Source organism: Scyliorhinus torazame, chromosome 10 (assembly GCF_047496885.1).
Source record: "Scyliorhinus torazame isolate Kashiwa2021f chromosome 10, sScyTor2.1, whole genome shotgun sequence".
NCBI classification, from domain to species: Eukaryota; Metazoa; Chordata; class Chondrichthyes; order Carcharhiniformes; family Scyliorhinidae; genus Scyliorhinus; species Scyliorhinus torazame.
Genome location: NC_092716.1, coordinates 157,785,701 through 158,029,493, shown reverse-complemented (window position 1 = coordinate 158,029,493; position 243,793 = coordinate 157,785,701). Strand labels below are relative to the sequence as shown.

The 243,793-nt window shown below is 50.3% G+C and overlaps 1 protein-coding gene and 1 long non-coding RNA gene across 2 annotated transcripts; both read right to left on the bottom strand.

Moving 5' to 3' along the window:
• Positions 1–672: 672 nt before the first annotated feature.
• mdka (midkine a) lies at positions 673–142,890 on the bottom strand. Its single transcript, XM_072518867.1, has 5 exons — positions 142,733–142,890; positions 31,579–31,667; positions 27,947–28,114; positions 25,283–25,441; positions 673–909 (listed from the first exon to the last, which is right to left on the bottom strand). The coding sequence occupies exons 2-5, from the start codon at positions 31,664–31,666 to the stop codon at positions 884–886; spliced, it is 441 nt and encodes a 146-aa protein (XP_072374968.1). The 5' UTR covers position 31,667; positions 142,733–142,890; the 3' UTR covers positions 673–883.
• On the bottom strand, positions 10,300–11,487 carry LOC140384888 (uncharacterized). The gene is made up of 2 exons (XR_011933197.1): positions 10,889–11,487; positions 10,300–10,803 (listed from the first exon to the last, which is right to left on the bottom strand). It is a non-coding gene; the product is annotated as an uncharacterized lncRNA (long non-coding RNA).
• Positions 142,891–243,793: the final 100,903 nt, after the last annotated feature.

Sequence of the window (243,793 nt, the reverse complement as noted above, 5' to 3'; positions counted from 1 at the left end):
GCTACCAACTGGGTATAGCTGAAACCTAATAAAGCTTTTAAAACAATTACAATATGTCCAACTCCTTTCAGTTTGTGTCCTTTTAAGCTCATTTACCAGTGCTCAACCTCTCCCTGAGCATTAGGGGCAAGGAATGGTCTGCAATCACCTCAGAAAGCACACATGTAGAAGTTTATAAAAAGATTTTATTGAAAAAACCTCTAGCCCAAGATCTCTTCAGTGAATGGCAAACATTTAGGACAGGAAATGCATTATTTTTCATGAACTACATTGTGCCTTCCAAATCTCCAACTCATGGCTTTGAAACATAATGACTATTCAAGAGTTTAGTTATGCTACATTTGTTACATCATTTCAGAGTTACAATGCAATCCCCCTGTCACGACCACAGCATCGTCAATAAACCAAAACGGCTGATTCTCTTCTGACCAGCCGCTTAAAGATGTAGCTCAAATCTAAAAAAAGTTACCTGTTCTTGTAAAAAGAATGTCGGGCGCATTCAGCGCAGGTAGGCTGGGAAACATTAAAGGTCTAGAATTCTGCAAAGGCAGCGACGTAAGCATTTTGAAAGTGATTAAAAGGGACGAGTGATACATGACAATAACACCACTACAAGCCCGGAGATTTGTAAGGCATTCTACATGGAAATTATATAGTTGCAGAAATGTACTGTACACATGCCAAAGTCTCAGGTTTATAAGCAATAAGAGACTAAAAAAAAGCAACCATTTAAAAAGGCAGTTCTTTTACATTAAATTCTACAGATTAGAAGATTACAACAAAGCTTGGTAAAAGGTATTTTGGTGAGGGGTGGCTGTCTCGATTGTGCTGCAGCTCAGATCAACAAGAAGGTGGGTTATACTGTCAAGTTTCTCGGAACTTCTCACATGCCCTTCTTTCCCTTCTTACCTGTTCAAAAAGAAAGAGAAGAGCAAGATTGGTACATACATGTTCACAACAAGTCAACATTTATTTTTTCTCATGTAACTCCTGTTTTCTGGAGCACAGGACAACCCCACCCAGACTGTCAACTTAACCAGCGCCAAACATTCTTCTGCCAAATTCTTCCATCCGCTCTGCCTGAGACTAAGAATCTCAGCTTCATGTACACTACACTGAAATCCATTTGTCACAGTTTTTCCCATTCAGGAGGGCTTGTGGCACATTGGGGGGGGTGGGTTATCCCTGCCTCTGAGCCAGAATCTCTGGGTTCGAGTCCCATCCAGGACTTGATGATCAAGGAAGGTACGGTCATCACACGATCAAGCAGGTGGAGTGTCAACCTTCAAAGTGGTGCAACACGCTAATGGCTGGCAGTAAGAGCGGGAGAGACCTCTGGTCAGCCACACTTGATGTGGAGTGGCACCCCTCAAGCTATAAGCCCCTGGCGACAGAGTACTGACCTGTTCCAGTAATTACTAGATATGGAAACAGACAAAGGTCTGCCTTAGTGAATCACTAAGTGTGGGAAGAGAATTAGAATGGAATGGAATATCCCATTTACTGAATCCATTAACTATCTTTGGAATGTTTTGCTTCCATACAGGTGAGTACTCAACATCTTGGCAAGCAGTCAAGATGACTTTATTCCATGCTTGTCCACTGTAACATCGGCCACCACATCAAACCAGTGGCTGCTGGGAAATAAGAGCTATCAGTTGACCACCTGGCTCATGACTTCAGTGCCTGACGCTGCCGCACGTGACAATACACATCTCACAAGAGCCATTCTGCCACACAAAAAGCCATCAAACAGATTGCTGGGATGCTGAAGCAGCAGTTCCACTGTATGGACCAGCTCCCAAGGAGTCCTGCAGTGCTTGCCGGAGTGTTGGCCCACATTTGTCAGTTTTTCTGCAGCCTGTACAATCTCTCCAAGATGAGAGAACTACTCTTGCCAACAGGTGTAGAGGAAGCAGCAGAACAAGAGGAAGTTTGATGCCACCTATGCAGCCATTTCTGGCCAGGCTTTTGCACGATTCATTCGTCCGACTGTGGCACCAGTGAGCACAATCCCAATTCCCCATTCACCAACAATTACCTTCCCACTGTGGCTCACCAACACAGCATCCTTTTGGTCACAATGGCAAAATAAAAATCATTACAAAACATACAATCAGTCCAAATCAACATTATCAATCATGCCAAACCAAATCACCCGTGTGTGTTTGTTTAGTGCCTGCCTTCTTGTGCCTTTCCCTATCCTCATGCTCCTATACAAACTAATCCAGTGGCTGCAGCGTGGTTGGTGGTAGTGTAACTGACCCCAGAATGACAATTCGTCCCCTGGATTTTAAGGGTTGAATTGCGAGGAGAGGTGAACTGGGGTTATATTCCCCGGAATTCGAGCATTTAATAATAATAATAATAATAATCGCTTATTGTCACAAATAGGCTTTAATGAAGTTACTGTGAAAAGCCCCTACTTGCCACATTCCAGCACCAGTTCGGGGGGGCCTGTGCGGGAATTGAACATGCGCTGCTGGCCTTGCTCTGCATCATAAGCCACTGTTTAGCCAAGAGATCATTTGATCTAGGTTTTTTAAAATATTAAGGAGAACGTAGAGCTGACGGAGAGAAACTATTTTCACTGGCTGAGGAATCTAGGGCTTGGTGTCAAAATGTAAAAACTAGTTATCCATTGATGCAATATCAAAAGTTAATTTTAAGACTGAGATTGATAGATTTTTGTTAATGAAATTAGGTCACAGATCAGCCATGATCATTGAGTGGAGGAACAGGGTCCAGTGTTTAAATGTTCCTAATGTTCTGTACGATGTGCACATTGGTGGTCACACACCAACAGCATGTTCTTGAAATGTAACACTATGCGGTTGTGATTCATCTTTCCATATAGATGCAGCCCCTGCAAATCTATGTGAATGCACTTGATGACTCCCTGTGCCATGGGGAAACCTTTTATTCCAGTGAAGCCATATGCGCACACCACCTGCTCCATTCCCCTGTCCAGTCACCTCTCTTATACAGCATTGGATGACAAACTGGAAGGTGTTAGATATACTCTCCTAATACAAATCCTTGAAGGTTCCAGCAGAGGTTTATGGCTACAGCTGCCTTCAAATGACATGCTGACGTTGCTTTGTAGCTGCAGGGCCGCTTGTAAGAGGTGGCAGGTATTAGTCAGCACCCCCTAAGTGACCCAAAGATATCACACATGCTGTACTCCTGTCAGGGTGAAGTAAGAGATTTGCTCCCTTAAAACCTCTTTTCACACATGGGGAAGGGGGTCAACGCCCTTGCTTTCACGTCCCTAATCGCACGGCGGAGAATCCTGCTCGGCTGGCGATCGGCAGCATCACCCAAAGCTGCAGACTGGCTCGCTGACCTTTCAGAATGTCTCCACCTGGAGAAGTACGCCACCTGAGGGTCGGACGGTCAGAGGAAGGCTTCCTGGATACTTGGGGGCAGTTTGTCGGCCTGTTCCAGAACCTGTTCGAGGCCAGCAACGCGGAGTAAGCCAGGGGGAAAAAAAAGATGAAGAACCAAAGGATTGCGCAACCCGGGGGGGGATATCATAGACCGATCCAGAGGGCAGCAAAATGTATGTACAGTTAGTCAAATGAAGGACAAAACTGTAAAATAAAGCAAATTAGCACGGGCAAGAAAAATGTAATGTATATAAGTAACAACTGTTTATAAATATGAGCAAAGCCTATTAAAAGATTTTCCCAAAAAACTTCTTCTCCTTGGTGATGCCTTCAAATACTGCTGGTGGGATGGGCTTGGCGGGGGAGGGGCCATGGTGGCACTCAATGAGTGTTCAGTTTAAGAGGGAATGTTAGCTGGAGCATTGAGATCCAAATTACACCACTGGGATCAAATGATTGTTACATGCTGGCTGATATAGAAGCAAAATTGTAGCAGGAGGAGGCCATGTCATGATCTACCTTGCATGCCTTGACGCGCATCACTTCAATTCTTATTTTCTAGGTAATAGGCAACCTCTTCCAAAATGGAATGCCTCACATTTCCCAATGCTGAAACTCATTTGTCAATCATATGCCCATTCTGCAAGTTTGTTCAGATCTTCTTCTAACTTGTTGCAGTCCTTCTCAGTATTGACTATACCACCACCCCTATCCCGCACCCCCGACCAATTTAGTGTCATCTGCAAATATAGCACTTGTGATTCCAAAGTAAAAATCTTGAATGTAAATTGTGAAGAGCAGTGGTCCCAACACTGCTCTTCATGGAACTCCATTCACCACTGTGCCACGCTGAATAACTACACTTTACCCCCACTCTATGTTCTGTCTTAAAGGCAGATAGCAATCAGTTTTGCTACTTGATCCGTGACTCCACATTCTCTGACATTTATCATTAGCCTATTCTGTGCATTCACCAGTCTATTATGTTTAGTCCTATGTCTATTCTGTATGTGCATCCACCTTCAAACTGCACTTCCTTCACCAGCTCGCAAAGATTTCTGAAGTCGAGTGAATCCGGTACACATTTGGTAATTTTTTGCCATTTTCCATATTCTTTTTCATCCAGGTGTCAGGATTCCTTACCATTTAATAGAACTAATCATGAAGACACAGCCCTGAACTTTATCTCGTCAGCTCAACAAGACAGAGAGCACGATTCAGCAGACATGAAACTCAGTCCACTTTCGGGTGCGTCTGGCGGGGCGTTTCTCACCGGCTGCTGCATTAAGATACTGTCATAATATGCACCCATGCACATCATGAGGTAAAAACAGGCAGTGACAGACACCCAGGTGAGCCAATCAACACACAGAACAGAACACGACCAATCACCAGACAGAACACCAGAGGGGGGCTTCCAACTATAAAACACACAAGGCATCAGCACTCTGCCTCTTTCCACTGGTGACAACTGTAGTGACAGTCAGGGTGTACAAATCATTCAACACCTTCTACACGTGGATCAGAGCTAGCCTGGTCTAGATAGTTAATGTTAGTTTACTTAGAGGAGTAGAGAGTCAACCCACAGGCAACTGTGCGCTTCGTTACTGAAGTTCAATAAATCTTATTGAACCAGCGCCTACGTTTGGTGTATGCTTGATAATTTCACTGCATCGTGTTGCAGTCCGTGTTACCCCAGGGTGAATAACACGACAGATACATCCCGCTATTCACTGGCATTTTGTTGTTTTTTTGGTTCTTGGGGAGGAGTTGATTTCCTGTACTGGGGAGCTGAGCTTTCCAACAGGACCGGCATCCTGCAGATTGGGGTCCCATTTGATTGGCTGCCACGATCTCTGCACTATATCCTTTCAGGCCCCCCCTCGGCTTTCTGCACCCACCCTTCCAACCTGCACGTGGGCCCTGGAACCCCCCTCACTCCTCCTTTAATGGGCAAGGCCCTCCTCCAGGACCTGACACCGGCAGTGCCAACCGGGCACCCATGCACCTTTGCACTATTTGCATGGCACGCTGGCAATGGTACTGCCAGGGCAGCACTTGCAGGATGCCCAGGTGGCACCTCAGGGTGCTTGGGTGGCACTGCCAGGGTGTCCGGATGCCAGGAGGAATGCCAGGGAGTGCCCTGCCTTGTGCCCGACCACCGGGGACTGCTAGTGGGCTGCGAGACCCCCCTGTGGTGCCTCGTCACGCCTGGTCCACTTTTGTGGAAATCAGTGATAAATTGCATCTGGTTGCGGTCTCACAGGCGCGGCCGTTGACCCCTTGATTACTGATCTATCTGTTCTTATCAACCAAAATTAGCTACCACATTAGAACCATACAAGGGAAAGAAGGATAGGCAAGGAATCCCTATGGTTCCCTTTTGCTATGAGGAAGTACCTATTCAAACATGTCGCCTGCCACCTCCACTGCAGACAATGCGCAAAGCGGTCAATGGATTTCATCCATCCAGATGGAATCCATCAGTAAGTCTATGTTTTTGCTGCATTTATGTGACAGAATCCAGGACAAAGCAGCCTGCTTGATTGGGATCCCATCCACCACCTTCAACATTCGGTCCCTCCACCATTGACGCACAATGACAGCAGTGTGTACCATCTATAAGATGCACCCCAGCAACTCACCAAGGCTCCTTTTTTTCTGGAATCTTTTTATGCTCCACATTTTCAACATTTTCATCAAATAAACAACAAAAGAAAAACAAATGAAATGAAATGAAAATCGCTTATTGTCACAAGTAGGCTTCAATGAAGTTACTGTGAAAAGCCCCTAGTCGCCACATTCCAGCACCTGTTCGGGAGGCTGGTACGGGAATTGAACTGTGCTGCTGGCCTGCTTTAAAAGCCAGCTCTTTAGGCCTGTGCTAAACCAGCCCTTGAAAAGCAAACACGATAATAATGCCCCAGCAACAACACCCCCCTCAATATACTATCCAATACGTCCATTCGTGCATCCCTTCAGGCAATCAGTAAGCAGTGCAAGAACACAACAATAACCTCCCCCGCCCCCAATGTTCGATGGCAACCAGTTCCTGAAAGTGCATAATAAACAGTCCCCAAGAATTGTAGAACCCCTCCTTCATTCCCCCTCAGCTCAAATCTCACCTTCTCAAGAGTCCGAAATTCAAGTAGGTCCTCCAGCCATGCCGAGGCAGAGGGTGGACAACCTGACCTCCACCTCAATAGGACCTGCCTCCGCACTCGCCTGCAGTTCAGGCTGGTTCGACACCCTGAAAATGGCCTCTAAGGGACGTGGTTCCAAATCCGCACGTTGTTCCCCCAAGATGACACTAAAGACCTCTCTCCAATACCTCTCCAGCTTCGGACAGAACCAAAGCATTTGTACATGGGGCCCCTCCCATACTGCTCACATACATCCTCTACTCCCTCGAAGAGCCGGTTCATCCTCGCCCTCATGATGTGTGCCCTACACACGGCCTTCAGCTGTATCAGCCCAAACCTCACGCATGAGGTTGAGGCGTTTACCCTTTGTAGCACCTCACACCCCAACTCTTCTTCTCACTTGGCTTAATCTCCTTCCATAGACAACCCGTCCTCCTCCAGAATTTTCCCATAGATCGCCAACATCGCCCCCTTCTCCATTTCCCCTGCCGTCAAAATCACTTCCAACACCGAGGGAGTTGTGCTATCGGGAAGCTCTGAACATCCTTCCTCGCAATATCTCGGAGCTGCAGATACCTAAACCCTTCCCCTTGCCTCAGTCCATACTTCTCTCCCAACTCTTCCAAACTCGCAAAACGTCCCCTCAGGAACAGGTCTTTTAATACCCTGATCCCCCTCTCCTCACATCTCCGAAACCTCCCATCCAGCCTCCCCAGCTCGAGCCTATGATTTCCCCTGATCAGCATCTCCCCTGACCCAGCTCCCAGCTTAAAATGCTCCCTCAATTGCCTCCAAATCTTCTGTTTTGCCACCACCACCGGACCCCCGGAGTACATGCTCGGGGCCATCAGAAGTGTCACCGTTACCAGCGCCCTCAACCCTGACCCCTGACACAGGCCCGCTTCATCCTAACCCACCGGTACTCCCGACTCTTCGACCAAAGTCTTCACCTTTTCTGCATTCACCACCCCCCTCGTCATCCATTTTGGTAGGAAGAACAGCAAAATGGACTATTATTTAAATGGTAAAAAATTGTGGCATGCTGCTGTGCAGAGGGACCTCGGTGTACTTGAGCATGAATCGCAAAAAGTTGGTTTGCAGGTGCAGCAAGTAATTAAGAAGGCAAATGGAATTTTATCCTTCATTGCTAGAGGGATGGAGTTTAAAAGCAGTGAGATTACGTTGCAGCTATGTAGGGTGCTGGTGAGGCCATACCTGGAGTACTATATGCAGTTTTGGTCTCCTTACATGAGAAAGGATGTAATTGCACTGGAGGATGTGCAGAGGAGATTCACTAGGTTGATTCCGGAGTTGAGAGGGTTAGCTTAGGAGGAGAAACTAAGTAGACTGGGACTTTACTCATTGGAATTTAGAAGAATAGGGGAGATCTTATAGAAACATATAAAATTATGAAGGGAATAGATAGGATAGATGCAGAGAGGTTGTTTCCACTGGCGGGTGAACTAAAACTAGGGGACATAGCCTCAAAATAAGGGAGAGCAGATTCAGGACTGAGTTGAGGAGGAACCTCTTCACCCAAATGGTCGTGAATCTGTGGAATTCCCTGCCCAGTGAAGCAGTTGAGGCGACCTTGTTAAATGCTTTTTAAGGCAATGGTAGATCAGGTTTTGAACAGGAAAGGAATAAAAGGTTATGGTGAGCGGGCGGGTAAGTGGAGCTGAATCCACATAAAGATCAGGCACCATCTTATTGAATGGCGGAGCAGGCTCGAGGGGTCAGATGGCCTACTCCTGCTCCTAGTTCTTATATTAATATCCCCTCCCACAGTCTCGAAATCCTTGAAGCGATGGCCAAAAGCTCTATTGCTAACGCAAATAACAGGGGGGGCATAGCTCACCCCTAGTCTGGTTACCCCGGTGCAGAGCAAAATTCCCCAAGCCCATATTATTTGTGTGGACACTCGCCATCGGATCCCTATATAGTAACCATACCCATTCCGTAAACCTTGGCCCAATCCTGAATCGCTCCAGGACCACCATTAAGTACTCCCATTCTACCCGATCGAATGCCTTTTCCGCATCTAGCGCCACCACCACCTCTGTCTCCTTTCCCTCGGCCGGTGTCATGATTACATTTACTAATCTCCTGATATTTGAAAATAGCTGCTTTCCTTTGACAAATCCTGTCTGGTCTTCCACTATCACCTTCGGGAGGTACCCCTCTAATCTAGCCGTTGGTATCTTGGTCATTCAGTAACGATATGGGCCTATATGAACGATACTCCGTTGGATTCTTGTGGTCGTACCCCCCCTTCCCTATCGTCTCCTCAAACACCCCAACCACCAGCACGCCAATTTGTCTTTGAACTTCTAATAATACTACACTGGGAACCCATCTGGCCCTGCCACTTTCCCCAATTGCATCTTCCCAATTGCCTCCTTTACCACTTGTCCCCCCGCACCCCCCCCCCTCCCCTCCAATCTGGCCCTATCTTCCTCCTCCAGCCTCAGACACTTTAATCAGTCCAAGAACTCCTGCATCGCCTGATCCTTCCCCGGTGGTTCCGACCTATATAGCTTTTCATAGAACTTCTCAAACACATTATTAATCTGCTCCGGAGCCACCACCAATTTCCCCGTCCTATCTCGCACCTGTACTACCTCCCTCGCCGCCGCCTCCCTCCGAAGTTGGCCCGCCAGCTCCGCCCGGCCTTTTCCCCATATTCATAAATCACTCCCCTCGCCCGCCTCAGTTGGCGTACCGCCTTCCCCGTAGACAACCGGTTGAAACCAATCTGGAACTCCCGCCTTCCATCAAAAAAATCCTGATCTGCATCCCCCGCATACCTCCTGTCCACCTCCCACATCTTCTCCATCAGCCTTTGACGCTCCTCCCTCTCCACTTTATCCACCTTGGCCATAAATTATATCACCTCCTCCCTCACCGCCTTCAGGGCCTCCCATACCACCGCCTGTGATACTTTCCCTGTACAGTTAAACTCACGTATTCCTCAATCACTCTCCCGATCTTCTCACAGAAGCTTCAGTCCCCCAGCAACCCCACATCCATTCTCCACCCCGGCCCCAGAGCTCCAGGACCATGTCCATCCAGTGCAGTGCATGCTCTGAGATCGCTATCGCCGAACACTCTGATCCCCTAATCCCAGCCCACAACGCCTTCCCTACCACAAAAAAGTCTATCCTCCAATATACTTTCTGAACCGAGGAGAAGAACGAATATTCCCGCTCCCTCGGGTACAAGATCCTCCACAGGTCCACCCCTCCCATCTCCGTCATGAGCCCAGTCAGCGCCTTCGCAATCCCCCTCCCCACCGACTGGGCAAGCGAGAGCGGCTGCGACCTGTCCATCCTTGGTTCTTGCACCATATTCCAATCCACTCCCACTATTAGCTCGTGTGAATCCAAGTCCGGAATAGCCCCAAGTACCTTCCTCACAAATTCTGCATCATCCCAGTTAGGGTCATACACACTTGCTGGCGCCACCAAACACCCCTCCAACGCCCCTGTTACTATTACATACCTACCCCCCCTGGTCCGTCACCACCTTCTCCATCTGGAACCTCACCCACCAAAATGACTACAGCCCTACTTTCGAACCCTGAATGAAATACTTGGCTCACCCAGCCCTTCCTGAGCCTCACCTGGTCCTTCCCCTTCAGGTGGGTCTCTTGCAACATGGCAACATCGGCCTCAGACCCTCCACCCCTTCGGGCAGACCCACGATTCTTACGTTCTGCCACCTAGATCTGTTTTCCAGGAACAAGTGATAGCAACAAAGGCAGGAGCTGATTGGCAAGGAGCTGTTGAGTTTTATTTTGTCCAGATCAGGTATGAGTCTTAAATTTAAAGTTTATTTCTGTTAAGTTTAGTTAGTCTAAAAAATAGAGGTATGGCACAGCATCTCAGTCTTGTTGTATGTGCCTCCTGTGCCATGTGCGAGCTCTAGACCACTTCTTGTATCGTGAACAATCAAATGCGCAGGAAGTGTCATCAGCTGGAGGAGTTTGAGATCTGGGTTCAGGGTTTGAGTAGTGGCTGGCATCACAGAGGCAGATCCACAAGTTATGTGAACATTCCATTTTGAGTAGTCACACCGCAAACAGTGCAGACCGATAGAGAATGGGTGACTGCCTAACAGATAAGGAGGACCAGGTAGGTAGTGTGGTAGTCCCTTGAATGCATCTTGTCTTCCAACAAATATTCATGTTTGCATTCCAATGAGGACAATTATTCATCTGGGCAGTGCAGGCAGAGCTCAGTCCATTGCATCACATGTGGTACATCTATATGCTAAGGGGTGGAGGGAAAGAGAGAGGTCAGAAAAGCAATAATGATAAAGGATTCAGTCAGGTGTTTCTCTGGCTCAAGACCTGACCTGTCCTGTATCCTCCCTGGTGCCTGGGTCGAGGATGTCACAGAGGAGATGCAGAGCACTTTGGGCAGAGGGTAAACAGCCACATTGGTGCCAATAGCACAAGTAGGAAGAGAGATGAGGTCTGGAAAGGAGATTTTCAGGAGCTAAGAAATGTAAAAGTAGGACCTCAAAGGTAGCAATTGCTGGGTTATTCCTGGTGCCACACAACAATGAGTGCAGAAACAGGCAAATAATGCAGGTGTCATAAAGGGCAGGAATGACAGCACAATAGACCAGTTTACAGAGTTTTCATATGGGATAGGGAGAGGGAGTGAAAAGGTTCTGCACTCTTAATATTGGCTGCCGCTTTCTGGCAGGCCTGTCAATCCAACAAACACTTCAGCCACGCCTGACACCACTGGCCTGTGCTGCCTCTGGTTATAGAATCCCTACAGTGTAGGAAAAGGTCATTTGGCTCATCAAATTTGCATCAACCCCCCCCCAAAAGAGTACTCCACCTAGGCATAGACAGGGTGGATAGTCAGAGGCATTTTCCCAGGGTAGAGGGGTCAATTACGAGGGGGCATAGGTTTAAGGTGCGAGGGGCAAGGTTTAGAGGAGATGTACGAGGCAAGTTTTTTACACAGAGGGTAGTGGGTGCCTGGAACTTGCTGCGAGGAGATGGTGGAAGCAGGGACGATAGTGACATTTAAGGGGCATCTTGACAAATACATGAATAGGATGGGAATAGAGGGATACGGACCCAGGAAGTGGAGAAGATTTTAGTTTAGACAGGCAGCATGGTCGGCACAGGCTTGGAGGGCCGAAGGGCCTGTTCCTGTCTGTACTTTTCTTTGTTCTTTGTTCTTTGTCCACTCCCCTGTCCCATCCCCGCAACGCTGCACATTGATCATGGCCAATCCACCTAACCTGTACATCTTTGGACACTAAGGGGCAATTTAGCATGGCTAATCCACCTAACCTGCACACACACATCTTTGGATGCACCACCTTTTCCTGCAAGAGAGAGGGAAATGTTCCTCAATGTGTTTGGGTGATGTGACTGTCATGGCTGTAAGGGGCTGGTTTAGCACAGGGCTAAATTGCTGGCTTTGAAAGCAGACCAAGGCAGGCCAGCAGCACGGTTCAATTCCTGTACCAGCCTCCCCGAACAGGCGCCGGAATGTGGCGACTTGGGGCTTTTCACAGTAACTTCATTTGAAGCCTACTTGTGACAATAAGTGATTTTTATTTCATTTTCATGGCTGAATAGCTGGCAAGCTGTGTGATGTGGGAGAAACTTATAGCAGTGTTAAGCGCTTGAGGGTAGGGTGAAGCTATGACTATTGGGTACAAGTCATATTGATAGAGATTTCTTTTTTTAAATGTTTTTATTAAGTTTTTAACATTTTATACAAAATTCCAAACACACAAACAAATACCTTTAAAAAGCAACAGGAAAAACAAAACAGAAAACAGCCAGAAACCAACCATCCCAGCCATTCATGTCCCCCTCTTACGCAAAGAGCTAACAGTGACCAATCCTCTAAAATGCAAATTAACAGCCGCCACCTCTGATAGAACTCTTCAATCACCCCTCACGGTATACTTGACCTTCTCGGGGTGCACATACTCCTTCAAATCCCCCAGCCACGCGAACCACTCAGTGGAGCTGCCAACTTCCAACTCAACAGGATCCGCCTCCATGCTACCAACGAGACGAAGGCCAAAACATTTGCCTCTGCACCCATCTGCAGCTCCGGCACATCTGAAACCCCCAAAATAGCCACCAGGGGGCAGGATTCTAGCTCAATATTTAGGATCGCTGGGATGGTATCAAATAAGGACTTCCAGAAACTCACCAGGTTAGACCAGGACTAGAACATGTATGTGTGTGGTGTGCGGGCCCCCTTGAACAGCGCTCACAGCTATCTTCCATCCCCTCAAAAAAAGGCTCGCCCTCGCTAAGAAACACTACCTTTAACTGAATAAGGCTTTGTATTGCACACAAAGATGTGATGTGAGGATGCCAGCGTTGAACTGGAGTGGGCACAGTAAGAAGTCTTACAACACCAGGTTAATGTCCAACAGGTTTGTTTTGAATCACTAGCTTTCGGAGCGCAGCTCCTGGTGACTTTAACCTGGTGTTGTAAGACTTTTTACTGTACACAGTGATGTAGAATTCACCCTCTGCAGGGCCTCACTCCACACCCGCTCCTCTAGTATTGGCCCAACTCCTCCACCCATTTCGACTTCACCTCTTCCACCACACTCACCTCTTCCCCCGCTGTTCACGCATACATGCCAAACATACTGCCCAGGAGACACTGAAATAAAAATAGAAATCTCGGCAAGATGTTCATCTTAACCGATTGGACCCAGACCACCAATGACAGTGGGAAATGATCCACTTTGCAAGTCCACCATAACTCTACCCAGCAGGCTAGTGTAGTTCAAACTCCGAAACTGCCCCCAATCCCCGCCACCTGGGCCTCTAGGTGACAAAACATAGTTCCCACAAACCGAAATGGCAACCCCCCCAATCCAGCTTCCCATCCTGATGCACCTCCCACAAAATGTTCACTCTTCGCTATGTTCAACTTGTAATCGGAGAAGGCAACAAAGTGATGCAAAATACCCATAATATTCCTTGTGGATGTCCCCTGGTCCCTCACGTACAGCAGCAAATTGTCAGTGTATAACACCTGGTGCTCCAGCCCACCTCTAAACATCCCACTTCAAGCATTAGAGGCCCTCAACGCAATGGTCAACGGCTCGATTGCCAACGCAAACACCAAGGGAGACATCGGACACCCCTGCCCCGGAGCCCAATACAGCCCAAAGGGCTTGGAGCTCATGGTGTTGGTACAAACACTAGTAAATAAAGCTGCATACAGCAACCACACCCACAGTATAAACTCAGGACTAAACCATACTTCTTCAACAGCACAAAAAGGTACCGCCACTCCACCCTGCCAAACGTCTTCTCCGTGTCCAACAAAACAATTATGTCTGGTGCCGGCCCGACCGCAGTGGCAAGCAGCACATTCAGCAACTGACACACATGTGACAACAACCCGTGCCCCATCACAAACCCTGTCTGACCCTCCCCGACGACCTCCTGGAGGAAAGGCTCCAACCTTAACACCAACACCTTGGCCAATAAATTGGCATCCATGTTTAACAGGGAGAATAGACATTTGGTAGGGTCCTTGTCCTTCTTCAGGAGCAGTGTCCCTGGGGTGGCCTACGCAAAGGAGTCCATGAACATGCCCAACAACACTGGACTCAACTGATCCGAAAACTTCTTATAAAATTCCGCCGGGAATCCATCCAGCACTTTCCCTGCCTGCATTTGCTTCAATGTTGCCTGAACCTACTCCAGGAACAATGGCACATTCAGCACCTTCCACAGCTTCTCCCCACATTGGGAAACACCAGATCTCAAGAAACTCTGCCATGCCTCGTTCATCCTCCGGCAGCTCCGACCAATACAATTTCTCGTAGGCCATAGACACTTCATTCATCTTCTCCGGGGCGGAGACCATCCTACCCTCCAAATCCTTAACCTGAACAATCTCCCTCCTGTTGTCTCAGTTGGTGCGCCAAAAGACGACTGGCCTTCTCCCCATACTCATACCCTGCCCTGTTCGCCCGCCTCAATTACAGCACCACCCTATCTGTGGATAGCAAGTCAAACTGCATTTTCAGTTCTTTCCTGTACGCCAAAAGCTCCAGGGTCAGGTCCCTCACATACTTATAACTCACTCGAGAAGTAAATCTACTAGTCTCTGTTGATCCTCCCTCACCTCCGTGTCCACATGTGCCTTAAACACAATAACCTCTCCCCTGATCACCATCTTCAACGCCTCCCACAAAATCGAGAGTGAAACCTCCCCGTTATCATTATGTTCCACATACTTCCATATGGCCCTCTAGATCCTTACACAAAACCTCAAGTCTGCGAACAACCCAACATCCAACCAACACCCTTAGGGAGCTCTCGGCCAACCTCCATCACCATGTGCACCCAATGTGGGCCATCGTTGAAAATAATCACCGCCGAGTGCTCAGTCTTCCTATCCCCAACCAGAAGAGCCCAACTCATCATAAAATAATCAATCCTCGAATACACCTTGTGTACCAGAGAGGAAAACGGGAGTTCCTTCCCTCTTGGGATGCACAAACCGCCAGGGATCTGCCCCTGCTGTCTCCTCCATAAATACCTTCGCCATCCCAGCCAGGACAATGATCTCAGCCTAGAGCGATCCACCTTCGGGTCCAACACACAGCTCAAATCTCTCCTCAAAATCAATTGGTGCTTGTTCAAGTCCAACACCATAGTCGACAATCATTTCATAAACACTACATCTTCCCAATTCGGGGCATACACATTCACTAAAACCAACTGCTTCCCCTCTAATGACCCTACCATTATCACATATCTTCCACCCAGATCCGCGATAACCCTCTCTGCCCGAAATTGAACCCCTTTATTAATTAAAATCACCACCATCAAAGCCAGAGTGAAACACCTGGCTCACCCAGGCCTTCCAAAGCCTAGTCTGATCCGGTTCCTGCATGTGAGTCTCTTGTGGAAAAAAACACATCAGCTCCCAGGCTCTTCAAATGAGCAAAAACCCTCACCCTCTTTACCAGTCCCCTCAGGCCACGCACGTTTCAGGTGACTAACCTTGTCGGGGGCCTCCCACCTCGAGTCCACCATGACGTGTCATACCTTCGCCAACAATTTCTAGGGCCCAGGTCCACCTAAAATGGCCACCTTCCCCACCCAACGGGTGAGACAAAAAAAAAAACCCTGGTCACTGCTAGCTCCCCTTATTGTACAGCACCGCCTTCGCCTTCTTAAAGCCGCCCACCGCTTTGCTAGTTTGGTATCAACGTCCTGGTAGATTCGCACCATGTGCTCTTCCCAATCGATGTTCCGCCTCTGATTGGCCCATTCCAGGACCTGCTCCTTTTCTGGTAACTGTGAAATCGGATGATCATCACCCGCACTGGCGCAGTCAGCCGCTGCTTCTACTGCAAGGCCAGATGCGCTCTGTTCACTTCCGGTGCAGCAAATTTTTCATCACTGCCCATCAACCGAGAGAACATTTCTGAGAAATACTCGGCTCGCCTCAGGCTCTCCACTCCCTCTGGCAAGCCCACCACTCTGAGGTTCATGTGCCTGGACCTGTTCTCCAGATCTTCAGGTCCTTATTCCTGTCTGACATCAGCAGCATCTCATCTTCCAACGAGTCAAGTTGATCCTCATGCCTCGACAAGGCCTCTTCCATGACCCTCAGCATCTCCCCTTGCTCCTTCACAGCTTTGGCAGTCTTTCTCAGCTTCCACAGCTAACAACTCCTACTGCCTTTGCAAAGTTTGCTTGGCAGACCTCCTGGCCCTCTGTGCGTGGATGGTATCTCTCTTCCTCTCCTCCCGCACTAAGGCCTCCAATGGAACTCACTCTCTGCCATGTTGTGCCATTATTGAGCTCTTCCCACCCCAAAATCTCTTTTAGAATGACTTGCAACTTCTGCACCAGTCACAATGCACCAGCCACATTCCTCTTCAATGGGTGCAGACCGGCTTTAACTCATGCTCACCTTCATGATTTTCACCTCCTGTTCAGGCAGGCACAACAGTGTGCATAGCACTGGCTGTACACTGCAATTATTTAAACTACCAGGCAGGACAAAATTTGAAACATAGGGTCGGAGAATCGGCGGGGGCTGGCGTGAATCCCGCCCCCGCAGGTTGCCGAATTCTCCAGCACCGGATGTTCGGCGGGGGTGGGAATCGCGCCGCGCCGGTTGGAGGGCCCCCCCCCCCCCCGGCGATTCTCCGGCCGCGATGGGCCGAAGTCCCGCTGCTGGAATGCCTGTCCCGCCGGCGAGAATCAAACCACCTCTCTTACCGGCGGGACAAGGCGGTGCGGGCGGGCTCCGAGGTCCTGGGGGGGGCGCAGGGCGATCTGGCCCTGGGGGGTGCCTCCACGGTGGCCTGGCCCGCGATCGGGGCCGACCGATCCGCGGGCGGGCCTGTGCCGTGGGGGCACTCTTTCCCTTCCGCCTTCGCCATGGTCTCCGCTGCGCATGCGCGGGGATGCCGTGAGTGGCCGCTGACGCTCCCGCGCATGCGCCACCTGGCAAAGTCAGTTTCGCGCCAGCTGGCGGGGCACCAAACGCCTTTCTCGCCAGCTGGCAAATCAGTCTGGCTCGGGCCTAGCCCCTCAAGGCGAGGGCTCGGCCGCTCAAGATGCGGAGACTTCCGCACCTTTGGGGCGGCGCGATGCCGGACTGATTCGCGCCGGCGGACATCGTGCCAATATCGGAGAATCCCGCCCATGATCTCCATATCTGCTGTTTTCAACCACTGTATGATTTTGTGATCAAAATCTTTGTCCCTCTCTTCAAATCTTATTATATTTTCACCCACCCTACCTTTGTAACCTCCGTGTTCTTTGTATCTCCATGGTTACTGCCGCTGACCTGGGCCTTCTCCCACCTCCCTTACTCAACCATTGGTGGCAGGTATCTTCAGCTACCCCAGCCCTTGGGCGCGATTCTCCCAAAAGGGAACAATGGGCGTCATTCTCCGACCCCCCGCCGTGTCGGAGAATGGCCGTTGGCCGCCGTGAATCCCGCCCCCACCCCCGCCGAAGTCTCCGGTACCGGAGATTGGGCGGGGGCGGGAATTGGTCTGCGCCGGTTGGCGGGACCCCCCGCTCAATTCTCCGGCCCGGAAGGGCCGAAGTCCCGCCCCGAAATTGCCTGTCCCGCCGGCGTAAATCAAAGCTGGTATTTACCGGCGGGACCAAGCGGTGTGGGCGGGCTCCGGGGTCCTGGGGGGGGGGCGCGGGGCGATCTGACCCTGGGGGGTGCCCCCACGGTGGCCTGGCCCGCGATCGGGGCCCACCGATCCGCGGGCGGGCCTGTGCCGTGGGGGCACTCTTTCCCTTCCGCCTCCGCCATGGCCTCCACCATGGCGGAGGCGGAAGAGACTCTCCCCACTGCGCATACGCGGGAAACTGTCGGCGGCCGCTGACGCTCCCTCGCATGCGCCGCATTTCCGCGCCAGCTGGCGGGGCAACAAACGCCATTTCCGCCAGCTGGCGGGGCAACAAACGCCATTTCCGCCAGCTGGCGGGGCAACAAACGCCATTTCCGCCAGCACGGAAAATGCCAACTTACTGTCTCGGTCTAATATTCAGATTTGCGCAAAAGTGATCCCACCCACAATGGGCGGGATTCACATTGCAATGTCTCGTGAGTTGTGGGTAGATCCCGGGAGCGAGGTGTCCCGGTTTTTACTGGCCACACTGTGTTGTGGTGAGGTGCTTTTCCGGTGCACCCGTGGCCGTTGGTTCGCGCCCCTTCTCTCACGTTCACTCCCTGATCCTCATTAACATTTTGCTCAAGCTTTCAAACACACTGGCTAATTTCTCTCTCTGACTGTGACTTGCCATTCATTCCCCCTAATTTTGATTTTTTAAAAAAATATATGTTTTTATTAAGAATTTTTCAATAACAATATTTTCTACCTTACAAACAAACCCCCCACCCCCCCGTAACAAAAAAAAGAAAAATGAACTCGCGTGGCAAGACATGAACATGGCAAGTCAATAAGCGACAAAACTTTGTACAGTGGATTCTTCCCGTACATGTCAGTTTCCGGATCCTTCTTGCTCAAATGCCCCCCAGAAAAAAAAACCTTCCCCCCCCTCCCTCCCCTCCCCCCCTCAACCGCTGTCCCCCCTCCCCCTCCCCCCCTCAACCGCTGTCCCCCCCCCCCACGAACAATGTCCCCCCCCTCCCCCCCTGGGTTGCTGTTGCTGCTGTCCGACCTTCATCTAACGCTCCGCGAGATGGTCTAGGAACGGTTGCCACCGCCTGTAGAACCCCTGCACAGACCTTCTCAAGGCAAACTTTATCCTTTCCAACTTGATAAACCCTGCCACATCGTTTATCCAGGCCTCCACGCTGGGGGGCTTCGCCTCCTTCCACATGAGCAAGATCCTTCGCCGGGCTACTAGGGACGCAAAGGCCAGAATACCGGCCTCTTTCGCCTCCTGCACTCCCGGCTTGTCCACTACTCCAAATAGTGCTAGCCCCCAGCTTGGCTTGACCCAGCTTGGCTTGACCCGGGCTTTCACCACCTTAGATACTGTTCCCGCCACTCCCCTCCAGAACACCTCCAGTGCCGGGCGTGACCAAAACATATGGACATGGTTCGCCGGGCGTCCTGAACACCTCCCACATCTGTCCTCCACCCCAAAGAACCTGCTCAGCCTCGCCCCCGTCATATGCGCTCTATGAACCACCTTAAATTGTATCAGGCTAAGCCTGGCACACGAGGAAGAGGAATTAACCCTATTTAGGGCATCAGCCCATAGCCCCTCCTCAATCTCCTCCCCCAACTCCTCCTCCCATTTACCCTTCAGCTCCTCTACCAAAGCCTCCCCCTCTTCTTTCATCTCCTGGTATATCGCCGACACCTTGCCCTCCCCGACCCATACGCCCGTAATCACCCTATCTTGAAACCCCTGTGCCAGGAGTAGTGGAAATTCCCTCACCTGCCGCCTCACAAACGCCCTCACTTGCATGTACCTGAACGCGTTTCCCGGGGGTAGCCCAAACTTCTCCTCCAGCGCCCCTAAGCTCGCAAACGTCCTGTCAGTGAACAGGTCCCCCATTCGCCTAATCCCTACCCGATGCCAGCTCTGAAATCCCCAGTCCATCCTTCCTGGGACAAACCGATGGTTGTCTCTGATCGGGGACCACACCGAGGCTCCCGTCGCACCCCTGTGTCGTCTCCACTGCCCCCAGATCTTTAGGGTTACCGCCAGCACCGGGCTCATGGTGTACCTTGTCGGCGAGAGTGGCAGCGGTGCCGTCACCAGCGCCCCCAGGCTTGTTCCTTTGCAGGACGCCATCTCCAACCTCTTCCACTCCGCCCCCTCTCCCTCCATCACCCACTTACGGATCATTGCCACGTTGGCTGCCCAATAGTAACCATCCAAATTCGGCAACACCAACCCTCCTCTATCTCTGCTATGCTCCAAGAACCCCCTCCTTACCCTCGGGGTCTTGCTTGCCCACACAAATCCCGTAATGCTCCTGCTTACCCTCTTAAAAAAGGCCTTAGTGATCACAATTGGGAGGCATTGGAATACAAAAAGAAATCTCGGGAGGACCACCATTTTAACTGATTGTACCCTACCCGCCAGCGAGTGTGGCAACATGTCCCACCTTTTAAAATCCTCCTCCATCTGTTCCACCAACCGCGACAAATTAAGTTTGTGCAGTGCCTCCCAGCTCCTAGCTACCTGAATCCCCAAGTATCGAAAGCTCCTTTCCGCCCTCCTCAACGGCAGGTCGTCTATCCCTCTTCCCTGATCCCCCAGATGGATCACAAAGAGCTCACTCTTTCCCATGTTGAGCTTACAGCCCGAAAAGTCTCCAAACTCCCGTAGGATCTGCATTACCTCAACCATCCCCTCCACTGGATCCGTCACATACAGCAACAGGTCGTCTGCATACAGCGACACTCGATGTTCCTCGCCCCCTCGAACCACCCCCTTCCATTTCCCCGACTCCCTTAATGCCATGGCCGAAGGTTCAATTGCTAATGCGAACAGCAGAGGGGACAGGGGGCACCCCTGCCTCGTCCCTCGATACAGCCGGAAATACTCCAACCTCCGCCGGTTCGTGACCACACTCACCACCGGGGCTTTATATAGGAGCTTAACCCAACTGATAAACCCTCCCCCGAACCCAAACCTCCTCAACACTTCCCAGAGATACTCCCACTCTACCCGATCGAAGGCCTTCTCCACGTTCATGGCTGTCACTATCTCCGCTTCTCCCTCCACCGATGGCATCATTATCACATTTAGGAGCCTTCGCACATTAGTATTTAACTGCCTACCCTTTACGAATCCCGTCTGGTCCTCATGAATCACCCCCGGGACACAGTCCTCAATCCTCATGGCCAACATTTTTGCCAGCAACTTAGCGTCTACATTAAGGAGCGAGATCGGTCTATACGACCCACATTGCAGTGGGTCCTTATCCCGCTTCAAGATCAAAGAGATCATCGCCTCCGACATTGTCGGGGGCAGGGTCCCCCCCTCCCTTGATTCATTGAAGGTCCTTACCAGCAACGGGGCTAACAGGTCTACATATTTCCTGTAGAACTCCACCGGGAACCCATCCGGCCCTGGGGCCTTCCCTGCCTGCATGCTCCCCAGTCCTTTAACCAGCTCCTCAACCCCAATTGGCGCCCCCAAACCAGCCACCTCCTGTACCTCTACCCTTGGGAACCTCAACTGATCCAAGAATCGCCGCATCCCCTCTTTTCCCCCTGGGGGCTGGGACCTATACAGTTCCTCATAAAAGGCCTTAAAAGCCTCATTCACTTTCCCTGCCCTCCGCACCGTAGTTCCCCTGCCATCTTGGACTCCACCTATTTCCCTCGCTGCCATCCTCTTACGGAGCTGGTGTGCCAGCATCCGGCTCGCCTTCTCCCCATATTTGTATATCGCCCCCTGTGCCTTCCTCCACTGTGCCTCTGCCTTCCCTGTAGTCAACAGGTCGAATTCCGTCTGGAGACTTCGCCTCTCCCTGAGTAGTCCCTCATCCGGAGCCTCTGCATAACTCCTGTCCACCCTTAAAATCTCCCCCACTAACCTCTCCCTTTCCCTGCCCTCTCGCTTCACCCTGTGAGCCCTGATGGAGATAAACTCTCCCCTGACCACCGCCTTCAGCGCCTCCCATACTACTCCCACCTGCACCTCCCCGTTGTCGTTAGCCTCCAGATACCTTTCAATACACCCCCGCACACTTCCTCGTCTGCCAGCAGTCCCACATCCAACTTCCACAACGGGCGTTGGTCCCTCTCCTCCCCCAACTCCAGCTGCACCCAGTGCGGCGCATGGTCTGAAATGGCTATGGCCGAATACTTTGTTCCCTCCACTTTCGGGATCAATGCCCTACCCAGAACAAAAAAATCTATCCGGGAGTAGGCCTTATGAACGTGGGAGAAAAAAGAAAATTCTCTGGCCAAAGGCCTGGCAAATCTCCACGGATCTACTCCCCCCATCTGATCCATAAACCCCCTAAGAACCTTGGCCGCAGCCGGCCTCTTCCCCATCCTAGATCTGGAACGATCTAATGCTGGGTCCAGTACCGTGTTAAAATCCCCACCCATTATCAAACTCCCTACCTCCAGGACCGGAATACGCCCCAACATCCGTTTCATGAATCCAGCATCGTCCTAATTTGGGGCATATACATTCACCAGTATCACCTCCGTCCCCTGCAACCTACCACTCACCATCACGTATCGGCCTCCATTGTCCGCTACTATGTTCTTGGACACAAACGACACCCCCTTTCCCACCAGTATTGCCACCCCTCTATTCTTCGCATCCAGCCCCGAATGGAACACCTGTCCTACCCATCCCTTCCTTAACCTGACCTGATCTTCCACCTTCAGATGTGTCTCCTGAAGCATGGCCACGTCTGCTTCAGTCCCTTTAGGTGCGCGAACACTCGGGCCCTCTTAACCGGCACATTTAGGTCTCTCACATTCCACGTGATCAGCTGGATTGGGGGGTTACCTACCCCTCCCCCCCCCCCCCCCACCCCCAACCCCACCCCACCCCCACCCCCCACCGACTAGCCATCTCCTATCTTAGGCCAGTCCCGTGCTCGCGCCTCCCGCACCCTCCAGTCCCCCAGGCGGGGGACCCCCGCCCCGACCACCTCTTCCATTTTCAATTCCCCCTTGGACAGTGCAGCAGCAACCCTAAACTCCCCCACGCCAGCCCCCCTCCCTCCCCCCTCCCCCGCTAGATCCACATCTAGCTCTTTTGCTCCCCCCATATTACTTCCGTGAGTCAGCTGACTTCTGCTGACCCCGGCTTCCCCCGCCTTCCCGTTGATCTCCCCCGTGTGGGAGTCTCTCCTCCTCCTTACCTTCCTCCACCACCCCCCTCCCTTTTGGCGCGGGAAAAAGCCTGCGCCTTCCTGAACCAGCCCCGCCCACTATGGCGCAGCTCCTATTGCGGCCATTATCGCAGTTCCCTCATCCCCGAGTCTCACCTCCCTCCAGCACCGACGCCCACATTCCCCATCATCATCATCTTGTCTACAGAAAAGAAAAAAGGAAATTTTAGGAATTTTAACCAGGACTCTACCCACATCCCCATCCATCATCCCACCCATGCAATATTCTTTACCCATATTTACAACCCCCTGTACAACCACATCTCCTCAGTTCGAGTCCAGTTTTTCCACCTGAATAAAGGTCCAAGCCTCTTCTGGCGTTTCAAAATAATGGTGTCGGTCCTGATAAGTGACCCACAGTCTCGCAGGCTGCAGCATGCCGAACCCGACTCTTTTTTTATGCAGCACCGCCTTGGCCCGGTTGAAGCCAGCTCTCCTCCTTGCCACCTCCGCGCTCCAATCCTGGTATACTCGGATCACCACGTTCTCCCAGCTACTGCTCCGCACCTTCTTGACCCATCTCAGCACACTTTCTTTGTCCGCGAAGCGGTGTGACCTTGCCACTATCGCCCTTGGCGGCTCATCTGCCTTGGGTCTTCTCGCCAGGACCCGATGAGCTCCTTCCAGCTCCAGGGGGGTCGGAGAGGCCTCCGCACCCATCAGCGAATGGAGCATCGTACTCATGTACGCCCCGGCATCAGCTCCCTCCACTCCTTCGGGAAGACCCAGAATCCGGAGGTTGTTCCTTCTCGACCTGTTCTCCAGGACCTCAACTCTCTCGGCCCACCTCCTGTGCACCGCCTCGTGTGCCTCCGTTTTTACCGCCAGGCCCAGGATCTCGTCCTCATTGGTATTCACTTTCTCATTCACCACACGAAGCTCCACCGCTTGTGTCTTCTGAGTCTCCTTCAGCCCATCGATCGCCAACAGCATCGGCGCCAGCACCTCCTTTTTCAGCTCCTCCACACATCGCTTGACGAACTCCTGCTGGTCTGGCCCCCACGCTGCTCGCTCTCCGCCCTCCGCCATCTTGTTTTTTTCCCCTCGTTTTGGTCTCTGCTCCAGGGCCTCTTTCCTCGTCGCTCCACCGCTGATCTCTGCCATATATTGTGAGGGGGGACCTCACTGCACCTTCCCACATGGGATTAAATCAAAACAGCTCCGTTGGGGCTCCTCTGGAGAGCCCGAAAGTCCGTAGTTGCGGGAGCTGCCGAAACGCGCGGCTTAGCTCCGCATCGCCACAACCGGAAGTCCCTAATTTTGATTTATGAAGCATCTTGGGACGTGTTATTTTTGAATAATGAAAAAGCACTAGAACATGTGAGGTATTATTCCATAGCAATCAGGTGGAAAACCCGAGCCTATTTTCCTCAGCTGAGGAACATTGATGTCCAATGTGGGACTCATTCTACCCCTTCTGAGATCAGTGAATAAACTGCAGATCAGGGGCCGTCTTCCGACCCTACGGATGGTTCGGTTCTTGACTGGTTACATTTGAGACAATGGAAATCCATGCAGTTCGTACAGACTGTTGGGTGAAACTAAAGAATCATTCCTGAAATTTACACAGGCCATCACCATCCTCATCATGAATTCACGTGAAAGAGTGTCCTATTCAATCTTCTCTCCTGGCTGAGTATGTCACATTCCTTACTGAATTTAAAAGTGGGAGTAACCATCATCAAAAGTACAAGAGAGTAGGTAGATACAATTTAGAAACCACTCAAGGTAGACCAACCACTGATACACACAAGAATAGCCATTATTCTTTCAAAATTACTTGGGTGGGATTCTCCGTGTCGCCATCCGGCCAATGGGGTTTCCCATTGTGGGCAGCCCCATGCCGTCGGGAAAACTCCGGGCTGCCAGTGAAACGGAGAATCCCGACAGCGGAGAATACAAACATGGTGCTCACCAGCTGGTTTAGAAACAGAAGCCCTAGTAATCATTCGATTAGCACGGATTGTGAAGTTGCACTTTCTAAGCTGCAGTCCCCCAAAAGCTTGCAGAGACTCACTTCAGGCAGCACGGTGGCAGAGTGGTTAGCACTGCTGCCACACAGCTCTAGCAACCCAGGTTCAATTCCGGCCTTGGGTGACTGCCTGTGTGGAGTTTGCACTTTCTCCCGTGTCTGCGTGGGTTTCCTCCGGTTTCCGCCCACAGTCCAAAGATGTGCAGGCTAGGTAGATTGGCTATGCTATATTTCCCGATAGTGTCCAAAAGGTTAGGTTGGGTTATTGGGTTGTGAGGATAGAGTGGGGGCGTGGGCTTAGGCGGGGGTTCTCTTTCCAGGGGCTGATGCAGACTCGATGGGCCGGGTGGCCTCCTTCTGCATTGTGGTGATTCTATGAAAAGGTAATGGCCATTTAACTCCTCCCTCTGAAGGACAAGTACTGACCTTTTGATTTTGACTTGGATTTATCGCAGGGCTTTGTCACCTTCACCGACTGCTCGCACTCCGCGTTGAAGAGGGCCTTCTTTAGGGTTCCATTGCGAGTCTTTAGGCCAGTCTCGGTGTCGCATTCACCCCAGTTTCCAAACTTGTACTTGCAGTCACCTGTGAAGATATGTTCAAGTCAGAAACCCAAAACAGTGATGTCTACATTCCCTAGCATGTGAGGGTCAGTAGCTTGAGTTAGGTAGTTCTCCAAAGTGGCTAGTCGCTGAAAGCCACCTGTGTCTAATGGGCCGAATTCAGTCTTTGGCCATCAACGATTTACCTATTTTGTTTTTCACTTTTCATGTCTCCTGTCTGACATCACCTGCTCTTCAGCATTTCCCAGACTGAAAGTGTGTGAGTGCATATAGAGAAGAAACAAAAAGGGTGAGATTTCCCAGCCCTGAAGCCAGCGGGCATCATGGAGGGTGGGAAAGAACTGTTGACTTTGAATGGCTCTCCAAATGTTCCTGTCCCACCCACAATAATGCTCTGGTGTCTGAGCTGGAAAATCCTGCCCAAAGACTTGCATTTATATAGTGCTATGCATGATCACTGGACACCTCAAAGTTCTTTACAGCCAGTCAATTCCGTTACAAGTGTTTCCTGCATGACTGTTGTAATGCAGGAAACTATGCAGCCAATTTGTGAACAGCAATCTCCCACAAACAGCAATGTGATAAAGTCTGGCAACAATCGGGTTAATGTGGGACTGAGTACAGAGCCACTGACACAGTGAATTAAATGGTCCACACTGAAGAGTCAGTCTAGTGTTGGACAGGCCTGTGTATACCAGCAGGCATGGAGACAGCTTGTGGCTTGTACCTTTTACTGTGTATTTGCAAATCATTCTAAGAGTTAATAAAGACTTACAGTCAACCTGCATATGACTACAAAGACTTCTTCAGACCTGCCGAACTGTATCCCACACCCTACAACAATAATGACCGGATAATCTGTTTGTGATGTTGATTGATAGATAGATGCCAAGACCCTGGGCTGAAATTCCCTACTTTTCTTCAAAATAATGCTGCAGAATCATTCACATCCACCAGAGCAGGCAGATAGACCCTTGGTTTAACATCTTGTCCAAAAACCAGCACCACCAAAATTGCAGCAGAATCTCAGTACTGCACTGCACTGGCATGTTAGCCTTCATTTTTCTGTCCATGTTCTGGAGTGGGATTTGAACCATGGAGCCTTGTGACTCAGAGGTGAGAGTGCCACCAATGAAATGAGCAGGAGTAAAAGAAAGGAAGACACAGCATCTGTGAGGAAAAGAGGGTGCGATTCTCCGAAATGGAGACAAAGTCCCGACGCCTGAGTGAAAACCGGAGTGTTTCACTCCGGCGTCGGAGCCCGCTCCCAGCCCCCTATTCTCCCGCTCCCGGGGGGCTAGGAGCGGCGTCGCGTATTTTACACACGCTGGGCCTTGGCGCCGCTTTTTACGCGGCGCCGCGTCTATGATGCGGCCAGCGTCGCGCAAATTATGTCACCCATGCATGCGCGGGTTGGCCGGTGCCAACCCGTGCATGCGTGGTTGCCGTCCTCCCCGAGGCCGCCCCGCAAGAGGTCCTCCTTTAGAGAGGCCGGCTCGCCAATCGGTGGGCACTGATCGCGGGCCAGACCCCATCGGAGGCCCCCCATACTGCAGGAACCCCCCCCCCCACAGGCCGCCCCCCCCAGCGTTCCCACGCAGTTCCCGCCGGCAACGACCAGGTGTGGACGGCACCGGCGGGAACCTGTCGTGTTGGGGCGGCCGCTCGGCCCATCCGGGCCGGAGACTCGCCGCTCGCCTTTTGCAAACGGTGAGCGGCGATTCTCCGAGCGGCCAGGCGTGATTCTCGCGGCGCTGGTTTTGGGGGGGGGGGGGGGAGAATCGCGTGTGGGTGTCAGGGTGGCATGGCGGGACTACTTGCGCGGCGCCCCGGCGATTCTCCCACCCGGCGTGGGGGGGGGGGGGGGGGAGAATTCTGCCCAGAATGTGTGAAAAATAAATGGGGTGAAGATGAGGAAGCCAAAGAGAATGAATGACTTAAATCGTTTACTGATGACTATATAGGAGTGAATGTATGAGTAACCTGCATGAATAGGATGCAGAAATAATAAAAGCAATTCTTTGCAGACAAGAAAAAAATAGTGCAATGATAGCCTAAAATTACCCCCTTACAGTAACTGCCATACATTGAACATTGAGCTCAAAGTTGTTCTGTTCCAGCAGTGAGCAATTTAAAACAGCCAATAAAAGATTTTGCACGGGAAATAATTTACAATAGAGGTCTATGACTCAGTAATGGAAACCAGATTGTTAAATGTATCCATGAACAGATGGCTTTAGTGATAAAGGAGCCAGGGGCAACTGGTCCAATAATAAAGTGCACCACACAGTAATTGATGCACCTCTGTACCTCAGCAGTAATCATCAGGTTATCAGGGTGCCTGGGAGTTCCTGTGGCTCTTATACACCCCACTGTAGCCTGTTAAAAATTGCCATCGGCTATGGCCTGAGGTAGATGTCCATTATGGGAATTATGTTTTTTTCACTGTGTGAAAGCAGGAAGATAGAGTAAAGGGTCAGAATAAGCTGATACTATTTAAAAACAGCTCTAAAAACAAAATGTTCACCTCCAAATTGCTTCTTCCAGTTACAAGGCACCTTGCACTTCACAATCTTGGTCTCCTCCTTCTCCGTGCAGGTTCCCTCACGGAGTCCATTGCCACAGTCACCAGAGGCTGGCTCACATGTTCCCCACTGCCATTCTTTGCAGGCTGAGCTAGACTTCTTCCCTTTCTCTGCAAGAGAAGATGATACTGTAGGAGGATGTGCACTTTAGATGTTGGTTGAGGAAAAAGGTGGCAAAAATTAAGTGGAAGGGAAAGTGTTCATAGCCCATTCTTTAGGATTGGCTCAAGTTTACAAGCGGTTGGACTCTGTGTAACTTTCTTCTGTAGTTTGAGTACCATCCATACAGGTACAGAGGAAGACCAACCATCACACACTCGGTCATCCATCTGGCAAATCCACCGCCATAATACCCAACTGCATCATAACACCTGCAGAGTTTCATCACCCTACCTGGAAGTGAGTTTGATGTGCTGCAGCTTGATTTCAGAATCTGTTTCTGGAGAATGTCAGATTTTATTCAACTAAAAGCACTCCACAAACTCCTGAAGCCTTCTTGATGCCACTGCTGCTTTTTAGATTAAAAAGACCCCACTATCATTGCCACACTGATTCAGAAGCCTCTTTTATTTTTCTGGTTCTCTTTTGACCAACCCAATAATCACTTTTGTCCATTTCAACTGCATCTCACACCCATACCTGGCAGGGTAAGTGGGAAGGCAAAGCTTCAAATGGTTAACCATGGATCCATCGTCAAACTAACTCTTAATTTAACAAAGATGCAAAACAAAATAATTCAAGAAATTAGGGGTGGGTGTGAGATACAGTTGAGCTGAACAAAATTGATAATTAGAATGTCCATTAGTTGAATTCTTTGAAGAAATGACAGAGTTAGAGCATGATGGGAGCATTGCAGGTATTGGCCGAAATTCTCCGATCTGAAGCTCACCCGCCACTGCTGCCAGCGACAACAGAGAATTCGGCACTCAGCCAAAACTCCATTCACTGCAGTGGGACTGGAGAATCCCGTCGGAGTGAACAGATGGAGAAATCCGGCCATTTTCCAGAACGCCTTGATTAAGTGACACAGAGGCTATTAATAAATGCAAGATAGTTCTTTTTAACATGTATGAGATTGGACTCTAAGGTGAAACCAATCTCAAGTTTGTCGATGATATAAGGATTATGGAGGTGATTTTTGATTTTACGACATGGTTTTAATGAGTCAACAGCACATTTCTCCTGATTTTGATTTCTGTTAAAGTCGGCCTGCGCATGACTTCATAGAATTATGGGGGTTGCAACCCATTGGCACTCGAGTAAGAGTAATTTGAGGCCTATTCCATCTTCATGCAGACCGAGTTCAGTCTCTGAGGTAGTCACTGAAGTAACAGGAGACAGTCCACAGTTATCATTTGTCAACTGCCATGGAAACGCTTTCTTCGTTGCAGGCCTCAAACAGAGCAGGTAGCAGCTTTATTGACCTGCAGGTCAGTTAAGAATTGGCTGGGAAGACACAGATCGCAGCTAGTGACTCTGCCTCCATGGAAGAACACATTGCCACATAGCAATAAGGTTTTGAACAGACTCTCTTTCACATCCTGTGGGCCAGGACTTTCAGAGACTGATAGCTACCTTTACTGCCATCCTACATGTGACTCCAGATCCACAGCAATAACTCTTAAATGTCCTCTGAAATGTCCCAGCAATTAGGGGTGGGTAATAAATGCTGGCCCAGCCAGCAACACAAATTAATTGAAAAAAAAAGAGCCGATCATTTCTCAGCAACATGTGTGAGGCATCTGGCGTCCACCTCAGAGCACCATGCAAATGGCATCAGGTTGCCAAAATGGTGAGTAGGAGAAGTGCGGTGGCGCCGTAGTTAGCACCCTCAGCAAGAAGTAGTTTCTCCTCATCTCAGTTCTAAATCCACCGCCTCTCAACCTATACCTGTGACCTCTCATTCTAGATTCCTCCACAAGGGAGATCATTGGGTCTACGTTTACTTTATGAATCCCATTTGGTGTTTTATACACCTCGATTAGATCCCCTCTCATCCTTCTAAACTCCAGCGAGAATAAGCCCAAACTGTTTTATCTCTCCTCTTCCGTCAACCCGTTCATCCCCGGAATCCATCTGCCTCACGGCGCCGAGGTCCCAGGTTCAAACCCGGCTCTGGGTCACTGGCCGTGTGGAGTTTTGCACATTCTCCCTGTGTTTGCGTGGGTTTTGTCCCCACAACCCAAAGATGTGCAGGGTAGATGGATTGCTATAATTGCCCCTTAATTGGAAAGAAAAATGAATTGGGTCCTCTAAATTAAAAAAAAAAGATGGTAAGTAGTTCCAGCAAAGTACCATGCTATTGGCCGCTAATCCGACGGACAAGCTGCCATTTACTTTTGTTCCACATGAGCAACCAGCCACCTAGCCTATTACCTAAATGGAAAGCAGATTCAAGATGCGCCTGGGCAGTGGGATCTGGGTGTCTTTGTTCAGGAATCGCAGAAAGTCAGTCTGCAGGTACAGCATGTAATTAAAAAGGCAAATGGAATGTTAGCATTTATTGTAAAAGGACTGGAGAGTAAAAGTAAAGAAGTGTTGTTACAATTTTATAGGGTGTTGGTGAGACCACATCTGGAGTATTGTGTCCAGTTTTGATCTTCTTATTTGAGGAAAGGTGTCGTGGCATTGGAGGCAATTCAGAGGAGGTTCACCAGATTGATTCCGGGGATGAAAGGGTTGACGTATGAGGAGAAATAAAACAGTTTGGGCTTATACTCGCTGGAGTTTAGAAGGATGAGAGGGGATCTAATTGTGGTGTATAAAATACCAAATGGGATTGATGAAGTAAACGTAGACCAAATGTTCTCCCTTGTTGGGCAATCTAGAAAGAGAGGTCACAGGTATAGGTTGAGAGACGGTAGATTTAGAACTGAGATGAGGAGAAACTACTTCTCGCAGAGGGTGGTGAATTTGTGGATCTCACTGCCCCATAGTACGGTGGAATCAGAGTCATTAAATGGTTTCAAGAAGGAGGTTGCTATATTCCTGATTTAAAAAAAACAGGTTAAGGGGATATGGGCAACAGGTGGAGAGGTGTATTTGAGACCAGGAAGAGATCAGCCATGATCTGATTGAATGGCGGGGCAGGCTCGAAGATCTGAATTGCCCACTTCTGCTTCTAATTCCTATGTTCCTAGCCGTCTGATTACACTTAGGAAAAACACTGGATTAGAGAAAGAAGGGCATATTTAGACATTGAGTGGAATTTCAGGGGTAAGATCCAAACCTGACACCCCCCCCCCCCCCCCCCCCCCCCCCCCAGTCAGGGGTCGAGTTAAAATGACACCCTTGTTCAGTTTTAGGTAATAAAAGCATGGATTATGATTTTAGCTGCAACAGATGGGGGTAGAGTCAGACAATACAAAACAAAATGTGAGAGAGCAGTTTTGGCACCCTGTGAGGAATGAAACACCGCTCAAGGTTAAACAGAAACACATCAAGGATCCACACTTCCAGGTCGAACCAAAATGTTTCTTCATGTCAACATTGGAGCCCAAACTCAGAAAATACACAGCACACTGAACTACGACAAAATAAAAATCGTCTGATTCAGTTGTAATGTCCCACTCACCTTTTTTGTTCCTGCCAGCTTCAGAGGACCCTGTCATCAGGACAATAAGCAGCACGAGTACCAGCGAGAAAAGGACACGCAGCTGCATTCTGGGAAGGAAAGAAATGATACAGCGTCATTGATTCACTAGGCCAAGGATATCAGTCACTCGCATCGATCTGGTGTGGGTCACAAGGGACATTTTGATTGCATTAGGGACACAATCAAGAGTCAGTGTTTGCCTTTCTCCAAACAGTGAAAACCTGCTGCCACTTTGTAAAGTCTATGGATAACGAGGGGAGGTGATGGTATAGTGGTAATATCACTGGACAAGTAATCCAGGGGCCCAAACCTCACGGGTTCAATTCCCACCCCGGCAGCTGGTGGAAATTAAATTAACTGAATAAATCTGGAATTGAAAATCTCGCCTCAGTAATGGTGACCATGAAACCATTGTCATAAAAGCACATGTAGCTCACAAATGACCTTTCTGGGAAGGAAGACTTTACCTGCCCTGACCTACATGCAACTATAGACATTGAATAATATGGCTGCCTCTGATGTGGCCCAGCAAACCACTCATGTATATCAAACTGTTGTGAAGACTAAAAGGAATGAAACTGGATGGACCTCCCATTATTGACCCAGCTGCTGGATACAACAATGGCACACCCAACCCTGTCAACCCTGCAAAGTCCTCCCTTCTGGACTTGGTTTATGCCAAAATTGGTTGAGCTGTTCAACAGACTATCAAGCTTGACTTAGTCGGTACTCAACAAAGACAATATTGCAGACACTACCATTACCATCCCCAGGTATGTCCTATCTACCAGCAGGACAGACCCACCAGAGGTTGACAGCACAGTGTTTTACAGCTGGGAGGGAATTGCTTTGGGAGTCCATAACATTGACTCTGGATCCCATGAAGTCTCATGGTGAAGGTCAAACATGGGCAAGGAAACCTCCTGCTGAACACCATGTACTGTCCCCCTCAGCTGATGAACCAGTACTCGTCCATGTTTAACACTAATTGGAAGAAGCACTGAGGGTGGCAAGGGCACAGAATGCACTCTGGGTGGGGTACTTCAATGTTCATCACCAGGTGTGGCTCGGTCGCACTATCACAGACTGAATTGGTCGTGCCTTGAAAGACCATGGGGGGATTCCTTGATTGCCGACGGCGAAATCGCGTTCGACGATCAGCCGGAGAATCCTTGTTTACGCCCAAATTGGGGGCGGTGCCGTTTTTGTGATGCTCCTCCCCCTCAAAAACGGTGTACTCAAGGAGTATGCGGCACGCTGTATGGGCCCTGAGGCCCTCCCCCGATGCTCCGCCCCAATGGACCGAGTCTCCGACGGCATTGCTCGCATGTGCTCACATCATTCAGGGACCTCGTGTGGCGGCTGTAGACTGAATCCAGCACTGCTACAGTTGGGCGGGGGGAGCCGTTCCACTGGCGGGGGCGGCCTCGGCGGTGGTTGGGTCGTCCGAGCGTGTCGAGGCTGTTTACAGGGGAGCAGTTTTTGGCAGACCGGGTCCGCGAGCGGACGGCGCCATCTTGCACGGCGCGGCCACCGCAGGTCACTGCCATGTACACGCACAGCTACAGACCCGGCCATTCTGCAGCCGTATCCGCAGGCAAAGCCGGGGGCTTTAAGCTGCGCAGCTGCTTGCCCCCCACCGGGCGGAGGCTCGGCGCCGTCTTTCCAATCGTAAGACCAGATGGATCCTACAGACATAGCCGCAGGATCGGAGAATCCAGCCCCATAGCAGCTAGTCTGGGCTGAGGCAGGTGGTGAGGAAACCAACAAGAGGGAAAAAGCGACTTGTCCTCGACCTAACCAATCTTTTTGTCACAGGTGCATCTGTCCATGGCAAAGTAAAATTCTCCACTGGTTGGAGTCATACGTAGCACAAAGATGGTTGTGGTTGTTGAGGTCAGTCATCTTAGCTCCCAGACATCACTGCAGAAGTTCCTCAGGGCAGTGTCCTAGGCCCAACCATCTTCAGCCGCTTCATCAATGACCTTCCCTCTATCATAAGATCAGAAGTGGGGGTGTTTGCTGTTGACTGCACAATGTTCAGCACCATTCGTGACTCCTTAGATATTGAAGCAGTCCATGTCCAAATGCAGCAAGTCCTGGACAATATCCAGGCTTTGGGGGATAAGTGGCAAGTTACATTTGTGCCACACAAGTGCGAGGCAATGGTCATCTCCAACAATAGAGAATCTAACCATCTCCCCTTGACATTTAACGGCCCATTACCATCGCTAAATCCCGCACTAGCATCATCCTGGGGGTAAATATTGACCTGAAACTGAACTGGACTAGCCATATAAATACTGTGGCTACAAGAACAGATCAGAGACTGGGAATTCTGCGGGGAGAAACTCATTGCCTGCCTCCTCAGAGCCTGTCTGCCATCTACTCGGCACAAGTCAGGAGTGCAATGGAATACTCTCCACTTGCCTGGATGAGTGCAGCTCCAACAAAACTCAAGAAATCAACAACACCATCCAGGACAAAACACTAGATTGGCACCCCATCCTCCTCCACCTTAAATATTCACTTCCTTTACCACTGGTTCACAGTGGATAGTATGTACTATCTGCAGATGCACTGCAGCAAAATCATTGCAGGAACTCCCATACCAACAGTACTGCTGCTGAACCTACATTGACTGAAGCCGTTCAAGTAGGCAGCTCACCACCACCTTTTCATGGGCAATTTTGGAGAGTAATAAATGCTGGCCTAGCCAGCGATGCCCACATCTCGTAAACAAATAAACAAAAAATAATGGGTACTGGGGTAAAATACCAAAGAAACCCCATGACCATTGAACAACTCAGTAGTAAGAAATTAATGTCTTCTTCACAACTCATGTAGACACGGGGAGAACGTGCAAATTCCTCACAGACAGTCACCCAAGGCTGGAATTGAACCCAGGTCCCTGGCGCTGTGAGGCAGCAGTGCTAACCACTGTGCCACTGTGTCGCCCCAATTGTTCAGCAATGGCTTCTCGAGAAGCATTGTCCTTCTGATACTTTGCAGCGAAGCCACATTGTAAAAAGGAAACATCCAAAAGATTCCGGCCTCATTTGCCAGATGGCGATGGTAGTCAGTTGGTACCGTGCTGTTAATACAGGCTGCATGTCAGCAATGCCATTTCCACAGTCAGCGGGCACCCAGTCAGAGCAGCAAAGAGGAGGGAGCCCAAGATCTACTCTAGCACAGAGAGCCTGAGAAATGGCTTTGGATGCAGGAGGAGTCTGCACACTTCTGCTTCAAAATTGATTTAAGTTGCCTGATTTGTGATTTTACGATCAGCAGCATGTCATTTCTAGTGGCTTAAAACAGGCTCTTTTTCTCGACATGTCTCCACCAACACTATGGATGAGGTTTTCCAAAGTCATGCACCTGATTTTTTCAGTCATACATCAATATCACATATTGCTGGAGCCAGTTCAATATCAGAAACTCCTTGATGAGAAGTGTTTCATTCAAAGAAAATAAGCCTATTTTTAAACCAACTGGAGATTTGCAGAGAACCTTTGCATTTGTTGCAAAGACCTGTTGCAAGACTAACTGTACTTATTTTTAATGTTTAACTGACAAAAGCTCAGCTCGTCCTGGTTTAAATGGTCAGCAAATTCTGTAAGAGGCTAAGAAAAGCTTATTAGATTGCAGAAGCAGTTTATGCTGAGCAACAGCCTTACTTTCACACCACAAGCAGTCAAAATTTACAATGGGCTCTCACTGGTGGTCATTACAATGCCACCCAGGAAGGAGGGTCCACAACAGAACTTGCCAACTTTTGAGCTCGTAAAGAATTCTTCTGTCAGCCCAGATCAAATGAACAGCAAGTCTCTGGAATTTGTGCAGAGGGATCTATTCCACTGATCCAAAGTGGGCATTGTGCTAAATGGCAGGTGATAAATTCAGCTACGCGATACACAAGTGAGGTCTCTCTCACTCGCTCCACAACATTGAATGCATAGTTGCCAGTAAATGACACAGGAGTATTGAGGTCGCCAATAAACTACTGACAATTGCCGCCTGTAACGCTTCACACAATGACTGCACTGACTGTTCCGAAACACCTGGAAGTGGGTAAACAACGGCTCAGACATTGGGAATGGATCTTTTCAAAATCAGCCCATCTGCATCTTTGTCAGTAACGCTGACACAAATTGTTTTTGCGGACATGAAGGGCATTTAAATCAGCAGTATCTGCCGATAAGCTTTATGAAGTATGAGTGAACTGCCAAGCACTCCCCTCAACATGTCAATGGGGAACAAGTCCCTGTTGTTCACAAGGGTTCCAGATGCAGGACCAGTTTGGCAGCAGCCAGCCCTTGATTACTGCTCTTAAAAAAGGAGACTATTTAACACATTATACGACAGCTTGCATCAATCCTTTCTCCTGGTGCGATGATTCAATGATTTATTGCTTGCCAACCAAAACTCCCACAGGCAATAGGCAGGTTTTTTTTGTGTTAAAAATGCACCCTTCACGCAAATTAATGAAGAAGGGAATGCTGACAAGCTGCCTTACTCAAATAACCAGAGAAGAAACCAAGAAATAGAAACCAGAAAGGTGTGCAAATAACTCTCCCTTAAAAATGCAGGATCTTTTCTCCACTGGAAACTAGGCCGCTTATGGCTTTTTGCACCAACGCTGATGGAACAGCAATAAAGTTGGCATGGTGTGTAATTTGGAATGGTGTTATGCTGTCCTCGTCTTTCTAGTTGGTGGAGGTCGGAGGTATTGAGAGATGCTGCTAAAGTGGCCTTGATGACTTGTTGCATCTTGTAGATAGGGAACACTATAGACACAATCTGCTGATGGTGGAGTGAGTGCATGTTTAAACTTCAAGATGATGATGACTGCGATCATATGGTTGTATAGGATGTGGACAACATTCTGCGAATGCGGTTGTAACATAGAACCATAGAATTCCTAAAGTGCAGGAGGAGGCCATTCGGCCCTTCAAGTCTGCACCGACCCTCTGAAAGAGCTCCCTGATTAGGCCACTGCACCCCCCTATCCCCATAAAACCACCTAACCTGCACATCTTTAGACACTAAGGGGCAAATTAGTATCGGCAAAACACCTAACCTGCATAACTTTGGACTGTGGGAGGAAACCGGATCACCCGGAGGAAACCCACGCAGACACGGTGAGAATGTGCAAACTCCACACAGTAACCCAATTGAACTCAGGTCCCTGGAGCTATGAGGCAGCAGTGCTAACCACCATGCCACACAGTTTGGAGAAATCAAAATGAAAGGTTGTCAACTTCAAACATTAAATCTGTTTCTTTCTGCAAAGATGCTGCCAGACCTGCTGAGTATTTGCAGCATTTCTGGTTTATATTTCAGATTTGCAGCATTGCCAATGTTTTGTAGGAGAAATCATTGGTCAGGCCCTTGCAATTTACATTCTGTCAAATAGATTTTTCCTATTCCTCAAGCTTCTGCACACACGTTTTCTAAGGGCTGAGGTATGAGAGTAGATAGAGGACAGGAAGCTGTTGGAAATGTTCAAGTGGACAAAAGATTTTAGGTGATGGAAGACTTTGGCAGCACGGTAGCATTGTGGATAGCACAATTGCTTCACAGCTCCAGGGTCCCAGGTTCGATTCCGGCTTGGGTCACTGTCTGTGCAGAGTCTGCACATCCTCCCCGTGTGTGCGTGGGTTTCCTCCGGGTGCTCCGGTTTCCTCCCACAGTCCAAAGATGTGCGGGTTAGGTGGATTGGCCATGATAAATTGCCCTTAGTGTCCAAAATTGCCCTTAGTGTTGGGTGGGGTTGCTGGGTTATGGGGATAGGGTGGAGGTGTTGACCTTGGGTAGGATGCTCTTTCCAAGAGCTGGTGCAGACTCGATGGGCCGAATGGCCTCCTTCTGCACTGTAAATTCTATGATAATCTATGATTTGGCAGGAGATGGAGCAAAGAATCACGGAGAAATGTCAGTCATGCAGTGAAGAAAACCAAATGGTTTCTGACACAAAGAAATTCTGTTGAATTGTTGTTAGCTTTAATATACAGCTTTACTGAAGTAACTGTGAATTCGTTGGAGGTTATATCCAAGGGTTTCCATATATATCTCAAGGACAAAACAGGGTACCAAAATGTTTAGTCAATGAGAAAATAGAAACACATGCCAGGCCCAGAATTCTGAGGTTGTTCAAATAGACTCCCACTGTAGGCCAGGCAGGAATCTGCTGGAACAGACATAAGCTCAAACAATACCTCCTGTATGATCAGTGATACCAGGTGGGGGGGAACCTAAATCACTCAAAACTATGAGCCTAGGGATCTTGGCAGAGTTAGCAGCAGCTTCTGCACACTGGCACTCTATCCCAAGAGGCAGCCCCTTCAATCTTTTAGGGCCAGCTTGTTACACCTGATACGCTGCCATCAAAAAGAAGCAAATACATTCCCACCCAGTCAACTCAGTTTTGTAGCTCCTGAAATTAGTCTTTCAAAAAGGTTGTGAACCAACCCAGTCAAGGCTTTTCTAATGGTATCATAAAGTACTGAGTAACAAGGCCCACCTTCATAGGTCATGCTCAGTAAAGCAGCTCAGAAACATTTTCAATTGGGCACAAGTAGAACAGAGGCAAACAATACCCTTGACTGAGCCAGTTCCAAACACATTGCATTAATCTTGTGGCCAGCAAAACGACAGGAGAACCTATTCCTTGTCCTGGTCAGTATTTATTCCACAGACACTCTGCAGATGCACGGGAACACCACCGTCGTGTTGGGTGCCCTGATACACAAATGAGGCAACACGGCTGCAGATGGTACAACTTGATTTTATTATGTTAACTAACAGATGCAACTAACTATAGACTTGGGTACGTTCGCTACCAGCTAACCTATGGACCTCGCCCTATCACTAATGTTGGTGAGGCACTCAGCACATGGTCTGTGTCTGAGTGTCACGCTGCAAGCTCTGTGTCCCGAGCTGTCTCCTACCAGAATGAGCGGGAACTCTCGTGTTCCCCCTTTTATATTGCGTGTGCTCTTACTAGTGATTGGCTGCGATGTTGTGTGTGTGCTGGTTGGTCCAAATGCCTGTCCATCAGTGTGTGTGATTGCACCATGATATGCTGATCTGGATATCATGACATTCCCCCTTTTCACAAGAAACATGTGCCTGCATGATAATAAATAAGATTGTGTACTGGGTGCAACTAAATATGTGTGTGTGAGATTAACTACAAAATGTACAGGAGGCGAACTATATACATAGGAGGATGTCAGGTACAACATAAGAACAAAAGTGTACCAAGAACGGAACAAATGCAAACTCTCAAACACAGAACGATAATAGAAACATGGTCAACAGTTTCAGTAAGTCCAATGGAACAAAAGAAACCAAAACAGGCTCATAAGTTCAGTCTCTCAGGTGGGCGACGAATTCGGGTTGACCGCCTCAAGGGTGGGTCAGGAGCCACCGGCTGAGCAATGGGCCTATCGACGGGCGAGAGAGGAAAATGCATCGTGGCAGGAAGCTCAACAAAGTCGACATCAGGGGCAACAGGAGGGCATGGCACCGGTGCAGAGTATCGTAGCGAGCGCGGAGTCAAACGAAGGGCCCGCCGATTGCGGCGGCGAATAGAGCCATCAGGCATGCGAACAACGAATGATCGGGGAGCTACCTGGCAGAGAACCTCAGCCGTTGCTGACCAGCCACCGTCTGGAAGGTGTATGCGGACATTGTCGCCAGGCTCCAAGGCAGCAAGATCAGTCGCCCGAGCATCATGTGCCACCTTCTGCTGAACGCGCTGTTGCTGCATCTTCCGCAAGACCGGGGCATGATCGAGGTCAGGAACATGAATGGACGGAACAGTTGTCCTGATGGTGCGACCCATCAACAGCTGAGCCGGCGACAGGCCCGTGGACAGTGGGGCCGAGCGATAAGCCAGCAAAGCTAGACAGAAGTCAGACCCGGCATCAGCAGCCTTGCAGAGAAGCCTCTTAACAATATGGACGCCCTTCTCCGCCTTGCCATTCGATTGAGGATACAACGGACTGGACGTCACATGCGTGAAGTTGTAGGCAGCGGCAAAGGAAGACCATTCTTGACTCGCAAAGCAAGGTCCGTTGTCAGACATGACGGTGAACGGAATGCCATGGCGAGCGAAGGTCTCCTTGCATGCCCGGAGGACAGCAGATGATGGAATACAATGTTGACAAATGTGAGGTTATCCATTTTGGTAAGAATAACGGCAAAAGGGATTATTATTTAAATGATAAAAAATTAAAACATGCTGCTGTGCAGAGAGATCTGGGTGTGCTAGTGCATGAGTCGCAGAAAGTTGGTTTTCAGGTGCAACAGGTGATTAAGAAGGCAAATGGAATTTTGTCCTTCATTGCTAGAGGGATGGAGTTTAAGACTAGGGAGGTTCTGCTACAATTGTATAAGGTGTTAGTGAGGCCACACCTGGAGTATTGTGTTCAGTTTTGGTCTCCTTACTTGAGAAAGGACGTACTGGCACTGGAAGGTGTGCAGAGGAGATTCACTAGGTTAATCCCAGAGCTGAAGGGGTTGGATTACGAGGAGAGGTTGAGTAGACTGGGACTGTACTCGTTGGAATTTAGAAGGATGAGGGGGGATCTTATAGAAACATATAAGATTATGAAGGGAATAGATAGGATAGATGCGGGCAGGTTGTTTCCACTGGCGGGTGAAAGCAGAACTAGGGGGCATAGCCTCAAAATAAGGGGAAGTAGATTTAGGACTGAGTTTAAGAGGAACTTCTCCACCCAAAGGGTTGTGAATTTATGGAATTCCTTGCCCAGTGAAGCAGTAGAGGCTCCTTCATTAAATGCTTTTAAGATAAAGGTCGATAGCTTTTTGAAGAATAAAGGGATTAAGGGTTATGGTGTTCGGGCCGGAAAGTGGAGCTGAGTCCACAAAAGATCAGCCATGATCTCATTGAATGGCGGAGCAGGCTCGAGGGGCCAGATGGCCTACTCCTGCTCCTAGTTCTTATGTTCTTATGTTCTTATGATGAAGTGTCGTGCAGGCATATGACCTCCGGGTAACTTGAGAAATAGTCAATGATAATAACGTAGTCCCTGCCGAGCGCGTGAAAGAGGTCGACACCGACCTTCGACCAGGGGGAAGTGACCAACTCGTGGGGCTGAAGGGTCTCACGGGGTTGCGCCGGCTGAAACCTCTGGCAGGTGGGGCAGTTGAGCACCATGTTTGCGATGTCGTCGCTGATACCCGGCCAGTACACAGTCTCTCGGGCCCTCCGCCTGCACTTCTCGACTCCGAGATGGCCTTCGTGCATTGTTCGAGGACAAGGTGGTGCATACTGTGTGGGATCACAATCCGATCCAATTTTAAGAGGATGCCATCAACGATGGCCAGGTCATCCCGGACATTGTAAAATTGTGGGCACTGCCCCTTTAGCCACCCTTCTGTCATGAGGCACATCACACGTTGTAGCAGGGGGTCAGCCGCAGTCTCACGTCGAATGTGGGCCATACGTGCATCAGTGGCCGGCAGATTGGCCGATGTGAAGGCTACCTGTGCCTCAACCTGGCACACGAACCCCTCGGGGTCGGACGTTGTGTTGACCCCCCTAGACTGAGCATCTGCGATGATAAGCTCCTTCCCCGGGGTGTAGACAAGCTGAAAGTCGTACCTGCGGAGCTTGAGCAGAATGCGCTGGAGGTGAGGGGTCATGTCGTTTAGATCCTTCTGAATAATGCCGACCAGGGGGCGATGGTCGGTCTCTACAGTGAACTGCGGAAGACCATAGACATAGTCATGAAACTTGTCAATGCCCACCAACAATCCGAGGCATTTCTTCTCGATCTGCGCATAGCGCTGTTCTGTGGGGGTCATGGCCCGCGAGGCATAGGCGACCGGAGCCCATGATGAGGTGTCGTCCCGTTGCAGGAGGACCGCACCAATACCCGATTGGCTGGCATCCGTGGAGATCTTTTGTTCTCCCGTGTGGTGTCGAATAACGCCAATACCGGGGCGGTGATGAGCTTGACCTTGAGCTCCTCCCATTCATTCTGGTGTGCAGGCAGCCACTGGAACTCCGTGGTCTTCTTGACCAGGTGGCGAAGAGCAGTCGTGTGTGAGGCAAGGTTGGGAATGAACTTCCCCAGGAAGTTGACCATCCCGAGAAAAAGTAGCACTGCCTTCTTGTCTGACGGCCGCTGCATGGCCGTGATGACTGCCACCTTGTCGGCATCCAGCCGGACACCCGACCGAAAGATGTGGTCCCCCAAAAACTTCAGTTCAGTCTGGCCAAAAGAGCATTTAGCTCGGTTAAGGCGCAGGCCCTGATCTCGGATACGTGCAAAGACACGCTGGAGACGACTGATGTGCTCCTGTGGTGTTGTTGACCAGATGATAATATCTTCTACGTAGACGCGTACCCCTTCGATGCCCTCCATCATCTGTTCCATGATGCGATGGAACACTTCGGAAGCAGAAATGATGCCGAATGGCATTCTGTTATAGCAGAACCTGCCAAATGTAGTGTTGAAAGTGCAGAAGCCCTTTGAGGCATCAAGCTTGGTAAATATTTTTGCCCGAGCCATTTCTCTCGTGATCTCTTCCCGCTTAGGTATAGGGTAGTGCTCCCTCATGATGTTGGAATTCAAGTCTTTCGGGTCAATGCAGATCCGGAGCTCGCCGGATGGCTTCTTCACACACACCATGGAGCTGACCCATGGCGTTGGTTCCGTGACCCGGGAAAGCACTTCTTGGTCCTGCAACTGTTGCTTGAGGCGGTCCTTGAGGGGTGCTGGGACCCTACGAGGGGCGTGAATGAATGGCATCCGGTTTGAGCCGTATTTTGTACGTGTAGGGCAGCATGCCCATGCCCTCGAAAACCTCCTGGTTGTGCGCAAGGTGTGAGTGGAGCTGCGCCCTAAAGTCTACATCTGGAAAGTCAGATGTGCCGTCAGGAGACAAAGTGTGGACTCGCCGAACGAGGTGGAGAATCTTGCACGCCTGTGCGCCTAACAGAGAGTCCTTCGAGGATCCTACGATCTCAAATGACAGCTTGGCCGTGCGCGAGTTGTGGGTGACTTCCAGCTGGCAGGACCCCGTGGCCGGGATGACGTTCCCATTGTAATCCACCAATTGACAGTGGGAAGGTAGAATGGGTGGTTTGACCTTTAATGCCTGGAAAGCTGACCATGCGGAGGCACCAGTGTCCAGGCGAAATGTGACTTGGGATCGGTTGACCGTCAGGGTGGCGCACCACTCATCGTCCGGATCAATGGTGTGGACTGGCAGCTGCAGGTGGTGCCTACTTGGGGACAGCCTGTTCTTATGGATGACCGCAACGCGGAAAGGCTCGCTGTCGTCGGTGTCGCCGGTCTGCAAGGTGTCTGGAGGTGAGCCAGTGAATGTGGGCTGAATGGCCCGCACGGTCCTGCGAGACTGGCGGAATTGTTGCGAGTTGGCAGGTTGAGGTGCTCGACAACAGGCAGCATAGTGGCCCAACCTGCCACAGCGTAGGCACTGTCGGGTTCTAACAGGACATTGACGCTTTAAATGTGCAGATCCACAGTTGCTGCACGTCGTGACGCCATGATGTTCATAACGTTCGTTGCGCCACCGCGCATGCGCGGTGCGGTCCTGCGTAGAGCACGCCTGCGCATCTTGTTCCTCTGCCTCAGCGTCCCCTCTTTTGGTGCGTACAAGCGCGGGAGGCCTTGGAAAGCACGAAAAATGGCCGCCCTCGTCCGGGCCGCGAGCCAGGAGGTACTCGATCGACTGGACCTGCTCCGCCTCGGGGGCCCAGTGCCGCGCCGTTTAGGCCGCCTGCATATGGCAGTACCGGCTGGTCGCGTTTTCATGGAGGACGCAGGTCTCGATTGCAGTCGCCAGGGTGCGTTGTTTCACTTTAAGGAGCTGCTGGCGTAGGGTGTCTGACTCAACCCCAAAAACTATCTGATCCCTTATCATGGAGTCGGAGGTGGCCCCGTAGCCGCAGGATTGCGCAAGCATGCGGAGGTGTGTTAGGTATGATTGAAAAGGTTCGTCCTTACCCTGCAGGTGCTGCTGAAATAGGTACCGTTCAAAGCTCTCATTTACTTCCACGCTGAAGTGTTCATCGAACTTGAGCAGCACCGTTTTGTATTTTTATTTGTCCTCACCTTCCGTGAATGCCAGGGAGTTAAAGACGTGGATGGAGTGTTGCCCTGCCATGGAGAGGAGAAGGGCTATCTTCCTGGTGTCCAATGCATTCTCCCTGTCTGTGGCCTCGAGGAATAGCTGGAAGCGCTGTTTGAAAAACTTCCAGTTTACACCTAGATTACCAGCGATTCGGAGCGACTGCGGCGGGCTGATGCTTTCCATGGATCAGGATGGCGGATGGCTGAAATGGTGCAGGTAGGTCTCACAGTCGCTGGTCTGCGTCCACTCGTGGTATCATGTCGTGTTGGATGTCCTGATACACAAATGAGCCAACACGGCTGCAGATGGTACAACTTGATTTTATTATGTTAACTAACAGATGCAACTAACTATAGACTTGGGTACGTTCGCTACCAGCTAACCTATGGACCTAGCCCTATCACTAATATTGGTGAGGCACTCAGCACATGGTCTATGTCTGAGTGTCACGCTGCAAGCTCGGGGCCCCCGAGGCAGAGCGTGTCCTGTCGATCGAGTACCTCCCGGCCTGCGGCCCCGACGAGGGCGGCCATTTTGCGTGCTTTCCAAGGCCTCTCGCGCTTGTACGTGCCAAAAGAGGGGACGCTGAGGCAGAGGAACGCTAACCTATGGACCGAGCTGTCTCCTACCAGAATGAGCGGAAACTCTCGTGTTCCCCCTTTTATAGTGCTTGTGCTCTTACTAGTGATTGGCTGCGATGTTGTGTGTGTGCTGGTTGGTCCAACTACCTGGCCATCAGTGTGTGTGTGATTGCACCATGATATGCTGATCTGGATATCATGACAACCACCAGTTGCAAATTCTCCTCCAAGTCACTCACTATCCTGACTTGGAAATGTATCGCCGTTGCTTCACTGTCACAGGATCAAAATGCTGGAACTCCCTCCCTAACAGCACGGTGAGTGGACCCACACCACATGGACTGCAGCGGTTCAAGAAGGCAGCTCACCACCACCTTCTTGAGGGCAATTAGGGATGGGTGATAAATGCTGGTCTAGCCAGCGGCGCACGCCACCTATGAACCAATAAATGAATAAATATTCATCCCTCAGCATCACCTAACCAGATATGATCGTTATCACATGACCATTTGTAAGATCTTGCTGGGCACAACTTGGCTGCTGCATTTCCTACAATACAATGTATATACGTCTGAAGTATTTCACAGGTTGCAGGTCATTTTGTTTTCTTTCTTTCTTATCCATCACCCTCCCCCTTCACCTTATCCCAGTCAGTGGTTAATAATGAATCATTGCTAAGGACATTAAGAAGGTTTACAACAGCATGCTGGTCAGTACACACAACTAAGTGAGCCAGCATCAAGGGTATTTCTACAAACAGATCCATGACCATACTCCAAGGTATACATCAGTCTTTCAAGCAGTAAACCATCATTAATCCATCTGCCCTCTGATTATTTACACAGCATACAGTCCAGATTACAATCAGATCCAAATTCCTTGGTTACTCCTCCTCCATTCCTCTTTCTCTCTCCCCCCACCAAGCCACTTTGACAAATTCTACAAGTTTGCTTTCTTAAAACAAGCCTTGTAGAGAAATGCTCAACAGCTGTGACCCCTGAACTTTATCCCCTGGCTTTTTCCACATGTTGGGCATCATGGCAGTTCGCACTCATTAAGGCTGAAAATAAAAGGCAATAGAGGATTTGAAATGCCTGAATCACAGGGCAGGAAGGCAATATCCATCACTGCCTGTGGCAATCAGGCTACCCCCCCCCTTGCCCCCTCCACCTTCCTCAACCACTACTGCCTCCAGTGTCAACTGTTATCATTTAACAAATACTGTTCACTGTCCATTACTGGTGCATATCCTTAACGCTTAGGATTGGAATGTAATGCTGAGTACAAAAGGGTGATGATGAAAGACATTTAGTAAGGCCAGCTGCCTTACCACACACTGATCCTGTTCTCTATATAGCAACTGGACATTAACCTTGAAGTGCTGACTGTAAAGGTTATATCAGCCCCAGATGCACGACTATGAAATTAATTTGAGATTCATACAGCAACTTCCCTCTTTTAGTAAACTGTGCTTAATATGAAACATAAAATTATTTTAAAAGTGAAATATAGACGATTAGTAACTTGCACTGTATTCTGGAAAGATTGGCTTCCCCAGTGCCATGAAGCCTACTGTTTGGAGCCTAAACAGGACCATAAATTTCCTTTGAAAACAACACAGAATGGCTTGAAGAGATATGCAGAGTCCTGACAGCAAGCTGCCCATCACTCAGCTAGTGATAAGGAAAGTATTGGCAAGTCAAAGAGAGGAACTTAAGCTCCATTTTAACTAATTTTAAAGCTCTCTGCCCCGGTGCTGTTTGGCAATGCCAGGTTGCTAGTGCCAACTTGGGGCTGTTTAGCACAGGGCTAAATCGCTGGCTTTGCAAGCAGACCAAGGCAGGCCAGCAGCATGGTTCGATTCCCGTAACAGCCTCCCCGAACAGGCGCCGGAATGTGGTGACTAGGGGCTTTTCACAGTAACTTCATTTGAAGCCTACTTGTGACAATAAGCGATTTTCATTTCATTTTCACAAGAAAAAGCAAACATTGAAATACTCACCGGCGTTTTCAGTGATTACTTTAGGTGTTAAAGATTCTCTGAGATGGCCGGAATTGGATTTTAAATTGCAACACTGGTTAGTTGGCATTTTAACACAAATCGACACCTTGGTAAAGGAATTGAAGCCAGCGCTGGCCTTGGAGGCCTCGGTCAAGGCTATTCAGTGCTGGTCTCCACAAACGGGGACCAGATGAAACAACACTCATGGGGGGGTCTCCCAGGGGATTGGAGGCTCCTAGATGCATGCCTGCTGGGTAGTGCTGTACCCTAGAACTGCTGGTGCCAACTGTACATCCTGGCACTGCCTCTGGCACTGACCTGGCACTGCCCCGGTGCTGTTTGGCAATGCCAGGTTGCTAGTGCCAACCTCTGCTGGGGGCAGTGCTGGGGCAGAACACTGGGGATCCCCATGGGGTTGGGTTGTACTTTTTTTTTGGGGGGGGGGGGAGGAGACCTTGATGCTGATGGTCATATGGGGTGAGCCCCTAAAGCTTCTTGTGGGGCAACCCCTGTATCTGTGGGGGCTGCTGGGGAAAAAAAGGAATTGAAGCCAGCTCTAGGAACGGTTGACTGGAAACTTGATGAACAGCCGAGTCTTAAAATGGCTGCTAGCACTCAGTACGAAGGCCGTATGGCATTCTGGCGACTAGTGCCTGTCCTAACTCCCTCTCATAACAACGAGTAAACATGGCATTGATATCAATATTTCAAATGTTACTTCAAGGGTTACTCGCTATTTCATGTTCACTTGCAGCCGGAGCTGTGAAGAGGATCTCTGAAACACATCAGGAGACTCTCCGGGACACTTTGTCAAGAATTTGGGGCGAAATTCTCCCCCAACGGCGCGATGTCCGCCGACTGGCATCAAAGATGGCGCCAATCAGACGGGCATCACGCCGGCCCAACGGTGCGGAATGCTCCGCATCTTTGGCGGCCTAGCCCCAACATTGAGGGGTTAGGCAGACGCCGGAGGGATTTCCGCCCCGCCAGCTGGCGGAAATGGCGTTTGTTTCCCTGCCAGCTGGCGCGGAAATGCGGCGCATGCGTGGGAGCGTCAGCGGCCGCTGACAGTTTCCCGGCGCATGCACGGGAGCGTCAGCGGTCGCTGAACGTTTCCCGCGCATGCGCAGTGGGGAGAGTCTCTTCCGCCTCCGCCATGGTGGAGGCCGTAGCGGAGGCGGAAGGGAAAGAGTGCCCCCACGGCACAGGCCCGCCGGCGGATCGGTGGGCCCCGATCGCGGGCCAGGCCACCGTGGGGGCACCCCCCGGGGTCAGATCGCCCCGCGCCCCCCCCCAGGACCCCGGAGCCCGCCCACGCCGCCTGGTCCCGCTGGTAAATACCAGGTTTGATTTACGCCGGCGGGACAGGCAATTTCTGGGCGGGACTTCGGCCCATCTGGGCCGGAGAATTGAACGGGGGGTCCCGCCAACCGGCGCGGCCCGATTCCCGCCCCCGCCCAATCTCCAGTACCGGAGACTTTGGCGGGGGCGGGATTCACGGCGGCCAACGGCCATTCTCCGACCCGGCGGGGGGTCGGAGAATGACGCCCCAGGACGTGTTTCAGCTAATTGGGAACAAAGTCTCAGAGCGAGCACGTTTAGCTGCGTGTTTCAGCAACTTGTGTTGTATAAGGGGCCTCAGCGGGGAATGTGCAGCCAATGCCACACATAGCCCCGTGTACACTGGGGAGCTGATCTCGCTAGAGCTCCCCAGTTTAGTGAGAGATCGGGACGCCATTTAAAAATGCGAGCTGCCTCGCTCTAATATGCAAATCTGCCAAAAAGTGATCCCGCGTTGGATCGCGCGGGGTGTTGCGAGTCGGGAGCGGGGTCTCCCGGCTTTTATCAGCCACGCCGCGCTACGGCGAGCTGCTTTTCAGGCACAGCTTGGCCATTGGATCGTGCCGTTTACCAACGCTTGAACAACATTTATTCTGAAAACTCCTGAGAGCTCCACCCTAAAAAGAGTAACCACCTGACTGGATAGTTTATAGGAGTCACCAGAAGAAAGGGAGTGATTGGTCATTGGCACCTTGCTAGGTGGACCCTGTGGTCTGGACAAGGAATGGGAGGTGAACATAAAGCCAGGTCAGCAGCAGCTGATGCAGGTAGAGAAGGCCAGGAGGGGATGGCCTTCCCTCAAAGAACAAAGAACAAAGAAATGTACAGCACAGGAACAGGCCCTTCGGCCCTCCAAGCCCGTGCCGACCATGCTGCCCGACTAAACTGCAACCTTCTACACTTCCTGGGTCCGTATCCCTCTATTCCCATCATATTCATGTATTTGTCAAGATGCCCCTTAAATGTCACTATCGTCCCTGCTTCCACCACCTCCTCCGGTAGCGTGTTCCAGGCACCCACTACCCTCTGTGTAAAAAACTTGCCTCGTACATCTACTCTAAACCTTGCCCCTCTCACCTTAAACCTATGCCCCCTAGTAATTGACCCCTCTACCCTGGGGAAAAGCCTCTGACTATCCACTCTGTCTATGCCCCTCATAATTTTGTAGACCTCTATCAGGTCACCCCTCAACCTCCGTCATTCCAGTGAGAACAAACCGAGTTTATTCAACCGCTCCTCATAGCTAATGCCCTCCATACCAGGCAACATTCTGGTAAATCTCTTCTGCACCCTCTTTAAAGCCTCCACATCCTTCTGGTAGTGTGGCGACCAGAATTGAACACTATACTCCAAGTGTGGCCTAACTAAGGTGCTATACAGCTGCAACATGACTTGCCAATTCTTATACTCAATGCCCCGGCCAATGAAGGCAAGCATGCCGTATGCCTTCTTGACTACCTTCTCCACCTGTGTCACCCCTTTCAGTGACCTGTCGACCTGTACTCCTAGATCTCTCTGACTTTCAATACTCTTGAGGGTTCTACCATTCACTGTATATTCCCTACCTGCATTAGACCTTCCAAAATGCATTACCTCGTCTTGGTACAGGGCAAGCCTCCTCCACCAGCATCTCCAGTGCCCCATCGGAGAACCTATGTGGCCCCTCCCTGGGTTTCTGAGCCAGCTAGTAACATGTTGCTGTGTGTAGGCCAGCACACGCCACACCTTCAGTGGAAGTACTGCCCCACAAAAAAGGAGCCTAATCAGCAATGTGTGTTGAACTTGCAGGTTTATGCGATAGCACCTCCAGGCAAATTCAAATGAAGGTAATCAGCAATTATTACCATAATTATGTACTAAATTCAGACTTATAAGCATTGCACACATTTAGCATCTGTTTTCACCTCTGGGCCAAAAAAAAGTCTCCTTCGTTTCGACCAAACCCTTTCTCCCACGGTAAGAATCAAAAATAAATACAAATACGATCTTTCTCTTAATGCTCAATGCCACAGATGAAATGGTGCATTTGGAAAACATGTTCAGTGGCTGATCAGGCTGCAGGTCATCTTCAAGATTGAGTAAACAACAACGTACAGTGTGACCGGGTGTCACAGCTGGATTAGAGTTCCGACACATCTACATCTGAGACCCTCAGATGTTTCACAGAGCAGGGAGGGAAAGTGCTCACCACCTTCAGCAGCTGCCTGAGGCTGGAAGACAGTGACCAGAAAACAGCTGGGACAGATGCTTTCAAGGAACAAGGCACAAACGTAAAATGAGAGGCCTACTGTCTTTTTTAATTCTTGGCCCACCAAACATGGGAGCAATTTTAACACCTTCTTTATTATCTTTGAATATAAGGCTCAAGTGTGTTTCTTGCAAGAGAATTAACAGCTCACAAATAAGTTCAGCACACTGTTGGTTTTTAATTTGCTTGGTTAGTGCAGACTGACATATACTGTCGTATACTGGTTCAGAATGTTAGAACAGGGTAATGCAGCCAGCCCCTGGAGTCTGTTCCTCCATTCAATTAAAAAAGGCTGACCTTCCCCAATAACATTGCCGCAGATGCTGAAACGAAACCAGGAAGTGCTGGAAATACTCAGCAGGCCTGGCAGTATCTGTGGAGCAAGAGGGCGCGATCTAACAAAAACGTTTCTAAGTGTCATTTGTGGTAGGCTTTGTTGGCAGTTTCCCCCGACTCTGTTGGCGAGTTCCCCACCGCTGTCTAAACACACTTTTTGTCACTTTCTTGGGCCCTGCAGAGTTTCTCACCGGACTAACCCATACAGAGAATTATTTTCAGCACTGGGGAGCTGAACTCGCTGGCCAGGCCAGCTCCTCAGAGATCGGGCCACCATTTTGAAAGGGTGCCCTGATCTCTAGGTGGGCTTGAGGGTCTCCCACATCCCTCACCTCCCCCCCCCACCCCCTGGGGCAATGTCGCACCCCCCCACACACATGGGCACTACACCACACACACCCCCAAGTGATGACACCCTGCTATGGGGTCGCTGATGGGCCCCCCTGTTCAGGCCTTCCCATCCCTTTTCAAGCCCCCACCCTTCCAGGACTCCCACCCTTCATTCCCCCCAACCTTCTGGAAGCCCCTTCATATTCACCCTGTATCCCCCCACGCTTCATAACCTCCTTCCACCCTCCTTTCATGGGCATGGCACCCCTCAGGCCTTGACCATCCTACCCTGGCACTGCCACCCTGGTACCCTGGCAGTGCTTTTGCTGGCCTTGCAGTGCCACCGAGGCAACTTGGCAGTGCCAGGGTGGCCGTGCCAAGGTGCCAGCCAGGCAGTACCAAGGTGCCCGCATTCAAGGGAGAGAACCAGGGGGCCACCCTGCCCTGTCCCTGACCACCCAGAGGCCTCTGATGGCCGAGAACCCCCGAGTTCCACCTGGTCCACATTACGACATCCGGCTACGGTCTCCCTGGGGAGGCTGGTAGATGCTGGGAGTCTGATAGATCCCAGGTCAGCATGCCTCAGTGAGATACCTCTCCCTGCGTCTACCAGCCACATCGCATTCCTGTTCATTGGGGTAGATTGCACCCATAGTTAACGTTTCAAGTTTGATATGACCCTTCACTGTATCAAACTCAAAACTCACCAGAGAAGCTGCCCGACCTGCTGAGTGTTTCCAACAATTTATCAATCTCAGTTTATTTTCCCCAGCCGCAACAACTTTTTGGGAGTGAAAGTTACAGACTTCCACTAGCCTTTGTTTGAAGATGTATTCGATTTTGCTTTTGATTGTTCATGAGATGTGGGCATCATTGGCTAGGCCAGCATTTATTGCCCATTGCTAATTGCCTTGGAGAACATGATGGTGAGCTGCCTTCTTGAACTGCTGCAGTCCCTGTGGTGTAGGAAAACCCACTGTGCTATTTGGAAGTGAGGTCCCGGTCTTTGACCCAGTGAACGTGAAGGAACATAGTTCCAAATCAGGATGGTGAGAGGCTTGGAGGGAAATTTGCAGCTGGTGGTGTTCCCATGCTGACCTTGTCCTTCTGGGTGGTAGAGGTCATGGCTTTGGAAGATGCTATCAAAGGAGCATTGGTGAGTTCATGGGTTCTATTTTTCCAGAAAAATACTTTGTCAGCTACCTTTCAGCCAATGGGGATTAAAATGGGAGATATGCAAAATAGGCACTTGCTATTAATGTTTCACACAATTACACCATGTCAAGATTGATCAAACTATTGATTTTGTTTTATTCATTTGTGAGGCCAGCATTTATCACCATTCCTAATTTCCCTGGAGAAGGTGTTGGTGAGCTGTCTTCTTGAATAGCGCACAAGGAGGGCATTTCAGAGGGTAGTTGAGAGCCAACCACATTGTTGTGTGTCACGAGTCACATGTAGGTCAGGCCAGACAAGGACAACAAATTTCCTTCCGTAAAGGGCAGCTGGGGTTTTTATACCAATCCAGTGGTTACAGAATCACCATTACCGAGACTAGCTTCTCATTCCAGATCAGTTTAGTTGACTGAATTTAAATTTCCCAGATGCCATGGTGAGATTTAAGCTCACGTCACCAGATCATTTGCCTGGCTTATGATTCCAGTGACATTACTACTGGCCCACTACACCAACAATGCAAGCAGATCTGCAACTCAGTCAGAATATAAGAGCTTTGTTCCACAAGAAGATTTGAATTAGGGGTCTCTCAAAGGGCAATGGACATTTCAATTGTAAACTTGTTTGCTTTTCGATCACAAGTAAAAGCATCAGATATCCCAAGATTGCTATTGACTTTTAACAATTTATATCCGAAACGCTCAATATTTGAATTGACTGATCGTTGAGAAAATTTGGTTCCACATTCAAGAAAGTCCACCTCAAGAATCAAAAAGCATTGACATATAAATGTGGAGCAACACAGTTACACCAAATGTATTTATATAGCACTTTTAACATAATAAACATCCCTCTTTTAAAAATGTTTTCCAATTAAGGGGCAATTTAACGTGGCCAATCCACCTACTCTGCACATCTTCGGGTTGTGAGGGTGAGACCCACGCAGACACGGGGAGATTGTGCAAACTCCACACGGACAGTGTAGTAAAGCATCCATAAGCACTTCACAGGAGGGTTATAAAACCCCGAGTCATAAAGGGAGATAATTAGGCGAGATGACCAAATCTTGGTCAAAGTTTCAAAGGAGGAATGAGAGATTTCAGGAAGGAACTCCAGTACTTTGAGCCTCGGCAGCAAAAGGCCCAGCCACCATTGGCGGAGTGATTAAATCAGGGATGTTCAGGAAGTCAGATTTAGAGGAGCGCCGATCTCATAGAGGGTTTTCAGGCCGGAGGAGATTACAGAGATAGTTCCAGGTAAGGTTCTTGTAAATAAGGATGAGAATTTAAAAACCAACACTTTGCTTAACTAGGAGACAATACCAACCCACCCGCATTTCAATCAAACTTTAAAGCCTGAATTGTTTGCCTGAAATCTGGAAGCGTCACGACCATACAGACAGCAGCGAACAATCAAACATTCAGGAGCTGGGCTTCAGCACTGGGGATTTCCTCGCGACCAAAGGGAGAGTGTGTGGATCAGGGGAGGGCACCTGAGCATGATCTCGCTAATGTTCCCGGCAGGGGTCTGGGGTCTAGGGGCTCCTGCTGTGGCCGGGGTGAGTGTGCAGAGTGAGGTTTTCCAGCAAAACTGGTTCGGTGGATTGTGCTCTGAGAGAAGAAAGGATACGTAATGGTGGGGAAGACTTGGACAGATTTGAAGGTCCCGGGTGGAAGCCCCAACTGATTATCAGTCTCTCTCCTTCTCCAATTCCTTACAGATGTAGCAATACGGCTGATTATGTCGGTCTCACAGAGGCTGCACTTGCGGTGCTGGCAGCAGCCCAGGTCAGATGCCGGAGAAGGCAACACCATCGATGCAGGCTGGAGGTAGCACCCTATGTGCAGGGGGCCACCCCACACCCTGAAAATCCGACTGGGTGGGAACCCAGAGGGGGACACAGAGATGACCCACGGTGTAAAGGTGTCGCTGGTCTTTCAAGGAGATGGCGGACAATATGTGTTGCAGGAGACTCCGTCTCAACAAAGAGACAGTGCGGCACTTGTGCCACGCCCTTGGCAACCCGTGAAGGAGTACATCCGCACCTGGTGGCCCGTAAGGTCGCTGCAGTCCTGAATTTCTATGTAACCAGATCATTCCAGGGCTCGAGCGGAGACTTCTGCGGCTACAGCCGACAAGTACATCTGTGAGGTCACGGAGAACAGATTTCATCAACCTTGAACTGGACCAGGCCCACCAAGATGCCCAGGCTGCAGGATTCTCCGCCATCATCAGAATTCCCCAGGTCCAGGGGGTAATTGATGGCAGGCATGTCACCTTGCACACAACGGGGCATCAGGGCATGGCCTTTATTAACAGGAAGGGGTTCCACTCCCTGAATGTTCGACTCGTGTGTGATCACCACCTCCGGATCATGTGTGTGTGCACGATTCCCAGGGAGTGTGCATGGCAGCTACATCCTAGGAGGTCCCCGCCGTCTTCGAGGACCATCCCAGGATGACGGTTTGGCTCTTAGGGAATAAGGGTACCCACTGAGGTCCTGACTGACGACACCAGTGCAGAGGCTGGAGACCAAGGCAGAAGCCTGATATATTGAGGCCCATGTTGACACCCCTACGGTCATTGAGGGTTCACCACACTGCTCAAAATGGGGTTCCGATGCCTGGATCGCTCTGGTGGTACACCACCCAAAGGGTCTCATGCTTTGTGGTGGTCTGCTGTGCCCTCCACAATCTGGCACAGCAGTGGAATGACATGTTGGAGGAGGAGGGACATGTGGCCTCGTCTGAGGAGAAGGCAGACCAGGAGGGGATGGAGGACGAGCCGGAGGATGGAGGACAGGCGTGGCAAGATTCTGGTATGACTGGAGGACCAGGCAGGCCCTCATTCTGGCCAGATTCTCATAGGAAGGGACTTTGTCCATCAGCTCAACCCCTCCCAACCCCCAATCCTTCCTTCCCCCACTCCCCTAATCCCTTCCAATCTCCAATCCCTCCACTCCATCCCACAACCTCTCCTTCACCTCAATCCCTCCTCTCTCCATATTTCCCTCCTTCCTCCCTCCTCATTCCCCCGCCCTCCCACACCCTCTTTTCCTGGCTACCCTATTCCACCCTCTGTGTAACATCACCCAGGGTGATGGGCCTGTGTCCGTACTGTGTCCGTACTGTCAGCGGGGTAAGATACGAGTCAGGAGAGTGATGATAACTCTTTGTGACGAAAGCTCTGGTGCTCCACAGTTTATGCCAAAGTCTGACTCCTGTCTTTCTGGTGACAGCACGCTCACACCCATCCTCTGAACAGGGCCTGCATTCGAGGCATTTGATCTTTGACCTCTGTGCCCGATGGGTGGGAGGAGCGGAGGGCAACAAGGGGTCGGGTGCAGGTTGGCCTGGTGTGAAGATTAACGTGACAGAGGCTTCACATGTATCAGGTGTAACATGTTTTAATTGTGAACATTTGGCATTTCAATTTCTCCTTGCTACAGATAGTGTCTCTCCACACCACCCCCCCCCCCCCCCCCCCCAACCAGCTGAGGCGCCTTGCTAGTGGTCTCCTCGGAACTCTCCTCTGAGGTGTTCTGCTGGGTGATGGGAATGACTCCGGATGGCCCAGCCCTATCAGATAGAGATCCTGCGAGTGAATGTCCACATGGTCAGTGAGAGGGAAGGATCATTCTGTCTGGCATGAACAACTCACTTCAGACAGATCATCTGGGTGGAGGGATAGTGGATCCTCACCTCTGCCATGCCGGCCAATCTCGCTGTTGGTGACTGCTCCCCCCAGAATCATCCTCGTGATCCCATAGAATCTCTATAGTGCAGTACAGAATCTCGGCTTATTGAGTCTTCACCACCCTCTGAAAGAACACCCTACCTAGACCCATTCCCCCACCCTACCCGCATGACCCTACCTAACCTGTACATCCCTGGACACTAATGGGCAATTTTTTTTTAATCATGGCTAATCCACCTAACCTGCACATCTTTGGACTGTGGGAGGAAACCAGAGAACCCGGAGGAAACCCACGCACACACGGGGAGAACGTGCAGACTCCACACAATCAGTCACCCGAGGCTAGAATTGAACCCGGGTCCCTGGTGCTGTGAGGCAGCAGTGCTAATCACTGTGCCATCGTGCCGCCCCAGGGTCTGTTCCTCATAGGGGGTGACACGGACTTGAATCTCTGGTATTCCGACCCCCATCTTGGCCCTTTCCAGCTTATTATGGGCTATCTTCTGCTGCATGAACAAAGAGAGGACATTGTGACCCGCACACTTGATAGGTCAGTGGGGGTCGATAGCAAATGGCATGTGTGGGCACCGCACCTGGACACTAAGGGGTTGTGCTGGTGGCTGTCAACCATACCAGGCTTCTTGATGCCGTTGATGTAAAACATGACAATGTTTCCCCAAGGGGGTCAGAGGACCAGCAGCAGGGTCAGCAATGCTGCCCGGGAGGCTGTGGCAGTGGCTGTCAGTGTGGGCAGCATAACCACGAGGACCACCATACAATGTCAGAAGAAGACCAACAATGTCCACTGAGCGTCAAGGATAAGTTACCACCTCTCTCCTGGTATCAGTTCTGCCAGCCACCCCTCAAATTCCCAAACTTCCCAATCACTGGCTGACACCTCGTGCCCTCCCCACATCGGGAAACCTGGTACGGTTGGCACCCCGAAAGTGAGGAGCAGGTCTGTGCACTGCTATGTTTACGTGTTGGCTGGGAGTGAGTGGTGAGGGAATGCTTAAAAGCAGCTCCCCTTGTTAGCGGCGAGATGCTGAAGTGCAAGTCGGGCGAATCAGACAGCGAGACAGCCAGAAATGGAGAGAAGCTCGGGAGCTCATTTCCGGCAACTAAGTGCCGTTAAATACGTGTCGCGTTCTCACAAATGCGGCTGTTGTGAAACACTCCGCCGTGACTTATGTGACTTTCTTCGGCTGGAAAAGATCAAATACGAGTTAAGGGGTTCAGCAGGGGGTTTCGAGGTAAGATGTGGGCTGTTCGTGACCGTGTCGCAGGTTTGAGGAGGTGTTTGTCGCGGGGGTGGGCTGGTGGGGGGGTGGTGGAAAAGGGGAAAAATTTGTACAAACTGTATAGTTCTAAGTTGGGAAGTTTGTTTCCTGAATTGTTTATATGTTCTAACTTTTCATATACGTTTGGAATAAAATACATTTTTTAAAAAAGTGAAACACTCCGCCAATCGTGCCCAAAATAGCACTTAGAAATGTTTCCGTTAAATCGCGCCCAATGTTATGGAGGTGGAAATAAGGGGTCTTGGTGATGGCACGAATATAGCGTTGACAGCTCACCTCGGGTCAAATGTGACACCAAGGCTCTGTCTCAGACGATTGCCAGGAAGAGAATTGTAGGCAGTGGCTAGAGTTTGTCATGACGACAAAAGACAAAGGATGGAATTCTCCGCTGTCGGGATTCTCCGTTGCGCCGGCTGCCCGGGCCCGGACTTCCATGTGGCGTGCGGCTGCCCACAATGGGAAACCCAGCTGGCAAGATGGAGAATCCTGGGGGCGATTCGGAGAATCCCGCCCAAAGGCTTCGGCCTTCCCAATACATAATTGGAAAATCAGTGCTTGACATTTAATAAGCAGTCTGACATTTTATTGATACTGACATCTTGTGTTCCTAAATCCACAAGAGGCTACAATCAAAAGGGTACCCAAATGCTATGATTTCTTCTTTTTCTCACAGTAGGCTAAACATATTGGGGCTGGATTTTCCAGGCCTTACTGCCAGTGGGACCTTCTGGCAGTGGGACGGGTGAGTCACGTAAAACGCCCTCGACAGGCAGGACAAGAAGATCCAGTTGGCAGCCAATGGCGATCCACGGGGGAGGGGGAGGCGGATCCTGCCCGTTGTTGACCTTTACTCCATTTTCTTAACTTTAAAATGTTACTGTACATATATGTATGAAAAAGTCTTCCACCCAAAAGCATAATGTTTATAAGATGGCGGCCACATTTTGCTTAACATCATTTTGCATAACCTCGCATTTTCTAGGAACCGACCAATGTTATGCATTAAGAATCAGGGGCGAGATTCTCCGACCCCCCGCCGGGTCGGAGAATCGCCGGGGGCTGGCGTGAATCCCGCCCCCGCCGGTTGCCGAATTCTCCAGCACCGGAGATTCGGCGGGGGCGGGAATCGTGCCGCGCCGGTTGGCGGGCCCCCCCCCCGGCAATTCTCCGGCCGGGATGGGCCGAAGTCCCGCTGCTAGAATGCCTGTCCCACTGGCGTGGATGAAACCACCTCTCTTACCGGCGGGACAAGCCGGCGCGGGCGGGTTCCGGGAGGGTCCTGGGGGGGCGCAGAGCGATCTGGCCCCGAGGGGTGCCTCCACGGTGGCCTGGCCTGCGATCGGGGCCCACCGATCCGCAGGCGGGCCTGTGCCGTGGGGGCACTCTTTTCCTTCTGCCTTCGCCACGGTCTCCACCATGGCGGAGGTGGAAGAGACCCCCTCCACAGCGCATGCGCGGGAATGCCGTCAGCGGCCGCTAACGCTCCCGCGCATGCGCCGCCCGGAGATGTAATTTCCGCGCCAGCTGGCGGGGCAACAAAGGCCTTTTCCGCCAGCTGGCCGGGCGGAAATCAGTCCGGCTCGGGCCTAGCCCCTCAAGGTGAGTGCTCGGCCCCCCAAGATGCGGAAGATTCTGCACCTTTGGGGCGGCGCGATGCCCGACTGATTAGCGCCGTTTTTGGCGCCGGTCGGCGGACATCGCGCCGATACTGGAGAATTTCGCCCATGATCTATACAGGAAGGCACAGAACTAGGACTAACGATTACATATGAGCAGTCACTCCAAGTCCATTACTGGTACTGACCTATACGGAAACATTGCACACTTTGGGAAGTCAAGGATCTGGAGGACGCAACATTGGTATCAGTGCGAAGACCTGTGGAATGCCAGTTCCAAAAAAAACCCACTGGAAAATAGACACAGGCTCCTGCACTCGTAACTGGACTCTTGGTACAAATCCTTTGATACAGCTCTGGATTGCTAACTTGTGATAAAATGTGTTCAAAGTCAAAACAATTAAACCAGCTGATAAAATGTTGATGGCATGAATATGGGTAAAAAGGAAAACAAAAACAAAAATAAAATCATTGTGTGGTTTTACAGGTCAAACTCGCTGGTCACTGAAAGGCCAGTGATAATGGTTGGTTCTGTCACTCAGTCTTTTTCTCTCAGTCTGTACAATTTGGACACATCCCCATGTCTGGATTACAGTCAACCCACTGGTGCATCAAAGCAGCCCTGTCACATTTCATTATCCAATAAAATAACTCAAATTCACAAAGTGCGACAATGTAACTGGCAAGCCAATGCAAATATTCCATACCAAGGCCTCAGGCCTTCAGGAAAACAGATTGCAACAAATGTTGTGCTGTCAACTGTTAGGGTGGCAAAAATGCCAGAGGTATAATTTAGTAAGCTTAGAATATGAGCAATGCTTTCAACTCTCCAACTAAGTCGGCTCAATACCAATAACAGTCCTGAACGGCCTCATGCTCTATGTCTCTGAGCAGTTTGATGCCAGCTACCAAATTCGATGTTTGCAAAAAGCACATGTCTTAAACCGTGCTTCCCAATTGGGGACATATGACTACATCCTGGCAAAAGAGTCTTTACGCTGGCTCTAAATCCAAAATGGCAATCTGTGATCAAAACTAGTTCCCCTCCCTCACCCATTTTCCTCATGATTACAAGTTGTTTGAGCCCATCTCTAATCACCCTTTCCCCTAATACAGGCAGATAACCTGTTCAAATTTAACAGGTAGAGGAGTCTGGTGGGCAAATCTCTGCACATTTGCATCAGCCCTCACTGTGTGGTACAACCATCTCACTAAAAGCAATCCAAATGGCACTCTGAAAGTTGAAAATCAAACTTTGCAAGGAAACCTCAAATGGACTTGCTCAAATGCTACTTCAACAGCCTTGCACGCAACCTTTTTAAGTGCAATAACCCTCACGGATATCACATGGTCAGGCATCACGTGGCTAAACCTCTAGGATATCCTCCAACCAGTTAGCAACACCTCAAGTATCTTAGGGTCACTGAAAGAGATTTGAAGTTTGTAACTTCAATAGTGTGAGGCAATACATCAGGGGTAAGAATGGAAGAGAAAGCAGAATTCAAAACAAAACGCTCCAGGGCAGAACTGAGTGATTTTCATGCAACAACATCAGGAGATGTGTTTTCTTGAGAAGATCCTGTTTGGGATAGGGGGAGGGAGTGTTGCCACCAATATGAAAGCAAAGAGGAAAAAGAAAGCCGTGGACAGGGATGGCATTATCAGTATGTCCGCTGGATAGCACGGTTATTACATTGGCTTCATTTTCTAACCACAACAGGACCACTTTCCCAGAGCACAGTAGCCACAAATGAATATTTCAAATCATGGAGCATGGTGCAGCTGATTCCTATCTCAAATAGAATTGCGAATAATCCTTCAACCAAGAAAAAGCTTGTACCAGTTAACCATGTGAAAATCAGATATTGGAAAATTGCTAGTGGGATTCACTTTTACTCATTAGCACCCTCTTCCCTTCCTACACACACTGGGGCTGAATGTTTTACTTTCAAAATGCAGAACAGGCTGGAGTGGGTTGGCCACCCATTCTAGACACTGCATGGTTTTGGTTTCCATTGACTTCAGGGAAACAAAAATAGGAGGAGAATAAATGTTGGCGGTTGTGTGTTTACAGTTCATTTGGAGTTTGGGTTGCTGTGGCAACCTGCATTTCTACTTGCTTGTTGTAGCCTGGAGCTATGGATAGTGATGGTAGATCATTCTTTCCATTACATGGCTGACCAGGAATCTCTCCCACACTTACTGCCTGCCATTGGTGTGTTGGAAAGATTTGCAAGCTGATTCTCTCAACCTGATTGGTTGCATTATGAACACACCTTCCTCAGCCATCTGGTCCTAGAGGTTTTGGCTCTGGGATAGGGGCTGCGCTACAGTGCAGACCTCCAGGACAAGGTATGAATCATTCGTAGGACTTGGTCATTGCTGGCAAGACCAGCATTATTGTCCACCCCCCAATCGCCCATATGAAGCTGGTGGTGAACTACCTTTTCGAATTGTTGACGTCCATGTGGTAAAGATACTTTTGTGGTGCCATCAAGTAGAGAATTCCTGAATTTTGACCCAAAGAAGGAACAGCATAATAGTTTCAAGTCAGTGTGGTGTGCGACTTTCAGAGGAACTTAAATGGCAACGTTCATTTCTGTTGGCTGCACTTGTTCTTCTCTGTGGTAGAGGTTGTTGGTCTGGGAGGTGCTGCTAAAGAAATCACAGCGAGTCTTTTCAGTGCATCTTGCAGACTCTGGGGTCATGTTGCACCAATGATAGAGTGACTGAATTTTTAAGGTGGATGGGATACTGATCAAGTGGTCTGCTTTGTCCTTAATGGTGTTGAGCTTCTTTAGTGTTGTTGGAGCTGCACTCATCCAGCAAAGTGGAAAGTATTCCATCACACTCCAGCCTTGTGTTTTACAGCTAATGGGTTGGCTTTTGGGAGTCAGGATGTGAGTCCAACACCACAGAATTCCCAGCCTCTGGCTGCCTCTTGTAGCCACAATATTTATCTGGCTGTTTAGTTTCTGGTCAACAGTAATGTTTATGGAGGGCGAGTCAGTGATGGTAATGCCACTGAACATCAGGAGGAGATGATTAGATTCTCCCTTGTCAGAGATGGTCATTGCTTGACACTTGCGTTGTCACTACCAGCCCAAGTCTGAATGTTTTCTAGTTCTTGCTCGGTGTGGGTAAGGACTGCTTGAGTATCTGAGTCATCGCAAATGGTGCTGAACATTGTGCAATCATCCATCAGCAAACAACCCCACTTCTGATCTTGTGATAGAGGGAAGGTAATTGATAAAGCAGCTGATAATGGTTGGTTAGGACACTACCCTGAAGAACTCATGTGGTGATGTCCTGGAGCTGAGTGATTGACCGCTAATAACCACAGCCATCGACCTTTGTGCTAAGTATGACTCCAGTTGAAAGTTTCCCACTTGAATGCACGGACTGCAATTTTACTTGGCCTCCTTTTTGCCACGCATGGCTAAATAGTGCAATTATTGCTCGGTATAAAAATGAAAATTCACCCCATTGACTCATATTGAACCGCAGGCTCTCGGAGATCTCAAATATATGCTCATTCTTCATAGCAGTCTGGATTCTATGCATAAGTCGGCTGTAGAGGTAGTGGGGATGTGGGTAGCAGGGGAGGGGAAAAGCAGAGAAAACAAATCACCATCTTAATTTTATTCATATCTAATTGTATGTGCATACACACACACAGCCACATATAATCAATCTGGATATTGTGCTTCACCATAGCCAAGTAACTCCACACCAAGCATGGAATTCCTTAGTTCTAGGTGTATGTTGAGCATTTTAATTGGATAAAAATCTTCCAACCAGGATGGCAAATGCGAGGCTTGATGATTTTTAAAAAAAATATTCTTTCATAGGATGTGGACGCTGCTGGACATTTGTTGCCTGCCCTTAATTACCCTTGAATTGAGTGGCTTGCTAGGCCATTTCAAAGAGCAGTCAACCACATTGCTGAGGGTCTGGAGTCACATGTAGGCCAGGCCAGATAGAGAAGGCAGATTTCCTTCCCGAAAGGGGCATTAGTAAACAAGATGGATTTTTACAACAATCAACAATGGATTCATCACCCATTAGTGAGATACAAACTTCTCAATTCCAGTTCATTTATTTAATTTAAATTTGGGGGGTTTGAACCCTTGTCCCCAAAACAAGGCCAGGCCTCTGGATTACTAGTCCTGAGATATTACCATTACACCCCAGTCTCAAGAGAAACACTCGACAGACAAGGAAGACCTAATTATAGCCTTCCTATAATTCTTCCAATTCATCACTGGACTTAATGTCCTCACCCCTGTCATGGGTTAAACTGCTACAAAGACCCCAACTGGATTAACTCCCAATCTGTCATAGAAGTTATGATAACCAAAACATTTCAAAGAGATATACATTTCTATAAGAATTTGACATAAGGGCTGGCATCGGGGGTGCGGGGGTTGAATAGTTTTCGGCAGACCAATTTGATCAAGAGCTTCAGAGGGGTCTGAAAGTATGCCCTTCAATTTCCATTATCCATGAGCTCCCATCATGGGATCATTTAAAGAAAACAAAGAAAGAACAAAGAAAAATTACAGCACAGGAACAGGCCCTTCGGCCCTCCAAGCCTGTGCCGATCCAGATCCTCTATCTAAAACTGTCGCCTATTTTCTAAGGATCTGTATCCCTCTGCTCCCTGCCCATTCATGTATCTGTCTAGATACATCTTAAATGACGCTATCGTGCCCGCCTCTACCACCTCCGCCGACAACGCGTTCCAGGCACCCACCACCCTCTGCATAAAGAACTTTCCACGCATATCTCCCTTAAACTTTTCCCTTCTCACCTTGAACTCGTGACCCCTAGTAATTGAGTCCCCCACTCTGGGAAAAAGCTTCTTGCTATCCACCCTATCTATACCGCTCATGATCTTGTAGACCTCAATGAGGTCCCCACTCAACCTCCGTCTTTCTAATGCAAATAATCCTAATCTACTCAACCTCTCTTCATAGCTAGCGCCCTCCATACCAGGCAACATCCTGGTGAACGTCCTCTGCACCTTCTCCAAAAGCATCCACATCTTTTTGGTAATGTGGCGACCAGAACTGTACGCAGTATTTCAAATGTGGCTGAACAAAAGTCTTATATAACTGTAACATGACCTGCCAACTCTTGTACTCAATACCCCGTCCGATGAAGGAAAGCATGCTGTATGCCTTCTTGACCACTCTATCGACCTGCGCAGCCACCTTCAGGGTACAATGGACCTGAACACCCAGATCTCTCTACATCAATTTTCCCCAGGGCTTTTTCATTTACCGTAGAGTTCGCTCTTGAATTGGATCTTCCAAAATGCCTCGCATTTGCCCGGATTGAACTCCATCTGCCATTTCTCTGCCCAACTCTCCAATCTATCTATATTCTGCTGTATGACAGTCCCCTTCACTATCTGCTACTCCACCAATCTTAGTGTCACCTGCAAACTTGCTAATCAGTCCACCTGTACCTTCCTCCAGATCATTTATGTATATCACAAACAACAGTGGTCCCAGCACAGATCCCTGTGGAACACCACTGGTCACAGTTCTCTATTTTCAGAAACTCCCTTCCACTACTACTCTCTGTCTCCTGTTGCCCAGCCAGTTCTTTATCCATCTAGCTAGTACACCCTGGACCCCATGAGGCTATAAAACCCTGGAAGTGGTTCAGCGGTGCTCATTAAAAGTATGTTGAGATGAGCTCACCGATAATGCTTTTACATTCTTGGAATTTGTGTGCTTTCTACTCAATCGCTCCTCGTTTGGACATTACTTTCATATCAGTTGCTGAGTAACTGACCTTGCCACTTGTAATCAGCTCTGCTGAACCTGTTGTCCAGCACTGGATACAGAGCTATTCATTCCAAACACTCTTCCAACATTTTTGCAAATGCTTAACTCCTCCATTTTCCATACACCACATACACACGTTAAATCATTTTATTTTCAGAAGCAAAAGGGGCAACTAAACTTAAAAACCGCCTTCTGATCACTTAATTGTGGGACAAAACAGGGAATTGCACCTTTCCATCACCCATCAGGTTTACAGGGACATCCCACTTGTCCTTCATTGAATCATATCGAAAAGCAAATGAACGCTCGGGAAGGGAAGGGTGTTGGGATGGAAATCAGGACCCGGAACAGCAGAGAATCGTTAGCTTTAACAGTGTTGGGAGGACTGCTGGACGTCCCGGAGGAGAGAGAGAGGAATATCATCAGCATGAAGAATAAGTGGGAATAAAAACATTTCTGTGAAAGGGTGAGGAGCTGGGTGAATCTGGAACTGAACTGTTGAGTTAATTTCTGGGAAGCAATGCTTTCTTAATCAGGTGTAAATTCAAATGTCACTTCCCCTATTCTTGTGAAGCATCAAAATACAAATTAACCAGAATGCATATTTTTTAATACAAATATTCAGAGCCTGCTAATGGGAAATATCCACTTGAGCCCCACCCTGGAAATATGACTGTCAATTTTGCCCATAGCATCAACCTCCAGCTACTTTGTTATGTTTTAATAAAAATGCAGGTGTGTTGGTTGCACCCACAGTTTAAACCAAACTGAGTTGATGATGATCGCGATCTAACGGCCTTGTCGTGCCTGACTTGGGACGCGACGAGGCCGTTAAATCTCGCGAGAGGCCGATTAACAGCGTTGTTATGTCTCGCAAGATCTAACGAGATCTTGCAGGGCGTCGGAATGGGCGGGCTCCAGATTTGCATATTCAAGTGTGCAGTCAGGCTCACGTGAATGTACCCAGGGTGCAGGACCTAACACCCGCGCCTCGGAGACCCCAAGTGAGCGCTGTTTAGCACTGGTCTCCACCAATGTGGACCAGGTCATCGGGGGCCCGTGTGATCGGTCTCTGGGCAGGGTAGTACCCTGGCACCACTGATGCCATCTGGGCACCCTGGCACTGCTGTCTGAGAACCCCAGCAGTGCCATCTGTGTGCTACCATGGCATTGCCACAGTGCCCAGGTGGCATTATCAGGATGTCAAGGGCAGTGCCAGGTTGGCATCTTACCCGTGCCGGGGATCAGGCCCGGAGGGTGCCCTTATGAGGTGGGGTGCGGGATCTTGAGTACCTCTAATTGATAAGTTGGGATATTGGAGGGGTCCGGAGGCTGTGGTGGATGGTTGAGATTGGAGTGCCATTTGATCTCTTCCTGCACTGGCAAGCGGAGGTTGTTAGTGCAGGAAATTGGGCTAAGTGTGGCCTTGGCGGGGCATTCCTCGCCAGGCCCCTGAAATGATGCGGTGTCCCATTTTAAAAAAGGATAGTAAAGGAATTGCCATTTGGATGATCCACCCTGCCCATCTTCGACTCTCTCGAAATGGAAAAGACCAATTCTTCAATGCACCAAAAGAGGCAGACTCTTTCCCACAGAGGCATACCCGAACAGGCGCTGGAGTGTGGCAACTGCGGGATTTTTACAGTAACTTCGTTGCAGTGTTAATGTAAGCCTACTTGTGTCACTAATAAAGATTATTATTCTTATTATATTATTCATAGTCAGGTCGTTAAACACGCCCAATGTTTTCTGTCCCATGTCATGAGCTTACTTCAGTGGTCAGATTTATTTTTTAAAAAGGAGTTGGGACAATTTTTTAAGCTCTTGTGACAAAGGGAGATGAGGGCCTAATGGTAGGATCACTGGACTAGTGATCCAGAGGACCAGGATAAGACCCTGGGGGCATGGGCTCAAATCTCACTATGGCATCCGGAGGAATTTGAATCGAATTAATAGAATCAGGAATTAAAAACTAGCATCAGGGATGGTGACCGTGAAATTATTGTTAATTGTTGTTAAAAAAAAATCCATCTGGTTCACCTTGAGGGAAGAAAGTAATGAGGCTGACTCTTAACTGCCCTCTGAAATGATGTGGCAAGTCTCTCAGATCAAGGACAGTTAGGGATGGGCAATAAATGCTGGCCTTGTCTGCGATGAAAGAATAAAGAAAAACCCAGTTTTCTGGGCCAGCCTGAATGGAGCACAAATTCACAACAGCATTTAGGATTAACAAAAAGAGACAGGCCTGATCAGTGTTCAAGGATTTCTGCTGGGAAAAAAAAATGTCAAAGCTTGGAGCTCAGTTTACCGAACCGTGCCCTGAAAGAGAATCAGTGTGAGAGTGGGGGGTAGAATATATAATTACAAGAGGGTTTAAGTAGAGGTCAATCCAAAGAGCAGGACCGACAATTGTATATGGCCTTGAAATGAAGACTGAAAGGGAAATTTGGGGGAGGTTAGGGACTTAACAACATATGGCTGACATAGTAGTCAAATCAAGTTGAATTTTGTGATACCCAAATTTTGTGATACGGCTGTGACGGAATATGAAAATGAAAGCGTTGGAGGAGTACAAATCAAGTGTCCACCCAACATTTGATCTGTCTGAACTATTTTAACCATGCACCAATGCACTTGCAGCGATGAGGTCCTCAATCATTTCACCCAGTCAAGTAAATCTTCAGCGTTCAATGGAGTTACCCACTGTACACAATTGGCAAAACCCCAGTTGGCCAGACCCTCCCACTACACAAATCTTAACACTCCTATTTAAAATGAAGGACATGTCACGGTTTGAAACAATGTTCATGGGCAGTCAACTTTCTGTACATCAGCTCTGAACTAGCATTCTTCCTTCTGCTATCACCGCCTCCCACCCCCAACACCATAACATCTATGAGTGCAAGTTGATGAGACAGCCCGTTGTGCTTACAGATTCCAGCACTGCAGGCTTAAAGCAGCTCAGTCAGAACCGGGTACCAGTAGCATGTTCAGTAAGCCTCTCCATGAGGCCTCAGGTTATACATTTTTTTCAAAAAGAGGGATGTTGCTTTTATATTTACAGTTCACAGTGATGAACCGATGCGGTGCTTTGGCAAACAGCAATTCCTGAGCCTAGTCGCATGTAAAATGTGTCAACCAGCTTTAAATGACACAAAATGAAAAGTTGTTTTCGAGGAGATAAGCCCTCATGAATGCTACCTTTTGGCTATGTTCCTTCAAGGACTGTTTTTTTAAATCCACACTGACTTGTTTCCAGTAATGGTTTTAGTGTTTTCATTTACCAAGAACAGTCTTTACTCCTTAAACAAATGTGTTTGAATGGGAATAGAGTGCAGTATTAAACATGCCTCGAAGAGCATATCCTTGTTTGCTAAGCCTGGAAGAGATCCTGCTCACTAATTAAGGCACAGACCACTAATACAGTGCGATTCTCAGATGCCATTCTGGCCTTCCTTGAAAAGAGAGATGTCCTCAGCATTAAATCTTACGGAGATGCATGAAAACCTACAAATCTAACCTAATTTTCATTTGTCAGAGAAAATGCAGAGGGTACAGAATTCAGCAATGTTTCTGCTAAAGTCTGCTTCTAAAGAAGGATGTTTGATTTGAGATTAAGTGCCAACCTTAATTTATGCTCATTGTGAGCACAACTGAATACCAGAGGCACTTTGCCACAAAAGATAATGACATTAGTCCATATTCACTTCATGTTTGATCTGCTCTGCCTTATTTCCCGGTGGTTTACATTGGGGGTGATTGTGGAAACAGTAAGAAAGCCTTTTGTAGTTCATCGGCTCTGGATTTCTGTTCACATTGAGCAGGTCCGTTATGGACATTAATTTATTGAACCCAAAACAGTGGCGCACCTCAGACCCAGGGCGTCATTCTCCGACCCCCCGCCGGGTCGTAGAATGGCCGTTGGCCGCCGTGAATCCCGCCCCCGCCCCCGCCGAAGTCTCCGCTCCCGGAGATTGGGCGGGGGCGGGAATCCGGCCGCGCCGGTTGGCGGGACCCCCCGCTGGATTCTCCGGCCCGGATGGGCCGAAGTCCCGCCCAGGAATTGCCTGTCCTGCCGGCGTAAATCAAACCTGGGCGGGCTCCGGGGTCCTGGGGGGGGGCGCGGGGCGATCTGACCCCGGGGGGTGCCCCCACGGTGGCCTGGCCCGCGATCGGGGCCCACCGATCCGCGGGCGGGCCTGTGCCGTGGGGGCACTCTTTCCCTTCCGCCTCCGCCACGGCCTCCACCATGGCGGAGGCGGAAGAGACTCTCCCCACTGCGCATGCGCGGGAAACTGACAGCGGCCGCTGACGCTCCCGCGCATGCGCCGCATTTCCGCGCCAGCTGGCGGGGCAACAAACGCCATTTCCGCCAGCTGGCGGGGCGGAAATCCCTCCGGCGTCGGCCTAGCCCCTCAATGTTGGGGCTAGGCCGCCAAAGATGCGGTGACTTCCGCACCTTTTTTGCCGGCGCGATGCCCGTCTGATTGGCGCGGCTTTGGCGCCAGTCGGCGGGCATCCCGCCGTTGGGGGAGAATTTCGCCCCCAGTTCCCAATCCATTAATAAACTAGGACTGACAAAGGAAGCGTTTCTTCGTGAGTCGACTTGGTTTGTTGCTCCTTCTCACGGTCTGTGTGCTTTCCCATCTTTCCCAGCTCTCTGGTCTTCAAATATCACTACTTCTAGCCAGCTTCATGGTCCCAAATTAACCAATGATCGAGTCTGAATGTTCAGGTGAACAGGATGGCATACGTCAATAGAATTTATAATCGAGTCCAGTTGTATGTACACACACAATCTTACCGGAGATGTTTACAGCGTAGAGAGAGATAACATAGAACATACAGTGCAGAAGGAGGCCATTCGGCCCATCGAATCTGCACCGACCCACATTAAGCCCTCACTTCCACCCTGTCCCCGCAACCCACTAACCCCTCCCAACCTTTTTTTGGACACTAAGGGCAATTTAGCATGGTCAATCCACCTAACTTGCATGTCTTTGGACTGTGGGAGGAACCTGGCGCTGTGAAGCCGCAGTGCTATCCACTTGAGCTACCATGCGGCTGATCATATCTGATGCTCTGTTTTTCCCCATAATGTGGCGGCAATTTTCCCTGAAAAGAATCTGCAACTAATTCTGCGTTAAAACCTTTCGTTCACTGAGAAAGAGATTTTTCCCATCCTCTCCATTCAGTTTTAAATGAATGACCGCCTTCAACAAACCACAAGTAGTAATCTTTTTCGAACCACCTTATCAAAACCCTTTATCACATCTTTGAGCCTTCCCTTCGAGTGAAAATAATTAACACTCCTCTGTGCTTTTCTTCCATATGAACATGCTCAAGCTGACGGATAGCCTGTCCCATCCAATTGGAATGCTTTGTAAGCCAGAATGCATAACCCTCCTTCCAAACCAGACACATAATCGCCTCAGAGAGATAAACAATGAAAAATAAATACAGAAACAAGTTTAGTCAACTGAGTTTGTTTGATGTGCATCCAACCCCAGTAGAGATATTTTCCTCAGGCACAGATTACAGTGGTGTTGGCCATTACAAGCCAATACTAGTCCCAAGTAATGGGGGAACCATGTTGGAAAGTGAGTCCTAAAGGCTTCAACCATCCTCAAACATGAACTAAAGAGTTGAAGTCTTACCCAATGCCTAACTGCAACATTAGCTGTTATCCTGATATTCTTGAAAGATTAAAGGTTTTGAGTGCAAAATTTTACCGATTAGAGACAAGCTGGCAGTATTCCCAAGTGCTCCTCTCTCTCCACCCTCCAGAAAATAAAAGTAGGAATGTTTCCACTTGCGAATTTTAAAATGAGGGATTAGAATTATCTTCACTGGGCCAGACCCAGCACTCTAAACCACTTCCTGTGTAATCAGATCAACTGGATAGGGAAGTACTGCAAATAATCAAGCCACATTACTGATCGCAGTGGCCTTTCATACGGATGAACTGTATTCCCACTGAGAAAATCTAGTTTTAATCTCTTTTAGCAGTGATTTGATAGCTGAATTTAAAGGAACATACATTTGTCTGTGGGTCTGCACATCACCATATGAACTTTAGTGAACACTCTGGGATGAGAGTAAAAGAACAATGACTTGAGAAATAGTAAGTGCTTTAAAAAGATTTTTCCAGGAATGGCCTTGCAAAATTCACCAAAAGCTAACTTTTTTAACCAAGTAATTTGCAACCTGGGGGCATTTTAATTTCCGCTTGTGTACACTTTCACTGTGAATCAACCATTGGGCAGAGCAGATGTCCATGAAAACAATCACTACCGAGTGGCTGTATTCTGCAAAACTCAATCGAGGCCTTACCAGGAGTTTCCTTGTTTAGCTCCATAAAGAAAATGAGGGGGAGTGAAGTGGTGGATGAGAGGGGGAGGAGATGGAAGAAAATGGAGGAACACAAAGGAGCCAGATTTTGCTATGCAAGCCAGGAAGATTAATCGTTAACTGACATGCCAACAGCCTTACTGCAGATGAAGAAAGGGAACTTTCAGATCCACTCACAAGTGAGTCACACAGAAGCATTCTTCACCCTTAACCTTTGAGGTGAATGGTGGGGCGGAAGGGGCTTGGGGAGGGTGGGGGAGGGTGGAGAAAAGAAGGGTTGGTTATGACATATGATACTGCAACTTCCAGCACAAATACATTAAAATTAAAAATGTTTGTAACTGCTCTTCATATTCTTCATATTGGAAGAAGCTCCAATATGAAGAGGCTCCTATTGTTGACAGTGATTACTTCTTCCAGATGTGGGGACAGTCAAATACAGTTTGGACTTGACTTCAAAAGTCCACTGCTTCCTTTCTGCTCCCATTGACAGACAGACAGTTTCGAAGCAGGTACAATAGCAGAGTGGTTCGCCTAATCCAGAATCCATGAAGCCCAATGTTACCATGTTACGATTCTCTCGTCTCGGTGTAAATCTCAGCGGGAGGCGGCCCGACGTTGCGATCTTCTGGTCCCACTGCCGTCAATGGGATTTCCCATTGAATGCACCCCGAGCCACTGGGAAACCCACGGCGGGGGTGCGCCATCAGCAGGACAGGAAGATCCCACCGACGTGAACAGCCGGAAGATCTCGCCCATTATATTTACACTGGATCAAGACACAAAATACCAAATCTTTATTTTTCCTCACCAGAAACTATTGTCTATAAGCATTACGGGTATGGTGATGCAATAGTTATGTTGCTGGACGAGTAATCTAGAGGCCCAATCTAGTGATCCAGAGAACGAGAGTTCACAAATGCAAATAAGAATTTGAATTCAATTTTGCTTCAATCTAGAAATAGAAAACTGTCCATCTGTAAAATATTGTCCAGAAAACGGTTGGACTGTCATAAACTGCTTTGCTAATACCATCGAGGGTAGTACAACAACTGTTCTTCTCTGGTTTGGTCTGTATATGACTGCAGTCTAATGCCAATGTGATTTAATCATGTCATCCTGCTGAAGTGTCCTAGTAAGCCATTCAGTTGAATCAAACTGTTAACTCAGGGCAACTAAAGGTGGGCAATCAATGAGCAACATTCTGACAAATAACATAAAAGACATATTTGGACAAAGCGGGTGCGATTCTTCGGAATGATTTCTAAGTGGGAAAGCGAGCAGGAACTGCCACGACCTTCCCGGAGCTTGGACCGGCAATGCCATTCATCGTGAAAGCTGGGACCGTGCTCGCCAGCACCCTCCCCCCCCCCCCCCTCCCGCTAACGAGCAGCTCTAAAACAGCACTTGTACAGCTAACCCCACCCAGTTCGCAGCCATGGCACCAAGACTGCAGGTCCCAAAAGTTGGAGATGTGGACCTGGGGAGGTTCCTAGATGCGATGGAGAATAGGAGGGATCTGCTGTTCCCCCGAGAGTCCAGGAGGGTGAGCTACAGGGCAGCCAGCGCTACCTGGGACGAAGTAGGGGCGGCTGGGAGCTCGGGAAGTGTGAGCAGGAGGACTGGCCGCCAGTGTCACAAGAAGGTCAATGACCTACGCCGGGCAGCATGGATGAGCGTATACCACCCCCCATCCCGCCCCCCACCCAGGCATCTTTCCGTCCCCATGCTAGCATCCTCCTCTAACGCTCCATGCAGCCCCCAACCCTCCCGTCACCCCCCTCACCCTTCAACCCCCCAATCCCTTCTTCACCCCCCCCTCCCCCCCACCACTGTGAACCACGCATACAGCTAACGATGCGCAGGAAACATTCTCCCACAATCAGCGGTAGAGGGCACACACTGGTGGAGGGGTACCGGGCATATGAATTCTCACCACCTTCAAGGAACAGCCCCTGGAGGTGCCTGTGGTGGCCGAGGACAGAGCCGTCACCACTGGGCCCCACCCGCAGGACCTGTCAAATGTGACTTGTTATTGGTATACAGTCTGACCCATCTCTCTCACTGACCACATGTCCATTCTCCTGTACGTCTTCCAGCCAATGGTGCTGGCCCATCCGGGGTGGCCCCCTCCCCTGCCTTCATGAGACCACTTTGGAGGAGAACTCGGAGGATCCCATGATCAACCCGGCGCAGCTGTCATCCCCACCCTCCCCCAGCGCAAATACATGCACCTCAGTGGAAAACGTTAGTGGTCAGGCTTCTGTGGCACAATCTGGTGAGCACCACATAGTTTCTGATGCACATCAGGCGCAGGCAGTAACGCCCAGGCGAGACAGCAGTCGGAGGGCTGCTGCATCCCAGGGCCTAGCTGGGTCCCAGCCAGATGCCGAGCCTCTAGAACAGGTTTACCCAGGGCTGATGGAGACGTTAGAAAGCGGCTGTGATGTTCAGAGGGAGATGTCACCGTCACTCCAGCAGGTCTATAGCCGCATGGAGAAGTCCCTGAGGTTACAGGTGCAGAGGATTTTGCCGGCAATGCGTGCAACCAAGGCCGACACTGTTAGGGTGGCGACCGCAGCGGAGAGCCTGTTGACGTCAGCAACATAAGTGAAGGTGTCCAAGGTGTAGCGCAGTTGACGACGGCCATGGCTGAGGGTCTCGACAGAATGTCCATCTTGCTGGGGGACAGGACCCAGTACCAGGCTGACGTTGATGAGGTTCTGTGGGAAATGCCCTGCTCTCAGATGGGAATGGCCGAGGTGCTGCAGAGCATGTCTCAGTCGCAGGATTGCATTGCCGCGGCTCTACAGAGCATGGCCCAGTCACTCAGGAGCATCGCCGAGGGCATCACCGTGGTGCAGACATTGGGGAGCCACCAGGAGCCAGATTATGCAGGGGCAGCCGGCACTGAAATCAGCTGCCCCTTCATCCGGAGGTGAACCCCGGGCGGGACCGTGCGGGAGGAGAGGGAGCTGGGTGCCAACCCAAATCCGTCCCATGGAGTGGGGATGGTGGCCATCAGCTCTCCCGAGTTCTGCCCTTCTGATGAGGCCACGTCTTGAAGTCGGCACACGGGACAGAGCGGCATAGCTGTGCATGCGCCATTTACAAGTGCACCTGGGCCCTCCAGCTACAGAGCTCTCAGAGGATGCCCGCCAGGGGCATCATAGGTCACCTCAGATGTGCATCCTGGGGACACACCTAGATGTAGCGGTAGACCACGTAAGGCTAAGAATGTTGAAGACCACTGAGGGTACCGGGGAGGGGGGCTAGAATGTGGGGGTGTTGGTGGGGAGAGTGGGGCGGCACCATTGGGAGAGTGAGGAATTGTTGGATACTTGTGACACATTAAAAACCCTTGACCACAAACAGTATGACGCCTCAGTCACCTTCTTCCGCAATGCGGGCCGACCCACGAATGCCCATCTCTCCAGGCATCTCTCGCTCCCCGGGCACACCGCATGTAGGTGAGGGGTGTGAGCGAACACTCAGCAGACAGGCAGGGGTCAGACTGGCATAGATTGAAGAGCACTGGCGCCCAGCTCTCTGCGGGTTATCATCAGCCCCCCTGCCCTCGACAGTGACCTGCTGACGGTGCCAACACAGTCCCAGCACCCTGGAGTGATGTGTCACATACCCTGGGAGGGTGGGAAATGGGGGTGGGGTGTGGGTAATGTAGCGATGATGGACTAGGCCACGTCCTAAGTGAAACGGGCGAGTATGAGGGCCTCCCTGGCCCTCCAGGCTTGCTGGACCCTCGCCGCTACCGCCTATCCTGCAGCCTCCGGCTGGTCTTCCAGTTTATCGCCGGGCTCATCCTCCAGCCCCTGCTGGTCTGGCATCTCCTCATCATCCTCATTCTCCTCCTCAAAGGAGGCCACATATTCCTCATCCACATCCTCAACTTCACGCACGTCGCCGCACTGCTGTGCCAGGTTGTGGATGACACAGAAGACTACCACAAAGCAGGCAACCCTCCGGGGGCTGTACTGCAGGACCCACAGGAGCGGTCAAGGCACCGGAACCACATTTTGAGATATCCAATGCACCCCTCAATGACAGCCCGGGTGGCCACTTGGGCCTCGTTATTTCAGATCTCCGCTTCGGTCTACAGCCTCCGTACTGGCGTCATCAGCCAGGTACTCAGTGGGTACCTCTTATCCTCCAGGAGCCATCTGGCCATCCTGAAGTGCTCCTCGTAGAGGCAGAGGATGTCCGACTGCCCCAGGACTGTCGTGGACACTCCCTGGGAAGCGAGCACACCCGTGCATGATCTTCATCTGGTGGTCACACCAGAGCTGGATGTTCAGGGAGTGGAAACCCTTCCTGTTAACGTAGGTCACTCCCAGATGGCCCATTGAGCGGAAAGCGACATGCATGCAGTCTAGTAGCCCCTGGACCAGTGGCATCCTGGCGATGGCAGAGAATCCTGCTGCCTGGGCATCGTGTTGTGCTTGATCCATGCCAAAGTTGAAATAGTTTTCCGCCCAAACAAACAGGGCATGCATAACGTGCCGCACCGGTGGGCTGTGGCCTACAAGATGTCACACAGGTCCCCGCATGAGCCTGGGAATGATCTCGAGGCATAACACCTCAGAGCTGCGGTGACCTTGTTGGCCACCGGGAGCGGGTACCCTCCTCCTCATGGTGCCAAGTCCGTGAGGACACGACACAGGTGCCGCACCGTCTTCCTGTTGAGGTGGAGCCTCCTGCGTCACGTGTTGTCCGTCATCTGTTCAAATGACCAGCGATACCTGAGCCTTCGCAGGCCTCCCCCTCTGGCGCCCTCCCTGGCCTGATGGGCGGTCGGGTCTCAGTGTGTGGGCCTTGAACATCTGCTGATACTGCTCCTGCCGCCGTCTCCGGTGTCTGGCCTACCAGCAGCACCACTAGGGCCTGTTCAGCGAGGTCCAAAATACCATCCATACTGTTCAATATCTGTAAGGGATTGAGAGAGGGTGTTAGACTGACAAACAGTGGTGGCTCCCACCCCGGGTCCCTCCATTCATCCATTGATTTTCCTCCCTACCTCCTCCATGCCCGGAACGTCCTGCCCACACACTTCCGGCTCTGTGGGCCCACTTCAACAAATCCTGCACCCCAGACACCCACACGTAATGTCACCTGGACCAGACGCTGGTCTCCTTTCCATTGCACTCACCCACCCTCTAGCCATAGACATGTCCCCCGGAGCTGTGTCCCATCCCCTGAGTGTTCTGATGTTGGCTTCTGCGTTGCCTCCCGCAGTGTTCAGGCGGTGCCCAGGCATCATAGTCTGTTTGGGCTGCCAGTCAATGACTCCAACATGCTACTTGACCGGCCCACCCATGGGAATCAACTTGGGTTTTGTGAAGTGCTCATTTAACCACGATTGCCAAAATCCTATTATCAATAGCCTTTGGCTGCATGGCAGAGGCCTTGGCAGTTGGTGGGAGCTATGGGTGATCTGTGGGGCTGATGGAGACGGGAGGGTTTCCCCCCAGGTACATACGATCCAGGGATGGTATGGTGCAGCCATGTGCAGTCGCCCTCCCCAGTGCCTTCCCCTCCCCACCTTCCCATCATGGCCCACCCTTGCAGAGGATGCCCTCCCACCGCCGAGCACTGGGGCAGCAAACTCAGCTTCCCAGGCTCTTTGCCTGTGAGAAAAGATGGCTCCTCACCTTCTCGGCTCCTTGCAGAAGCCTTTCTGCCAGGTTCACATTTTAGACCTCCAGTACTAATCGGCACCAGCGTGACCACAAGCTGGGGAGATTGTTGGAGATGGGGGTCGCTCCCGTCAATTGTATGGAAATATAAGTGGTGATAATTGGTTTCTCGTCATGCTATGGTGAGATCCCGATTTCGCCTACAGGAGCGGGCCGGTTGCATCGCAAACTGCCGCGTGTCTCGTTTTTAGCCTCTCCCGCTATTCACCAGCCTTGTTTCACTCAAGCGAGAGCGTAACAAGGCCGGAGAATCGTGCCCACAGTTTTGATTTTACTACACCCTATCCTATTACTTTTAGATGTACAGCCTGTGGAAGTAAAAAGACACCAAAATACCTATCAAAACAAGAATTTAGTGAATACCAAGAGGATTGGGAAAACCATTAGACAACTGGACTGCAACTGATTGTGCAGATCTGGTCCAGGTGTAAGGAGGCATTTAAAATAATGCATTGGTAAGTTGCCATTTTCCTTTACACACTTTGCTCCCTTTATTCACTGGGTCAGAAGACTCGGTTACATGATCTCAGCATGAGAGAGAAAATCACAGAGAACAGCACAGTATGAATACTCCTGTGATTAATACCATCAACCACTCCCCGCACCCCCCACATACTCCAATACACTACTCTTTCCAGGAAGAAATGAGCTGTGTGCACTGATCTGAGATTTGGACGCCCTGCTCTCAATAAGAGCTACTCTTCATTCAAATAAATCCGCTCATTACAATTGAAGCCTTTCACCGTTTTTTGGTGAGGGGCCGGATTAGCACAATATTGTCCACATTTCTTGAAAAGGATGCAGCCAACCATTTGGATGGGGCTCGTTCTTTAAGGACGGGGGCCTTTGAAGTTTGACTTGGGCTGTCTTCTTTTTAAATGAAAATCTGGGGAGATTAGTTCTACGTCACTATTTTGGATTCACCTTTGGACATAAAGAATCCCACAAACTGAATACTGCACCGTACGATACCACTGCTTAGCAATAGTTTGCAAAAATACACAGGCAAATGTATTTTAAAATAATTTTAATAAAAATCATAAAGGACAAGCACGAACATATATCACAAAGTTGATAAATGTTCCATTCTTTGAAATAAAGCTCCTTTTGAATTATTTTGTGAGTTATAATCTGACAAGATTGTAATTTGAAATGAGACAAACAAAGTCATTGTAATTGGGCAATCACATCGCCATTCTGGTAAATCAGTCGATTAATCAACCTCTTAAAATGGAGCCTCGGGCAAAATGCAACTAAGTAAGGAAGTCATCTGATCACCATATTGAGGAGACCATTTGAAGTTAAGAGTATTTATGAGTTTTGATTAAAACTTCAATTAGTGAAGCACTCATGTTTCAAATGTTAATTTTTAAGGATTAGCTCAAAAAGCTTAGCAAATCTGCAAAGATATGAAGAAGCTACCTGCTCAGAGGTACAAAGCCACAGCACAGTTCGGCAGAGACCAGCGAGCAGGGAATTGGTCTGTGCCAATAGTGCAAACTGGGATCTCAGTAAATTAGCAATCCCTCTTACAACACACACCCACTTTCTCTTCCATCATCTCAATGGAACAGAAAATTGGTGCATAGATACTTAACTGCATAGTTACACAGTTAGTTTAGAAAAGCTTTCAATTTTCCATAATTCTACATCTCCCACCACTGTTGTGTGCACCCCCCCCCCCCCCCCCCCCCACAGCAAACAATTCAACCCATTATTCCTCATGGAATCGCAAAAAGCAGCATTGCTTTGTCTTTAATATACCCCCAGCTCAGGCCCTTTTAATTTCTCAACTGCAGGTCTCAGGGGCTGTAAAGAATAGATATTTCAAACTTTCTATCTTTCTCTTAGATACAATGTGACAGCGCCAAGATGGAAAAGCTGCTTTTAACCATAGGGCCCCTGCCAGCACAGTCAACTTCTGAGCGTCTGGAAATCAGCACCAGGGAAACCTTGAGACAAATGAAAACCATTTCACGCTCAAAGGACTTCTCTAATCTAGAGACTGTCAGGAGTATATTCAAGCACACAGTCAATTATATTACAATAGTCACTTTTAATTAACTTCAGAATCAACAGCACAAAATGACAGTCAACCCTTTCAGATCTACTCAAAGTCCGATTTCAGAGTTAATCGTACTACACCAGCCTTGAGCAACAGCGTAAGATTTTATGAGAAGGCCAGTGTTATTTCAATCTCTTTTTAAATTCTCCATGCGATGGCAAATTTAAGAGGTCGAAATTAAATCACAGCACGAGACAGTAACTACACCTCAGGGGCATATTTCAAGTTAATGACTCAGAAAAAAGCACCCAAACACGGTCAGATAACAGGTGTAAAAGCAAGCCTTCACCATTAAGTACCATCGTAAGGGGCACTTTACGCCTCTCTGCAGAATCTTATCCAGAGGGCAATACACAATGACAATCATCAATTTCAAAAGATCAAACATACTGCCAGAGGCTGACCTGGACCGTGTCAAAGTGCAAACTCGATGGGACATGCAAGGAGACTGGGCAAAAGCAGAGCCAACCAAGGAACTCACCATTATAGCACAAACCTCAACATATTAGGCTCACAGTCATATTGTTATGAAAAGAGGGCATCATGCACAAAGGATTCCCGGGCGGCATGTCCCAACGTCCTGTCACAAGTGCAGTGGATATCTGTGTCATATCCCTGGCTTTCAGCTGAGGTTACAATGGAAAAGCAGGAAAATGTCTGAAGAAATTCCAGGTGTCCATTATTATTGCTTGAAGTACAATAGAAATATGTCTGCTGATAAGGGAGAAAAGCATGAGCCCTCTTCATCCTCAACTGAGCACAAAAAAAATGACTGAATTATCAAGAGCGGGGTGGGGGGGGGGGGGGTGGAGTGGCACAGTGGTTAGCACTGCTGCCTCACAGCACCAGGGACCCAGGTTCAGTACCAACCTTGGGAGACTGTGAAGTTTCCACATTCATTCAGTGTCTGTGTGGGTTCCTCCGGGTGCTCCGGTTTCCTCCCGCAGTCCAAAGATGTCCAGATTAGGTGGATTGGCTATGCTAAATTTCCCCTAGGTGGGGTTACGGGGATTAGGTGCTCATTCAGAGGATCGGTGGATACATGATGGGCCGAATGGCCTCCTTCTACATTGTAGGAATCCTATTCTATGATTATTGCTTAATTTGCCTTCAGTGTGGGACCACACAGGGACAAGCGAGATGTTCAGTGTTAGCAACTCTCGTTGGATGTAATACTGGAGATTGCACTTCATGACCTCTGCATCCAATCGTCCCACTCTGTCAAACATTCTTTCGTTTCTCATGTTCTATATATTCATAGCGAATAAATTAAAATGCTAAACATTTTAAAACAAACCACACAATTTATAATTATTTTTTTTAATTTAGAGTACCCAATTCATTTTTTCCAATTAAAGGGCATTTAGCGTGGCCAATCCAACTTCCCTGCACATCTTTGTGTTGTGGGAGCGAAACCCACGCAAACATGGGGAGAATGTGCAAACTCCACACGGACAGTGACCCAGAGCCGGGATCGAACCTGGGACCTCAGCACCGTGAGACACTTGTGCTAACCACTACGCCACCATGCTGCCCTCACACAATTTATTTTAATGCGCCAATGATTATTTTCCCCATTCTCTCCTAGGTTGCTTGCACCAGTGTCTGGGAGATGCATCTTCAATTCCATGGGGCTCCAAAGGTGTCTTGAAGAGTTGGAGACTCTAGGATTAGAGTGCATTGGGATTGTGCTGATTCCAACTCTCCTGGATTGTCAACTCGCCTGTTGGCTCCCTTAGCCTAGACATTCATGCACTTAATTCAAGCATGCAGAAGCCAGACCAGTAGCAATGCTACACCCCATAAAGCAAGGCCTCAGTAGTCATGCACAGGAAGGGTCAATGAGATTTCAGACCTAAACAGTCATTGTAAGTTGCAGTCTGCACTACATCGGCAACAAGCACAATTTTAATAAAGCGAGTTTACATTTTGCGTAATTCGCGGTTTCATTTCCAGGTACTGGTTAATCATTCACTGAACAAATCAAGCAAAATAAAACAGACCATACATTAAGTAAAGTGCATGGATTTCAAAAGCGTCCTTCTGTCTCCCGAGGGAAACATTTAGCAGTGAATTGGCGAAAGTGATTTACTGAGCATCAAAAGCCAGAGAACAGGGAATAATGAATAATTGGATCCAGCCAAGAGAAAAAAAGCATACATCTAGTCACAGAACCTGCAGTTCCTCTCACTTGGGGTCATTAAATCTGCATAGGTCAATGTGGCAGCTCATGTCCAAACATCCATCCACAAAATTATAATCAGTCAGCTGGGGCTCTCAGGCCAATGTGCTCTTCAATGCTTATGCTAAATGTTATTTTGAGCTGTTTTGATGGCAAGATTCCCAGCTGAAGAAAAACATGACTCGCTCTACATCAACATCAATGCTCAGGTTCCCTCAATGTATGGGAAAAGTTCATTGGAGGTCAGTACCTGATGCAGCTCTGTAACCTCCCAGCCATGCTAGTGAGGTGCATTATTCCGCCGCCAATTTTTCAGAAAGAACTTTTAACGAGGAGATTCAGCACACAAATTATTACGGTAAACTAATGACTTCAGGTTTGCAGAAGTAACAGAGTGCAAAAGGTAGCCTGTGGTTATCTGCTTAATATCTACATAAAGACGAATAATTGAACAATAAATAAGGAAGTTAAAAGGTAGATTTGAATTCTAATATACAGTGATGTGGCAAAGTATGTTATGTGCATCATAAATATAGTACAATGAAACTGTACTGGTTTGTAAAGTTTAGAAGTTCCTTCCCTCTTCAATTAGAAATAGAACTGTACAATAAGAAAGAAGGCAAAAGATGTGCCGGTTTGGTGGATTGGCCATGCTAAATTGCCCCTTAGTGTCCAAAGATGGGATTAAGTGGGGTTACAGGAAATGGGTGGGCGAGTGGGCCTAGGTAGGGTGCTCTTTCAGAGGGTTGGTGCAGACTCGATGGGCCGAATGGCCTTCTTCTACACTGTAGGGATTCTATGGTTAACAGTTCCATGGACAGTATTGAATGCCTTCCCATGTGACAGTTTTGGTGGCAGAAGCCATTTAATAGAGGTTGGAACCTTGTCAACTTCCTGCCTCTGCCCCGTGGGCAGCACGGTAGCATTGTGGATAGTATAATTGCTTCACAGCTCCAGGGTTCCAGGTTCGATTCCGGCTTGGGTCACTGTCTGTGCGGAGTCTGCACATCCTCCCCGTGTGTGCGTGGGTTTCCTCCGGGTGCTCCGGTTTCCTCCCACAGTCCAAAGATGTGAAGGTTAGGTGGATTGGCCATGATAAATTGCCCTTAGTGTCCAAAATTGCCCTTAGTGTTGGGTAGGGTTACTGGGTTATGGGGATAGGGTGGAGGTGTTGACCTTGGGTAGGGTACTCTTTCCAAGAGCCGGTGCAGACTCGATGGGCCAAATGGCCTCCTTCTGCACTGTAAATTCTATGATTCTATTAAGTCTGTGTCAGGAACCTGTTGAGGGTAATTAACACCCACTTAAAGGACTCACCATGCACAAAGCCTATGTTTTCTTGTGGGCTACATGGGTGGTCCCTCGTTTTCACGCACTCCGTGACTGTAAAAGGAACCCAGCATTGAAAAGGGGGTTTCCACTGAGAGCCATACCCCTCATTGCCAACCCCTTCCCCACACCTCCTACCTCATGACTATCTTCCCACTGTCACTTATGCCTGGATCCCTCCTCGATCCTAGGCCTCAGGTGGGTGTCAGGCCCGCAGCAGCCTCCGCTTCCCTGGTAGCATTGCTGAGTACGGAAAAACAGCTGGCCTCTGATTGGCTGGCAGTACCTGGTGGGTGCCACCCCAGGGTCCTTGAACTATTTTGGGGTGTGTCGGGTGACGGGCAAGGGCAAGGGAGTGAAGGGTATGCAACATCAGCCCATACAGGAAACCCCTCTGTGCATTGCGAAAGGGCACAGAGGGCATTTCCTCGAGGCAGCTGGGGTTGTGGAGCTCCAGCTCCTGAGGGGGGATTTGGGGCTTGGAGCCAGCGTGAAATATCCGTCTGAGCAAGGGTCTGCGCTGATTGGAGTCCACCGCACACCTGCGCATTCTCAACACCATTTGTGCCGTTGGGTCCGAGTACGACCGTTTTGAGCTCATGGATGGCACTGGCCGAAAGGTAGACACCCACCACCGCATGACATGCCAATTTTCGGGGTGTCACCCAGCCCACTCCTTCTCCCATCCCTTATCCTGGTCACCCGCAGCCTTCCTCTTCGCGAGCCACTCAAAATGGTACTGGTAGAGGTGAGGACTTTCGAGCAGTGACAGCCACTACTCCTGACAGGAGAGAGCTGTGGCGCCAGGCACCATTTTTCAGACTTTGAGCAGGTCCTGGTAAGAGAGGGGCAGCAGCTGCAAGCAGTAACAAAGACCCCTCAGGGCCAGGATCCTTGATCCCGGGGAAGGTCAGCACTGCCCAGTTAAAAGCCTGGCGGAAACTTAATGCTGTGGACTTTCCCTCAAAGCTGGGTACAGTGGCCTCTCGCCTGCTCACCAGGCAGTGGGCAAGACCCCTATTAACTCCATTAAATTCAAAACTAACCCCACTCCCCACACTCTCCCTATGTCCTGCATATTCTCACGGCACTGAGGACCCGGCTTCAATCCCGACCCCGGGTCACTGTCCGTGTGGAGCTTACACATTCTCCCCATGTCTGGGTTGGAAAGATGTGCAGGGTAGGTAGATTGGCCACATCAAATGGGCTCCTTAATTAGTAAAAGAATTGGGTACTTTAAATTTAAAAAAATAGTCCTGCATATTCCTCAGTTTCCAATGTTTATCTAATCTTTCCTTTGCTTCAACTACACCCTACGCAATTACATTGCAACTATCTGTTTTGTTGAGAAATTTCTCCTAACCTCGCTCCCCACTCTTAGTGATAATGTTACGTTGATAAGCTCCTCAAACCTCTGAAAACTCATTATCAAAACACCTCATAATTTTTTTAACTATCAACTCCCTTTGTAGCCTTCACTGCACCAATGAACATAGTCCCAGTGTCTTGAGATTCTTCTCATAATTCAGGAGTTTTCAGAGAGGCTGATATCATAGAACATACAGTGCAGAAGGAGACCATTCGGCCCATCGAGTTTGCACCGGCCCACTTAAGCCCTCACTTCCCCCCTATCCCCGTAACCCAATAATCCCTCCTAATCTTTTTGGACTCTAAGGGCAATTTATCATGGCCAATCCACCTAATCTGCACGTCTTTGGACTGTGAGAGGAAACCGGAGGAAACCCACGCAGACACGGCGAAAACGTGCAGACTCCACACAGACAGTGACCCAGCGGGGAATGAAAAATGAAAATCGCTTATCGTCACAAGTAGGCTTCAAATGAACTTACTGTGAAAAGCCCCTAGTCACCACATTCTGGCACCGGTTCGGGAGGCTGGTACGGGAATTGAACCGTGCTGCTGGCCTGCCTTGGTCTGCTTTAAAAGCCAGCGAATTAGCCCAGTGCGCTAAACCAGCCCCTGGCAAATCGAATCGAATCTGGGACCCTGGTGTTCTCCATTCAGCGGATGCTAGACATTTGGAACTCTCTTCCAAAACAGGCAATTGATGTAGGATCAATGCACATTTTCAACTGAGCTTGATATATTTATGTTGTCTCAAAGTATTAAGGGAAATGGGGCAAAAGGGGTATGTGAATTGAGGTTGGCGATCAGCCATAATCTTAGTAATTTTCGGAACAGGCGTGAGGGCTAAATGGCCTACTCATGTTCCTACGAACATGAGGCCATCAGATTGTTGTACAAACCTAGCTGATTCACTAATGACCTTTACGGAAGGAAAACTCCAACCTCCATCCTATCTTTTTTTTTTTAAACATTTTTTTTATTCTCCTTCATTTTCACATTTTCTCCCACATTTACATCCATCAACAATAACCAATAATCAGCAAGATATGTCAGTCCCCATAATAACAACGCTCCCATCTACCCACCAACCCCCAAACCTCAACCCGCATGTTTACATAAACAAATGACAAAAAGGAATCAGGGATTACCCGTAGTCACCCTTAATCTTACACAGCTCCCCCCCCCCCCCAGGTCTCCAGCTCCTCCCGTCCACTGCCTCTTGTAAAACTCCCCCCCCCACCCTCGGTTCCTTCCCCCCCAACTTTCCACCCCGGCTAGACCACTCGGACCCGGTTCTGCCAGGCTCCGATGGCCGCAGCCCCTCCCCCCACCTCACTCCCGTTCACTGGCCGGCACAAACCGGCCAGCATGGAGGCCCCCGCCCGGGTCCCTTTCCCACTTGCCCGGCCCCAGGAAAGCCCAAAGATCCCCTTTTAGCACACAAACCCTGCATATCCACCTACACCCCAAAGAACTCTCATTTCGAGTGAAAGTCCCGTCCCTTCCCTTGTCCAAATATATACCACCTTGGCTCCTTTAATCTCTACACCCACGCGCAGTGATACAAAAAAGAAGAAAATACAGTCATGAGGTTACATCGGCACATGGCCATTCCTCAATTTGTCAGTTCTGCCACAGTCCTTTTGCTTTCGCAAGGTCCTCCGCTGCTTCCGCCGTTCCAAAATAAAAGTCCCTGAGCTTGTAAGTCACCCTCAGCTTCGCTGGATATACAATGCCGCACCGCACCTTGCTAATGTACAGTGCCCTCTTCACCCGGTTGAAGGCAGCCCGCCTCCTTGCCAGCTCCACCGTAAAGTCCTGGTATACACGTATACCAGCTCCAGCCCACTGCACCACCCGCTTCTGCTTGGCCCAGCTCAGGACCTTCTCCTTCACCCTGTACCTACGGAAGCACAGAGCCACTGCCCTTGGCGGCTCACTCGCCTTTGGTACAGGCCTCCACGACCGATGAGCCCGATCCAGTTCATATCGGGAGGAGTCCTCCCCCTCCCCCAATAGTTTTGCCAGCATCGAGCAAAATACTCAAGTCGGCTTCGGTCCTTCAACTCCTTCGGGCAGCCCCACAATCCTCAAGTTCTGTCGCCTGGATCTATTTTCCAGGTCTTCCATTTTTCCTCGCTGATCCTTGTTAGTATCCATCACCTTCCGCATCTCTTTCTCCATCGAGGCAAGTTGATCACCGTGCTGCAATAACGTCTCCTTCACTTCCTTCAGCGCCTCCCCTTGCTCTCGCACCTCCGCCACTGCACTGGCCACCTCCGTCCTCACCGGGGAAACAGCCTCCTCCACCAGCACACTAAAAACCTCCCTCATCTCCTTCCTCGCCGTCTCCATGCATTTCGCAATCTGCGCCAACTGCTTTTCAAATTCCGCAGCCATCACCTTGGTTATTTCTTCAGCCGCAAGCAGTGCGGCCTTCCCTAGTGCTCCAGCCTCCATTTTTCCTGGTGACCCCGCGGTGACCTTTCCACTCCCCGATGGACCTCCAGCTGGGTTTTTTTCGGCCGTTTTTTTGCTCACCCTCGACATTTTGCTTTGGGTTTTTTTCCCTCCTGTGTCTTCACAGTGTCTCCTCTGTGCCTTCTCCCTGCTTCTGCCGCCTCCGTGGACCCTGGGACCCGGCTTAAAGCCCCAAAAATGCCGTTCCCGAGCGGGAGCTCTCCATTGTGCGGCCGCCTCCCGCCCGCCGTCACCGGAAGTCCACCTTCATCCTATCTGACCTACGGGCAGCACCTTGCAAACCCATGACCGCTACCATCTAGAAGGACACAGGCAACAGTTATTTGGGAACACCACCATCACCTGGAGGTTCCGATCCAAACCACTCGCCATCCTGACTTGGAAATATATTACTATTCCTTCACTGTCGCTGGGTCAAAATACTGGAACTCCGTCCCTAACAGCACTGTGGGTGAACCTACACCCCATGGCCTGCAGGGGTTCAAAAAGGCAGCTTTCAACCACCTTCTCAAGGGCAATTAGGGATGAGCAATAAATACTGGCCTAGCCAACAACACCCACAGCCCATGAACAAATATTTTTTAAAGTGACTCCAGTTAGGAGCTTCTGGTGGTTGACTCTTCTTCCCACTGAAATGATCTGGCAAACCAATCAGTTTGAAGATGGGCAATAAATCCAAGCCTTGCCAGCGACTTTAAATGATTATTTTTTTTCAATATGCATGCTGGTTACTTTCTTCGCCCCAAAGACAGAAAGTAGTTTTGCCAAAACTATTTGACTTATTTGTAAGCTGAAATGTCAGACAATCCTCTCACAAACCAATTAAGATTATGGTTTGTAATCATCACCATTATCTGCAGATGTGACCAATAGAAGGACAGTTCATACAAGTGTTGTTATCTAAAGGGCTTACTCAAATTACAGTGCAAACTTTGGTACACTCATGTTATCCAATTTTCTCTCCCATTTAGTTGTACACCTTCGCCACTGTCCCACTAAACTGTTGACAGGACAATAGCATAGATCAGGAGACGTAAAACAATGGCCTGAATTTTCACAACCAATTGTAAAAATGACGGAAGAGGCCAAACGCTGGAGGTTCTGCCCCTGAACACGGTACCCACCATTTTCGCAGAGGGAAGGAATGGGAGCCAGTCAAGTTTGCACATGCATGTTTTGTGGAGGTTGTTACCCATATAAATCAGCAGCTGCCTCGAATTGAGTATGATTTTCATAAATCTATGAAACCTGAAACATGGAGATTAGATCTCGTGGGAGCAAGTTAAAATTTGCAGAGTTGTTTGAATAGGTAGGGTAACCTTGAAGAGAGTTGTAAGTACTCCTTTGGAAATTGCTCAGCAGTTGTATTAATTGCTGCAGAATTGACAAAAGTTATTTTGCAAGCATCTGGTTTTAAACCAAGGGAGTAACCCAAGTGAGCGTGGGGCTGCTGGATTTGACTAGGGCAATTATTTTTTCCTCCTACAGACTCATACACTCAGGTGGTAGGAAGAACACTGTGTGAGAGAAGAACACATTGCACTTTGTGCAAAGAAAGAGAAAAGATGAGCAAGGCATCGTCACACATAGGCGCCATAGAAGCAAGACAATGTGGCGAGCTGAACTCCAAAAGGAGGGCACCAGGTCAGAAGGTAGAGGCAGCGCCATGCGCACCAAGGAGAACAACCAGGTATTACCCTGTGGGACAGGTGTACAGACCTTAGAGGTCATACCTCAATTAGGACAAGAGAACCGGTGCTGAAGGCAGTTGAGGTTAAGCTGTGAAGTGGTCACTGACATAAGTCGAATGGTGCAGTAACATTTCAAACCACACCCCATTGTCACCCATTGCCCTGTCAGTGGCTGTAGAGGTAACCTTGATTCTCAATTTTTCCATCTCAGGCTCTTCCCAGGGCTCAGCAAGAGGCCGGACTGCAATTTCCCAGTCAGCAGCATATAGCAGCATTAAGGCTGTAACTAATGCCCTGTTAGCTCTGCAAGACGTGCCAGATCATCAACATGGATACCACTATTACACGCGAGAACACCACCCACCAGGTACGCGGTACATACTCGTGCGACTCGGCCAACGTTGTCTACCTCATACGCTGCAGGAAAGGATGTCCCAAAGCATGGTACATTGGAGAGACCATGCAGACGCTGCGACAAAGAATGAATGGACATCGCGCAACAATCACCAGGCAGGAATGTTCCCTTCCAGTCGGGGAACACTTCAACAGCCAAGGGCATTCAGCCTCTGATCTCCGGGTAAGCGTTCTCCAAGGCGGCCTTCAGGACGCGCGACAACGCAGAATCGCCGAGCAGAAGCTTATAGCCAAGTTCCGCACACATGAGTGCGGCCTCAACCGGGACCTGGGATTCATGTTGCATTACATTCATCCCCCACCATCTGGCCTGCGAAATCCTACCAACTGTCCTGGCTTGACACAATTCACACCTCTTTAACCTAGGGTTACCCCATCTCTGGATCTGTAAAGATTTAATCATCTGCTAATGGTCGCATTCCAAGCATTGTTTGGCATCTGTCTTTCTGGAACATACCTCTTCATTGACCTGAGGAAGGAGCAGTGCTCCGAAAGCTAGTGACATCGAAACAAACCTGGTGGACTTTAACCTGGTGTTGTAAGACTTCTTACTGTGCTCACCCCAGTCCAACGCCGGCATCTCCACATCACTGTTAGCACCTGTAAAGGATTTTCCCTGGTGTTTTAGACACAGGGCAGGATTCTCCGACCCCCCCCGCCGGGTCGGGGAATCGCCGGGGGGCGGCGTGAATCCCGCCCCGCCGCACTGACGCTGGCTGCCGAATTCTCCGGCGCCAGTTTTCGGGCGGGGATCGCGCCGCGCCAGTTGGGGGCCGTTGGCAGCGGCCCCCCCGGCAATTCTCCGAGCCCCGATGGGCCGAGCGGCCACCCATTTTCGGCCAGACCCGTCGACGTGAAATAGACATGGTCCATCCCGGCGGGACCTGGCTTGGAGGGCGGCTTGCGGAGTCCTCAGGGATCCGGCCCCGGGGGCCCCCACGATGGCCTGGCCCGCGATCGGGCCCCACCGACCTGCGGGCCGGCCTGTGCCGTGGGGGCATTCTTACCCTCCGCGCCGGCCTCTGTAAGGCTCCGCCATGGCTGGCGCGAAGAAACCCCCTGCACATGCGCAGGAAACCCGGCGGCGGTTCTGCGCATGCGCCAGGACATGCTGGCAGTCCTCCGCATGCGCCAACTTGCGCCTGCCCGCAGCAGCCCTTTGGCACCAGTTGGCGCGGCGCCAACCCCTCCAGCGCCGGCCTAGCCCCCGGAAGTGCAGAGGATTTCGCAACTTCCGGGCGGCCCGACGTCGGAGTGGTTTGCGCCATTCTTGGCACCGGTACGGGCCGCCCCGCTAATTGCGGGAGAATCCCGCCCAGAAAGCCACAACCTTTGCTCAAGTAGCAGGCTTCCCTCAGGTGTATGGTATTTTTGGTTGCATCCACATCACCATAAAGGCTCCACATCAGCAATTCGACACCTTCATCAACCTAAAGTTCTTCCACTCATGTAGAGTTGTGTAACTGACGTTTTGAGTAATGTCGGAGAACATTAGATTGGCGAATGTGTTGTATTCCTGTATGTCATCTGGAATTGGTTTAGTCATTTTGACAATGATCAAAGAACAAAGAACAAAGAAATGTACAGCACAGGAACAGGCCCTTCGGCCGTCCAAGCCCGTGCCGACCATCATGCTGCCCGACTAAACTACAATCTTCTACACTTCCTGGGTCCGTATCCCTCTATTCCCATCCTATTCATGTATTTGTCAAGATGCCCCTTAAATGTCATTATCGTCCCTGCTTCCACCACCTCCTCCGGTAGCGAGTTCCAGGCATCCACTACCATCTGCGTAAAAAACCTGCCTCGTACATCTACTCTAAACCTTGCCCCTCCCACCTTAAACCTATGCCCCCTAGTAATTGACCCCTCTACCCTGGGGAAAAGCCTCTGACTATCCACTCTGTCTATGCCCCTCATAACTTTGTATACCTCTATCAGGTCTCCCCTCAACCTCCGTCGTTCCAGTGAGAGCAAACCGAGTTTATTCAACCGCTCCTCATAGCTAATGCTCTCCATACCAGGCAACATTCTGGTAAATCTCTTCTGCACCCTCTCTAAAGCCTCCACATCCTTCTGGTAGTGTGGCGACCAGAATTGAACACTATACTCCAAGTGTGGCCTAACTAAGATTCTATACAGCTGCAACATGACTTGCCAATTCTTATACTCAATGCCCCGGCCAATGAAGGCAAGCATGCCGTATGCCTTCTTGACTACCTTCTCCACCTGTGTTGCCCCTTTCAATGACCTGTGGACCTGTACTCCTAGATCTCTTTGACTTTCAATACTCCTGAGGGTTCTACCATTCACTGTATATTCCCTACCTGCATTAGACCTTCCAAAATGCATTACCTCACATTTGTCCGGATTAAACTCCATCTGCCATCTCTCCGCCCAAGTCTCCAAACAATCTAAATCCTGCTGTATCCTCTGACAGTCCTCATCGCTATCCGCAATTCCACCAACCTTTGTGTCGTCTGCAAACTTACTAATCAGACCAGTTACATTTTCCTCCAAATCATTTATATATACTACAAAGAGCAAAGGTCCCAGCACTGATCCCTGTGGAACACCACTGGTCACAGCCCTCCAATTAGAAAAGCATCCTTCCATTGCTACTCTCTGCCTTCTATGACCTAGCCAGTTCTGTATCCACCTTGCCAGCTCACCCCTGATCCCGTGTGACTTCACCTTTTGTACTAGTCTACCATGAGGGACCTTGTCAAAGGCCTTACTGAAGTCCATATAGACAACATCCACTGACCTACCTGCATCAATCATCTTAGTGACCTCCTCGAAAAACTCTATCAAGTTAGTGAGACACGACCTTCCCTTCACAAAACCGTGCTGCCTCTCACTAATACGTCCATTTGCTTCCAAATGGGAGTAGATCCTGTCTCGAAGAATTCTCTCCAGTAATTTCCCTATCACTGAAGTAAGGCTCACTGGCCTGTAGTTCCCAGGATTATCCTTGCTACCCTTCTTAAACAGAGGAACAACCTTGGCTATTCTCCAGTCCTCCGGGACACCCCCTGAAGACAGTGAGGATCCAAAGATTTCTGTCAAGGCCTCAGCAATTTCCTCTCCAGCCTCCTTCAGTATTCTGGGGTAGATCCCATCAGGCCCTGGGGACTTATCTACCTTAATATTTTTTAAGACACCCAACACCTCGTCTTTTTGGATCTCAATGTGACCCAGGCTATCTACACACCCTTCTCCAGACTCAACATCTACCAATTTCTTCTCTTTGGTGAATACTAATGCAAAGTATTCATTTAGTACCTCGCCCATTTCCTCTGGCTCCACACATAGATTCCCTTGCCCATCCTTCAGTGGGCCAACCCTTTCCCTGGCTACCCTCTTGCTTTTTATGTACGTGTAAAAAGCCTTGGGATTTTCCTTAACCCTATTTGCCAATTTGCCTTGCTTAAGTTCCTTCCTACTTTCCTTATATTCCACGCAGGCTTCGTCTGTTCCCAGCCTTTTAGCCTTGACAAATGCCTCCTTTTTCTTTTTGACGAGGCCTACAATATCTCTCGTTATCCAAGGTTCCCGAAAATTGCCGTATTTATCCATCTTCCTCACAGGAACATGCCGGTCCTGAATTCCTTTCAATTGACACTTGAAAGCCTCCCACATGTCAGATGTTGATTTGCCCTCAAACATCCGCCCCCAATCTATGTTCTTCAGTTCTCGCCTAATATTGTTATAATTAGCCTTCCCCCAATTTAGCACATTCATCCTAGGACCACTCTTATCCTTGTCCACCAGTACTTTAAAACTTACTGAATTGTGGTCACTGTTACCAAAATGCTCCCCTACTGAAACATCTACCACCTGGCCGGGCTCATTCCCCAATACCAGGTCCAGTACTGTCCCTTCCCTAGTTGGACTGTCTACATATTGTTTTAAGAAGCCCTCCTGGATGCTCCTTACAAACTCCGCCCCGTCTAAGCCCCTGGCACTAAGTGAGTCCCAGTCAATATTGGGGAAGTTGAAGTCTCCCATCACCACAACCCTGTTGTTTTTACTCTTTTCCAAAATCTGTCTACCTATCTGCTCCTCTATCTCCCGCTGGCTGTTGGGAGGCCTGTCGTAAACCCCCAACATTGTGACTGCACCCTTCTTATTCCTGATCTCTACCCATATAGCCTCACTGCCCTCTGAGGTGTCCTCCCGCAGTACAGCTGTGATATTCTCCCGAACCAGTAGCGCAACTCCGCCTCCCCTTTTACATCCCCCTCTATCCCACCTGAAACATCTAAATCCTGGAACGTTTAGCTGCCAATCCTGCCCTTCCCTCAACCAGGTCTCTAATGGCAACAACATCATAGTTCCAAGTACTAATCCAAGCTCTAAGTTCATCTGCCTTACCCGTAATGCTTCTTGCATTAAAACATATGCACTTCAGGCCACCAGACCCGCTGTGTTCAGCAACTTCTCCCTGTCTGCTCTGCCTCAGAGCCCCACTGTCCCTATTCCCTAGTTCTCCCTCAATGCTCTCACCTTCTGACCTATTGCTCCCGTGCCCATCCCCCTGCCATACTAGTTTAAACCCTCCTGTGTGACACTAGCAAACCTCGCAGCCAGGATATTTATGCCTCTCCAGTTTAGATGCAACCCGTCCTTCTTATATAGGTCACACCTGCCCCGGAAGAGCTCCCAGTGGTCCAGATAACGGAAACCCTCCCTCCTACACCAGCTATTTAGCCACGTGTTTAGCTGCTCTATCTTCCTATTTCTAGCCTCACTGGCATGTGGCACAGGGAGTAATCCCGAGATTACAACCCTCGAGATCCTGTCTTTTAACTTTCTGCCTAGCTCCCTGAACTCCTGCTGCAGGACCTCATGCCCCTTCCTGCCTATGTCGTTAGTACCAATATGTACAACGACCGCTGCCTGTTTGCCCTCCCCCTTCAGGATGCCCTCTACCCGTTCGGAGACATCCTGGACCCTGGCACCAGGGAGGCAACATACCATCCTGGAGTCTCTTTCACGTCCACAGAAGCGCCTATCTGTGCCCCTGACTATAGAGTCCCCTATTACTACTACTCTTCTGCGCTTTGACCCTCCCTTCTGAACATCAGAGCCAGCCGTGGTGCCACTGCTCTGGCTGCTGCTGTTTTCCCCTGATAGGCTATCCCCCCCGACAGTATCCAAAGGGGTATACCTGTTCGAGAGGGGGACAACCACAGGGGATTCCTGCACTGAGTGCCTGCCCTTTCTGGTGGTCACCCATTTCTCTGCCTGCACCTTGGGTGTGACCACATTTACATAACTGCGATCTATGACGCTTTCCGCCACCTGCATGCTCCTAAGTGCATCCAATTGCTGCTCCAACCGAACCATGCGGTCTGTGAGGAGCTCCAGTTGGGTGCACTTTCTGCAGATGAAGCCATCCGGGACGCTGGAAGCCTCCCGGACCTGCCACATCTCACAGTCAGAGCACTGCACCCCTCTAACTGACATTGCGTCAATTAATTAAAATTAAAATTTTAAAGAAATTTTAAAAAAATATATTTTTTTTAAAAAATTTCAAAGTTACTGTTAACTATCTGTTTCCTGACTTCCGGGTGCGGCGATGACCAGCTGAGTCGCACGTTTCGGCAGCTCCCTGTGAAACGGACTTTTGGGCTCTTGATAGGAGCCCCAACGGCAATTTTAACGGCTGAAAACACCGTGCGGTAAACCAGAAGGGTGTTCCCCCTGGACACGGATGGAAAAAGGAGAGGAAAGTGGCCGGATTGCAGCGGATCCTTTGGAACAACGGCAAGGAAGGCAAGCAGAAACCAAGATGGCGTCGGAAGGTGGCAGTTTCATATGGGGCCCTGAACAACAAGAGTTTTTGAAACGCTGCGTGGAGGAGATAAAAAAGGAAATGAAGAAAGAGTTGTTGGCCCCGATATTACAGGCGATTGAAGGGCTGAAAGAGGAACAAAAGACCCAGGAGCAGGAGCTTCGGGTCGTGAAGGCGAAAGCAGCAGAGAATGAAAACGACATACAGGGCCTGGTGGTGAAGTCGGAGATACAGGAGGCACACCAGAAACGATCTGTGGAGAGGTTGGAGGCACTGGAAAATAACGCAAGGAGGAACAACTTGAGGATTCTTGGCCTTCCTGAAGGTGTGGAGGGGGCGGACGTCGGGGCATATGTGAGCACGATGCTGCACTCGTTAATGGGAGTGGAGGCCCCGGCGGGTCCGTTGGAGGTGGAGGGAGCATACCGAGTTATGGTGCGAGGACCGAGAGCAGGAGAAGCTCCCAGAGCCATAGTGGTGAGATTTCTCCGTTTTAAGGATAGAGAAATGGTCCTTAGATGGGCGAAGAAAACTCGGTGTAGTAAATGGGAGAACGCGGTGATCCGCGTCTATCAAGATTGGAGTGCGGAGGTGGCGAGAAGGAGGGCGAGCTTTAATCGGGCCAAAGCGGTACTTCACAAAAAAAAGATAAAGTTTGGAATGCTGCAACCGGCAAGACTGTGGGTCACATATCAAGGGAGGCACCACTACTTTGAGACGGCGGATGAAGCGTGGACTTTTATTGTAGAAGAAAAATTGGAATGATTGGACTACGAAAATGAACGTTTGGACAAAGTGGTGGGACGAGTGGGGGGGGGGGGGGCGAAGAGGGATTGTATGATTAATCCTGCGGTATGGTAACTTTTCTTTCTCCCACAGGTGGTGATGGGGGGAGGTGGGGAGGGAGAGGAGATGGGGCGTTGGCCATGGGAGGCGGGGCCGAGGGAGAGGCGCGGGCTTGGTTCCCGCGCTATGATAATTATGGCGGGAATAGAGAAGCAGGAAGGAGGGGGCGCCGCACGGGGCGAGCCGTGATCACGGGGGGAAGCCGAGGTCAGCCAGAGTTTGCTGACTTCTGGGAGCAACATGGGGGGAGTAATTACGCTAGCGGGGGGTCTAGCGGGGGGGGGGGGGAATTACGGGGTTGCTGCTGCTGTTGCTGGGGAAAGAGGGGAGTGGGTGCGGGAAAGGATGGGCGGGGGGGCACCGTCTGGGAGAAATACAGCCGCGTGGGAACTGGGCGAGAAGCTGGAAAAAGATGATGGCTAACCGGCAAGGGGGGGGGTGGGACGCCCCCCAACCCGGCTGATCACGTGGAACGTGAGGGGGCTTAACGGGCCGATAAAGAGGGCACGAGTACTCGCACACCTTAAGAAACTTAAAGCAGATGTGGTCATGTTACAGGAAACGCACCTGAAACTGATAGATCAGGTTAGGCTGCGCAAAGGATGGGTAGGGCAGGTGTTCCATTCGGGGCTGGATGCGAAAAACAGGGGGGTGGCTATATTAGTGGGGAAGCGGGTAATGTTCGAGGCAAAGACTATAGTGGCGGATAACGGGGGCAGATACGTGATGGTGAGTGGCAAATTACAGGGAGAGATGGTGGTGTTGGTAAACGTGTATGCCCCGAATTGGGACGATGCCAATTTTATGAGGCGAATGCTAGGACGCATCCCAGACCTAGAGACCGGAAAGCTGATAATGGGGGGAGACTTTAACACGGTGTTGGAACCAAGGCTGGATAGGTCGAAGTCCAGGACTGGTAGGAGGCCGGCAGCAGCCAAGGTGCTTAAGGATTTTATGGAGCAGATGGGAGGGGTGGACCCGTGGAGATTCAGTAGACCTAGGAGTAAGGAGTTCTCGTTTTTCTCCTATGTCCATAAAGTCTATTCACGCATAGACTTTTTTGTGTTGGGTAGGGCATTGATCCCGAGGGTGAGGGGAACGGAATATACGGCTATAGCCATTTCGGATCATGCCCCACACTGGGTAGACTTGGAGATAGGGGAGGAAACAAGAGGGCGTCCACCCTGGAGAATGGATATGGGACTAATGGCGGATGAGGGGGTGTGCTTAAGGGTGAGGGGATGCATTGAAAAGTACTTGGAACTTAATGACAATGGGGAGGTTCAGGTGGGAGTGGTCTGGGAGGCGTTGAAGGCGGTGGTTAGGGGGGAGCTGATATCAATAAGGACACATAAAGGGAAGCAGGAGAGTAAGGAACGGGAGCGGTTGTTGCAAGAACTTTTGAGGGTGGACAGACAGTATGCGGAAGCACCGGAGGAGGGACTGTATAGGGAAAGGCAAAGGCTGCATGTGGAATTTGACTTGCTGACCACAGGCACTGCAGAGGCACAATGGAGGAAGGCGCAGGGTGTACAGTATGAATATGGAGAGAAGGCGAGCAGATTGCTGGCACACCAATTGAGGAAAAGGGGAGCAGCGAGGGAAATAGGGGGGGTGAGAGACGAAGATGGAGAGACGGAGCGGGGAGCGGAGAGAGTGAATGAAGTGTTTAAGACATTTTATAAAAAATTGTATGAAGCTCAACCCCCGGATGGGAGGGAGAGAATGATGGAGTTTTTGGATCGGCTGGAAATTCCCAAGGTGGAAGAGCAGGAAAGGATGGGATTGGGAGCACAGATCACGGTAGAAGAAGTGGTGAAAGGAATTAGGAACATGCAGACGGGAAAGGCCCCGGGACCGGATGGATTCCCAGTTGAATTTTACAGAAAATATTTGGACTTGCTCGCCCCGCTACTGACGAGGACCTTCAACGAGGCAAAGGAAAGGGGACAACTGCCCCCGACTATGTCAGAAGCAACGATATCGCTTCTTTTAAAGAAGGAAAAGGATCCGCTACAATGCGGGTCCTACAGACCAATCTCCCTCCTCAATGTAGATGCCAAGGTCTTGGCCAAGGTAATGGCAATGAGAATAGAGGAATGTGTCCCGGGGGTGGTTCATGAGGACCAAACTGGGTTTGTGAAGGGGAGACAGCTGAACACGAACATACGGAGGTTGTTAGGGGTAATGATGATGGCCCCACCAGAGGGTGAAACGGAGATAGTAGTGGCGATGGATGCCGAGAAAGCATTTGATAGAGTGGAGTGGGATTATCTGTGGGAGGTGTTGAGGAGATTTGGGTTCGGAGAGGGGTATGTTAGATGGGTGCAGCTGTTGTATAGGGCCCCAGTGGCGAGTGTGGTCACGAATGGACGGGGATCGGCATATTTTCGGCTCCATAGAGGGACAAGGCAGGGATGTCCTCTGTCCCCATTACTGTTTGCACTGGCGATTGAGCCCCTGGCGATAGCGCTGAGGTTCCAAGGGATGGAGGGGAATACTTAGGGGAGGAGAAGAACACCGGGTATCTTTATATGCGGATGATCTGCTACTATATGTGGCGGATCCAGCGGAGGGGATGCCAGAAATAATGCGGATACTTGGGGAGTTTGGGGATTTTTCAGGGTATAAATTGAACATGGGAAAGAGTGAGCTGTTTGTGGTGCATCCAGGGGAGCAGAGTAGAGAAATAGAAGACCTACCGTTGAGGAAGGTAACAAGAGACTTTCGTTACCTGGGGATCCAGATAGCTAAGAATTGGGGCACATTGCACAGGCTAAATTTGACGCGGTTGGTGGGACAGATGGAGGAAGATTTCAAGAGATGGGATATGGTAGCATTGTCAATGGCAGGGAGGGTGCAGGCAGTTAAGATGGTGGTCCTCCCGAGATTCCTTTTTGTGTTTCAGTGTCTCCCGGTGGTGATCACGAAGGCTTTTTTCAAAAGGATAGAAAAGAGTATCATGGGTTTTGTTTGGGCCGGGAAGACTCCGAGAGTGAGGAAGGGATTCTTACAGCGTAGTAGGGATAGGGGGGGGCTGGCACTACCGAGCCTAAGTGAGTATTATTGGGCCGCTAATATTTCAATGGTGAGTAAGTGGATGGGAGAGGAGGAAGGAGCGGCGTGGAAGAGATTAGAGAGGGTGTCCTGTAGGGGGACCAGCCTGCAGGCTATGGTGACAGCCCCATTGCCGTTCTCACCAAGGAACTATACCACGAGTCCGGTGGTGGTAGCTACACTGAAGATTTGGGGACAGTGGAGACAACATAGGGGAAAGACCGGAGCACTGGGGGGGTCCCCGATAAGAAACAACCATAGGTTTGCCCCGGGGGGGAATGGATGGGGGATATGGAATGTGGCAAAGAGCAGGTATAACGCAATTGAAAGATCTATTTGTGGATGGGAAGTTTGCGAGTCTGGGAGCGCTGACCGAGAAATATGGGTTGCCCCAAGGGAATGCATTCAGGTACATGCAATTGAGGGCTTTTGCGAGGCAGCAGGTGAGGGAATTCCCGCAGCTCCCGACACAAGAGGTGCAGGACAGAGTCATCTCAAAGAAATGGGTGGGGGACGGTAAGGTGTCGGATATATATATAGGGAAATGAGAGACGAAGGGGAGACTATGATGGACGAACTAAAAGGGAAATGGGAAGAAGAGCTAGGGGAGGAGATTGAGGAGGGGATGTGGGCAGATGCCCTAAACAGGGTAAACTCGTCGTCCTCGTGCGCCAGGCTAAGCCTGATTCAGTTTAAGGTATTACACAGGGCACATATGACTGGAACACGGCTCAGTAAATTTTTTGGGGTGGAGGATAGGTGTGCGAGGTGCTCGAGAAGCCCAGCGAATCATACCCATATGTTTTGGTCATGCCCGGCACTACAGGGGTTTTGGATGGGGGTGACAAAGGTGCTTTCGAAAGTAGTAGGAGTCCGGGTCGAACCAAGCTGGGGGTTGGCTATATTTGGGGTTGCACAAGAGCCGGGAGTGCAGGAGGCGAAAGAGGCCGATGTTTTGGCCTTTGCGTCCCTAGTAGCCCGGCGCAGAATATTGCTAATGTGGAAAGAAGCCAAGCCCCCGGGGGTGGAGACCTGGATAAATGATATGGCGGGGTTCATAAAGTTAGAGCGGATTAAGTTCGTCCTAAGGGGGTCGGCTCAAGGGTTTACTAGGCGGTGGCAACCGTTCGTCGAATATCTTGCGGAAAGATAGATAGGGGAGAACAAAGAAGGCAGCAGCAGCGGCCCAGGACTTGGGGGGAGGGGGGGGGGGGGGGAGGGATGGGGGGGGGATGGGGGTGGGGGTGTGGCCTGAGACAAGGCAGTTGCCAATTAGGGCTAGTTTTTATTTTTTGTTATTTTAATATTTATTTATTTGTTGTGGTTTTTGTTTAAATTTAAAAAAGGTCATTATTATCTGTATTGTTACAATGTTGTGTAAAGGATGCACAATGTACTGTGTTGGTTGACCAAAAATTTTCAATAAAATATTATTTAAAAAAAAACTATCTGTTTCCTAGCCCTAGATTTCTAATAGAAATGCGAAAGCTAAATATAGTACTCTCCGATCTCTGGCTTAGATACCCCTCTAAATTATAATTAAGTAATTATGTTTAATTAGTTACCAATGCTTAATTTTTTAAATTTAGTGTAGATTCCCAACCAGCCACTCAGGCCACAGCTTTTCTGTGATGTCACTTCAGTTTCCCGCCGACACACACAAATTGAAAAAGGTATAAAAGTAAAAATGAGTAAAAATCACTTACCTTCTTACCCTCTGAGTGTCTTGGATGTTCTCAGGTTCTCTCCCTGAGAGACTGCTCCTCCTCCTCCGAACGGCTCCCGAAACTAGGCCGCGACCTTTTAAAATCTCCGCTCCGACTCGCAGCTCCCGCGCTTTTTAAATCTCCCGCGCTGTTTTCAGAGTCCCGGCTCACTCACCTCTCGCGCTGTTTTCAGAGTCCCGGCTCACTCAGCTCCCGCGCTGTTTTCAATGTCCCGGCTCACTCAGCTCCCGCGCTGTTTTCAGAGTCCCGGCTCACTCACCTCTCGCACTGTTTTCAGAGTCCCGGCTCACTCAGCTCCCGCGCTGTTTTCAGAGTCCCGGCTCAATCACCTCTCGCGCTGTTTTCAATGTCCCGGCTCACTCAGCTCCCGCGCTGTTTTCAGAGTCCCGGCTCACTCAGCTCCCGCGCTGTTTTCAGAGACCCGGCTCACTCAGCTCCCGCGCTGTTTTCAGAGTCCCGGCTCACTCAGCTCCCGCGCTGTTTTCAGAGTCCCGGCTCACTCACCTCTCGCGCTGTTTTCACTGTCCCGGGTCACTCACCTCTCGCGCTGTTTTTAGAGTCCCGGCTCACTCAGCTCCCGCGCTATTTTCAGAGTCGCGGCTCACTCAGCTCCCGCGCTGTTTTCAGAGTCCTGGCTCACTCAGCTCCCGCGCTGTTTTCAGAGTCCCGGCTCACTCAGCTCCCGCGCTGTTTTCAGAGTCCCGGCTCACTCAGCTCCCGCGCTGTTTTCATAAGTCCCGGCTCACTCACCTCTCGCGCTGTTTTCAGAGTCCCGGCTCACTCAGCTCTCGCGCTGTTTTCATTGTCCCGGCTCACTCAGCTCCCGCGCTGTTTTCAGAGTCCCGGCTCACTCAGCTCCCGCGCTGTTTTCAGAGTCCCGGCTCACTCACCTCTCGCGCTGTTTTCAATGTCCCGGCTCACTCAGCTCCCGCGCTGATTTCAGAGTCCCGGCTCACTCACCTTTCGCGCTGTTTTTAGAGTCCGGGCTCACTCACCTCTCGCGCTGTTTTCAAAGTCCCGGCTCACTCACCTCTCGCGCTGTTTTCAATGTCCCGGCTCACTCACCTCTCGCGCTGTTTTCAGTGTCCCGGCTCACTCACCTTTCGCGCTGTTTTCAGAGTCCCGGCTCACTCAGCTCCCGCGCTGTTTTCAGAGTCCCGGCTCACTCAGCTCCCGCGCTGTTTTCAGAGTCCCGGCTCACTCAGCTCCCGCGCTGTTTTCAGAGTCCCGGCTCACTCAGCTCCCGCGCTGTTTTCAGAGTCCCGGCTCACTCAGCTCCCGCGCTGTTTTCAGAGTCCCGGCTCACTCAGCTCCCGCGCTGTTTTCAGAGTCCCGGCTCACTCAGCTCCCGCGCCGTTTTCAGAGTCCCGGCTCACTCAGCTCCCGCGCTGTTTTCAGAGTCCCGGCTCACTCACCTCCCGCGCTGATTTCAGAGTCCCGGCTCACTCACCTTTCGCGCTGTTTTTAGAGTCCGGGCACACTCACCTCTCGCGCTGTTTTCAGAGTCCCGTCTCACTCACCTCTCGCGCTGTTTTCAGAGACCCGGCTCACTCAGCTCCCGCGCTGTTTTCAGAGTCCCGGCTCACTCACCTCCCGCGCTGTTTTCAGAGTCCCGGCTCACTCACCTCTCGCGCTGTTTTCAATGTCCCGGCTCACTCACCTCTCGCGCTGTTTTCAGTGTCCCGGCTCACTCACCTCTCGCGCTGTTTTCAGAGTCCCGGCTCACTCACCTCTCGCGCTGTTTTCAGAGTCCCGGCTCACTCAGCTCCCGCGCTGTTTTCAGAGTCCCGGCTCACTCACCTCTCGCGCTGTTTTCAGAGTCCCGGCTCACTCAGCTCCCGCGCTGTTTTCAATGTCCCGGCTCACTCACCTCTCGCGCTGTTTTCAGAGTCGCGGCTCACTCAGCTCTCGCGCTGTTTTCAGAGTCCCGGCTCACTCACCTCTCGCGCTGTTTTCAGAGTCCCGGCTCACTCACCTCTCGCGCTGTTTTCAAAGTCACGGCTCACTCACCTCTCACGCTGTTTTCAGAGTCCCGGCTCACTCACCTCTCGCGCTGTTTTCAAAGTCCCGGCTCACTCACCTCTCGCGCTGTTTTTAGAGTCCCGGCTCACTCAGCTCCCGCGCTGTTTTCAATGTCCCGGCTCACTCAGCTCCTGCGCTGTTTTCACTGTCCCGGCTCACTCAGCTCCCGCGCTGTTTTCACTGTCCCGGCTCACTCACCTCTCGCGCTGTTTTCACTGTCCCGGCTCACTCAGCTCCCGCGCTGTTTTCAGTGTCCCGGCTCACTCAGCTCCCGCGCTGTTTTCAGAGTCCCGGCTCACTCACCTCTCGCGCTGTATTCAATGTCCCGGCTCACTCAGCTCTCGCGCTGTTTTCAGAGTCCCGGCTCACTCAGCTCCCGCGCTGTTTTCAGAGTCCCGGCTCACTCAGCTCCCGCGCTGTTTTCAGAGACCCGGCTCACTCAGCTCCCGCGCTGTTTTCAGAGTCCCGGCTCACTCAGCTCCCGCGCTGTTTTCAGAGTCCCGGCTCACTCACCTCTCGCGCTGTTTTCACTGTCCCGGGTCACTCACCTCTCGCGCTGTTTTTAGAGTCCCGGCTCACTCAGCTCCCGCGCTATTTTCAGAGTCGCGGCTCACTCAGCTCCCGCGCTGTTTTCAGAGTCCTGGCTCACTCAGCTCCCGCGCTGTTTTCAGAGTCCCGGCTCACTCAGCTCCCGCGCTGTTTTCAGAGTCCCGGCTCACTCACCTCTCGCGCTGTTTTCAAAGTCCCGGCTCACTCAGCTCCCGCGCTGTTTTCGGAGTCCCGGCTCACTCACCTCTCGCGCTGTTTTCAGAGTCCCGGCTCACTCACCTCTCGCGCTGTTTTCAATGTCCCGGCTCACTCAGCTCTCGCGCTGTTTTCAGAGTCCCGGCTCACTCAGCTCCCGCGCTGTTTTCAGAGTCCCGGCTCACTCACCTCTCGCGCTGTTTTCAGAGTCCTGGCTCACTCACCTCTCGCGCTGTTTTCAATGTCCCGGCTCACTCAGCTCTCGCGCTGTTTTCAGAGTCCCGGCTCACTCACCTCCCACGCTGTTTTCAGAGTCCCGGCTCACTCAGCTCCCGTGCTGTTTTCAGAGTCCCGGCTCACTCACCTCTCGCGCTGTTTTCAATGTCCCGGCTCACTCACCTCCCGCGCTGTTTTCAGAGTCCCGGCTCACTCACCTCTCGCACTGTTTTCAGAGTCCCGGCTCACTCAGCTCTCGCGCTGTTTTCAGAGTCCCGGCTCACTCAGCTCCCGCGCTGTTTTCAATGTCCCGGCTCATTCACCTCTCGCGCTGTTTTCAAAGTCCCGGCTCACTCACCTCCCGGGCTGTTTTCAGAGTCCCGGCTCACTCAGCTCCCGCGCTGTTTTCAGAGTCCCGGCTCACTCAGCTCCCGCGCTGTTTTCAGAGTCCCGGCTCACTCAGCTCCCGCGCTGTTTTCAGAGTCCCGGCTCACTCACCTCTCGCGCTGTTTTCAGAGTCCCGGCTCACTCACCTCTCGCGCTGTTTTCAATGTCCCGGCTCACTCAGCTCTCGCGCTGTTTTCAGAGTCCCGGCTCACTCAGCTCCCGTGCTGTTTTCAGAGTCCCGACTCACTCACCTCTCGCGCTGTTTTCAATGTCCCGGCTCACTCACCTCCCGCGCTGTTTTCAGAGTCCCGGCTCACTCACCTCTCGCACTGTTTTCAGAATCCCGGCTCACTCACCTCCCGCGCTGTTTTCAGAGTCCCGGCTCACTCACCTCTCGCACTGTTTTAAGAGTCCCGGCTCACTCACCTCTCGCGCTGTTTTCAGAGTCCCGGCTCACTCACCTCTCGCACTGTTTTCAGAGTCCCGGCTCACTCACCTCCCACGCTGTTTTCAGAGTCCCGGCTCACTCAGCTCCCGCGCTGTTTTCAATGTCCCGGCTCACTCAGCTCCCGCGCTGTTTTCAGAGTCCCGGCTCACTCACCTCCCGCGCTGTTTTCAGAGTCCCGGCTCACTCAGCTCCCTCGCTGTTTTCAGAGTCCCGGCTCACTCAGCTCCCGCGCTGTTTTCAATGTCCCGGCTCACTCAGCTCCCGCGCTGTTTTCAGAGTCCGGGCTCACTCAGCTCCCTCGCTGTTTTCAGAGTCCCGGCTCACTCAGCTCCCGCGCTGTTTTCAATGTCCCGGCTCACTCAGCTCCCGCGCTGTTTTCAGAGTCCGGGCTCACTCAGCTCCCGCGCTGTTTTCAGAGACCCGGCTCACTCAGCTCCCGCGCTGTTTTCAGAGTCCCGGCTCGCTCAGCTCTCGCGCTGTTTTCAATGTCCCGGCTCACTCAGCTCCCGCGCTGTTTTCAGAGTCCCGGCTCACTCAGCTCCCGCGCTTTTTCAGAGTCCCGGCTCACTCACCTCCCGCGCTGTTTTCAGAGTCCCGGCTCACTCAGCTCCCGCGCTGTTTTCAGAGACCCGGCTCACTCAGCTCCCGCGCTGTTTTCAGAGTCCCGGCTCACTCACCTCCCGCGCTGTTTTCAGAGTCCCGGCTCACTCAGCTCCCGCGCTGTTTTCAGAGTCCCGGCTCACTCACCTCTCGCACTGTTTTCAGAGTCACGGCTCACTCAGCTCTCGCGCTGTTTTCAGAGTCCCGGCTCACTCAGCTCCCGCGCTGTTTTCAGAGTCCCGGCTCACTCAGCTCCCGCGCTGTTTTCAGAGTCCCGGCTCACTCACCTCTCGCGCTGTTTTCAGAGTCCCGGCTCACTCAGCTCCCGCGCTGTTTTCAGAGTCCCGGCTCACTCAGGTCCCGCGCTGTTTTCAGAGTCCCGGCTCACTCACCGCTCGCGCTGTTTTCAGAGTCCCGGCTCACTCACCTCCCGCGCTGTTTTCAGAGTCCCGGCTCACTCAGCTCCCGCGCTGTTTTCAGAGTCCCGGCTCACTCAGCTCCCACGCTGTTTTCAGAGTCCCGGCTCACTCAGCTCCCGCGCTGTTTTCAGAGTCCGGGCTCACTCAGCTCCCGCGCTGTTTTCAGAGTCCCGGCTCACTCAGCTCCTGCGCTGTTTTCACTGTCCCGGCTCACTCAGCTCCCGTGCTGTTTTCAATGTCCCGGATCACTCAGCTCCCGCGGTGTTTTCAGAGTCCCGGCTCACTCACCTCCCGCGCTGTTTTTAGAGTCCCGGCTCATTCACCTCTCGCGCTGTTTTCAGAGTCCCGGCTCACTCACCTCCCGCGCTGTTTTCAGAGTCCCGGCTCACTCAGCTCCCGCGCTGTTTTCAGAGTCCCGGCTCACTCACCTCCCGCGCTGTTTTCAGAGTCCCGGCTCACTCAGCTCCCGCGCTGTTTTCAGAGTCCCGGCTCACTCAGCTCCCGCGCTGTTTTCAGAGTCCCGGCTCACTCAGCTCCCGCGCTGTTTTCAGAGTCCCGGCTCACTCACCTCCCGCGCTGTTTTCAGAGTCCCGGCTCACTCAGCTCCCGCGCTGTTTTCAGAGTCCCGGCTCACTCACCTCTCGCGCTGTTTTCAGAGTCCCGGCTCACTCAGCTCTCGCGCTGTTTTCAGAGTCCCGGCTCACTCACCTCCCGCGCTGTTTTCAGAGTCCCGGCTCACTCACCTCTCGCGCTGTTTTCAGAGTCCCGGCTCACTCACCTCCCGCGCTGTTTTCAGAGTCCCGGCTCACTCAGCTCCCACGCTGTTTTCAGAGTCCCGGCTCACTCAGCTCCCGCGCTGTTTTCAGAGTCCCGGCTCACTCAGCTCCCGCGCTGTTTTCACTGTCCCGGCTCACTCAGCTCCCGCGCTGTTTTCAGAGTCCCGGCTCACTCAGCTCCCGCGCTGATTTCAGAGTCCCGGCTCACTCAGCTCCCGCGCTGTTTTCACTGTCCCGGCTCACTCAGCTCCCGCGCTGTTTCCAGAGTCCCGGCTCACTCCGCTCCTGCGCTGTTTTCACTGTCGCGGCTCACTCAACTCTCGCGTTGTTTTCAGAGTCCCGGCTCACTCACCTCCCGCGCTGTTTTCAGAGTCCCGGCTCACTCAGCTCCCGCGCTGTTTTCAGAGTCCCGGCTCACTCACCTCTCGCGCTGTTTTCAGAGTCCCGGCTCACTCAGCTCCCGCGCTGTTTTCAGAGTCCCGGCTCACTCACCTCTCGCGCTGTTTTCAGAGTCCCAGCTCACTCAGCTCTCGCGCTGTTTTCAGAGTCCCGGCTCACTCACCTCCCGCGCTGTTTTCAGAGTCCCGGCTCACTCACATCTCGCGCTGTTTTCAGAGTCCCGGCTCACTCACCTCCCGCGCTGTTTTCAGAGTCCCGGCTCACTCAGCTCCCACGCTGTTTTCAGAGTCCCGGCTCACTCAGCTCCCGCGCTGTTTTCAGAGTCCCGGCTCACTCAGCTCCCGCGCTGTTTTCACTGTCCCGGCTCACTCAGCTCCCGCGCTGTTTTCAGAGTCCCGGCTCACTCAGCTCCCACGCTGATTTCAGAGTCCCGGCTCACTCAGCTCCCGCGCTGTTTTCACTGTCCCGGCTCACTCAGCTCTCGCGCTGTTTCCAGAGTCCCGGCTCACTCAGCTCCTGCGCTGTTTTCACTGTCGCGGCTCACTCAACTCTCGCGCTGTTTTCAATGACCCGGCTCACTCACCTCTCGCGTTGTTTTCAGAGTCGCGGCTCACTCAGCTCCCGCGCTGTTTTCAATGTCCCGGCTCACTCACCTCTCGCGCTGTTTTCAGAGTCCCGGCTCACTCAGCTCCCGCGCTGTTTTCAGAGTCCCGGCTCACTCAGCTCCCGCGCTGTTTTCAGAGTCCCGGCTCACTCACCTCTCGCGCTGTTTTCAGAGTCCCGGCTCACTCAGCTCCCGCGCTGTTTTCAATGTCCCGGCTCACTCAGCTCCCGCGCTGTTTTCAGAGTCCCGGCTCACTCAGCTCCCGCGCTGTTTTCAGAGTCCCGGCTCACTCAGCTCCCGCGCTGTTTTCAAAGTCCCGGCTCACTCAGCTCTCGCGCTGTTTTCAGAGTCCCGGCTCACTCAGCTCCCGCGCTGTTTTCAGAGTCCGGGCTCACTCAGCTCCCGCGCTGTTTTCAGAGTCCCGGCTCACTCACTTCTCGCGCTGTTTTCAAAGTCCCGGCTCACTCAGCTTCAGCGCTGTTTTCAGAGTCCCGGCTCACTCAGCTCCCGCGCTGTTTTCAGAGTCCCGGCTCACTCAGCTCCCGCGCTGTTTTCAAAGTCCCGGCTCACTCAGCTCCCGCGCTGTTTTCAGAGTCCCGGCTCAATCACCTCTCGCGCTGTTTTCAGAGTCCCGGCTCACTCAGCTCCCGCGCTGTTTTCAGTGTCCCGGCTCACTCAGCTCTCGCGCTGTTTTCACTGTCCCGGCTCACTCAGCTCTCGCGCTGTTTTCAGAGTCCCGGCTCACTCAGCTCCCGCGCTGTTTTCACTGTCCCGGCTCACTCAGCTCCCGCGCTGTTTTCAGAGTCCCGGCTCACTCAGCTCCCGCGCTGTTTTCAGAGTCCCGACTCACTCAGCTCCCGCGCTGTTTTCAGAGTCCCGGCTCACTCAGCTCCCGCGCTGTTTTCAGAGTCCCGGCTCACTCACCTCCCGCGCTGTTTTCAGAGTCCCGGCTCACCCACCTCCCGCGCTGTTTTCACTGCCCCGGCTCACTCACTTCTCGCACTGTTTTCAGAGTCCCGGCTCACTCAGCTCCCGCGCTGTTTTCAGAGTCCCGGCTCACTCAGCTCCTGCGCTGTTTTCAGAGTCCCGGCTCACTCACCTCTCGCGCTGTTTTCAATGTCCCGGCTCACTCAGCTCCCGTGCTGTTTTCACTGTCCCGGCTCACTCAGCTCCCGCGCTGTTTTCAGAGTCCCGGCTCACTCACCTCTCGCGCTGTTTTCAATGTCCCGGCTCACTCAGCTCCCGCACTGTTTTCAGAGTCCCGGCTCACTCACCTCTCGCGCAGTTTTCAGAGTCCCGGCTCACTCACCTCTCGCACTGTTTTCAATGTCCCGGCTCACTCAGCTCCCGTGCTGTTTTCACTGTCCCGGCTCACTCAGCTCCCGCGCTGTTTTCAGAGTCCCGGCTCACTCAGCTCTCGCGCTGTTTTCAGAGTCCCGGCTCACTCACCTCCCGCGCTGTTTTCAGAGTCCCGGCTCATTCACCTCTCGCGCTGTTTTCAATGTCCCGGCTCACTCAGCTCTCGCGCTGTTTTCAGAGTCCCGGCTCACTCACCTCTCGCGCAGTTTTCAGAGTCCCGGCTCACTCAGCTCCCGCGCTGTTTTCAGAGTCCCGGCTCACTCAGCTCTCGAGCTGTTTTCAGAGTCCCCGCTCACTCAGCTCCTGCGCTGTTTTCAGTGTCCCGGCTCACTCAGCTCTCGCGCTGTTTTCAGAGTCCCGGCTCACTCACCTCCCGCGCTGTTTTCAGAGTCCCGGCTCACTCAGCTCCCGCGCTGTTTTCAGTGTCCCGGCTCACTCAGCTCCCGCGCTGTTTTCAGTGTCCCGGCTCACTCACCTCCCGCGCTGTTTTCAGAGTCCCGGCTCACTCAGCTCCCGCGCTGTTTTCAGAGTCCCGGCTAACTCACCTCCCGCGCTGTTTTCAGAGACCCGGCTCACTCAGCTCCCGCTCTGTTTTCACTGTCCCGGCTCACTCACCTCTCGCGCTGTTTTCAGTGTCCCGGCTCACTCAGCTCCCGTGCTGTTTTCAAAGTCCCGGCTCACTCACCTCTCGCGCTGTTTTCAGAGTCCCGGCTCACTCACCTCCCGCGCTGTTTTTAGAGTCCCGGCTCACTCAGCTCCCGCGCTGTTTTCAGAGTCCCGGCTCACTCAGCTCCCGCGCTGTTTTCAGAGTCCCGGCTCACTCACCTCTCGCGCTGTTTTCAGAGTCCCGGCTCACTCAGCTCCCGCGCTGTTGTCAAAGTCCCGGCTCACTCACCTCTCGCGCTGTTTTCAGAGTCCCGGCTCACTCACCTCTCGCGCTGTTTTCAGAGTCCCGGCTCACTCAGCTCCCGTGCTGTTTTCAATGTCCCGGCTCACACACCTCTCGCGCTGTTTTCAGAGTCCCGGCGCACTCAGCTCTCGCGCTGTTTTCAGAGTCCCGGCTCACTCAGCTCCCGCGCTGTTTTCAGAGTCCCGGCTCACTCACCTCTCGCGCTGTTTTCAGAGTCCCGGCTCACTCAGCTCCCGCGCTGTTTTCAAAGTCCCGGCTCACTCAGCTCTCGCGCTGTTTTCAGAGTCCCGGCTCACTCACCTCCCGCGCTGTTTTCAGAGTCCCGGCTCACTCAGCTCCCGCGCTGTTTTCAGTGTCCCGGCTCACTCAGCTCCCGCGCTGTTTTCAGTGTCCCGGCTCACTCACCTCCCGCGCTGTTTTCAGAGTCCCGGCTCACTCAGCTCCCGCGCTGTTTTCAGAGTCCCGGCTAACTCACCTCCCGCGCTGTTTTCAGAGACCCGGCTCACTCAGCTCCCGCTCTGTTTTCACTGTCCCGGCTCACTCACCTCTCGCGCTGTTTTCAGTGTCCCGGCTCACTCAGCTCCCGTGCTGTTTTCAAAGTCCCGGCTCACTCACCTCTCGCGCTGTTTTCAGAGTCCCGGCTCACTCACCTCCCGCGCTGTTTTTAGAGTCCCGGCTCACTCAGCTCCCGCGCTGTTTTCAGAGTCCCGGCTCACTCAGCTCCCGCGCTGTTTTCAGAGTCCCGGCTCACTCACCTCTCGCGCTGTTTTCAGAGTCCCGGCTCACTCAGCTCCCGCGCTGTTTTCAAAGTCCCGGCTCACTCACCTCTCGCGCTGTTTTCAGAGTCCCGGCTCACTCACCTCTCGCGCTGTTTTCAGAGTCCCGGCTCACTCAGCTCCCGTGCTGTTTTCAATGTCCCGGCTCACACACCTCTCGCGCTGTTTTCAGAGTCCCGGCGCACTCAGCTCTCGCGCTGTTTTCAGAGTCCCGGCTCACTCAGCTCCCGCGCTGTTTTCAGAGTCCCGGCTCACTCACCTCTCGCGCTGTTTTCAGAGTCCCGGCTCACTCAGCTCCCGCGCTGTTTTCAAAGTCCCGGCTCACTCACCTCTCGCGCTGTTTTCAGAGTCCCGGCTCACTCACCTCTCGCGCTGTTTTCAGAGTCCCGGCTCACTCAGCTCCCGTGCTGTTTTCAATGTCCCGGCTCACTCACCTCTCGCGCTGTTTTCAGAGTCCCGGCGCACTCAGCTCTCGCGCTGTTTTGAGAGTCCCGGCTCACTCAGCTCCCGCGCTGTTTTCAGAGTCCCGGCTCACTCAGCTCCCGCGCTGTTTTCAGAGTCCCGGCTCACTCAGCTCCCGCGCTGTTTTCACTGTCCCGGCTCACTCACCTCCCGCGCTGTTTTCAGAGTCCCGGCTCACTCAGCTCCCGCGCTGTTTTCAGTGTCCCGGCTCACTCACCTCCCGCGCTGTTTTCAGAGTCCCGGCTCACTCAGCTCCCGCGCTGTTTTCAGAGTCCCGGCTCACTCAGCTCCCGCGCTGTTTTCAGAGTCCCGGCTCACTCAGCTCTCGCGCTGTTTTCAGAGTCCCGGCTCACTCAGCTCCCGCGCTGTTTTCAGAGTCCCGGCTCACTCAGCTCCCGCGCTGTTTTCACTGTCCCGGCTCACTCACCTCTCGCGCTGTTTTCACTGTCCCGGCTCACTCAGCTCCCGCGCTGTTTTCAGAGTCCCGGCTCACTCAGCTCCCGTGCTGTTTTCAAAGTCCCGGCTCACTCACCTCTCGCGCTGTTTTCAGAGTCCCGGCTCACTCAGCTCCCGCGCTGTTTTCAATGTCCCGGTTCACTCAGCTCCCGCGCTGTTTTCAGAGTCCCGGCTCACTCACCTCTCGCGCTGTTTTCAGAGTCTTTCTCATGAGTTACCTTCAATGAATGCTTCATTGTCTCAACAAACCTTTCAGCCAGCCCATGTGTGGATAGGTGATAAGGAGTAGATTAGATATGTTGGATTCAGTTCTCCTTTAGATAATTTGTGAATTTCTGCAAAATTAACCGTGGGCCTTTGTTGCTAACAAATTGTTCAGGGTAACCGAATCTTGCAAAAATTTCACCCAGTCTTTCTATTGTTCTCTCCATGGATGTAGCCTAGCGACTTCAGCCCATTTTGAGTGTGCGTCTACCACAATGAAAAACATTCGTCCTTTGAATGGTCTGGCATAATCTATATGAACTCTTTGCCATAGCCCTTTTGGTCATTCTCATGGGTGTAATGGGACTCGTGGTAGAAGGTTTCAAACCTTTGCACAAGCCAAACCCATGGCCCCCATCTCCTCGATTTTGCTATCGATCCTTGGCTACCAAAAATAACTTCTGGCTCTCTCCTTCATTCTTACTGTCCCACAACGGCCTTCATGAAGTTGATTTAAGACACGTTTCCTTAACAATGGCGGAATGATGATCCTCATTCCCCAGGAGACAACGCCTGTTCGGATAGTTTGATTCTTTGGGTAACATATGACTTCAACTCCAGGTTTGTTCCTGTGGTCTTGCCACGAAGTACCATGTCCCTAAGTCCTGACAGTATTTCTGGTATGCTTCTTAACTTGTACTGCAGTTACAGGAATGTTGTCGACTTCTTCGGAAAAGAGAATATTACCACTGGAACTATTCATTGACGACTCGTTAAGAATTAATCTAGAGAGTCCGTCAGCCTTCCCAAGGAGATTTGATTGACAATATTTTATCATGGATGTATGTGCTGACTGACAACAGCCATGTCCAACTCTACATCTTGTTCGCTGCTAGTGATGGAACACCAGTGCAGGGCCAGGTAGGGTGTCAGTGGTTGATGATCCGTTAGTAAAGTAAATTTCCTTCCATAATAGGTATTGGCAAAACATTTGATTCCATAAATGATGCCTGGAGCTTCCTTTTCTATCAGCGTATTGTTCATTTCTGCTTTGTTCAAGGGTCTTGATGCAAATAATATTGGCTTCTCTTCACCATTGGCTATTATGTGAGAAACCACTGCTCCCAAAATAAGGTGATGCGTCAGAAGATGGTTGTACGGGTAACTTCAGATCAGAATGTATCAGGACTTCTCATTTTTTTCGCAATTAAGGGGCAATTTAATGTGGCCAATCCACTTACCCTACACATCTTTGTGTTGACCCTCACAGTCACGGGGAGAATGTGCAAACTCCACACAGACAGTGTCCCGGGACCAGGATCGATCCAGGTCCTTGGCGCCATGAGGCAGCAGTGCTAACCACTGCACCGCCCTCTTGAGTTTAATAGAGCCTCTTTATCTTGTACGAAGGCCTTCTTACAATAATTCGCCCATTTCCATTTCTTGTTTTGATGCAATAAGTTGCGTAAAGACTTGGGAATAGTTGTTAGATTGGGCACAAACATTCCAGAATAGTTTAGTAAGCCAAAAAATGATTGAAGTTGGTTTACGTTTTGAGGTGTAGGTGCCTCAGTTAAGGCTTTTACTTTTGATAATGATTTGTGCCGTCCCTTTGCATCTATGACGTTCCCAAGGTATTCAACAGAAGATTTGAAGAATTCATATTTATCCTTCCTTACTCCTAGTCTGTAATCTTCTAGTCTCTGGAGTGTAGCATCTAAGTTTTGAATGTGCTCTTCTTTATTCTTTCCAGTAATTAAGATATTGTCTAAGTAGTACTGAACTCCTTCTAGCCCTTTTAGAATTTGATCCTTAGCAGGTCGGAACAATGCAGGTGTAGACATGATGCCAAATGGATGTCTTTTATATCTGAATAGCCCTTTGTGTGTCACAATTGTCAACTATTGTTGTCAATCTGGTTCCACATTTATCTGCTGATTAGCTTGACTAAGGTCAACTTTACTGGAATGCTAACTCCAGCCAAGCAAATAAATCATCAAATAAAGGCAAGGGATATTTGTTCTGCACACAATACCGGATTGATAGTAACTTTTAAATTGCCACATATGCGTACCGAACCATCTTTCTTCATTACAGTTACTATTGGTGTAGCCCAATCACTTACATTAATGGTTTTGAGGACCTCTGTCTTGACCAGCCTCTTTAATTCTGTCTCGACTTTAGGCCTGATGGTGTATTGCACTGACCTAGCCTTAAAGCATCTTGCTTGGCTTTCGTCCTAAATCTTTAGCTTAACTCAGATCTCTTTCATGCTTCCAAGCACTTCATTAAAAACAAGTGGACTTGTTTCGAACTCCAACTTGAGATTCACCTCGGCCTTTTTAGCTTCATTCTCTTCAGCCAGGTTGGATTTAACGATGTGCAGGGACATCGCTACCTTTAACAACGTGCCGGGACAAGTCTGCGGTCTGTCCATTTAGCTGCACATATATATTGGTACAGCCCTTCAATTGAACCACTTCGGAGAATGGGTCTTTAATATTATCTTTCAGGGTTTTACGGTGATATGTAGTAGATTCTCTTGGTAATGTTTCTGGAACAAATTAAACTGCTGTTCAGTGTCCACCTCCAATTTCCCCGTTTACCCGTCTCGTAAAGGAGTGACCCAGTAATGGGGTTGTTGTGCCTACAATGGTCAGTACATTCAATGACAGTTTGTCATCGGACTCTAGTCCTTTTTTGCGCTCTTTTTGTATCACATGGATTATTTTCCCTCGATTCGGTTTTCCATTTGAAACTTGGTTTTTGCTTTGGAACTTGTTGCTTCTTTCCCCAACACACACGTTCAATGTGCTCCTTTTTACCACAATTCCTGCATTTTGCATCTTTACATCAGCGGTCTTCTGCTGTGTGCCCAGTTTTTCCACATCGGTGGCAATTTTCAACCTGTGTTTGTGGTTGGTTCTCAGCATTTTATGGATTCTAGTGCTCGAACTTAATTGTTGGACATCCTTAGCTGCTAATTCCACAGAGATTGCAACTTCTGGAGCTGTGTGTTTCATACTTATTTTCCCAGAACTACTTTTACCAACCGGCTGAACTTCACGACACACCATTATTGCTTACCTTTAATGCAACAGGTGAGCCTGCTTGGTCATCACAATCTCACCTGCTTTGTCATTCAATGTTACATTTTTGCTAAGGACTTGGCTGACAATTTAAGTTCTCGCTGCATCCTCTGAAAATAGTCAAGAGGTTTGTCCTTGAACTCGCCATGCCTGCTCTTCAAATTGCCTTTGAAGTTTTGAAGCTTTTAAACTTTCATTTGCCAGTACTTCCCTGCATTTAACACGTGGGCTTTGCATTCTGATTGTATTGGCAAAATTAACAAGCCACCCCTCAAGAAATCGTCTTTATACTATTTTGTTCCCGATTTCAGTGTGTTCACCAGAGGCCCTGGAGATCGGGATCAGCTCACACAGCACTGCTTTATGTTGCCATAGACTCTCCTGTGAGGCTCTTTCCATCAGAATCAATTGTGAGATCCTGGCCTGTTTGTGCCTATGCCCCTCTCTTCCTTATTACAAAATGATCTATTTTCAGTTCTTCACACTGTTGTGTAGCTCACTTAATGGCAGTTACAAAATGGAGGAATCCCCATCGATTAAAAAAAATCTGGTCCTGGGACAGCGTGTTGACATCGGGAGGAGGTGGTCTGCCCCTCTGGGTTCGGGCCTGTGACCTGCTAAATCTGGCTGAGGGGGCAAGCATGCACTGGATAGTTGGCATTCTTGAAAGCCAGTCGCATCCAGCATTTTTAAAAGCCGCTCACAGCCATTGGGCACTTCCTGCGATTGGGAATGCTGTGACCGATCGCTCCGTGGCCTTCCCGACACCCACGGCCCACCCGCAATTCAACCCCGAGTTTGAAAATGAGTGTTCTAGAGCATTCTTTAGGTTTAAGCTGCTTTCTGTTAACAACCTTTTTTGGATAGCTTCGCTTCTTAACCCGCACAATAATCGGTCTCTAATAGTATCGTTTAAGATATTTCTGTATTCAGCTTACTCTTGAAAGTAGCTACGAACTGCGATTGATTCACCTTCTTGCTGGTTGTGTTTCAGCTGTCTCATGATAGGTTTTCAACCCTGGTTCTTCTAGCTGCAACAGACTTCGCTGGAGGTTGAATGTCTCTTCCCCCCGCCCCCCCCCCCCCCCCCCCCCCCCACCGTATTTAGAAAGTTGGGACTGCTGTATCTGCTGCAATTTTGTTCACTGGACAAAATAAATAAATCTTTTAGTGTATGAGCTCCACCGCTCAGTGTTCTCATCATTCCCACGCTACCAAAAGGTCCTGCCATATGTCCTATGGAAAGGGTTTGTGTAAGCACAGTGTGCCATGAGATTTTTGGCAGAGCCTCGTTCTTTTTTTTTCTGAACAAGGTACCCTTGAGCTCAGGCTGTTTCCTTTTGAGTTTTGGAACAGCCCCCAGCTCTAAACTACTGTTGCAGGGTACTTTAAAAAACTTTTTATATATTTTTACTCCAAACATGGCAATACACAACAATACAAGTTGTGAGCATCAATAAAACGGCAACATGTAGTGCAAACAATTTGCAGTTTCTGGTTTAGCAGCGTCAATTCCCAACTCATCCTGCGATATCAATCTGTCTAGTAAGGTGTGCTTAGGCAGCTGAGAGTATGAGAGGGCCTCCCTGTGGAGAAAGTCCTGTATCTGGAGGCATCTGAACTCTCTCCCTTTCGGGAATTGAAACTTTTCCGTTAGTTCCTCCAGGCTTGTCAACCTGCTGTTCACGTACATGTCCCTACACCTTATCACGCCCCGTCCCCTTTCAGGTTTTGTAGCTTGCGCCCATTCCCGCTGGTATGAATCTGTGGTTGTTAGAGATTGGTGCAGAGATGGACATGACCCTTAGCTTGAAGTGGTGTACGAGTTGGTTCCAGGCACTTAATGATGCTACCACCACCGGGCTTGTTGAGAACCTGGCCAAGGTGAACCAGTGCCCACAGGGAAGTCCCACCACATGATGGTTCCTCCATCTGAACCCACTCCACGCCCAGCTCTCCAAGCCAACCCCACACCCTTTCTACCTTTGCTGTCCAATAATAAAACAGGAGGTTGGCAGTGTCAGATCTCCCAAGCGTCGTCCCCTCTGCAAGACGGTTCTATGTATCCTGGGATTCTTCCCTGCCTTACGAAGGCCGAGATCAGCTTGTCTATCTTGGCGAAGATTTGGGGAGCAAGAGCGGGAACACGAACCGGAACCTCGGCAGGGCGTTCATTTTCATTATTTGCACACTCCCAGTTAGGGAAAGCAGGAGTAAGTCCCACCTTTGCAGGTCCATCTTCACCCCTTCTACTAAACTGGTTAGGTTCAGTTTATGGAGCTGTGCCCAGTTGTGGGCTTTGTGGATCCCCAAGTACCTAAACTTAGTTTGGGCCAACTTGAATGGCAGCACTCGCAGCTCCGCCTCTCCTCCCTGAGGGTTGACCGGGAAGCTTTCGCTCTTACTCAGGTTTAGTCTGTATCCTTTTTTAATTTAATTTTTTTTTAAATTTCCAATTAAGGGGCAATTTAGTGTGACCAATCCACTTACCCTGCACATCTTTGGGTTGTGGGGGTGAGACCCATACAAATGAGACCCAGTGAGAATGTGCAAACTCCACATGAACAGTAACCCAGGGCTGGGATCAACCCCGAATCCTCGGCGCCGTGAAATACCAGTGCTAACCACTCTGCTCTCTGCCTCCTCTCTCAATGACTGTCCACCCACTCAGCGACCTCAGCGCGATAGCCAGTTACTCAATTGCCAGAGCGAATAGCAGCAAGGACTGCAGGCATCCCAGTCTCATTCCTTTATGCAGCCAGAAGAATTCTGAGATTGTGGCGTTCGTCCAGACACTTGTCATGGGAACTCATTACAGCAGTTTCACCCATGAGGTGAGCATTGGCCCAAACCCAAACCGTTCCAGTACCTGAAAGAGTGCGTTCCACTCCACCCGGTCAAAGGCCTTCTTTGCATCCAGGGAGATGATCACCTGTGATGTCTCCTCCCTGGGTGGCGACATGACCACGTTCAACAGTCGTCTGATGTTCGCCGTCAGCTGTCGGTCTTTGTCAAATCCGGTTTGATCCTCTACAATCACTTCTGGCAAGCAACTCTCTGGTCACCTTACCAGAAATTTCACTAGAACCTTTGCGTCAGTGTTCAGGAGTGAGCTTGGTCTGTATGACCCACACTCCACCAGGTCTTTGTCTTTCTTCAGTATCAATGAGATCGAAGCCTGAGTCAAATGTGGGCAGCAAGGCCCCCCTCGACAGTGAGTTATTGAACATCCCTAGCAGGTGTGGAGCCAGCACCGCTGCAAACATTTTGTAGATGTCCACCAGGAAACCATCTGGTCCCAGCATCTTCCTGGATTGCATGGAGTTGATGCACTCCAGACCTCCTCTAGACCCAACAGTGCTTCCAAAGTCGGGGCTGCGAAGTACTGCCGATCCACCTCCAGTATGGAGTTGATCAGCCGCTGTCAAGTTGCCCTCTACCACGTTTCCCTATACATCCTGTATGATATTATCTCCCCCTTGACCATGGCCTTCAGTGCCTCCCAGAATGTTGAGGGTGAAACCTCCCCGTTCTGGTTGAAACTCAGGTAGTTGTCGATGGCCAGTGTCACCTTTTCACAAAATGCCATTTCGTTGAGGAGGGCCATGTCCAACCTCACAACCAGTATGGGTTGCAGGATACTTGCTACTCACAGTGCTCACTATGCTGTTCCAGATCTTTCTGGGCGGAGCACGTGGCGAGCTTCTTTTCAGTTCCTTCGATGGCTGCTACCAATATTTGGCACCACTCCGTTGCCAGCTTTGGTGTAGTGAAGTTTTTAGCTTTTTAATCCTTTTTGGATATTTGCGCATGGTTCGATCATTTTTCAATATCTTTACTTCTCTGGGAGTCTGCCAATGTGGTTCCAACCTCCTCGACGCCAGTTTGACCTTCCCTCCATCATAAAGTCTAAAGTGGGGCTGCTCGATGATGTTCAGCACCATTTGTGACTACTCAGATATTGAAGCAGGCCATGTCCAAAGCCAACAAGACCCTAGACAATATCCAGCCTTGGACTGCTAAGTAACTTTATCCTTCTTTAGTATTAGGGATATAGACACCTGCGATAATGTAGTGGGGGAGCTCCCCCTTTTCCCTCGCCTCATTAAATGCCCTCACCAGCAGGGCCCCAGACAGCCCCCAACGTCTTATAAAATTCCACAGGAAACCCATCCGGGCAGGAGCCTTTCCTGCCTGCATCACCCCCATGCCGTCCATCACCCCTACCAGTCCAATAGGAGCCCCCAGCCCCTCCACCAGGTCCTCCTTCACCTTGGGGAACTCCAACCCATCCAGGAACTGCCGCATTCCCTCCCCACTGCCGGGGGCTCCGATTCATAAAGCCTTCTGTAAAGCTCCTTGAATGCACCATTCATCCCCACCGGGTCCAATACCACTCTTCCCCTCCCGTCCTTCACCCTTTCAATCTGCCCCGCCACCTCCAGCTTCCTGAGTTGGTGGGCAGCATCCTTCTCCCCGTACTCACACACCGCCCCTCTGGCCCTCTTCTGCCCTACTGCGTTCCCCGTGGACACCAGCTTGAACTCCATCTGGAGTTTCTGCCTCTCCTTCAACAATCCCGCCCCCGGGGCGTCCGAATACCTCCTGTTCACCCGCAGAATCTCATCCACCAGCCTTGTTACCTCTGCTCGCTCCACCTTTTCCCTGTGCACCAGATCGATATGAACTCTCCTCTGCCTTGTGTACCTCCCACATTGTGGAGGCCAAGACCTCACCTGTATCATTCAGTTTCACATATCCCCGAATGGCGGCCCTCACCTGCTCGCCCATCTCCTCATCCGCTAACAGCCCTACGTCCAGCCTCCCTCGCGGGAGCTGCCCCCCCCCCCCGGTCCACTCGCAAGTCCACCCAATGCGGCGAACGGGCTGAAACCACGATCGCTGAGCACCCCGAGTCGACAACCCCCGCCAGCAGCATCTTGTCCACCACAAAAAAATCAATCCAAGAGTACATCCCAGCCAAGGCTCCCGAGCCTCCTACCCCCTCGGCCCCACTGATCCCCTCCCCCGCTTGCATACCTCCTAACCCAAACAACAATGGAACAATAAAAAAGGTGCACTCACCCTCAATGCTCCCCAAACATCCCGCCACCAAGCCCAACAAAATATCTCAAAGGAGAGAAGTTCTCCAACAACAAACAAACGAAAAGTGAGTATCTCACTTCCTGACTCCCCAAAACCTGTCCACCATCTATATATAAGGTGTAAGTCCAGGGTGTGATAGGTTACTTCCTGGCTGAGTGCAGCTCCAACACTCAAGAAGCTTAACACCGTCCAGGACAAAGCAGCTTGATTGGCAACCCATCCACCACCTTAAACATTCACTCCTTCCACCACCAATGCACAGTGGCAGCCGTGTGTACCATCTACAAGTTGCACTGCAGCAACTCACCAAGGCTCCTTCGACAGCACCTTCCAAACCCTCAACCACTACCACCGAGAAGGACAAGGGCAGCAGATACATGGGAACACCACTACCTGCAAGGTTCCCTCCAAGCCAGAAACCATGCTGACTTGGAAATGTATCACCGTTCCTTCACTGGTTGTCAGATCAAAATTCCAGCACTCCCTGCAGTTCAAGCTGGCAATTCACCAGCACTTTCTCAAGGGCAATTAGGGATGGGCAATAAATGCTGGCCTAGCCACAAATGCTCACAGCCCATGAATGAATAAATAAAAAATGAATTATGACTTCACACCCTTCACATATTGATATGATTGTATGGGTCAACATTCAAGCAGACAAAACATATTGTGCAGGTTGAGGCCACAACTGTGGATCCATTCAACCCCATGGTCCAGTTTCAGGAGAGTATGTCAGATGCAACACTCATAGCTTCCATAAGCCTCATCTGCTCTCACAAAGCACATCCTCGACCAGCTGGGTTTGAAAGGCAACTAAAGTAATATAGACAACAGACGAGCAATATTCCCTGGAGCATAGCTGGCCTTTCACCCTGTGTTTCCTACACCTTGGCCAATTTGTAATCCTACCCGATGGATGAACGACTTGCCCCCAGCACTCATACTTGAAAAGCACCTGAGGCCCAGCATCTATTCAAGCAGTCTGATCATTGATCCTCCCTTAAAGTCAAGTTTGGATAGACAATGAATGATACAAGGTGTATCTGAGCCCTTGACCCTTTGATCACTGTAACCTTACGTGAAAGACCAGAGAAGGAAAAAGCCCTCTATCGCCTCACAAATATGGTCACACCCTTGCTGCTGATGATGTCAATCTGAGCAGACCACAGTATGTCACCTCCACTGTCAATGGTAAGGACATCCTCCATTATGTTAACATTCCCATTGAGGTTGGTATCATACACGTACCAGCCTCCCCGAGCAGGCGCTGGAATGTGGTGACTAGGGGCTTTTCACAGTAACTTCATTTGAAGCCTACTTGCGACAATAAGCGATTTTCATTTTCATTTCATTTCACAAACACATTTAAGAGTGTATGTATATGTTTTCAACAAATACTCAGTTTTGATATTTACAAAGTCAAAAGTGTAACACAGTGAGACCATGAGTGATTTAGGAGAGACAGCACCCTACACACTCCTATGAAGTGCATCCAGTGTTGCCTCAGAGGAGGTGGAGACAGGCAGGCATCTCACTTCTCTGTCTATACCGTCATGAAGAACATGGCGACTGGCCTTGTCGTACAGGCACATGTTGGGAGATCTCCTTCAGACTGCAGCTTTGCAAGGGCAGCAAAGGTCACTGGTACCTGTAGAGCAGATGAGGACCCTGGCAGAGGGGCTGGGGAGGTGGAAGAATATGAAGGCGTTGAGGAGCTCCTGGTATCTTTCCCTCCTCAGTGACCTCCACAGGCCTGGGCTGATTTTCAGGTCGGATTAATGGGGCTGATCTTGCATTCGCTCTGGGTGCTGCTCTATGTGTCTCCCAATAAGATTGGTCAATCTCTCATGGCCAGAGTTCATGCATTTGAGCCCCGAAACAATGTGGAGCTCATGATGGCGATGGACCCCTTCATTCGCAGCCCAAGAGCTGCCACTGCCTCAAATAACTCTGATGTGGAGATGCCGGCGTTGGACTGGGGTGAGCATAGTACGAAGTCTTACAACACCAGGTTAAAGTCCAACAGGTTTGTTACGATGTCACTAGCTTTCGGAGCGCTGCTCCTTCCTCAGGTGAATGCAGAGGTCTGTTCCAGAAACACATATATAGACAAATTCAAAGATGCCAAACAATGCTAGGAATGCGAGTATTAGCAGGTGATTAAATCTTTACAGATCCAGAGATGGGGTAACCCCAGGTTAAAGAGGTGTAAATTGTATCAAGCCAGGACAGTTGGTAGGATTTTGCAGGCCAGATGGTGGGGGATGAATGTAATGCGACATGAATCCCAGGTCCCGGTTGAGGCCGCACTCATGTGTGCGGAACTTGGCTATAAGTTTCTGCTCGGCTATTCTGCGTTGTCGCGGGTCCTGAAGGCCGCCTTGGAGAACGCTTACCCGGAGATCAGAGGCTGAATGCCCTTGACTGTTGAAGTGTTCCCCAAGTTCCCCAAGTGGTTATAGCCAAGTTCCGCACACATGAGTGCGGCCTCAACCGGGACCTGGGATTCATGTCGCATTACATTCATCCCCCACCATCTGGACTGCAAAATCCTACCAACTGTCCTGGCTTGACACAATGCACACCTCTTTAACCTGGGGTTTCCCCATCTCTGGATCTGTAAAGATTTAATCACCTGCTAATGGTCGCATTCCTAGCATTGTTTGGCATCTTTGAATTTGTCTATATATGTGTTTCTGGAACAGACCTCTGCATTCACCTGAGGAAGGAGCAGCGCTCCGAAAGCTAGTGACATCGAAACAAACCTGTTGGACTTTAACCTGGTGTTGTAAGACTTCGTACTGTGCTCAAATAACTCTGCCAGACGTCCACACATCTGGTGTTGATTATCTAAATACTGTGCCCAAAAGGTGACTCCCGGCGCTTCACATTTCAGCCCACTGGAGCTTCATACTGACTTTCCCCCCCTCTTCCGAGCGGACTATGCACAGATGTATCTGACTCTGCGCCTCCTGCACTCTGGCTCAATGGCTTTCACTCTGTGTCACTGACTCTATTCGCACACTACATCCCTGTGTTATGCTGGTATCTGAACTGATGGGGGGGTGTGGGCCAGTCTGATGTGATGCTGCCTGCTTAGACATCTCTTCCTCCTCCTCATGTCCAAGGTATGATCTGACCTGCTGGGGCACGGGGATTGGTGAGGGAGTGGAGCTGAGACCTGGGTGAGACACGAAAAGAGTTATTTAGGCATAGCCCTTCACGTTGTGAAAGCAGGCCCTGATGCACCCCATTGCCTTTAACCATTCTCACACTGTCCTTGCGATGTAAGCCCATCCTTCCACTCCCTCCCATGCCATTGCCCTCTTGTGCGTAGTGAACTGACAGCATGACCTCCACCTTTGTCACCATGTTCCAAGGTGCACTTAACACCACCTTTATCGCCTGCTGCCATCAATTCACCATCATCGACAGCCAACGCCAAAGGCTACTTCCATGCTTATCTGCTCAATGGCTCAAATTCGCTACAGCCAGGCTGACCTACTCCCAGTCGGGCATCTCCTTGGCATTCTGTGGCCTCTTCAACTGCAAAGACAACATGAATTTATGTTATGTTGTCACATGTAGGGGGAATTCTCTTGAATGTGTTTGTGCATCCGAGAGCTCATTCACGTCGGTTTTGTGCGCCCCCTAGATGAGCAGCTTACACATACAAGCCGCAATACTGAAGCAGAAGTGTGTGCCAGCTGCAGAATGCTAATGTGACCATTCACTCAGATCTGTGTGTGGATGAGCAAAGTTACCCACCTTGCCGGAATGCAGCAGGTCATGGACCCTTTTCTGACACTGGATCCAAGATCTTTGGTGCTGCCCTGCTCCACTCTGCTGCAGCAGAACTTTCAAACCAGGCCTTCTTTGTGGTGGCTGGAGTGTTGGGCTGACCAGCAGGGTACAGTACTGCTCTCCGCTTCTGCCCCCCATCCACCAATATTTGCAGCTCCTGATCGCTGAACCAAGGGACACCTGGATCCACCCCAATGTCTCTTCTGTGTGACATCCTATCAGTATAAACGTGAAGCAAAATGTGGCACGAGCCAGGCATCTTACAATTCTCTCATTCACATTTGACTGCTTACATGCACCAATTTCAGCATATCATCAATGATTAATCAAAGGTGCCACTGCTCATGTGCATGTTGCCATGCATGTTGCGGCTGTCATCCAAGGTAGCACACTGTGCTCCACAAACACTGGCAACCCTACTGGTTTTCTCCCTGTTAGTCCAACTGTTACGCCATGAGTGTACAAATATGAGGGACCTGGTCAAGAGTCAACTGTGTGGCCATCCTGACAGGTGGATGGTACAAGGGCAAGTGGTTGGGCTAAGCACTGTGGCATTGTTCATCATATATCCACTGGGGCATGGCAGCTAAGTACATTTACCAGGTAGTTATGCCAAGGTGATGCCATTTCCGTGGCTGTGTCTTGTGAAGTCACCCTGTGCTTTAAGTGCTTCAGTGTGGTCCACTGTGAATAGGCAGCAAAAACCGTCCTTTCCTTGGGAAAGCCCATGACGGGCCATCCATTCCAGGGTCAGTTGGACAACATTTGCAGAGTGCAGGATTCTCCGGTCGCGTATGCCTGGTGACTGGAAAGTCCCACCCGAGGTCAATGGTCCGTGTCCTGCCCGTGGCGGTCTTGCGGCGGGGGCGGGTGGGGTGAAGGAAGCCAGCCCAATGTTCCCACTCACCTGACAGCTTACGTCTCTGATGAGGCATAGGGATTGTACCATGCACTCATTCCCTCAGAAATGGCACTTTCTGAAGGACCAATTTTTATATTCTCATGGGTTACCCAACAAGGGCGGCACGGTAGCACAATGGTTAGCACCGTGGCTTCACAGCGCCAGGGTCCCAGGTTTGATTCCCGGCTTGGTCACTGCCTGTGCAGAGTCTACTCGTTCTCCCGGTGTCTGCGTGGGTTTCCTCCGGTGCTCGAACGGCCACCCGGATATACATTGCGATGTATATCCCACCCTTGGTAAATCTGCACATTAGAGTGAGAAAGCTAACCTCACTCTGGGATCTATCCCCTTAGGGATAGATAGGGACTTATGGGGGAAGGGGGATATGGGGGAAGGGGACATGGGGGAAGAGGGAAGTACGGAAATGGGGAAGGGGGGATATGGGGAACGGGGGAAGACGGGATATGGGAGAAGGGGAATATGTGAGAAGGGGGAAGGGGGATATGGGGGAAGGGGGATATTGGCGATGGGGGGATATGGGGAAGGGGGGATATGGGGGTTATGGAGGAAGGGGGGGATATGGGGAAAGGGGGATATGGGGAATACAGGGTAAGGGGGATATGGGGGAAGGGGGGATATGGGCGAAGGGGGATATGGGCGAAGGGGGATATGGGCGAAGGGGGACATGGGGAAGGGGGGATATGGGGGGGATATGGTGGAAGGGGATATGGAGGAAGGGGGAATATGGGGAAGGGGGACATGGAGGAAGGGGAGATATGGGGAAGGGGTGATATGGGGGAAGGGGTATATGGGGATATGGGGGAAGGGGTATATGGGGATATGGGGGAAGGGGAATATGGGGCACTATGGGGGAAGGGGGGATATGGGGAAGGGGGATATGGTGGAAGGGGATATGGGGGACAGGCCCGGCCCATCAGGCATACGACGCCCCCAGGACATTCCAGGGCAGCCACGAGCCAGGGACAGAGCCGGAACACCAGGCGGACTGTGCCCCCAGGACATTCCAGGATGGCCACAAGCCAGGGACAGACCCAGAGCACCACATCTAGTGCGAGTGCGGCAACGCCGGCGGGCCACACCCAGAGACGAGGAGAGCAGCCACAGCAACAGGCCCCTGTCGCAGCCGGCACAGGACACCGACGCACAGGACACCGACGCACAGGACACCGACGCACAGGGCACCGACGCACAGGGCACCGACGCACAGGACACCGACGCACAGTACACCGACGCACAGGACACCGACGCACAGGACACCGACGCACAGGGCACCGTCGCACAGGGCACCGTCGCACAGGACACCGTCGCACAGGACACCGATGCACAGGACACCGACGCACAGGACACCGACGCACAGGGCACCGTCGCACAGGGCACCGACGCACAGGGCACCGTCGCACAGGACACCGTCGCACAGGACACCGACGCACAGGGCACCGACGCACAGGACACCGACGCACAGGGCACCGACCGACAGGGCACCGTCGCACAGGACACCGACGCACAGGGCACCGACGCACAGGGCACCGACGCACAGGGCACCGTCGCACAGGACACCGACGCACAGGGCACCGACGCACAGGGCACCGACGCACAGGGCACCGTCGCACAGGACACTGACGCACAGGGCACCGTCGCACAGGGCACCGTCGCACAGGGCACCGACGCACAGGGCACCGTCGCACAGGGCACCGTCGCACAGGACACCGACGCACAGGACACTGACGCATAGGACACCGACGCACAGGACACCGACGCACAGGGCACCGACGCACAGGACACCGACGCACAGGACACCGACGCACAGGGCACCGACGCACAGGGCACTGACGCACAGGGCACCGTCGCACAGGACACCGACACACAGGACACCGACGCACAGGACACGACGCACAGGGCACCGTCGCACAGGGCACCGACGCACAGGGCACCGACGCACATGGCACCGACGCACAGGGCACCGTCGCACAGGACACCGACGCACAGGGCACCGACGCACAGGGCACCGACGCACAGCGCACCGTCGCACAGCGCACCGTCGCACAGGACACTGACGCACAGGGCACCGACGCACAGGACACCGACGCACAGGGCACCGTCGCACAGGACACCGACGCACAGGGCACCGACGCACAGGGCACCGACGCACAGGGCACCGTCGCACAGGACACTGACGCACAGGGCACCGTCGCACAGGGCACCGACGCACAGGGCACCGACGCACAGGGCACCGACGCACAGGGCACCGTCGCACAGGGCACCGTCGCACAGGACACCGACGCACAGGGCACCGACGCACAGGGCACCGTCGCACAGGGCACCGTCGCACAGGGCACCGTCGCACAGGGCACCGTCGCACAGGACACCGTCGCACAGGACACCGACGCACAGGACACTGACGCACAGGACACCGACGCACAGGGCACCGTCGCACAGGGCACCGTCGCACAGGACACCGACTCCCAGGACACTGATGCACACGACACCACACACAGGGGACGGATGGACAGGAATCACCACTCTAGGGGACCCCGGACCTCGGGTCGGATGAGGAACCCGCCATTACGCCACTGCTATCTCCTACACCCTCCACCATCGCAGAGACACTCACCTTGGTTGGGCACTTTCGCGATGAGGCATCTGGGGCACTAACTGGTGCGCACAACACAGCCGTCCCGGTACAGCAGGTGGAGGCAGGAGCAGCCGAGGGGCCGGGCAGTCAGACAGCAGCCTGGCGCAGGCAACCATCTGCTGTCCAGATGGGTCACGGGTTTCTGGAGTTACCACACCCACCCATAGACCCGATGCAGTCACGGACCAAGCGACGACCGAAGGGGGTGACGGCCGGCTTGCAGCAGCTGCAGATGAAGGTGGAGGAGTCCACCCGCGTGCAGGAGCAGGGAATGGTGCCGGTGATGCATGGCACCCAGGCTGACACCGCACGGGTGGCGTCCATGGTGGAGGCAATGAGTGCGATGGTGTCAGACATGGGTCGCAGTATGCAAGGTGTGGGGCTTTCCGTGCAGGCGGCGTCCATGGCCCAGGGCATGGCTGCCCTCTCACAGGCAGCCATGAGCCAGAGCCAGCAGCAGATCGCAGAGGTGCTCAACGCTGTGGCCCAGTCTCAGCAGGCAATGGCCCAGTCTCTGCAGGCCATTGCTGAGGGCATCGGCGCCATTGCCCAGGTGCTGGCCGGCGTCGCCCAGATACAGACAGGGATGGCCAACTCCCTGAGCTCCATGGCTGCAAACTTGCAGACCCTTGGTGATACCAGGGCAGGCCTCCAGGACTGGCAGTGCCAGGTGTCGGAGGGGCGTCGGGTGCTCGGTCCGTTCGCAATCCCGACCCATATGGGACCATCGGGCACCCCGAGGGAGGAGGACACCGCGACACCGCAGACTCACCCCCTTCCGTCCCAGGTGCATTTAGTGGGCAACGGGCAGGACAGGCTGGCAGCTCGCCATCCCCGCCGCCCGAGCCGCAGCCTGGCCCATCTAGGCCGGGCCGCCCCAGGAAATGCTGCTGAACGGGTCCCTAGTCACAGGGCAGGAATCACAGGAGTCCACCTCCAGTTCTGCTGCACCGCCTGGGGAAATACCTAGACGCACGGTCCGGAAGGCCAAAAATTTAGACACTGAGTAAGTTGGCACGGGTGCAGGGAACAGATTAGATCTGGGGCTCGGGCACGTGTATGAACTGTTTGTTATTAAAATCACTTTCACACCGACAGAAGTTTCCTTTTGTGCTCTGTCCGATGCGTGCGGGGTGTGGTGTGAGGTGAGCACCAGTGGGTGTGTGAGGGGTGATAGAACGTCAGTCTCAGTTGAGTGTGCCCCCCCTTTCCCCTGAGTCGCCCTCGCCATCCCCCCGGGCAGACGGCGGGACCGTGCGCTACAGTGTCACGGCCGCATGGAGGGGCAGTCCGGGTGGAGGGTGGTACTGTGGCCATGCGTCAGACATTGTCCAATGATGTGGAGACCAGAGCTCATCACAGAGCGGGTGGTTATCATCCTCCATGGTCTGCAATAGACACGCTTCCACCGGCGACCGTGTGAGCCCGGCCCGTTGTGTGGCAGGTGAATGTGTAATGGAGGGGTGGTGTGCATGTGGGTGGGGTGAGGGTGGTAAGCTGGTGCTGTAGTGTGCAGTCTGTGCCCATACTCGGCGATTCTCACGCCCCCCTAGTCCGTGAACCAGGCGGCTATCAGCCTGTCCCGTGCCCGCTGGCCCAGCCGGTAACGGTGGGCAGCCTCCCGTCCATGTCCAGCCCGTCTGTCCTGACCATTGCCCCCATCTTCCTCATCTGGGGAGGTCTGGGTCTCGTCTTGCTGCTCTCCCCCTTCCCCCTCCTCTGCCTCCAGCACATCGCCCCTCTGCTGGGCTATGTTGTGCAGGACGCAGCAGACCAAAACGATGCGGCCAACCCCATCTGACGGGTACTGGACGGCCCCTCCAGAGCGGTCCAGGCACCAGAAGCGCATCTTCAGCAGCCCAAAGCACCTCTCTATCACACCTCTGGTCACTGCATGGGCATCGTTGTAGCGGTTCTCCGCGTCAGTCTGTGGCTTCCGTATGGGCGTCATCAGCCACGACCACAACGGGTAACCCCTATCGCCCAGCAACCAGCCCCTCAGCCGGGGGGGTCATCCCTCGAATATGGTGGGGATGAAAGATTGCGCCAATACGAATGAGTCATGTACACTGCCCGGATACCGGGCGCAGACGTGCAGGATCATCATGCGGTGGTCGCAGACCACCTGAATGTTCATGGAATTGGTCCCCTTCCTATTCGTGAACACGGCCCTGTTATCCGCAGGTGGCCGCACGGCGACGTGCATCCCATCGATCGCCCCCTGGACCATGGGCAACCTGCCCACGTCAGCGAAGCCCGCTGCCCGGGCATCCTGGCTGGCCCAGTGCACAGGGAACTGGTTGTAACAGTCCGCAATGTCATATAGGGCGTCAGTCACTGCACGGACGCACTGGTGCACCGATGCCTGCGAGATGCCGGACAGGTCCCCACTCGGCGCCTGGAATGACCCCGTGGCACAGACGTTCAGGGCCACCGTAACCTTGATGGCCACGGGGATAGGGTCTCCTCCCCCAGTGCCACGCGGTGCCAGGTGTGCCATCAGGTGGCAGATGTGTGCCACGGTTTCCCGGCTTATCCGGAGTCTCCTCCTGCATGCCCGGTCCGTGAGGTCCCGGTACGACGAGCGGGGCCGATACACACGGGGCCTCATCGGGCGTCTCCGTCTCCGTGGCACGACCACCTCCTCCTCCTCCTCCTGTCGTGCGGGCGGCCCTCCAGGCTGGGTGGCTGCCACCTGCCTCCCTGCGGCACGCTCCTCTGCGGCAGCCTCCGCCGCCTCCCTGGCACGCTCCTGCTCCAGCTCCCCCAGGGCAACATGTAGAAGTGCGGCTCCCGCCACGGCGGCCAACATCGCTGGGTGATGACCAAACATAACGGCCTGCAGGGGTTGGAGGGGATAGACGACACGTCACCATTGCCCCTCACACCCACCCACCCCCCCTGCAGCCATGTGCCATGCGCTGCACTGCATGGTCACGACTGTTGCCAGCTGGCACATGGCCAGGCGGACCCCCCCCCCCTCCCCGTCACGCACTGTCCCCAAACTCCCCCACTTTCCTCCCCGGCATGCACCCTCCCCCCCTCCTCCCTGGCACGCACCCTCCCCAACACCCCCCTCCACCCTGGCACGCACCCTCCCCAACACCACCCCCCCCCTCCTCCCCGGCACGCACCCTCCCCAACCCCTCCCCTCTCCTCCCCGGCAGGCACCCTCCCCAACCCACCCCCCTTTCCTCCCCGGCACGCACCCTCCCCAACCCCCCACCCACCCCCCCCGCCGCCTCTCATCTCCAGCACGCACCCTCCCCTCCCCCCTCCTCCCCGGAGATTTGGGGAGGCCCCGGGGCCCGTTGCGTTGCGCCGGTCCTCGACATTCTCAGAGGCGCGCGGCGCGATTCACGTCAACGGGATTTGCGGGGGCCGGAGAATATCGCTGGGCAGCCAGGCGAGATTTACGCCGCACCCCCGGCGGGTCGGAGAATCCCGCCCCACCTCTGCAAAAAAAGACAATGCTTCACACCTTAAACAAGTTAAACCAAGGACAGCACGATGGCGCAGTGGTTAGCACTACCACCTCACGGCACAGAGGACCCAGGTTCGAATTCCGGCCCCAGGTCAGTGTCCATGTGGAGTTTGCACATTCTCCCCGTGTCTGCATGGATCTCACCACCACAACCCAGAGATGTGCAGGTTAGCGGATTGGCCACGCTATAATTGCCCCTTAATTGGAATAAAAAAGAATTGGGTACTCCAAATATATATTTAACAGTGGACCCGAAGGCTAAAGCACAATCTGAAACTCACACCATCTGGTGTGGCTGCTCCCACTTTGTTGACAATGACTTTGAAACCTGACTTGTCTGGAAAGTAATTGAATTGTCTGGCCTCACCTTTGGACCATGATGTTTTGTCCCAGTGCCGAATGTCATCCAGCAATGTTTGACATCTGCATTCTCCTCCACCACACACCCAGTGAAAAACAAACATACCTTAGATAATAAGGAGCTCTAGCTCATTCCTCAGACGCACTTTTAAGTCAAATCATTCAACACTTCGAGTCGCACATCATTGATACCCGACCTTTGACCGATGTCCTACCTAATGTAGGAGGAATTCCAGTTTCAGTACAGTTTCTATTACACATCAGTGTCTCTTGGAACAGGGTACTGGAGGGATGGAGGGAGGGGAATAGCAGTGATATGTGGACAAAACCTATTTTCTAGCCACTTCACACAACTAAAAAATGCTTTCAACAAATTACATTCATCTGTCAATTTCACACTTTTCTAGGCAACTGAAAGGCAAATCAGCCAACACAAAAATAGTGAGATTCAGATGTGCACAGCTTCAACTTTTACCATTTCTGACCAGTAAATTTAAAAAAATAGACTATGCCATTGGATATGTGACCTCGATGCCCATAATCACACTCGGTACGCAGGTGTACTTTTAACCTCCTTTGTGTATCTGTTTCAAGCAGTGAGACAAAAAGCAGAGTGTGTGTGTTTTCTGATCACCGAGAGAGCTTTGTTATCTGGGTTACTGAGGTAGTAAATGCTTGTCAAATGAATATACCCAGGTACAGTATCAGTTCCGTACTGAGTGTAAGTGAATAATATTAATCTTTTTTTTAAATAAATGTAGTGTCTCCAATTCGTTTATTCCAATTAAGGGGCAGTTTAGCGTGGCCAATCCACCTACCCTGCACATCTTTGGGTTGTGGGGGCGAAACCCACGCAAACACGGGGAGAATGTGCAAACTCCACACGGACAGTGACCCAGAGCCAGGATCGAACCTGGGACCTCGGCGCCGTGAGGCAACCGTGCTAACCATTTGCGCCACCGTGCTGCCCTGTATTAATCTATTTGCCAGCTGTGGTTAGTCGGTGCTTTTTATTGAGCAACACTGGGTTAAATGAAGGTCTCAGGTATTACAGTGCTGCACTGGTTGAAATGAGTTTATTGTTGAATTGATTGAGTCCATAAGCTATTTAGGAGACAGGTTGTTGCAATGGTGAGCTGGAGTCTTCTGCCCCGCCCACTGCAAGATCACCATGGGTGGGACGAGGACCATGTAAAGGCCCATTGACCTCGGGCGAGAATTTTCAGTCGCTGGGTGGGCGTGGCAGAGAATCCCACCCGGTGTCACAAAACTGGAATTTACTTCATATTGGGAGCAGGAGTAAGCCATTCAGCCCAGTTGATCCATTTGTCAGGATCTGTTCCAGCAGCATATGTACAGTTACAACATATACCCATTCGCTTACGCTCAGTACAGAACCCACACTGCAGTTTGTCGTGAAGGACCCGCCGACAACAGCAGGAAATTCCAGGTGAGTGTGGATCAGATTAACTTTTTTGGCTCTTAATTATTTGCGTTTCGGGATCCGTCCTGCCCTAGGCAGACTCAGTGATATACAACACATACCTACTAGAGGGCTTGCAGAGATGTCTCAGATTCTTCAATTTTCTTAGCATTATACATACCCACCCTCACCGATAAGAGTATCATCACTTAGAGAGAGCTGCTGAGGAAAGATGTCCCATATGTATGGCAGGAAGACCATCAATATGTGTTCCAGTCATTTAACCAACCATTATTCAAAGAGACATCTCTGATCTTATGTTGGAAAGAAGATCATTGGGAAGCAGCTGAAGATGATGCGCCATAGTCCCGGAGGGCCATAGGTTGCTCTCCCCTTTGAGGCGGAGAGCTGACTGGTGGTGATTTAACCTGAGGATCCCACTTCTCAGGCGAGGGGCAAGGTTGAGAAGGCGGGGTCTTCATGAATAACCTCAGCCGGTTATTAAAAGGGGAAAGCAGCCTCTGGTCATCTGGGACTATGAAGACTTTACTTATCAATGCAAGGAATGGGTGATCCATTGTACATAGTCAGTTTGGCTATAGGTTGTATCATTGATTCACAATGAGCCAGATATATATCCTTCTGGATTCTGACACATAAAATATTCACTCTCGGTCCTTTGGCTGTGAGCATGTGTTCACCACTTTTCTTCAGGCATAAGATGCTGATAGTAGCAAATGGCTCTAATAGTTTGACTTCACTGACACATCGGTTCACATTCAGTGCGGAAAGCCTGTTCACTTTCTGGCTGAAGATCTCTCCACTCTGAATCTTCACCCAGATTTGTCTGTCCGCTAACTTCATGATTGTGCTTGCACTTATCTGGGTCTCTGCCGCACCCCCTTTACTGTTGACAGCATACTGCATACTTTTGGTTTGGCTGTATCTTATTGTAACCTTTGGTAATACCCCCAGAATCAGATTTCCTACATTTTGTCCTCTTAAACCATCTTACAAAGGTTTTGGAATACAGGACAGCTGTGAGGTGGGACTTTCCACATGGCTTGCTTGCTTTCTGTGTCCTGGCTAGTGCATCATTACTGGTAGCTGATACTTTCAGGAATTGCTGCCCAATCCTAGTTGCTTCATATTTTTGCCACCATTTTGTAGTATGTCAATATTGTGACCTTTCTTTTTCTCCAAAAGGTCTTTTTGGAAGGCTTCAAACAATGTTGAAGCTATAACTAGCTCCATTATATATTCTGACAACGCAGCTTCTGAAAAGTCACAGTTCTTGCCCTTATCACGGTACCTGCTGAAGAACCTATCGATTGATTCTTGTGGTCCAATTGGTATATTCTGAAGTTCATCTTTACATGAAGCTGATCTTCCAGCATGTCCACAGCTTGACAAGAAGCTTCCGATCCTCCTCAGACAGGTCCGAAGTATTGACTCTATGCATTCCCTCATTTCCAGTGGCAATCCTTATTTTCCTGCTTGTTTATCCGGTTCTGTGACGGATAAATCTAAAAAGCATATTTTCACCTTTTGTTTAAAAAGGTCTAAATTCAGTTAGGACATCTGTGGCCTTCCAATTCACGCTGGGGAATTTGGTGGTCACCTTCCTGCTGTTTGTTGTGTTTTACAGATGCTCCCGACATACAGGGGATTTGTAAGCTCTCAATTCCATGGAGAGAGTCAAAATTGCAACGGCTGTTTTTTTAATTGTTTCCTCCTTTTTTGAATGTGGTTCAGGCTTTTGCCACACTCACCCCAGTGTGCTGTTTTCCCACTTGCACTTTTTTGTCTTTTACATGGGAATGGCATCCCAGAATGGCCCTGCAGCTTTACTGTCCAATTCGAAAACTGTCTACACAGCTCAACTCTGAACTGATTCATTGCTCCTATTCACCACTCATCCAGCTATCTCACAAATCAGGTTCTGCAAAGCACTATCTGGAGAGGGACTCTGCCTCCTGGGGTTTCAATGCACCAAATCTTGCCTATGGCCCCTCCTATAGTCTGCAAACTCACATCGCTGCCACCATGTTGTGTTTCTGGCTCCTTTATTGAAACTCAGCAATTTTGCACACAGGATGCGTAAACTATAAGTAGGTTTAATTTATTTGAAGACTCCAACTAAGATATACATCTTACAAGGTAGCTCAACAAAATGGTATACTCTAGGGATTCAGCAATCCCCATTACTCACAGCCTTATAGCTGCAACCATTCACACACACGATTATCTGACTGTTAATCACATGCTGCTTTACATCCAGGTTTTTTGATCATTTGCATATTCGATTAAAATGACACAACAGGCATGTTCACAAATGGTTGCACTGCATTCAGTTCCATTTGCAACTCGCCAAATTCTCAGGAAGTCTGTGCCTGCAAGCAGGAAGCCTGGAAAACATTCAGGCTTGGGATGGTAAGTAGCAAATAACATTCACAGCACACAAGTGTCAAGCAATGATCATCTCTTACAAAATAGATTCTAAACACCTTCCCTTGACATTCAATGGTATTACCATCATTACCTCCTCACCATCAACAATCTGGGGGCACCATTAACAGCAACTTTACTGGATGAACCACATTAGTACTGTGGCTACAAAAGCAGGTCAGAGGCTGGATATTCTGCATTGAGTAGCTCATCTCCTTACTCCTAACGTCTGTCCACCATTTACAAGGAACAAGTCAAGAGTGTGATGGAATACAGTTCACTTGCCAGGTTGAGAATAGCTCCAATAAAACACTTAAGAAGCTCAACACCAACCAAGACAAAGCCACCCGCTTGATTATCATCTCACTTACCTCCTTAAATGTTCACTCTCTCCATGACTGGGACGCCATGGCAGCAGTGTGTCTATCTACAAGATGCCCTGCAACAACTCACTTTTACAGCACCTTCCAAATCCACAACTTCTACCACTTAAAAGAACAAGGACAGCAGATGCATGGGAACACCACCCACTTCTACATTCCACTCAAAGTCACTCACTATCCTGAATTGGAAATATGTTGATGTTCCTTCACTGTCGTTGGGTCAAAATCCTGGAACTCTCCCTAACAGCACCGTGGATGTGCCTATACCACGTGGACTGCAGTGGTTCAAGAAGGCGGTTCACCACCAACGTCTCAAGGGCAATTAGGGGTGGGTAATAAATGCATTCTTTCCAGCAAAACTCACATCCCATCAACCTTTTTTTTTTAAAAAAGGAGTGGAAGAAATGATCTGCTGGAGTTCTGCTGTCCTGAAGTATTTCCTGATTGAACTTCATTGAGCTTGAGTGATACAGTGAAGTACAACATTTGAAGCCATTGTCCAGTTAGCCACTGCCATTTCAATCTTTGCCCTAATTTAAGATTTTGAAATAACCATTGTCGGCACCTTTTTAAAACTCAAGATGAAATAGCATTTTAGGACATGCCAGAAGTTAGAATAGGGCAGCACGGTAGCATTGTGGATAGCACGACTGCTTCACAGCGCCAGGGTCCCAGGTTCGATTCCGGCTTGGGTCACTGTCTGTGCGGAGTCTGCACATCCTCCCCGTGTGTGCGTGGGTTTCCTCCGGGTTCTCCGGTTTCCTCCCACAGTCCAAAGATGTGCAGGTTAGGTGGATTGGCCATGATAAATTGCCCTTAGTGTCCAAAATTGCCTTTAGTGTTGGGTGGGGTTACTGAGTTATGGGGATAGGGTGGAGGTGTTGACCTAGGGTAGCGTGCTCTTTCAAAAAAGAGCCAGTGCAGACTCGATGGGCCGAATGGCCTCCTTCTGCACTGTAAATTCTATAATTAAAAAAAAAAAAATCTTTGATTGACCATTTATTTTACAGGTAAATCACGCAGCAAAAACTCACAATAGCTCTCCGAATCCAACAACTTTAGAGACTGGGGAACATTATAATCAGAGTGATGCTTCCCAAGTGGAAACCTTTCACAGTTTTTTTATGAGAAAAGTTTTACTGGCTCCAATTCGTCTAAAGAGCAATTTGATTTTCCTCAGCAAGGATCAATAAGTCTCCCACGAGAATTGGTTTTGCTTTTTTAAAATCAAACCCCCACCATACCAGTGATGTCAACGTCAACCTTTCAACCTTAAGCCTGGCTTAATGAGAGAAAGCACTTTTGTTCCAAGACAGATGTAAACAAAAGGCTAGAAGAGAAAACCACAGGTCGGCATTCTGAAAGTACCGGCTCTGAAGGGAACAGAACTTTAAAGGGGCCATGGTCAGCTGGAAAATCTCTTGCAAGACAGCTCGCCAATTTGTAAACACAGAGACATGTATTATGACAATAGGATGAATCACTAGCATGTCCCAGACACTTACAAAAATACACTGCAGACACTTTGACATTTTCACATTCGAGTTTAAGTCAAGCCTAATGCCAACCATCCCAAGGGCCTGGCTGAATCCAAAAAAACTCCAATATGTCAGCAGCATTCTTTCACCAAGAATTTCTTACTTTATTATTTAAAGGATAAGATCTTGCGGAGCCCTATTGTCGTGCTGAGTCGGTAAACTAGTTGCAATTGCACATTTAGAGGTACGTGTCATGGCAAAACCTTCAACACTTTGAAAATGAAAGTGTATCCATGGGCTGCAAAATTGTAAACCGTCTAATGGGTTTGTTTTATATGGAAGTCAGTGCCGAGGCGGTCCTTCTCGTTAAGTCAACTCTTTTTGCTAACTCCATCAGTCTGTGTCCCCCACACACACTACCACTCATCCCCAAGGCCCTTCTACTGTCTCCTGGCTTTTTAAAGTTACCCCCTTTTCTTCCTGTGTTGGGATGTCTTGACTTACATTTCAAAAAGCCAGCAAAAGTCTCATTAGCTAGGTTCCTGCAAATTTGCAGAGCACAACAGCAGCAAATGGACAGAAGGACAACAGGGTTGTTACAAATATCTTGCCCAATTGAGTGCACCTTCCCACAAACTAAGAGACCAAAAGCGGATGGAGGCTGCTTCGTGCAGGGGCACTAGCTTAGCAGCCTTGGTCACGGCGCCTCTGCCGCTTCCGCCGGCACGGTACTCCACCAGCCCGATAGTGTTGGCGGCTCTTCGGATCTGGGGCCAGTGGAGGAGACATGTAGGGGAGGTAAGAGCATCGGTGTGGACCCCAATCTGCGGCAACCACCGATTTGCCCCGGGGATCATGTACGGGGGGTATCGACTGTGGAGGAGCGCGGGGATTGTGAGGATGGGGGATCTGTTCCTGGAAGGGAGCTTTCCGAGCATGAGGGCGCTGGAGGAGACGTTTGGGCTGGTGAGGGGGAACAAATTTAGATACTTACAGGTGCGGAATTTTGTACGCAGACTGGTGCCGTCCTTCCCATGTCTCCCGCCAAAGGGAGGCAGGACAGGGTAGTTTCTGGGGGAGAGATGGGAGAGGGTAGAGTTTCAGACATCTACAAGGAACTAATGGGAGCTGAGGATACGCAGACCAAGGGCCTGATGCTTAAGTGGGAAGAGGAGCTCAGGGGGGAGATGGAGGACGGTATCTGGGCAGAAGCCCTGAGCAAAGTAAACACGATGGTGGCTTGGATGAGCAAATTCTTCGGGCTGGAGGACAAGTGTGCTAGATGCGCCAGAGGGCCGCCTAACCATGTATACATGTTCTGGTCATGCCCTAAACTCAGGGGGTACTGGCAGGGATTTGCAGATGTCATGTCCCGGGTATTGAAAACTGGGGTGGTAATGAGCCCTGAGGTGGCAATCTTTGGGGTTTCGGAGGACCCGGGAGTCCAGGAAGAGAGAGGCCGACGTTCTGGCCTTTGCTTCCCTGGTAGTCCGGCGACGAATACTGCATGGAGGGACTCAAAGCCCCCGTGGGCTGGGGTATGGCTATTGGACATGGCGAGCTTTCTTGGCCTAGAGAAAGTCAAGTTTGCTTTGAGAGGTTCGCTCTTAGGGTGGCAGCCATTTATTGACTTCTTCGCTGTGGAGTAAGCGTCAGGAGAGGGGGGGGGGTGGGGCTAGGGTAGAGTAGAGTAGAGTAGGGGGATATTGAGACAGGTCCTTGCGTGAACAGAGCCATGGTTTGCACTATGTTTAATTTGTGTCTTGACTTCTTTTTTTTGTACTGTACAATGTCACTTTTTCTATATGTCTAAATAAAATTGTTTGTTAAAAAAAAACTAAGAGACCAGAAATGATATGTGATAGATTTCTGATCATTCTGCAGCTGTCACAAAGAACATTGGAGCATTTCATCAGGGTGGTCTTACAACTCTGCAGCATTCCTCTGGGCTCTGACTGGATGTCTAGCACCTTTAAATTGTAAACATGAACTCAAATAAAATCTACTTTTGTGTAAATTGATGAAAGGAAGACTATGGAGGTGAGCAGATGCAAAAAGCCAGTCTTTCTCACTGCAATCCCAGCTAACAGGTTAACCTCAGAATTTCTGCTGTACTGAATATGCCTTTGTGAATAAATTGTCTTCCGCACTTTGGAGTTGGCTTGCAAACCAGATTTAGCTACAGTTAGCGGAGGGATTACACAAAAGATTCAGTGCAATGTCCCAAAAGATTTCAACTTGCAATGGCAATTCCTCCACACAAATGTATTACCAAACGAAGCTGTGCAATCATGAAAGGGTCAGCAAACCTTATGCCCTTCAGTCCTATTCTACCACTAACCAAAGGGAGAAGGAATCCCTCAAGCCTTTCTCAGGATGCCTCCTAGCAGTCAGTCAGAGCACACCACTGTCCTTCTGTGGAAGTGGGGAAAGCCAGGATTAATACAATTGTCAAAAACTCAGGTTGCAGATGGGAGCTTTTAGAGGACATTCACCAGTCTTTTAGAGAGGACGAGATTAGAGACTGCTAAATCACATTCTAGCCCATTGTAGCTGGACCTTTGAGCTGGGAGGTAGTAGAAGATGATCTCTCTCAACTTTGAGGCAGTTGGAAATATTTATCCATCCTGTGCAGCAGGTTTAGCAACACACACAGATAGCTTTAATATTAAAACTTACAGTTTTCTGGTGCTGGATGCCTGGAAGACAATTATTAATGGCTTACAAAGTATTTGCCATTGTTTCCTCTTCGCATTTCTGCTTCTCCTATCGAATTTGCTGACCCTTGAACCCTTGACCAATTGTCCACCCCACCCACCTTTGAAAGTTGTTTTCAAATACGCAAAGGATAAATGTGGGACAAACCCCCCCAAGCTGCATAGAATTACATTGATTTTCCGCACCATAAATAATTCTGTAAACAGGCCATTTGTTGCAATCTACAGGGAGGCAATGGTTACTGAAGAGTCTCCAAGCAACACAGGTTTTTTTCCCCTTAAAAGAACCTCGTTCTCAGCAGTAAAGTATCCCAGGTGCCATATAATGGGGGATAAACAAAGCACATTTTGAAGTAAATAAGTCACCCATTACAATGTTATAGCTTTGCACCACAACAAAGCTATTATCATTGCTCCTTAAACCAGGGTCCCATCACAAATCTTGGAGTCAGTGCTCAGTTTAGCACCACAAGCAATGAAATAAACCAGTTGGGTCAAATGCCCTGTTTCTGTATTATAAACTCTACGCAAAGTATGCAAAGAACAGAGATTTAAAGAAAACGTTTGGAGTTATCACACTGGTTGGTGCTATTCTTTGCAATGCTTCAATCTGGAATATGGAGACCCACATTATCTAAGAGGCAAAAATCCAGCAGTTCTTTTTTGCTTGTGGCTGTCTGAATGCAAGGTTTAGATTTACAGACTCATTGGGGGTGGGGGGGGGAGTGGGGGGAGGGGAGGGGAAGAAGCATGAAGAACAGCTTCACTTTGCGAGTTGGCATACATTTTGATGCAAGGAGCTTTAAGCCTGTGCATGACCCAGTTAGTTGGGTCTGCTTCACTCCGGTCCAAACTAGTATTTCCTTTTTGCAGTTGATGGACTGTTTTAGCTGGCCAGCACTTCTTAGAACAAACCTGGCAGATTAAATTTGCTGGTGAGAAATGCGAAAAGCTAAAGGTGTTGTGAGAAATTGTGAGGTATTGCAAGAAGTAGCCAACAGCGCAGTAAATACCAATAGATTCAACATTCAAATTCCATTTGAGGATTTTCAGATGTTAAAAATTTAGTAAAATTGAATAGAAAAATCAGTGGATTTCTGATTGCTATTTTTAAGCTATGGAGTTGTCTTTATAACAAGTTCCCAATGTCAACTGTGCAATGTTAAGTTTTTTCACAGCCGGGGAAAGATCAAATCCTGTCTCCCTCAAATACCACCAAAAAGTCCAGATCTTATTCTCACCAAGAACAATTATATATCCACCCGCTCAATTAAAACTGGAGAGAAAATGTACATCAATAGTTTAAAATGTAGTATTTAATTAATCAAAGGCCTTTGGTTTAATTTGACACAAAGTTGCAGTTCTTTTGAAATAGGCAATTGAAGTTACTCACTAAAGCAGTGTGGCAGTGTGTTCAAAGCTTTCATTATCATCTATCTTCCTTTATTAAGTGAAGGCCACATATTTACAGTTTGCACCTCTTAAAATGTAACTTTTCAGGCCACAAAGGCAAACTTTTCAGTGTGATCGCAGAGCATTAATCATATCACATCAGAAAACTCACAAAGGAACACCAATTATTTCCTATTTCACAACAATGGCAACACTGCAGAAGTACTTCATTGGTTGTAAAACACTTCAGAAGATCCTGAAGTTGTGAAAGACACTATATAAAAGCAAATCTTTCTTTGTTACATGAACAAGCCTCAGTTCCATTTGAATAGAGAAACCCACGGCAACAGCTCTGCAAGGAACCCGATTTATTTTAAACAGTGTATTCTCAGAATTACTGCCCTTTTACTAAAAAGAGCTCCCAGCTTCCCATGACACATTAATTTCCTTTCCGATTCCGAATGGCATGGCCAAGATGGGTTCATTTCAGCTCCCTGGTCTGCACCCTGATCTGAGTCAGGGCAATATTATGCTTGACAAAGTGGGGTAAAAGAAGCCTCCCATTCCCCTTATTGCTCCCCAGTAACCATACTGAAATGTATAAGTGTTGGCAGGCTTTGGCTCCACTGTGTGTAATGTGCACAGGGTTGCAGCAGCAAGTCTTACCCCAGCAGGGGGGTAGTGGGGACTGAGGCAGAGGAGAGGGGAAGGCTTTAAACACAATTTGGCTTTTCAGTCTTCGACACCCCAAACTCGTTTACATATAATTAATTAATTATTTGTAGAAGTGTAGTCAGGGTTTCTGCATAAATAGGTTCTACACACTGGTATAATGGTGACCAGTTCTGTTATTGACGGATGAATGGTTGTTTTCTCTTTGTGAATTTTCTCTCTGAAACCAGCAGCACCTCACTCATCCATCCGGTGGAGTGAAAACGTCGATTGAGTGTTTTGGCTAGTCGACAGCAATGGCATCGGAAGCACATTTCCAACCAACCTCCACATTCCTTTGCTGATTACAGAGCTCTAACATTCAGTGACACAGCCCACTCTCTCTCTGTCCTGACCATGCTGCCATTGTATGATCGGGTTTTCCCGGGTCCATGTCGAACCCTGTCGCTAGCTCCTGCACCTAGTCACCGTTTACTTTCTGGGGACCGGCTCTCTTACTTTTCTCTCAATTCCCTTTCTACTGGAGTTTTATCTGCCTCCCTCCCCTTCTTCCTCCGCCTTGTCTCGCTCTCTTGTTTCTTTCTTCGTTCCATTTGTTTCTCCTGTGACCGACCCCTTTCCCTCTCCCTCCCTCCCTTATCTCCTCCCCTCTGAGCATTGGTTTGAAGGATTTCCTGGGATCGAGTTGCCCAGTTGGAAAGAACAGGATTCGAGCCCCTGTCCAACTGACTGGTCGGCTGGTGTTGACCTTAACGCTGATCCCTCCTTCCTCTCCCAAACTGGGACTGTAACGCACATCCTGGCCGGGGTTGGAGCTCCACGGAAGGGGGGGGGGGGGGGGCGCTGGATACCAAGTCAACCCACGGGCCCCAGAAGCTCAATAAAACGCTGACTTTGGAAACATCCAGTAGTGACCCAGAGTAGGAACTCCACCAGGCAATAGGGAACAAGTGAGTGGAGGGGACTGCTGAACTGAACTGACTGAATCTCTTGACTGTCAATTCCACACTGGGGAAGCCAGAACCAAATTCTCCATCTGACCCTTCCAATGTGTCCCCCAAAATCTCCCATTTTATACACCCCAAAAAACCTCCATCTAACAAACTCTAATCCTCCAAACTCTCCCATCTAATACCCCCAAACTCTTTCAAATACCCCAAACCTTCCCATCTAATGCCCCCCAAACCTTCCCAGCTAATGCCTCTCAAACCTTCCCATTGAATACCCCTCAAAATCTCCCATCTAATGCCCCTCAAACTCTCTCAAATACCCCCAAACTCCCTCAAATACCCCCAAACTCTCCCATATAATCCTCCTCCAAAGTCTCCTCTCTAATACCCCCTCCAAATTCCCTCTCTAATACCCCCTCGAAACTCCCTCCTAATACCCTCTCCAAACTCTCCCCTCTAATACCCCTCAAACTCTCCCCTCTAATACTCCTCAAACTCTCTCCTCTAATACCCTCTCCAAACTGTCCCCTTTAATATCCTCTCCAAACTCTCTCCTCTAATACTCCTCAAACTCTCCCCTCTAATACTCCTCAAACTCTCTCCTCTAATACCCTCTCCAAACGCTCCCCTCTAATATCCTCTCCAAACTCTCTCCTCTAATACTCCTCAAACTCTCCCCTCTAATACTCCTCAAACTCTCTCCTCTAATACCCCCTCCAAACTCTCCCCTCTAATACCTCCTCCAAACTCTCCCCTCAAATACTCCTCAAACTCTTCCCTCTAATACTCCTCAAACTCTCACAAATACCCCCAAACTCTCTCAAATACCTCCAAACTCTCCCCTCTAATACCCAACCTCGGAAATACCCCCAAACTCTCTCAAAAAGCCCCAAACTCTCTCAAATACCCTCAAACTCTCCCATCTAATATCCCCTCCAAACTCTCCCATCTAAAATCCCCTCCAAATTCTCCCCTCTAAAACCCTAAAACTCTCTCCTCTAATGCACCCTCCAAGCTCTCCCCTCTAATACCCCTAAAACTCTCCCCTCTAAAACCCCTAAAACTCTCCCCTCTAATACCCCCTCCAAACTCTCCCCTCTAATACCCCTTCCAAACTCTCCCCTCTAATACCCCCTCCAAACACTCACATCTAAGACCCCCAAAGTCTCCTATTCAATTTCTCCACCTCAAACCCTCCCATCCAAAGACCCAACACGCTCGCTCCTTCTCTCATCTCAACACCAACAGTCTGGGCCATTGAACCCGAATACCCATTCGTCCAACACTCTCTCATATCCAATGCTCTCCAGTCTCCACTCACCTACATCAGCCCAGCAGTCCTCGCACACCCTCCCCTGCCATTTCATCAACTTTCTGTTCCACCAGTTATAACAAGAAGTGCTCTAATCAGAGTTACCCCCACTTTGCAGCAAATAAAGCTAAAGCTCCTCCACACGTTTCCCCTCACACCTACTTGTTATTTGTTAACAGCGCCCCCCCCCCCCCCCCCACATACCCCTTGCCTGGGCGAGAATGACACACGTGCACTTCTATCCGCTTCCCACTTTCAGGGAATCCTGCCCCCACCTCACCCCCTCCCATCCATCCGTCTCCCAGTTTTCCCAGAGCAGGTTCCCCATTGAAACTCCCAATTCCATTTGGACTCCTAATCCTATTGTTCAAACTCCAGCCACGTAAGCCACCGGGATCGGTCCTCGAAATGCAGATCTGGAGCCTCTTTGCAGAGTTCTCTTGCCCCTCTGTCGTCGTCCGCCCCCCCCCCCCCCCCCCAATGGAACTAACCCGTGTTAGGTCAGTCAGATTCTGCATTTTGTTTCAAAGCTTGAAGATGAAGCAGGGACTGGCATTCCAGTCAAATCTAAAAGCATCCACTCGATCACTGACTTACTTGTTCGGCTTTGTGGTGTGGTTCTTCAGCTCAGGATCTCAGTCAGTCAGTCACTCCTCTCTCTCTCTGCAGTCTCGCTAAGTCTTTTGAAACTAATTGAAGCTGGGAAAAACATTTAAATTACCCCGACAGCGACGTCACGCACACGTGACGGAAACACCTTTCAAAATAATGGATTGGAAAGTGTTAACTTGAGCAAAGGCTTTGAGAGTTGCAGGACGCAGGGGCAGCCTTTCATTATACTTACGAGATCAGGCATTCATTTGATATTCCTGACCCCGCTTCGCTTCCTTTCTCTTGTTCGAAGATTTGCGCATACACAAGGTTGAAGTATAGTTCTAACAGCGATGCAGTCTTCACAAGTTGTGGGGGGGTCCAAAAAAGTCACAACACGTTGATCAGTTGGTGCACTGATTGTGAAGTGCTCTGACCATAAGACCATAAGATAAAGGAGCAGAATTAGGCCATTTGACCCATTGAGTCTGCTCCGCCATTCAATCATGGCTGATATGTTCCTCGTCCCCATTCTCCTGCCTTCCCCCCATAATCCTTTATCTCCATATTAGTCAAGAAATCTCCTTATTAATCAAGAACACCAGATTTGTGCCTGAGGTGCTGTTACCTACAGGGTTACAGACCAAGAGCTGGAAGGTGAAATCAGACAGAATAGTTCTTAGTACATCAGGGCTAGGAGCAGGCAATTTAGCCTCTGGAGCCTGCTCCACCATTTAATATGATCATGGCTGATCTCATCATAGCCTCAATTCCACTGTCCTGTCCATTCTCCATTACTCTTCAACCCATTACCAATTAAAAATCTGTCTAACTCCACCTTAACTTTTCTCACACCAGAATCCACCGCACTCTGGGATAGCGAATTCCACAGATTCACAACCCTTTGGGAGAAGTAGTTTCTCCCCATCCCTGTTTTAAATTTGCTCCCCCTTATCCTGAGACTATTACCACTGGTTCTAGAATGCCCCAGAAGAGGAAGCATCTGCTCCGCATCTACTTTATCCATACCTTTTATCATCTTATATACCTGAATTTCGTTGCCTCTCATTCTTCTAAACTCTGGAGTGCACAGGCCTAAACTACTCAATCTCACTTTTATATCAGTGTTTTTCAAACTTTTTTTCCGGGGACCCATTTTTATCAACCAGCCAACCATCAGGACCCACACCAGCCGACCTTCGTGACCCACCATATTCACTTACCTTTATCGTGACAGGTGAGCCTGCTTGGACCTTACAATCTCACTTGCTTTGTCATTCAATGTTATATTTCTGTATGGTTTGTTCATCAGAGGTCCTGGAGCTCACACCAGCACTGCTTTGTCCTGCTGTGGACTCTCCTGAACAGCTCACACCACCACTGCTTTGTCCTGCTGTGGATTCTCCTGAGCCCTCTCTCCAGCAGGCTTAGTTGTGAGATCCTGGCCTGTTTGTGGAGCTCTGGCCCTTTCTTCCTTATTACGAAACAACCCATTTTAAATTTTACAGTCCTGTTGCTTGATTTCTGCTGACAAAATGGAGGAATCGCCATTGCGTTCAGAGCACGTGTCGTCAGTGTTCGGGGCGCATGACCTGTCCTCTGCCACCGCTTCAGGCAGGAAGACTGCGTTGAATTTTTTAAAAATCTGCTCCTGGATCAGCGTGCTGACGCCAGGAGGAGGTGGTGTTTCTTGCTGGACTCCGGGCATGCACCCTGATGAGCGGGCACGCATGCGCAGCACACCCGCATTCTGAAAGCCAGTTGCGGCTGTCATTTTTAAAGCCGGTCACAGCCAGCAATTTTAAAAGCTGGCTGCTGCTGCGGCCATTGCGCATTAATTCCCATGGTCGGGAATGCTGTGATGGATGGCTCCACGACTCTTCCGGCATCTGCCCACAACACACCCACGGGTCGCAACCCAGACTTTGAAAATGATTGCTTTATACAACAAGCCCCTCATTTCTGGAATCAATCTAGTGAACCTCTTCTGAATTACCTCCAATGCCACTACATCTTTCCTCAAGCAAGGGGACCAAAACTGTGCACAATACTCCAGGTGCAGTCTCACCAGTGCTTTGTATATTTGCAACAACACTTCCTACCTTTATACTCTATTCCTTTAGCTACAAATGCCAACATTCTATTTGCTTTCTTTATTACCTGCTATGGGGCGGCAGGGTAGCACAGAGGTTAGCACTGTTGCGTTACAGCACCAGGGTCCCAGGTTCAATTCTCCATTGGTCACTGTCTATGCAGAGTCTGCACGTTCTCCCCATGTCTGCATGGGTTTCCTCCGGGTGCTCCGGTTTCCTCCCACAAATCCCGAAAGATGTGCTTGTTAGGTGAATTGGACATTCTGAATTCTCCCTCTGTGTACCCGAACAGGTGCCGGAGTATGGCGACTAGGGGATTTTCACAGAAACTTCATTGCAGTGTTAATGTAAGCCTACTTGTGACAATAGCAAAGATTATTAATATTATTACCTGCATGCTAGTTTTCTGTGACTCATGCACGAAGACATCCAGATCCCTCTGCACCGGAGCACCCCAAAGTCTCTTCCCATTTAGATAATAAGTTGCTCCCCATTTTTCTGACCAAAATGCATCTCTTCACACATATCCACATTAAACTCTATCTGCCACATTTTGGCCCACTCACCTAACCTATCTATATCCATTTGTAAGGTTCTTATTTCCTAATTGCAACTTACTGTCCCACCTATTTTTGTGCCATCTGCAAATTTCCCTATCGGACCTTCTATCCCTGTATCCAAGTCATTAAAATAGATTGTAAATAGTTGCAGCCCAAGAACTGAACCCTGTGGCACCCCACTAGCTATATTTTGCCTTACAGAAAAAGACCCATTTGTCCTAACTCTCTGTCTTCTGTCCGTCAGCCTGTCTTCCATCCAAGCTAATAAATTACCCCTAATCCCATGTGATCTAACGTTGTGAATTAACGTTCTGTGTGGAACCTTATCACTGTCTCTGTGGAGTCTGCACGTTTTCCCCGTGTGTGTGTGGGTTTCCTCGGGGTGCTCCGGTTTCCTCCCACAAGTCCCGAAAGACATTCTAAATTCTCCCTCTGTGTGCCTGAACAAGCACCGGAATGTGGCGACTCGGGGCTTTTCACAGTAACTTCATTGCAGTGTTAATGTAAGCCTACTCGTGACAATAAATATTATTATTATTATCAAACACCTTCCGGCAGTCCAGATATACTACATCTACAGGATCCCCATTATCCACTTGGGTTGTCACATCTTCGAAGAACTCGAGCAAATTAGTCAACCATGATTTGCCATTCATAAAACAATGCTGACTCTGATGGATTATGTTTTAACTTTCCAAATGTACACATATTACTTCTTTAATAATTGATTTTAACAATTTTCCAACAACAGATGTTAAACTACTTGGTCTGTAATTTCTCACATTCTGCCTTCCTCCTTTTTTGAATCAGGGAGTTACAATAGCATTTTTCTTTTTTTTAACTAAATTTAAAGTACCCAATTATTTTTTTCCCAATTAAAGGGCAATTTAGCTTCGCCAATTCACCTACCCTGCACATCTTTTTGGGTTGTGGGGTGAGACCCACGCAGTCAAGGGGAGAATGCGCAAACTCCACACAGAGAGTGACCCGGGGCTGGGATCGAACCCGGGTTCTTGGCACCATGAGTCAGCAATGCTAACCACTGCACCACCATGCTGCCCCACAATAACATTTTCCCAATCCACTGGAACCTTTCCCGTGTCCAGCGAATTTTGGAATATTATATCCAACGGATCCACTATTTCTGCTGTATCTCCACTGCCACTTCCTTTAATGCCCTAGGATGAAGACCGTCAGGCCCTGGGGACTTGTCTGTCCTGAATCCCAATAGTTTGTTGAATATCATTTCCCTATTGATGCTGATTGTTCTAAGTTCCACTCTTTCTATTACCTCTGAATTGCCTGTTCCAATAGGAATTGTACTAGTGTACTCCACCGTGAAAACTGAGGCAAAATATTGATCTAGTATCTCTGCTATTTCTGTGTGCCCCACTATTAACCCTCCAGTTTCATCTTCCAAGGGACCAAAATTCACCTTAGCAACTCTATTTCCTTTTACTTATGTACTTATAGAAGCTGTTGCTATCCTTATTGATATTCTGTGCTAGTTTTCTTCTGTAATTTACCTTAGCATTTTTTATTACTTTTTTTAGTCTCCCTTTGTTCATGTTTGAAAGTTTCCCAATCTTCCAGCCTGCCACTGGCCTTTGCAACATGGTATACCTTAGTTTTTGTCTTTATAATGTCCTTTACCTCCTTGCTTAACCATTGATGTTTTTTACCCCTCTTGCCATCTTCCTTCCTCTCTGGAATATATTTTAGTTGTGAGGAATCGAGTATCTCCTGAAACAACTGCTACTGCTCATCAGCTGTCCTACCGATTAGCCTTCCTGCCCACTCTACTCGGGCCAAATTTGTCCTCATTCCGATGTAATTTCCTTTGTTTAATTCCAGAACGCTAGTGTGGGGCTCCACCTTCTTGCCCCCAAACTGAATTTTGAATTCTACAATACTGTGGTCACTATTCCCTAGAGCAGTGTTCTTCAAACTTTTTTTCCGGGGATCCATTTTTACCAACCGGCCAACCTTCGGGACCCAACCCGGCTGACCTTCACGACCCACACCGGCCGACCTTTGCGAACCACGCCGGCCAACCTGCACGACCCACCATTTTCTCTTACCTTGTTTGCTGCTGACAAAAATGCAGGAAATGGTTTTGGGTCCCTTTGGCCCTTGTACACGCTCCTCCAATGGAGCCTGTTGGATGAAGATGAAGCCTTCCAGTGTCGGAAAGTATGGAGTCTCCAGCTGTCCAAAGTTCTGCATTTTTTTCCTGTAAAATTTTATCAAATAAACCCCCCCCACCCCCGAACATGTAAAAAAATAAATAAAATGAATAAAATAAATGAAAAAAATTAAAATTAAATGAATAAAATAAATGAATAAAATGAAAAAAAAAACTTGTAAAACAAAAAGCTTCGACCGTTTTTTTAAAAAGCGGCCGCACTGCGCTTGCGTGCCCGATCATTGATACGCATGCGCATAGTTTGCGCATGCCGCCGCCGATCTGGCATGCATGCGCAGTGCGGCCGCATTATTTTTACATGTTCGTGGCCATTTTGAAGGCCGCTTGCGTTATTAACAGCCGGCTTCTGTGGCTGTTGCGCACAGGTTTGCGCGATCGGGAGCGCCACGATGGACAGTTGCGCAACCCTCCCAACACCTGCCCGTGACCTACCCGTGGGTCATTCCCCCGAGTTTGACAGTGCCTGCCCTAGAGAATCTTTAATCATTAGGTCATTAATTAATCCCTTCCCGTTACACAATACCAAATCCAGAGTAGCCACCTCCCTGGTTGGTCCCCCAATATATTGTTCCAGGAAACAATCTCTACTACAGTCAATGAACTCCGCCTCCAGGCTACCCTTGCCAATTTGATTCATCCAGTCTATGTGCATATTAAAATCACCCATGATTCTTGCCATAATTTTCTTACAAGTCCCCAGTATTTCCTGGTTCATACTGTGCACCACTACAGAACTACTCTTTGGGGACCTATAGATTACTTCTATCAGGGACCTCTTCCTTTTGCTGTTTCTTATTTCTACCCAGACCGATTCCACATCTTGAGCTCCAGTGCTTATATCATTTCTCATTACAGCACTGATCCCCTTCCTCACCAGTAGGGCTACGCCACCTCCTTTTGCTTACAGCCTATCTGTCTGAAATACTGCGTACCCTTGGATATTCAATTCCCAGACCTGGTCTCCCTGTAACCATGTTTCAGTAATCACCACCAAATCATACCCTTTTGTCTCTATTTGCGCCATGAACACATTGGTTCCAAATGCTTCATGCATTCAGATACAAAGCTTTTAAATTTGTTTTATTTTCAAATTTCCCTTCTCCTTTATAATTCCCTCACCGTTAATTTCTGAAAACATCCACACATCACTAACCTGGGGCGTCATTCTCCGACCCCCCGCTGGGTCGGAGAATGGCCATTGGCCGCCGTGAATCCCGCCCCCGCCTCCGCCGAAGTCTCCGCTCCCGGAGATTGGGCGGGGGCGGGAATCGGGCCGCGCCGGTTGGCGGGACCCCCCGCTGGATTCTCCTGCCCGGATGGGCCGAAGTCCTGCCCAGAAATTGCCTGTCCCACCGGCGTAAATCAAACCTGGTATTTACCGGCGGGTCCAGGCGGCGTGGGCGGGCTCCGGGGTCCAGGGGGGGGGGGCACGGGGCGATCTGACCCCGGGGGGTGCCCCCATGGTGGCCTGGCCCTCGATCGGGGCCCACCGATCCGCGGGCGGCGTGGGGGCACTCTTTCCCTTCCGCCTCCGCCACGGCCTCCACCATGGCGGAGGCGGAAGAGACTCTCCCCACTGCGCATGCGCGGGAAACTGACAGCGGCTGCTGACACTCCCGCACATGCGCCGGGAAACTGACAGCGGCCGCTGACGCTCCCGTGCATGCGCCGCATTTCCGCGCCAGCTGGCGGGGCAACAAACACCATTTCCGCCAGCTGGCGGGGCGGAAATCCCTCCGGCGTCGGCCTAGCCCCTCAATGTTGGGGCTAGGCCGCCAAAGATGCGGAGCATTCCGCACCTTTGGGCTGGCGCGATGCCCGTCTGATTGGCGCCGTCTTTGGCGCCAGTCAGCGGACATCGCGCCGTTGGGGGAGAATTTCGCCCCTGCACTCCTACTTCCTCCTTTAAGGATACAGGTTTAGCTCAGTCGGCTAGACAGCTGGTTTGTGATGCAGAACAAGGCCAGCAACACGGGTCAATTTCCGTACCAGCTCACCCGAACAGGAACCGGAATGTGGCGACTAGGGGCTTTTCACAGTAACTTCATACTTGTGACAATAAAAGGTTATTATTATTATTTGCGTTTTCTAATTTTCCCTACAACTGAAACATCCCCCCCCCCCCCCCCCCCCCCCCCACTTTATTCAGTTTAAAGCCCCCTGGACTAATAAAGACATGAGGTGATGGTGCATCAGCCTCAGTCAGATAACAGCATTCTTGCCCCTGGTCCCGAAGACTGTGAGTTCAAACTCCACTCTAGAGCCTTGATTGCACAATCTGGGCTGTCCCTCCAGTGACATTGCTGGTACAGTGGTTAACACTGGTGCCTCACAGTGTCAGGGACCCGAGTTCGATTACGCCTTGGGGTGACTGTGTGGAGTTTGCACGTTCTCCCCATGTCTGCGTGGGTTTCGTCCGGGTGCTCCAGTTTCCTCCCACAGTTCAAAGATGTGCAGGTTAGATGGATTGGCCATGCTAAAGTTTCCCTTAGTGTCCTGTCATGTGAGAGTACCTTTAAGAAATGGATGTTTAAGCAATGTACCTTTAAGAAATGAAGCTGATCATATTACTGAAGTGATGTCAGAGAGTGGGGGAGAGCTGAGCTCACTTCTGCTTTTGGTTTCAGTTTGAGGAGGCAGCTGGAAGTGTTTGTGTGTTTTGCTGAGAGCTGCAGGAAGAAAACACAGAGCTGGTCTGTTGATGTCTGCAAATCCAAAGACTATAAATATATTGAATGTAACCTCAAGTCTGTTTTTGGAGGTTTGAAGTCTTTTGGATGTTTAAAGGAACAGTTTGAAGGATTATTTAGTGTTGTAGTCTTTTGGGGTTATCTTTGAAGTAATGGGTGGTAAGATATTCAATGTTTGTTTTTAAAAGGTTAAATTGAGTTCATAGAATAAACGTTTTGTTTTAAAAACCATTTGTCCATAATTGCTGTATCACACCTGGAGAGTACGCCGTGTGCTTCCCACACCACAATCTATTAAAAGTTGTGGGTCAGTTGAACTCCATGAAACACGTTGGGGTTCTGTAAACCCGGACCCATAAGAGTACAAAGATGTTCGGGGTTAGGTTACGGTGGTAGGACGGGCTGGGTGGAGAAGTGGATCTGGGTAGAGTGCTCTTTCAGCGGATCCGTGCAGACTCGATGGGCCAAATGTCCTCCTTCTGCACTGTGGCTATTCAATTCTATGATACTGAGAGAGTCCTGCACTGTTGTTGTTACAATCTCTCACATGAAGCAGTCAAGAAAGCTCTGCCCTTCCTTCTCAGGTGGTTATAAAAGATCCCAAGGCATTTTTCAAAGAAGGGTAACAGAATTCTCTCTTGGTGTCCTGGCCATTTTTTTATCCCTCAGCCAATATCACTCTGAAGTTATCTGTTTTCTTATCTCCTTTTAGCCACACTTCCTACATCTCAGGACTGACTGCACGTCTTCTTTGGCTGGAGAGTGTAGAGATATTCTGAGGCTGTGAAAGGTGGGTAAATGCATGTCAAAGGACAAAGAACAAAGAAAATTACAGCACAGGAACAGCCCTTCAGCCCTCCAAGCCTGCACCGGCCATGCTGCCCGTCTGAACTAAAATCTCCTATCTTTCCGGGGACCATATCCCTCTATTCCCATCCTATTCATATATTTGTCAAGACGTCCCTTAAAAGTTACTTTTGTATCTGCTTCCACTACCTCCCCCAGCAGCGAGGTCCACGCCTCCACTACCCTCTGTGTAAAAAACCTGCCTCGTATATCATCTTTAAACCTTGCCCCTGGCACCTTAAACCTATGCCCCCTAGTAATTGACTCTTCCACCCTGGGAAAAAGCATCTAACTATCCACTCTGTCCAAGCCCATCATAATTTTGTAGACCTCTATCAGGTTGCCCCTCAACCTCTGTCATTTCAGTGAGAACAAACCAAGATTCTCCAACCTCTCCTCATAGCTAATGCCCTTCATACCAGGCAACATCCTGGTAAATTCTTTCTGTACCCTCTCCAAAGCCTCCACATCCTCTAGTAGTGTGGTCTTTCCCTTTCCCACAGGGAGAGGGGGAAAATGAGCTCATGGAGCACACAAGAAAGCTATTCAGCCCATTGTGTCCATGCTCGCTATCCAAAAGGGTAATTCAACCTTGTGCCTGTCCCCCGCCCTCTCCTCGCAGCTCTGCACACGTTTCCTTTTGGAAATGATAATCCAATTCCCTTTGAATGCCTCGATTGAACTTGCCTCCACCACATTCCCAGGCAGTGCATTCCAGATGGACTGCAGGCCACATCTTCTCAACCCACTGATCTCCAAGTTTTACTGGCGGAATACCTCTCAGGCAGTAATGAGTGTATGTCACGGGGACCTCCGAGAAAGGGCAATGTGGGAAAACCTCTTTTTTGTTAAAAAGTATTTCCAGCAGTAAAATATGGCAGCCTATGGGAAGAGGAAGAAGAGTGTTGGTATTTACCCACAGCACAATCCCACGCGTCTTTGCTCTCTGTGAATGGCACTCTGTGAATGGTGACTGTAAGTTGCACTCCAGTGCACTTGGGTGTCATTGGGCCAATTGTATTTCTTCCCCCAGAGAAAGCACCTCCACCCCAATTGCCACCTCAGGTAATACAGTTGGAATTAGAAATTCAGATGTATGTTTAACAGTGGTTTGGATGCCTAACCAATGGATAGTAGACTGTCGGAAAACTGAAAGGGTGCGAAGAGATGTCCAGTTGGACTATTTCCTGTTGGGCGCCTTCATTCATATGTCCTTCCTTAAATTCGCAACAATAATGGGCAGCACGGTAGCACAGTGGTTAGCACTATTGCTTCACAGCACCAGGGTCCCAGGTTCGATTCCTGACTTGAGTCACTGTCTGTGCGGAGTCTGCACGTTCTTCCTGTGTTTGCGTGGGTTTCCTCCGGGTGCTCTGGTTTCCTCCCACAAGTTCCGAAAGGCGTGTTTGTTAGGTGATTTGGACATTATGAATTCTCCCTCTGTGTACCCGAACAAACGCCATAGTGTGGCGAAAAGGGCATTTTCACAGTAACTTCATTACAGTGTTAATGTAAGCCTACTTGTGATACTACTAAAAATTATCATTATTATTATTAGCTAAAACCAGGCTCTTTACACTTGGTTAATGGTTCCTTGTTGTTTGACATCAATTGCATCTCTCTGACAGTTGTATTTGCCACCTTTGAACATTCATTCCTTCTAAGTGAAAGGTTAGGATAATCTGGTTGGTTTCTGTAGCTCTTGGATGTGTTGTAGAGCACTCCATCTATCTGGCAGCTTAGATCAAATCTGTCACCATTAATTTGGTGCTGAGGACTTCGGGTGGCGGGTGTGAGTGGTCACACATTTGGAAGCTCCCGCTGGAGGCGGATTTATTTGTCCTTTTCACCGATTGCTGGCGGATGTTTTGAAGGAAAAGGGTGCAGGGGTGGCGGAGGAAGACTGTACTCCACCGGTGAATGGATTTGTGGACCAGAAGTGGATTTAGAAGAAAGGAATTGCAAGAGCAAGAAACTCTTCATGCGACACAGGGGAAGATGGCAGATTGCATGGGGCCGGCCCTACCAGCCTAGTGGTCGCCAGAGCAGTTGGCAGATCTTTTGAATGAAACGTTCCGTCAACAGAGGAGGGAAGCTCTGGAGGACCTGGAAAATGTGGTAGACCTGCTGAAAGCGGGAATTGATTGGGTGCAGTAGAGGCTGGAGACCCAGAGCCAGGCGAACCAGAAGATGGAGGAGGCGATGGGGGAGCACGGAGAGAAATTGGGATGTTGAAGGAGATCCAGAAGCGGCTCAAGGAGAAAGTGAAGGATCTGGAGAAGCGCTCCCGGAGGCAGAATTTGAGAATTGTGGGGTTGCCAGAGGATACCGAGGGAGCGGACACAGGTTCTTATGTAGCCAAAATGCTGGAGAAGCTGTTGGGAGAGGGCACTGATGAGGAAGCCGCAGGCCGAGGGCGATGGTGGTGAGGTTACATCGATTCCTGGAAAAGGAGACAATCTTGAGGTGGGCCAGGCAGACGAGGAGATGTACCTGGGAGGTCAATGAGCTCCAGGTTTTCCAGGAACTGGGTGCAAAACTGGCCCGCTTCTGGTGACCCACAATGATCGCTAATTTACTTTGGAGCACCGGAGGAGGTGATGGAGTTTGCGAGAGACAATGGACTGGCAGGAGAAGGAGGATTTTGAACTTTGGAGGAGGTGCGAGGGACGTTGGTTCTCTCTACCCCCCCTTGTTGGGTTTTCTTTTGTTGTTATTGCTCTGTTTGTCTGGTGGGGGTGGTCAGAGGAGAACCTTTTTTCACTCAGGGGTCGTTTATCTTTCTTGTGGGGTTCTTTGATGGGATATGAAGAGTTGTGCTGGGTGAGTGCATCTTTTCCCTTATTGTTATTGTTGTTTGTACCATGGAAGTGTGCGAGCGTGCAGGGGAGGGGGAATCAGGGGGGTGGAATCATGGGGGTGTTGGATGTTTGGTGCCATGGGTGGATGCTGCCAGGCTAGCTGGGCGGGCTAGTTCACGGGAGCGCAGTGGAGGGTGAGCAGGTGATTAGAGAGGGTTGGGATTATTGTTTTGTTTAGGGGTGGGGGACTGCTGACAGGGGTGGGGATGTTGAAGTGTGTTGAGGATGGGATCACTGATGGTGGGCATCAGAGGGCAGGCCTGGAGGGTCGCGTAATGCAGGCTGGCGGATGGCTCAAGAGGAGCTCTGGCAGATCGGCGAAGGGGTGCGGGGGTGGAGGGATGTTGCCCTCCAACCAGGTTGGTCGCATGGAATGTGAGAGGACCAGCGGAAATGGGTTCTGGTACTTACAGGTGTGAGACTATGGAGGAAACAGGTGTCATCCTTTCATGACCTGCCGCCCCCGGGGTTGCAGGACAAGGTGGTGGCAAAAACAGGGGTTGGCGAGGGTAGGGTGTCGGAGATCTATAAGTAATTGATGGACTGGAAGGGCGTCAAAACCTGTCAGCAAAAGCAACACATCTACGTGATCTCCTACATGCGACAACGGATTTCACTTGGACTGAGCAACATGAGCAAGAGCGGAAGAAGCTCAAGACTTCACTAACCATCACGCCAGTTCTCACATTTTTTGATTCGTCTAAGCAGATTAATTGTCAACAGACACATCCAAAGATGGTCTGGGAGCAGTTCTTCTGCAACTTGAGTATGACGATTGGAAACCAGTCGTGTATGCATCACGATCCATGACGACAACAGAGCAGAGGTATGCTCAAATCGAAAAAAAATGCCTGGATTTAGTTGTGGGCTTGCAGAAATCTATTGGTTCCCAACTTTCACAGTTGAGACAGATCATCGTCCTTTGGTTAACATCATCAAAAAATTCTTAACCAGATGTCTCTCTGTGCATTCAGAGGTTGATGATGAAGTTACAACATGATGACTTCAATCTCATCTACACGCCAGACAAATATTTGTTCTTAGCAGATGTATTATCAAGAGCGCCGATACAAAATATTAGTCGTGAAATTGCTGAAGATGTAGATCTGCATGTCAATCTTATTTCCACACTACTACCAATATCTGATACAAAACTATGTGAGATCCAAGAAGTGACCAGGAAGGACCAAACTCTTCATTAGGTGATGAGGAACATCAACTCACACTGGCCCAGAGGTCCATGTATGGAGACAAGAAGAGCTACTCAAAAATAATCGAGCAATTCGATAATTATTGTCATCCGCAAAAGAACTAAACCTTCGAGCGTTATGTATTCATGATGAAACTGCAAAAATCGGGCGCAACATTTGACTGTTTTGTTTCAGATCTTTGTCTCAAAGCGCAATCCTGCAATTTTGCAGACCTCCATGAGTCATTGATAAAAGACCAAATCATATGCGGTTTACAATGTGACACATTACGCGAGCAATTGCTGAGGGAAAGCGATTTAAACTTAGCTGATGCCATTAAAATCTGCAAGACCAGTGAGATAGCATTGAGTCAAGACCCGAGAAAGTGGCGTGAAAAAAGAGGGTGCGGCTGATGCCATCTTTGCTGGGTCGCAGTAAAATCAGAAACGTGGTCCAGGTGGCGGCTGTTTAAAATAAATATCAGAGCACGCCATTTTGTGCCGGATGTGCGGCAGAATGCATGGTCCGAGAAAATGCCCTGCATTTGGCAAAACTTGTGCCAGATGTGCCAGAAAAACTTTGCGCAGCAATACCTATTCAATGAAAGAAGACAGCAACCAAAGAGCTTGAATGTAACAGCCAAGTCTACAAAAACTAACGATTCATCAATTATACAAAGTGCAGCCTTGAACAGGCAACGTGAAATAAATGATGAATCCATTGGCCCTGAAGGTTCTGCCTTTGTGAACATAATTAATGTGAACATAATTGTTGAAAATGCTGGACGACAACAAGCATTAAAAATTCAGACGGTGAAAACAGCGGATGAGTGGACTACACGCTCAAAATAAATGAGACCATTGTAAAATTTAAGTTAGACACCGGGGTTCACGCAAACTTAATTAACAAAGCTGATTTGATGAAGTTGAAAATAAAACCGAATATCCAAAACACGGATTGCGTCCTGAGCAACTATAATGGCAAAAATATCACAACTCTAGGTGCTTGTAACCTACAGAAAGAAGTTAAGGGGAAGAAATATTTAATCAAGTTCAGAATAGTTCAATCATCAAGAACATTGTTATTGGGTGCAGATTCCTGCGAACAGTTATAACTGATTAAGCGTGTCTACAGCATGGTGCAACAGCCACACTGTTGCCATTCCAATACAAAATCCAGCTCAAGGATGATGCACGTCCAGTAATTCACCCGCCTAGAAGATTGCCTGCGCCACTGTGAGAACGCCTCCAGACCAAGCTTGACAAGATGCAGAGGTTAGACATCATAGAGAAAGTGGAAGAGCGGAATGGAGAGTTGAGCATTTGCATAGATCCCAAGGATCTAAATGAAAACCTTAAACAGCAACACTACCAGATCCCCAAAAGAGAGGAGATTACCTGTGAGATGAAAAATGCCAGTCTTCAGCAAACTTGATGCTTCCAGGAGATTCTGGCAGCTGAGATTGGATAAGGACAGTGCACATTCGTGCACCTTTAATACACCGGTGTCATGTGAGAGTACCTTTAAGAAATGGATCTTTAAGCAATGTACCTTTAAGAAATAGAGCTGATCATATTACTGAAGTGATGTCAGAGGGTGGGGGGAGCTGAGCTCACTTCTGCTTTTTGAGTTTCAGTTTGACAGAGCAGCTTGGGGTGTGTCTGTGTATTTCCAGTGAGCTGCATGAAGAAAACAAAGGGGCTGGAGCTGAAGTAACCAAAAGCAGCAGCACGGTTGAACCCTTTCTCACTATATATATTGAATGTAACCTAATGTGCTCCTGTTTTGAAGGTTGGTTAAGTCTTTTGGATGTTAAAAGTACAGCTAAAATGATTACTTAGTCTTTGGGGGTTATCTTTGCATTCATGGGTGTTAAGATATTCAATGGTTGTTTTAAAAGGTTAACTTGAGTTGCTAGAATAAACATTGTTTTGTTTTAAAAGCACTAGTCCATTTATGCTGCATCACACCTGTAGAGTGTGCCGTGTGCTCCCCACACCACAATCTATTAAAAGTTGTGGGTCAGTTGAACTCCATGATACACTTTGGGGTTCTCTGAACCCTGGCCCATAACAATTGGGGGCTCTTCCAGGATAAAAGCCTACCTATTGGATTGGCTTAGTGAACTTAAAGACAGTGAGGGGTGAGCATATAGTGTGGTTGCTTTTCAGGTGTGGTATTTTAGTTTAAGTGGGGAGTGTGTTATGGACAATGGCTCTTTCAGAGGCTCAGAAGTTTTTGGAGGTGGACACGGTAACACGCAATACCTTACGGACAGAGACTAAAAGCAGACTGTTAGATTTGGCAAAAACATTGCATTTAACATTGCTTGGCAAAATGCGAAGAGATGAGGTACTTACCGTGGTAGCTGAGCATTTACATTTGCCTGAGATACATTCTGACTCATTAGAAATGGCAAAACTCCAGTTGCAAATGAAGCAACCTGAACATGAAAAAGAATTAAAGCAACCTGAACATGAAAAAGAATTAAAGCAGCTTGAATATGCAATGAGAAAAAAAGAAAGAATAGCCCTGGCAGAACAAAAAGAAACAGAAAGAATAGCCCTAGCAGAACAAAAAGAAAGAGAAAGGGAGATACAGATCAGGGAAAAAGATAAAGAGAGAGAGTTTGAACTTTGGAAAATGGCCTTGAAACATGACAGTCAGTTAAGATTGGCAGACGTAAAGGGAAACGTACAGTTGGATGAGATTGATGAGGATGGTGAGACAGAGCATCATAGTCGAAGACGTGGTGGGGATCTATTTAGATATGTCCAAGCATTACCAAAGGTTGATGAGAAGGAGGTAGAAGCCTTTTTCATTTCATTTGAGAAGGTAGGTAAACAAATGAAATGGCCACAGGACATGTGGGTATTACTGATTCAAACAAAGCTGGTAGGTAGAGCTAGTGAAGTGTTTGCAGCACTACTGGAGGAGGTATCTGGAATGTATGAGGAGGTGAAAAAATCCATCTTAGGTGCATATGAGCTGGTGCCTGAAGCATACAGACAAAGGTTTGGAAATTTAAGGAAAGAATTTGGTCAAACTTACATGGAGTTTGAAAGGCTCAAACAGAGTAATTTTGATAGGTGGATAAGGGCTTTGAAAATAGACCAAACATATGAAGCTCTCAGAGAAATTATACTTTTAGAGGAGTTCAAAAATTCAATTCCTGATGTAGTGAGAACTCATGTGGAAGAGCAGAGGGTTAAAACTGCGAGATTAGCAGCAGAAATGGCAGATGATTATGAATTAGTTCATAAATCAAAGCTTGATTTCCGACATCAGTTTCAGCCTGTGAGGGATAGGAACTGGGGACATGAGAAATACTCAAGTCGTAAAGGTAAAGGAGATATGATGGGAGATAATAAAGAGAGTGTACCTCAGATTAAAAAAGAAATCCAGGAGGGTGGAAGAGAAAGGAAAATTTCAAATGTTTTCACTGTGATAAACGAGGACATGTAAAGTCATAGTGTTGGTGGTTGAAGAAAAGCACTGGGAAGGCTGATGTGGTAAAACAGGGTAAGACAGTGGGATTTGTTAGAATGGTAAAGGAAAGCCCAAGGGAAGTGAATGAGGTGCAAAAGATTGTACAGCCTGATCAAGAGGTGATTGATAAGAAGGTGCCAGATCTCTTTAAAGAATTTACTTGTGTGGGTAAAGTTTACTCATGTGTATCAGGAGGAGCAGGTAAAGAAGTCACAATTTTAAGAGATATGGGAGCTAGTCAATCTTTAATGGGAAGAGATGAGGAATTATGTAGTTTGGGAAAAATGTTGCCAGAAATGGTGGTAATATGTGGAATTGAGGGTCAGAGGAGTAGCGTTCCATTATATAAGGTAAGGTTGGAAAGTCCAGTGAAGAGTGGTGAAGTGGTAGTAGGAGTAATAGAGAAACTATCTTGTCCAGGAATACAGTTTATCTTGGGTAATGATATAGCTGGGAGTGATGCCTACTGTAGTTGAAAAGCCAGTGGAAAATCAGACAACTGAAGTGTTGAAGGACGAATATCCTGGGATTTTTCCGGATTGTGTAGTAACAAGGTCGAAAAGTCACAGGTTAAGACAAGAGGAGAAATCAAAGAGTGAAGATGAAGTTGAAGTGCAATTATCAGAAACGATTTTTGATCAGATGGTTGAAAAAGAACAAGAACAGGTAGAGGATGAGGCGGATATTTTTAGTTCAGGAAAATATGCGGAGTTACAACAGAAAGATGTAGAAATAAAACGGATGTATCAGAAAGCATATACGGAAGAAGAATCTGAGTGTATACCAGAGTGTTATTACCGTAAAAGTGATGTTTTGATGAGAAAACGGAGACCTGTACATATGCAGGCGGATGAAAAGTGGGCAGAAGTTCATCAAGTAGTATTGCCGGTAGGGTATAGAAAGGAGGTGTTGCGAGCGGCACATGAGGTACCAGTGGGAGGTCATTTGTGGATAAGGAAAACTCAAGCTAAAATCCAGAAACATTTTTATTGGCCTGGACTACATAAAGATGTAGTTAAATTTTGTCTATCATGTCACACATGTCAAGTGATATGGAAACCTCAAGCAGTGATAAAACCAGCACCCTTAATACCCATTCCAGCATTTGAGGAACCTTGAACAAGTGTCCTAATTGATTGCGTAGGACCGCTTCCTAAAACAAAAAGTGGGAATCAATATCTTTTGACTATAATGGATGTGTCTACTAGGTTTCCAGAGGCCATTCCAGTATGTAATATTACAGCTAAAAAGATTGTGTAGGAGTTACTTAAATTCTTTACTAGATATGGACTACCCACAGAAATACAATCGGATCAAGGATCAAATTTTACCTCAAAGTTATTCAAAGAAGTTATGGATAGCTTAGAAATAAAACATTTTAAATCAACTGCATACCATCCAGAATTGCAGGGAGCGTTAGAAAGGTGGCATCAGACATTAAAGACAATGTTAAGGGCTTATTGTCAAGATTATCCAGAGGATTGGGATAAAAGAATTCCATTTGTACTGTTTGCAATTAGGGATGCACCTAATGAGTCAACCAAATTAAGTCCTTTTGAACCAATTTTTGATCATGAGGTAAGAGGACCACTTAAATTGATTAAGGAAAAATTGGTGAGTGAGAAATCGGAAATTACATTATTGGATTACGTATCAAATTTTAGGGAACGATTAAATAGAGTTGGTGAATTGGCTAGACAACATTTGAAAGTTGTACAAAATGTGATGAAACGGGTAGCAGACAAGAAATCCAAAGTTCGTAGTTTTGCCAGTGGAGATAACGTTTTAGTGTTGTTACCAGTGGTACGAGAGCCTTTAAAAGCTTTGTTTTGTGGACCTTATCTGATCGAAAGGAAATTAAGTGCGGCAAATTATTTGGTAAAAACACCAGATAGAAGGAAGACTCGCCGAGTGTGTCATGTGAATATGCTTAAAAGGTATTTTGAAAGGGAAGGAGAGAAAAAGGAAGTTTTAATGATTCTAACTCAAAGTGACAAACCAAATCCAGGTGACTGTGAATTTAACATACCTCAAATTAAATTGGAAAATGAGGATGTTCTTAAAAATTGGAATAAATTGTTAAGTTACCTTCCAGAGGAAAAACGAACTGACCTGAAAGAGTTATTGATATTACATAGGCAAGTTTGTAGAGATAAACTGGAAAGTACTAAAATGGCTATACATGATGTAGATGTGGGAAATGCTGTTCCTATCAAACAACATCCAAAGAGATCCTTTAAAATTGGCACAGGTTAACAAAGAGATTGAGAGTATGCTTAAAAATGGCATAATTGAAGTGGGTTTCAGCCAATGGAGCTCACCCATAGTGATGGAACCTAAACCAGACGGTACCCAACGATTGTGTGTTGACAATAGAAAGGTTAATGCAGTTACAAGAACGGACTCTTATCCTATCCCACATTTGGAGGATTGCATTGAGAAAGTGGGACAATCCGCTTTTATTTCCAAATTGGATTTGCTTAAAGATTACTGGCAGGTACCTTTATCCGAAAGGGCGAAGGAGATTTCAGCTTTTGTGACTCCAGATGGTATATACCAATTCAAAGTTATGCCATTTGGCATGAAAAACGCCCCAGCCACATTTCAACGGGTAACTAATACAGTTGTTTCAGGATTACCCAATTGAGTGGTATACATCGACGATCTGGTAATTTTCAGCCAGGCATGGAAAGAACATTTACCTCATCTGATGGAGTTATTCAACTTCAGGTGGCGGGTTTGGTGATAAACATAGCCAGAACTGAATTGGGAAAAGCCCAAATCACTTTCCTTGAGGGGTTTCCGATACCCTCAAGACAAAGGGAAATAATGCGATTTCTTGGCATGAGTGGATTTGATCAAACCTTTGTGCAAAAGATTTGTAACGTGATTGCTCCACTGATGGACTTGCTGATGAAACGTCAAAAATTTCAATGGACAGCAGCGGTCTTTCAACAGGCACCTGACTGCCTGAAAGCTGTGGTAACCGATGTTCCTGTATTGGAGAATTGCAAGGGACTCTGTGATCAGATTGAACTGAAGTATCTAACTTTAAAGAGAAATGCCGAGGCGTAGAGGAAAGGATGGATCGTGCAGATACTTTCTTGTTCAAAGAGACTGTCAATCGAGAAGGATTTCGGTTGGAGGAAGAAGAACGGGGAAAAATGGACTATATTATTATACCTGTTTGTGTGTATTGTTTTTTTTTGAACCGATAAAGTATTTTTACTGTGTGCATTTCTTAATTGATGTTGCAAAGGTGAAAAATGAAACCATCTTGAAGTTAATGGTTAATTTTTTTTTCTTGGGGGCAGGTGTCATGTGAGAGTACCTTTAAGAAATGAATGTTTAAGCAATGTACCTTTAGGAAATGGAGCTGATCATATTACTGAAGTGATGTCAGAGGGTGGGGGGAGCTGAGCTCACTTCTGCTTTTTGAGTTTCAGTTTGACAGAGCAGCTTGGGGTGTGTCTGCGTGTTTACAGTGAGCTGCATGAAGAAAACAAAGGGGCTGGAGCTGAAGTAACCAAAAGCAGCAGCACGGTGAAACCCTTTCATAGTTTTCATTGAATTTACAGTGCAGAAGGAGGCCATTCGGCCCATCGAGTCTGCACCGGCTCTTGGAAAGAGCTCCCCACCCAAGGTCGACACCTCCACCCTATCCCCATAACCCAGTAACCCCACTCAACACTAAGGGCAATTTTGGACACTAAGGGCAATTTATCATGCCCAATCCACCTAACCTGCACATCTTTGGACTGTGGGAGGAAACCGGAGCACCCGGAGGAAACCCACGCACACACGGGGAGGATGTGCAGACTCCGCACAGACAGTGACCCAAGCCGGAATCGAACCTGGGACCCTGGAGCTGTGAAGCAATTGTGCTATCCACAATGCTACCGTGCTTTCTCACTATATATATTGAATGTAGCCTAATGTGCTCCTGTTTTGAAGGTTGGTTAAGTATTTTGGATGATAAAAGGACAGCTGAAACAATTACTTAGTCTTTGGGGGGTTATCTTTGAATTAATGGGTGTTAAGATATTCAATGGTTGTTTTAAAAAAGGTTAACTTGAGTTGCTGGAATAAACATTGTTTTGTTTTAAAAAAACACTTGTCCATTTCTGCTGTATCACACTTGTAGAGTGCGCCATGTGAAAAAATGAAATGAAATGAAATGAAAATCGCTTATTGTCACAAGTAGGCTTCAAATGAAGTTACTGTGAAAAGCACCTAGTCGCCACATTCCGGCGCCTGTTCGGGGACTGCTCCCCAACCACAATCTATTAAAACTTGTGGGTCAGTTGAACTCCATGCTACACTTTGGGGTTCTCTAAACTCTGACCCATAACACCGGGTAGTACTGTTTTTGAAGAATGCTGTTTGGCATCATCACTGCATCGAAGATTTTCCGCAAAGCGATGGAACAGATCTTAGAAAATCATCCTGGAGTTCGCAGTTATGTTGATGACATAGTCATCCGGGCATCAAACAGAGCGCAACGAAAGACTATGATGCATGCACAGGATTGAGTAGTACAGGCTCAAGCTCAACAAAGACAAACATCAGTTCGGGATCAAAGAAATCACCTTTTTAGGAGACAGATTATCAGCACAAAGAATACAGCCAGATCCTGAGAAGCTAAAAGCCATTGTCAGCATGCCTAGCCGCATGATAAGAAAGCAGTACTATGCCTGCTTGGAATGGTGAACGTGGTGGGAAAATTCATCCCTGATATGCCATCAATGAACACACAATGAGTGGTGAACGTAACTGAGGCTTTAATACACAAAACAGAAAGCCTCCTGGTCTCTGGTCCCGAACTGGATCAGAGGCTGAGACCAGCCACCTTTATACATGAGCCCGAGGGGAGGAGCCACTAGCGGAGCCAGCAGGGACAAGCCCAGGTATGCAACAATACAATACAATACAATACAGTGGTTTCCCACATTCACCACCTGTTAATAAAAGAGTCCAGCGGGGGTGAAGTGGGCTTAAAGATCAAGTCTGTCGGCGGCCTTGACCTTCCGCCGTGATTGCCTCAGTCCCGGCTGTGGTGTGGGCACCGGTGTCGAGACCTGCGCGTCTGGGAGCGTGTTGTCCTCTTCTTCACCCAGTTGTTGAGTCGGTGGAGGGGGAGGCGGTGTATGGGCGGAGGTGGTGGTGATGGTCGCCGGTGGGCCTGCGGGTGCCAGTTCTTGAGGTAGGTGGGTAGAGGTGGGGGAAGACGGTGTAGGGTCGGGGGTGGGGGTGGTGATGGTTGTTGGGGAACCTGCAGGTGCCAAATCCCGAAGGGACACTGCGTCCTGTCGCCCGTCCTGATGTGCCACGTAGGCATATTGTGGATTGGCATGGAGGAGCAGGACGTTCTCGACGAGGGGGTCTGATTTACGGCTCCTCGCATGCTTCCGGAGGAGAACGGGCCCTGGGACTGTCAGCCAGGACGGGAGCGAGACCCCGAAGGTGGACCTCCTGGGGAAGGCAAACATACGCTCGTGAGGAGTCTCGTTGGTGGCAGTACACAGGAGCGAACGGATGGAGTGGGGCGCATCGGAGAGGACCTCCTGCCAGCAGGAGACTGGGAGGTTTCTAGATCATAGGGCCAGGAGGACGGTCTTCCAGACTGTCGCGTTCTCCCTCTCCACCTGCCCGTTGCCCCGGGGGTTGTAGCTGGTCGTCCTGCTGGAGGCGATGCCTTTGCTGAGCAGGAACTGACACAACTCGTCGCTCATGAAGGAGGATCCCCGATCACTGTGGATATAGGCGGGGAACCCGATCAGGGTGAAAAGACTATGCAGGGCCTTGATGACGGTGGCAGAGGTCATGTCAGGGCATGGGATAGCAAAGGGGAATCTTGAATACTCGTCAACGATGTTGAGGAAGTACACGTTAAGATCAGTGGAGGGGAGGGGCCCTTTGAAGTCGACGCTGTGGCACTCAAAGGGGCGGGAGGCCTTTACTAGGTGCGCTCTGTCTGGCCGATAGAAGTGTGGTTTGCACCCCGCGCAGACCTGGCAGTCCCTGGTCACGGTCCTGATCTCCTCGATGGAGTAAGGCAGGTTGCGAGCCTTGATAAAGTGAAAAAAACGGGTGACCCCCGGGTGACAGAGGTCATTGTGGAGGGCCCGGAGTCGGTCTACCTGTGCGCTGGCACATGTACCGCGGGATAGGGCATCTGGTGGCTCATTGAGCTTCCCAGGTCGGTACAAGATATCGTAGGTGTAGGTGGAGAGCTCGATCCTCCACCACAGAATCTTATCATTCTTGATCTTGCCCCACTGTGTGTTATTGAACATGACGGCAACCGACCGTTGGTCAGTGAGGAGAGTGAATCGCCTGCCGGCCAGGTAATGCACAGCTTCTACAATGGCATGTGCCTCCTTTACGATGGAGGAGTGTCGAATTTCAAAGGCATGGAAGGTATGGGGAAGAAAGCCATGGGCCTGCCCGCCTGGTTGAGGGTAGCGGCCAGCGCAATGTCTGACGCATCGCTCTCCACCTGGAATGGAATGGACGTGTCCACAGCGTGCATCGCGGCTTTGGCAATATCTACCTTGATGCGGTTGAAGGCCAGGCGGGCTTCAGCCATCAGGGGAAAAACGGTGGATTTAATAAGCGGACGGACCTTGTCCGCATAATTGGGGACCCACTGGGCATAGTAGGAGAAGAACCCCAGGTATCTCTTCAGGGCCTTGGGGCAGTGGGGAAGGGGGAGTTCCAGGAGGGGGCGCGTGCAGTCGGGGTCGGGCCCTAGGACTCAGTTTTCCACGACGTAGCCAAGGACGGCTAGGCGGGTTGTGCGTAAAACACATTTTTCCTTATTGTAAGTGATGTTCAGGAGTTTAGCGGTGTGGAGGAAGTGCCGGAGGTCCTCGTCATGGTCCTGTTGGTCATGGCCACAGATGGTGACATTGTCTAGGTACGGGAACGTGGCCCGCAGCCCATACTGGTCAACCATTCAGTCCATTTCCCGTTGGAAGACCGAGACCCCATTGGTGACGCCGAAGGGGACCCTGAGGAGGTGATAGAGGCGGCCATCTGCCTCGAAGGCAGTGTATTTGCGGTCCTCCGGGCGGATAGGGAGCTGGTGGTACGCGGACTTCAAGTCAACTGTGGAGAAGACTCGATACTGCGCAATCTGATTGACCATGTCAGATATGCAGGGGAGGGGGTGCGCATCGAGCTACGTGTACTGGTTGATGGTCTGACTGTAGTCGATGACCATCCGGTGCTTCTGCCCAGTCTTGACAACCACCACTTGGGCTCTCCAGGGGCTGTTACTAGCCTCAATGATCCCCTCTCGTAGGAGTCGCTGCATCTCCGACCTGATAAAGGTCCTATCCCGGGCACTGTATCGCCTGCTCCTAGTAGCGACAGGCTTACAGTCCGGGGTGAGGTTAGCGAAGAGCGAGGCTGGGGCGACTTTATGGGTCGTGAGGCTACAGACGGTGAGGGGGGGGGGGGGGGGGGGGCAGGGGTCCGCCGAACTTTAAAGTAAGACTTTGGAGGTGGCACTGGAAGTCGAGCCGCAGTAATAGGGCAGCGCAGAGATGGGGAAGGACGTAGAGTTTGAAGTTAGTGTACTCTACGCTTTGTACAGTAAGCGTTGCGACACAGTACCCCCGGATTTTTACTGCATGTGATCCGGAAGCCAGGCAGATTTTCTGGGTCATGGGTAAGATTGGGAGGGAGCAGCGCCTTACCGTATCTGGGTGTATGAAGTGTTGTGCTCCCAGAGTCAAAAAGGCAGGCCGTCTCGTGCCTGTTGATCTGGATGGTCATCGTCGATTTTGTGAGGTGATGAGACCCGGACTGGTCGAGCGTGATGGAGGCGAGCTTCGTAAGGTGATGGGTAGGCCGGTCGGAGGTGGCTGCAGCCAGCGTACGATCGGGTGAGCAGGGCTCCCGTGAGGCTGCGGAGTGGTCCCAAGATGGTGTCAAAGATGCCGGCTTCCGTGGGTCTCATGTGGCGGGTGAAGTACAAAATGGCATTAAAGATGGCGGCCCCCATGGGTCGCACGTGGTGGCCGAAATCGAAGATGGTGGTGAAGATGGCGGCGCCCACGGGACACACATGGCGGGTGGCGCGGCAGCTGGGGGCGACCCCGACAGGCAGCAGGCAGCGCTGCTGGGCCTAGAAGCTTTAGGGAGAGATCGGGCCTGGCAAGCTTTTGCAAAATGGCCCCTCCTCCACACCCGTTGCAAGTCGTGTTCCGTGCAGGGCAGCGTTGTCGGGGATGATTACCCTGGCCGCAAAAGTAGCACTCGGGGCTTCCGGCGTTGGCGGACTGCTGCGCAGCACAGGCTTGCGCTGCACCCGGCTCAGAGGATGGCGGCGCCCACGAGGTCCACGAGGGTGCCGTGCAGTCGGAGTGTAGGCCTCCATGTTCTGGTAGGCCACATCCAGTGAGTTTGAGAGCTGCACTGTCTCTGGGAGGCCGAGTGTACCCCCTTCTAGCAATCGCTGGCGGATGTAGCTTGATTTCATGCCCGTTACATAAGCGTCCCTGATCAACAGCTCCGCGTGTTGGGTAGCCGATACCGCCTGGCAGTCACAGCTCCGGCAGAGTACCCGTAAGGCACGCAGGAATTCTGCTAGCGACTCCCCAGGGCGGTGTCGTCTCGTGGCAAGAAGGTGCCTAGCGTACACCTCGTTCACAGACTTAACATAGTGTCCCTTCAGCAGCATTATCGCCTGCGTATACGAGGGGGCGTCGCTGATGAGAAGAAAGACTTGCAGGCTCACCCCTGCGTGGAGGATCTGCTTCTTTTGGAGGTCGGTGAAGTCTTCGGTGAAAGATCCGAGGTGCACTTCGAAGCAGCTTAGCCAGTGCTCGAAAGTTGCAGTGGCGTTGGCTGCCTGTGGGTCCAGCTCCAGGCGATCAGGCTTGAGTGATGAATTCATATTAGATGTTTAGTTTATTAAATTGATATGCCATCAATGAACACACAACGAGTGGTGAACGTAACTGAGGCTTTAATACACTAAACAGAAAGCTTCCTGGCCTCTGATCCCAAACTGGAGCCTGAGGGGAGGAGCCACAGGCGGAGCCAACAGGGACAAGCCCAGGCATGTAACAATACAATACTACACAATACAGTGGTTTACCACAATCCCCAACTTAGCCTCAAAACAATACACCTCAGGAATTTAATAAGGAAGGCTGTTCCTTTTGAATGGACTGACAGTCATGAGACAGAGTGGTCTAACCTAAAAAATGCTTTGACCATCACACCGGATTTAGCGTTCTTTGACCCAGCAATTTACTGCTGTACGTCACGGACCCGGGCTGCAGAACGTAATGGGGCTGCTAGGGAAATTTGGGGCGTTTCCAGGGTATAAATTTAATCTAGGGAATAGTGAGTGTTTTGTTGTGTCTTCTTCGTGTTGAGGGGTGGGATTGGAGGGATTGCCATTTAGCGCGGCGACAACTCACTTTAGGTACTTGTGGGTGAAGGTAGCGTGGGACTGGGAGAGCTCCGTAAGCTGAATTTCACGAGCCTGGCTGGGAAGGTGAAGGAGGATCTGGGAAGCTGAAGGAGGATCTGGGAAGGTGGGATAGTATCCCGTTGTCATTGGCTGGCTGAGTGCAGGCAGGCAAGATGAATATTTTGCCATGGTTCTTGTTCCTATTCCAGTGTCTACCAGTCTTTTTGCCAAAGGCATTTTCTTAAGGAGTGGATAGTCTGGTCTCGAAGTTGTGTGGGCATGGAAGGTGGTGAGGATAAGGAAGGTTGTGCTCCAAATGGGGCGGCAGTCGAGGGCGGGGGGCTGGCTCTCCCGAATCTGTTGCATTATTATGGGTGGCGAATGCCTAGAAAATGCGAGGCTGGAGGAAGCAGTCAGAGGCTTTGTAGGTGCAGATGGAGGTGAGATCCTGTAAGGGGTCGAGGTTGCAGGCACTGGCTACAGCGTTGCTACTAGCCCCAGGGAAGTATTCTGGAAATCCGGTAGTGGTAGCCACACTGAGGATCTGGGGCCAATTTCGACAGCACTTCAAGTTGAGGACAGGGTCGAGGGTGATGCTGATAAGAGGGAAGCACGGGTTTGAGCCAGGGAGGAGATGGATGCGAGGTTCCGGGGATGGGAGGAGAAAGGGGTGAAAGAGATGAAGGATCTGTTTCTGGAGGGAAGATTCGCAAGTCTAGAGGAGTTGGGGATGAGGTATGGGCTCCAGCGTGAGAAGGGCTTTAGGCATGTGCAAGTGCGGAATTTCGCAAGAAACACCTTTTTGAGTTTCCTGATGGTGCCGCCCTCCTCGTTGTTGGAGGAGGTACTGTCGGTGGGGAGGCTGGAGAGTGGGGTTTTCTCAGCGATTTATAGTAGGATTACGGAGCAGGAGAAGAAGTCGATGAAGGGGATCAAGGCTAAGTGGGAGGAATAGTTGGGAATGGGGCTGTAATAAGGATTGTGGTGCTAAGTGCTGCGAAGGGTCAATGCCCAGACCTCATGTGCGAGGCTGAGGTTGATTCAATTAAAAGTGTTGTACAGAGCGCACTTAACAAGGGTGAGGATGAGCCGGCTGTTTGAGGGGCTGGAGGATAGCTGTGAGCGGTGTGGGAAGGGCCCAGCCAATCATATCCATATGTTCTGGTCCTGCCCGAAGTTGGGGAAATATTGGGGGTCAGTGTTCAGCACTGTCTGTAATTTTGCATGGAGCCGGGTCTCCTAAAGGCCATATTCAGGGTGTCGTACCTGCCGGAGTTGTAGTCGGCAGCGGGGGTAGATGTCTTCGCCTTTGCCTCGTTGACTGCTCGCAGGCGGGTCCTGTTGGGGCGGAGGTCAGCTTCCCCCCCCCCCCCCCCCGCCCTGTGCCTTGGCGTGGAGTTTTTGGCCTTGGAAAAGGTCAAATTTGCTCTGAGAGGGGCAGATGAGGGGTTCCATCAGAGATGGGGTTTGTTCATTTTGCACTTTGGAGGCCAGCTCGCTGCCAAGGGGTGGACAGGGTGCGGATGGGGCGGGGCGGATAGGAGGGTGGGAGGGGGGGACGGGACGGTGGGCTTTGTTTTGTTTGTGTAGAAACGTTAACATGTTGAATTAAAATAAATATTTTTTTAAAACCAATACCGTATCTGTCTATATTTGCAGATCAAGTCTTTGGAATGGAACTTAAAGTTACAACGTTCTGGTTCAGAGGGGAGAGTCACAGTGGACATAATAAAAGACTTGAAATGACTGGCAAAGGTGATTACTGTGGCTGACATGGAAAATCAGTGACCATCGCTAAGGAGAAGGTTCTGGGGAAACTGAAAGGTCTGAAGGTGAATAAGTCACCTGGACCGGATGGGCTACACCCCAGGGTCCTAAAAGAGATAGCTGAGGAAATTGAGAAGGCAGTAGCGACGATTTTTCAGGAATCACTGGAGGCTGGAAGAGTCCCAGCAGACTGGAAAGTGGCTAATGAAACACTGATGGTTCAGAAGGGAGGGAGGCAGAAGATGGGAAATTATAGGGCGGTTAGCCTGACCTCGGTCATTGGTAAGATTTTAGAGTCTGTTATTAAAGATAAGATCGCAAATTACTTGGAAATGCACGATAAAATAGGACTGAGTCAGCACGGCTTTGTCTAAAACATCTGTCAGAGGTCTTTGAGGAGGTAACAAGGAAGTTAGACAAAGGAGAACCAGTGGACGTGATTTATTTAGATTTCCAAAAGGACTTTGACAAGGTGCCGCAAAGGAGACTGTTAAATAAGTTAAGAGTGCATGGTGTTAAGGGTAAAATCCTGGCATGGATAGAGGATTGGCTGACTGTCAGAAGGCAGAGAATGGGGATAAAGGGGTCTTTTTCAGGATGGTAGATGGTAACTAGTGGTGTGCCTCAGGGGTCTGTACTGTTGCTAACTTTTGGTTGGTTCAATTGGCTCTGTTTTATAACCTTTGCTCTCGATTCGGCAGATATCTTTATGATACCGCCACGAGGTTCAAGTCCAAGTAATGATCAATAACCCAATAAACCGATTAGTAAGATTCAAATCAAAGCACATTTATTATACACAGTAATCGCTACTCATGCACAAATTCTATGTCTAAGCTACTTCTACAACTAACAGGCCTATACTTAACTTCGGACTGGCCCACCAGGTCAGGGGAACAAATGGCCTTTCTTTCGGGTTCTGAGTCTGCGGGATTCGAAGTTGGTACGGATTGGTAGCTAGGAACGCTACCAATTGATCCTAACGCGAAGCGTGACGGATCACATAACTGCATTGTTTTTCATTCCCTGACCCAGCAAGCACTTCTTCTATGGCCTCTACACTGACCATAACTATGCAAAACAATTTTAACTGACAATTCTAAGGGGCGCTATGTCAAACAGGGACATGCATTACAAAACAAGAAAATGGGAATCTCTAACTATCCTTAATAAACTACACTTACTTAAACATTTCATCACTCTAACTTCCTCAACCATACAAACAAAATCATAGCAGTTTATACACATTTATCCTGGCTTGGCAGTCAAGCTCAGGATCGTACAATTGCTCATGAACATTTCTTTATTGACAACAAATCGCAAATGAATGCTCTTTATTATAGATCGCGGGGGTCGGGGGTCTGGTCGTTTCCGAAAATAGGGGATCTGATCCTATATACCGGGTGCGAGCGCGTTAGGCTCTCCTCCTCCATTTTCTCAGACGGATAGTCTGCACGATGCAGCAGAGTATCACCAATACCAATAAGGATTCTATCATGTAGGACAAGGAATACCAGGTTATAAACCTGTCACACCAAGATGGTGTGGTGTCGCTTGTGACTGGGTTCTGGGTACTGTGAGGAAGTGAATAATTAACGGCTGGGGGGGGGGGGGGGGTTGAGGTCAGGGGGTTCGCGTTCACGCGCAACCAAATGTCCATTATAATGATGAGCACCGCGGGAGATGTCCTCATGGTTCTTCTTCTTTCACTTCTCTTCTCTTCTCTGGTCCTGGAGCTTCTGGGGTTATGTGGGATCAAGCATAGTGTCTGTACTATCTTGGTTTAACATCTCGTATGATAGTCTGTCTGTCCTTCAGTGCCAACTACTCCCTTTATAATTGGTCACTATGTGTGACTCCCTCATTTTTTTTTTTCAAAAACCGAATTTCTGGACAAGACACACTTACAAATACTGAACCAGTGCAAGCCGTCTCGCGGACTGTGTGATTTACCATCCAAATGTTTGAGGATGTAAATAGCATAAGGTTGGCAACCTAAGGGTTACCTGAAACTAAACCAAATTTTTGAACCAAAAATTGCTGAAATGAGGTGCGTATGGGCCGCGACGGTTAAGAGTTGGATGGAGTCCCCGGGTAGGACGGCGACCAATGCCGTGTGTGCTCTACCCGAGCGTAGCTGACCAGAGGGGGTTCCCAGGCAGGGTGGGTCCCAAGCCGTTTCTCCACTGCCTGAGCAACCGACAAGAACGGCCAAGAAATGTCGTTGTCGTGGGGGGCTGCCGTATTGGTTCCCTCCTCGAACCAGAAGAGCAGTTATGAACGGGGGTCTGTGTTTCTGTCGACAGACGAGTTCCGCTGAACTGGCGTCTGGGATATTTACAAGTCTCTGCGGACAAACTAGTTCCGCTGAACTAGCGTCTGGCCAAACCAGTTTCTCTGACTGCCAGTGGGCATCAGAGGGGTGGTGTCGTGAGGACGTGGAATTTTTTTTTTTCCAGTCTGACATACAACATTTAACAAACACTACAAACAACATAAAACATGCTGCAGGTTCCATCAGAAAGGACACCGTTTCTCCCAAGCAGTTCCTTTTAAAACATCATCTGGACACCTCAGTTATCGGTTGCGAACAGGGTCACAAAGGGGTTCTCGTTTTGGGAGTCAGACTCAAGGTCGTCATCTTCTCCCGGATGCCAAACTCTCGAGTGTATCAAGGCTGAAAGGGCTGCTTGGTATGATTTTGGATCGCTCTCGTCATTCCGGACGAGTCTGATCGAATTATCTCTGTGCCAATAGGTGGTGTCTAGTTCTGTGGGGACAGAATCGGGGTCGTCATTGTATGTCGGTGCTCGGTGGTGGGGTTTGTTTAGGAAAGTGATCATGAAGGGATCACTCGAATTGTGGTCAGATTCGCTGGGTGTGGTCCTGTTGCATGGGGTAGTAGGGAGGTGTGCTGTGGCTATCGTCCGAGTCACAGTCGCTGTCTCTGCTGCTGCAGTCTGTGGGCGTTCCGGGGCGGAGTGTGTATTTTGGGGGTGGAGTCGAGGTTGAGTCCGTGGCTGGGCTGGACGTGTTGGGGATGGTAGGGTTACGTTGGCTGTGGGCGGGGCGTGGTGTGCTGCGTCGAGCATGACGTGGTGTGCGTGGTTAGACTGTGTTCCATATGCCTTCAGCTGGTTTATATGGAACCACGCAGTCTTTCCGTTGGGATACTTTATCTTGTAGACGGAAGGGCTTACTTTGTCCGCAATGGAGTATGGACCCGAGTACTTTGGTGACAGGAATGTGCTGGGGTTGTATACGGAGAGCATGACCTGCTGTCCTACACTGAACTCAGTTGCATGCACTGTCTTATCGAAACAGGCCTTGCTCTGTTTCTTTCTTGTGCCCAATTTCACTGCGGCTGCTAGCTGAGCCGTTTTAACATTCTCTACTAATTGTTTGACTGCGTTCTCGTGTGTGAGGGCCGTCACTTCGGGGCTGGTCAAGTCTAAATCTAATAAAAATTCTGTGCCTTTCATGGGGCGTCCGGTCATGAGAGTGTGTGGGGTGTAACCTGTGGATGTGGAAACTATGTTTCGCAAAAACACCTGCGCAAAAGGGAGGACTGAGACCCAAGTGGTGTTGTTTTGCTGGACCATTTTTCTGAGGGTGGATTTTAGGGTCCAATTCATGTGCTCCACGATACCACTCGACTGTGGGTGGTATGCAATGTGGAACTTTGGGGTAATGCCAAATATCGGGAGGACGTTCTGCATGACACGTCCCGTAAAATGGGAACCTTGGTCGGATTCAATGCTACGGGGGAGTAAAGATGTGATGGGTTAAAATCTTGGCTGTGGTCTTTGCCGTGTTAATTCTGGATGGGAATGCTTCCACCCATTTTGTAAACGTGTCTATCACCACGAGTACATAAGAACATAAGAACTAGGAGCAGGAGTAGGCCATCTGGCCCCTCGAGCCTGCTCCACCATTCAATGAGAACATGGCTGATCTTTTGTGGACTCAGCTCCACTTTCCGGCCCAAACACCATAACCCTTAATCCCTTTATTCTTCAAAAAACTATCTATCTTTATCTTAAAAACATTTAATGAAGGAGCCTCTACTGCTTCACTGGGAAAGGAATTCCATAGATTCACAACCCTTTGGGTGAAGAAGTTCCTCCTAAACTCAGTCCTAAATCTACTTCCCCTTATTTTGAGGCTATGCCCCCTAGTTCTGCTTTCACCCACCAGTGGAAACAACCTGCCCGCATCTATCCTATCTATTCCCTTCATAATCTTATATGTTTCTATAAGATCCCCCCTCATCCTTCTAAATTCCAACGAGTACAGTCCCAGTCTACTCAACCTCTCCTCGTAATCCAACCCCTTCAGCTCTGGGATTAACCTAGTGAATCTCCTCTGTACACCCAGTACGTCCTTTCTCAAGTAAGGAGACCAAAACTGAACACAATACTCCAGGTGTGGCCTCACCTTATACAATTGCAGCAGAACCTCCCTAGTCTTAAACTCCATCCCTCTAGCAATGAAGGACAAAATTCCATTTGCCTTCTTAATCACCTGTTGCACCTGTAAACCAACTTTTTGCGACTCATGCACTAGCACACCCAGGTCTCTCTGCACAGCAGCATGTTTTAATATTTTATCATTTAAATAAAAATCCCTTTTGCTGTTATTCCTACCAAAATGGATAACCTCACATTTGTCAACATTGTATTCCATCTGCCAGACCCTAGCCCATTCACTTAGCCTATCCAAATCCCTCTGCAGACTTCCAGTATCCTCTGCACTTTTTGCTTTACCACTTATCTTAGTGTCATCTGCAAACTTGGACACATTGCCCTTGGTCCCCAACTCCAAATCATCTATGTAAATTGTGAACAGTTGTGGGCCCAACACTGATCCCTGAGGGGCACCAATAGCTACTGATTGCCAACCAGAAAAACACCTATTAATCCCCACTCTTTGCTTTCTATTAATTAACCAATCCTCTATCCATGCTACTACTTTCCCCTAAATGCCATGCATCTTTATCTTATGCAACAACCTTTTATGTGGCACCTTGTCAAAGGCTTTCTGGAAATCCAGATATACCACATCCATTGGCTCCCCGTTATCTACCGCACTGTTAATGTCCTCAAAAAATTCCACTAAATTAGTTTGGCACGACCTGCCCTTTATGAACCCATGCTGCGTCTGCCCAATGGGACAATTTCCATCCAGATGCCTCGCTATTTCTTCCTTGATGATAGATTCCAGCATCCTCCCTCCTACCGAAGTTAAGCTCACTGGCCTATAATTACCCGCTTTCTGCCTACCTCCTTTTTTAAACAGTGGTGTCACGTTTGCTAATTTCCAATCCGCCGGGACCACCCCAGAGTCTAGTGAATTTTAGTAAATTATCACTTGTTCATTTGCAATTTCCCTATCCATCTCTTTTAGCACTCTGGGATGCATTCCATCAGGTCCAGGAGACTTGTCTACCTTTAGCCCCATTAGCTTGCTCATCACTACCTCCTTGGTGATAACAATCCTCTCAAGGTCCTCACCTGTCATAGCCTCATTTCCATCAGTCACTGGCATGTTATTTGTGTCTTCCACTGTGAAGACCGACCCAAAAAACCTGTTCAGTTCCTCAGCCATTTCCTCATCTCCCATTATTAAATCTCCCTTCTCATCCTCTAAAGGACCAACATTTACCTTAGCCACTCTTTTTTGTTTTATGTATTTGTAGAAACTTTTACTATCTGTTTTTATATTCTGAGCAAGTTTACTCTCATAATCTATCTTACTCTTCTTTATAGCTTTTTTAGTAGCTTTCTGTTGCCCCCTAAAGATTTCCCAGTCCTCTAGTCTCCCACTGATCTTTGCTACTTTGTATGTTTTTTCCTTCAATTTGACACTCTCCCTTATTTCCTTAGATATCCACAGTCGATTTTCCCTCTTTTTACCGTCCTTCCTTTTTGTTGGTATAAACCTTTGCTGAGCACTGTGAAAAATCACTTGGAAGGTTCTCCACTGTTCCTCAACTGTTTCACTATAAAGTCTTTGCTCCCAGTCTACCTTAGCTAGTTCTTCTCTCATCCCATTGTAATCTCCTTTGTTTAAGCACAAAACACTAGTTCTTGATTTTACCTTCTCACCCTCCATCTGTATTTAAATTCCACCATATTGTGATCGCTCCTTCCGAGAGGATCCCTAACTATGAGATCCTGAATCACTCCTGTCTCATTACACAGGACCAGATCTAGGACCGCTTGTTTCCTCGTAGGTTCCATTACATACTGTTCTAGGAAACTATCGCGGATACATTCTATAAACTCCTCCTCAAGGCTGCCTTGACCGACCTGGTTAAACCAATCAACATATAGATTAAAATCTCCCATGATAACTGCTGTACCATTTCTACATGCATCTGTTATTTCTTTGTTTATTGCCTGCCCCACCATAATGTTACTATTTGGTGGCCTATAGATTACTCCTATCAGTGACTTTTTTGCCTTACTATTCCTGATTTCCACCCAAATGGATTCAACCTTATCCTCCATAGCACCGATGTCATCCCTTACTGCTGCCCAGATGTCATCCTTAAATAGCAGAGCTACACCACCTCCCTTACCACCCACTCTGTCCTTCCGAAAAGTTTGATACCCTCGGATATTTAACTCCCAGTCGTGACCATCCTTTAACCATGTTTCAGTAATGGCCACTAAATCATAGTCATTCACGATGATTTGCGCCATCAACTCATTTACCTTATTCCGCATACTACGAGCATTCAGGTAAAGTACACTTATATTGGCTTTTTTACCTCTGTTCTGAATCTTAACACCTCGATCAGTAACATATTTATAACCATTCCTACAAGGGGGCAATGGTCCTATAAAATCAATCTGGAAGTTAGTCCAGGGGCTATTAATGGATCGGGTGTGAATGAGTTGAGCCTTCTTGGCATATCTGTCCGGATTATTCTGGGCACAGATAAGACAATTCTCAATGTCGTGAGTAACATCTTCTTTTAAACTCGGCCACCAGCAGAGCTGCCTGAGGTGGGCTGTAGAGGGATCGATTCCCTGATGTCCATGACTGTCATGGAACAAACAAATCAGTTGATTCCTGTCCTGTTCAGGAACCACATAAAGGGTGTCCTTTGACACCACCCGTCATATGTGGTCAGCGCATTTTTAAATCTCTCGTAGGGTGCTGGATAGTTTCCTTTTAAAATCTCCCTGAGATTGCTGTCCTGCTTCTGAGCCTGCACTAAATCCTCGATCTTAGTCTGAGAGACCTGAACTACATTCACTGGTCTGCTCTCGGGGGGTGTCCAAAAATATTTTACATTTCCAGGAGGGGAGGAACGATGGTGACTACGAACTTTGACTACCCCAAACGTCCTGTTCTGTGCTCTCTCTAGAGCAATGTGCCAGAGCAATGGGGCTGAAGGGAGGGGTTTTCCGACTGCGGAAACAAATCCTCTTGCTTTCCACAGGTGTAGGAATTCCGTAAGGCTGTTGCAGACATAGAGGCTGTCCGAGTATATGTCTGCTGGACTGGGGAAGGAATCTGGGTGTTCCACTATGTATGCGATGGCCGCAAGTTCTGCTGCCTGCGCGCCTAAGTGTCCTGGAAGTTTTATTGCTATTTCTTCTAGGGCGCGTCCCTGCGCGTCCTCGACATAAATACCGCATACTGTTATGCGCTTCCCTTCTAATATTGTGGAAGATCCATCCACAAATATCTTTATGGGCTCACACGTGTCTGTGTGCTTGGGGCTCTGGGTTGAACTACCTATCTTTCTGGGGGCTGTTTTAGCAATAAAGGGGCCTGTGTTGTGGTGTGGAGAGATGATATCACATTCGTGGGGGGTTCCGGGGTACTGTAAGTTGTCGGCTAAAAAAGTGTGGGTCTTTGTCCTTTTAACAGTGATGTCCCGTCCCTGCAAAAGAAGGGTCCATCTAGCTGCTCTAATCTGATTGACTGTACCGTCCTTGAGTCGTCCGTCCAGTAAAAGTTGGGTGGGGGTGTGTTCGGTGAGAATTGTGATGGGGTTCAGTCCGGTAATGTACGAAAAATACTGTACTGCCCAGAATACTGCGAGCAGGTGCCTCTCACAGGCTGAAAATCCCTGCTCCACAGCATCTAAAACTCTGGAGGCGTAAGCCACGGGCCTTAACTGTTCGTGCCGTTCCTGAAGGAGCATGGCCGAAAGGGTGCGGTCTGTGCTTGCTACCTCTAAGGCGTAAGGAACATGTAGTGTGGGGGCTGCTATGAGTGCTTCAACGCATCCACAGCATCCGTATGCTGCGGAAGCCATTCCCAGGGGGCTCCTTTCTTTAGGAGGTCTGAGAGGGGTGCTGCCTTGCTGGCGAAACCGTCAATGTGGTTTCGGCAGTAGCCAACCAGTCCTCACGTTTACCATGTGTGATAATTGTACCCAAATATATCACCTTATCTTCCAAAATCTGGGCATTTTTGGGATTAACTTTACAACCAATTGAGTGTAAGAGTTTCAGGAGTTCGGACAGAAGCTCAATGTGCTCTTCCTTGGTGTCTGTCTGCAGTAGTAGGTCGTCTACGTACTGGACCAGACATTCGGGGCGAGAAAATTTGGCTAAACCATTTGCCAGCTGTCGGTGGAAAATGGAGGGGGTGTTGTGGAATCCTTGTGGCAGGCATGTCCCGTGTCCTGTTGATTTTTAAAGGTGAAGGCAAATTTGTACTGGCATGCTTTTGCCAATGGAATGGACCAGAATCCATTACTGATGTCCAAAACCGTAAAGAATCGGGAATTGAGTCCCTGCTTGAGCATGGTCTCGGGACTTGTGGCTACTGTGGGGGCTGCTGCGGGGGTGATTTTGTTGAGTTCCCGGTAATCGATGGTCAGTCGCCATGATCCATCGGGCTTTCTCACTGGCCAAATCGGGACAATATTAGTGGAGGCTGCTGATCTAAGTACGCCCTCTCTAATAAGCTTTCGATTACTTTTGCGATTTCTCCCTCTGCCTCTTGGGTAAATTCGTACTGTTTTGGGGGTCTAGGGTCAGGTCCTGTGATTTGAACGGAACCAGTCATCCATCCACAGTCGTGTTTGTGGGTCGCGAATGCTGTCCTATTCTTTTGCAGAACTGTCCTAACCAGCTTTTCCGTGCTAAGCGTGGTCGGGTTGAACCAAAATTTGCCTACTGCGCTAATTTTGTTCGCGTATTAACCTATGTTGAGCGTTGCGGGGGCTCTTGCAGATTTTGCCATTTTCCAGACACATTGGTTGACTGGATCAAAGGATAGGTTGTGGGAATTCATAAAATCGATTCCCAGAATGTGTTCTGCTGTGTGGGGCAGGTCAACTAAAATTACGGGGTGCTTGGTGGTGATGGTGCCGATTTGAATGGGTACAGGGGCTGTGATGTGTCCCTGCTGTGAGTGGCCTGTAAAGCCGCTGAGGGTGATAGTGTCTGTAGTGGGCCACGTGTCCTTCTGGAACATGGTGGAGGAATCTATTGTGGTGCGGGACCCTCATGTGTCCCATAGAAATTTGATGGGCTGTCCCCGAATTTTCGCTGCAACTACCGGTCGTCCGGACCTATCCCAAAGAGAGTCGCAGACCCAACTGGGGGAGCCCGAACACCGTCAGTCCGTTCCGTTCAGGTCCGTCTGATCCGAACGGGTGCTAACACTATGAATGGGCTCTGTCTTATTCCTACTTTGAGTGCCCGTCTGCTGGGCTCTCTGTGGCTTTCGTGGGGCATTGCACTCTCTTGCAAAGTGTCCCAACTGTCCACAGTTGTAACACTCCTGTGACTTTTGTGGGGGGCTGTTCTTTCCTTCATTTACCCACGCGGGGTTCTGGTGTGATTTTACTGCTTGTATGTCTGCTCCTGCCTGCTTTTCTTCGGGATTTTTAACTGCGCGTTTGCTTTGTACAGACTGCTCCCAGGTGTGGGACAATCTTTTTACTACCCATTTCTCATTATGAGCCTCCTCTGAGGGATCATAATTCGCACAAGCTTTTTGTCCTGTTTCTGTGGCATGGGAGATAAGAGTGCGGGTCCATTTGGCCATGTTGTCTGGGCACAAATGGGCGCGATCTAAGTCTCCGAAAACTGCTACAAAGTGGATCCACAGGCGTCCAGCAAACGCTGTGGGGTGCTCGGTTTTCTTTTACCTGCATTTGTTGAGGCCATCTACGGGGTCACCCCGGGTTATACCCGATCGCGTCTAGGACCGCGGTATGCATTTCTGCAAGGGTGCCTCCTCCTACATTCTGTGGGTCGGGAAGGGCTGCTACGACTGAAGGGTCTAGACTCAAAACTGTGAGCTTTACTTGCTCTCGCTCATCCAGGCCGTACATGGTCGCCTGCTGCTTTACTCTGGCAAAGAAATGGTGGTCTGAGGTGGGAGGAACGGTGTGATTTTCTCGCATGCGTCCCGTAATTGGGTCACTGTTAAGGGGGTGGTATACAAAAATTCCGTGTCGTCTGCTGTGGCTGTGCAGTGGGTGGTTACTGGGTTCATTGGAGCCTGAACTATCTGCTCTGTGGGGGGTTGGGGCTCTTTCGTATTTTGGGCTTTCCCTGCGCATATGTTCCCTGAACATATCTCTGCGCTGTCTCGTTTAACTCTTCCCAATCAGGGCCGTCTTCCTCATCTAACTTTGCTCCAAAGGTTTCCTGGAATCCTTTTGGGAGTGAAAGCAGCGATTGCAGCTCTGCAATCTGCTTCCGGCATGTTGCGAGGTCTAGTGAGCTTTGTCTTTGCTCCGTGGTGGCAGCATGGAGTGCTCTTAACGCTGCCTTCAGGTCACTACACTGCCTCTGCAATGTCTCTATCTGCTTCTCAGTTTCTTGTCGTACCAAGACTGCTTGTTGCGTGTCCTGATAGGTCTTTTCATACTGGGACCGGAAGCTGCTTAAGTGCGCCAGATAAGACTGGTGTGCCCACTTGGCATCCTCCACCTCTCCGTCTTTTGCTGCCAACTTCCTCCTCAACTCTAAGTTCTCTCTTTCTACCTCACTTATATCGACCTTACTCATTCGATGTATGCCTTCTACCTCTTTCTGGAGCGTCCTAATGACCTCCTCTGCGCCTCGCAATTGTGCCAAGCTTGCGAGCTTTCCCTCAGCTCTTCTTGTGAATCTCGCTCAGGTTCTCCCACCAAGTATGTCCTATACTCCCGGGACCTGTTTCCTCATTGCTACAGAGTTCGCTCCAAAGGGGCCATCCTTTCCCTTTGAGGTACTTCCTGATTTCTTCCTCCCATACGGGACACTGTCCTACTCTACTGCTGCTGGTCGCCGCGACCGCAAATTCCTCTGGGTTCATGAGGCGCTGCATTGCCTGCATTGCCATCTTTCTTATCTGGATGCTTCTTTTAATTTGGAACAAGGGGTATTAAGGCGGTGCTGTAAATACGGGTACGGCTTTCGCTAATTTCCGAAATACAAACTCCCAACAGTTTTGTCGCAACAAAAATCTATCAGTATTACCGTATAGCCCTGTTAGTTACGGATGCATACACACACTTCCGAATTATGAGGATTGATCAGAACTGCTTGAACACTTGTGGTTTTTCTGTTCCCAATTGGATCTCTAATTCAAATTTTTGGGTTCTCCCGGAGTGGTTAAGCCACTTCTAGTTCGGGTCCCGTCAGAATGTTGCCAGTAATATGTTGCTAACTTTTGGTTGGTTCAATTGGCTCTGTTTTATAACCTTTGCTCTCGAGTCACCAGGTATCTTTATGATACCGCCACGAGGTTCAAGTCCAAGTAATGATCAATAATTCAATACACCGATTGGTAAGATTCAAATCAAAGCACATTTATTATACACAGTAAATCGCTACTCATGTACAAATTCTATGTCTAAGCTACTTCTACAACTAACAGGCCTATACTTAGCTTCGGACTGGCCCACCAGGTCAGGGGAACAAATGGCCTTTCGTTCGGGTTCTGAGTCTGTGGGATTCGAAGTTGGTACGGATTGGTAGCTAGGAGCGCCTATCTCGTAGCGAGCGTTGACATAAGACTTACGGTCTCTCGGCGGCAGCTGCACCGGTCACGGTCAAGGTTGGTTCGTGTTGCTGTGTGACCCAGTCAAGAAGAGCGATTTGAACTTGGGGCTTAACTTTTATAGTCCCCAGGAGCTTCCCGCCTCTCGGGGCAGACCCTGTACCTGGTTCTAGGTGATTGGACTTTGTTCCAATCACTTGGTTCGATTTCTCCAATACTGGAGCGGTTCCCTGATCGATGGGCGGTCTTGAGGTGTTTGTTAACCTCTTTTGTGTTGGCTCCTGCTGGCGCCGGGGTGTCTGGCTTAGTTTTATGTGTCCCAAATGTTGCTATTGTTCCCGGGGATTGCTCATTCGTATGTAGATGGCTGCTACATTATTATGCTGATGGTCGCTGGTATTGATGCTGTCTGGGCTTTTGCAGAGTTAAATACACAGCAAACCTGCACCTGCTGGTTTCTGCCTGTGTTGGCTGAATTTCCCTTCAGCCTTTGCCGTTCGCCATTTTAAATCGGGACTTGGCCAACTCAGGTGGCTACAGTACTGGGACCACAACTTTTCACAATATACATTAATGATCTGGAAGAAGGTACTGACGGCACTGTTGCTAACTTTGCAGATGATACAAAGATCTGTAGAGGGACATGTAGTCTTGAGGAAGCAAGGGGGCTGCAGAAGGACTTGGACAAGCTAGGAGAGTGGGCAATGAATTGGCAAATGAAATACAATGTGGAAAAGTGTGAGGTTATGCACTTTGGAAGGAGGAATTTAGGCATCGACTATTTTCTAAATAGGGAAATGCTTCGGAAAGCAGAAGCACAAAGGGACTTGGGAGTCCTTGTTAAAGATTCTCTTAAGGTTAATGTGCAGGTTCAGTCGGCAGTTAAGAAGGCAAATGCAATGTTAGCATTCATGTCAAGAGGGCTAGAATACAAGACCAGGGATGTACTTCTGAGGCTGTATAAGACTCTGGTGAGACCCCATTTGGAGTATTGTGAGCAATTTTGGGCCCCGTATCTAAGGAAGGATGTGCTGGCCTTGGAAAGGGTCCAGAGGAGGTTCACAAGAATAATCCCTGGAATGAAGAACTTGTCGTATGAGGAACGTTTGAGGACTCTAGGTCTGTACTCGTTGGAGTTTTGATGGATGAGAGGGGATCTTATTGAAACTTACAAGATACTGTGTGGCCTGGATAGAGTGGGCACGGAGAGGATGTTTCCACTTGTAGGAAAAACGAGAAACAGAGGACACAATCTCAGACTAAAGAGACGATCCTTTAAAACAGAGATGAGGAGGTATTTCTTCACCAGAGGGTGGTGAATCTGTGGAACATTTTGCCGCAGAAGGCTGTGGAGGCCAAATCACTGAGTGTCTTTAAGACAGAGATAGATAGGTTCTTGATTAATAAGGGGATCAGGGGTTATGGGAAGAAGGCAGGAGAATGGGGGGATGAGAAAATATCAGCCATGACATGGCCTAATTCTGCTCCTATGTCTTATGGTCTTATAATCAGCCATATATACATGAAAGTTTTTAAAAATCTGTGGTAAAATGCTCCATTCCTGAAATTAAGTGTTGACGGCGGGGCAGAATTTGTGGACTTCTACAACAGTAAAACTGGTGCCGCACCTGGACTGATTCAGCGACCATTGAGGAGCTAGCCCCAGCGCCACGTGGAACATAATTGATTCCAATGAGAAACAGTGTGGGATTCGCTGGATTCGCGATTGACGCAGGTTGCAGCTGGAAATGGACAATTCACTCCCCACACAGCATCCCAGCCAGCAAGATGGCAGCAAGGAGAGCGGTGATGCTCGATCAATAACTCCAGAAGCGAGATTGGAGACAATTGAAGGCTTTATTACACTAGATGTTTCCCCCAGCAGCACTGGTACAGAAGGCAGCTGCTGGGGAGACACGGGCTCTTATGCTCCGCCTTACTGGGCGGAACCAGCAGGCAGGCTTAACCAATGAAAACAGTACCTCCTACACCAATGGTCTTACAGCATTACAGGGTACGGTAATACCTCTAATACCGGCTACCACATTCACCCCTGTTAAAAAAAGTGTCCGGCTGGGGCGGTGGCCTCGCATTACACAGTGGTAGAGGTTAAGGTTATGGAGGTACCTGGTATACATCAGTACAGTGGTTTTGCCTCGTTACATCGCAACTATTTACAAAATCCATTTACAGTTCAGAATGAAGCAATTAGTCGATCGGGGGCCCTGGTCATCCTCTGCGATCGTTGTAGCTGCGGTGGTGATGCAGGCACCGGCTCAGGCATCTGTGGCTCTGGGAGCGTGGCTTCGGCTTCTTTGGCAGATTCATCACCCCTAGACGGGACCGGTGGGAGGACCAATCCACCTGGGAAGGGGGCGGCTGTGGGGTGCGCTGGTGGGAGGGAGGGTGGGATTGGTGGTGGAGGTGTGTGGGGATCCAGCGGGTGCCAGGTCCGGTAGGGAGACCGTATCCTGTCAGCCATCGGGGTACGCCACGTAGGCGTACTGAGGGTTAGCGTGGAGGAGATGGACCCTCTTGACCAATGGGTCCGACTTGTGCGCCCGCACGTGTTTTCGGAGCAGGATGGGTCCAGGAGCTGCCAACCAGGTTGGGAGCGAGGTCCCGGAGGAGGACTTCCTAGGGAAGACAAGGAGACGTTCGTGAGGTGTTTGGTTGGTCGTGGTACACAGCAGTGACCGGATGAAGTGGAGGGCATCCGAGAGGACCTCCTGCCAGCGGGAGACTGGGAGATTCATGGACCGTAGGGCCAGTAGGAAGGTGTTCCAGACCATTCCGTTCTCCCTCTCTCCCTGTCCGTTTCCTCGGGGATTGTAACTGGTCGTCCTGCTCGAGGCGATGCCCTTGCTGAGCAGGAATTTATGCAGTTCGTCGCTCATAAAGGAGGACCCCCTATCGCTGTGTATGTAGGTAGGGAAACCGAACAGCATAAAGATACTGTTGAGGGCTTTTATGACGGTGGCTGCGGTCATGTCGCGGCAGGGAATGGCGAATGGGAACCGGGAGTACTACTCGTCAATCACGTTCAGGAAGTATGTGTTGCGGTCGATGGAGGGGAGGGGCCCTTTGAAGTCCATACTGAGGCGTTCAAAGGGACGGGAAGCCTTTATCAGGTGCGCTTTCTCTGGCCTGTGGAAGTGCGGCTTGCACTCCGCGCAGATTTGGCAGTTCCTGGTGGCTGTCCTGACCTCGATGGAGTAGGGCAGGGTGCGGGTTTTAGTGAGATGGAAGAATCGAGTGATCCCCGGGTGGCAGAGGTCCTCATGGAGGGCTCGGAGGTGGTCCACTTGTGCGTTCGCACATGTGCCCGGAATAGGGCATCAGGAGGCTCGTTTAGCTTCCCGGGACGATATAAGATCTCATAGTTGTAGGTGGAGAGTTCTATCCTCCACTGTAAGATCTTGTCATTCTTTATTTTGCCCCGCTGTGCATTATCGAACATGAAGGCCACCGACCGTTGGTCAGTGAGGAGAGTGAATCTCCTGCCGGCCAGGTAATGCTTCCAATGCCGCACAACTTCTACTATGGCCTGGGCCTCCTTTTCAACTGTGGAAGCCGGATTTCTGAAGCGTGGAGGGTGCGTGAGAAGAAGGCCACGGGTCTGCCCGTTTGTTTGAGGGTGGCCGCCAGAGCTACGTCAGACGGGTCGCTCTCGACTTGGAAGGGGAGTGACTCGTCGATGGCGTGCATCGTGCCTTTTGCGATGTCCGCTTTGATGCGGCTGAAGGCCTGGCAGGCCTCTGTCGACAGGGGAAAAACCGTGGATTGGATTAGCGGGCGGGCCTTGTCCGCATATTTGGGGACCCACTGGGCATAATAAGAGAAAAATCCCAGGCAGCGTTTCAGGGCCTTGAAGCAGTGAGGGAGGGGGAACTCCATGAGGGGGCGCATGCGGTCAGGGTCGGGGCCTATAACTCCATCATGCACTACGTAGCCGAGGATGGCTAGATGGTCGGTGCTGAACACGCATTTATCCTTGTTACCTGTGAGATTAAGGATTTTTGCGGTATGGAGGAATTTTCGAAGGTTGGTGTCGTGGTCCTGCTGGTCGTGGCCGAAGATAGTGACATTATCGAGGTACGGAAACGTGGCCCGCAAACCGTAGCGGTCAACCATTCGGTCCATCTCTCGTTGGAAGACCGAGACTCCATTAGTGACACCGAAGGGAACTCTTAGGAAGTGGTAGAGCCGCCCATCTGCTTCGAAAGCAGTGTATTTGTGGTCGCTAGGGCGGATGTGGAGCTGGTGGTAGGCGAACTTTAGATCCACCGTGGAAAAGACCTTGTATTGTGCAATCCTGTTGACCAGATCGGATATGCGGGGAGAGGGTACGCATCAAGCTGCGTATACCTGTTGATGGTCTGGCTATAATCGATGACCATTCTATGCTTCTCCCCGGTCTTTACAACCACTACTTGAGCTCTCCAGGGACTGTTGCTAGCCTCAATGACACCTTCCCTCAGTAATCGCTGGACCTCCAACCTAATAAAGGTCCGGTCCTGGGCACTGTACCGTCTGCTCCTGGTGGCGACGGGTTTGCAACCCGGGATGAGGTTCGCAAACAGGGAAGGCAGATTGACCTTGAGGGTCGCGAAGCTGCAGACAGCGAGGGGGGTATAGGGCCGCCAAATTTAAAGGTTAAGCTTTGGAGGTTGCACTGAAAATCTAACCCGAGGAGTGTGGCAGCGCAGAGGTGGGGAAGGACGTAGAGCTGGTAATTTTTAAACCCCCTTCCCTGGACCGTGAGCTTCGCTATGCAGAACCCCTTGATCTCCACTGAATGAGACCCGGAGGCCAGGGAGATTTTTTGGTTAACTGGGTGAACGGGGAGAGAACAGCGCCTTACCGTGTCGGGGTGTATGAAGCTCTCCGTGCTCCCAGAGTCGATCAGACAGGATGTTTAATGCCCATTGATGAGCACGGTCATCGTTGCAGTCGAGAGTGTTCGGGACCGAGACTGGCCCTGGGTCACCGAGGCTAGTCGTGGCAGAAGTTGGATGTTCTCCTCGGGCGGTGTGTGGTCATCCGAGTCGGGATCCTGAAAGTCCAGCCAAGATGGCGGCGCCCACTGGTCGCACATGGCTGGGGGTGTACAAGATGGTGGTGCCCATCCATCACACGTGGTGTCCGAGAGACAAGATGGCGGTGCCCGGAGGCCACACGTGGCCCTGAAGGAGGAAGATGGCGGCACCCGCTGGCCGCACGTGGCCCGTGGAGAGGGTTGTGGTGGCGGTCCCGATTCGCCTCCGGAGACCGCAGCAACCGCCCGGGCCTGGCATACCGCCACGAAGTGGCCCTTTTTGCCGCATCCTTTGCAGAGGGTTGAGCGGGCCGGACAGCACTGTCGGGAGTGCTTGGCTTGCCCCCAAAAATAGCAGCGGGGCCCCCCGGGGTTACCTGGCAGTCTCGCAGCACAAGCTTGTGGTGGGATGGGGGATGCATCAGAGTCGTTCGCGGGTGGTTCCACGCTGCCCAAGGGGCTGCCGCGCGGTCGGCGACGTAAGCACGGGCGTTTCGGTAGGCCACATCCAAAGAGCTAGCAAGGGCCCGTGCCTCCTTGAGGCCTAATGTCTCTTTCTCCAGAAATCGCTGGCGGATTTGGGATGACAGCATACCTGCAACAAATGCGCCCCGGATCAAAAGTTCTGTGTGGTCGCTGGCCGAAACTTGCGGGCAGTTACAGTTCCTCCCCAACACCAGGAGTGCATGGTAGAACTCCTCTAGCGATTCCCCAGGGATTTGTTGCCTCATCGCTCGTAGATGTCGGGCGTAGACCTGGTTTACAGGGCGAATATAGTGTCCTTTCAGCAGATTCATTGCGGCCTCAAAATCGTCCGAGTCCTCGATGAGAGTGTAGATCTCTGGGCTCACCCTCGAGTGCAGAACTTGCATTTTCTGGTCCTCCGCGGGTGTAATTGTGGTCGTCCTGAGATATCCATTGAAACACGCCAGCCAGTGCTTGAAGGTTGCTGCTGAGTTTGCCGGGTGGGGGCTGAGTTTCAGACACTCCTGCTTGATTCGGAGCTCCATTCTTTAAAATCTAGCGTAATAAATTGATGCTCGATCAATAACTCCAGAAGCGAGATTGGAGACAATTGAAGGCTTTATTACACTAGATGTTTCCCCCAGCAGCACAGGTACAGAAGGCAGCTGCTGGGGAGACACGGGCTCTTATGCTCCGTCTTACTGGGCGGAACCAGCAGGCATGTTTAACCAATGAAAGCAGTACCTCCTACACCAATGGTCTTACAGCATTACAGGGTACCGTAATACGTCTAATACCGACTACCACAAGTGGCACCCCGTTTTGCGGACGCTGAACTCGAGACCCTGCTGGACGCCGTGGAGGAGACCTAGGTGACCCTGTACCCCAGCCCGGGGAGGAGGCTGTCAGCCACCGCCGTTCACCCCACCTGGGCGGAGGTAACAGAGGTGGTCCGCGCCGTGAGCAAACCAAGTGGACTGGTCATCCATGCAGGAATGAACTGTATGACCTCCTCAGGGCGGTCAGAGTGAGTCGGCAGCACTGTGCCCATGGCACCAACCCCGTCCCACACAGTCGGAGCCCTACTCCCCTACCCCACCTCCACCTGGAGGGCTGCTGAACCCCCACACTGCACCACATGTTGGTGCCCATAGCGACTGCCATGGCCGGGTGCCCTGGCCACTGAAACCACCATCTACCCACCCCCAGGGCTGCATGAGTCGGAGTGGTTAACACTGTACATGTTCTGTACCCCCCACCCCAGGAGAAGGCTGCCCATAACCACCAGGAGTCGGAAAACCTTGAGGGGGACTGCCGGACTTGCAGCCCCTCACCGCAGCGTAGGAGCGGGTCCTGGATGTGGCCAGCGGCCCGAGGAAAGGGAAGGCACTGGGGTGTAGACCAGCCTCGGCGAGGAAGCGTGACCTTGTTAAGTCGCAGTTCGCCATGACACGTGTGTCACCCCCCCCCACACACACCACCGTCGCCCTCACAACACCCTCACCCTACCACCCTCACTCCTCACCACCTTCACACCGCCCACACCACCCACACACCAACCCTACACCCACACCACCAACTCACTCCCACTCCACTCCCTCCCCCACCCCGTCTCCTCCCTGCTCGCTGTCTAATCATGCGTCTTGTCTTCTGTCTTGAAGGATCTGCTGACGATGGGACGGGTCCTCCTGGTGTCCCCTGCCCCCAGCTACATCCAAAGCCAGAGCCCCCGGTGCCGAGCAGCGATGAGTACACCGACACGGCTGGCAGCCATGAACCCGAGACCCAGGACACCCCGTCCGGCGATAATACAGATTTCCCACCACAGCTCTCCAACACTCTCCACCATTCCAGAGACACTCACCTCGGTTGGCCACTAGTGACCAGGTTCCTGGGACACTATCGGTTGCTCACCACACAAATGCTCTGGTACATCAGGCGGAGGTAGTTACTCCAGAGGGGGCAGGCGGTCAGGGGGTGGGCCGACCCAAGGACTAGCAGCCGTCCGGATGGGTTTTGGGCTTCTGGAACAGATAGTCCCATCAAGCGTGAAGATGTAGTTACAGAGCCAGGGACTACATGAGGGGTTGTCGGTGAGTATCCAGCACCTGCAGGTGCTGCTGGAGGAGTCCAACCACGTGCCGGAGCAGGATGTGGTGCCAGGAATGCGTGCTACCCAGGCCAACACCACGCCACAGTGGTGTCGATGGTGGAGGCCTTGGCTGCGAAGGTTTTGGCTATGGATCAGCATGTCCAAGGCCTGGGGCACTATGTGCAGGTGGTCGGTGGCCGAGACCCAGGACAGGGTTTCCCTCTCACAGGCAACCATGTGCCAGAGTCAACTGGACATTGCAGCAGTGCTTCTGAGCCTGGCCCAGTCACACCAGACCATGGCTGACAGCGTTGGCTGCATTGCCCAGGCACTGGCCAACCTGGCGCAGACACAGAGGGAGGAAGCCCAGTCCCAAAGGGAGATAGCGCAGTCACTGGCTGATGTGGCACAGACCCAAACGGTGGTGGCACAGTCACAGCAGGATGTGGCACAGCCCCAGACGGAGGTGGTCCACTCCCTGTGCTCCAAGGCAGCGAGAATGCAGACCCTGGTGGAGCTGGCAGTGGGCCTGATGCACGATTAATTGGACAAAGACGAGAGTTGAATACAACTGAGGCTTTATTGCTCTAAGATGTGTGGCCTCCCACAGCAGCTGGTGAAATGGCTGCAGCATGGAGGACACACATATTTATACTCCGCCTACTGGGCGGAGCCAGCAGGCAGGGACTACCGCCGTACCTGTGGTACAGGTCCTACCGTACATCACCTAATATAGGTGCAACAGTGGTTTACCACATTCACCCCCTGTTAAAATTGAGTCCGGCGGGGGTGGTAGAGAACTATATACAACAATTGACTTTGCATATACAATATTTGCAGGGAAAATGTTTTTTTCTTTTGAAGTCCAGTGAACCAGTTCGAGGTTTAACTGGTCCGGGGCCTTGATGTGCTGCTGGGAGCAACGCAGTAGTGGCGGTGATGCCGATGCTGGTCTGGTCTTCGGTAACTTCGGGAGCGTGCTGAAATCCTCTTCATCCTCGGGCGTGGGCAGGGGGAGGACGGATGGTCCTGGGGGGTTGCTGCTGGGAGCACCTGAGGAGGGGGGGCTAGCGCCAGGTCAGAGGTGTGTGTGTGTGGAACCTGCTGGTGCCAGGTCCCTGAGGGAGACAGTATCCTGGCAGCCGTCGGGGTACGCCACGTAGGCATACTGGGGGTTCGCATGGAGCAACTGCACCCTCTCCACCAATGGGTCCGCCTTGTGGAGTCGGACATGCCTATGGAGCAGGGCGGGTCCTGGAGCTGCGAGCCAAGTCGGGAGAGACACCCCAGATGTGGACTTCCTGGGGAAGGCAAAGAGATGCTCATGGGGTGTGATGTGTTAGGCAGGTTGGTTCAATGTGGACTGCACTTGATGCAGGGAAGCTAGAAACAGACGTCTAACACTGGAGAAGATCCAACACTGTTTTATTCAACGATAGAACTGATATACATATTCAGCTGTGGGTCGGCACTATACTGAACTGACTGGAGACGTTTTAGTAACCTGACCAGACTTACGAGCTATCACATGGTGTTTGCACTTGCTAGCTCGTGGACTCTGACTGTCTCAGTGGCTGGGTCCCAAGAGAGCGGGAAACCTAGTGCCCTCTGGCTTTATAGTGGTAGTGTCCAGTCTGGTGATTGGCTGCACTGTGTTGTGTGCTTACTGGTCATCCTGTGTGTCAATCACTGCCTGTCTGCATCTCATTATATACATGAGTGGATATTATGACAGGGTGTGTTGTTAGTGGCGGTGCACAGTAGTGACCGAATGGAGTGTAGCGCATCTGGGAGGACCTCCTGCCAGCGGGAGGCCGGGAGGTTCCTGGACTGTAGGGCCAGTTGGACGGCCCTCCAGATCATGCCGTTCTCCCCCTCTACCTGTCCGTTTTCCCCGGGGGTTATAGCTGGTCGTACTGCTGGAGGCGATACCTCTGCTGAGCAGGAACTGACGCAGCTCATCACTCATGAATGAGGATCCCATGTCGCTGTGGACGTAGGCGGGGAAAACGAACAGAGCGAAGATTGTGTTGAGGGCTTTGATGACGGTGGCAGACACCATGTCGGGGCATGGGATGGCGAAGGGGAATCTGGAGTACTCATCAACCACACTGAGAAAATACGTGTTACGGTCGGTGGAGGGGAGGGGCCCTTTGAAATCCACGCTGAGGCATTCAAAGGGGCGGGAGGCCTTCACCATGCGCGCACAGTCTGGCTGGTAGAAGTGCGGTTTGCACTCCGCACAGACCTGGCAGATTGTCCGTACTTCCTCGACGGAGTAGGGCAGATTGCGGGCTTTTCTGAAATGGTACAACCGTGTGACTCCCGGGTGACAAAGGCTGTGGTGCAGGGCCCGGAGTTGGTCTACTTGTGCACTGGCACATGTACCTCGGGATAGGGCGTCTGTGCGCTCTTTGAGCTTGCCGGGGCGATACAAAGTCTCCTAATTGCAAGTGGAGCGCGCGATCCTCCACCTCAAGATCTTATCATTCTTGATCTTGCCCCGCTGTGTGTTATTGAACATGAAGGCTATAGACTGTTGGTCAGTGAGGAGAGTGAATCTCCTGCCGGCCAGCTAATGCCTCCAATGCCGCACAGCTTCAACGATAGCTTGGGCCTCTTTTTCGACGGATGAGCGCTGAATTTCTGAGGCATGTAGGGCGTGGGAAAAGAATGCCACGGGTCTGCCTGCCTGATTGAGGGTGGCAGCTAGGGCGACGTCTGATGCGTCGCTCTCCACTTGAAAGGGCAGTGTCTCGTCTACTGCGTACATCGCGGCCTTGGCGATATCGGCTCTGATACAGGCGAAGGCCCGTTGAGCATCGGCCGTCAGTGGAAAATGGGTGGACTGTATGAATGGGCGGGCCTTGTCCCCATAGTTTGGGACCCACTGGGTGTAGTATGAAAAGAACTCTGATGTGTTGGGTACTCTGCTACACAGATGAACCAACACGGTTGCGAATGGTACAACTCAGTTTTATTACTAACATTTATTTACAGTGGTAAACTGGTTACTGAGGTTCGATCATAACCCTAGAATCTGTGGACCTCTTCCTAATACTATCTTGGAGTGGCACTCAGCACATGGTGGGTGTCTGAGTGACTTGCTGTGAGCTCTGTGCCCTGAGCTGTCTCCTGCTGGAATGCCCGGGAAGTGTTGTGTTCCCTGTTTTGTACTGTGTATGCTCTTGCCTGTGATTGGCTGTGGTGTTGTGTGTGTGTTGATTGGTCCGTTGATTTGTCCATCAGTATGTATGTATGTTTGTACCATGATGTTTACCTGAATATCATGACAAACTCCAGGCAGCGTTTGCGGGCCTTGGGGCAGTGGGGGAGGGGGAGCTCCATGAGGGGGCGGATGCGGTCGGGATCGGGCCCCAGAACTCCGTTCTGGACCACATAGCCGAGTATGGTTAAGTGGTTCATGCTGAACACGCACTTCTCCTTGTTGTAGGTGAGGTTTAGGAGAGTGGCGGTGTGGAGAAATTTGGCAAGATTGGCATCGTGGTCCTGCTGATCGTGGCCGCAGATGGTGACATTGTCTAGGTATGGGAAGGTGGCCCGCAAACCGTACCGGTCGACCATTCGGTCCATCTCCTTTTGGAAGACCGAGACCCCGTTGGTGATGCTGAAGGGAATCCTGAGGAAGTGATAGAGGCGACCGTCTGCCTCGAAGGCCGTGTATGGACGGTCCGCCTTACGGATGGGGAGCTGGTGGTAGGCGGATTTGAGGTCTACCATTGAGACGACCCGGTACTGTGCAATCTGATTGACCATATCAGATATGCGTGGGAGGGGATGCGCGTCGAGCTGCGTGTACCGATTGATGGTCCGCCTGTAGTCCACGACCATTCTGGGCTCTCCAGGGGCTGTTGCTGGTCTCGATGATGCGTTCCCGAAGCAGCGCTGGACCTCGGACCTGATAAAGGTCCTGTCCTGGGCGCTGTACCGTCTGCTCCTGGTGGCGACGGGTTTGCAATCCGGGGTTAGATTTACGAAGAGGGAAGGTGGATCGACCTTTCGGGTCACAAGGCCGCACACAGTAAGGGGTGGTAGGGGCCCGCCGAATTTCAGGGTTAGGCTCTGGAGGTTACACTGGAAGTCCAGGCCGAGTAGTCGGGCAGCGCAGAGGTTAGGGAGGGCGTAGAGGCGGAAACCGCTGAATTCTACGCCCTGGACCGTGAGTGTGACTGTACAGTACCCCTGGACCGCCACGGAATGGGATCCGGAGGCCAGGGAGATTCTTTGATTGGAGGGGTGTACCGCGAGAGAGCAGCGCCTTACCGTATTCGGGTGGATGAAACTTTCGGTGCTCCCGGAGTCCAGCAGGCAAGAGGTCACGTGTCCGTCGATTTTAACGCTGGTCGATGCGGTGGCCAGGTTGTGCGGACGAGACTGGTCGATGGCCACTGAGGCGAGTCGTGGTTGGTCGTTGCTGGTGTCGGATGATGGGGTGCCAGGGGGGCACGGGTCCTGGAACGCTGGTGGTGCCCATGTGCCGTGGGGGAGACAAGATGGCGGCGGCTGAAGATCTTGGGGAGGACAAAATGGTGGTGCCCATGGGCCGCACATGGCGGGGGTTGAAAAAGATGGCAGCGCCCATGGGCTGCACGTGTTGCACGGAGGGGAAGATGGCGGTGCCCACTGGCCGTGCTTGGTCTGAGCGGGAGAAGATGGCGGCGCCCACTGGCCGTGTGTGGTCTGAGGGGGAGAAGACGGCGGCGCCCACTGGCCGCACATGGTGCGGGGGGGTGAAGATGGTGGCGCCCATTGTGCGTAAACGAGGGGGGTGGGGGAGATAGCGGCGACTGCACAGGCCTGGCACACCACGGCGAAGTGCCCCTTCTTACCGTAAACCTTACAAAGGGCAACGCGGGCCGGGCAGTTTTGCTGGCCGCAAAAGTAACATCGGGGACTCCCAGGGTTAGCTGGCTGGTGCATGGCGCAAGCGTATTGTCTGGGTAAGGCCCCCACTGGGGCGGCCATCTGTGGGATCCACAATGCGTAGGGGGGGGGTGGGCCGCGCGGCTGGGGGCGTAGGCCTGAATATTGCGCGAGGCGACCAGCATAGAGAACGCTAGCGTCTTTGTCTCTGTGCGATCAATCGTGGCCCCTTCTAAAAGTCGCTGGCGTATGAAGTCCGACCCAATCCCCGTAACAAAAGCGTCCCGCATAAGGAGGTTAGAATGTTCAGTGGCCGTAACGGCCTGACAGTCATAGTCCCGGACTAGTGGGATGAGGGCCCGCCAGAAGTCTTCTATGGACTCAACAGGGAGCTGAGAGCGAGTGGCAAGTGCGTGTCTGGTGAAGAGCGTGTTCATCCGCTGGGCGTAACTTTCTTTAAGTAGCGCCATGGTTTTGTCATAGTTCGGCACGTCCTGGATCAGCGGTAAGACGTTGGAGCTCAACCTCGAGTACAGTGTCTGTATTTTCTGAGCCTCCGGAACAGGGTCTGGTGCAAACCTGATGTACGCCTCGAAACAAGCTAGCCAGTGCTGAAAGTCCTTTTTGGCGTCGCTTGATTGTGGATCCAGCTGCATGCGATCCGGCTTGATATGGAGTTCCATCTTCGGAAAATCTTAGAGCAATAAATTGATGCACGATCAATTGGACAAAGTCGAGAGTTGGATACAACTGAGGCTTTATTGCTCTAAGATGTGTGGCCTCCCACAGCAGCTGGCGAAATGGCTGCTGCACGGAGGACACACATATTTATACTCTGTCTACTGGGCGGAGCCAGCAGGCAGGGACTACCGCCGTACCTGTAGTACAGGTCCTACCGTACATCACCTGTTGGCGGCATTGCCCAGGCACTGGCTGATGTGGCACAGACCCAAATAGTGGTGGCACAGTCACAGCAGGATGTGGCACAGCACCAGACGGAGGTGGTCGACTCCCTGTGCTACATGGCCGTGAGAATGCAGATCCTGGTCGATCTGGCAGTGGACCTACGGGACAGGCAGCATCAGGTGACAGGGGAGCCTCCAGGGATAGCTCTGCTCACACCCCCGTCCCATGGAGTAAATCGGCAGCCATCAGGCACCCCGAGGGAGGAGGAGTTGATAGGGCCAAACCCAGTGAGTCCCGCAATAGAGGTGCCGGAACACCGCAGCACTTCGGACACCTCCTTTCCTGCCCCTGGCGCATCTGGTGGGTAGTGGCAGAACAGGGTGGCACCATGCCACCCGGGACATCCGAGCAGCAGCCGGGCCCATCCAGACCTGCTCTCCCCAGACGACGCCCATCGTAGGGGGCCCGGTCGCAAGGCGGGAATCGCAGCAGGCGCCTCCACTCCTGATGTACCGTCTGAGGATCCACCAGTAGGCACCAGTTAAGTTGGCATGGGTGCATGGGCATCATGGTGGCGCAGTGCTTAACACTGCTGCCTCACGGCACCCAGACCCCAGGTTCGATCCCGGCCCTGGGTAACAGTCCATGTGGAGTTTGAACATTCTCCCTGTGTCTGCGTGTGTCTCACCCCCACAACCCAAAAGATATGTAGGTTAGGTGGATTGGCCACGCTAAATTGCCCCTTAATTGGAAAATAAATAATTGGATACTCTAAATTAATTTTTTTTAAAGTTGTCACGGGTGCAGAGCACAGATTAGTGATAGGGACTAGGGCATGTATCTGCATATATGTTTTCACATTAAACACCTGTGCACGATGTTACAACCTGCCTCGGTGCTCTGTCAGGTGGGTATGAGGGGTGGGCTGGCCAGAGTGGTGGGTGGAGGGGTGAGCGGACTTTGTGGGTGGGCTTGGCTCAGGGACTGCAATTCAGCCAGCGTTTATCGCTCCAGTGTCGCTCCAGTGCCCCACCTCACCCACCAACCCTCCCCCTTCCACCATCCCCACCTCTGCCGCCCAAGTGATTCGATGGGACCATGAGATGGAATGGCCAGCTCGCAAGCAGGGATCACCCAGGTGGACGGTGGAAAGTGCTGCCGTGGACAGGAGTCAAACGATGCGGTCCAGTGCTCATTGCAGAGGGGTTTGTCATTATCCTCCATCCCATGGACTCGGTGTTACTGCCAACCCAGGGCCCGCACCCCAGAGTGCGACAGGTATGTATCTTGAAGGGGGTTACAGGAAGGGCGTGGTTGGCCAGGGGTGTGGGATGAGGTGTGCTTGCTCTGGCCAGTCCTCTGCCTTAGTCGGTGAATCTGGAGGCGATTAGAGCGCCCCTTGCACGTTGTGTTGTGCAGCCTCCCGTGCCTGCCCGGGCCCCATGTCCTGCTATCCTTGCCCACCCCCGCATCCTCCTCAACGGACGAGGACTGGTGTTCATCCTCCTCCTCCAGCACATCGCCCCTCTGCTGCGCGATGTTGTGGAGGACGCAGCAGGCCGCTACGATATGGGCGACACTCTCAGCATCATACTGGAGGCCCCTCTAGAGCGGCCCAGGCACCTGAACCGCATCTTCAGGATGCCGAGGCACTGTTTGATCATGCTTCTGGTCGTGGCATCGGAGTCATTGTAGCGGGTCACCGCGTCGGTCAGTGGCCTCCGAATAGGCATCATCAGCCACGACCATAGCGGATAACCCCTGTGGCCCAGGAGGGAACCCCCAGCCGATGGTGCACCTCGAAGAGCCGAGAATTGTCGAGTATGCCAGGATGAAGGTGCCGTGCAGACTGCCCGGGTTTTGGGTGTAGACTTGCATGATGCGTACCTGATGGTCACACACCATGAAAGCCGAGTGGAATCGCTTTTGGTTTGTGCAGAGTGGCCTGTCATCTGCAGGTGATTATGGGGCGACATGCATCCTGTCGATCACCACCTGGACCGGGGCATAGAATCACATAATTCCTACAGTGCAGAAGGAGGCCATTCAGCCCATAGAGACTGCACTGATCCTCAGAAATAGCGCCTCACCTCGGCCCAATCCCCCACCCTATCCTCGTAACCCCACCTAGGGGCAGTTTAGCATTGCCAATCCACCTAATCTGCACATTGTTGGGCTGTGGGAGGAAACCGGAGCACCCAGAGGAAACCCACGCAGACACGGGAAGAACGTGCAAACTGCACACAGCACCGTGGTCGGAATTGAACCAGAGTCTCTGGCACTGTGATGCAGCAGTGATAACCATTGTGCCACCGTGTTTCCCTTTGTTTTAACAGCAAACCATGGCAATATCATAGAATCCCTACAGAATCATAGCATCTCGGTGATGGCGGCGAACCCTGCTGCCCGGGCATCCTGGTGGGCTTGGTCCACATTGAAATGGATGTATTGTGCCGACTGGGCATATAGGGCATTTGTGACGGCACAGATGCACCTGTGCACCGAGCTCTGTGAGATTCCAGACAGGTCCCCATTCAGTGCCTGGTAAGACCCCGTGGCGTCGAACTTCAGGGCGACTGTCACCTTGATGGCCACTGGGAGCGGCTGTCCTCCATGCCTCCGCGGTGCCAGATATGCCATGACCTGGCAGGTATGTCACACTGTCCTCCTACTCAGCCGGGGTCTTCGGCGGCATGCCCGGTCCAACACTTCCTTGAATGTCAGGAGCTGCCAGTACACATGAGGCCTCATGTGGTGCCTCCTTTGCACCTCCTCCTTCTTCCCCACCTCCTTGGCCTTTTCGGTGGCCGGCTCCCCATCCTCAGCGACTGCCTTCTGTTCCACTGCTGCACGCTCCACTGCTGCAGCGTCCTCCTCCTCAAGCAGCTCCAGCTCGTACAGCCGCAGAGCATCCCTCAGGTCTGCAGCGACTAGGAGGTAGGCCACCATTGCTTTTTTTTAAATGTATTTTATTACAAACATGTAGCAAAACAGGTTACAGCAAATAAACACCCCGGGAAACATACATCCCAGCAATCAACTATACAGTCTGTACAGAGTTGTCCCCTTTTTCACCCCCCCTCGCGCCAAACAGCTCCTCAAACACGGTCACAAACATCCCCCACCTTTTCTCAAACCCCCCCCTACTGAGCCCCTTAACTTATACTTTATCTTCTCCAACCGCAGGAAGTCGTACAGGTCACCCAATCAAGCTGCTACCCCTGGTGGCGATGCCGATCGCCACTCCAGTAAAATCCGCGGCTGTGCAATCAGAAAGGCGAAGGCCAAGACAACGGCCTTCCTCCTCTCCATGAGCTCCAGCTTCTCTAAAAAAGCAAATATCACCACCAAAGGGTCTGGGTCCACCTCCTCCTCCACTATCCTGGCTAAGACTACGAACACTTCCGCCCAGAATCTTCCCAATTTTTCGCAACCCCAAAACATGTGTGTGTGATTTGTTGGCCCCGCCCACACCTCTCACACTCATCTGCTACCCCCTGAAAGAACCGACTCATTCTCGCCCGAGTCATATGCACCCTGTGCACCACCTTAAACTGTGTCAGGCTCATCCTTGCACAAGAGGAGGTCCGGTTTACCCTTCGCTGTGCCTCACTCCATACTCCCCAATTGATCTCCATTCCCAACTCCGCTTCCCATTTTCTCCTTGATCTTCACCACCCGCTCACCCCCCTGCTCCCCCAGCCACTTATATATATCCCAAATTCTTCCCTCCCCTTCCACATCCGGAAGCAGCAGTCGCTCCAGCATGGTGTATCCCGGCAATCTAGGGATCACCCTCCAGACCTTTCGCGCAAAGTCCCTAACCTGCAGATACTTGAACTCACTCGGGAGCTCTACCCTCTCCCTTAGCTCCTCCAGACTGGCGAACCCTTCCTCCAAATACAGATCCCTCACCTTGACCAGCCCCACTTCCCTCCACCTCCTGTATACACTATCCATCCTCCCCGGGCTCAAACCCATGATTCTCGCACAGTGGCTTTAACACCGACATCCCTTCCACCCTAAAATGCCTCCTCAGCTGATTCCATATCTTCACCGTGGACTGCACCACTGGGCTCTGAGAACGCCTACTCGGAGCCATTGGCAACGCTGCCAACACCATAGCCCTCAAACTAAACCCCTTACAAGATTCCTCCTCCATCCTAACCCACTTTGCCCCTTCTCCTTCCCGCCACCCCCGCACCTTGTCCACATTCGCCGTCCAATAATAATGAAGCAAGTTCAGCAATGCCAACCCCCCTGCTCCTCTGCCTCTGTAACAGCGTCCTCCCCACCCTCGGCTCCTTCTCCGCCCATACAAAGTCCAAAATGATCGTGTCCACATTCCGAAAAAAGGCCTTTGGTATAAAGATCGGGAGAGCCTGAAAGATAAACAAGAACCTTGGCAGAATATTCATTTTCACCACTTGGAGCCTCCCCGCCAATGTTAAGTGCAGTGTATCCCATCTCTTAAGATCCTGGAAGGCCACCATTGCTGGTTGAATTCCAATATCCATTGTCTGCAGAGATGAAAGGCCGACATGTTAGCATGGTGCGTATCCCTGTGCCCAACCAGGTCAAGTGGGCTACATGGTGGTCCCTGTTGGTACTGAGGACTCTGCCCCCACATTTTCCTCCTCCCTAACTTCCTCTCTGCACCCGCCGATGTCAGGCCTACTTTATCCATATCTTTTAGGATCTTGTATACCTCATGATCTTCTCTCATTCTTCTAAACTCCAGAGCATATAGGCCCAAACTGTTCAATCTCTCCTCATATGACAAACCCCTCATCTCTGGAATCAATCTACTGAACCTCCTCTGAACTGCCTCCAATGCCCCTACATCTTTCCTCAAATAAGGGGACCAAAACTGTGCAGAGTACTCCAGGTGCAGTCTCACCAGCCTTGTACAGTTGCAACAACACTTCCTGACCTTTATACTCAAATGGCAACATTTTATTTGCTTTCCGTATTACCTGCATGTTAGTTTTCTGTGACTCATGCACAAGGACACCCAGATCCCTCTGCACCGGAGCACCCCAAAGTCTCTTCCCATTTAGATAATAAGTTGCCTTCCCATTTTTTCGACCAAAATGCATGACCTTCACCTCTCCACGTTAAACTCCATCTCCTACATTTTGGCCCACTCTCCTAACCTTTTTTTAATAAATGTTTTTAAGGCATTTATATACACCCCCCCCCCAAATGAACAGGTCTCCAAACTGCTCAATCCCCGCCCGCCGTCACTCACGGAACCCCGTATCCAGCCCCCCGCGCAATTGTGATTCCTGCAAATCGGTGCCCAAATTGAAGCACCCTCCAGCCTCAGGTGCTGCCTCCATTGTCCCCACACCCTCAGGGCCGCCACCTCTACCAGATTTGTGGGGTACCTGGCTGGCGAGAACGGCAGGGACGCCGTCAACAGTGTTCCCAAGCTAGTGCCCTTACACGAGGCTGGCTTCATCCGCTCCCACATCGACCCCTCCCACACCAACCCCGACCCCACTACCCACTTCCTGACCATGTTTGCTGCCCAGTAGTAGTTCATCAAATTTGCCAAACTCGCCCCATCTACTTTAAACAGCAGCTCGCCCAACCTCCTCTCCTGCCCCCTCGCCTGGATCGGAAAGACCTCACTTTTGCCCATATTTAACCAGAGAACCGGATGAATTTTTCCAAAATATCCATGCTCCCCACATTCTTCCCGATCCTCCGTGTCCATAGCAACCACCACCTCCACATTCTGTCCCTCCGAGGGCATCATCGTTACGTTCAACGAACGCATAACATTTGCCGACAGGTGCCCCTCCTTTACAAACCCCGTCTGGTCTTCCCTTATTACCTGTGGCACACAGTCCTCAATCCGCGAGGCCAAGATCTTCGCCAACAATTTGGCGTCCACATTCAACAGTGATATCGGACGGTAGGATCCACACTGCTCTGGGTCCTTCTCCTTTTTCAAAATCAAGGGTATCGAGGCCTGTGACAACGTGGTGGAGATCTCCTCCTTCTCCCTCGTCTCATTAAATGTCATGACCAGCAGGGGCAACAGGTTCCCCCCAAAACTTTTAATAACATTCTACTGGGAAGCCATCAGGGCCCGGGGCCTTCCCTGACTGCATCACCCATATACCCTCCATCACCTCCACCAGTCCAATGTGTGCTCTCAACCCCTCTAGCAGGTCCTCCTCCACCTTGTGAAACGCCAACCCTTTCAGAAAACATCTCATTCCCTCCACTCCGGGTCGGGGGTCCGAATCGTATAGCCTCTTTTAAAGCCCTTGAAAATCCCATTCACCCCCACTGGGTCTAAGATTACTCTTCCCCTCTCGTCCTTCACCTTTCCAATCTCCCTCGCCGCCTCCTGCTTCCTCAGTTGATGAGCCAGCATCCTACTCGCCTTCTCCACATACTCATAAATTGCCCCCCTGGCACTTCAAAACTGTCCCACCACCTTGCCCATGATAACAGCCGGAACTCCATTTGGAGTTTCCACCACTCTTTCAACAACCCTGCCTCCGGTGCCTCCGAATACCTCCTATCCACCCGCAGGATCTCATCCACCAGCTTCGGCATCTCTGTCTGCTCCGTCTTCTCCCTATGTGCCCGGATCGATATAAACACCCCCCTGACCACTGCCTTAGGCGCCTCCCATAGCGTGGTGGCCAAAACATCACCCATATCATTCAGCTCCACATACCCCCGAATAGCAGCCCTCACCTGCTCACACACCTCCTCATCGACTAACAACCCCATGTCTAACCTCCACTGCAGGAGCTGCCCCCCCCCCCCCCCCGGTCCACTTGTAAGTCCAGCCAATGCTCCGCGTGGTCCAAAACTACAATCACTGAATACCCCAAGTCGACCACCCCTGCCAGCAGTCTTATCCATCACAAAGTAATTGATCCGGGAGTACACCCTGTGCACATGACTGAAGTACAAATATTCCCTTGCCCTCGGCCTCCCAAACCTCCACGACTCGACCCCCTCATGCGCTCCATGAACCCCTTCAACGCCTTCACCACTGCCGATGCCCTCCCCGACCGCGGACTCGACCGGTCCAATCTCGGCTCGATAACCATATTAAAATCCACCCCTCCATAATCAACCGGTGCGAGTTCAGGTCCCGGGTCTTCCCCAGCACCCGCCTCATGAATTCAACATCATCCCAATTTGGGGCATAGACGTTCACCAAGACTACTGGCTGTCATGATATGCAAACATGCAGCTAATGAACACATAGAATAGGACACAACCAATGAGCAGTCAGGACACTCAGGGGTGGTATCTCACTATGAAAGGGATGAGGCACTCACACCCCGCCTCTTTCCACAGACCAACATCTACAGAGTGAGACAGGATGTGTCCTCAGCATCACACCCCAGCACGTGGTAAAGTGCAAGGCTGGTTCAGTTAGACTGAGTTACTGCATTTAGATTAGCAGAGAGTCAAACTCATTGAGAACTGTGCTAATAGTTCAATAAAACACATTGAACTCACTTCAAAGTCTGGAGCATCTTTTACTCAAAACTGCATCAAATGGCAGCTTGCGTTAGTCCAAATTACATAACACAACACTGCCATCCCGTCCAATTTCCCACTCACCATCACAAACCTTCCCCTCGGATCTGCTACTATATTCCCCACCTCAAACAATACCTGCTGATTTATCAGCACCGCCATGCCATGCTTCTTCATATCTAACCCTGAGCGAAAGACCTGACCTACCCACCCTTTCCTTAACCTAGTCTGGTCCCCGATATTCAAATGCGTTTCCTGGGAAAATGCCACATTCGCCTTTAAGCTCCTCGGGTGCGCAAACATCCATGATCGTTTGACCGGCCCATTCAGCCCTCTGACATTCCATGTGATTAGCCTGGTCAGTGGGCAATTTCACCCTCCCCTCCTCCACCCTCGCTGGCCGATCAGCCATAGCCCCTCTTGGGTTAGGGTTAGGGTTCGAGTTAGGGTAAGAGTTAGGCCCACGTCACGCATCCCTCCAGGCCTGCCCTCTGATGTCCACCGTCACCAACCCTCTCCTTAGTGCATTTCAACAGCCCCGACACTGTCAACAGTCATCCACCCCCCCCCTTCCTAAGCAAAACAACAATCCAAACCCCCTCTAATACTCTAACCACCTGCTCATCCCCCACCGTGCTCTCATGAACTAGCTTGCCCAGCCATCCTGGCAGCAAACGCCCATGGCACCCAGCATCCTACCCCACACTGATTCCCCTCCACCCCCTCTGCCTGCGCACTTCCATAGTGCAAAAAACAATAACAATATGGAAAAAAAGCGCACTCACCCAGCACAATTCTCCAGCCTCCCACCAAAGAACCCCACAAGAAAGAAAAACAATCCCTGAGTGAAACAAGCTTCTCGCCTGCCAGCCATCCCAAACAAAACAATAAAATCAAGCAACCAAAATGGGACAGAGAGACCCAGCATCTCCTCACACCTCTTCCAAGTGGAGGAAGGCCACTACTCCTGGTTGAATTCCAAAGTCCAAAGTGGTGAAATCCCAATATTGGTAAACATTGATCACATCAATGAGAGGTCAGTGCAGTGAAATCACACACTTGAGTGATTGGAATACATTTAATGCAACTTATACATCTTTCAAACATTGGGGTTTCACCACTTAGGCCACTGAGGCTGAAGGGAGATGAATGGATCAAAGCAGCAGATGCTTTTTACAAGCTGTCAATCAGAAACCACTGCTCCAAAGCCATGAATGGATTGTTGATAGTGAATCTGTGGGAACCAGATGCAGGCACAGCTGCTCTCCTTCGAGGAATGTACACGTGGAGCTGCAAGGTAAGTATTATAACTATAATGCTTCCCACAGCCCCTGTTAGGACTGCTCTCTAGCTTCCAGGCAGGGGTCCCTTTTTTTTGGTGGGGGGGGTCTGGTTGTGTGTGTGGGAGGGAAGGGTTTGTGGAGGAGATTCCTTTAGGCAGGGGGGCTCTGGGGGGATCTGCCTATTACAGTGGTGCTGGGGGGAGGGGGAGGTGCAGGCAATCCGGGGGTTGGGGGCTGCTGTGCGGTGTGGGGGGGAATGACCTCAGATTTGGATTGGATTTTGTTTATTGTCACGTGTACCAAGGTACAGTGAAAAGTATTTTTCTGCAAGCAGCTTAACAGATTATTAAGTACATGAAAAGAAAATGGAATAAAAGAAAATGGATGGCTTTCCGATCATGTCTGTGGCGTGGTGGACTTTGCGGTGGGCCCCCTTGGCCCACTGCGAGGTCCAAGCACATCAGGTTCATGATTTTAGAGACCACAAGTGAACCTTGCCCACGTGATTCCCAGTCTCGGGAACCGGAGAATGATGGGAGGACGGAGCATAGGGTGCCGGGCCTGCTAAATAGATGCGATGAGTCATTACGACCTATTTGCATTTATTTCCATTCTGCCGCTAGTGTGCGGTATGGAAACCATTCACGCTGCCAGCGAAGGGTTGGAACATGGAATTCTTGCCCAGACACCCGATTCTCTGCCCCATCAGGAATGCATTCTGGTATCCTGGGAATGGAGAATCCCAACCCCGGTGTATTTATCTTATCGGACTGCAGTTTTATGATCAGAGCTGGGACAAATACAGAGGGGTGGTTTATAGTCCAGCCTGCCTGAAGATAAGAATATCCTTTCCTATTATTCAGTTTGTTTTCCTGTGCTGATGGGCAGGTCAGAGCTATCAATGCCGGAGAAATTGCATACAATTCAGAAAAAGCAAATATATTTGGATGCATCATAACAGAGAATGTATGACCGTGCACACTCTCTCTTTCCCACTCTCACCGCGCCATGTGCCTTCTCTCCCTACAATCAGCAATGGTATACTTGCCGTACTTTGCAATTTTGAGGTCCACTCTGATAAAATATATTGGCTGTATTCTCAATCATCTGTTACATTGCTTTCCCATGTATTAATTACTTGAGCCACCAAACGTCAGTAACTGTGCTTTTTACGTTTATTTCGAACCACAAATCATTGGATAATGTCTTTAGAATTGTTAGGAATTCATTATGCAACAGTTTAATTATGTATTTCAAGCCTATGAAAAACATGAATTAGGTAGATAGAGTTGAGATACAGATCTGATACAATGGCAGATCAAGCTGAAGGGCTGAATGGCCTACTCGTGTTCATACGTTCTTATCTGGATATCAATGACTGGGGCTTGGCACATGTGCAAGCTCTTTTTCCAGTCAATTCAAACTAGTCCAGATTTCAAATAATTGTTAGTCAGCTAAATTAATTACTTGCATGGTATCTCTCAGATTTTCTCCAGTTTTTGAGGTTAAATGTTATCACTTCCAGTAACCTGATCAATCTTCAGTACCTCAAACCAAGCTAAGGCCATTTATGTATTTGCATTCAAGGCGTCAATATCTAAAGCACTTGTATCTACCATTGTATCATCTTCAATCGTGAAAATTATTACAAAAAATATATATTTACATTTCAGCCATATCCTACTCCTCAATCCTCACCACCATGCTAAATGTTTCAAAGGACCTATGTGGCTTCTCTGGCCATTAACAGAACTTATAAAGCTTTACCATAAGAATGCCACCTGATCAGTTGTTTTTTATAATACTTTTTTGACATTCAATTGTGGCTAACTTCAACTGCATCTAATACCTATACAGGCCACCATGCCATGTTTTGTACTTTGTGAAGTATTTATTTTTGAGGCTACTTTCTGACTATTTATTTAAATAACTTTATTCTCCTTCTCTATAACTTTATTTCCACCAATCAGCATACCCCAATTTCCTTTTTTTAAAAGCTTTCTTTACACCTGAAAATTGAACCCATTCCTACAGCGGGTACAGCAGGTTGTTTGCAGCTATACTTTCCTCAAACAATGAATAATATAATATATAATATAATAATCACTTATTGTCCCAAGTAGGCTTCACTGAAGTTACTGTGAAAAGCCCCTAGTCGCCACATTCCGGCGCCTGTTCGGGGAGGCCGGTACGGGAAATATAATGATGATTGATATGAGCTGAGGGGTTGTTAGGACATGGAATGTTTCCACCAGAAACAGTGTCATGATTTAACACTTTATACCTGATAAATACCGGAAATAGAATGAGATGGATAGTTTTTTATGAGAACTGTGCAGCTACAATGCTGGGCCAAGTAGCTGCCTTCTGTGCTGTGAGTTTCTACAGTCCCCACATATCATCTCAGGAGTACTGCTACTGATTAGATCCATTACTTCCTAATGTATTGAGTGTGGAAGAAATTGTTGCCTGCATCCTCAACTATAATTTCCCTGCCATACTATTCATTGAATCAGGTGACACCCTAATTTCTGACCAATTATCAGTGTTTCATAATTACATCGCTAATTTTAAGTATTCTGGTTATGCTGCAAAAGGAATTAATGAAGTGATTGACAAAACCTCTGGGGTCTAAAGAATCCTCCATATTCTTAGAGAATTTGGCTTAACAAGTTTGGCTCCCAAGTTTTGATCCTTATTAGGGTGGGAGGCTTAAAGAGGCAACAGGCCAGGTGCTGAGATTCAATAAATGCCTGATTAGCTCCCACTTGCGATAACACAAAAGGAAAAGGACAAGAGTCAAAAAGCAGAATACGTTGTTCTTTGAAGGAATGCAAGTTTAAAGAGAACTGACTTGGCCTCACCTCAGTGCTAGTGCGAGTGATTTGTCTGCAGAATGTGCTTCTCTTTCCCAGTGAGTTGGTGTTGCACTCCTGTGCGCCACATCCTACTGCGATGGTGCTTGCCCCTTGAACACTTCCAGTAGCCAACTGCATCACAATGCAAGGGGCCACCTCCTAGAGTGGAGGCCGCTGTCAGGATTGGCTCACTGTTGAAGGACCAGCCATGCACACACACTTTCTCCCACACAATCAACATTTCCCTACTTAGGGAATGGGGTGGTGACAGAGCTGGGATGGGGAGTGAAGGAGAGGGGTGAAGCAGAAGGAGGAGGGGAGGTAAATGCCTGCAATCCTGGTTCTCGCTCGCTCTCTGATTCAAACTCCCAACCACCACTGCGCTGCCAACAAGCACCATGGGACTAGGTCTCTCCCTGGTTCCAGATTGACTCTCTTCACTGTGCAGACACTTGGTCACATGCAGCATGGGCAGTGGAGTTCTGAACGTGTGAATGTCTCCATGGCGACTGAGCAAAACAGATTGAGGCAACAAATCAGTTAAGTCCCGCACTCTCATCTGTCCTTATTTGGGAAAAGTAATTTGATTGACATGTCAATTCTGGGATGGTTAGCAAGAGATGTCTGTACCTGGTTGGCTGTGAACGAACTGAATCCGAGAACCTGCACTTTGGGTCCACCCTTCCTTTGGCGACCGTGTTCTTGAGCACGGTGTGTTACATTGTAAATCTCCCACTGTGTATGGGGGATCGTGCTTTGAATTAACCCAGAAACGAAGGATGAGATGTCCCCTTCTTATATCCCTGATAGCAGATGTCCTGAATATGGAGCAGTGTGTGATTGAGGCAGACTTTAAAGTGTCTTATAGAACATTTCTGTGACCTGGGCCTAGTCAGTCGAATACCTCACCAGTGCAATTAGATAATCAACATGTGCCTGTCTTAAAGTTATTGCATGTATGTCTGAGTATATATTATATTCTCTCTGGTTATTCGAGTCTCACCAAGAAGAAACTAGATTAGAGCGAAGGGCCAGAGGTTTACGCCTCCTCTACCCAACTCAATTCTTAGGCTGCTGGGTGATTGATGACCTGGGGCGGGGAGTCTGGAAACAAACGTTCAACCTTAGGCAGGAAGGGGTGGGGGGGGGTGGTTGTATGCCTCAATCAGGAGGCCGCTTCTGACTGGACCCGACCTATCCCCAAGACCCCAATCACCCCCCTCAAGACCCTCCCAGACAGTCCCTCTCCTCCCTGCCCTGGGACTTCACCTCTCCTCCGGGTCCTTGGGCTGAGTCCCTGCAGTATCTCCTCCAGCCACTGCAGCAGAGGGACGGGAGAGCTGCCAGCCAATCTGGTTGGTGGGCATCGAGCTCTCCAAGGCGGGATTTCCTCCTGAGTGAGGGGCAGATGTCCCGTCTTCTGCTAATCAAGACTCGATGAGAGTGTAAATGGCATCAGGGCTGCTGGAGGTGGCAGGGACCTGAGCCTCTGTCATCCAAAAAATTGATGTCAAAAAATAAACTCATAATTTACAAACTGCCATTGAAGAGGAATCACAGTAGTAAGGTGTACACACATGCAGAACATGGGCTGACATTGTGGTTTTGCTAAGGTTACTGTTAGATGTAGAAGTTGCTTTCATCGGTCGTGTGAACATGCTTTGGGGCATGTTGAGCACAGGGAATAGTAGTAAGAGTGCACTTGTGTTGGACAATTGGGAAGGTTTCCACTGTAATGGTAGGACACATTTCTCTTTCAGACAACAATGTATTTTTTTCCTGGTCGCTTTGATGTGTGTGATGGTGTTCCTCGCCTGGGACTGCCACTGTGATAACTCTTGGTAAGGCAAAGCTGTGTAACATGCAAACAAAAAAAACATAGTTCTTAAGACCATTGCTGGTTTTAATGGTCCTGGATTAATCCAGGCACCTGGAATGCACAGTGAAAAATACCACTTGGATATCCAGTCATCACTCTGGCGGCGGCATAGACCTCATTAAAATACTGCTCAGCCCATCTCCTGGGAAACATCATGGGTGTCACCAGCCATAGCTGCAGAGGGGCAGCATTAATCAGTACTACTGGCACTAAGCTGTCAACCTTACTTCGTTAGATCACAAACATAAGTCCAAGGCAGAAAATGGGAAAAATCCACAGTTTTGCAGTCAACTGTTCTCTACTAAGTTCAGAATTAAGAGCCTGGATTTTAATAGCACTAATTGCCAGCACTAAATTAACACTGATTTAAAAATCTTTACAAAGGTACATTATTTAAATGAGAGCAGAGGGAGCTTTACTCTGCATCTAATCATCCTGGTTCCTGACCAGGCAATGCTAGCTACTGACCCTGGGAACACAACATGGGAAATTCATTTCATTCCACAGCACTGGCGTGCTTCATTATGATGAGCACAGAACTTCATCCAAAAGTTATATATACATTTTGTCTTCATATTTCAATAGATGTACAGAGATGAGCCACAGAACAAGACAGCAAAGTGCAGAGTAGCATAATGTGCGGAATGAAAGAAACAGCAGTTACTTGGCAGAAACTTAAAAAGAAAATGAGAACAAAATGTGCTTCCAGTTGGTGTCTGTGAAACTGGAGGAAGTGCTGGTGATTGGTCTGTGCTGTTATTGGGCTTACAGGTGGTATAGAAAGGGTCACTTTGTGTAACTTATTATAAAATGTGGAACGCCAACCCATTTTTTATATATGACAGGCTGTCATGTACATCAAAGAGCCCAATTATGGAATCTAGTAAGTGGAGAAAACCCGTTGCAGTAGAAGCGAAAGTTGCCAGAATTTGAAGTCCTGGAAGTTTATTTCCATAATCCAGCTGTGTAATTGCTCTTAAATATTGCTTCCGAGCTTATTTGCCTTTCATGCTGTGGGGCAGAATTCTGCTGCTGTGCACACCGGGGTTAGTTTTAACCTAATTCTATTTTTTTAATAAACATTTTATTGAGGTATTTTTGGTACAGTAACAACTAAATAAACAATACACATGAAACCATAAACATAGTGCAAAAGCCATTTACCTCTCGTACTGCACCCCCCCCCCCCCCCCCCCCCCCCCCGCCCCCTCACCCCTCTGCTGACGATTAATTTCCCGCAAAGAAGTCGACTAACGGTTGCCACCTCCGGGTGAACCCTAACAGTGACCCTCTCAAGGCGAACTTGATTTTCTCCAAACAGAGAAAGCTAGCCATGTCCGATCCGCCTTGTGGAGCCGCACATGTTTACGGAGAAGCACGGTTCCCGGAGCTGTAAGCCAAGTTGGGAGCGATACCCTGGATGTCGATTTCCTGGGGAAGGCAAAAAGACGTTCATGTGGTGTACTGTTAGTAGCAGTGCAGAGTAATGAGCGAATGGAATGTAGTGCATCAGGGAGGACCTCTTGCCAGCGGGCGGCCAGGAGGTTTCTGGACTGCAGGGCCAGCTGGACGGCCCTCCATACCGTCCCATTCTCCCTTTCTACCTGTCCGTTTCCCCGGGGGTTGTAACTCGTCGTTCTGCTGGTGGCGATACCCCTGCTGAGCAGGAACTGACGTAGCTCATCGCTCATGAATGAGGATCCCCTGTCACTGTGGATGTAGGCAGGGAAGCCGAACAGAGTGAAGATAGAATTAAGGGCTTTAATGAAGGTGGCAGACGTCATGTCGGGGCATGGGATGGCGAAGGGAAACCAGGAGTATTCATCGATCACACTGAGGAAATATGTGTGTCGATCGGAGGAGGGGAGGGGGCCTTTGAAATCCACGCTGAGGCGTTCAAAGGGGCAGGAGGCCTTCACCAAATGTGTGCGGTCCGACGGTAGAAGTGCGGCTTGCACTCTGCACAGACCTGGCAGTCCCTGGTAATTGTCCTTACTTCCTCGATGGAGTAGGGCAAATTTTGTGCCTTAATGAAATGGTACAACTGAGTGACCCCTGGGTGACAAAGGCTGTCGTGCAGGGTCCGGAGTCGGTCTACTTGTGCACTGGCACTTGTACCTCGGGATAGGGCGTCTGGGGGCTGGTTGAGTTTGCCGGGGCGATACTTAATCTTGTAATTATAGGTGGAGAGCTCGATTCTCCACCGCAAGATTTTATCATTTTTGATCTTGCCCCGCTGTGTGTTGTTGAACATGAAGGCTACCGACCATTGGTCAGTGAGGAGAGTGAATCTCCTGCCGGCCAGGTAATGCTTCTAATGTCGTACAGCCTCAACGATAGCTTGGGCCTCCTTTTCGACGGATGAGTGCCAAATTTCAGAGGCATGGAGGGTGCGGGAAAAGAATGCCACGGGCCTGCCTGCCTGGTTGAGGGTGGCGGCAAGGGCGACGTCCGATGCATCGCTTTCTACTTGGAAAGGAAGTGTTTCGTTTACAACGTGCAATATCAGCTCTGATCCGGGCGAAAGCCTGTTGGGCCTTGGCTGTCAGGGGGAAATGAGTGGACTGTATGAGTGGGCGGGCCTTGTCCGCATAGTTTGGGACCCACTGCGCGTAATCTGAGAAGAACTCCAGGCAGTGTTTGAGGGCCTTGGGGCAGTGGGGGAGGGGGAGCTCCATGAGGGGGCGCATGCGGTCGGGATCGGGCCCAGAACTCCGTTCTGGCCCACGTAGCCGAGTATGGCTAAGCGGTTTGTGCGGAACACACACTTTTCCTTGTTGTACGTGAGGTTGAGGAGAGTGGCGGTGCGGAGAAATTTAGCAAGGTTGGCGTCATGGTCCTGCTGATGATGGCCGCAGATGGTCACATTGTCTAGGTACGGGAAGGTGGCCCGCAAACCGTACCGGTCGACCATTCGGTCCAGCTCCCTTTGGAAGACCGAAACCCCATTGGTGACGCTGAAGGGGACGCTAAGGAAGCGATATAGCCGGCCGTCTGCCTCGAAGGCGGTGTATGGCCGGTCCGATTTACGGATGGGGAGCTGGTGGTAAGCGGATTTCAGGTCCACCGTTGAGAAGACCCGGTACTGTGCAATCTGGTTAACCATGTCATATATGCATGGGAGGGGGTACGCATCGAGCTACGTGTACCTGTTGATGGTCTGGCTGTAGTCCACGACCATTCGTTTTTTTCCCCCAGATTTAACCACTACCACTTGAGCTCTTCAGGGGCTGTTGCTGGCCTCGATGACGCCCTCCCGAAGCAACCGCTGGACCTCGGGCCTGATGAAAGCTTTATCTTGGGTGCTGTACCGTCTGCTCCTGGTGGCGACGGGTTTGCAATCTGGAGTTAGATTGGCAAAGAGGGAAGGAGGATCGACCTTTAGGGTCGCGGGGCCACACACAGAGAGGGGTGGTAAGGGTCCGCCGAATTTAAGGGTCAGGCTCTGGAGGTGGCACTCGAAGTTCAGGCCGAGGATAAGTGCAGCGCAGAGGTTAGGGAGGACGTAGAGGCGAAAGCCATGGAACTCTACGCCTTGGACTGTGAGTGTGACTGTGCAGTACCCCCGGATCGCTACGCGATGGGATCCAGAAGCCAGCGAGATACTTTGATTCGTAGGGTGTACCTTAAGGGAGCAGCGGCTTACCGTATTTGGGTGTACAAAGCTCTCGGTGCTCCCGGAGTCCAGTAGGCTAGGAGGTCACATGGCCGTTGACTTTCACGCTGGTGGATGCGTTGGTCAGATTATGTGGTCGGGACTGGTCGATTGTGGTCGTGGTTAATCGTCGCGTAGTGAGGCGGCTGTTGAGCGGAGGTCCTGGAAAGCCGTTGATATCCATGTGCCGCGGGGTGGACAAGATGGCGGCGCCCGGAGATCCTGGGGATTACAAAATGCCGCCGCCCATGGAACGCACGTTGGGGGATGGAGAAAGATGGTGGCACCCATGAAATGCACGTGTTGTGCGGGGGAGAAGATGGCGGCGCCCATTGGTCGCACATGGCCTGGGGAGGCGGGTAGGATGGTGGCGCCCATTGTCGGTGACCGGGGTGGGGTGGGGGCGACCGCGGCTGCTGAGCGGGCCTGGCACACCGCAGCGAAGTGGCCCTTCTTCCCGCAGGCCTTAAAAAGTGCAGCGGAACCGGGCAGCGTTGGCGGGGGTGTTTTTGCTGGCCGCAAAAATAGCACCGGGGCCCCCCGGAGATCACTGGCTGGCGCGTAGCGCAGGCGTATTGGGTGGGTAGCGCCCCCGCTGGGGCGCCTGCATGTGGGGCCCATGAAGCATAAGAGGAGTGGGCCGCGCGATTGGGAGCGTAGGACTGGACATTGCGCAGGGCAACCGTCATGGAGAGCGCTAGTGTTTTAGTCTCTGCGAGGTATCCCTTCTAGGAGCCGCTGCCTGATAACATCAGAACCAATCCCAGCTACAAAAGCGTCCCGCATAAGGAGATCTGAGTGCTCCTTAGCTGTAACGTCCTGGCAGTCACAGTCCCGAACTAGTGGGATCAGGGCCCTCCAGGAGTCCTCGATTGACTCACCAGGTAGTTGAGTACGCGTTGCGAGCGTGTGTCTGGCAAAGAGTGTGTTCGTCTTCTGTTCATAATTTTCTTTGAGTCGAGTCATGGCATCAGTGTAATTGGGCGCATCCTGGGTCAGCGGGAAGACTTTGGAGCTGAGTCTGGAGTACAATATTTGGATCTTCTGAGCCTCTGGAACAGGGGTCGGCGCCGCGTTGATATACGCTTCAAAACAAGCTAGCCAGTGCTGGAAGTCCTTTCTGGCATCACTTGCATGTGGATCCAGCTGCAGGCGATCTGGTTTAATCCGGAGGTCCATCTTCTGAATCTGATACTAATAAATTGAGGCACGATCAATTTGACTGGACACAAAGTTGATTCCAAACTGAGGTTTTATTAGTATCAGATGTGTGGCCTCCCACAGCAGCTGGCAAAATGGCTGCGAGCTGGAGGCCATGCATATTCATAACCCGCCTCCTGGGCGGAGCTAGCATGCAGGGACCACAGGTGAACCTGTAGTGCAGGTTCCACCGTACAACCCCTAATATCAGAACACAGTGGTTTACCACATGAGGCAAAAATAGACATTGAACCACTGGAAAATGTGGCTGGAGAATTAATAATAGGAAACAAAGAAATGGCAGAGGAACTGAATACTTACTTTGCATCAATCTTCACGGTGGAAGATACCAGTGGGATGCCAGAGCTCCAGGAGAATCGGGGGCAGAGGGGAGTGCAGTGGCCATCACTAGGAAAAGGTTCTGGGGAAACTGAAAGGTCTGAAGGTGGATAAATCACCTGGAGCGGATGGACTACACCCCAGGGATCTAAAAGAGATAGCTGAGGAGATTGTGGAGGCATTGGTGGTGATCTTTCAGGAACCACTGGAGGCAGGGAGGGTCCCAAAGGACTGGAAAGTGGCAAATGTAACACCACTGTTTAAGGAGATAGGGAGGCAGAAGAAATTATAGGCCAGATAGCCTAACTTCGGTCATTGGTAAGATTTGAGTCCATTTTTAAAGATGAGATTGCGGAGTACTTGGAAGTGCATGGTAAAATACGATTAAGTCAGCACGTCTTTGTCAAGGGGAGATCATGTCTGACAAATCTGTTAGAGTTCTTTGAGGAAGTAACAAGATAGACAAAGGAGAACCAGCGGACGTGATTTATTTAGATTTCCAGAAGGCCTTTGACAAGGTGCCGCGTAGGAGACTGTTGAATAAGTTAAGAGCCCATGGTGTTAAGTGTCAGATCCTGGCATGGATAGAGGATTGGCTGACTGGCAGAAGCCAGAGAGTCGGGATAAAGGGGTCTTTTTCAGGATGGCAGCTGGTGACTAGTGGTGTGCCTCAGGGGTGTGTGCTGGACCACAACGTTTCAAAATATATATTAATGGTCTGGAAGGAGGAACTGAAGGCACTGTTGCTAAATTTGCAGATGATGCAAAGATCTGTAGAGGGACAAGTGGTATTGAGGATGCAGGGGGTCTGCAGAAGGACTTGGGCAGGCCAGGAGAGTGGGCAAAGAAGTGGCAAATGGAATGCAATGTGGAAAAGTGTGAGGTTATGCACTTTGGAAGGAGGAATTTAGGCACAGACTATTTTCTAAATGGGGAAGTGCTTAGGAAATCAGAAGCACAAAGGGACTTGGGAGTCCTTGTTCAAGATTCTCTTAAGGTTAATGTACAGATTCAGTCAGCAGTTAGGAAGGCAAATGCAATGTTAGCATTCATGTCGAGAGGGCTAGAATACAAGACCAGGGATGTACTTCTGAGGCTGTATAAGGCTCTGCCCATTTGGAGTATTGTGAGCAGTTTTGGCCCCCAGAATGATGTGCTGCCCTTGGAAAGGGTCCAGAGGAGGTTCACAAGAATGATCCCTGGAATGAAGTGCTTGTCTCATGAGGAACGGTTGAGGACTAGGGTCTGTACTCGTTGAAGTTTAGAAGGATGAGGGGGGATCTTATTGAAACTTATAGAATACTGCAAGGCCTGAATAGAGTGGATGTGGAGAGGATGTTTCCACTTGTAGGAAAAACTAGAACCAGAGGACACCATCTCAGACTAATGGGACGATCCTTCAAAACAGAGATGAGGAGGAATTTCTTCAGCCAGAGGGTGGTGAATCTGTGGAACTCTTTGCCGCAGAAGGCTGTGGAGGCCAAATCATTGAGTGTCTTTAAGACAGATAGATAGGTTCTTGATTAAAAAGGGGATCAGGGGTTATGGGGAGAAGGCAGGAGAATGGGGATGAGAAAAATATCAGTTATGATTGAATGGCGGAGCAGACTCGATGGGCAGAATGGCCTAATTCTGCTCCTATGTCTTATTGTCTTATGGTGCTCAGGTCTATTGGCAATATGTGAATTGAGGCATATTCTACAGGCAGAAAGTAATGGGTCTGGATAAATGGAGCATTTTCAAGTTGACAGGCTGTGAATAGAGGAGTACCGCAAGGATCATAACTGATGCCTCAGTGACTTCGATGAAGAGACAGAGTAATGTATGTAGGTTTTCTGACAATACAAAGCTAGATGGGAATGTTAGATGAAAGGAGGACATGGGCTGCAAAGAGATATGGACAGATTAATTGAGTGTGCAACAAGACAGAAGATGGAATATAATGTGGGAAGCGTGAGGTTTTTCACTTTGGTCTTCAGAATCAAGAAACAGAATATTTTTTTTAATGCCTGAAACGTATCAGCTATGATTGAATGACAGAGCAGACTCGATGGGCGAATGGGCTAATGGAGCACAAGAATAAAATAAATCTTGCTTCAATTGTATAGGGCTTTGGTAAGGCCACACTTGGTATTTTGTGTGCAGTTTTGGTTTCCATATTTAAGGAAGGATATACTTGCATGAGGGGCAGTACATTGAAGTTTCATTAGATTGGTCACTGCAATGAGAGTGCTGTTCTATGATGAGAGGCTGAGTAAATTAGACCAAAATCTCAAGAGGTTAGAAGAATGAAAGATGTTCTCATTGTAACATTGAAGATTATGAAGAGCTTGACAGGGTAGATACAGAGAGTTTGTTTGCTCTGGCTGGGGAATCTAGAAGAGGGCACAGATAAGAGATTGAGGAGAATTTTTCTCATGCAAAGGGCTGTGAATCTTTGGAATCCTCTGCCCCAATGAATTGCAAATGCTCCATCATTGGACATATTTAAGGCAAAAATAGACAGATTCTTATGCCCAGATTTTCACCGTTGGGTCCGGCCCGCTGAGTCAGGTGATTTCCCGGCTCAGCAAACCCACCCTTTAAACATTTCCACCAGCAGGTCAGAGTTCCGAGTGGGAGGAGAGGTGGGCTGAAACAGGAGTCAGGTGGGTGTTCCGGAATGAATGTGCAGGCTGCTGTGTGCAGAGGTGGGCTGGGAGCAAGGCCTACCTCTTTGTTCCAGCACTGTGCTCAAATAAATGAAAAATAATAAAACAAAAAAATCCCTCCGACCCTTACCCATCACTTCCTACAAACTCCCTATGCCCCATCTATGCCAACTCTAGGCCCTACCCATGCTCCATGACCCCTCACATCCCTGTTCTCTACCCACCCTCAGTTCCCCATACCTCTCTATCCACTATACATTGCCCCCTCAACCCTTATGCCAGTTTAGAGACCATCTACTCAATCCACATTATTGCCATAACCACTCTGTTATTTTAATGCAAACTTGTGCAAACCTATGGGCCATCCATCACTCTTTGCCTTTACTTCTTCCATGCCAACCCACCTACTATTCTTGGATGGTTCCTTGGGTGGTTCTATGACAGGTTTGACACTTGCTTGACTGGTATAAAGCTGGGCAGCTCTTTATCATTTACTTGACAGCTCTTTGACAGTTTGACAGTTCCAATGGGTTTGTGTGTAAATTGCATAATCATTTACACTTTTACCAATCTCAAAGGGTGCCTTACCTCCCCACAGTATCCCAAAGGGACTATCCAAATTGATCCATCAAGTTCAGACCTTCTCTTTCCTGTTCTAATCTGCACATTCCAGATTCCACACTCCTGTTCTTCCCAAATCCCACTTCAGTGATTCTTGCCCTGCGAAGATGGGAAATGCCGGGTTCAGGGGTGGGATTTTAAATTTTCATCCATTTTGGGATTTTTGCAATGAGGAAATGTTCTCCATCATGGCAAATTGGGGGCTTTGGTCTCTTGGAGAATCAATGGATATGGGGAGAGGCAGAAAAATGGAGCTGAAGCCAAGAATGGTGAAGGCTGTGTGCTTTACACCTGCTCCTATTTATTCTATTCATGCGGCAGTGAATGCATTTTCAATGCTCATATCCAACCTCCTGCACCATTCGCCTCTCATTGACAGCTGGACAGTTGTTTAACAGCTCAGCAGTCCCAGTGAGTGTGTGCATAAAATGTGCATAATCATGTTACCTCATACCAATGTCAAAGGTTGCCTTACCTCTCCCAAAGGTGTCATAAAGGAGGTACCCTGACTATCCAAACTTATCCACCAAATTCAGACCTCAATGTTCAATGCACCGCATCCCCATTACTCACCTTCCAACAGTCACCATCAACATTGACTTATTGACAGTGGTTATGGCGACATTGTGGAGTGAGTAGAGGGGCACTAAGTTGGCATTCAGAGCTCAACTTCACCATCACACATTTAGCACTGCAGCAATCCTCACACCCACATCTCCCAGCTTATACACCCTGTTGACTATTCACCTTGACAGCCACATCAGCTAAACAGATTCCACCACACTCAGTGACACATTTCCCTCTTCCTTGCAGATGATTCTGCACAACCGTTGCCAGAAAGCAGTAACTGGAGGGACAGGTATGCCTACATGTCCTAACCCCATTGGAGAAGATGGCCACTGGAATGCCCAATGCTGATGTCATGGTCATAGGTGGGGCTGAAATTATCACTGGTGGCTGTATCCTCATACCTTATCCTCCTCCTATATTTCAGTTTCCCTCCATCCCCACATTCTCTTCTGATTTATAAGCTGCAGGTAGAGTAAGCGCGTACCTCTTACTTCCTCATGTCATGTTGCTTGCTTGCTGGCAGCTATCAAATGGAGGAATTTCTCCTCCATGATTTTGCGCCCAAAGCACTGAGGTACAGGGCGTGTATGTGCGTGTACCTGGCCTGCTCTCTGCCGCCGCTTCTGGTGGGATACTCCATTGTTTTTTAAAATAAATATTGGTCCTGGGACAGTGCGCTGATGTCAAGAGGAGACGGTCTGCCCAGCTGGGCTCCAGTTCTGTGCACTGCTGGATCCATCTGAGAGGGCAAGCATGCGCTGGACGGTTGGCATTCTTGAAAGCCAGTCACGGCCGTTGGGTGCTTGTCCCGCGATCGGGAATGTTGCGACCGATCGCTCGGACCGATTGCTCCGGACACCCGCCCGCAACCCACCTGTGGGTTGTGACCCTGAGTTTGAAAAACCTGCCCTAGATGGTTGCTCAATATAGCGAACTAGTACATTGATCTAGGAAACTATCTTGGATACATTTTCCAAACTCATCGTCCACGCTATTACTGTAAATTTGATTTGCCCTGTCTATATGAAGAAAGACTTGCATTTATCCATCACCTTTCATGTCCACCCAGCACTTCAAAGTGCTTTGCGACCAATGAGTATTTTTGAGGTATTGTTACTGTTCTAACATAAGAAATTAAAGGGCGGCACGGTGGCACAGTGGTTTGCACTGCTTCCTCACAGCACCAGGAACCAGAGTTCGATTTCGGTCTTGGGTCACTGTGGAGTTTGCAATTTCTCCCCGTGTCTGCGTGGGTTTCCTCCGGATGCTCTGGCTTTCTCCCATAGTCCAAAGATGTGCAGGTTATGTGGGTGGGGGAATGGGCCTAGGTCGGGTGCTCTTGCAGAGGTTCGGTGCAGTTTTGATGGGCCAAATCGCCTCCTTCTGCACTGAAAGAATTCTATGGATTCTATGACACAAAGCAGCCAATTTGCAGACAGCAAACTCCCACAAACGGTAATGTGATAATAAACAGTTAATTTATTTTTTGGGATATTGATTGAGGGATAAATATTGGCCAGGACACCGGGATAACTCGCCTCCTCTTCTTCAAAATAGTGCCATGGGATCTTTTACATCCACCCCGGCGGGCAGATGCGGCCAAGTTTAGAGTCTCATCAGAAAGATGCCATCTCCCTGGGGGCAGCATGGTAGCATAGTGGTTAGCAAAATGGCATCACAGCGCCAGGATCCCAGGTTCAATTCCCGGCTTGAGTCACTGTCTGTGCGGAGTCTGCATGTTCTTCCCGTGTCTGCATGGGTTTCCTCCGGGTGCTCTGGTTTCCTCCCACAAGTCCTGAAAGACGTGCTGTTAGGTAATTTGGACATTCTGAATTCTCCCTCTGTGTACCCCAACACAACAGACGCCAGAATGTGGCAACTAGGGGCTTTTCACAGTAACTTCATTGCAGTGTTAATGTAAGCCAACTTGTGACTATAAAGATTATTATGCTGCAGCACTCTTTCAGTACTGCATTGGAGTGTCAGCCTAGATTTTTGTCATCAAGACCTGGAGTGGGACTTGAACCCAGAACTTTGTGATTTAGATGTAAGAGTGCTCCCAACGGAGCTTCACATGAAGATTGAAGTCCCCACCCCCAATAACCATATTACTTTTGTTACCTGCAGGTCTAATTTCTTAATTTATACTCTGTCTGACACGATGATTACTGTCAGAGGATCTGTGAACTAGTAATACCAATATTCTTTGCCCAGTGTTGTTTCTTAGCTCCTCTCAAACTGATTCTATGGTTTGATTTTCCAAACTAACATGCTTTCCCTCTCCTGGTCTTGTTTGCAGAGAACAGTATCTAGCCTCCTGGCTAGATTGTCCCTCACCAATACCACATTCCTTTTCACTTGCGCACTTCAATGGCCTCCTTTAGCATAGTATCATGGTCAGTTTGCTCATCAATGCTGCAGAATTTGCTCTCATCCACCACAAGAACCTTGTACTTGCTGAACTATGGGAAAGGCTGAGGCCCCGCCAGCACAGTTGCCTTACCTGCCTGACTTGCAAGCGCACCCTCCTGTCCATGATCATTAAACAAACTGCCTCCTGGCTCAAAGTGTCGAGTTCATTCTCCTCTTTGATGCTCACAACGTCTGTGCTTCAGACTCCAACTCAACACATTTGAGCTGTCTTTCCTCAAGATGCCGGCAATTACTGCAGATATGGCTGCCGGGCTTGCGATGTACTCCACAAATTCCATGTCCTACCATTGAAGCACATCATCCCTACTTAACCATTTAATCTATACTTAATTTTTAAAAGTTGGACTTTGAGGTGAGCAGTCGCACGCGGGGTGGCTCCCGCCTGGGGACTTGGATACGTGGTCCTTTCTTCCCGGTTAATGGGTGATTTTTGGGAAGGAATTGGTACAGTATGATAGAATAGGATCCCCTCTTGCGAGTGATGTCTGGTAGATACAACACAAGGCAGAAGTCTGACAAGGGTTCTTCATCGGATTGAGAAGGTCCCTTAGCCTCAGAAGGGGAGAAAATGGCGGAGGTCTTGGCGGAGTCGTTGCTCCCTCAGTGGACGACCAAGAAGTTGATGGACTTCTTATTGGACGGCACAGTAGCACAGTTGCTTGACAGCGCCACGGTCCCAGGTTCAATTCCCGGCTTGGGTCACTGCCTGTGCGGAGTCTGCACGTTCTACCCGTGTCTGCGTGGGTTTCCTCCGGGTGCACCGGTTTCCTCCCCAAGTCCCGAAAGACATGCTTCTTAGGTGAATTGGACATTCTGATTCTCCCTCAGTGTACCCGAACAGGCGCCGGAGTGTGGCAACTAGGGGATTTTCACAGTAACTTCATTGCAGTGTTAATGTAAGCCTACTTGGGACACCAATAAAGATTATTATTATTGTTATTAACAAGTGAGTTTAAGAAGCAGCGACAAGTGGTCGTTCAGAATCTGGTGAAGGCGATTGACTGAGCCGTAGCACCTATTCGGGCGTCCTTGGACAAGATAGATCAGCAGACAGAGGTACAGGGAGCGACAATCCAGAAGACGGAGGAAGCGCTCTCTGACCACAGTGATCGGATTGTCTATCTGGAGGCAGAGATGGCGTTGCTGGCAGAGGAGCGGAGGACATCAGAGGCCAAGATCGATGGTCTGGAGAATCGCTCCAGACGGCAGAACTTAAGAATTGTTGGGCTGCCGGAGGGCCTGGAAGGTATAAATGTCACGGGATACATTTCAAAGATATTTAGAAAGTTGGTGGGGGGGGGGCGCGGATCTTGCCGACCCCTCCTGGATCGGACGCTCAAGCAAAAGCCCAGATCGAGGGAAAGACCACGGGCGATCATAGTCAAGTTCCATAGATACCTGGAAATGGAACAGGTCCGGAAATGGGTAAAGGACCATCAAGATTGTCGATGGGAGTGCCATGGCATCACAATATACCAGGACATTGGGACGGAGCTGGCAAGAAGGCGTTTGGCGTTTAAAAGGCCAAAGCTGTGCTGTGTAAGAGTAACCTGCGATTTGGGATGGTGTAGCCGGCCCATCTGTGGGTTACCTTCAGGAGACTATTATTTTGATTGGCCGGAGGAAGCAAATGACTTTGTTAAGAAACATGGGTTGGGGTGTGTCATAATATACACACAGGTATATGATGGTGCACAGACAGGCAGTGATTGACACACAGGATGACCAGTGAACATACAGAACACAGCAGCCAATCACCAGACAGGACACGACCACTATAAAGCCAGAGGGCACTAGTTTTCCCGCTCTCTTGGGATCCAACCTCTGCGACAGTCAGAGCCCGTGAGCAGCAACTAGAACATACACCATGTGGTAGTAAGATAGTCTGGTCAGGTTAGTCTCAGGTCTCCAGTCAAGTCAGCATAGTGTCAACCCACAGTTAAAGTATGTATGATAGTTAAGAGTTCAATAAAATGACTTCCGGTTGCGGCTATGCGGAGCTAAGCCGCACATTCGGCGGCTCCCGCTAAAACGGACTTTTGGGCTCTCTTGAGGAACCCCAATGGCAATTCTTTCGACAACCTCTAGTGTGGGAAGGTGAGCAAGGTCCCCCTCCATAGTATATGGATTGGACCAGGAGTGGAGCGGTCAAAAAAGCGTTTTTGGAGCAGCGAAAAGTGCAAGGGAGAAAAAACAAGATGGCAGCGGGCGTAGATCAAGCGGCATGGGTGCAGGAGGAGCAGGAGTTTCTCAGGCGCTGCTTTGAGGAGCTGAAGAAAGAGGTGCTGGCGCCAATGCTGACGGCGATCGAGGGGTTAGTGGAGACTCAGAAGGCCCAAGGGGTGGCGATCCAGGCGGTGCAGGAGAAAACCGCGGAGAATGAGGATGAGATCTTGGGCCTGGCGGTGAAGGTGGAGACGAACGAGGCATTGCACAGGACGTGGGCGGAAAGATTCGAGGACCTGGAGAACAGGTCGAGGAGGAAGAATCTTCAGATTCTGGGTCTCCCTGAAGGAGTGGAGGGGGCCGATGCTGGAGCATATGTGAGCACGATGCTCAATTCGCTGATGGGAGCGGGGGGCCTTTCCGCATCCCCTGGAGCTGGCTGTGGCGCATCGGGTCCTGGCGAGGAGACGCAAGGCCAACGAGCCGCCAAGGGCGGTGGTGGTGAGGTTTCACCGTCTCGTGAGATGGGCCAAGAAGGAGCTGAGCAGCAGGTGGGAGAATACGGAGATCCAAATCTACCAGGACTGGAGCGTGGAGGTGGCAAAGAAGAGAGCTGGTTTTAATCAGCCCAAGGCGGTGCTCCATCGGAAGGGGGTGAGGTTCGGAATGCTGCAGCCAGCGCGATTGTGGGTCACGTTTCAGGATCGACACCACTACTTTGATACGCCTGAGGAGGCTTAGACCTTTATACAAACTGAAAAGTTGGACTCAAACTGAGGGTCTGTGGTTGCGGGGGGGATGTGGATTGTAAACAGGGTTTTAACTATGCGTAGGGAATGTTCCACGGGCTGGGTGATGGATGGGGATGGGGGAAGAGATCTGATGGGGAGATTGTGAACGAATGTGGGCGTCGGTGCTAGAGGATGGGGAGGCCCGGGGATGGGGGAATTGGGATAAGGCCGCAAAAGGAGCTGCGCCAGAGGGGGCGGGGCCGGCTTAGGAAAGCGCGGGTTTTTTCCCGTGCTAGGGAAAGACGGAGGGGGAGTGGGGGTGGAGGAGCGCTCACTGACTGCTGGGGAGGAGGGGGAGGGGGGATTCCCACACGGGGGGGGTCAATGGGATGGCGGGGGAGGCCGGGGTCAGCAGGAGTCAGCTGACTTACGGGAGTGTTAAGGGGGGAGCAAAAGAGCTAGACATGGGTATAACGGGGGGGGGGGGGGGGGGATATTGGGTGGCTGCTGCATTGGCCGATGGGGAACTGGAAACAGAAGGGGTGGTCGGGACGGGTGTCCCCAGCCTGGGGGACTGGTGGGTGTGGGAGGCGCGGGCACGGGACTGGCCCAGAAAAGGAGATGGCTAGTTGGCAGGGGGTGGGGGGGGGGGGAGAGCCCCCCAATCCGGCTGATAACTTGGAATGTGAGGGGCCTGAATGGGCCGGTTAAGAGGGCCCGGGTGTTCGCGCACTTAAAGGGACTACTTAGGGAGCGGCGAAATCTCCAGACGGAATTCGACCTGTTGACCACGGGGAAGGCTGGCAAAAGTGCTGGCTACGGGAATTGAGGACTGTGTCCCGGGGGTGATTCATGAGGACCAGACGGGATTTGTAAAGGGTAGGCAGCTAAACACCAATGTGCGGAGGCTCCTAAACGTGATTATGATGCCATCGGTGGAGGGAGAGGCGGAGATAGTGGCAGCTATGGATGCGGAGAAGGCCTTTGACCAGGTGGAGTGGGAGTATCTCTGGGAAGTGTTGCGGAGGTTTGGGTTTGGGGAGGGGTTTATTAGTTGGGTTAAGCTTCTATATAGAGCCCCGGTGACGAGTGTGGCTTCGAATCGGCGGAGGTCGGAGTATTTTCGGCTGTATCGAGGGACGAGGCAGGGGTGCCCCCTGTCCCCCCTGTTATTTGCATTAGCAATTGAGCCTTTGGCCATGGCATTAAGGGAGTCCAGGAACTGGAGGGGGGTGGTCCGAGGGGGAGAGGAGCATCGAGTGTCACTGTATGCAGACGACCTGCTGCTGTATTTGGCGGATCCAGTGGAGGGGATGGTGGAGGTCATGCGGATCCTAAGGGAGTTTGGGGACTTCTCGGGCTACAAGCTCAATGTAGGGAAAAGTGAGCTCTTTGTGGTGCATCTGGGGGACCAGGGAAGAGGGATAGACGACCTACCGTTGAGGAGGGCGGAAAGGAGCTTTCGGTACTTGGGGATCCAGGTAGCTAGGAGGTGGGGGGCCCTGCACAAACTTAATTTGACGCGGCTGGTGGAGCAGATGGAGGAGGACTTCAAACGATGGGATGTGTTGCCATTCTCGCTAGCGGGCAGGGTACATTCAATTAAAATGACGGTCCTCCCGAGGTTTCTTTTCGTGTTCCAGTGCCTTCCTATTAGGATTACCAAGGCTTTTTTTAAGCTGGTAGGTAGGAGCATTATGGGCTTTGTGTGGGCAAACAAGACCCCGAGGGTAAGGAGGGGGTTTCTGGAGCGTAGTAGGGACAGGGAGGGCTGGCGTTGCCGAATCTGGAGGGCTATTATTGGGCAGCCAACGTAGCGATGATCCATAAGTGGGTGATAGAGGGAGAGGGGGGCGGCATGGAAGAGGTTGGAGATGGCGTCCTGCAAAGGAACGAGCCTGAGGGCACTGGTGACAGCACCGCTGCCACTCTCGCCGACAAGGTACACCACGAGTCCGGTAGTGGCGGAAACGCTAAAGATCTGGCGGCAGTGGAGACGACATAGGGGTGAGATGGGAGCCTCGGTGTGGTCCCCGATCCGGGAGAACCACCGGTTCGTCCCAGGGAGGAGGGATGGGGGGTTTCGGAGCTGGCATGGGGCAGGGATCAGAAGGATGGGGGACCTGTTTATAGACGGGACGTTTGCGAGCCTCGGGGCGCTGGAGGAGAAGTTCAGGTTACCCCCGGGAAATGCGTTCAGGTATATGCAAGTGAGGGCGTTTGTGAGGCGGCAGGTGAGGGAATTCCCGTCGCTCCCGGCACAGCGGATCCAGGACAGGGTGATTTCGGGTGTATGGATCGGAGAGGGCAAGGTTTCGGCGATATATCTGGAGATGAAAGAAGAGGGGGAGGCTTTGGTAGAGGAGCTGAAGGGCAAGTGGGAGGAGGAGTTGGGGGAGGAGATTGAAGAGGGTCTATGGGCGGATGCCCTGAGTAGGGTTAATTCCTCTTCCTCATGTGCCAGGCTCAGCCTGATACAGTTTAAGGTTGTTCACAGAGCGCATATGACGGGGGCGAGGCTGAGCAGGTTCTTTGGGGTGGAGGACAGATGTGGGAGGTGCTCGGGAAGCCCGGCGAATCACGTCCACATGTTTTGGTCATGCCCGGCACTGGAAGGATTCTGGAGGGTTTCGCGAGGACTATGTCCAAGGTGGTGAATATCCAGGTCAAACCAAGTTGGGGGCTGGCACTATTTGGGGTGGCGGACGAGCTGGGAGTGCAGGAGGCGAAAGAGGCCGGCATTCTGGCCTTTGCGTCCCTGGTAGCCCGGCGGAGGATCTTGCTATTGTGGAAGGACGCGAAGCCCCCCAGCGTGGAAGCCTGGATAAATGACATGGCAGGGTTCATTAAGCTAGAGAGGATAAAGTTTGCCCTGAGAGGATCTGCGCAGGGGTTCTACAGGCGGTGGCAACTGTTCCTTGACTATCTCGCGGAGCACTAGAAGGAGCTTGGTTAGCAGCAGCAACCCAGGAAGGGCGGTGGGGGGGGTATTTCTTTCGGGGGGGGGATATTTGGGTGGGTGGGGGAGGGGGGTTTTCCCAGGTAGTATTTGTACAAACATAGGGGAGGGTTAATATGTGCGGGAGGAATCCATTGTATAAGTTCTGTATTATGTTTGCTTGATATGTTTATGTTTTGTTTTGCTCTTTTGTCTTTTTCTTTTCTGTTACGGGGGGGGGGGGTTTAACTGGTTGAAAATTTTTGTTGGAAAAACTTTGAATCAACATATTTTTTTCAAAAAAGAGTTCAATAAAATCGAGTCGCATTTCTTCAAGTGTTGGAAGCCTGTCTCTCTCACTGCTGCAGTAAACGTAGTCCTCGCAGACCCGGCATACCCAACACATCAGGGTGGAACTGAAGTGCTTGAGGACTATGGACTTGGCTGTTTATTCATGAAGTTCTTCTGTATCTGTCTTTTTGTTGGGAAGGGATGCGGTAAGAAGGGCCATTTCGTTGTGGTATGCCAGGCCTGTGCGGTAGCCGTGGTCTCCGGCGGCGAATGCGGACCGCCACCACAAACCTCTCCACGGTCCCCGTGCGGCCAGCGGTCGCTGCCATCTTCCTACTCCAGGGCCACGTGCGTCCCCCGGGCGCCGCCATCTTGTCCCACGGACGCCACGTTAGAGGGATGGACGCCGCCATTTTGTGCAACCCCAGCCATGTGCGACTAATGGGAACCACCATCTTGGATGAACCCCCAGGACCCCAGCTCGGCTGATCACACACTGCCCGAAGAGAACATTCGACTGCTGCGACTCGCCTCGGTGACTCTGGATCAGTCCCGGCCTTGAACCTCCCAACTGCTGCAACGACTGTATTTATCAACGGGCACAAGACGTCCTGTTTAATCAACTCTGGGAGCACGGAGAGCTTCATGCACCCCGACACGGTAAGGCGCTGTTCTCTCCTCGTCCACCCCGTTAATCAAAAATTCTCCCTGGCCTCCGGTTCCCACTCAGTAGAGATAAAGGGGTTTTGTGTAGCAAACCTCACAGTCCAGGGAAGGGAGTTTAAAAATTACCGGCTCTACGTCCTTCCCCACCTCTGCACGGCCACACTCCTAGGTTTAGACTTCCAGTGTAATCTCCAAAGTCTAACCTTCAAATTCGGCGACCCTATACCCCCGCTCACTGTCTGCGGCCTCACGACCCTCAAGGTCGATCCGCCTTCCCTGTTTGCGAACCTCACCCAGGATTGCAAACCCGTCGCCACCAGGAGCAGATGGTACAGTGCCTTGGACCGGACCTTAATTAGGTCAGAGGTCCAAAGGCTACTGAGGGAAGGAGTCATTTAAGCCAGCAACAGTCCCTGGAGAGCTCAAGTAGGGGTGGTAAAGACAGGGGAGAAGCATAGGATGGTCATCGACTACAGTCAGACCATCAACAGGTTTACGCAGCTGGACGCGTACCCTCTCCCCCTGCATATCCGACCTGGTAAACAGGATCGCGCATTACAAGGTCTTCCCCACAGTGGACCTTAAGTCCGCCTACCACCAGCTCCCCATCCGCACTAGTGACCGCAAATACACTGCCTTCGAGGCAGATGGGCGGCTCTATCACTTCTTAAGGCTTCCCTTCGGTGTCACCAACGTGGTCTCGGTCTTCCAGCGCGAGATGGACCGAATGGTTGACCGATACGGTTTACGTGCACCATTCCCGTATCTCGATAATAGAACAAAGAAATGTACAGCACAGGAACAGGCCCTTCGGCCCTCCAAGCCCGTGCCGACCATGCGGCCCGACTAAACTACAATCTTCTACACTTCCTGGGTCCTTATCCCTCTATTCCCATCCTATTCATGTATTTGTCAAGATGCCCCTTAAATGTCACTATCGTCCCTGCTTCCACTACCTCCTCCGGTAGCGAGTTCCAGGCACCCACTACACTCTGTGTAAAAAAACTTGCCTCGTACATCTACTCTAAACCTTGCCCCTCTCACCTTAAACCTATGCCCCCTAGTAATTGACCCCTCTACCCTGGGGAAAAGCCTTTGACTATTCACTCTGTCTATGCCCCTCATAATTTTGTAGGCCTCTATCAGGTCGCCCCTCAACCTCCGTCGTTCCAGTGAGAACAAACCGAGTTTATTCAACTGCTCCTCATAGCTAATGCCTTCCATACCAGGCAACATTCTGGTAAATCTCTTCTGCACCCTCTCTAAAGCCTCCACATCCTTCTGGTAGTGTGGTGACCAGAATTGAACACTATACTCCAAGTGTGGCCTAACTAAGGATCTATATAGCTGCAACATGACTTGCCAATTCTTATACTCAATGCCCCAGCCAATGAAGGCAAGCATGCCGTATTCCTTCTTGACTACCTTCTCCACCTGTGTTGCCCCTTTCAGTGACCTGTGGACCTGTACTCCTAGATCTCTCTGACTTTCAATAATGTCACCATCTGCGGCCACGACCAGCAGGACCACGACACCAACCTCGGAAAATTCCTCCAGACCGCAAAGATCCTTAACCTTACATACAACAAGGATAAATGCGTGTTTAGGACTGACTGCCTAGCCATCCTTGGCTACGTAGTGCGAAATGGAGTCATAGGCCCCGACCCTGAATACATGCGCCCCCTTATGGAGTTCCCCCACCCTCACTGCTCCAAGGCCCTGAAGCGCTGCCGAGGGTTTTTCAGTTACTACGTCCAGTGGGTCCCCAACTATGCTGTCAAGGCCCGTCCCCTGATCCAATCCACAGCTTTTCCCCTGTCGATAGAGGCCCGCCAGGCCTTCAGCCGCATCAAAGCAGACATTGCAAAGGCCACGATGCATGCCTTCGACGAGTCCCTCCCCTTCCAGGTCGAGAGCGACGCGTCTGACGTAGCTCTGGTGGCCACCCTCAACCAAGCGGGCAGACCCGTGGCCTTCTTCTCACGCACCCTCCACGCTTCAGAAATCTGCCACTCCTCAGTCGAAAAGGAGGCCCAGGGCATTGTAGAAGCTGTGCGACATTGGAGGCATTACCTGGCCGGCAGGAGATTCACTCTACTCACTGACCAACGGTCAGTTGCTTTCATGTTCGATAATGCACAGCGGGGCAAGATAAAAAACGATAAGATCTTGCAGTGGAGGATCGAACTCTCCACCTACAACTACGAGATCTTGTAACGTCCCGGGAAGCTAAACGAGCCTCCTGATGCCCTGTCCCGCGGCACATGTGCCACCGCACAAGTGGACCACCTCCGAGCCCTCCACGAGGACCTCTGCCACCCGCTTTTTCCACTTCGTCAAGACCTGCAACCTGCCCTACTCCATCGAGGAGGTCAGGACAGCCACCAGGGACTGCCAAATCTGCGCGGAGTGCAAACCGCACTTCTACCGGCCAGAGAAAGCGCACCTGATAAAGGCGTCCCGTCCCTTTCAACGCCTCAGCATGGACTTCAAAGGCCCCCTCCCCTCCACCGACCGCAACACGTACTTCCTGAACGCGATTGACGAGTACTCCCGGTTCCCATTCGCCATCCCCTGCCCCAACATGACCGCAACCACCATCATCAAGGCCCTCCATAGCATCTTTGCACTGTTCGGGTTCCCCGCTTACATACACAGTGATAGGGGATCCTCCTTTATGAGCGACGAACTGCGTCAATTCCTGCTCAGCAAGGGCATCGCCTCGAGCAGGACAACCCCCGGGGTAACGGACAGGTAGAGAGGGAGAACGGAACGATCTGGAACACCGTCCTACTGGCCGTACGGTCCAGGAATCTCCCAGTCTCCCGCTGGCAGGAAGTCCTCCCGGATGCCCTCCTCTCCATCCGGTCACTGCTTTGTACCACAACCAACCAGATACCTCACGAACGTCTCCTTGTCTTCCCCAGGACATCCTCCTCTGGGACCTCGCTCCCGACCTGGCTGGCAGCTCCCGGACCCATCCTGCTCCGAAAACACATGCGGGCGCACAAGTTGGACCTGTTGGTCGAGAGGGTCCATTTTCTCCACGCTAACCCCCAGTACGCCAGGCGTACCCCGACGGCCGACAAGATACGGTCTCCCTACGAGTCCTGGCGCCCGCCGGAGCCCCACGCACACCCCAGCCACCAGTCCCACCCTCCCCTTCACCAGGGCACTTTACAGGAGGATCAGTCCTTCCGCCGGCCCCGTCTAGGCCCCCCCCCCACCAACCGACGCACCCTGCAGGCGCCCGCTTCCCAGGATGGGTGGAGAAAGTGTATCACTCAAGTTTTGATGTTCGGACATGGGGGACCGCAATGCTGATTAACAAGAGGGTGGCTTTTTCTGTGGTTAACATTTTAGCAGACTCAGGGGGGAGATATGGTGGGGCTTTAGCGGGCATGCCGGTGGTTTTGGTCAGCGTGTACGCACCAAATTGGGATGACACAATTCATTAAGAAGGCGTTGGCCTCGATTCCCGATCTTGAATCACATCAGTTAATTATGCTGGGGTGGGGTGGTGGTGGGGTGGGGAGGGGGTGGGGGGTGGGGGAGGACTTCAATTGTGTTCTGTGGGGGTGGAGACTTCAACTGTGTTCTGGATCCTCGGCTGGATAGGTCGAGTCCCAAATCCTTGAATATATCAGGGGTGGCAAAGGAGTTATTGGTGTTCATGGAACAGATTGGCTGGCGGGGGGGGGCCTTAGGCAACCGAGCGATAAGGGGTTTTATTATTTTTCTCCCATGTCCATCAGGTTTACTCCCGGATTGATTTCTTCATAGTGGGTAGGTTTCTACTCCCTGGGGTTAGGGGGGCCCTGTACTCGGTGGTTCTCTTGTTAAGATCATGCCCACATTTTGTGGACCTGATTTTGGAGCTGGGCAGCCCTCAGCGACCCCCGTGGAGATTGATAATGGGTTTTGCGAGCGGGTATCCTCCGCTATTGGGGAGCATGTAGAGTTTAACAAGAACGATGCATTTTCGCCTTCCACGCTCAGGGAAACCCTGAAGGCGGTTATCAGAGGAGACATTATTTCTTATCAGGCGTACAGGGCTAAATCTGGGAAGGTGGTGAGGCAGAGGTTGGTGGAATCCATCCTTGAGGTGGACCACAAGTGCTCGATTGTCCAACACCACAGCTTTTGACAGAGAGAAAGAAATTGCAGATGGATTTTGAGTTGTTGTCAACGGGAAAATCGGTGAGGCAGCTGTGTCGCTTAGGGTTCGGGGGGGATGTTCTATAGAATGGGGAGAAGGCTGCCATCTGTTAGTTAACCAGCTGAGGTGACAGGATGCCTTCTGGGAGATAGTTCAGATTAGGGACTGGGATGATGGGTTGGTTTCTGCCCCGGAGAAGGATAATGAAATGTTTGAGGCCTTTTACCATGGGCTACATAAGTCTGAGCCTCTGGGGGAGGATTCGATAATGTTACAATCTTTGGATTGGTTGATCTTTCCAGAGGTGGAAGATGAGAGAACGCAGGAGCTGGAAGCGCCAATTGGACAGGAGGAGATCATGAATTGTGTTTGAATGCAAATGGCTAAAGCACCGGGTCTGGATGTGTTCCCTATTGAATTTTTTTTTCTTTTTTTTAAAATTTGGAGTACCCAATTTTCCAATTAAGGGGCAATTTAGCGTGTTCAATCCACCTACCTTGCACATCTTTGGGTTGTAAGGGCAAAACTCACACAAACATGGGGAGAATGTGCAAACTCCACACGGACAGTGACCCAGAGCCAGGATCGAACCTGGGACCTCGGCACCGTGAGGCAGCAGTGCTAACCACTGCACCACTGCTGCCCACCTATTGAACTTTATAAACAGTTTGCTGGTTTGTTAGTTTCACTTCTGTTGGATATGTTCAATTACTCGCCATCCTGGGGGGTGTTGCTGGCCACGCTGGCACAGGCATCAATTCCCTTGATTTTGAAAAAGTAGAAGGATTCAACGGAGTCTGGGTCGTATCGGCCATTTTCTCTGTTAAACGCTGAAGCTAAGGTGTTGGCAACTCATTTGGAGCCCTGTCCGCCAAGGTGATTCTGGAGGAGCAGACAGGATTTGTTCAGGGCCAGCAGTTGTCGGCAACATTAGGAGATTGTTGAATGTGGTGTTCTCGCCCTTCTCGGTGACCAAGCCTGAGGTGAGTATGTCACGGAAAAAGCATTTGGCAGGGTTGAGTGAGGGTAGCTTCCGGTATCATATACTTAACTTGGCCAGTCTGGTGGATGGGGTGAAGGTTGATTTGAAGGGGTGGGATGCCCTTCCTCTTACCTTGGCAGGGGTGGCAGGGTGGCACAGTGGTTAGCACTGCTGCCTCACAGCACCAGGATACAGGTTTGATTCTGACCTCAGGTAACTGTCTGTGTGGAATTTGCACTTTATCCCCGTGTCTGTGTGGGTTTCCTCCGGGTGCTCCGGTGTCTGCCCACAGTCCAAAGATGTGCGGGTTAGGTGGATAGGCCATGCTAAAAATAATTGCCCCTCTCAGTCAAAGGCTGGGTGAGGATACAGGGCTAGAGCGGGGATTGGGCCTAGGGTGGGGTGGGTAGGGTGCTCTTTCGAAGGGTTGGCACAGACCCGATGGGCCGAATGGCTTCCTTCTGCACTGTAGAATCCCTACCTATGATGAAGATGAATATTCTTCCAAGTTTTTGTTTTTGTTCCAGTGTCTCCCAGTCAGTCTTTCTTTCAAAGGCTTTCTTTGGTCTGGTCAATAAGTTAATATCTACTTTTGTTTGGGTGGGTAAGGCTCCTCGGGTTTATAGGGAATTTCTGAAAAGGGATAGATAATCGGGGGAGTTGGCGCAACTTAATCTGATATGTCATTACTTGACGGCAAACATTGCAAAGGTGCGGGAATGGTTTAAGGATCCGCACACTCATTGGGGGCAGATCGAGGAGGCTTCATGCATCGAATTGAGTTGAGGGCCCTTGTTACTGCACCACTCCCATTCTCTTCGGTGAAATGTTTGTGGAGCTCAGTGGTAATAACCTCTTTGAGGATTTGGAATCAATTTAGCCAGCATTTTAAATTAAACTCTTCTATTGGCGCCGATTTGCAGGAATCATAGGTTTGTGTCGTCTGGTTCAGAGTCAACGTTCAAATATTTTATTGTAATCACAATTCGACAGTTACAAAAAACAGTTTCAAGGTACAGGGCCTGGAGTCAACGTTCAGGGCATGGGAGAGGGAGGGGTGGGAGAGGTTAACGGATATGTTTCTGGAGGGTAGGTTTGCCGGTCTAGTCGAGATTTTAGAGAAGCTCCAGCTGGTTTAGCATACTGGGCTAAATCACTGGCTTTTAAAGCAGACCAAGGCAGGCAAGCAGCACGGTTTGATTCCCGTACCAGCCTCCCCGAACAGGCGCCTGAATGTGGCGACTAGGGGCTTTTCACAGTAACTTCATTTGAAGCCTACTTGTGACAATAAGCAATTTTCATTTCATTTCATTTCCCGAGAGGGAATGTATTCAGATATTTTTGGGTGGCAGCCGCTCATTGCCTTTTCCACGGAGCTGGTTACTGTCAGCTGTTTCTGGGGGAAGGGGGTCTATTGGGGTCTTCTTTGTGGTGGGGAGGGGGGGTTGGGGGATGGTCTTGATATAAAACTGGGTTGGGATGGGTTGTATTGTATTGGGGTTACTTTTGCAATCATGAAAATGTTGTTTGAATAAAAATACTTTTTTTAATTTTAAAGTTGTATTTAATCAGTTCAGTCTTATTTTTCATTTTTAACTCAATATTTGATCCAGTTTAAATTACAGGTAGCTTTTAAATTTGATATTTACCAGTAACTTCTCATTACCCTTCCTTTTGCTGTGACATCACTTTGATTTTCCTCCATGCTGCTCACAGACTCCTAGCTGCTCAGTACCTCCTCTCCCTTTTTCAATTGTTGCTCCTCTGGATTCCAACCCGTTTTACTCTAAAGCCTGTAAAACAGGCTTTTTACTCTGTTTGTTACTCTGGCACGACCACTTGCCGACAGTGTGACTCTAGTATTACTACCTCTGTATGCCTGCGGCCTAGTCATGGTGCACCTGACTGAAAGCCTGTAAAACAGGAACCTGGGACCCTGGCACTGTGAAGCAACAGTACTGTGCTTCTGCGACTGTTCCTTGAGAAATTGAAATCCACTAGCTTGGACAAACCAGTGCATTAATGAAATGAAAGATTTTAAAAATATTTTATGGAATTCTGATGGTGCTGGCTTTGTATTCCATGAATGCAAAAGGGCTGTGTCTGGGGATCCATTCGTGTCATCAATGACATGTTGCACTTTGGGGAATCCTGACATCCGAAAACCCGCAGAAGCTTGTCATTCTGCTGATTACTCATGGGGAGAGCAATTCAATTCTTTGTCCTGGGAAGGAACACAGTGGTCACCTTCTTGATACATCTATGAACATCAGATTGACGAATATTGCTGATATCCCCGCAGAGACTCGAATGAACCAGTGACATAGGTCAGGACCATAGTGACCATCCCGGCTAGAGGCAGTGCTGTCACTTTAGTAGAGGTTGTCTGAGGATTCACGGACGTGACATAATTTGATTGCTGCCTCCTTAATCAGGTAGGACTTCAAAGGCTTGACATTCCAATGTAGGCACTTTGCTGCCTGTACTCATAACTGCATGGTTAAAGTGAGGTACAATCTGATCTACCTCATGCAGCCAGTTTATGAGGCCTCTTTGTGAAACATCAGGGGCTGGATTCTCAGATTCTGGGGCTATGTCCCCACGCCGGCGTGGTAACGGTGGCAATTTACACCAGAAAAAATGGCGCAAAATGGCCACCGATTCCCCGTTTTGCTGGGGGCTAGCAGGACGGCAGCGTAGAACACCCGGCTCTCGCAGCCGATACTCCCGGAGAATTGCCATGTCTGAGGCCGCGCATGTCTATACGGCGGCCGCTCGTGGACCCGGCCTGTGAAATAGTCCCCCCCTTCGGCCGGCTCGGGCACCCCAGGCCCTAGTGCCCCTAGCCCCGAATAATCTGCCCTCCTGCCCGCGGATCGATCCTCCCCCGACTGTGGCGGCGCTAGATTGAGGAGCCACGCCAAGTTTCTGACGGGTAAGACCATGAGAGATCCACGCCGTCGAGAACTCAGCCGGCCGTGGGCGGCGCATCGGGCGGGGGAGCGGGCCTCAGGCAATGACCTGAGGTCGTTGATATGTGGTGCAGCGTACGCGGAGAATACGCCGCTTTGGAGGTGGCGGAGCATTGCGAAAGCGGAGCTGCCCCCATTTCGTCAGGAACGGTGATTTTCCGGCCGATCACTGAACGTGATTTTGGCGTTGGCGACCGGTGAATCCAGGGCCAGGTTTAAGTGCCAACTTCCTGCCAGCCCGGAATATGCTCATTTTTCTGCGGATGAGCTCAGGGTTGAGCCTATCTCCACTGAGGATTATGAGAAATGGTGACGGCATCATCTATGATGAAAGTGCATATTTTAACAAAAGGTTATTTTACTTTGGTGGGAGTGCTGCAAAGCTTGCCTGGACATTTGTAAGATCCAAGCTGATTGGTCACTGTCTGATTTGTGTTGACTCTCCCTCATCCACAACATCTGGTCCAACCTGTTGACTGGAAAATACATCCTCTTATTTTCAACCTCTTTACTGTTGTAACACTCAGATGTATATGTGATTGGTTGACCTAAACAGCTGTCCGACTGCATCTCTGATGAGGATTTTTTTAAATGACTCCCCCTAGGCTTGTTCATTTATGCCCAGTCACATCACTATTTATTATGTTTTGTACAGAGTAACAATAATATTTGACCAGCGCCTGTGAATTCACTGACACCTGTGAATCTGACAGTGCTGTGGTAACTTGACAAGAATGGAATGTTAAGGGATTATTCCTTAACCAACAATCCTTAACCAACAATATAAGTGGATGTTCCTCCTGCAAATGTTTTCTTACCTGTTAAAAGAGCTACAGATTAACAGGGAGCCAGTGTAGGGTTGGTATTCTTTGGGACAGTGTTGTTTGTGCTTATGTGCTCTGGCACAATAGAGTTGAGAGGAAGTTTCTCCTTAATTTATGATGGGACAATTTCCCACCTGTCCAAACTTCGAACAACTTGGATTTAAACTCTGAGTCCAGCAAAAACAAGTGAGGACTAAACAAATGCAGAGACTATGATGAAATGGCCACAATCACGAACCCAGCTGATAGATGGTCAAATTGGTGTCCTGCTGCATGAGATAGCTATGAGGAGGTGGTGTAGTGCTTGCAACTCCAGGGTATCCGCCCTAGTATACTTCAGTGTACAACACCTGACAAGACGTGTCAGTGGGACCTCTGAAAACCTCCTGCCTTGACTTAGATGCAGGACAAGATCATAAATGGGCAGCACGGTAGCATTGTGGATAGCACAATTGCTTCACAGCTCCAGCGTCCCAGGTTCGATTCCGGCTTGGGTCACTGTCTATGCAGAGTCTGCACATCCTCCCCGTGTGTGCGTGGGTTTCCTCCGGATGCTCCGGTTTCCTCCCACAGTCCAAAGATGTGCAGGTTAGGTGGATTGGCCATGATAAATTGCCCTTAGTGTCCAAAATTGCCCTTAGTGTTGGGTGGGGTTATTGGGTTATGGGGATAGGGTGGAGGTGTTGACCTTGGGTAGGGTGCTCTTTCCAAGAGCTGGTGCAGACTCGATGGGCCAAATGGCCTCCTTCTGCACTGTAAATTCTATGAAAATATACTTTAAGGAACCTGGCAAGTTAAGGCCACATGATACTACCCTTTATCAGTTAGATGGCCCGAGATTCGATGCCACACAACTTTGCTGCCAACCTCTTCCATAATCACTGCTGGTCCATGTCAAGGCTTCAAACCATGCTACAGCTACTTGAGATTGCATCTCACAAATACTCATACTTGGGCATCATACACATTTGAGCTCTATTGTGCAATTGATAACTTTGCCGCAATTATAATTTGAAAAGGTATCACACATCAAATTATTGTAGCATGGTGCATGGTTTAACAAAGACACAAGTCTTTCATATATTCCTTTTGTTTACTGAGAATGGGTCCCTATGAGTAAATAAGTCACATTATGAGTTTGATTGGCCCTCTTAAATTGGTTGTTAGTGTCGTTATTAGTGCACTCAGGATTATTCAACAAGTGCTGCCCAATCGTAAAAACACATCTAACAGTAGATGTTTTGGGGGTTTGCAAGAAACGTAAGCATTGAGATTCATAAACCTTCATGGACTTTAAGACTGGACTCACCAGAAATCTTGTAAATAAGGCCCGAGCCATTTTGTCACCTTGCAAGCTGGATGCAGAAATTGAGTGCATCAAAGCTGTCCTATGAGACAATTGCTATGCTGATCTGCTACTATATAGTGGCAATGTGAGTGACATTTTCCACCAACAGGATGCTGCTGTCAATCCTGAAATGCATCCTGCCTGCCACACAATAAATCAACGTCATGTATGAATTTCATGGACAGCATGATGGTGCAGTGGTTAGCACTGCTGCCTCACGGCACCGAGGTCCCAGGTTCGATCCCGGCACTGGGTCACTGTCCGTGTGAAGTTTGCACATTCTCCCCATGTTTGCGTGGGTTTGGCCCCCACAACCCAAAGATGTGCAGGTTAGGTGGATTGGCCACGCTAAATTACCCCTTAATTGGAAAAAAGTAATTGGGTACTCTACATTTTTTCTTAAATGTATGAATTTCAATCCCATTGCCCTGCCAGTTATATGGGCCGTGTGTCCCAATGACTGGCTATCAAATCAGCATGTTCCTTCAGTTGACCATAATAGACAGAGCACAGACTGTACTTAACCAGCTCAGCTTGCAAAACCGAAAACAAAATGTCTACTGCTCGATGCGATTGGGCAGCATTTGCTGAACAATCCTAAGTGTGTTAATAGCTACACTAACAAGCAGTTTAAGATAATGAGTTAAGTTCGTAACATGGCTCATTTACATTTGTTAGAAAGTGACACACATTAATGCGCAAGGACCTTTCTCTGCAAATAAAAGGAATGCCTTCAAGCCTTGTATCTTTTTTGAATTTCCCAGAAGCTTGGGAATCTATAGCTCCCTTTTGCTTTCTCCACGGTAATGCTTCAGCCAAACAGAGTTGACTTGCCAACCTTTCTCTTCCCTTTACTTCCATGGAACAAATTGGTGCGATTGTTTGACATTTGGCATTCTTGCATTTGTCCTGATGAGCTTAAGACAAAAAGCTTTATCAACAAGTCTCTCTTTTCAGCAATGTTCAAGAATTTCACACAATAGTTCCAATGCAAACTTTGTCTGAACCTAAGTCTTCGCAAGAACAGGCTAAAAATGATTAAATATTAAAAAACGCTGAGTACTTATTAAACCTAAGTATTGGTAAGACCAAGCCGTTGCCTTCAGACACTGTGACAAACGCCGTTCCTGAGCCACCAACTCCATTCTTCTCCCTGACAGCTGTCTGATGTTGAACCAAACTGTTTGCAATTTAGGTGTATTTAGGTATTTAGGTCTAGGTATATTTAGGTATATTTGATCCCGAGATGAGTTATCAACCACATATCTCTACCATCAGTGAAACTGCCATGTGCCTCCTCCATAATATCGCTTAACCTTGCCCTTGCCTCAACACATCTGCTGCTGAAACCTTCATCCATGTCTTTGTTAGATTGAGACTTGACTATTCCAACATAGTCCTAGCCAGCCACCCGTATTCTATCCTCTGAAAATTTGAAGTCATCCAAAACTTTGCTGTCCATGTCTTTACTTGGACCAAGTCCTGTTCACCTAATGCCCCTGTTCTTGCTGACCTACACTGGCTCCCTGTAAAGCAACGACTCGATTTTAAAATTCACTTTTTTTTTTCAAATCCCTCCATGACCTCCCAATCGCTGTAATCTCTTGTCCCACAGCCCTCCTATTTGCACTCCTATGATTCCGGCCAGCCCAGCATTGTCTCCCCGGGACGAATGGCCTGTTTCTGTGTCATATATCTCAAATCATGTTGAGCACCCCTGACTTCAATTGTTTCACCATTGCTGGTCATGCCTTTAGATGCCATGACCCTGAGTTCTGGAATCCTTCCCTACACCTCTCCCCCTCTCCAACCCTCTCCCTCCTTTAAGTCGCTCCTTAAAAACCTACCTCAGTGACCAAGCTTTTGGTCATCTGCCAGTGTCATTTGTTGCTCCAACTCATTTCTATGAAGCCCCTTGAGACATGTTATTGCATTAAAGGTGTATAAATACCAGTTGTTGTGATCCCAGTTCTGTTGCGATAGGTCTGGAAGAACAGCTTGTCAACACTACTGCTGGCTTAGAACATCTGCATGCCTCTCCCCAGAGTTAGTCAGCACTAACATGGTGACAGTTCTCTCAGTTCATGAGCTGTCAGGAGGCAACAGCGAGTGAGGGGTGTCATGATATGCAGACATGCAGATAATGATATACAGACAGGCACAGACAGGCAGTTAATGAACACAGAGAACAGGACATGACCAATGAGCAGGCAGGACACTCAGGGGTGGTATCTCACTATAAAAGGCACGAGGCACTCATACTCCGCCTCTTTCCATTGATGAACATCAACAGAGTGCGGCAGGGTGTATGTACAGTATCACACCTGCAGCACGTGGCTAAGAGCTAGTCTGGTTCAGTCAGGCAGAGTAACCACACTTGCGTTGGCAGAGAGTCGAACTCACAGAGAACTGTGCAAACTGTACTACTGGTTCAATAAATCAGATTGAACTAACTTAAAGGTCTGGAGTATCTTTTGGTTAAAGCTGCATCCAGTTGCAGCCTGTGTTATCCCAGAGTACATAACATCATGCTACCAGGAGACTGCTTTACCTCAATCCGTTCCGTGACGACCAGCGAATGTATCCCGGCACCATGGAGAAGATTCAGGCTCCTCACCAACTCAGGACCTTGGCAATCTCAGTGCCAACTGGCAGACATTCAAACAAATGTTTCTGCTGTACATCGAAGCTTCAGACCTCGTGGGTGCGTCTGATGCAAAGAAGATCGCGCTTCTCCTCTCAACAGCGGGTGATCAAGCCATTGAACTGTTCAACTCTTTTCACTTCACCGAAGGCCAGGACAAGACAAAGTTTCAGACCATCCTGGACAAGTTTGACAGTCACTGTGAAGCGGACACCAGTGAAATCTTCGCGTGCTACATATTCACACAGCGTCTACAAGGTAAAGATGAATCTTTCAACTCCTTCTTAACTAATCTCCACCTGCTAGCCCTGTCCTGCATCTTTGGTGATATTGCTGACTCCATGATCAGAGACCAAATCGTTTTTGGAGTTCACTCTGATCCTCTGAGAGAGCAGCTGCTGAAAATCAAGCATATGACCCTGCCAGTCGCGATTGAAACATGCACAGTGCATGAGCACGGCAAAAATCGCTATGCCCAGTACAAATCGGTTGAAAATGAGAAACTTGCCTCCCACGAGGCAGAGAGTGTGCAGGCCATCACCCGGATGAAGGACCTCAGCATTGATGAAAGCGGCCATTTCGCGTGCTTTTCCCGGGGCCCCATGCATGCGCGATGCGAACGGGATAACGAAGCGGCCGACACCCGCATTGTGCATGTGCGTCGACGTGCGGAGAGGCAGATAGCCGACGTCATGACGTGCTCGAACTGCGGCAACGCCCACTTAAAGAAACACTGCCCTGCAAGAGGCAGGCGATGTTTAAACTGCGGGAAGCCTGGACACTATGCAGCCTTGTGCAATTCCGACGACGGCACCTTCAGAGTGTGCAACAACGATTACAGGATTCTGATCCTGGCAGCACAACGGATCCAGAGGAAGAATGCTTGGACTCCGCCTACTGTGTGGGCATCATTGCCAAATGTGAATATGCCACATCCAACTCACCACAAATTCAATCCATCCTCGCTGTGGATTCTGCGGACGAATGGCGTGCGGTGATGCAGGTCAACCACTGCTCCATCCAGTTTAAGCTGGACACAGGTGCTTCCGCCAACCTCCTCTCACAGGCAGATTTCAAACGCATCAAGAAGCCCCCAAGGTCCTTCCAGCAGCCTGCAGGCTCCTGGACTACAACGGAAATGCCATCACGGCACTGGGATCCTGTCACCTACTCGTCTCCAGCGGAGCATCCATTCACGGTTACGTTTTGCAATTGTCAAGACAGACAGGGCATCCCTACTTGGCGTGCAGGCCTGCAAGCAGCTGAACCTTGTGCAGCGGGTTTACACAATGACATCCTCGAATGTGGATCTGTAGGACGGCATTGACGACATCCTCGCTCAGTATCCGGATGTGTTCGACGGGATGGGCACGCTGCCATATCGATACAAGATTCTGCTACGACCTGATGCCAAGCCAGTGGTCCACGCACCAGGCCGGGTCCCGGCTGCGCTGTGGGAGTGCCTGAAGGCACAGCTCAAGGATCTTCAGCAACAGGGCATCATTTCCAAGGTAACCGAGCCGACTGACTGGGTCAGCTCGATGGTATGTATGAGAAAGCCTTCGGGAGACCTGTGCATCTGCATTGATCCCAAGGATCTCAATAAGAATATAATGCGTGAACACTATCCCATCCCGAAACGGGAGGAACTCACCAGCGAGATGGCACACGCACATTTTTTCACCAAGTTAGATGCGTCACATGGATTTTGGCAAATCCAGCTGGATGAGTCCAGCAGAAGGCTCTGCACCTTAACACACCGTTTGGCAGATACTGCTATAATCGCATGCCGTTTGGCATTGTCTTGGCATCGGAGATCTTCCATCACATCATGGAGCAGATGATGGAGGGCATTGAAGGGGTTCATGTGTACGTGGACGACATCATCATATGGTCCATGACACCTGAAGAGCATGCTCCCCGTCTTCAGCAGGTATTCCGCCGTGTCCATGCCAATGGCCTGAAGCTGAACAGGTCCAAATGTTGCTTTGGCATGTCGACACTCAAGTTCCTCGGTGACCAGATCTCTCAGCAGGGCGTGCGCCCGGACACGGACAAGGTCAAGGCCATCAAAACCATGAAGGTCCCTGAAGACAAGAAGGCGGTGTTGCGCTTCTTCGACATGGTCAATTTTCTGGACAAGTTCATCCCAAACCTGGCCTTACACACCACAGCCCTACGAAACCTGGTGAAAAAGTCCACTGCCTTTGAGTGGAAGGCAGCACATCAGGCAGAGTGGTTGGAGCTGAAAGCCAAGCTCACCACGGCACCCGTCTTGGCATTTCTCGACCCAGAAAGGGAGACGAAGATCTCGACAGATGCGAGCCAGGATGGCATCGGTGCGGCCCTGCAGCTTCAACGCGATGACACTTCATCCTGGGCACTGGGAGCCTACGCATCGAGGGCCATGACACCCACTGAACAAGGTATGCGCAAATAGAGAAGGAATGCCTGGGTCTTCTCACTGGCATTTTCAAGTTTCACGACTATGTCTACGGCCTGCCGAATTTCACTGTCGAGACGGATCATAGGCCTCTGGTCCACATTATCCACAAGGACCTGAACGACATGACGCCGCGGTTGCAACGCATCCTCCTCAAACTCACAAGGTACGACTTTGACTTCGTGTACACGCCTCGCAAGGAGCTCATCATCGCTGATGCATTGTCCCGCTCCATCACATTGCCTAGTGAACCACTGGAAATCATCCGGCAGATTGAATCACAGGTGCAGCTGTGTGCTAGCACCCTCCCGGCGTCTGATGAGAAGGTGGTTCGTGGACTTCCGGTTGCGGCTATGCTGAGCTAAGTCGCACGTTCGGCAGCTCCCTACAGAAACTGACTTTTGGGCTCTTTTTAGGGCCCCCAGCGGCATTTGTGCGACGGTTCCCAGTGTGGGAAGGTGATAGTAACATCTCCCCGGCACTGTATGGATTGGACCAGGAGTGGAGCGGTGAAAAAAGTAGTTTTGGACTGCGAAAAGAGCGAGGGAGGAAAATCAAGATGGTGGCGGGTGGAGACCAGGCAGCGTGGCGCAGTGGTTGCAGGAACAGCAGGAGTTTCTCCAGCGTTGCTTCACGGAATTGAAGGCAGAGCTGTTGGAGCCGTTGAGACCCAGAAGGCCTAAGGCGATCCGGGAGGTGCAAAAGGCCTCGGAGAACGAGGACGAGATCTTGGGCCTGCGGTGAAGGTAGATGCGCATGAGGCGATGCATAAGAAATGGCAGGAGAAGTTCGAAGACATGGAGAATCGGTCGAGGAGGAAGAACCTGCGGATTCTGGGGCTCCCGGAGGGAGTGGAGGGGTTGGATGTTGGAGCATACGTGGTCACGATGTTGAACACGTTGATGGGTGCGGGGGCCTTCCCGGGCCCCCTGGAGCTGGAGGGGGCCCACCGAGTCCTGGCGAGGAATCCCAAGCCCAACGAGCCGCCGCGGGCAGTGCTGGTGCGGTTCCACCGCTTCGTGGACAGGGAGTGTGTCCTAAGGTGGGCAAAGAAGGAGCGGAGCAGCAGGTGGGAGAATGCAGAGGTCCAGGTCTCCCAGAACTGGAGCGCAGAGGTGGCCAAGAAGAGGGCCGGGTACAATCGGGCTAAGGCGGCTCTGCATCGGAAGGGGGTGAAATTTGGAATGGTGCAGCCGGCGTGACTGTGGGTCACTTTCAAGGACCGGCACCATTACTTTGAGACGCCGGAGGAGGCGTGGACCTTTATCCAGGTCGAAAAGTTGGACTCGGATTGAGGGTCGGTTGTGAGGGGATGTTGAGAGGGGATTGATGTGATTGTTGTGTTTTGGGGGGGGATGTTCTGTTCTGTTTGGTACTGTTTATATTTTTGGGTGCTGGGTGGGGTA

Bases quoted from the DNA above. Each gene is read 5' to 3' on its own strand.
- mdka (XM_072518867.1), bottom strand. From the start codon at position 31,666: ATGCAGCTGCGTGTCCTTTTCTCGCTGGTACTCGTGCTGCTTATTGTC. The intron at 25,442-27,946 runs GTGAACATTTTG...ATATCTTCACAG, and splicing joins CTGGAAGAAGCAATTTGGAG to GTGACTGCAAGTACAAGTTT. The intron at 910-25,282 runs GTCAGTACTTGT...CTTTTTGAACAG, and splicing joins ATCCAAGTCAAAATCAAAAG to GTAAGAAGGGAAAGAAGGGC.